The sequence below is a fragment of the Callithrix jacchus genome, chromosome 8 (assembly GCF_049354715.1).
Source record: "Callithrix jacchus isolate 240 chromosome 8, calJac240_pri, whole genome shotgun sequence".
NCBI lineage: Eukaryota > Metazoa > Chordata > Mammalia > Primates > Cebidae > Callithrix > Callithrix jacchus.
Window position 1 is genome coordinate 85,307,770 of NC_133509.1, and position 244,873 is coordinate 85,552,642.

The following is a 244,873-nucleotide window of genomic DNA, read 5'->3' on the forward strand; positions in this document are numbered from 1 at the left end:
ATGGGCCAGGATTGAAAGGAGGGGAATGGTTTGGGGTGATTCAAATGCATTACGTTTATTGTGCACTTTTTAATCTTTTTGAGACAAAGTCTTGCTCTGACGCCCAGACTGTAGTGCAGTGGCACGATCTCAGCTCACGGCATCCTCCAATGCCCAGGTTCAAGCAATTCCCCTGCCTCAGCCTCCTGCGTAGCTGTGACTACAGGCACACGCTACTGAACCTGGCTAACTTTTTTGTATTTTTAGTAGACACTGGGTTTCACCTTGTTGGCCAGGATGGTCCTGATCTCCTGACCTTGTGATCCACCCACCTCAACCTCCCAAAGTGCTGGGATTACAGGTGTGAGCAACCGTGCCTGGCTGTGCACTTTATTTCTGTGTCATAATATATAATGAAATAATGATACAACTCACCATAACGTAGACTCAGGGGAAGCCCTGAGCTTGTTTTCCCACAACTAGACAGTCCCATCTAGGGATGATGAGAGGCAGTGAGAGATCATTACGCATTAGATTCTCTTAAGGAGTGTGCAGCCTAATCCCTTGGATGTGCAGCTCACAATAGGGTTGGTACTCCTATGAAAATCTAACGCCATGGCTGATCTGATAGGAGGCAGAGTTTATGCAGTGACGGGAGACACAGGGAATGGCTGTAAATGCTTCATTTGCTCACTTACTGCTCACCTCCTGCTGTGCGGCCTGGTTCCTAGTGCCTGGGAGGTGGGGGACCTCCTGCTTCATGGAATATTTTCCTTTCCGGTATAGAATCTAGTCTAGGATTAGGTACTACATTACCTGTCATGTCAACTTACGCGCCTTTAATTTGGAACATTGCCACGTTTTTTTTTTTGTTTTGTTTGTTTTTTGACATTGACACTTTTTAAAGAGTCCCTTTTATTGTATTTTAATACTGGATAACCTCTTAGTACCTGGCACAGGGTTATTACTTATTTATTGCTTGATCTTGAGGACAGATGTACCTCCAAACAGGAAAGAAAAATGATTGGTAAATGCTCATCTGAGCTGTAATCACTGTTGAGCTAATTTGCCTTAGCTAGTAAAGCATATCCCATGTAATCATTTTTCAGAATTACATATTATTTTAACATAATGGTGTCCAGCTCTATTTTACATTGCTGCCTACTCATTGCAATATTTCACTATTTTAGTTTTATAGTTCTCTGTTTTGGAATTTTAACTTTTTTTGGCATTAAAAAAAAATTCTGTTGGTCAAAACTAGCCACGTCTCCTGATTTGCAAATGAAGCAACCAAACAAAAAAAGAGAAAGTACTTCTGGGTGATTTTTTTTTTTTGAGACAGTTTCGTTTGTTGTCCAGGCTGGAGTGCAATGGCATGATCTCAGCTCGCTGCAACCTCCACCTCCCAGGTTCAAACAGTTCTCCTGCCTCAGCCTCCTGAGTAGCTGGGATTTCAGGCACATGCTGCTATACCTCGCTAATTTTTGTATTTTTAGTAGAGACGGGGTTTCATCATATTGGTCAGGCTGGTCTCGAACTCCTGACCTCAGGTGATCCACTGGCTTGGCCTCTCAAAGTGCTGGGAATACAGGCGTGAGCCACCACACCTGGCCTGAAATTGAACTTTTTGATCAGGAGATGATATAAGGGACATTTCACATCATTTAGGTGAAAATTCCCGTCTTATGGCCAAAACATAACCACCATTATTGGGGGAAAATGGACACCAAGTATATATTAGAAAATTACTTTTTGCATGCACAGTAAGACTATAAAACACATAGGCTACACAAATCTCAATGAAGTACGGAATTATATTTAATGCTAGGTTACAGACCTTACCCATTTAACACTAATTTTACTTATTTTGGTTCTCATAGCACAGTGTCCATCAACACTTGATTATCTTCTGTATGGATGTAGATTTTTGAATCTTTTTTTCTGTGTAAATCTTGTCACTCTACTGCAAACAGATGGCAGGAATGTTTTACACAGTACTTTTCTTCAGAGTACAGTGTACATAGTTGCCATTGAACCAACCCTGATTAATGTTCTGCCAGAAGTAGGAATTGATACAAGTGTTGCAGCACAGGGAAATCAGCCTCTAGTCCCGAGTCCCCTACTTAGCTGGCAGTGTGGGCTTGAGTAAGTCACAGCTTTACTAAGCTTGTTTTCTCATCCATTAAGTGGGGATAACGGTACTTCCTGCCTCGTAAGGCAGTGTGAGGTTGGTATAAAAGCTTTGAAATTGTAAAACAGGGCTCATGAGAAGGGTCCAGTTTGGGCAACGTTTCCAATTCTACATTTTGGTATTCAGCATATTAACATGCTTTTGGTTTTTTGTGTTTCTAACTGTATGTATCTCATTTGTCATGAGCTGCTCAATTAAAGTCTGAGCCACCCATAAAGATGGCAACATGAAATAAAGCCACCTTTGAAGAACCCAAAATCACAAGCAGGGCCTTGCCTAAGGTTAAGTGATGATTCTGCAGGTAAATTATGCACTGCCCCAGTGTACAAGGACCCCAGACTGGCTGGTGTGAAAGCTATCCTTCTGTAACAGAAATGGAGTTCCGGTGCTCTAAATCCTACACAAATCATTTGAGGAATCTCTCCAAAATGAAGACTCTAATTTAGTAGGTCTGGAATGTGGGCTGAGATTCTGCATTTGCAGAATGTGTTTAGTGAAATATTGTGATGCTATCATTCTAAAGACCAATGATAAATACTCTGAAACTTTATTAAAATGTCAGGGTAGGTATATAGAAAACAAAAGGCTTGTTTGCAAAATTATTTATTTACATTTTAAGCTCACATTAAAATCTTTCTAGGATAGAATGGGTAAGGTGAAATACACAAAGCTGATATAAACACATACTCATTAGTCTTTATCTGAACAGAAATATAGAGATGGCTTTAGATAATCTCAGTTTTTCCTTCACACAACCAATGTTCCCTTAAGTCATGCCATGATAATGTCTCCCCATTAAGAACTTAACTTGTATTGTCCAAAAAAGCTGAAAAGCAAAAAGCTAACTTTGATTTGTTAAACTATTCATATGATGCCACAAAACCAAAACTACTTTACAGTGCTGAGAGGTCCAGATAGGTCCAAACATGATGATTTTTAAATGAATGCTTTGGTTAATTAGGCTTTGACTTGGGTTTTGGCATTATACGTATAATTATATCATTCCAATGAGTCATTACAGGTAATCCATTTAAAACATGACTTGCTTAATACTATCACAAAGCACTTAGCCTTGCCTTGATTGTAAATACCTTTAAGATGCTGACAATAGCAACAATTTCTCGTTTCCTTCACTCAGCAAAAAAGAAAATCATATAAATCACAAAATAAAAAATTCATTTCTCACATGTTAAAAAAAAAAGTCTGCCATAAACCCTTATTCTTGAGAGAAGAAATAGTTTGTCACATCTGCCCTGGGTATTAGTGCATTATTAAAATACTAGACCCGTAAGATCTCTTCCTACGCCTTGAAAGCCTATGATTTTGTGATCTACTTACGTAAAATATGCTGAAGGCTAAATAGGCAATGGATTGAAGTTTCTGGGAAGAATTCACATTTAAAACAGTTTTAAAAATCTTGATTTAATAAGAATTTTAGAAAAATAAATAAAACACTGTGTTCTACTCTCCCCTTCTACTCTTCCCTCCACAAATCTGAGCTATAGTGCAGGCTTCTAAAAAGCAGAAGAGAGAAAAATAGGATGAGAGGTGGATTTTGCTATCCACATTTCTTTTATCTTACTGTAATGTATTATCACAAAGGCAAACTTCATTCCCTTTTCTTGAAACGAAGATCCCATCTTCTAAGACTATCTTAAATAACTGTTCTTAAGAAGCTTAAAAGTCAGTGCTTTTAATAAACAAGCAACTAAATGCCTATAAAATATATAACAGTATTTTGAAGAGTGCTATTGTAAAGTTTGAAACAACATCCAAACATAATTATCAGTTTACATTTAATGTCTTTAAAAGGTCTTTAAAAGCTGTAAGCTCTATCATAAATTGCCAACTAAATTATAAATTGCCACTCAACTTCTCAAAAATTGTTGCATAAATGTACACATTTAAGGTATCTGTATATTTCTCATATTGACCTTTTTCCCAACCTCATAAGTCAGGTAAAATGAGAAATTAAGCACCTATATGTTGGTTAAATTCACTTTCATTTGAGCAGCATTTTGATTTTGAATAGAGACTCTAAGTGTAGTCTAAACTTTTCAGAAAGTCATATTTACATTCATTGTACATTTTATATACACATAAATACAAATTCATAGGAAATAAACAAATTAACCTATACCTCTCATGGTATAAAAGACAAAAATTAAAAATACAACCAATGTGATCACATGCTAAGGCCAGCTGTCTGGGAAATACTGTTCAGTTCCAACAGCAATAACCTTGAGTAACTTGACACATTATCACATAAATACACTACAGGTACTTAGTTAATTTTTATCCGTAGCCTAGGCCAATTCATAGTTTTAAGTGAAAGCTTACGCCATACAAGTAGTTAAACACCTACTAGGAATGTTTGCATTGCAGAAGAAAGATCTAAAGAAGGCATGACAGCAGATGTCTAAGATTTTGAAGTACAATTATAGGGAGGGATAAAAATGACCTCTTTATCTTGGGGAAAGTCAGGGCTTTCTGACAAGAGCTGCACAGACTCAAAGGTCTGCTTCATCAGTGTGAAATCCCAGTCCCACAAAAAACAGTGCCTTGTCAAGGCTCTTGTACTGTGAGGTCTCCTGGGTTGACTGGTGAGACTCAGAAGCCCCAAGAAACCCTGAAGTTCCCTGATGGAAATTACTTGGTTGAGGTTGAATTTCTGACATTATGACTTCTTGGGCACTCTGCTTTCTGTTATGTCCTGCCCGTAAAAGCAGTGCTTGATTTTGCTGTTACACCTTTTGTGAATAGATGGGCTTGGCCCTCCAGGAATATATCAAAGAGAATTTTTCTGATTATTGTCTCATGAAAACAGGCAGGTTGTTGTGATGAGCCTGAATAGTGCCCCTGCACCTAGTGAGTCTTCTACCAACTGCTGGTGGAAGTGGATGGAAGCAGAGACTGTAACTGCAAGAAAAAGGTTACCGAATCTAAAGCGTTTACTCTTCTATATAGTTTCGATCATGAGCATGAGTGGAAAGTCCTATTTGGCACTCCTTCACCTAAGGTGGCATGCCAATGCTTATCAGAGTAAGAAATTCTTAGAATCAGATTTGAGGTATAGAAGGAATAAGGAACATGGAAAATTTTGACCTATATTAAATAAACAAACTCTTCCATAAATCAGGTTTTTTAACCCTAAAATCAAGGCCTTTTTTTCCCCAGAATATTAAATTTACTAAAAATGTAGAAATAAAAATTCTACTATGGCTGTGAATATATAAGACAAATAAATGAGGTCACATGGTTTATACATTTCAAATTCTTAGAGAGGCCCTACAGTAGTTCAGGAAGACAGTTTAAAATAGTGTTCCCTGAGTTCTTGAGGCAACCTCAAGTAAGTTCTTGAACTCCAAGATTTGAGAGATGGAAAACCTACATGGTCTGCTTATCCCTCTTTTCTAAGAGTAGCTATTTACTCCAAGTGGTTTGTTCAGTGCTTTCCCTACAGTTGAAATGCTTTAATTATGTGGCTTTATCCATTTCTTAGAAGACCAGTTCCCAAATGAAACTTCTAAGAGAAAGAAGAAAAGGCTGTTTAAAGCAAGTAAAGCTTTAACATCAGTTAAGAGTGCAATTGAGTAAATCAGTTCTAAGTTTCTAATACAAAAAGAGTGGCAATACTGTCACAGGTGTTAGAAGGTTAGAATTCTACAGATTTGGGCTTGTCTGACTTCAGTGGTTAATAATCGCTTAATAAGCCCTGCCTCCTAAGCAAACAATTATATTTTACCAATCAATTCAGTCTACCAATTCAAAGAACCAAAACTAGTACAATGACTTTCCAGTATTTAAATGTGTAAGAACACCTAAATTTTGTTTTAAAATGAAGTTCATAACAACCTTTCTCAACAGATCTCAAACTTTAAATATCTAGACTTCACACATAATTTGTAACGATTAAAAACCAAAAAACAAAAACTCATTCAAAACTGGGATTGTAAGGTTATTGAATTATGTCCACATTCTTGGTGGCTGTTAGAATTCTAAAATAAATTCAAATCTTGGGAATAATTTAAGTAGTGAAATATGTGAGTGTTTATTTTCAAACTCCCATAAGGGTCTATTTAGAAAAATTATGATAAATGGAAACTCCAGTTCTGTTGCTGGCAGTTTAGGTTAGGCTAAATTTTAACTTTAAGCCAATAAAGGTTACAAAAGTTGAGAATCTACTGAAATGTTCCATCTATTTCAGTAAAGTGCACAAATACGAGTGTACCCTTTGGTTTGGCTATGACCTCAAAGGAGGTGTAGAAGTCAATGGCGCTGGTGTCAGATTCCTAACTATATTACTGAGGCTGGCAATCTTCTCTTCCAGGAGGTAGTTTTTCTTCTCGGCTGTTTTCTGTCGCTGTTCAGTCATTTCCAGAGCTTTCAACAACTGGGCATTTTCAACATACAAATCCTTCACCATCGCGTCTGCCTTAGTGTTCTTGCAGAGCTAGAAACAGAAGCAGAAACATCTTGACTCTATTTCTGTATCTCTTCTTAGTTGAAGTTCTGACATAAGGACAGTTATTTTAAAAGGCAAATCACTTCTTCTAATGATATTCTTTTATTTTACAATATAGATTTATCATCAGACTTGGCATCAGGGATGCCACTGGAGCAAATCCACTTTTTCCAAGCTATTTCTTTGCATGTTTATGTAAGTTACCAATAAAAAGAACAGATTGATATCAGAGAGCTCCAGAAGTTTTCTTCTACCTAAATAGGCATTATTCCTTTATTTATTCTTTAAAAATATGAAATACTTTGATAACTTAAATTCCTGAGGTCAGGTGTGGACTGTTTAACTCTGCTTGTAACCAAAGATGCTTGAACCTCCCCCATTCTTAACTACAACCCACTGATTATTTTAAAATTTAGCTCATATATTATAACAGAGAGAAGATTTGGGCAGTTACTTTTCCTGAACTTTTTTTGCATGGGGCCTTGTCTAGTCTATTTATAGTTACAATAAATAGTCTAGGCCAGGCACAGTGGCTCAGGCCTGTAATCCCAGCACTCTGGGAGGCCAAGGGGGGCAGATCACCTCAGGTCGGCAGAAACTCCATCTCTACTAAAAATACAAAAAATTAGCTGGATGTGGTTGTGTGCGCCTGTAATCCCAGCCACTTGGGAGGCTGAGGCAGGAGATGGCTTGAACCTGGGAGGATGAGATTGCGGTGAGCCGAGATTGCCCCATTGCACTCCAGCCTGGGCAACAAGATCTCCGTTTAAAAAAAAAAAAAAAAGAATATACAGTCTAGGTTGAGGTGGGAAAACTTGTTAGCAGTGCCTTGGGATACTTTCACCGTCATTCTGGTTAATATTTTCCAGTCTCCCTTCCCATGTTACACCTTTTAACTGTTCATTTTATACCCAATTTCAAGTAGAGCATCTAAAACTGTAAAGGTTTATGAGAATAAAAAGCAACTAAAAGAGTGGCTTAACAACTTATTAGCATTTCAAAGGGCAAGGATAAGGATGACAGCACCCAGAACCTAGACAACTGGCAGCTCTCACTAATATTTCAGAGCCTGTTCTCTGTTGAACTTCCTGAATACAACTTTTTTTTCCTTCCTCTCTTCCTCCCTTTTCCTTTCCAAAAATAAAAAACAAAACAAAACCAAAATGACTCTGATGGCTCTTCATCACTGACAGAATAAAACTGAAGCTCCTTGGCTCAGCATTGGAGGCCAGCTGTCCTGTTCCTCCTTCCTCTCTAGTCTCCCCTCCTGCCTCTCCCAGGACAATGTGAACTGTCAATGTGGACGTGATTATACGTCCACGCCCCACATGTTGCCATAACTCCACGATGTTCCCACAGCCTAGAATGCCCTTCTTAACTGGTGAAATCTTACTCAACCCTCAAGATGCAGCTTAAGAGGCCTTCAGGAAACTTTCTTTAAACTTCTGGGTTGGATCAAATATCTCTTCTCTTGTGTTCCCGTCTACTGAAAACAGATGGATCCTATTTATTTCTGAACCTACCATTTGGCCAAGCTGGGCAGGGACTTTGTTCACTGCTATACCCATGTGTGTACAGCAGGACCTGGCCCACGGCAACTGTGTATTGAATGCTTGAATACGTAAAGAACTGAATGCATAAATGCTCACTCAGCAGGACTTTTTCTTCTCTGTGTATTAAGATACAGGCCAACAGAAAGTTCCTGTCTACAAATGAATTCAGACCCTCTCTTGGGAGGATTATTCTTAGGTCTTAAGTATCTAAAGAACTAGGTGGGCAATTTCTGCCCCCCCCCCACCTGTTTGTCTCAGTCTCAGTTTCCAGAGAGGCCACAACACTCTCCCAGAGGGTAGTACTTTCTGCATGTCTCTTCAGGGGATGTGCAACTAACTGCTAAACACCAAGGACACATCTGCCACCAGCGGATGAAAAGGAGCAGACTGATTAGTGCTCCTCTAATTCAAAGTACATCTTTTTGGAGTCTGGCTGTAACAGTAAGATACTTTTTTGAGGTTTTTCAGAAGCTTTTGGGAACAGGAAAGCTAAAGTTCTATTTATCCCCCAGCCCCCTTTCTTTTAAACCTATGTCATTTTTCTTTTTTTCTTTTTCAGGCTTCAGCCCCTCAAACCTATGTCATTTTTTCCAATTTAAATAGGAATATTTCCAGTCTTGGGCAGAAGAAAATCTATTGATTCACATGGACCTAAAAAAACATATCCATTCACATGCTTTAGGTCCATATGAATCAACAGTTTTTTTTTTAATTTTAAAAATCTTAGGTCCATGTGAATATTAGCAAAGAGTTACAATTTTAAATTGTGAACAAACCAGCCTTAAACAGAGCTCTGGAAAAAAAAAGAGTTCATATTTTTGGGGTGGTATGAGGGAGAGCAAATCCTAAGTTCTTGTAGACACTTAGAATAGAATTTGCCTTTATTAGACAATGTAAGTTAACAAGTTAATAGCAATAGAGGGATGTAAAACTGGAGTTAAAGCTGGAATGTGAGGTGGGTGAACAGAGATGACCGGGGAGGCTCACTTGTTCTTTGAGCTGATTCACTTTCTCTTGAAGAAGGCTTTTCACTAGTTTCAGTTTCTGTTCAACTTCTATCATTCGTTCCTCCATGATGGTTACCAGTTGTTCCTGGTTTCCCTGAAGGGAAGAAAAGTGCATTATCATTTGAAAGTCATGTCACACTGAAAAGAAAACACTGGTTTATTTTCCCCACAAGATGCCTAGAGAGGACAGCAAATGTTTTGCCTTTGTAACAGGAAGGATGGATTTCTGATGAAATGGGACTTTTGAGCCCTGCATGGATTGCACATGTAAGAAAAGTAACCCTATCACACAAAGAATCAGATTTTTAAAAAAAGAATCTTACCTGTGTTACCATCGTCCCCCGATATAAACCAAAATTCTTTAAAACCCATAATTTAATACCTGTGTGTACTTCTAGTAAAATGGACATCCAAGGTAAGTTAAAAGATAGATAGTTATCACCTCTCATCTGTGATTTGGGTCTTTGCAGTGTTGTGGGCCTCTCAACAACAAAACAAGCACTGACTGTATTCAGGGTTTCCTAACAGTTCCAATCAGCTTGCAATAGGCATGTCTGTTTTTCCTCTGAAGCAGCTGATAACTGTGAGGGTGTTAGTGTTTCTTTCTTCATAATAAGCAGCCTCTTCCTGCCAATTTTTCTAGTCATCTGTTTCCCACTTGTAAATGTGAAGCACACATCTGGATTGGAGGATGGTTTATTACCAAAGCAGACTGAAAATTAAAAATCTCCTCTTCTCTTCTCACACAATGGTGATAGGTTAAGGAGTAAGTGGGTTTTGGAGAGCAGCAATACCTAGAGAGATCAGAATGCAGCCGCCTCCCACCCGCCATCCCTCTGCAGTCCACCAAAATGCCCCCATGAGGAATTTCAGATTTCAAAAAGGTGTTAACAGGTGATGGTAGTTAAGACATACTTTAAAAGACATGCAGAATGACCAAATGTAAGTCAAAGACAACCATCTGTTTGGATATTAATCACACTTCATCATCAAACCCTAAATCATGTAATAGCTATCCTGAGGACAGAAACTGTAAGCAAAGGTCTAATGCAGGAAGTAAATTATAAGAAATTGGGCCTGGAGAACATCTAGCTTTTGAAAAGGCTGACATTAAAAAAAAATAGCTTTTTAAAGTTCAAACATAAATACTATAAGTCTGATAACTACTTGCCCAACAAAGCAAAACAAAAAATCATAAGAGATAATTCAAAGAACAGAGAGTTGGCAAAAGAGTGGAAAAACAGGAAAAACAAAGGCAGTCGTATGCTTAAAATTTATTTTATTTCATCAAAATTTTCCTGTCAAAAAGTTTTATACATCTTATACAAAACAGTATAAATACCCCTGATTTTCTTCAAATTCCACATATAAAAGTAGTACCCTTTGTTAAAAATAGTTACAACATATGGAATGAGAAAATATATAGACTATATCCTTTCAAGAATCTTAAATCCACACTCTTTAAAGGGTACAAATAAAATGATTTGTAACAAGCTGATGTTTGTGAATTTGATTCACAAGATCTGTCATTTCTACATAAATAAATAAGAGACATAATACTGCAAAGGTTTAACAGTAAAAATAAATAATGTAAAAGAGCACTTGATTCCAACATATCTTAGCTTATGTCTCTGTGTGTGGTGTGTGTGCATGGGTGGGTGTGTGCGTCTGTCTGCCATGGTGAAATGCCATCCATAGCAGCCCAGTTTTCACAGGTGCCCAATCCTTCTGTAGGAATCTGCATGCACTGCTCGCTGCTCCGGTAGCAAGGCCTAGAGAAAGAAGGCAAGTGGTACACTTCACCCTCAGGTCAGGATGAGTTTTTAGGGGGAGTCTAAATTCACACGTTTATAATGCAAACACTTTTTAAAAGCACACACATCAACACTACATAGGCAAGCAAAGCAACACAAACACAGAAGAGATCACATCACTCCACACACACAAACGTGCAGATTCTAATAATATTCTGTATTCTTAAAATTAGTGTCAGCTCAGCAGCAGGAAACAGGAGAGCCTGCAATAGCGTTCTGGTGAGAGTAATAAGCAGTCTACCCTTGTCAGCTGATTGGGGGATTTTTCTTTTTTCCAAAAATCTTAACTTTTTCCTCCAATTCCTTCAGAATTAGATGAAAGGATCCTTTTAAACATTGGTGGGTGGGTCGGAAAGAGTATGTTTTGAAAATAGTGTGTAAGAGAGTAATGAGTAGAATCTTGGCAGGCTCATTCGGTTAGAAGGTCCACTAAAAACTGAGGTCAAAGTTTTGTAGTTCAATTACGTAATGAAGAGTTAAAGCATCTCTCTAACACTCACCATCACAGTTTCAGACCTTTAATATTGGGAAGTTGAAGAGATAGGTATAAAGCTTTAAAAAACAGATTTTAAAGCTCATAAGACAAAAACCTTCTAAAGCTGATTAGAAATATAGGTATGCATGTTGCATGCCTATAGATTAGAAATAAAGGTGTGCGAGTTGATTAGAACTGACAGGTGATAGGAGTACTTCATAATAAAGCATAGATACTAGAAGAAATAGAACTGCTCCTATGTATAGTTCCAGGGCTAACCTGACTTTGCAAAGCCACTCTGAGGGGATTTAAAAGGAGATGGGAAATTCCTTATGAAGTATTAAGTGAGAGGAAAGGTATCTGAAAACACAAGTGCATGCAAACCAGAAAAAATTAATGTAGAATCCCATAAAGAAGAAGTTTCTATTTCTTATTCCTAATTCTGAATTAACGAAATGGGCAAGCCCCAAGAATTAAACTTCTGAGAAAGGATGATGAATGCACTAAAGAGAAATAAACCTAATACAAGATTGGATGTGGTGGTAAGCTGGGATCATGCTGATGGAAACAATGGGAAGATCTTGATCTTCTTAGTTTTTTGAGCTGGATAACTTAAATGAAGTATGTCAACTAGAACGATGTCACTGACTACATTATTTGTTGTGAAAAGTCCTCACTTGCGATTTGCATGGAATGCAGCAGGCTGCAGGGCTCTGGCACAGGAAAGCTTAGTGTACTTTGTTAGTAGCGCATATCCTAGACACATTTAAACTTTGTAATATTTATTTTTGGCAAGGGATGGGAACATTAGGCCAATTGTGCACTATGTTTAAGTGATCCTGATACTTCATCGTCTATTACAAATGGGCAAAGGAGTCTCAGAACACTAAATGACTCAGCTTAGATGCTGAGAGCTCAAAAGCAGCGCTGCACAACCCAAAAAACTGTACTGCAGTTCTATGGATTTGTCATATAGGTAAAATATAACTCTCTGAAAGAAGATACAGGGTCATGATTTTGTTTTGTTTTTTAAATTTCAGAGATGGAGTTTTGCTATGATGCCCAAGCTGGAGCACAGTGGCTATTCACAGGCATGATCGTAGCTCACTGCAGCCTTGAACCTCTGGCTTCAAGTGATCCTCCTGTCTCAGTCTCCCAGTAGCCTACAAGTGTGTGGCTACAGGTGTGTCCCACCAGATTTAGGTTCTTTCTCTCCACCTTTGAACTGATATAACTTTCAAATAATCAGGTAAAATTAACAGGTGATCTGAATTCACTACTAGAGAAGAGAGCTTCATACCTGTGGTGTGTTGGTTTCAGAGATCCTGTTTTCAAGTTCCTCCTGCAGGTGCTGGTTTATCCTTTCTGCCTGCAGCAGCTGGTGTTGAAGCTGCAGAAACTGCTCCCTGGGCACCATCGGACAGACTTGCTGCTGGAGCAGCTGCAAATCCCAAGCATGAGGGGAAGGGCTAGGCATCGCAGTGGACCTCAGGTGCTGCATCTGATGAAGGACAAGGGCAAAGCTCTGGTCAGCTGAGTGCCTTCAATCCCAGAGCTGCCCTTGATGGTGTCCGGTAGTGAGGAATGAAGGCTACAAATTCATTCATAACCTCAGACCCACTGAAACTTAGAAACAGGACAGCACTTGGGCCTGAGGAAGATGGAAATGAGAAGAGCTATTTTGCTTATGCTTAATAAGTAGACTTTCTTAAAAGTTTTAGACTTAAAAAAAAAAGCACTTCCCAACTCTGGAGTTATATTAAGGGCATGATGTACATAATACATCTGAATTCCATCTCATTTTTTTAATACTGGAAAAATTGCCTACCTCCTTTTTAAAACGGGGGTTGGAATAAGGAAATCAGGGGAGAAAGTGGTTATGCTTTAGAGTTTTACCACTTTACTTCAATTCATAAAGATTCTTAAAGATAAATGTTCAATGACTACATTTTTTCCAACCCCAAGTTAGCAAGTTTTTTGAAAAACTTCATCTTGGATCTAAAATTATTTTAACCTACCTTTAGTTTATCGACATGCAGTTACACCCTTAGGTGAAACAGCACAACAAGACAGACAATTTTTCTGGAGCATAAAGCAATAATATCCTAGAACATCTTGGAACTGGAGAACATGGAATGGGAGTATTCAAGCCCATGAGGAAATGTGCATCAACATGCCAGTCCAAGTCAGGGAGAGGAAAGGGAGGAGGATACGCGGCACTCGGGCCAGTGAGGCAGGCCACCTCACGCCTGTAAATTTGCTGAGATGCAACAAACAGGACCAAGGACTAAGCTCAAGAAGCGGCACCTCCAGGCTTGTGAGAAGGTGGAAAAGGACCTCTAAGACTTGGCTATAATGAAATGTTACCATGAAACTGCAGAGCCACTATCCATTTCCTTAGAGCGAAATTTCTAGGTGGGGGTAGGGGCATGGCCCACTTTGAAAATACTTCCAGTTGTAGATTCAGAAAACCACTTTATTTTCATGATAAAAATTATGGAGAATTATCCCATAATTTTATAGCAGTGGGATAATTTTCTTCATACATAATGCTTTAAATACTGAGGAAAAGTCTGATGCAAACAGACATATTATACCATTAAAACAAAATGAATACTGGCTCTTATCTTAAATTCTTAATAACTGTTATGAGCAACAGAAAGGATAACATGAGCAAGGGGTCGAATGAGATGGCTCCATGCTATGAAAGTTCATTGAAAGAGAAAGTTCTACCTTCACACACTATCTCAGGCAGAGAACTGCACCCTTCTCTGCTACTTCCAACCACTGAGTTCTAGGTACAGGTTAGCCACAGACAAAAAGAAAAGAAAATTATAGGAGTTATAAAAAGAGAAAAGTATGAGTTATAAAAGGAAAGAACAGTACTAATTAGGTATATTATATACATGAATAAGAGCATATGAAAGACCGACATGTACATTTTTTCGTGTATAAATTTTAGACACTAAAATGTCCTACAGCTCTAATTCTGCAAGTGCATCTGCACTTACTGTATCCTCTTTGTACCCCTCTCAATATAATGAATTAGAAGAGTCCAGATCCAGGCCAGGTGTGGTGGTTCACATCTGTAATCCCAGCACTTTAGGAGGCCAAGGTGGGCAGATCACTTGAGGTCAGGAGTTCAAGACTAGCCCAGCTAACAGTAAAACCCCGTCTCTACCAAAAAAACAAAAATTATCCAGGCATGGTGGCATGTGGGCCTTTAGTTCTGGCTACCTGGGAGCTGAGCAGGAGAATCACTTGAACCCATGAGGCAGAGGTTGCAGTGAACCAAGATCCGCACCACTGCACTTCACCCTGGGCGATAGAGTGAGATTCTGTCTCAAAAATAAATAAAGATTATTCCAGGTCCAGTATGGAATGGATCTGATGTTAAATCTCTTGCCACTTATGCAGAATACAGTATAAACTATAAACCATTTTACTTGTTCAAGTGTCTGAACTGTTGGCTATCACAGAGGTACACAGCCGACCTAGGAAGTGCTGATATAGCCTATAGCCCTTTTATTGAATGTTTAGAACGAACTGTTTATTGAACTGCTCACAGTGGAAAAAGCCCTTACGTAGGAGTCAAATACTAACCCTAATTTTTCCTTTTCCTAATGGAGTAATTTGTGATCTTTAATTATAGTGGGGGATATGTTACATTAGAACTGTGACTGTTAAACTAGTATATACAGATGAGGAGAGCCTCCTTCCCCCAAGGGATTTGCGTATGTCAAATTAGAATCATGAAGAGAGCTTTGCTTAAATTCCCCGATTCCAGTTCTGATGCAGAAATTTGTCCCCACCCAGCTTACCACCCGCTGCCCCAATCAGGTAAGAATCCCTGCCAGAGTAAGAAGCAATGTACCTATCCCTCAGGTGAGCTAGGGCACAAAAGAAGGTATGAAAACCACTGTGCATCCCCCAAATTAACCTACTCTATAGATATCATAATATAAATAAAAAGCCAGTTTGTAGGGTTGGAGAGGGGGAATTGTTAATGCTTAATGGTTACAGCTTCTGTTCGGAGTGATGAAAAGGTTTTGGAAGTAGTGGTAATAGTTGTAGGGTATTGTGAATTTAATGAATGCCACTGAATTGTATATTTTTAAATGGTTAAAATGGCAAATTATATGTTAGGTATGTATTTATCACAGGTTAAAAATTAATATACAAAAAAACCATTGAATTGTACACCTGAAATATGTGAACTACATACTATGTCAATGATACCTCAATAACACTGTTTTAAAAACTCCAATCTGGAGTAATGTAGGAGGGATTAGGGAACTCCCAATACTTTGGGAGTCTGAGGTGGAAGGATAGCTTGAACCCAAGAATTCAAGGCTGCAGTGAGCTGTGATCATGCCACTGTACTCTAGCTTGAATGACAGAATCTCAAAAAAATAACCAGTTTGTATAAATATAGCATTAATAATTCATTTTTTTTTTTTTTTAAGAGTCTGGCTCTGTCACCCAGGCTGGAGTGCAGTGGCACAATCTTGGCTCACTGCAACCTCCGCCTCTCGGGCTCAAGCGATTCTCCTGCATCACCCTCCTGAGTGGCTGGGATTGCAGGCGCGCACCATCATGCCTGGCTAATTTTTGTATTTTTAGTAGAGACGGTGTTTTGCCATGTTAGTCAGGCTGGTCTCGAACTTGTGACCTCATAATCTGTCCACCTTGGCCTCCCAAAGTGCTGGGATTACAGGTGTGAGTCACTGCATCCAGTCAATAATTCAGTTCAATTTCCTAATGAAAGTTTCATTAGAATAAATAGGTGTAAGATTTCACACTAAAAAATCAATACTTGGTTTTTAAAAGCTACCTTTTCATGTGGCCAGCTTCATAAAAGAAAATACTTAAATATTCCAATTTCTTCTTCTTCTTTTTTTTTTTTTTGAGATGGAGTCTTGCTTTGTTGCCCACGCTGGAGTGCAGTGGTGTGATCTTGGCTCACTGCAACCTTTGCCTCCCAGGTTCAAGCGATTCTCAGACTTTCGAGTAGCTGGGATTACAGGCACCCACCACCATGCCCAGCTATTTTTTTTTTTGTATTTTTACTAGAGACGGGGATTCACCATTTTGGCCAGGCTGGTCTCAAACTCCTGATCTCAGGTGATTGCCTGTCTCAGCCTCCCAAAGGGCTGGGATTACAGGTGTGAGCCACTGCACCCAGCCCCATTTCTTATGATTCTGGCTTAAAAATGTGTGTATACATAGCACTTTTTAAGAACACAAAAAGGCAATTTCTACATGTTCTTCTCTGCCTTACCTAAGTCTTATAGTTCACTAAGTATTAGATTGACTAATTTTATCTACCCAAGGTATATCAATGAAATTCTTATTAAGAAGGATTTTCAGCCTGGCCAATATGATGAAACACCATCTCTACAAAAAATTTAAAATATTAGCTGGGTTTGCTGGCACACACCTGTAATCCCACCTACTTGGGAGGCTGAGGCATGAGAATTGCTTGAACCCAGGAGGTGACGGTTGCAGTGAGCCGAGATCGTGCCACTGCACTCCAGCCTGAGTGACAGGGTGAGACTCTGTCTCAAAAAAATAAAAAATAAAAAGAATTTATACATAAGTTTGTTATATACTATAATTGAACTCATTTATCAGAAAGCAATCTAGAAGACTGGAACCCAACATTCAAGCTGGTAAGTTAGTTTTACATATCCATTTTTTCTTTTTTTTGAGACAGGGTCTTTCTCTGTTACCCAGGCTGGAGTGCAGTGGTGTGATCTCGGCTCACTGCTACCTCTAACTCCTGTGCTCAAGCAATCCTCCTGCCTCAGCCTCTTGAGTAGTTGGGACTACAAGTACACGCCATCATGACGGGCTAATTTTTGTAATTTTTTATTTTTGGAGAGACAGGGTTTTACCATATTGTTCAGGCTGGTCTTGAACTTCTGGACTCAAGCCATTTGCCTCCCTCAGCCTCCCAAAGTGCTGGGATTACTGGTATGAACCACTATGCCATCAGAAATACATTTTCATAGTTATCAGATATATCTCTCACAAGGCAGTGCTGAGTTTTAAATGTAGTAATGAAGAATAGAAGCACTTGAAATTACAACTCCTAATTTTTTCCCAACTGCATAGATTTCCCAACTGAAGAAGGTGCTAGACACCAATCATATCTATAAAATCCTGCAATATAGGAGGGATCAGGGAACTGGTATAAACACAGTGATGGCAAGAGTGCTCAGGGCTCCTTGGCTAGTAACAGGGAGTCTCTGCCACCTGGTTTTGTAGAGGTACAGGTCTTTGCATTTTAGGTCAGTCACCATTATTACTTCCTCGGAAAAGCCGTACGGCTTCCTATGACAGTGTAAGTAAGCAAAGTTGTCTATTAAACTTGGTAAGACAGACCAAAAAATTCAACTTGGCAGTGTACTTACAGTTTCACAACAGGAATTCAATGCCATGTCTAGTCTCTACCAACAAATGGCTCATTCATGGATTAAAATATTCTTCATAGCAAAGGCCATCTGCTGAGAAACTTACCTCCATGAGCTGCTCATCCAGTTTTACTTGTTTCTTTTTAAGGCCTTCTTTCTCCAAATGAATTGTTTCTAATTCTTGCTCAAGGGAATTCATCTGACTGACCTGTTTCCAAAAACAAAATATTCCCTTGAAACAAAAAAACACTTGAGTTGTTCTATTTTATTTTGACAAATCTGTGCTTGTCAGAAATCTCAACTCTTGGAAGAAAGCCAAGTTAATTCCGTGACAGAAAACAAATAATACAATCAGTGTATTGCTTACATTGAAGTAATCTAGTTTTAATCACCTGTCTTCACACAGAATAGATTGCTTAAGGTAGCTGGCTTTTAGACTTGGATGGTACCCACTGTAAGAAATACATTTTATCTTACAACACAGTACACACACCCACACATATGTTCAGTAAGTACATGTCACTGAAATACCCTTACCATGGGCCATGTACTCTGATATTTTGTATTAATAAAAAATGCTGGTTTCCATTAAATTGATTTCATAATCCTCTACTATGAATCTGCAGTAGGAAAAATACTGTCTTAAGGCAAACTTAAAGGCTTAAAATTGAGGGTACATAAAACCTGATTTATATAACTTCTCCATTTTAAAGATTTTGAGTACTCATTTTTCTATCTCTTTACTACAGGAAGAACCTAGTCAACTAGAGGACAAAATACTGTTCACTTAAAAACATACAACATTATCTTAGAGAGCTTCTATCAAAAAGAGCTGAGAACAGCAAGAATTGTGAAACAGAAGTGTAGTCTTCCAGGTCCATTTTAAAATTCAACATTATTTAAAAGCCTACCACAGACTTCCCCTCCCCCCGCCAGCAGCCAGATAAAACCCATCTTCTTTCTGCAAAGTTTACTTGAATGTTCCTGAAATTTCGGATTTAGAGCACAACCAACTTTCTTACTGCAAACGGTCATAACTTTCACAAAAAAAACAAAAACTTTATATTTTCTAATATTTTTCTCAAATTTCTAAGCAAACCATATTTTATGTAAAGAAGTAATAGTGAAAACTGAGTTTCAGTGTAGAAAAAGAAAAGTAACAACTCTGAGAAGGCTGGTCTTGAACTCTAACTTTATGGGAAAAAGTACAGAAAGCAAATTGAGTGGCACTGCAGAGGTGTGACCATGGGGTAGCCAGCCTCCAAGAGGCCCCAAAGAGCCCCACCTCTGGTATTCACACCCTCATACAGTCCCCTCCCACACTGACCTAGGGTTAGTCTGTGTGACAAACAGAATGCAGCAGAAATGTTGGTATGTCAACTGCAGGATTAGATCACACAAGGGACCACAGCTTCAGTCTTGGTCTCTTGGTGTCAGTGTCTGTTTCATCACTCCTTGCGGAAGCCAGATGCTTATACCCTGAGAAAAAGCCCAGGTAGTGAAGAGCTGAGGTCTCAGGCAAGCAGCCAGCAAGGAACAGAAGCCTCTTGCTAACAGTTGTATGAATGAGCTTGGAAAGCAAATCTGCTAGCCCCAGTGAAGCCTTCAGATAATTGCAGGCCTGGCCAACATTTAGACTGCATCCTCAAGAGAGCCCTGAGTTGGACCACCCAGCTAAGCTGCTTCTGACTTTCTGACTTGTAGATAAGACAACAAATGTTTGTTGTTTTGTTATGTAACAATAAAAAATACAGCCCATATTAAAATGTTTCTAATATTAGGGTGATAAATATTTTGCCAACTTATAAAGGTTTATAATATTAATAGAGAAGATTAACTGTCTTTAAGAAAGCTTAAATTGTTCTTCATTCAACCATTATTCAATCAAAAAGAACCATGATGCTGTTTTGACAAGATAACAGGATAAAGAGATATCAGAGCCAAAATATACCACTGTAATCATTTCCTTAGAAGTACACCTGAGAAGAAACACCCTTAGGAACACATTATAATGAAAATATAGATGCATGCCATATACTTTCAAAAATTCACCTTCTTGTTAGTAGGAGATCTTTCTTTCTGAAACTGATCACACTCTCTCTTTAAGCTCAATTTTTCTTGCTCTGTGGGTTTTACAGCACCTGATGGATTTAGATGTTTTTGGTGCTTGGGAAGAAGGTTAGATTCCAGTTGACGGACCTAACAAGAACAAATGTAAGAGGAAGAAATGCGAATACAATCACCCAGCCAGCAAAAATAACAAACAGGGAAAGTTTTAATTCAGCACTTGGGTGCTGTTGTAACTTCCTTTTTAGTCCAGCCTATAAATACTTGAAGCTTACTCTTCTGGATCTCAAAAGACCCTGTAGGTAAGTCTGGTAGGGTCTACAAACCCAACACTGTAGGAACAAGACAGGGAAGAGGGTACTTGTGCATCAGGAGTTAACAGTGTATGTGATGTGGCTGCCAGGAAAACAGGCACGGCAGTCCCAGGCCCCTTTTTTCCTGATATGAATACTACTTTCAGGAGAGAATGAGCTAACAGTTCCATCTGCTCTGTACTGGACTTTTCACATCTAAAGCAGTTCTATGAGGACATGAACCATGTCTGTCAGCAAAAGTAGAGTTTCTGGCATGGAGTAGGTGTTCTGAGTATCTGCAAGTCTTCAGAGTTCCTCCTCAAAAGAGGTGTTAAGCATAGGTTAAACATCATTGGGGGACTATGTAGCAGAGGTAAGGAATTCAAGCACCAGTGTGGTGGCTGGAAAAGACCTTTGAAGATCATTCTAACCTTGAAATGTTGTGTTTTAAAGGAGGCGCCTTTTTCTCTCATAATGAGTTACTCAGACCTGCAAGATCTGAGTCTAGTTTTGCCATTTTTGTACTACTAGTCTTGGTGGCCAGTCAATTTGAATGAAGAATATATGGTTCACATAATTTCCACGAGTCTATATTTTGGATATGAAGATTAAAATCACAAATATATTTTAATATAAAACTATTTTATAAACATCAGGATAAAGTTATATGTGAGCAAATGATAAACCACACATTCTTAAAATAAATCTGCTATAGCAGGATACTCAAATTCCTACCTTAGAACCATTCCAATCACATCCAACATTCATTTTCATATCAAACTCGTCATTTGCAAACATACGCCACGACGTGCAGCTTCTCAAGTTACCTTCTCCCGGGAGTGCATGAGTTCAGCTTTGGTGTTCTGTACCACGGCCTGGAGCCTCTCATTCTCTTGCCAAAGCAGCTGTTGTTCCTCATTCATCAGATGATCCAACTTGTCCCAGGACAGCCTTTTCTGCTGGTTATGGAGCCCTGATGGATGAGTAGCTATTTCTGGGGCCCAGCTCTTAAGAGAGAATTGGAGAGTGTAAGCCTTAAAAACTAGCTGTTGGGTAATTTCTGTTTTGAGACAGGTGTCATAGTTACCCAATGACTCCTAGTAAGTACTTTTCAATTGTCCCCTTCGTCTTCTAAATGAAAGTATGTGTTTGTATATATAAATATGAACAAAATATTCTAGAAGTTTGATTTTTAAAAAAGGTTTGGAGAGTCTCTGCTTAAAATGGTCTTTGACAGAACAGCCATGTCATGTCCAATAGTGAATATGTCTGTAGGGCAAGGCCCAGTTCCATAAAGGACTCAATTGCATAGAGATTGGTGGCTTAAAAGTTGTCTCATTCTTATGAAGTTATTTTTGAGTCCAGAAGATATTCTTTTGATTCACAAAGGACATAAAAAGAAAGCTGAAACGCACTGCCAACTTGAAAGCTTTCACAAGCTAAACTCTGCTTTCATTTTCACATATGCAATCATATCCTTTTTTTAGAATCCAAAGCACATATTGTCCATGTAATTAACATCGGAATTCAGAAATGTGCTTTCAGCTACCAAAGTGATTTTTTGAATCTTGAAAATGATTTTAAAAATGAAAACGATAACACAAATATATAAGCCTCCTGCCTTTTAAAATCAAACATGAAAAAAAAAGGATACAATCTCATTTTGAGAAAAAGTCAACACAGAAGTAATTTTAAAAATGGAAACTTTTTTTTTTGAGACAGAGTCTTGCTCTGTCACCCAGGCTGGAGTGCAGTGGTGTAATCCCAGCTCACAGCAACCTCTACCTCCCGGAGTCAAGCAATTCTCATGCCTCAGCCTTTCGAGTAGCTGGGATTACAGGAACGTGTACCACCACACCTGGCTAATTTTTGTATTTTTGGTAGAGCCAGGGTTTAGCCATGTTGGCCAGGCTTAACTCTTGGCCTCCCAAAGTGCTGGGATCACAGGCGTGAGCCACCACGCCCAGCCAGAAACAACTATCTAATTTTTTTTTTTTTTTTTTTGAGACGGAGTTTTGCTCTTGTTACCCAAGCTGGAGTGCAATGGCGCGATCTCGGCTCACAGCAACCTCCGCCTCCTGGGTTCAGGCAATTCTCCTGCCTCAGCCTCCCGAGTAGCTGGGATTACAGGCACGTGCCACCATGCCCAGCTAATTTTTTGTATTTTTAGTAGAGACGGGGTTTCACCATGTTGACCAGGATGGTCTCGATCTCTTGACCTTGTGATCCACCCGTCTCGGCCTCCCAAAGTGCTGGGATTACAGGCATGAGCCACCACACCCGGCCTAATTTCTTTTTTTTACAAAAAGTTCCACCAAGATGTAAGGGAATTAGTGTCTACTTTTACTGTAGGACAAAATCTTAACATCTACCCCAAGACTGACATCTATCACATTGTTCTTAATTTATCTGCACACAGGCAGCACTGTGACTTATTAAAATGAGACATACTTTCTACCACATCACTATGATGTGTCAGCCAGCTAACACTTTAACCAGCTCTGCCTGGACTTTCTGGTGTCACAGCAACAACCTATTTGTAGCAATGAATTATCTCCTGAAATTGAGTGCTATTGTTTTATGCCTTTTTAGCAGAAGTTAGGCTTTTTTTGCAAGCTTATGTATATGTTCCCAGATGAATTTCTTGCCATGTTTTTCTTCACTTGATTTTTGTAGGGTCACACAAATAGTTTTATCTACTATTTTAGAAAATATTTTAGTTTTGTTACCACAAAACTCAATTCAGCCATGGTCTTCTGACTTGCTCAATACAAAAAGAAAAAAAGACCTGTTTTATATCACTATGGTTCATTTATGTGAAGTTTAGAAATAAGCCTCCCTAACCTACAGTGGCAGAGGGTACTAAAGTGGTTCTCTTGGGGTTACCAACTGGAGGGAACACAAGAGAGCCTGTTGAGTGCTGGAAATGTTCTGTATTTTTATCTAAGTGATGGTTATACAAACACAAACATACATAAATATATATAAAATATGTATAGTTATATATACATGCATATACACATAAAAATAACCAAGTTATAGACTTAAGATTTATGTATTTCACCATAAATAACTTATACCTAAATAAAAAAAATAACAAATCACCTTGCCACCAGCATTCTGAAGCTGCTTGTGCAAAGACATCACTTCTTGTTTTAAAGCCTCCTTTTCCTGCTGAGTCACTCGTAGGTCAGATTTAACCCGGGACATTTGCAGATTTACGTTCTGCAGGGTGTCTTCTAAATTCTGAACCTGTATCGTGAGAACGATCTTTTACCACTACACAAACTCTTGTGGTCTCACCTCTAGCATGTTCAGGAATGAGTAAGGACGAGAGAACTTTCAGGTCCCTTTGTTTCTCTTTACTAAATCCAGCTTTCTTGTTGGTAGCTTAGTGGAAACTCAGGATAGTATGTATATTTACAGGATGTGAAATTATATATAGGACAATGTTGAGCTATGCCTGGAGCAAGGTACTACTGCGAGTCATCTGGTAGATTACTAAATGGTATCTTATAGAACCAATGGGTGCCAACTGGCATCACAAAAGATGATTTCACTAAATTTTGTAGAAATTATGTTTTAGCCTGTGGTGTTGGATTATAAAGGACCCTCTTAGTTAAAAATAAAAATATATATTTGTAGGATCCTATTCTAGGCGAGGCATGGTGGCTCACACCTGGAATCCCAGCACTTTGGGAGTCCAAGGCAGGAGGATTGCTTGGGCCAAGGAGTTTGAAACTAGCCTGGGCAAGATGGCAAGACCCCCATCTCTACAAAAAATAAAAAATTAGCCGAGTGTGGTGGTGTGCGCCTATAGTCCCAGCTACCTAGAAGGCTGAGGTGGGAGAATCCCTTGTGCCCAAGAGTTTGAGGCGGCAGTGAGTGGTGACCCAGCCTGGGCTACATAGGGAGACCTCACCTCTTAAAGAAGAATCCTATTCTATGCTAATATCTCATATAAATTCCAATTTAAAAAATTTAAATTTATAAACGAAATGTTGATATAGATCTTTAAAACAGGGCACAAACCTGCCTTAGAAGTCCTGTTTATAAATTAGAAAGAAGCAGTCATTTTTACGCACTATTCTCAAGCCTTCATAATTAATAAACTTTGAGGGAAATACTAAATTTTTTTGCTATAATATATTTGAAATATTATTTAAATAATTTTGTCACACTATATTTACTTTTTTTCTTGAGATGGAGTCTTGCTCTGTCATCCAGGCTGGAATGTAGCGTGATCTCAGCTCACCACAGCCTCTGCCTTCTGGGTTCAAGCTATTCTCCTGCCTCAGCCTTCTGAGTAGCTGGGACTACAGGCACGTGCTACCACACCCAGCTTTTTAAATTTTTAGTAGAGATGGGGTTTCACCATGTTGGCTGGTATGGTCTCGAACTCCTGACCTCAAGCATCTGCCCACCTTGGCCTCCCAAAGTGCTGGGATTACAGGCGTGAGCCACCATGCCTTGCCGTGCTATAAATATACATCAAATATTGGTCAAATTGAATCATTTGGAACCCTCTTATGCTACTTCCACCTGGAACATTCTTTTTACTGGGATTTCTGTTGAAACATCTAGGTGAATACTAACTATGAAGATGAAACAAGAATTGTTGACATACCTTTTCCTGAGAAGCCACCAGCTGTGACTTTAAGCTCGCACTTTGATGTTCCCATGATTTCTGTTCCTGCTTCATCGTCGCGATTCTCTGCTCTAAAAGACTTGATTTTGCCAACTGTTTCAGAAAGGGAAAAGAGGTAAAAGGGAATTTTTATAATATTATCTAGGCTTAATTTATATGCCTGCACTTACATTGTCAAGAACAAGTACCATCTATTTATGTCGGGGAGCAGGGCAAGGTCAAGAAGGAGATGGTCTTCCTGGCTCCCTGTTATACTTCTAATTTTGAGGAGTTGCTTCTTTTCGGAAATTTCCTATTTTTCTTTCTTACTGCCTCATGTTTTGAGTGTGGAAGATGGTAAGCTGGAAGGCAATTAAAAATCTCAAGAGCATACCATAGGAAGAAAATACAGAATACCTATTGAGGCAGGTTGGGGGGAAAAGGCAGTGTTTTTGGATCTGCTAAAGATAAAATAGAAATTGTCTATGAAATTGATCTTAAATTATTAAACCCATAATTTATAACAAAATAGCAGTATGAAGTTGCACTGTGATATGATGATGAGACAGGCCAGGTGCAGTGGCTCACGACTGTAATCCCAGCACTTTGGGAGGCCGAGATGGGTGGATCACAAGGTCAAGAGCTTGAGATCATCCTGGCCAACATGGAGAAACCCTCTCTCTACTAAAAATACAAAAATTAGCTGGGCATGGTGGTGCACACCTGTTATCCCAGCTACTCAGGAGGCTGAGACAGGAGAATTGCTTGAACCAGGACCTGGGAGGCAGAGGTTGCAGTGAGCCAAGATGGCACCACTGTACTCCAGCCTGGGCTACAGAGTGAGACTCCACCTCACCAAAAAAAAAAAAAAAAAGACAAATTTTATATTATTGAGTTTAATATAATTAGTAAACAACGAATTTACACTTTATCACAGTTTTGGCTGCAGGAAATCTAGGGTCAGGGAATGCCACAGAAATGCTGCTCCAGGAGACTCCTGGAACAACAGACTAACACGGTAGGCCCCTGTGCCACTGTCCACAGAGAAAGGCTCATTACGGTGCGTATTCTGTATGATGATGGCAAAGTTCTATTATTTTTGCTACCTTATCAACACAGCTATTTAATTCCTCACTTAGATCTTCCTTTTCTTTCAGCAGTTTTTCGTTGTAGCTTAGAACATTTGAGATTTTTTGCTGGAAGTCAGAGAGATCAGGACATCTGAGCAGCTAAAGATAAGAGATAAACATATAAGCCCTTCCATCACATCTCCTGGCTGGGTAAGTACAAAGGGGTATTTCTAAATAAGGCATTTTTACAGCTGCTGCTATTTTCCTATCTGTAGATATTTCAGAAGACATAAACTCTAGCAGACTATAATAAACTTCAAATATTCCCTTCTGGCTTCTCTCTGTTCCCCAGTTGGCTGCTGAAATGTCTGCTTAGGTAGACTCAACCAGACAGACATTGTTAAATAATGATACCAGCTCTCCATTTTACCTTCAGGGCAAAATAACATACTGCCATTCTGTCATCAATTTAACACATGTAGCATATTATATTTTCTTCATGATTTTGTTTTACTAGAAAAATATTTTTCAAGACATTTCAGTCAAGATTATAGAATTGGGCTAGTTGGGGTGGCTCACACTTGTAATCACAGCACTTTGGGAGGCTGAGGCAGGCAGATCACTTGACATCAGGAGTTTGAGATCAGCCTGGTTGAACATTGTGAAACCCTGTCTCTATTAAAAATACAAAAATTAGCCAGGTGTGGTGGTGTGCACCTGTAATCCCAGCTACTTGGGAGGCTGAGGCAAGAGAATCACTCAAACCTGGGAGGCTGAGGCTACAGTAAGCCAAGATGACTGTACTCTATCTAGCCTGGTGACAGAAACTCTGTCTCAAAAAAAAAAAAAGTCTGTAATTGGCATGAACTGAACCACATACAAGGTAACACCCAAAGGCAAGTTTAAAGATAAAATTGTGTTTTTCAGCTTGTTCCCTGTGCTCTTCCTTTCAGAAGATGCCTATGCTGGCTGGTCAGTAAAATGTTGTTGATGTGGACACACTGGCTTTTCCTCTCCATTTTATCAAATCAAGAGAAACCAAAGAGTGTTCTTACTCCTTTTCAAATTCAGTGCTGGTACTAGTCTCATTTTGGGCTGGATAACTCTTTGTCGGGTGTTGGGGGGCATTCTGGACATTGTAGGATGTTTCACAGCACCTCTGGCTTTACTCACAACATGCCAGTAGTAACCGCTCCCCAGCTCCCAGTTGTGAAAATAATGTACCCAGAAACCGATAAATATTCTGGGGTGGGAGAGCATTCCTCACCCCCTCACCCTGTTGAGAAACCATCCTTTAAAGAGGCTGTTTCTGACACTGCTTAACTCTTTCCCATAGTTAATAAGTTTGTAACTTTCCTCTGTTTTCACTTGGCTTTTCAGTTCTTTATTATCATTATGATTTCACGACCATCTTTTCTGCTTTGTGAACCTGAAGTTCTTTTACATTTAGCTGTAGGAATAGTAAGACAAACAGACTTTCAGGGCTGAATTTTGTCTTCAACTGGTAACAAATCCAGCATACCTTACAAATCTGAACAAGTCAGAAGAATGTAGGAAAATGTATTTTCAAGTACCTGGGCACTGGTTTGAGAAAGGACTTTTACTTTACCCACTGCCTTGCCTTCCCACCCTCCAGACACCCAGAAAGCTTGATGCCACTTGGGATGTCTGTAGACTGTTTCCTTTCAGTGCAATAAACAACACGTAACAGTGCTCTGTGAACTGTGAATCATGCCGTCATACAGAGTGGCACATGCCTTCTGGGTCCATACTGTATTGTAGCAATGATGAGCTGACACTGCCCTCTTCTTGGGATCAAAAGGGTCCAGGTACCTGATGAAACAACTTTCTACCAAAGGCAGACCAGGCTATTTCTCCATCGCACTATTTATACTGCCTCTGTTTTTTTTTTTTTTTTTTTTAAAGCAATAAAAAGGTGTTGAATGATGTCCTCATCATGTTATTTTTCTCCTAGCTCTGCTCCTTTCCTTCTGTTCTTTAGCTTAGCAAAGCCACAAAGCACACATTTCCAATACTATGAATTTGAAACCAATCATTATCATCCTAAAGGCTTTTAAAAAGTCAAGGAAAAAAGGATTCTCAATTTAATTAGGATAAAGTTGGTAGTAATAGCCTTGGAATACTTCACCACACCACAGAAAGGCCCTGTGAGTCTTAATTTCTATTATGTTTATATGGGACAGACAACTTCTCAAGTCACAGCAGAAAAAATGTATTCTGCATAGCAGTAGTTGACTTGAAAAGGTTCTTAGAAAGCACCTGTTGAGTACCAGTACAGTACTAGGCATTATGAAAGACTTAATAGTCTTGCTATTAAGAAAGCAAGACTCCTAGGGGTCAATCAGATCAACAGTAATACCAGGTGGTACAGACTGAATGTTTCTGCATTCAGGGAAGGACAACTTTGTGCTTACAGGCTGAAGAGACAGATATAAGAAAGACAATTTTATAAGATATGAGTGCCATAATAATCTGAGGCTGAGGCAAGCAAACAAAACGGAACAACTAAATTTTCCTACTATAAATCAGGATTGTTCCAATGGAAAGATTCCTGTAAATAATGAAAATTAAAAGAGGACAATGTTTAGGACACATTTTTTTTATCCAACAATGCATTTCTCCATGAGAGGACATAATTTTTAAGGTGAGACCTCCTTCCTATTTTCATATTTAAAACTCAGCCTTTTTTGTTTCTTTCTTTTTTCGAGACAGAGGGTTCTCTGGCCCAGGCTGGAGTGCCGTGGCGCAGTAGTGTGATCTCGGCTCGTTGAAGGCTTGACTTCCTGAGCTCAGGTGATTCTTCCGCCTCGGCCTCCTGAGTAGGTGGGACTACAGGTGCACGCCATCACGGCCAGCTAATTTTTTTTTTTTTGTAGAGATAGGCTTTTGTTCTGTTGCCCAGGCTGGTCTCAAATTCCTGGCCACAGGTAATCTGTCTACCTTGGCCTTCCAAAGTACTGGGATTAAAGGCATGAGCCACTGTGCCTGGCCTAAAGTTTTAAGTCTTTGTTTGAAACTTTGAAATAGGCTTCTGAAGGCCAAATTTGTAAGTGAGACTGCATGCCATCATGCTCTAGAACTGATGCCTCATACTTGTTACAGAAAAAGGGAGAAGGATCAGCTTCATCAATGTCTCAGAAATCAATGTGAACAGAATTAGAAAAGTTATAAGCAAAACAGTCCCCCTCCTTTTAGACAAACATACGTTACTTTATAACCTGGCTGGGTGAAAGTAGAACAACAATTTCTTAAACTGAAGTGGTTGGGATTCATTTATGATAACAGAGTTTTAGAGTGGGCCAGGTGCAGTGGCTCACACCTGAAATCCCAACATCTTGTGGGGCTGGGGTAGGTGGATTGCTTGAGCCCAGGAGTTTGAGACCATCCTGGCCAACATGGCAAAACCCTACATCTACTAAAAATATGAAAGTTAGCTGGGCATGGTGGCGGGCGCATGTAATCCCAGCTACATGAGAAGCTTAGGCACGAGAACTGCTTGAGCTCGGGAGGCTGACACATGAGAATTGCTTGAGCCTGGGAGGTGGAGGTTACAGTGAGCCAAGATCACGCCACTGGACTCCAGCCTGGGCAACAGAGGGAAGAAGGATACTGTCTCAAAAAAACCCAAAAAAGACTTCAGTGCATACAACATATATAAGTTACCTAACTAGAACGACACATGGATAATTAGCAATAGCCTTTATGAATAGGCTTTTGCACTTCAGGTCCTCAACTTTGCCAAGCATTAAGTCCTCAGCTACCAAGCTAGTTGACAGGACTTGATACAAAGGATAACTGGTGGCTAGAAACACCAGGCCACCAGGAGCCCTCCAGGTACATACTGTTCTGTGAATCCCCGTAAGCTGGACACAGCCTCACCTGTTTCATTTTCTCCAGTTCATCTTTGAGAAGGAGGTTTTCCTGTTCCACAATATGGGTCTGTATTTTGACTTCAGAGAGTTCTGCCTCCAGAGAAGACACTAAAGTGGAGGACTAAGAGAAAAATCAAAAAGTCAAATAATTGACATATACGTTTAGCCTGGGGAAACTTACTAGGTTCACAAAAAGCCATACTAAAGAAGCAATAATATGAACTCAATGACACACTGTTTTTTTTTTTTTTTGAGACGGAGTTTCGCTCTTGTTACCCAAGCTGGGGTGCAATGGCGCGATCTTGGTTCACCGCAACCTCCGCCTCCTGGGTTCAGGCAATTCTCCTGCCTCAGCCTCCTGAGTAGCTGGGATCACAAGCACGCACCACCATGCCCAGCTAATTTTTGTATTTTTAGTAGAGACGGGGTTTCACCATGTTGACCAGGATGGTCTCGATCTCTTGACCTCGTGATCCACCCGCCCCGGCCTCCCAAAGTGCTGGGATTACAGGCTTGAGCCACTGCGCCCGGCCGACACACTGTTTTATGACCATTTTTTATCCTTATATGTAAAAGACTTTCAACTTAAATGGCACGAATATGATTTCTAAGGTAGGTTTTGCATGTTTCTCCTCTGTAAAATTACTGTCTTTTTCATGGGGGAGATACTTTGAGACTATACAAATCCTGTTTCTCCTCAAACTTCTGCTTATTAATTTTATCATTTATCAGTGCATGTTGTCTACAACTGTTATTACTGGGGTGTTTGCCTAATGATGATTTTCTGTTTTCTTCTTTTTTTCTTCATTTATTAATTGGAATTCCACTATAAGAAAGAACTGTTTTTTCCCCCCTGCTTATTTAATGTTTTTGCATCGATATGGACTCATGTTTATTTATTCAGTTATTTTGGGAGGGAGACAAGGTCTCACTCTATTGCCAAGGCAGAAGTGCAGTGGTATAATCTTGGCTCACTGCAGCCTTGACCTCCTGGGCTCAAGCGATTCTCCCATCTCAGCCTCCTGAATAGCTGGAACTATGCCATCATGCCCCACTAATTTTTATTTTTGTATTTTTTTGTAAAGATGGGGTTTCACCATGTTGGCCAGGCTGGTCTTGCACTTGTGGGCTCAAGTGATTCGCCTGCGTTGGCCTCCCAAAGTGCTATGACTACAGGCATGAGCCACTATACCTGGCTGATACTTGTTGTAGTCTATATTTACTTGATAATTAATACTTATTTTATTCTATACTATCATTTATTTTGCGGATCAAATTGTTCCAGCTTTGGCCATTAGGAGCCCCTTCGACTAGGAGCGTGTACCATTTTGACATGCCTTATCTTTTTTCCAACAACACTTTTTTCTTCTGGCCCCATGAGATGTTCCAGGCTTATCCTATATTTTCTCTGCCCCAGCCCTAGAATCAATCATTTTTCCAAGGAACCCTGATTCCTTTTATAGGAGAATGGTGCTTAGTAACCAAGATCTGGGTACTCCATGCATAGAGACATATTTATGTTTCTGTATCTATCTAGCTTTATATGTATATTAGAAACCATGAGTGTATATAAATATCTCAGATCTCAATCTAGCATCAGAGGGTTCATCTTAGCATTTCTCATTGCCCCACTGGCCACTTCTTCTCCAACAGTGAGAAATCTAGTTCTTAGTGCTTACAACATATTTACTTATTTGTTCAATTTTAGTAATACATACAGTAGTTTCAGAATTACTAACCCATACCTCTCATGAGAATCCTGTTTACTGACTAGATTATCATAGCATGTAGGTACAGTTCATCTTGTCTTTAGCCTGTATAGTATCCAGTTAAGATAATAATTTCTGAATTACTGAAGATAATTGTTTTCTTCCCCAGTGTAGTTATATTATCCATTTATAACACAGTCAGGCTCATCTGTTCACGCATGTGTTCCCTTTGGGTTTCTTCCCCCACCACTACCATATTGATTGGTTGGTTTTACTTGTGCATTTATTTTGGGGGTAAGTGAAGAGTATGTGAAACATTACTATGGTTCTAAGAGTCAGAGCGATATGAAAAGATAAACTCAGAGAAGCGTCACTGCCTTCCTTGTCCCTTCTAGCACATTCTCATTTCTCTGTTCCATCCCTTTCCCACCCTCCCTCTTTAGTTTCTGGTTTATCATTCTTGTGTATCTTTTGTACAAATGAGCAGACATGTATTTTTAAATATCCCTTTCTAACATGCACAAAGGCATTCTATACTTTTTTGTACTTTTTCACTTACCAGTCTGTCTTGGAAATCATTTCATATAACTGTGGGTTTCTTTTTCTCCTTTTTCTTTAACAGCTGCACAGTACTACTTCATGGTATGGTCATACCACCACATTTATTCACCTACTCTCCCACATATCAGCATGTAGGTTGTTTCCACAGCTTTGCAAATATAAACAGTGCTGCAGTGAGTAACCCTCTGCGTATGAGTTTTCATATTGTTGGGGTGGTATCTTTTGGGCAGATTCCTAAAAGTGAGATTTCCAGAGCAAACCCTAGGTACATATGTAATTTTGTTAGGTATTGTCAAATACACCTGCAAAAAGGCAGTATCAGTTTGCATTCTCCCAGCAAAGTATGAAAGTGTCTGCTTCCCCACAGCCTTGCCAACAGAGTGTGCTGTCATATTTTAAAATTGTTGCCAGTCTAATAGGTGAGAAATCACGTAAGTGCTGTTTTAATTTGCATTTCTCTAATTGAGTGATTATGAACATTTTTCCATAGGTTTGAGGGTCATTTTAATAATTTTATTATTTAGAGACAGGATCTCACCCAGGCTGGAGTATATTGGTGCAACCTCAAGCTCCTGGGCTCAGAGGATCCTCCTGCCTCAGCTTCCTGAGTAGCTAGGACCACAGGTGTCTGCCACTATGCCCAGCCAATTTTAAAACTCTTTGTAGAGACGGAGTATTGCTGTGTTGTCCAGGCTGGTCTTGAACTACTAGGTTCAAGCTGTTCTCCTGCCTTGGCCTCCCAAAGTGCTGGGATTACAGGTGTGAGCCTCCACGCCTGGTCCATTTTTATCTTTTTTATGTGATTTATTTGTTGGTATGTTTTTCCCATTTTGCTATCAGACTTTTGGTCCCATGTCCCTCCATTTTTAAGAGTTTTTTACTGTTAGGGATTAGGCGTTCTCACTGTGATATGTGTTGTGAATATTTTCTCCTAGTTTGTCAGCTGTCTTCTGACTTTATGATTTTTTTTGCCATGTAAAATTTTTTAAAAATATAATCAATTTTTTATTGCCTCTGATTTTTGAGTTAAATAGCCTTTCTTTAGACCAGAGTTAAAGAAAAATTCACCCATATTTTCTTCAAGTATTTGTATAGTTTTATATTTCGCCTCCTAATCCAATTGAAGTTTATTCTTGTGCATGGAATGAAATATGGGTCTAATTTTATCCATTTCCAAATGTCTACCCAGTTGTTTAGGCACCATTAATTAAAAAGTCCACTTTTACCCCAGTGGTTTGAAAAGGACCTTTGCTGTAGACTACATTCCCATTTGTATTTGGGTCTAACTCTAGTCTTTCTATTCCACTTACCTACTTTTCATGTGCCAGGACCATACTGTCTTAATTACTAAGACTTTCTTAAACATAAAGTTTAATCAAGGATTTCTTCTATTTCTTGGGATTTCCTCAACAAAAGCTGTCGGGTAGCTACAGACCATACCTGCACTTTACAACGCTCCAGTTCTTCTTTCAGATTAAACTGCTCTTGTTCCCATTCCTCCAGTGTGCTGCTTTCTGGCTCCTTTTCCTTCTGGCATTGCATTTCTGTTAGACGTTGATTAAGTTCTTGCAATTTTTCCTGATTTTGAGAGTTCCTTTGGCTAAGTTCTGTATTTTCCAAATCCAAGTGCTTGTTTTTTATTTTTAATTCTGAAATCTAATTAAAATTGAAATAAGTTTTTAAAACTTGTTACCCTACTTGTGCTAAAAAACAAAACAAAAAACAAATTTGGAGACATAATTGTCTTTTCCCTCTCATGCAAAGTTTAAAATATATGTATTGCATAACAGAAATAATACATACTCATTATTATAAATCCAATCAATTTAGAAGGATATGAAGAAGTGAGACCCTCAGTCTACTCCACAGGGGAGCCCAATTGCCCACAGCTGGATATCCCTCCAGATCATTTTCTGTGCATTTACAGAACTCATACACACATACAGATTTTTTTCTTCTCTTTAGCAAAAATTTGGAAATTTTATGTTTAGATGGCTTGCTTTTTCTTCTTATAGTATCTTAAAGACTCTTTCCAGGCCCGGCACGGTGGCTCACACCTGTAATCCCAGCACTCTGGGAGGTCAGGGTAAGCAGATCACCTGAGGTCAGGAGTTTGAGACCAACCTGACCAATATGATGAAACCCCGTCTACTAAAAATACAAAAACTGGCTAGGGGTGGTGGCATGCACTTGTAATCCTAGCTACTCAGGAGGCTGAAACAAAAGAATCACTTGAACCTGGGAGGCAGAGGTTGCAGTAAGTCAATATTGTGCCATTGCACTCCAGCCTGGGCAACAAGAGTGAAACTGTCTTAAAAAAAAAAAAAGACTTGTTCCAAGTCAGTGTGTTCAGCAAACACCACAGCTCTATTTTTTATTGGCTATAGGATATTCCATAATGCATTTATCCATTCCCACATAGATAGACATAAAGGTTTGTTTTTTTTTTAAAAAAAACATTATTTCTTGTAAATAGATCTTTTAGAAAATCTATTTATATATAGTAGCATATTGTATTTAGAATTTTTTAGAAGTAGGATTGCTGGGTTAGAAGGGGTGTGTGTGTGTGCGCGTGCGTGCGCGAGTGCATGTGTGTGCATGTGCGCGCACATTACTGTTTCAACAGATATCTCCAATATGTCTTCCTCACAGTGCTACCACCTTATAATCCTAACAATGTATGGGTACACTCATTTCCTCACATCATTTTAAATGCTAGATGATATCAATCTTTACTTTTTGCAAATTCAATAGGTTAAAAAAAGAAACATTTAATTTGTACTTCTCTAATCACTAATAAGGCTAACCATTTTTTGTATTCTTTTGTTGTGTGACTTGAGCATTCATATAGACTGCCTATATTTCAACTGGGTTTTCCCACTTATTTGTAAGACTCCAAAATACATTTTGGATGTTAACACATTGTCTATTTGAAGTGCTGAAAATACTCTTTCCCAATATGTCCTTGTCTTTTGACTGCTTCAGACAGATTCTTAAACGGCCTTCCTTTTTTATAACTACATGTTGTAAGATTATACAAATTGAGCACTAAATGGCACCAGCTATCTGAGTAAATTGTAATTCTGTGAAATGATATGCTGATTAGCTGGCATTCTGTATATATGAAATTCTGTCCGTAAGTTTCTGCTTTCAATCCTGGTGAGGAAAATGGGCTAACATTAACTGAAACTGCACAAGGGCTAGAGCTAGTATTTCATAGGTATGGTTTTAGAGGTATCACCTCCTTAACTCTGCTGATTATAAAGCTTTATTAAGCACTTAGGGTCTAGAATAATATATAGATTATTTAATATGAAATAGGAAGCTAGTTTAGAGTCAGTATGAGGTAAGTTTCCATTTTCAAATTCAGAATTTATAACCTTCTGTCATTAGCTATATGCTATTCATTAGCGTGTGCTATCAATTTACAAATTTCAAAAAAAGGGAAAATTTTGGAATCAAAAAAATTGAGAAATACTAAGTATTTCCTTACCTGTTTCTTTAAATTGTCAACCATCATCTGAACTGCAGCATTTTCTTGTTTTACAGTTTCTGTTTTTTGCCTAAAGGAATGATGAAAATAAAATTCAATGGCAAGGCTTTAAAAGTTGAAGTAAAAGAATTTCAGTCTTTGCAAAAATGTCTTAGGAAAATGTAAGTATATGTCTTACCACATTTCTTCCTGAGATCCATTTAATTTCTCTAATTTCAGGTTAGAAATGCTATCTTCTTCACTTAAAGTAGTAATTTCATTTCTCAAAATAGAATTTTCCTCTTGAAGCTTTTCAGATTCATATCTGAAGCACAGAGATTTAAAAAAATAGTTACAAGGCAGTCATCTGGCATCTTTGGAAAATAGTTTCTAGCAACTTCCAAAAGGATGAGTAAACCATGCCAATTAAAAAGAAAAGTCTAAATTAGTAGTCGCTTAGTACTTGGAAATCAAGTTATGACATCTTGACACATTTCTTTTGGGAAGAATTTCACTAAAAGATGTTAGAGAGGTGTAGTTAAAAAACCCTTAAGCCTGGAGAAATGAATCGAGACTCAGAGCTCATTCTCGTTGCTGATTTTTCTCAATGGTAAGCATATTGCTTTGAGCAAATGACTTCATTTATCTCAGTCTCAAGTCCTACCAGTTCTGAATACACATAAGCCACATTACAAAGCTATATATATTAGCTTAGTTTTAGGCCCCTGCGTGCCTAGAGAAAGAAAATTCTCTATATAAATCAAAGGTCCAAAATGAAATATGTACACTGTTTACTTTGTGATTCTATTCATCTCATTATATTCTAATTTTTAGGACTAACATGGTCTAAAGAAGAAGACTACATTCAGAATTAAACTATTTTAGAGAAATTTCAGACATGCAGTAATAGTTTACAAGGTTTTGTGTTTGTTTTTTTTTTTTTTTTTGTAAAACCAAATTTGCTAGAAGACTATGCAATTATAGTTTATAATGTCAAGTGGGCAGTGGTTCAAATTACTTCTACTTTTATCTTTGCTCTTCAAGCATATTTATTAGAATCCGGCAGTTCCTCAATTAAATTATATGTTCTAAGATAAATTTCTACTGTTTTGTCTTTTTTTTTTTTTTTTTTTTTGGTGGAGACAGGGTCTCACTCTGTCACCCAGGCTGGAGTGCAATGGCAAGATCACAGCTCACTGTAGCTTCAACCTCTCAAACTCAAGCAACCCTCTCACCTCAGCCTCCCAAGTAGCTGGGACCACAGGTATGCACCACCATGCCCAGATAACATTTAAAAAATTTTTTTGTAGAGGCAGTCTCACTATGTTCCCTAGGCTGATCTGGAAACTCCCGGCCTCAATAAATCCTCTTGCCTTGCTCTCCCAAGGAGTTGAGATTGCAGGCATAAGCCATGGTGCCATGGCCATTGCATTGGTTATGGGTTATCGGCATGTACTTCAAGTGATATGAGTGCAAAACTATAAGACACAGAACATTTTTTCTATGTTAGCATAAGAAGTGAGTTCTTCTCTACTGAGTTACTAATACACGAAAAGGCAATCATTCTCATACAACATGTTTCCTCAAAATGAGGAAAGTAACACTTAGGAAAGAAAAAATCCCTACCCATCAAAATGAAATAAGTGCTAGAAAAAAGTTAAAGAGGTACATTGAGGATGCACGTGGTTAAACAGCAAACACTCGCCATTGTGAACTTTCATATCCCATATGAACATTTATTTACTACAGAGGAAGGGAATGCCTCCTAAACAAGGTTATTTTATTTGTTAATACGGCACAGAAGCAAAAGGACGTCTAAAGAGTACTGCTCTCTTCTTGAAGACTAATAGGTTAGTTTCTCTAGGCACAGCAAGCAGCGGAAGTTAGATTTGGTGAGGTGTGCTGCGGGATTCGTGACGCCTAGAAGGTACATACATTACCTCAGAAGTTCAACTTTCTGCTGCATCTCACTGCACATGATCTGCAAGTCATGCATCATTGCCTTCAGCTCTTCCTCCTTTTCTCCTTGAGAAAGTACATCTTTTCGCTTAACTAAAGTAGTGACTCTCTCCTTCAACTTCCTAGTCAGCTCCTGTAGCTTTGTTTTCTCCAGTTCTAATTCTGCTATTGTGGCCTGATGCTGAAAATGTCTGTCTTGAAAACTTAGGAAAGTAGTATCTTCCTCCAGTAAAACTTGATTCTGTACTCTTGGCCTTTCTTGATGTGTCTGAATTGTTCTGTGTAACCAGTCAATTTCATGTGCTTTTACTTTTTCCAAGAGCTGTTTATTCCCCTGCTCAAGGTACTGGTTTTCTTGTTTACTTTCTTCTATGACATGATGTACCCTCCTAACCCTGGGCACACACTCTTCCAGTGTCTGATTGAGCTCAAGTGTATTTCCATCAGGTTCGACTTCCAGGTTCTCTAAACTGGCTTCCCATAAGCAGCCATCACACTGCTGGACCACACTTTCCTGCAGCTTCTCAATTTTTCCTTGAAGTCTCAAAACCAGAACATTCAGCTTCTCATTTTCTATTCTGACCTCATCATAACTCTTTTCCAGGCTAAGGAATGTTTCAGTCACTTCCTCCATTTTCTTCAGCTCATCCTGCAACCTGAAAACCTCTGCAGTGAGTTCTTTATTATTTTCCAGTGCCTCATCATAGCGTGTTTCCATCACTCTCAGCTCTTCCTGAAGGCAGTCATTTTCTCGGCTCGCATCTTCATACAACAGCTTATACTTGGGAGAAGCCTCAGGGATTCTCTCAAGCATCTTCAGTTTCTTTTTTAGCACAGAAACATCAAAAAGCAGGTCTTGTTTCTTTTCAGAAGCTCGATCACAGTCCGCGCATAACATAATTAGCTGTTCCTGAAGCTGACTAATCTGATTCTTCAGCTCCCAGGATTCGGTCCTGGTCTCTTCACTGTTTTCAAGCTCGGAAAAACCCTCTACTGAAGCTTCAGACTCCTCTAGTTTGACTCCCTGTCTCTGAACAGAGCTTGTCCCTGTACTTCCCAGGTCTGGGACCTCATCATCTCCTAGGTCACTTAGGACACACGGCCTGGTCACACCTTCTACTTGCTTCATTTGGTTTTGCTGTAAAAACGGCTCTGTTTGTTCCACAGTCTTTCCAAAAAACTCAGTAGTTGGCTCACCTAAACAGGAAGACATCACTACCCCTGGCTCCAGCTTTTGCAGCCTCTGCTGCAATCTAGAAATTTCAGTAGCCATTTTCACATTTTCCTTCACTGCTCGTTCATGAGCTCTCTGCAGGCTTAAGAGGACATCTCCATTTTCTTCCAACAGCTGCTCCCCTTGCTGAAGCAGGGACAGGGCTCCATCTCCTTCCACCTCCTCCTCTCCTATCACCTGGCAACAACGCTGAAGTGTGGAGAGAGGAGATGCTGCCTGCTGCATTTCCTTTATTTTACTCTGAAGTCTGGAGATTTCTATGCTCATCTCAGCTCTTTCTCGATCTGCTTTCTCACAGGTTGCTTTGTGAATGTTCTCCATGGCCAGAAGCTTGGACATCATTTCCTGCCTTTCCTGGTCATGTTCCATTTCTAGTCTTTCCAGCCGCTGGCTAGCCAGCTGCTCCGAGGCCCCTGCCTGGCAAAGGACCTCCTCATGTTCCCTCAGCTCTCTTTCATGACTGCTCTTCAGCTCGAGTATCTTGTCAGACAGCAGGCTTTGCTGGGTTTCAGATACATTTCTTAGGTCTTCCAGGTCTTGGAGCAGCTGCTCTCTCTCAATGACCATGCTGTTCAAATGTTCTTTGTAAGTTTTCTCCAGCATCTCCCTCTCCTGGGTCAGGACCAAAGAAGTTGCTTTCTCTCTCTTAAGAGTCTCTTTCAGCCGCTCCTGGGCCTCCGCACACTCCTGGGTGAGCTCGTCCTTCTCAAACTCCCACTGGGATTTCTCCTCACGCTGCTGTTCCTGGAGATCCTTCAGCTCTTGGCGGTAGCGCCCCTCCAGGCTTTGCAGAGTGCTTTCACACCTCTCAGTAACTTTCTGACAATCAGACTGAAACTGGGCTTCTATCTGAGAGGTTCTTCTATTACACTCTGTTTCCATTTTTTCCCTAAATGTAGTCAACATACAGCATTATTGAAACTGCCAACTCCAGAAGCAAACAAAAACCATTTTCCCATGCACTGAGAAAGCTGCTAAGCAGACAACTGAACCTAAAAATGGTCTTAACTTACACCTATATGATTTATTTATACTGGAAAGGGATCTCATTTCTGAAAGTTAAGACTGGCAGCCATAATTCACTTAAAAGACGTACCTCTCTCTGGAGTTAGGGGAAAATCTTAGAAACTAATTTCTCTGGCATATTCTTGGATGTATTTGTTTGGGGATTTTTAAACCAAAGACTTAAATGACCAAATGCACATTAATCTAATCCCTAACTTGGGAAATATATACTATTCCTTCATTTTGATTAAGCATGCATTATAGGATATCAGTCACATAAACTACACATATTAACAAATCCATTCTGCCTTTGCTTCTTATTTAACCAAGTAGCACCAAGTCAATCAGGGTGTGATGAAACGAAACCCTGGGATTTTACATGAGGAAGGTAGGCACAAAGTGCTGTTTCTTAACTCTGGGAGGAATAATCTTGCCTGGAATCCAGTTTATTAACAGCTTTTCTCAGAAAGCAATAGGATTGAGCTAGGAAGGAACCACTTTTGGGATAATCTTATCCTCCTCTTGAGCCTTGCAAGGTATAATAAATCTTAATACAAGGAATACTTTCCTCTTTTACAAACATAACAAAACAAAAACAGTTCCAATCAACCCAAGGTAGGCTCACATCAAAACAGTAGCAAAAGCAGTCAAAAATATTTCAAAGAATCTCATCAATCAATGGGCTACTACTATGCCTTCTAATTTCTCCAAGTCTCTTAAGCAACTAGTACTCTAATGCCCCAAGAAATGCACCCCAGGCAGCTCCATTTCCCCTTACTTTCTTACCTTCCCTCCTGAAGCTCCCTTTGGTGCTTTTCCAAGAGCTCTTTTCTCAACTCCTCTTTCTCAAGAGTGTGCCTCTCCCCCAGGCTTGTTAGCTCCTCCTGGTGAAACCGCTCTAGTTCCTGAGTCAAGCCTCTCACCTTCTCTTCCGTCCAGGCGCTACTCTGAAGGGCTTCCCTCTCCTGCTCAAAGCTGGCCTGAGCCTGCGCCAGTCTAGCCTTGAGCTCCATCTCATGTTCCAGCCTCAGCGTCTCCTGCAGGTGAGCCTTTTCCTCCTCAAGCTTCACTTGCAGCTGTTTTTTCTCCTCCTCATGCCTGCAGGTGGCCTCATGATGTGCCTCCTTAAGCACCTCAGCCTGCCCCTGAAGTTCAGCAATTTCATTTTTAAGGTCACTTATTTGTTTTTTCAAGGTGTGCATTTCATTCTCATGCCTTTGCTTCATGTTTTCCTGCACCTTCTCGCAGCTGACCACAGTTTCATCCAGCTGCTTTTCATAATGGCGCACCTGAAAGCAGAGAGTGATAACACGATCAGATTACTCAGCTCAGGGCCACTGGAAGGGAAGTAATGAAGCAGCAAGTATTTTTTTTTTTTCTACAAGACATTTCTCAGTTTCCCCATCTTGTTTTAAAGTAACCAAATTTAACACTTTAAACAAGATATTTAAGTCAAGCATGGTTTACATATCTCTTTTAACTGATTGAATTTTATTAGTCTCTGAACAACTCTATTAAGAACCGAGCAGCCATTACACACAGATACCCACTGTCTTCCCATGCATCCTTTCCAGCTGTAAACTTGAGTCTTGAAACATATAAACTTTTTGAGATAGGTTCTCACCTAAGCTGGAGTGCAGTGGCATGATTATGGCTCACTGCAACCTCCAACTCCAGGGCTTGAGCAATCCTCCCACCTCCGCTTCCAGAGTAGCTAGAACTACAGGCACACACCACCATGCCCTATTTTTTTTTTTTTTTTTTTGTATTTCTTTGTAGAGATGGGGTCTCGCCATGTTGCCCAGACTGGTCCTGAACTCCTAGGCTCAGTGATCTGCCCGCCTCAGCTTCCCAAAGTGCTGGGATTACAGGCATGAGCCTCTGTGCCCTGCTGGGTCTTAAAATATTTAATTAAATTCAAATATTTATTGAACACCTATCAGGTACTTGAAGGCCTCAGAACACAATGCTGGGTAAGACATGGTTCCTGCTATCCAGGAGAAACCAGTCTAGACATGGATATGACAACTATCAGTACAGTAGGAGGCAGAAAATAAAAGGTATAGAAAAAAGAGCTACAATATAACCCAGGAATTTGAAGTAGGGAAAAAACTCATATTTTTGTTGGAGAAATTCAAGAATGGCTTCATGCAAGAGGCAGCATTAGCTATAAACCCTGAAGGGTAAGTAGACGTTCAAGAGGCAGAAACTAATATCAGCATAGTTTGTAACAGCACAAGCAAAAGAGGACACAGTTTGATGGACAACTGGGAACTGTAGCTGGAGGAGAAGGTCACTCAAAAGAATGGTGTCAGAGAAGACTGGAAACCTAAGCTGAAGCCTCCTGGTGAAGAGTTTAGAGGCCAAGGTTCAGAACTTGTACCAAATTTAGTAGGTAATGCAACATGAAAGGGCTTTAGTTTCATTGAGATGTTTTTTAGAAATAAATTGGAGCTAATATAATGGCTTTCAAGCTTCACATTCCATGATTGCCAGGGCTGAAGATACTACATTTTGGAGAAACTCTCTCCCCAGAAAAAATCAACCTACAAAACTATCCTGAGGATGTGGGTTCCCAGCATAGAATATGCTGTTCTGCTAGAAAAAAGAATTGGAAATGCTCTTCACACATAAGGTTGTCAGAGCCAAAAGAAATTAGAGAAGTGGATCAGTGGGAAGGACTTACTTTATCTTCGAGCTCCAGTTTGAGGCAACATATGTCCCTGTGATGTTGTTCTTTCATCTGTTCAATGACCAGCTCTGCCTCAATGCTCATATTCAGTGGGTTGCATTCTTCAGAACCAAGCCCTGAAATTCAACACATGAGACCCATTGATCCTGTGGCAGGTTCTTTCAGTAACACAATGTGGCATCTGAGGAGGGACATCCAATTTAACTAAGGAATAATTTCCAGGTTGAATTGCCACAGATGTGAACTAACAGGAAATAACAGAAGCTAAGAGAAGTCTTTTCTCTTTTCAGGCATTAGGGCAAACAAGAAGAAATGAAGGTGAACTGATTATTTCATGTACAGGCAGTGGATGAAACCTTAATAGAATCCATCTCTTTGAACAGTAGGTGGTGGTGGGGGTGGAAATTCTTGCTTAAAGGTGACTACCTCCTAAGGAAAGTGCTGCAAATTGAGGTAATAGCATGAGGTAGTTTGGTCAAACCAACCAGACTTCTACCTATCCAGCAAATACTGAATGATGAAGTGGCAGGAAAATGAATGGCCAGCATATTTGTTGCTGTGCTTTGAGGAGCTACCTTCATGGGTCATGCTATCTACAACCCATCACTCCACATTACAGAAGACTGGCTATTTCTTATGAATTTCCTGGGTGTGGGTAGATCCCATTTTAAATTATCAGCTAAATTTAAAAAAAAATAGGGCATAGGTTAGGAACCAGGACAGAGGCAGTTGTGGGCAGAAATTCTCAACTCATGCATGAGCTCATCTCTGCAACTGCCCATGATAATGACAGAGAAACACTGAAAATATAAAGCATAAGTTGGGGGCTGAGCTTATACATAGATGCAAAGATTATGTCTAATCTCTTAAGGCAATGGAACCCAAAATAGCTTTATATGTAGGGCTACACAGGCAGATGGGAGAAAGGGACTTTCCTTGGGTACAGGTCTAGCAGCTGAGATTGGCAGTCTTGCTTTGGGCCTTCTCTTCATATTTGATGGCATATTCCCAACTGAGAAGTAACACCCAGGGTGTGAGCCACACCATGATCGTACAGCTTCTTGTCCCCATGAGGAGCAACCCCAACACTTGGCCATGTATGGAAAAGTCCATAACAGCTGCCGAGATATATCATATTGTGAGATCCTCAGACTAGCATGAGCTAAGAATCGGGAGGTCTTAAGGCCTCTTTGTCTCCTCCCTCCCCAGTCTGTTAATTATTCTACAGTAAGAGGAGGAATAAACAACCTGTGTAAGAACAACACTCCTATCCCAAGTAGCACTGTAGAAAGTTATTTGTAACAGAATAACTGATTATGAGTGCTCTCTGAAAACTAAATTCAACACACCAAGAAAAAAGGCAGACTATCAGAAGACAGGAAAGGCACTCAAAGTTAATGCGGGAAGCTCCCAAACTCTGCCTTCCAAACTTGCCACTCAAAATCTTCCTCAAAGGCATGGGAGGCCAGCCCTTATTTACCTTCTCTGTTCTGCTGAGGCAATACAGACATTCAGCACAGCCAACATAAGAAAACCAGCTATGGATTCTGTAGTTTCTGGCTGGCCTGCTCTCTAAAACCATCTTCATACCAGTTAGGCATGCTCTTTGAAGGGGACAGCAAGAGCTCAGTGTCTGGATTCTAATACTCCCAAGGCCTAGATTCCCAGATTTTCAGCCAGTTTTTTGTTTGTTTTGTTAAACAAAGCAAATACCCTTATAGTTTGATTCTTCCATTCCTTTGTTGATGCATAACAAAATCAGATAAAAATGTTCTCATAAAAACTTCAAGGACAAATGAAACACCAGACCACGAGTTGTTTAAGAGTATGGCCAAAGTATTTTTTTTTTAGGTTGCCAAATGTTGCAATTTTATACTGAACCATGGTTCTAAAAGCAAAGGTAAAAGCTTTATCTAAAACCTGGCTGAATGTGTTTACCCTGGTTGGGCTCAATGCCACCGCTGTTAGCATCAAGTTCTTCTGACAGTGAGTTCTTCAAGGGAAGCCTGAGCACTCTGCCTTGTGCACGATATTCTTCCAGCTCAGACTGGAGTTCATCTACTTGGTCTTGTAATACCTGGGGTTTAAAAACCAACACAGGTCTTAGATGTGACACCAAAGGCACAAGCAACAACGGTAACAACAACAACAAAAAGGATAAATTGGACATCATCAAAACAAAATCTTTTGTGCTTAAAAGGACACCATCAGGAAAGTAAAAATGTTTTGCAAATTATGTATATGATAAGAGACTTGTAACTAGAATATATAAAGGCTATTACAACTCAACAATAAGATAATTTTTAAAATGGGCAAATTATTTGAATATTTCTCTAATGAAAATATACAGATGACTAATAAATGCATGCAAAAGATACTCAATATCAGTACCTATCAGGGAAATACAAATCAAAGCCACAATGAGATAGCATTTCACACCCACTAGGGTGGCAAGAATAAAAAAGACTTACAATAACGACTGTTGGTGAAGAAGTGGAGAAATTGGAACTATCATACTAGTGAGAATATCAAATAGTGCAACCACTTTGGAAGAAGTTTAGCTGTTCCTCAAAAGGTTACACGTAGGGTTACCATATAATGTAGGTGTATGCCCACACAAAAACTTTCACACGAATTTTCATAGCTGCATTATTTATAATAGCCAAAAATCCCCAAATGTCCATTAACTGGTGAATAGAAAAACCAGATGTGGTCTCTCTACACAATGGAATATTATTCAAAAAATGAAGAACCGATACATGCTACAACATGAATGAACTTTAAAAACATTATGCTAAACGAAGGAAGTCAGTCACAAAAGGCTCCACCAGGAGGTGGAGGCTGCAGTGAACCAACATGGAGCCACTGCACTCCAGCCTGGGTGACAGAGCAAAACTCTGTCTCAAAAGAAAGAAAGAAAATAAGTAGATGAACTGGGGGAATTTCTGAAGGTAGAGCTGACAAATTTTACTGATGAATTCATTAAATTTAAAGACATTTAGAAAATACCTTTGTTTGATTGGAACTGTCAGCTAAAAATTATGAAAGCAGTAGAAATGCTTCTTTTCTTAAACATGCACGTGTATTTCCTGAAAAGGAGGGCTGCAAGTAACTGCATATTATGATTGTTTTCCTCATCGCTGCACAATTAAAATTTTTATTGTAACAGTTGGAACTCAGTTATATTTGTTTTATTAAAATGAACACGTGTTTCTGGTTTAAGAAAAAAATTCAAATTCCTAACTTTAGGGGAATTTTTTTTAAGTCAAAGATTCTTGTTATTTGTAAAAATGTTTGTGTTTCTCCTGGCAGAAATTGGGAATGATTTACTAGCTAAGACTTGAGTGGTTTCTGCTTCATTTGCATTTTATAAATAAATGGAGTAAGGAATGTATTCAGAAAAAAAAAAAACAAACCCACAGGACAAACCCAAATCACATCAGATTAGGTCTGCAACAATCAATCAGGAAAGGCTAATTTTTGAATAAGCACATCACCATGCCCACATATTCCTCCATTTGGAGTAAAACCCACATTTTCCTCTCAGCACCAGCAATTTCTGACATAGATGAAGCAGACTTAAATGCAGTTTGCATAATTTCCTACAGTTCAGGATATTGAACAATAATGTTAATAGCTAACATTTATGTAAATGCTTACTCTATCCTTGGCTCTGTTCTAAGCACTTTACATATACTCACGGAATTTTCACTACAACCTTTTGTGGTGGGTGCTTTTATTTTTACCATTTTATGCATGAGGAATTGAAGCGCCCACAGATTAAGCAACTTGCTTAGGGTCACAAAGCTAGGGAACGGCGAAGCTAGGATCTGAACCCAGGGACTCCCGCACTTACTCAGTGTTCTCTGTCTACCTACCCTGCACTGCTGCTCATACTCATTTCTCATCTGTGTCAGTCTCTCCTCTTGCAGGAAGAACTCAGCACTGCTGGGATCGAGGTCACCAAACTAGAAGGAGAAAAGGGCAAAGCCATCATTTTTCCCGAGTGCCCTTCTTTGACCCAGCACAGCAAAGGGCCCAGTTTCTGGTATTCACCCAGTCTCTTGAGTATGATAGGTATGTGACATCTAAGCACAAACACCACCAAATGAATGATGGGGAGAACACACTGAGTGATGTCTTCAATGAAGGCAGGGATCATTTCTCAGTGCCAGGTAATGTTCTCCTTCATAACCAACTTAGTAAATTATATCCCTGCAAAAGTTAGACCTCCCTTAACTACTCCAGTAATTCCCTAATAAAAGTGTTCTGGTGGCATTGTTTCTGTTCTTTTGAGTAAACTACATAAAGTAGGCTGCCTATCAGGAAATTAGATTTGAGCAGATTTACCTTTTCTGCTAACACATTTTCCAAATTTCGCTGAAGTTTGTTCGTTAGATTCTCATATTCTGCCAACTTCTCTGCATTTTCCAGAAGCTCATTTTCCAGACGACTGTTTTCCTGAACAAGCATGGGGAAATTTAATGTGGCACAGATTGAGAAATTAGCAAACTGTGGTACCATGTTATATATAGCATAAATCAGTACTGTAAAGATGTTTATCCATCTTAAAAGTTGTAGACTACAGGAGGCAAAAGTAAATATAAAAGGTTGATATCTATTTTATAACAAAAAAGTTTGCCTTTTTGTTTCTGACCACTTAGGACTGTACTGTCCAAAAGAGGTAGCTGCCAGTAGCCACACTGGGTACTAAGCCCCCGAAGTGTGTCTAGTACAGACTGTAAGAGTAAAATACATACCAGATTTTGAATAGTTCCAAAATGTAAAATAGCTCAGTAATAATTTTTGTATGCTGATGTGTCAAAGTGATAATCTTTTTGAGATACTGGATTAAACAAGATGGTTTGAAATTAGTTTCACCTTTTTCTTTTCACCTTTCAATGTGGCTACTTGCAAACTGAAATCACATGTGTGGCTTGCATTATATATCTATTGGACAGCACTGCCATAGAATATAAAAATATTCTCAATAGACAGTATTGACAAATGAAAGAAAATGATTACAAAATAACTTGTTCAGCTGCCAGCAAAAGAGAACTCAGAAAAAGTATAAAAAGTAGAGTAACTCTAAAATAAATTTATTGGTATGATTTGGTTTTAACTTATAAATTTATTTTGGTTTAAAGATGGCAAAACTGCACATATAAATTGCTCATGATTTGTATATATCTATGTTATAATAAAGTACCACAGAAACTAAAACCCACAAAAGTTTTCTTAATTTAAAAGGATCTGTATATATAGTATTCTCAAGAAAGATTTCCAACCACATTTGCTAAAATACACACACACATGTGTGCGCGTGCACCATTTGACATTTTTCTTTTCCAATGTTAAAGGCTGATTGGAAGAACACCACTTTCAAAGTACATTTTGCCAAAAGAATACAGAGCCAGTATATTTTTAGTATATTCTATTTCACACCCTCATACACCAATGTAAGTAAAAAAAATAATGTACCTGGAGCATTTAAAAAACACTACCTTCTCCTAAAATGCCAATTCTATAACATTAATCTTTCAAAGTACATCTAAATCTAGAGGCTAGAACAACATGGAGTAATCTCCTTGTATCAGGCAGTGTAGTTTACTTGCTGCTCTGGAGATTGACAAATCAGATACTGTGATTATCTTGGGGAGGGAGGTGGATGTGGATACAACTCTGTATGACCAAAGAGGAAATGTGCTAAATCTTGTCAGGAAAAAAGTAAATGTAAAGGGAATGAAAAAGTAATTTGGACTGCAGTGTTGGGGAAAGCAGTGAAGGAGCATAAATGTGCTCTGCCCTCTGGGGCATGGAGAGAGCTGATGTAGGTGCAGTGGGGTCGGGGAGGGCATAGCACTGGGACTTGCTGGCAGGAGCTCAAATTTGAAAGGTATTAGGACCTAATTAAACTCCAGAGCTTCTGTACAGCAAAAGAAACAATCAGAGTAAACTGGCAACCAACAGAATGGGAAAAAATTTTTGCAATCTATCCATCTAACAAAGAGCTAATATCCAGAATCTACAAAGAACTAAAACAGATTTACAAGAAAAAAACAAACCCATCGAAAAGTGGGAAAAGGATATGAACAGACACTTTTCAAAACAAGAGATATGAGAGACCAAGAAACATGAAAAAATGCTCATCATCACTGGTCATTAGAGAAATCCAAATCAAAACGACATTGAGATACCATCTCACGCCAGTTAGAATGGCGATCATTAAAAAATCGGGGGACAACAGATGCTGGAGAGGATGTGGAGAAATAGGAACACTTTTACACTGTTGGTGGGAGTGTAAACTAGTTCAACCATTGTGGAAGACAGTGTGGCGCTTCCGCAAGGACCCAGAAATAGAAATTCCATTTGACCCAGCAATCCCATTACTGGGTATATACCCAAAGGATTATAAATCATTCTATTATAAAGACACATGCACACGTATGTTCACAGCAGCACTGTTTACAATAGCAAAGACTTAGAACCAACCCAAATGCCCATGAAAGATAGACTGGACAAGGAAAATGTGGCAACTATACACCATGGAATACTATGCAGCCATAAAAAATGATGAGTTTGTATCCTTTGTAGGGACATGGATGAATTTGGAAACCATCATTCTCAGCAAACTGACACAAGAACAGAAAATCAAACACCGCATGTTCTGATGGGCAGGTGTTGAACAATGAAAACGCATGGACACAGGGAGGGCAGCATCACACATTGGGGTCTATTGTGGGGAAATAGGGGAGGGACTGTGGAGGGTAAGGAGGTTGGGGAAGGATAACATGGGAGAAATGACAGATGCAGGCGATGGGGGGGATGGAGGCAGCAAACCACATTGCCATGTGTATACCTATGCAGCCATCCTGCATGATCTACACATGTACCCCAGAACCTAAAGTACAATTTAAAAAAAGAAAAAAAAAAAAGGTATGCGGATGAGCTCCCTTTCAGGAGCCTGGAATGCTAACACATTGTTTTTGTTGTTGTTTTCTGCAAAGGGTGGTAACTGAACGAATATAACTGATCTTTAGTTAGCTAACTGGTAGCCATATGGAGGTGGGAGAGATGGAAGAAAAAACTGATAAGGATACACATTAATTAACTGAGACATCATAATTCTGAACCTAATCTGAGGCTGCAGAAATGCAGAGGAAGGAGATAAATCAGAGAGTCATTTCAAGGCATCAACATAACTTACAGACTGATAAGTAACAATGAGGGAAGATGACGAGGAATTTTAGCTTCTGAGACTTACACCTTCTGGTGTTGATATTGATTAGGGAGAAATTCACGAGAAGAAACAGATGGCTAGGGAGTGATAACTAGCTCAGTTTTTGATGTGAAGAGTTTCAAGAACCTTTCACAATAGCGGTAACAGCAAACATTCCCTACACTCTTATTACTTTCCAGACACTGGATGTGCATCATCTCATTTAGTCTCCGCATCAGTTCTATAGGGTGGGTATTATGATGGTGCCCATTTTTTAACATTAGGAAACAGACTGAAGAACCTGATCAAAGCTTTTCAGTAAGTGGTAGTACCCAGATGTGAACCAGGCAGCCTGACTCCAGAGCCCTTGTACCTTATTACCTGGTGTAAGAGTCCAGGAAAGAGAAGGACCACTTCCTTCACTGAGGCACAGGAAAGACGGAAGGATGTTTGAGAGGCAGGGTACATTTGGAGGCTGCAGTGAGAGGACTGTTTGAGGCCAGGGTTTGATACCAGCCTAGGCATCATAACAAGACCTCGTTTCTAGACATTTTTTTTTTAAGACACAGAATCTTGCTCTGTCACCCAGGCTGGAGTGCAGTAACACAATCTCTACTCATTACAACCTCCATCTCCCAGGTCCAAGCAATTCTCCTGCATCAGCCTCCTGAGTAGCTGGGATTACAGGCACTCACCACTACACCCAGCTACTTTTTTGTATTTTTAGTAGAGACAGGGCTTTACCATGTTGGCCAGGCTGATCTTGAACTGCTAACTTCAAGTGATCTACCCTCCTCGGCCTCCCAAAGTGTTGGGATTGCAAAAAAAAAAAAAAAAAAATTTGTTTTTAAATTAGCTGAGCATAACAACATGAGCCTATAGTCCCAGCTACTTGGCAGGCTGAGGCTGCAGGATCACTTGGGCCTAGGAGTTTGAGGCTGCAATAAGCTATGATTGTGCCACTATACTCCAGTCTGGGTGACAGAGTAAGACCCCATCTCAAAAGAAAAGAGAAGAAAAGGCACATTTAGAGGCTGAGAGAAACACACATCCATGTAGCAGGAGGCAAGGCCATCTGCTAAGAATGAGGGGGGCAGGCAGGCAAGGAGAGAGGGCTCTGAGGGTGAGAGCCAGGTTTGGAGGAGTAGCTGGAAGAACCAAGGGGTCAGCCAGGTGCCAAACAGTCCTGAAGACCCAGTGCACCCACAGCGGGAGAGAAGAACAAGATATGCTAATCAATATTGTGAGCAAACCAGGAGACTGGGTAACCCTGCTGAAAACCAGATTCTAGCAGGGCTCTGCCAAGTCTGGGTGAAGACCCAGCTGGGCAAACTTAGAGGATTTTTTGGACTAAACTCTGTGCAAACATGCCCCCTTCCAAAGCTGTAGTTTTCCACATGGTGTTCCCAGCAGGGACTCAGACCACAGAACTAATACGATGATTACCTTTAAAGAGAGGGCAAGGCGGTCCCGGATATAGTTCTCTTCTGTTTTTGCCTTTTCAATTTCCTGTTCAAGTTCTAAACGCTGCTTGCCCGCCTGCTGCAGGATCTGCTCTCTCTCTTTTTGTAGTTCATTTTTTAAGGCTGCTATTCGCTCCTTGTACTCTTCATCCAGTTTCCTGTAAGGAAGAAAAACGACAAGCTGCCCTCATGTCTTTCAGAGGTCCCAGTATTGATCCACCAAACACAGAAACACAGAGATAAAAAGCACCTGAATAAAATATCTAGTGTGTCCTGCTTTCCCTTAGGGCTTGGCCATACCTAAGTCACTCCAGCAGGTGTGGCCAACAGCCTGGCCAGCAGAGTTCCCTATGCTCTGTTCTGCCCCTGCAGCTGCAGGCACCACTGCCCTGGGCCAGGGTGGGGGATGAGGAGGGGCCTCACCTGAGGTTGTATTCATTCCGCCGCTCTATGGCCGCATGGTGATCATCTACCTCTGAGGCCATTAAAGACTTGAGCTTCTCGGCCTTGTCCAGATCAGATCGTAGCTTCTCTTTTTCTCTGACCACTTGATCAACTCGTTCCCTAGGATCAGAAATACACTGAGTTAATGGGAAACTGTTTCTAAGCAACAAGTTGACCCAGAAAAGCTCTCATCTGGCTTGCATCAATACAGAAGCAAAACCAAGACAACCAAAACCCTCCCGAAACAAAAAAGCACTTCACCCTTCCCTTCAAAGGCCTACATGTCCATCTAAGTTCTCCGTAATTTTCCTACAGTTTAAGGAAATAATAAACTGTAGGAAACAAACTGATTCCTGCAGCTGAATGACAGAAGATGAGCAACATTTGCATACAGAATAGAGGGATGTCTATCCAAGGCATCTGAATGACCTGCTGGACAAGTCAGAAAGGGAACGAGGCAGGCGAACCTTCGGCTCAACTCACAACAAATGCCGGATTTCAGCCTTAAAGCTGGCCAGAGCTGCCTGGTGAATGCTGTTCTTAGTGACCAAAAGTTCATTTTCAAGAGCCAGTGTTAATTCTGTCAAGTTGATATTTCCATCAAGGCTGAAATCCAAGGCCTAGAAATCAGAACAAGGCATAAGTTCAAAAACAAATCACCAATTCCACCCTCTGAATACAGAAAACATGAAGATTATACAAACTCCGAGAGTTGACAATGATCTAAAAAGTAGACAATTCCATTTCTTTAGTGATTGCCTAGAAGCAGCCATCAATCTAGAACACAGTTAAGTTTTCTCTAAGAAAAGCATAACATGGTTATTTGCATTAGAACAAAAAAAACCAAACTATCTTGGCCGGGTGCAGTGGCTCATGCCCATAATCCCAGCATTTTGGGAGGCCGAGGTGGGCATATCATTTCAGGTCAGGAGTTTAAGACCAGCCTGGCCAACATGGTAAAACCCCATCTCTACTAAAAATACAAACATTAGCTGGACACGGTGGTGAGCGCCTATTGTCCCAGCTACTCGGGAGGCTAAGGCAAGAGAATTGCTTGATCCTGGGAGGCAGAGGTTGCAGTGAGCTGAGATCATGCATTACACTCCAGCCTGAGTGACAAAGCGAGACTCTGTCTCAAAAACAAAAACAAAACAAACAACCAAAAAAACACCAAATCTAATGGCGCTGGAAATAAACACAATAGTAAGAGTATTTCTCATGTCAATAATTCGGGGGTTAAACACACAGAAAGTACTTAACAGGCTCCTGGTTAAAAGGGCTAAAAAAAGATACCTCTTATCTTTGAGACCTGGTGAACAGAAGAACCATTAAGAAATCAAATCGAATCACAGTTAAAAAAAAACAAACTGAAAATGTTCAACCCTTCTCCAGTTTGTCATTTTTCTCCCGTCTTAGCTGCCACACCTTCAGGATCTCCTGGCTGTTCTCAATGCCCTCTTCCTGCCAGGTGTCGAGTATCCTCTCCACAGATGCATGGCCCATCCCATCATCCAGGCAGGAGAAGACCCGAAAGCCAATGGAACTTGTCATTGCCGATGGGGTTGTGGTACGTCGTCCACTCTCATCGAAAGACTGGAAGAAGGAAGAGACTTGAGTAAGCCTTGATTCCGGGCATTTCAACAAGATATCAGTCAGTCCTGACCACAATGGGTAGAAGGCATGTTTCTCTAATTTACAGTGCTAGGAAAAAAGTCATGCAGCATCTCTGATCTCTGTTCCCTAGTGAGTCAAGCCTACAGAGATTATCAAAACCAACTGTTTTGGTAGACCTATGTCCATAGATGAGCTACGTCCCTAATTAACACCAGATTTCTTCTGACCCAGAGCTGACATTACAAGGCATACTTAGTGGTCTTCCCACTGTAATTTATGGTCATTTCTCAAACCCAGCCTTTCCTTCCTAATGGTTAAGTCTTTCTAATTTTTCTTTTGCTTCCCTCTCTTTCCTTAGTATTTTGCTTCAGACAACAGATTAATTTATTAGACATTACTCAAATGGGTTCTAACTTTTATTCACAAAGAAAGCACTTTTGCTTATTTTTTACCTGCATGGAAAGGTGCCTTTTTAGTTGTCTGTATGGAGTAGATGCTGATGGTGTAAGGGATTTGCCATTTTTAAACAAACCATAGAAAAAATCTTCTACACTCATTGTACCGTCAGGATCAAGATTATGGAATACTTCCTCGAGCATCTAGAAGAGAGTCACCACATATTTTAAATACTTCACTCAAAACAACACAAGGCCCAAAGTTTACTTCTGGCCAATAGGAAATAGCACCATTGTTGGTTCCAGGGCTACACAAATATAATTATGCCCCATTTATTCCCATTTTACTGATTTCCCTTTCCAGTAATGATACACCCTCCTCCTTTGCACAAACTAAAGTACATTTCCAACATCTTCATCATCTTATGAAATTTAGCATAAGACGCTTTGTCTCTTTTACTCACACTCCTACAACAGGCAATCTTTAATATGGTTACACATTATTTTTAAAAATTAAAAAACAGTTACCTAAGTAACATAAAGATACAGCTTCCCAGTGTCATAACAGTAGAAAGTGGTTGGACATCCGTTATACATTTTTTTTTTTTTGAGACAGAGTCTTGTTCTGTTGCCCAGGCTGGAGTACAGTGACATGATCTTAGCTCACTGCAGCCTCTGCCTCCTGGGTTCAAGTGATTCTCCTGCCTCAGCCTCCTGAGTAGCTGGGACTATAGGCACGTACCACCACACCCAGCTCAGTTAGTAGAGATGAGGTTTCACCATGTTGGCCAGGATGGTCTCGATCTCTTGACCTTGTAATCTGCCTGCCTTGGCCTCCCAAAGTGCTGGGATTATAGGTATGAGCCACCATGCCCAGCTCCGTTACACCTTTATACTGTGGTGATCCTAAGTAATATTTTCTTTATGTTGAATTTTTGAAATTGGTATGCTAGCACAGCAGAATTTGGTTTGGGATGGATTACAATGGTATGATTACAATTCAGATTTGGGGTCTGAAATCCATAACCTGGGGTATAAAACATACTTGCAACAATACTGCGTGTGTTGGCCTTTTGTTTTAATGTTTTAGCACAAGAGAAACAAAGACTGCGTGAGAAGGATTTTATGTGTGTGCTACAGAAGAGTTCCAAGAGAGGCAAAGCCAAGGGAGTTCTGACTGGCTATTCTGCACCCTCTGACGGTAATCAAATAGCCCTTATCCTGTAATAGGGAAGGGGAGATTGGGCTACAGCCCCATCTAGAGGCTTGCCTGGGAATGGGTTGTTCCCTAGTTCCACAAAGGAATGGGAAGGTGAATAGAGCAACGTGAGTAACTGAAGCCACAGAACAAAGAGGAAAGGCAAGGCCCTGGGAAAGGCAAAGCCCTCCTACTAGCAGTCAGATTCCTCTTTATTCTGGGGGCTAAAATGTTTCTATAGAAACATGCCTCCAACATACAAAACGGAAATCTCTTGGAGAGCTTGTTAAAATGCAGACTCCAATATAGTTAAGTCCAGTGGTGGGGACTCAGATGCAGCATTTCTAACAAGCTCCCAGTTGAGACTCATGCCACTGAGCAGCAAGGAGACAGAATAAGCAACAAATTGCTCTTCTTGCATTTGAGCCTACAACTGGAGCCCTTCTAACATAGGCCTAAATTCTCTGCAACACATTCTCAAAGTTTTAGAATTCATTTCGTAAATCTGGACTCCTGCTAGGATTTATACAATCTCATTAATGTTGATTTCATTCTTCATGTAATAGCTTGAGGCAATTCTTTAATCTCAAATGCTTTTTTTCCCTTCCCAATTCATATCCAATAGGAAACATCAGTTTCCATTCTTGCTTTCATATTACTTCCCCTGGAGTGAACTCTGAAACAAGAAAACCATTCTGAAGAGTGGAAATATTTGTAAAAAGTAACAATTCCTAAAAGACAATCCTCTGATCAAATCAATGAAAAGATATTTGGGGTTGCCAAGATCCCTAAACTTTTCTGGTCCCGTTCTTACCAACCAAAATAATACTTTCCTAGAGGACAAGGCTTTCAGGACCACCATACCAGAAACTATAGTCAAGTCCAGGTGTGTTGACTGAAGTTAAGGTTAAGAGTTTGGCTCTAACCTTAGCTCCACACTGCTTGACCTTGTGACATCAGCCAAATCAGTGCATAGCTTCCAGACTGCCTAAAGACCTAGTACCTGCAGAGTCCTTCCAGTTATTTTAGATGGTGGAGTGAGCAAGTGATGAATAAAAGAGTGTGGATTCAGAAGATGTGGTAGGGGGCTAGGCAGAAAACAATGCCTGTTAAATGAGCAACTGGGGCACACCCTACACTTCAAGCAGGAGCTGTCTCTGGAACTGTGAGGACATTCTTATTCCCCAGGATACATGGACTAGGTCTTTGGATGGTTGGTTTACTGAAGTGTAAGTTGGAAAATAATCATAAACCCAAACACTCAAAGAGGCCCGAAGGTGATGTCAATGAATGAGGCAAGATGAGTTTAAGACATTAGAAAGTAGCTGGTTGGATGTGGTGACTCATGCCTGTAATCCCTGCACTTTGGGAGGCCAAGGCGGAGGGATCACCTGAGGTCGGGAGTTCAAGACCAGCCGGACCAACATGGAGAAACTCCATCTCTACTAAAAATACAAAATTCGCCAGGCGTGGTGGTGCATGCCTGTAATCCCAGCTACTCGGGAGGCTGAGGCAGGAGAATTGCTTGAACCTAGGAGGAGGAAGTTGTGAGCTGAAATCATGCCATTACACCAGCCTGGGCAACAAGAATGAAACTCCATCTCAAAAAAAAAAGTATTGAGTTCTGGGAAACTGAACACAGGAGCGCACGTCCCCTCTTAAAGGAGTGCACGTCCCCTCTAAAGGAGCACATGTCTCTCTAAAGGCTGCATCTTACTGCCCACAAAATGGAGCCAAATCTTTCAATTTTTAGAAAAATCTCCTGATTTTTCCTTAATGTAGTAAAACGTTCAATTTTAACAACACTGGGCATGACAAATAAAATAGGCTTGGGGCCAGCTTTGGCATCGAGCATGCTAGTTTGCATCTCTGCCCTGTCACTGTTCTTGATTTTGGAAAGGGGTGTGCTAGTTACAGGCGTAAGATAGTGACTCTAGTTCCCCTTCATCAACACAGAGAACAGCCATGATTTCACTCTATCTATCAAATGAGAGGTGACTAAATCTAAAATGGCTTTCAGTTGTAAAATTTTAGGATTCCAAATTAATGAGATCATCTTGAACTTCAGCTCCTCCGTGGTTTAGAGCTTATAATACTAAGTACTATAGTATTTCACTATTTTTCTTTAGCAGGAAAAACACTAAGTAAAAGCTATATTCAATAAGCAATCCTCTACTTGTCCTCAGGCCAGAGGAAAGTAACTGAATGTGCTACTTCTTTTCCTGAGCTCTGGAAACTCCACCACAGAAGAAAATGCAGCTCTCCACAAATGGGTACAGTTTGTTCCAAGAACTGGTTTTAGATAAATAACCCAAGTTTGTGCCATATTTTTTGGCAAAACAACTCAAGTTTCCACATACTGCACTGATTTATATTCAGGAGAATAAATTTAATTTTATGACTCATAGTCACCAATGAAAAATAAATTACCCCTGAGCCATTAAAAAGGTAAACAAAGAGTATATAACGATCAAATATACAAGGAAGAAGGGGAAAACAAAAAAAAAAATTCTGTAAGCTAGGCTACTTGGAAGCTTTTGATGATAAATCAAAAGCTATTATTTGTTTAGAAAAATAATACCACTTATCCCCTGAGCAAGCAGAAAGCATGGTTTAAAATAGCATTATAATCAAAGATTCCCAAAGCTACAAGTGTAGCCCTAATCTAATGCTCTTCAATCCTTATTTTCAGCTCACTGAAAGGAATATCTTAGAGTTATTTATATTCTTATATTTCACGGCTATTCATGCACCCGGTTCTGCCAGTTCCTCTCTTAATTTTTTAGAAAACATGAAGCTCAGAGTTTTACCAAACAAGAGTCTTTCGGGGGCCCCTTCAACACTCTTCTTAGTATTTTCAAAACAACGAATCTACCCTTTTCCATTTACCGATGACCAGAATAATGTAATGGCTGCTGGCTGCTCTCACTCAAGGCGCTCTTCATGCCAATATGTAAAAGTGGTTTAGCTCCTCGTCCGCAAGCAAGATTTTTCTATATATTGCTCAATCTGCTTAAGAACTCAGGGATGATACTCAATATTCTTTCCAAAAACTTAAATTTATCATTCTGGCCTTCAAAACACTCCCCCAACTCAAATCTACTGAAATCTGTGCATAATTCTTCCTCCACGTTTCCCATATTTTATTCTGTGAATGGCACTTCTACAAATACATCTGACAACATACTACACAGAGCTAGTGCCTGACAGTTGCACATGGGATAATATGCGTAGCACAGCGAGCTTTCAAAAGCTCGTGTCAGCTTTTGTCAGTTTTTTCTTTTTTTTTTTTTTTTTTTGAGACAGACTCTCACTCTGTCGCCCAGGCTGGAGTACAGTGGTGTGATCTCGGCTCACTGCAACCTCCACCTCCCAGGTTCAAGCGATTTTCCTGCCTCAGCCTCCCGAGTAGCTGGGACTACAGGCACGCACCACCATGCCCAGCTAATTTTTGTATTTTTAGTAGAGACAGGGTTTCACCACGTTGGCCAGGATGGTCTCGATCTCTTAACCTCATGATCTGCCCGCCTCGGCCTCCCAAAGTGCTGAGATACAGGCGTGAGCCACTGCACCCGGCCAAGTTTTTCTTTTCAACAGCACAACAAGAGCTCCTCAATGACAGAATCTTCATGAATGACTTCTTAGAAAAATAAGAAAATGGAGTCTAATAAGCTGCAGAGAGCCACGCTATAGCTGTTCCTAGCCTGTGGCCAGCTACGCTTTTACCATCATTATTATTCCAGAGTAAATTATACTATGAGGTTTACCTCTCCATCCACATTCTGTAAACCGTACTGCTCACAGATAGAGACCAGCTTCTTCCGGTTCAGGTGACCATCACGGGTGATCCCCAAATCTTCACACACTTCTTGCAGTTTCTCTTCTATCCAGTCTTGGGGAGGTGAAGATCCGCTCTGTGAAGCATTCAAGTCATCTGGGTTCCAAAACCTTAACTGGCCTGAGACAGAAGCATATGTGGCACAGTTTCCAAAGGAATTGCAAAAAGAGAGGGTACCTATTCTCAAAGAAAACTGTGCTTTTTGAAAATAAATATTATAAGAAAAAGACAATACACGTCAATTCCATTTTGATTTGGTCCTGAAGCTTACATGAAACAGAATCATTCGGCTTAAGGCAGCAAGTAGAGCAAATGGGCACTTTTTTGGTCCCTGACAAGTCATACCTGTGTAATAAGTTCCTGTGCAATACCGTGAAGTTCTAGGCTTGTTTTATGTCAACTGAGCACATCACAAGCTTAGGCTGTAGTGATCATAAGAGAAGGCTGGTTGAGGGCCATTATCAAGAACTCCATATGCCCTATCTCAACTACAGTTACCAGAACGTGTTACCTCCACTTTCCTTCCAGTCTAAGTGCTACAGCATCTTTTGCTGAGAAGAAAATAATTTCATGATAAAATTCTCAAGACTAGACTATTCCCAAATCTTTACACATGAATATTCTGACATACAGAAACCAACAGTCCAAGTGAAAAAAAAAAAATCAATGGTTTATGCTATAAGTTCCCAGTTATCTATACATTAAGGTAAATTCCATTTGAAAACTTAAGGATTAAACTACTTATTTAAAAATCGAAAGTGCTTATTTATTCTCCATTAAAAGTCCTCACTTCTTAATTTTGCACTTACACATTAGAGATTCTGTAGTCATTACTTAAACATGAGCTAATTACTGGCACAATTTTGTGTGCCTGGAAAAACCTCAGAGGATTGAAAGGCACATTTAGTGCTACTCACACTCTTTACTAACAGGAATTAAGCCCATTACTGCTGAGTTGCTCCATACTGGTGACCTAGAGAACAGGTTATAATTATACCTTAAGTACAAGTTAATCCACAGAGGGCTGTGAAGTGGGCTGAGGTTTGTTAGCTGAACCACAGTGCCATCTGGTGGCCAGAGGATCAATGTGTTCTGATGCTGCTGTTTTTTTTTTTTTTTTTTTTTTCTTTTTGAGATGGAGTCTTGCTCTGTAACCCAGGATAGAGTGCAATGGCACAATCTTGGCTCACTGCAACCTCCACCTGCCAGGTTCAAGCAATTCTCTGCCTCAGCCTTCCGTATAGCTGGGATTACAGGCGCCCACCACCACACCGGCTAATTTTTGTATTTTTAGTAGAGACGGGTGTCACCATCTTGGCCAGGCTGGTCTTGAACTCCTGACCTTGTGATCCACCCTCCTTGGCCTCCCAAAGTGGTGGAATTACTGGCGTGAGCTACCGGGCCTGGCCCTGATGCTTCTTAAATACATGTGAAACTTGTCAAGGGATGCATTTTTAAAATTTATTATTTATTCTTATTTTTTGAGACACAGTCTCTGTTATCTAAGCAGGAGTGCAGTGGCACAATCATGGCTCACTGCAGCCTCCAACTCTCAGGCTTAATGAATTCTCCCACCTCAGTCTCCTGAGTAGCTGGGACCACAGGCACATGCTACCACACCTGGCTATTTTTAGTAGAGATGGGGTTTCGCCATGTTGCCCAGGCTGGTCTTGAACTCCTGGGCTCATGTGATCCTCTGTCTTGGCCTCCCAAAGTGCTGGGATTACAGGTGTGAGCCACTGTGTCTTGCCAAGGGATGCATTTTAATAAGTCACTATTTAGGACTGTTAGCAAACTAATGTCAAAGTCTATTTAAAAGAAAAATTAGCCCAGAAGTGAAATTATACATCTTAGTTGCCATCTCTTGCATAATATTAAATGCTAAGATTTTAAAACTAAGACCTATCAATTGGGAATAAATTTTTTGTTGCTGTTCTTTTTTTTTTTTGAGACGGAGTTTCGCTGTTGTTACCCAGGCTGGAGTGCAATGACACGATCTTGGCTCACCGCAACCTCCGCCTTCTGGGTTCAAGCAATTCTCCTGCCTCAGCCTCCCGAGTAGCTGGGACTACAGGTGTGCACCACCATGCCCAGCTAATTTTTGTATTTTTAGTAGAGACAGGGTTTCACCTTGTTGACCAGGATGGTCTCGATCTCTTGACTTCGTGATCCACCCGCCTCGGCCTCCTGAAGTGCTGGGAGTATAGGCATGAGCCACCATGCCCGGCCTGCTGTTGTTCTTAACGTTAATTCCCAGCTGGCCTCCAGCATAGAAGATCAGAAAGACAGGGTGTTGAGAGTACCTGGCAGCCCTTCCCTTCCAGGCACCTCCTGACACACTCAGCTCTTACCTTCCGCTTCATACTCCTCACTCCGTTGTGTCTTCCAGTGCTAGAGAAGGCAAGAGAAGATTAGTGTGCTTTAGAACATATTCAGAAAGAACGGTCCTAGCTTTTCCTAGAGGAGATCTCTCTCTAGCTCTGAAATCATCATCTAAGTGAGTCACATAATTTCAGGACTCTATTGTATCTATCTAGATGAGTTCTCTTCAGTTAACCAGCCAATCAGGACGAGACTCCTCACCATACAGCCTTCTGCAGCATTTCACCAAGGATTTGTCCTCATTTGCTAGGTCACTTATTCAACAGCAAAACCTATCACAACCAATTAAACCCAGCCAAAGCAAGTATCCAGTATCCATCAACCAACAAATATTTGTACACATGCATTTATGCATTTATTCTTCAATAAATGTGTACTAAGTGCTTCTTTTTGTGCTAGGTACTGTGCTAGGTCTTGGTAATACAACCATGAACAGGACAAACATATTTCCTGCCTCAAGAAGTTTATATGCTAATGAAGACATGCAGACAAGAAAACGGGAAGTACAACATGGTAGTATTTTAAGTGCTATGACAAGAAAGTTCAGGATGCCATGTGGCTTCCCAAATGGGATACTTGAGACTTGGTAGATCGGGAAGAAGCAATGTCTAAACTGAGACCTGAAGGATAAACTGAAGACAGCCAAATGAAAGAAGCTGTTATTTGCTGAAGCAAGGAAGCAAGAATGAGCTTGGTGTAGCTGTGGCATAGTGAGGAGACAGATGCAATTTAAAGTAAGTAGGCTAGAGAAAGTGTGAGTTACGTAAAGTGTACATTACCAGTAAATTACATGAAAGGCAGTTCAATTTACCTGAATTGGACTATTTTTGCCCTTCTCATGCTTCATTATTCCTGCCTCTTCTCCAAAGTCACAGCGTACAGTTACACTTACAAACGTGTGTACTGCACAAAAGTGCCCTGCTAAAGGCACAAGTCAGGACCAAAATCCAGCCCTCCCTCCATTGGCCAGGCAGGTACAGGTCGTCTTTTGAGCAGCTGCAACAAGCAGGTCCACCATGGCTGTGGCTTCCAGCAAATGGCTTTAGCCTCTCCAGCAAGCTGCCTAAAACTAATCACTGTTATCGGGAGTTACTACGACCATTCAAGAAAACCCTGCTAGAAAAGGTGAATCCCCCCCTTTTAAAACTGGGCTGCTGTCATGGTAATGATCCAGCTTTATAAATGAAGGTGACTTTGATAACAAATAACCAGCACATTTTCTGGGTAGCTGAACTGTACAAGGCTAGCTGATTTCTTAGAATCCAAAAATAAATTAGACAGGAAAGTCAGCCTAATTAATACCTGTCTCTAGAACTTGGATTCCTCATGGCAGATGGTGTGTCAGGTAAAATGTTTAGATGAAATGTTGTTTTTCAGTAGTTGGTTCAAGTTAATATGAGTTGAAGTTCTTCTTTAAGGCAACCTACACTCATCTACTTTATTCTCCACACCCACTAGTGGTAGTTCTCTCCCCTTAAATGAAGGCCAACTACTGATCACGGTTTCACAGGTCCATATTTTACTTAGAAAGATATTTAAGATAGTACCAATTCAGAGAGTTCATCTAATTTGGCCATACCAAGCTGACAATGCTGAGATGGGTTACTGTTAACAAAAAGAAGACACCAAAAGGCCGTAACTCAAAATGTTTAAGTTCACTACAATTCATTCAGATTACAATGGAAAGTCACTAATAAACATGGTATCAATGAAAACTGAATTAGGACACAGTGTGATTTTTGCTTGTGATAACAATTTCATCAGCTCACTCAGCCTACATTTTACATAAAGATGTCTCTCCAATCTAGTGGACGTATGAGGCATGGTGGGACAGGGAATGAGTGGTAAAGTCAACAGTCCTTCATAAATTGTCTTACATTCTCATTTGGGGTCAGAATTGAACTGTTTTCACAAATTTTAAATCAACAAAATCATCCTGCCTGTCTGCCCCTCCACATTTATTTCCCTATTCAACAGAGCATACAACTGAAATGCTCATATAGCTTTGACATCCAAAATTATGAAAATTCACTATTTAGCATACCAGTTGGAAATACCCCAGAACTAAATCCACTAGTTCCAACTATGACAAAAAAACAACAACAGAGTTTTATGGTCTCAGAGCCATTGGTCAAAACCTACCAACTCACAAGCAGGAGATGATTTCTAACAGCAGAAACAAATGGGAGAAATGGTAGAATATTTTATCACTGACCCCAAACCATAAAGATAGACCCAGTTGGAATATACAGCTGTAAAAATGCAACACACACACCTTCAAAAAATCCTTCTCATTACTAAACCATTGGCTCATTTACTTCTCAGTTCATTTGAAAATAGTGAGCACAAAATTCAGAGAAGCAAGATGCTCCAATATACTGTTTCCAACATCTTATGAGTCCCTGGGACTGGGTGCCTATGTCTGATTCACTCTCTGGGACAGTCCTTTCCTGCTCCGTTCTTCACTGGATTCTTATATCCCTAACAAATAAGGGATTGAATATGGAGTCCACCAATGCATAGACTCAGGAGCCAGCGTGCCTGGTACTGAGTCCTGGCTACCTACCACGTTGGCCTTAGGCAAGTTTCTTGACGACTTCTGCCTCAGGTTCTCTGACTATCAAATGGGGACAAAGTAGTACATAATCATCGAGTTATAGTAAAGTGCTTAGAATTGTGCCTGGCAAATAATAAGTACTATACAATTTTGTTATTTTTATTAGACATATGTTTATATGATTCATGTAGAATTTTCTTTTAATTCGCATGTTTAAACTTAAAGCATTCAATTGGGTAGGCCTGGGTAGGTATCTGTTATTCATACACATTTGTAAGAAAAATGCCAAGTCTCCCCAGCAGAGAAGCAAGGAACACAGACAATTCACATAAGAAGCAACATAAGTTTTTCTTTTTTTTTTGAGATGGAGTCTCACTCTGTACCCAGGCTGGAGTGCAGTGGCGCGGTTTTGGTTCACTGCAACCTCTGCCTCCTGGGTTCAAGTGATTCTACTGCCTCAGCCTCCCAAGTAGCTGACAGGTGCATGCCATCACACCCAGCTGAGGCAATATAATTTTTTTTTAAAGACATGGGGAAAGTTTCATCTCAACAGCAATCAGAGAAATATTAAAACCAAGAAGTCATTTTGTTTAAAAAAAAAAAAAAGTCATTTTGTTACTATTAAATCAGCAAAGTATTTAAGATATGACTCCTACTACCTTTAAGGTTATGACTTAAAGTAGGCCTGTTTATATGTTATGGGTAGCACTGTAAATGATCATTATTCTTTTAGTAGTGTAAATGGCTTTATGTATCAAAAGCAATAAAATGTTCATACTTTTTGATTCAATAATTTCACTTGGTATTCAAAGACAATAAAATCAAGGAGAAAGAAACGCTCTATGTGTAAATACGTACATCATAGCACTTTTTGTAACAAGAAAGTACTGAAAACAATTCAAATATTCAACAATAGAGCATAAAGTATAATGATACATTATAGTGTAGTCATTAAAAGTATAATTAAAAAACCATTTAGGAACATGGAAAAACATCTTACGAAATGTTAAATCAAAGATCATTACAAAAATGCTATCTATATACTATGATTACCATCAGCAGAAATAGTTATACAATTAGACAGAGACCGGAAGGAGAGAGAGCTGATAAAAACAGATGCATCTTGGTTGAAAGACCAGGGGAAACAATTTCCTTCTATTTCCTTTACTGTCATAAATGTTGTTTATGTGACAGAAATAGGTGCAACTTTCACTATTTATTTGCCACTAAATTCTCACTAAATTTATTTCCTGTGACTTATGGGTAGGAGAAAGGGAAGTTCCCTCCTTTTGGTAAAGATTGCTCTGTAGCATCGTCTCCCCCTATTATGGTAGACGAGAAGGTTTGGTAGGAAGCCCAGGGGCTGCTCAGGCAGGTGGATATTGGATGCCAAAGCTTCCTGAATTTAGCAGACTGTGGCAAGATCAGAGACACTCAACTGAGACCTGCCATATGAACTGAGACCATCCCAAAGAGGCATTCCTGGGACAGTCCAACCCAACACTGCCATATACAGCACGGCCTTCGAAAGCCCAGGCAGCATCCTCATCTTTAACAATTTCATACAAAATCGTAAGGCAAGTGGGGGTGGGGGCTGGGGAAAAGGAGAGTTTAAACATAGTTTTTGTTTGTTTTTAAGACAGAGTCTCACTCTGTTCTGCATCCTTGACCTCTCAGGCTCAGGTGATCCTCCAGCCCTCCCTACCAACCCACCTACAGGTGCCTGCTACCACACCTAGCTACTTTTTGTATTTTATTTATTTTTTTTGGTAGAGATGGGGTTTTGCCACGTTGCCCAGGCTGGTCTTGAATTCCGGACTCAAGTGATCCACCCACCTCAGCCTCCCAAAGTGCTGGTATTATAAGTGTGAGCCACTACACCCAGCCAGTTTAAACATGCTTTGAAGTCTTCTGGGAATAGTGGTATCCGAAGCATTCCTCCCAAGATCCTTTTTAAGAAACACAGATCCAGCCAGGACCACCCTGCTAAAAGGAGAAGTGGGCTTATGCTATTGGCTACATCTTCATTCCAAGACCACCTCAGTTGGAGATGGGGCTTACCACACTGATGTGAGGTATTCTGTGCTTTTTCCTACCTAGCCTCCATCAAGGGTCTGTTCCCTCAGTAAGAGGGAGAAAAGCACAGGGTGGCTGAGCATTTATTAAATTGCTATTTCAGTGGGGTGGGTGGGGGAAAATTCAATTCATTCACAGCTCATTTATTTTCATTCTCACTGCCTGGAGCCAGTAGTTCCAATTAAAAAGCAGGGAGAGAACGAGAGGAAGGCAAGTTAGAAGGTTGGGGGGATTAAATCATTCAGTTGCTGGTGGTAGTCCATGGAGGCATCATTCTGGAAGAGGGTCCTTTAATTGCTGATGGCTTAGCCAACACAGTGGAAGCCTGGCAGGAGGCCTGTAGACACAGATCTGCCATGAGCACTAGGAGGAATATTATCACAAAATCTTTGGAAAAGTAGTGGGGAAAGGGAGAGACAATTGCTGAGATGTGTTCACAAGACTGAATTCATGAGAAAAGGTTTTTATTTCTTCCCTTGAAATGTATGTAGCCTCTCATTAGAGAAAGAATGGATATTAACACACACAAAAAAGTATTCTGTGGGATTTCAGTTTCTCCCTAATCTGGAGGCACAGTTGTAGACAGGTAAGTACAAGGGTTTGGCAGAGACGCTGTCTGGGTTGTTTGGCTCTCCCAGTTTCTGTGACCTCTCAGTATGTTACGAAGTAGAGAGGACACTCCAGTGTACCCAAAACGGAAACCTTAGCTGTTCTTATTTCAGTCTGAACAATGATGTGGTTAGGGGTTTGAACGGCAGAGCCATACTCGAGTTCAATTTCAGCTCTACCTCTTACTTGTGGTGTGACCTTGGGCAAGTTACTTAACCTCTGTGTGCCTCAGTTTCCTTATGAGTACATGAATGACAACACCTAGCTCTGATGGCATGCTTCATATATGGAAAGCACTTATGACAGTGCCGGTAAGTGCTAAGCATTTGTTAAGTAAATAAATATGACAATTAATATTCTTACTACTTGGATGTATAAGACTAGGACAAGGGGAGAAGAAAGAAACAGCAGACAGACCAGCGCCAGCTTTAAAGAACAAGCCCAGAAGAGACTCTCTTTAAAAGATACGTTAACTGGCTTGATTTAATCATTTCGCAATGCATCCATATATCAAAACATCATGTTGCACACTGTAAACATACATGACTTTTATAATTATACCTTAATAAGGCTAAGGAAATCCCCAGGAACCACAGCTTTGAGCATGATGATTGTGATGAAGCAATGAACTTCCAATTCAACTTAAGATCAGGGCTTCCCCTGGGTCCCTCCCTACAGACAGTGTCCTCTGCAGACAGTGCCCGGTAGGCAGCTACAGAACGGCAGGGGCTACCTTGTCCTTATTACCATGCCAGCGTACTGGCAACAGCCCCATTGAGAGTAGGCAGAGGGAAGAAGGTCAGATGAGGTTGTCCAGCCCCAAAATGACTGCTCAGAATATAGTCCTCACTCCCTTCAGGCAGACAAAGAGAGTTCCCTCCAAATCCACTCTGTGGGCCATGCATCTCAATGTTATACTGGCCATTGTAGCCAGCTCTTGGGTTGTCCTTCAGCTGGACAAGGGTGTGCCGCACACATGAGCTGCACAGGCGGCACTGATTTCTGGAATGCTTTCTTTGGAGGGACACCTGCTTTGTTGGACTGCAGAGCAGATGGCCCCAGCCTCCTGGATCTCCAGCTTCCAGCCCTGAGGCCAGGCCAGCATCTGCAGCCTGCGGTCCTGGTATGGCCCTGCCCACAATAGCCCATCCGCCACCCCCACCAGCCATCTGCTCCAGTGCAGACCTTTGCACCCTGCAGAATGTATGGCTAATTAAAATCATTATGGGGACAGACTCGGGCCATTCTTTCCCAGCAGAGGTTGCTGAGCTGATCTCAGCAGCCTCAGAGCCTGAAGTAGAATTTTTTTTTTTTTTTTTTTGGAAAGGAGAAAGCCCTGTAAACTCCAAGAGGGGAGGAAGGAAATGCACTAGAATAACATAGCTCCCCAAACAAACTGAGCTGTAGTATGCATTTAGAAGAGCAGCACACTCAGCTAAGCACATGAAGTCTCTGAAAAAAATGGAAATCAGTTTAAGGAGAGTGCTCATGAAAGAAACTTTAAGACTTAAAAAAAAAAATACAGCATCCATGGCATATTTCACTAATACTCCTCAGTATTTATAAAGCCTGTGCTCTGAGCTGGGTAGTGGAAGCTGAGTGCACCCGGCAGGACTGGCTATTGTTTCTACAGGGACACACTTCCTGGGACTATGGTTCATTTTCCACTATGCCACCTTTGAAGGCAAAGGCAATGGAGAGCCTGACAGCCCAGCTCCCAACCTCTCCATTCTGAACTCTGAAACAAGCTCCTGAGTCCAGGGTTGTCACGACCAGAATGCAAATCAGTGCCTTTATCGTTAAAGGCAATTTAAGTGCTACAAGTGCATGCAAATAATAGGAATTAATACGATTTTTAAATGCACACACATTTAGATGAGTCCTACTACACTGAAGGCTAAAAGGCCTTTGGTATTGCTGGTGGGAGAAAATGCTGAATCTAAGAGTTTGGGCCGCAAGCCTCCTCTCCTACCAAGGTTGGGGACTAGTTTTGGTCCACTAGATTTTAAAGTCCTTAAAGGAAAGAGATTTTTAAAAATACCTCTCCTGTTTCTCAGAGTTGCTCAGTAAATCCCGAATACTACTTTTCTGTTGGAAGGTATTTAAAGATATGCAGGACAGAAAATGTTACTGTCATAATGAAAATTAATTCTTGATTTCTTGTCTTAGTTTCTAGTTAGAAAACAAATATCAGAAATTGTTGATATGGAAGGAGGTGGGAGTGGGGTCTGGTCTCCACCAGAATTCCCGCTGGGATCAAGTCAGGAAGGCTTACCAGGACACCAAAGCCTAAAAGTATGTGTCAGAAAAAGAGACATTTTATAAGCTTTGAAGGGGCTTCTATCCTTTTCAAGTGATCTATAATTGCATCTTGAATGAATGTTTCATCTCTGGGAATAGCCAGATGATCTGATAAGACTTAAGGCATATAAAGGAAAAGACTGGAATGCCATTAAAAAAAAAAAAAAGTCTATCCTGAAGACATCATAGCCTTTGGTGGAATAAATGGCATCAGCAATAAAACTTCTTGCTTTGTGAAAGACTGTAACAGAAAATTCAACAAGGGAGTAATAGGAAAGTAGGTGCATTTCAGCTACAAAAGATCTTAGCAGAACTTTTCTCGGTTATTAAGTTTATTCCAGAATTAAATATTGACTCTGTACGATGTAAATGAATAATTCATAAACTGCAAAGTTATGCATACATGAAAATGAACATAAGGGAAAAGATAAGTCAGTTTCACACTTCTTGAAGAAGTCTGATCTTATGTAGGGTAGTAAAATCAGTTTGTCTTTTTTAAAGCTTTTTAGCAACTACCTTCCCATCCTCATGCCCTCAGAGTCCCAACACAAAGACTGGATTTGCTTGTAGTACAGTCATCAGCTTTAACTTTTCTCTCAGGTCCTCACTTAAACCACACTGTGCGAGCCAATGGTTTTGGCTTACACTACTATTGTCTACAGCTGGAGAAATAATTGTTTAAACACCCCTTGCTGTTGATAAGAATCTTGCCAGCCCCGATTTATTCCCTGTGGAGGAAAACAGTTAACAAGGTATACCCTGTTTCCAACCAGGGCAGAAAGCAAAGTGGCCCTGCCCCAGTTGTATTAGTTGCACAGCCTTTTCTATCGGGCCTGAGTAATTGAGAACAGAAGTGAGAATCAGTTTACTTTTGTTTTCCCTTCCACCTACCCTCAGAAGAAACATAAGCATAAAATTCAAGGTCAGTTCAGTAGCTATTAATATACAAGGGAAAATATGTCCTCTTCTGAATCTCACTTGTTTCTTAAGGAAGTAAAGCAGAAACGGTGACAACCAAACCGTTTCATTAATCACATCTTCGGTTGGAATCAAGAAGATGTTCTTTGTTAGTCTGGATTAATTCAGAATAGAAATGGCCAACTGAATTGACTTGAGTGACAATGATCCCATAAAAAAGAAAAGAAATCACCACTTTCTTTTCAATATCCCCCAAGACGAGAGGTCAGACTCCCAAGGGATCCATTTGCCAGGTAAACATGTGAAATTGGAAGTCGTGTTAGACCTGTCACTTGTGAATTAGCACATTTTGCTTCAGGATTTCCAAATGAAATTCTGAAGTGCATCTTTTAGTGCTAAAATTTAGCTAGGTTACAGTAGCCTTTCCCTACAGGGTAGTTTTATTGCCTTGTAAACTAAACTTGGTAGGAGAGACATGCTTAATAGTTAGGTTATATATTTGCTGTTCAGCAGGAAAGAATCAAAGTGCCTGATAAAAGCATGGGGTGGGGGAAGGGATGAAAACTACTAAGATGTTCACAATTTATGCTGGGGCTTTAACATATATGAACTAAAACAAAAGTAAAACATGATCAAAAGCAACTCGTAATAAGATTTATTTTCATACCTTCTACTCAGGGGAGGAGGCCAAGGTGGCGGAACATTTGCTACCCCCTAGTAACAACACGGGCTCTCCCACCATGCCATCACACCACAGTATGAACTCTGAATAGGAACCAGAGGAGCCCCAAGTCGCTTAAGTAAGGAAGCCTGAAGCTCCACAGTGGACTTACATTAAATATAAATTTAGTTGCTTCAAAGCAATCTCTAGAGTAGCTTCCCTCTCACATGCCTGTATTTCTAGGTGTTTTCTTGAATGGGAAATGAAGGGTGGAGTTGTAAGTAGACTGCAGTGAATGATTTTCAGCAGTCACTGAGGATGACCCATAATTTGGGTTTTGCTTATGGGCAAATAGGAAAAGGCCTTCCAAATAAGAATGATGAGAAAACACTGTGAACCACTAACCGAAGAGCCTAGGAATGAATTCTGGCTGACCTGTGGAAACCTTCCCTACTGTGAAATCACCTCAGAGGCAAAAGAGGAGAAATTATTATTTTTTTAAAGGTTTCTTTAATTCAGATGAAGATGCTTACATAGAGAAGTTATTATTTTATCTTTTTAGATGACTGTCTGCTCACTAACCCCTATAGGATGAGTTCCTAAAAAGAAGCCAGCCCCCTTGGGGACAGTTTTTATAGGAGTTATGAAAATATTCCATTCCATTGCCCACCCCTCCACAATCCTCAGAAAAATAAAATTATTCTCTGATGTAACCTGGAGCTGAAATTAGTCTTCTGCTGAGTAGCAACAGTCAGATTTTCCCTCTCTTTAACTTTGGAGGATGAGTTTGGGCTCTTTTATTGTCTTCATCACAAAAAGCAAAAGTCATTTCAGGAAATCAGGCATGTCTGAGAGCAGGGGAAACTGCAGTCCAAAGGTGAGCTGAGAGTCCCTGCTTCCCCTAAGCCCCAATGCAGAAGTCAAACAAAAACTGCAATCAAAACAAAGGCGGCCTGGATCCAGCTCCCCATGCTACTACTCCTCAGGAAATAGTTATGTCAGAGGAGACTCCGGCCCAGTCCCTCCTTCCACATTGCCTGGTGACCCCAAGATTAAGTATGAACCCAAGGAATAAATTTCCAACATCCCCAAAGAGAGGAGACAGAAGAGCTTCTGGCAACCAAAAGGGAGAGAAAAGCAGCCAGCAGTATAATAAAGAACGGTCAGATTCAGAATTCATTATAAGAAGAAGAAATCAATTCTACACATTGTTGAGAATTTTTTTCCTCCCTATACTCCACAGCTGGAGGCCACTCTAGAACAGGGACTTGGGTCTCCTAAGAGACCTGCACAGCTTCTGTAGAAAGGAAGAGGGTTTCTAGAGCAAGCTTATGCTGCCCATTGCATGAACTTCTGTAGGCCAACAGATTGGCCCTCAACTGCTGAGGCTAATATGGAAACTGGCCAGAAACAGGAATGCTGTCTTGACACAATAGTAACAAGACCGATGCATTGACAAGGCTGAGCCACAAGATTCCTGCATACACAGGAGTGAAGGCAGTGGGTATGACCCATAACCACAGCTGCTGTGGAACGCAGGGATTTGCCCTTTTAACTGCCAACAGGAACATCAAAAATGTCTCATGTGAAGTTGCCATTATTGTTATTATTATTTTGAGACAGGGTCTCACTCTGTCACCCAGGCCAGAGTGCACTGGCTCGATCTCGGCTCACTGCAACCTTTGTTTCCTAGGTTCTAGCAATTCTCCTGCCTCAGCCTCCCCAGTAACTGGGACCAAAGAGCACACACCACCATGCTCAGCTAATTTTTTTTTTGAGATGGAGTCTCGTTCTGTCACCAGGCTGGAGTGCAGTGGCATGATCTCAGTTCAATGCAACCTCTACCTGCTGGGTTCAAGCAATTCTCCTGTCTCAGCCTCCCTAGTAGCTGGGATTACAGGTGCACACCACCATGCCCAGCATATTTATATATTTTTAGTAGAAACAGGGTTTCACCATGTTGCCCAAGATGGTCTCGATCTCTTGACTTCGTGATCTGCCTGCCTAGGCCTTCCAAAGTGCTGGGATTACAGGCCTGAGCCACTGTGCCTGGCCCTAATTTTTTTTAAGTTTTGTAGAGACAAGGTGTCATTATGTTGCCCAGGCTGGTCTCAAACTCCTGGGCTCAAGTGATCCTCCTGCCTTGGCCTCCCAAAGTGCTGGGGTTATAGGCATGAGCCACCATGCCTGGCACTAAAACTTATTTTTTTAAAGAGATGAAGTGATTCGAAAACTGACAGGCTCAATTCAGCTTACAAAACATTTTATTTTTAGACAAGAAAGCAGTTGGATGAGCTTTGATTTGAAAGCCTCTATTTGCAGTTCTATTGATGGAGGGTGGTGAACACTGCAGCTTCTGTGTAGAGCATCAGAGGTCATATCTAAGAGGTTTCTGGAGGAGTTAAGAAAAGTTGTAAGTACATCAAGGGTGAAATGATTCTCCCAAAATATCCTTTTACTGGGACATAAGCCACAAGATTTTGCCCAGGCTCAAGCCTCAACTCTTATCTTTATTTATACATGAAACAAGTCTCACTTTATAAATAGTGAATCTCCCTGGGCACCATTAGATAACATATAACAAGGATATAAGAAATAAGTTCCCAGCAACAAAGTCAGCTCTGCCCAACAGCTTTCTGGGTATTTCTAGGTGGGGACTAGAAACTCATGTCAAAAAAGAAGTAACCATTTGCTTTCTTAGTACCAAATAATAATACCTTGGTGACTGAAATAGTTGGGGAAATGAGATATTAAACTTACAAGTGTATTCCAAATAACAAAAATTTACCCCCTAAAGTACCAAAACATTTGAACCATTTTTTTCATAATGAAGTGTCTCAAGTACATGCTATACCACTTGGGGTTATAGAACAGACTTTAAGATACCCTTCCTGACAATAAGAAAACTATTATGAACACTGTACTAACAGTGAAATATGGAAATAACCTGCATCCCTGAGATTATATATGTAAAATTTTTGTGTGTATGGAGTATATGTGTTTTACTGGGGAAAGACCCGTATCTAAATACACAAAGGGACCCAAGAAAGGGGAAGGACCTCTGAAACTGCTCTCAGCTTTTTCTGGTTTTGGCTTTTTCCATTTTCAGCTGTCACTTTTCTTCCACGCTACTCATATATCACTTTTGTGGGTTTTTTTTTTCTCTCTTCTCTCTCCTAGTTGCTTTTCTCCCTCTCTTCTCAATAACATTTCTGCCACTGCTGCTTCACTTGTAGTGAGGACAAGTGTCATTTAGTTTTTAAAAAAACTGAGGCACACTTCTGATCAGCAGACTGGTCATGTGTCCTTGTAAATTTCCATACTTACCGCCAACACTTGGGCTTAACACTTGGAATCTTTTTAGTTACTTTTGGGTTCTGGGGTATTCTGGAAAGTTGAGGACACTGACGTCTGATTGCTGGGGCCATTATTGGGAGCAAGCTTCCTGAAGATTTCAGTAAGCTGAACATGGAGGTTAGACTGCCATGAACACACAGGTACACACGCACATACACACACACTTTCAAAAGTTGAGGCACTTTGTCTCTTTTCCAGCTTATATTAGTATCTGAAATATCTGCAGCCCCAGACTGAGCTAGGATTTGCAAGAAATATTTACAGCTTGCTCAGCACGGCATTTTCAATCATGTTCTATAAATGGGATGCTGGCAAATGAGCCATAAAGAAAGAATAAAGAAAACGTTACTGAACCTCCCTTATTGGTAGATTTTGGCAATCTGCAAAATGAAAAGATGGGAGATAAGGGAGGCTGGCAACTCTGCATGCTGGAGAATGAGACAGGCTCAGGTGAAGGGAAACCAGCAGGAAGAACCATGGCAACTGCCGGGCACTGGAAAGCGCCCCTGGCTCAGGATCTTGAGGCAAAAACCAAGTGTTAGAGCTGCTTTACCACACTACGAAAGATAAGAGGCAGTCTCTCAAAATGCCTGAACACGTGGCTTTCATTTCCTGCCATAGATGCTGTCTTATAGTTTGGGGCAGGGGAGAGGAAGGAGCTGGTTAGCTTTTAAAATAACTAAAAATAGTCATGCTATAGAGGAGAGAGATATTCCTAAAGAAGAACTAGAAGTGGGAGACCTCAGATGATGTGGAAATACCTGAATTCTAAATGCACACATGACGCATGCACAGAACTGTCAACTCTCCAAAAGCTGAAACAGAGGTTTAAAAGAAAAAAAAGATAGAAACATTAACTGTATACGTCCAAAAGGCAAGTGATAAGATTAGCAAGGAGTTAATAACTGAGAAAAGCCCACATTGTGCCATCAACCCCCTCAGCTTTCCTGTCTCTGTGCTGCACTGACATGGGGCTCCACACCTGTGATCCAGATGAATGTGCCCAACTCCTTACCTCACTGCACTCACTGGCTGGGATGTGTGAAGGCTGCGCTTCTTCATCCAGTGGCTCAATCACCGTCACTTCGGCAAACTCCTCCACAGACTCTTGGAACTCAGGCAAGGACCTCCGTCCGTAACGCTTCCCACCTCTAACATATTTGGGCTGAGCTTCTAGTGAGCAGTCTGAGTGAAGAGACAAGAGTTGAGGCCACATGACATGAGAATCTCAGTTCTGAGCTGCCACTCACAGCCATCCAACCCAGCCTCTTATACCAGCCTCAAAATAAACCACCGTTTGCCAGTTGTGGTGGCTGTGGGTGTATGTGAGCCATCAGGTCAGACGGAGAGCACAGCTTCTAATTCTGAATGATTTATGCCACCCTGAATATATATCTGCACATGATGGGAGCAATCCAATGATGGCAGCAAGGGATTTGACTTAATATACAGGATTAAAGTCAGGAAAAGGAAGGGGTCACATTTGTTCTTCTGTTTATTAAGCTGGGTTTTCCAGCAGGGTGGGGAGACATCATATTAACCAAGAGACACCTTGGAGGAAGTCTTAGAAAATGGTAACACAACAGATACCAAATCAGCACTGCAAACTTAGTATCCACACCAATTAGTCTGAAATACCCTCCCTCACCTCAATGATTCCTTTGCTAACCATTCCACTCTCTGATCTATCAGACAAGCAGGATGACAGAACAAAGCACTGACATAACAGATTCTAAGTGATTAATGACAGCTAGTTATTTCTATGAAACTTGAAATCAAGATCTCATTGTAAAATTAAAAGCAGTAAAATAAAATAGCAAATGTGAAACCACAGTAAAAAAAAAAGTGTATTATCTCTTTGTAAGCATCAGTGCTATATACAAAATAAAAAGGAATGTGCACGAGGAGAGAGTCATCTCTTGACCTTAAAGGACTTCAGCATTCTGACATTACATGTCTCAGGTTCAACATTCACCACCTTCCCCATCACCATCACCACCACTGTGGCCATCACCACTGCCATCACCACCACCACCACCACCACCACCTCCACTACCTCCACCTCCACCTCCACCGCCACAATCACAGGCTAAGCTTTTTCTACAATTGGTAGCTTTAAAGCGATAAAATAAATACTTCACTCTTTCAAATGTTATCTCAGATATAGATTTTCTAGCACCTGGTACAGCATTAGAATAAAATGTTTCATGAAAGCACAAAAGATGGCAATGCTTTGATTTCTGTTGCCTTATTGTCCACACAAAGACATACACTCTCGAGAACAAATATGTATTCTGTTGCAAGGTATGTCTGAACTCAGACATGTAGACATTTAAATGAGATTATGTAAACATATAATAAAAATGACAATGGTTGATTAGATAAGAACTAAAAGAACGACTGTTCCTTTATCACCATTGAAACCATGTTGGGGTTTAGCCATTACAAGCAGTTTCCCAGGGAGGACGGACGACCCTCTGTGACTAACCACCTCCCCACTGTGTTCCTTCCTCTGGGACAAGCTCAGATTTTGCTATATTCACAAATGTGGCCAGACACATGCTGAAAATACTCAGCAAAGCTCAGAGTGAAGTATTTATGCTAGCTATATAATTTCTAGTGATATTTATATCCAGCTTTTAAAAAGTCCTAGCCAAGTCATTTTATTAGGTCGAGTGATTCTCTTACAGGAAGTGTTTAAGCATACAAAATTTATACTGAAAACTGCATGCATATTTGAAGGTACCTTTTATCAGAAGACAATGTGTCAGCTTGTGAGCATTCAGGAGCGTCCCAGACACCCGAGCTACTTGTTGGCAGCTGACACCCACAGATGCTAGTCAGATAAGAGGCAATGCAGAACCATCCTTAATTTATTACATATTATTAAATTTTGGTGGCAGACAACAAGATACACCATTAGTGACTATTGGTGTTTGGAAAAGATTAAAAGGAACACTTAGAAACTTGGATAATGGACCACAGTATTTTCCCAGTGTAAGAACAAAGTCACCTCCTGGAGATGGAAGGGCAAAGGAGCTCTTATTGCATACTGTACTTTTTCAGAGGTAAAGAAACAGTAGGAGAAAGCAACCATCTTTTAAAAATCTATTGTGCTCTAATCCCAAACCTACCAGTGGATGAACTGCTTCCCTAGTTGTTTACTACTAACTACCCCACATAGTGTAGACTCAGTGGAGATTCAAAACAGCTCTTTTTCTAAGCAGTAAAAGGTAATAGATTGTGAGCCAGCAGGGACCTTGTGGAGTCATGGTTTATTTAGCTATATATTTTTTCATTGCCAGGCATTAACGCTTTTATTTCATTACCTATTTTACTATAATAACCAATTTGAGCAAACTTTAATATCCTTCATAGAATGTACAAACATGATAAAGTCAATTTCTAGAGACATCTATTAAATTGTGTAATCTTTTTGGAATAAAGACACAAGCACATGCAAAGAAAAATGGGTTAAAGTTTTCTCATCACTTTATTTTCCAAACAATGCATATGACCAATAATGACGTAAACTAATCACACCTTTTAAAACTAGTCACCTCTTAGAATGACACACTCACACATCCCTCTCCCATTTAGAGCATCCGCCTCACTGCACTTACCATGATGCAACAGGAACAGAGACAGCAAAGGTAAGGACGACCAGAGAGAAAATTTAGAGTCAACAGCCCTTGCTGGGTTAAGCACTGAAAACTCTCATTCTCCTTCTCAATCTCAGCCAGAGATTTAGAACTGAACAGCAGCAGTCCACAGAACCATGGGAATTTTAAGACACTCTTCCCCACTCAAGTTAAAGAATGCCTTGAACCTTTCTGACCATGCCTAATGGAAGAGATCCAAATCTGCAACCCTGGGGCTAAGTTTATTTGCTTCACGAGCACATCCAGATGGAACCTTTATTTTTTTCAGGATGTCATTTTGGAATCATCTTATCGATGTCAGAAAACATGGGTGGTTTTGGTCTATTAAGAAATGAAAGTATTGACATTGCAGAGCTTCCTTTAACACAGGTGAGAGTAACTGTTCCAATCACCAGCTCCAAGAAGGGACATGAACTGCCTGGCCAATATGGCAAAACCCTGACTCTACTAAAAACACAAAAATTAGCTGGGCATGGAGGCTCACGCTGTGGTCCCAGCTAGTTGAGAGGCTGAGGCAGGAAAACCAGTTGAACCTGGGAGGTGGAGGTTGCACTGAGCCAAGACTGCACCACTGAACTCCAACCTGGGCGACAGGGTGAGACTGTCTCAAAAACAGAAACAAAACAAAACAAAAAGAAATGCTATCAAAACAAAGTAAAAAGGACTGCCATGCTTTCAAGTGTTTGATTTCCTTGAAAGTGTATTTATGATTCTCCCTGGATTATCAAGCTTCTGAGACATTTTCCCTTCTTTCCCATTTTCCATTTCTCCTATTTGGCATTACTATGAAAATTAAAATGGGCTTCAAAGGAAAACAGACAAGCCCAGCCTGCCCAGAGGTGGATCAGACCCCATCCCTGGTGAGCTTATTATGAGACACACCAGTCAGAGGAAGGTGGCTTTGAGGCAGTCCAACATGACCTAGTGTAACTGTCTAGGTTTTATTCCATAAACCAAATGCTTGGTTATGAGCAGGAGACAATAGAGAAACCTTGCTTCAATCCTCTGCTGGAGTAATGTGGAAGTGAGTGACAGTCTCTACAGAGCACATGGGAAAAAAACATCTGATCCAGGAGTTAAAAACATGAAGATAATACTCTACTTTTTGGCCTAGAAATTGCAGTCTGGATGCTCACACACTACATTTGTTACTCTACATTGCATCTGTCCCAAGAAGAGAAACTACAGAGCTGTAATAATGTTCCCCTTCCAAAGCAGGATAAACCACCATGCACAAGTATGATGTCTGACCAGAAGTCATGCACTCAAAATAAAAAGAAAATTAAAATATGTTGTCAGGGAAAATGACCACTCTGAGTAAATAAGCTAGTTGCAGGCAAGGGAAATAACCAACATCTGCCTCATTCCTCTCCGGATTCCTTTCCCAGCTGCAGTGTAGAGGGAAGAAACCCAGTCTCCAACTCCAGATTTCAAGCAATACAGAGTACACTTTTTGCTCTCCCCTAAAACTGACCACTGCATCAGATCACTGCATCTGCAACAGATGTGATACAGGTCACCGCTTAAAATGCTCAGCTCTCCTAAAACCACCGCATGAATGGCCAAAGGCAAAGCAATGTCAGCTTCCCTTAGGAAGCCCAAACAATATATAGTCAATTAGGCAAAAGCCTAAACAATATATAGTCATGCTTTCTTTGCAAAAACACAAACTCAAGGACCTGGAATGAAGTGGCAGCCATAATTGCTTTACGGAAGTAAAAGGAGATTTTTCAAAGATGCTCCCCAGTGTTAGGCACATTCATTTAACACCCAAGTGTATTTACCAAACACCTGCCATGGGCAAAATGTTATGCTGGCCCTATTGAGGGATATGATGAATATTTTAGCACTTTTTAAATCAAAATTCCCTGTTTACGAAAATGACCTGAGGCCATTTCCAAGGATGAAGGAGAAAGCCCTGCCCTTAGGATGCTGGTATTCTCATTTCGGAATTCCTGGCATAGGACTCTGCTTTCTAGGACTTTGCTTTCTACGTCCCTTCCTGACCCATTTAGTGAGCCTGGGAAATCATTCCCAGAGACACCACCCCCATCCAAAGCACCTCAGCACAGGAGTAATGCCAGCAAGAGAACCTTCATGTTACATGGCTGCTGAGCTCACAGGGGTGCTAAAATCCATGCGAACTTTTCACAAGGAAAGGTAAAAAAATGAAACATGCACAAACCTCAAGGCAAGCACCCTCAAGAAGCTTTCTTGGGAAAGGGCAGTCATGCAGCAAATGAGCCCCACCCAGCCCCATTCTACATCCCACCTCCTCCTCGCCTATGCTGAATGCACCATCACACAGGGATGACACAGTGAAAACGCACACCCACACCTGACTCTAAATAAGAGAAGGGAAGAGAATCAAAGGGAAGACTAAGACCAAGAAAAACACAGAGACCAATGGAGACTGACACAGAGACAGATGGGGAGAGAGAACGAGACAGAGACTGAGACCAAGAAAGGGAAGGAAGTGGGTGGGGAAACAGGAGACAATAGGGACCTAGAAGCCTAGGGTGGGTGGGGAAAGGGAGCAAGAGAAGTAGATGTGGAAGGACTACCAGGTAGAGAAAGAGTGGAGTTCAAGACTGAGAGGAGGAGGAGGAGGAGGGAGAGGTGAGCTGGGGTAGAGGAAAGAAGGGAGTGGGGAGGAGAACGCTGCAAGGATGGGAAGTGAGAAGGGGAGGCCAAGAAAGAATAAACAACATTAGAAAGCCGTCAGCCTTTCTGACGTGATCTGCCATTCCTTTTGTTTCCCAGTGCACTCCCTGCCTCCAGGGCCATCACTGGTAAGCAGCCTCATCACACTTCTGTGTGCACTAAACTCTTTCAAAGGCAGCTGCTTGGGAGGGCATCAGCACCCCCCTCCCCACCTACTCCTCTCTCGTGGAACCTCCACACAAGATGCAGATGTTTAATTAGGTCTTTCAGTTCTTCCCTGTACACAGTGACAGAGTCTTAGGTGCAGTCTCCACCCCCGTTCTTACCCACCTAAATGATGCTTCTGGCTGGAACACAGGGGCTTCTGAACACACAGGGTAGTGGGGTAACTTTGATTAGCCTTGCCCAGGAGGAAGGCTTCGAGGGGAAAGTGACCCCCCCGCCCCCCGCCGACTGCCCCCAGAAGGTGTCGAAGCTGCTGGATGAGTTGGCATGGCAAGCCCCAGGGCTGACTGGTCTGACTGGATGGTCTAAGTCCTAATGCAATTGAAGATCAGTCAATAGGAAAAAAATCTTTGAGTTGATAATGATTACATAATTGTTTCCCCAACATTTTCACAGGAGGATCAACCAGCAGATCCCTGTTAGGATGCCTGCATCTACAGCCATTTTTGGGAAGAAGGATGAGATTCACTTTTTACCTAACTGAACCCTCCCCATTGTTTAAGGGGAACTCAAAACCCATTTCTTTCAAGTAATTCCTTGGCACCACTGTCATGGAACCCTTTCTCCTCTAAATTTAGTGTGATGCACACTGTCTATAGCTCCAAATTTAATCATAACTATGGTCACATTTTTCTAAAAGCATTTTACATGGCAGGATTTCCTACCCAGATAGACAGTAACACTTTCTGTGGGAAAGAGCTGTGCTTTGAAATCAAACAGTCCTGGACACCCAGTCCATATCAAGGTTGGGAGCACTGAATCTCATGAAGACTTAGTTTCCTCCCATCTGGAGGAAGGGAAAATAATAGGAGCTTCATAGAGTAAGGTCAACATCAGTCTAGCAGCTCCTGCCCAGGGAGCTCCAGCCACACTCTGGTCCATCTACTGGGACTCCTGTGAAGCCAGTGGTGGCCCAAAGCCATTGGGCCAGGGAGAGGTGTCCAGCATCAAGCAACCATGGGAGCAAAGTTAGCAAGAGTCTCTTAGCCCTCAATCCTGAAGAGTCCCTCAGCCTCAGTTTTTGGTACGGGTTAGATTAGTGGCAAATATGTAATGACGTTATCCAGTTAGTTACCTCAGAAACTGGAGCTGCTCTGATCTTGTTCTTGCCCCAATTTTCTCATTAGTCTCCTTTCCCTGCGTCAGCAAGCTGATGTGAGAGGGTCACACTGATACTCTAGGACTCCCTGTGGAAAACTGTCATCTTCATGTCCCCTGTTTGGAAACCTTCTTATACATCCACTGAAGTTGAAATAAAATATAGATGTGGCCAGGAACAGTGGCTCATGCCTATAATCCCAGCACTTTGGGAGGCTGAGGCAGGTGGATCACCAGAGGTCAGGAGTTTGAGACCAGCCTGGCTAACATGGTGAAACCCTGTTTCTACTAAAAATACAAAATATTAGATGGACATAGTGGTGTGCACCTGTAATCTCAGCTACTTGGGAGGCTGAGGCAGGAGAATCAATTGAACTCGGGAGGCAGAGGCTGAAGTGAGTGAGATTGCAGCATTCACTTCAGCTTGGGCAACAATAGCAAACTCTATCTCAAAAAATAAAATAAAATAAATAAAATGGACCCAACTCCCAAGTAATCTGTTTCATTATCAAAATTCCCACCAACCTATTTATTTAATTTTAAATGATATGGATATTTCTTGCACATATACATATTTTTAAGTTGCCTTTTACCCTTAGTAAATTTACCATATAAATAAGTATTCTTTTATAGAACAGTTTAATAGCTGCTTAGTCATTGGTTACATAGATATAGCATGATTTGCTTACAAATACACTGTCCAATTTCCTCATTTGCTTTATACAAGCTGAGTATCCATTATCTGAAAGGCCTGAGATCAGAAAGAAGTGTTGCAGGTTTCAGACTTTCTAAAATTTTAGAAAATCTGGAGTATGCCAGTTGAACATCCCAAATATCAAAATCCGAAATGTCCAGTGAGCATTTCTTTTGAGTATCATGTTGGTGCTTACAAAGTTTTGGATTAGGCCGGGCGCATTGGCTCACGCCTGTAATCCCAGCACTTTGGGAGGCCAAGGTGGGTGGATCACGAGGTCATGAGATCAAGATCATTCTGTCCAACATGGTGAACCCCATCTCTACCAAAAATACAAAAAAAAATTAGCTGGGTGTGGTGGTGCGTGCCTGTAGTCCCAGCTACTTGGGAGGCTGAGGCAGGAGAATTGCTTGAAAGTGGAAAAAGGAAGCTGCAGTGAGCCAGGATCATGCCACTGCACTCCAGCCTGGTGACAGAGTGAGACTCTGTCTCAAAAAAAAAAGTTTTGGATTTTGGAGCATTTCATATTTTTGGATTAGGGATGCCCAACATATATATTTTTTCACTATTTTTTAAATGACTAACCTTATACACACATTTTTATGCACATCTATAATCACTTACATAGCGTAAAATCTGAGAGTGGCACCAATTAGCCAAAAGCATTATTATAGTTTTTGATGACTGTTATGTAACCCTAGAAAGGATTTTACACAACATCAGTGGGCATGGGTATTTCCAATTTCAGGATTATAAACACAATCCTAATACCCTCTTTTGTTGTTGTTTTTGCTGGCACTGCTGGTGGTAGTGGTTTGCTTTGCTTTTGAGACTGTCTCAAAAACAAACGGAACGCTCAAAAATGCTCTATCACCCAGGGTGGAGTGCAATGATGCAATCTCAGCTCACTGCAACCTCTGCCTCCCCGGTCCAAGTGATTCTTCTGCCTCAGCCTCTTGGGTAGCTAGAATTATAGGCATCTGCCACAATGCCCAGGTAATTTTTATATTTTGTGTTTTTAGTACAGACAGGGTTTCACCATGTTGGTCAGGCTGGTCTCAAACTCCTAACCGTAGGTGATCCACGGTCTCAGCTTCTCAAAGTGCTGGGATTATAGGCATGGACTACTGTGCCCAGCCTGTTTTGTTTTTAACTCTTGGAGAAAACTTCTGGTACTTACTGTTAGCATTTCATTGACACCAACAGAACAGAGACTAAGCTCTTACTTATCTTAACCAAGAGAGGACAACAGAACAAGCCTCTTGGGCCATCTGTGTGTAATATCTTCTAAAACAGGGACTTCGGCCAGACTTCAGTGCCTACCTAACCCAAGGCCTCTGAACATAGTTATAAACATAAATCTTCAATCACTGAAATCAATATCTAGCCCAGTGACAGGCCATAAAACCTGACTCAAGGCACAATTGCTGAGTAAATGACACAATATCTATTAACTGTATTACTTCTTCAAAATATAAAGAAAATAATTACAATTATGGCAGCCTTTGAAATTAGGGAGGTCTGTTACAATAAAACATCTCTACCAAAACAATGCCTGGTCCTATTTTTCTAATGAGTTGGCTTTTTCAAACCTGAATTTTCCCCACGAAAAAACAAAGAAGAGACATTTCCAATGAATCACATCAAGGAAGAAAGGGCTTCCTGCATTATGCTAACATTTACTAAAGAACAGAAATCTAATGCAAGTTGCATCAAATGAGGACAGAATCTCTGGAGAGAGGATCCAGCTGGCACGTTGAGGCCATGTAGCTTGGAGCCTGTACCAGCATTTCCATTACAAAAATCCTGTAATCCAAAGCCACAGCAATTCAATAAATAGCTAATAATTAAGTTGTTGTCCCTCTTCTATTCCAGAAAAATAATTTAAAAATTAAATTGTATACATAGATACAAAAGAATTATGCCACTGGCAATGCTAATGAGTTTAGAATTTATAAAAGACTCCCTACCTCCCAATCCATTTTTCTGCCTTTATCTGAATTTCAGTATCTTTCATTGTGTTGTTGTTATTATAGAAATTGCTTTTTAGGGGAAAAACTCCAAGAGTCTTACAATTATAAATATCTGAGTTTAAAAGATGCTGAAAATAGTCCATATCTTCTGAATCTAAAAATAAAGAAACTGTACCTCAGAGGAGTTATAAATGGCAGAGCCCAAGACTATGGAAATAATAATTTAATTTCATCTTCTCTCAAATCCCCTCAGAGCTTTGTTTTTATAGAATTTATATATAACTGCCTTTTATTAGGAGACTTCGAAAACATGAAATATACTACGCATTTGTCCTTAGGAAGAACTTTATAGTTTCAATGAATGTTAAGTAAAATCTTACAGAAACACGAAGGTAGCATTTTTCACAGATACGGATAATGTCATTTAGATAATGGGAGGCAATACAATCAAATCGTGGAGCTGGAAAGGATTTTATGTATTTTCCAGCACAACCACTTTTACATAAAGGTAACCAAAGACCGCTAAGGTCGTGATATGTAAGATCACTCGATTAGAGGGACAGAGCCAGCGTTTCCTAACTCCTCACTCAAGGGTGGTTCTATTACATCAAGCTGACTTTTCTATATTACGGTCTGGTACAGTATCTGGTATTTTAATTTGTAAATAAAATATCAGTTCATTACCCTCTTGGTTTCTAAGGTTGTGCACTATGGCTCCCTTATTATTTTCAGTCTCCTATAGCATAAAGGTAACCTTTTCTCTCAAGGACTACCACATCCACTGATTTCAAAAAGGCAAGACAGAAATAACCCAGACCTGGCCCCTTCTGGTATAAGATGAACTAACATGAGCAGCCAAACAATGGAGAGGACACAGGCATCCCTGTCCCTCACGATCAGGTGAAATATGCTTTTGTTCATTTCTCCTTGCTGCCTCTGGCCACTCGTCAGACCCTTTTAGCCAGGCTGCACTGACTGAGGACTGGCTCATCCATTTGAAAGCTAAAATCCTAAACCTAAAGCCTCCTTGAATCACATCCCTTGGTGATACAGTGCCAGCACCCTCCTCTGCCACTAGCTGTAAGACTTCAATTAAGCTACGTCCGTCTTTGGGTCTCTATTTGCTCATGGATGAAATGGCAGGGTTCTCTCCAGCCGTAAAATGCTATGCTCTATGATTTAAGGGATAATTACTCCCATAAAGGGAGAGGGAGAGATAAATGAAGGTGGCCTCTTGACGTACTGCATTTGAATCCTGACCCTACTTCCTGTCTCTGCCCAGCCAAATCAGTTTGCCTGCAGGGGGGTTGAGTTACTTTTATTTTTGAGATGGGAATCTCACTCTGTTGCCCAGGATGGAGTGTAGAGGTGCAATCTTGGCTCACTGCAACCTCTGCCTCCTGGGTTCAAATGATTCTCCTGCCTCAGCCTTCTGAGTAGCTGGTACTATAGGTGTCCGCCACCACACCTGGGTAATTTTTTGTATTTTTAGTAGAGATGGGGTTTCGTCATGTTGGCCAGGCTGGTCTTGAACTCCTGGCCTCAAGTGATCTGCCCACCTCGGCCTCCCAAAGTGGTGTTATTAGAGGCGTGAGCTGAGTCACATTCTAGAGTGGGTGACTCAGCTGAGAATCACATTCTAGAGTGTGTGGAAGAATGTTTGAGTGGAAAGAATTGCATAATCCCCACGAACAACTGGAGGGGCCTAGGAGAGACTGGCAAAAGACAGAAAAAGCAGAGATGCTCAGGAACAAAGCAGGGGCTGTGGGAGGAAAGGCTGACTCATGTCTCAAAGCACAGGCTCAATCCTAGATTTCACCGTGCCAGGACAAATGTTAGGGAAGTCATAAATGCTACAAGAAATGCCATCAATAAGTACATTCCTGCTGCATTACACTGATGGGGGGCAGTTTTGTGACAAAGGCTTACTGCCTACCCAAAGGATGGAGCACACAGCAAAACCATAAAAATCCCTTCCATGCGTTGCCCCGAAAGACTTGTCCAAATTATAATCTTTGCCTGCATAGCAGTGAGGCAGACACGTAACTATGAAACCACCATCTGGAGCTAGAGATGTATAAACTTCACTTCCTGGCTGTGGCTAAGCACAACCAGCCATTGTCTAGTTCAGGGGTGTTCAATCTTTGGCTTCCCTGGGCCACACTGGAAGAAGAATTGTCTTGGGTCACACATAAAATACACTAACACTAATGATAGCCAATGAGCTAGAACAAAAAAAGGTCCATGCATAAATGTCATAATGTTTTAAGAAAGTTTACAAATTTGTGTTGGGCCACATTCAAAACTGTCCTGGGCTGCATGAGGCCCATGGGCCTTGACCTTGCTCAATCTACTGCTTGGATCCCAACAACATAAGACTCTGAGCAGGGACCCCTCACATCTGTAGTCACTACAAATCTGCATATTTATTATAATTTTCTGGCAGGTGACAGTGACAGTACAGGTTTTGAAGAAATGGCAGCAGTAGGATCATGCAGATTAGTGCCAGGATGGCCTGTTCCAAATCTACATAAAAGCACATTATCAGCACACAAAACCCTGAATGTATGCTTATGTTACCTATGCTCACATTAACTAATATCCACCATGGCAGTGATGTCGCCATAGCTCTATTTGAGGTCCCCAGATCTTGCAAAATTGTTATCAAGATGACAGACAACCTTTAAAACGTGAAAACACCAATAAAATGAGACCGCATAAAAAGTCCATGTTCTAACAGTGGTCACCTGTGGAAACTCTAATGTTTGTCTGGAAAATTCCAAGAATGCAATGACCTCCCTCTCAGGCTCACGGGAGGCTTCCAAAAACCTCTATCCAGTGTCAGAGTTAATAACCACATTGCTAGGGGTGTCACCATGAGTGAAAAAGGGGGAGACTCAATTCAGAATCTAAAACACTGCTAAAGGCAGTGTCCATACACACAACACAAATCTAGAGCACTTCAGAGGGCAGGATGAAGAACTAGATCACCCAGCAAGGGTGGGAAATGAGCTCCCATCTGTGCCTCACCTAAATAGGTCACACTGAATGACTCCTTGTAGTGGCAAAATGTTAATGATTTATTCTCAGTTTCAAAACTGGACTATATTTTTGATGTGCTCATTTTTAAAGTAGAGTTTACTGAGGTATAATTTACATAGAGTAAATTTAATCCTTTTAGTGCACTAGTCTCTGGGTTGGAAAAACTCACACAATCCCATAACTAACTAGCACCATCAAGATACAAAGGTTTCATCATCCCCGAAATTCCTTCATGACCCTTTGTAGTCAACTCCTACCCCTAGCCCAACCACCACTGATTTGATAAAACCAGACTGTGTTTAGACTCCACTCTACACATCTACCCTATTTCACTGATTGAAGACACCCCCCAACACACATCAGAAATGAACACTCTGAAATGAGAATGTATTTCACAATTAATGTCATTTTATATTATAATTGGCAACCATTTTTGTTTTTAGAGATACATGAAATAACAATGTGTCTTACAACCTATGGTGCTTTAAAAGAATCAATGAAGTACAATATTAGTTCTTTTATTTCGAAACATTCATTGAATACTTACAACATGCTAAGCATTCTTTTAGGCACTGCAAATACAAAAATGAACAGCATGGTCCTCAAGGAATGATCACTTGAGAGGAGGAGATATAATTATAATGCAGTGTGATCATGTCCACAGCAGAGCATTATCTGCTCATTACGACTACGTAAAATTATCTCTACATTGGCCACTTTTCTGCCTTTGGGAAAAAACTTCCCCAAATCATGTCCTTCCATATACAAGGAAATAAGAATGAATGCAGTTACCATTCAGCTTCATTCTACTGATCCCATGAATGAGTTATTGCCACACCATCTGACATACTGCCTAGAAACAATGCAATTATTTTCTCCATAACACCATGCTGCTGTAGTAGAGAAGTCTCATTTTAGTGTTCAACAGCTGCAAAGGTTTTGTGATAATATTGAAGAGAAGTCACTGAAAATAACTATTCAATCTGAGAAAGGCAGATGTCCCCAGTCTTTCATATACATGCTTCGAGGTCCCCAGACTCTTCTCTGGACAACTTTTAAAGGAGAATGCAGAGAAGAAAAGTTAGTGCCCTTACCTGGTTCTTGAAAGTGTTCTTCATTTGATAGAGTCCTGGACAAAATGAGTATTAATGCTTCTTTAAATTGGTCAAAATGTACCTAGAAAAAAATAAAAAATAGATCTGAAGTAATTTTCACAGCTCTAAGAATGCAAACCTATCTACAAAGTACCAGAACTGTTTTCTTTCCATCCTGACAGCCTTGAAGTGAGTCATAATCCAATTTGTTGCTTTTTTTCTTCATTTCTCTAAAGACAGAAGGGAAAACAGGCTGATCATTTTGATCCCCAGTGTCATAAACATTCATATCAATACTCACCCCCTAAGAAAAAAGCTATATAGCAAATTCATCTTTATAAACTCAGAAAAAAGATACATTTTAAACTCTTAGTTCCTTTTATTTTTCTGAACAAGACCAGAAGAGGAAGATATTAGGCTACACATTGGAAGAGCCTTGCCAAGCAAATGAGCCAACGGAACAGTGCCCCACAGAAGCTTTCGTACCTTGAGATATTCTAGAAGGGAGTGATCTGTCTTTTGAGGATGACTTGAATATAGTCTTGCTTGGGGGCAGGTATATAATATTTATTTCCCAAGGCCCCTATGATTCCATAAATAAGCAAAAATCAATAGCAAATTTACAAAGGATAAAAGAATCTTAAGAAGTATTTCTCGGAATTCTTAAAAAATAGAGTTATCTTGACTGAAGTTGGAAAGTACCTGAATTTTATTTACGTAAACAGTCAGAACTAGGATATTACTTTGTGGAAAAGGTAAAAGCATTTTCTTTATGGCCTTGGATATTCTCTAACTTAAATGTATGTCATGGGGTTTCTTCTCATCACAATTCTAGTTTGATAATGTGGCACCTATTGACATAGAATCCCCATGTAAACACAAAATTGGTAAATTTGTAATTTGGACTGCTATGGAATAAGTCTCTTTGGATGTCATTACAAAACACTGCCTAGAGGTTTAATATAGGTGACAGATAAACTTCCAAATCAAATTTACAAAAGTAGCATATTTGATTCGTTATTGAAACAGTGAATAAGAAAATCATATCATGTCTTATCTGTGAAAATCAAAACAAAATCGAGGAATCCATTGAGATTTATATGTCATAAAACTGTATCTCCTTGCAATATACCACACTCTCCCAAAGTATATGTGATTTCTCTACCGTGTTAGTTTTGATTGATTGGAATTACTTACTGAAATCATTAGATTATATTTCATATATTTAAGGTGTACAACTTGATGATTTGATATATGTATGCAATGTTAAATAATTACCACATTCAAGCTAATTAAAATATATATCACCTCACAGAGCTACCTTTTTACAGACTTTAAAAATCTACATAATCTAAGGAGCCAGAGCAGAAGTCTGTCAAGGAAAACCAGGCATCTGTGAAAGATCCAGGGCGGTACAATCCATGAAAGAGTAAAAGACTGTAGAAAGGTGGGCTATGTTAATTAGGTTTCACAGTCAAACATCCTGGGGGAGGGAGGACGGAGGACGGCCAGATCCCACTACTATCCCAGAGACAGGCTCCAGTTGACATGGTCAAGGCCATCTTCCCAACAGCCAGTTCACATTCACTCCCAATACCACACACTCAAGAACTCTGCCACTCAGAGCCACTAGACAGGCATCTATGAATTTCCACAGAATCATTCATTCTTCTCAGGGCAGCCAGAGCAGGGTTAGGAGGACACACACATGCTCTACAGACAGGTGAGTTCAGGCTCTAACCTGAGCTCTTCCTCTACTTCCTGATGTGAACTGGCGACATTACAAAGCCTCTGCAAGCTCCAGTTTATTCATCAGGAAAACTGGGGATATCTAATAACAGATATTTATTATTCATTCAATAAATATTTATTGAGCAGTTGCTCTTTGCCAGGCACTATATGTGGCCCTGATGACACAGTAGTGAATGAGAGTGACAAGCCTCTGTGCCATGATGCTCACAGTCTCAGGAAATGTCACAGAGAGTTCAGGCAGCTGCTAAGAGCACTGCATGTTTTTTATAGTATTTATTAATACCACCTCCCTGTGTTATAAAATGAGAATTAGGTAAAGTATCAAGAATGTCCTGGGACTCTCAGATACCCAGCAAGTGGTAGTCAGTACTACCAAGGAATGGTGAAAGGGGTGACTGATTGTTCCCATCACTTTTATAAAGAATCAGGGCCATGGCTGGGCATGGTGGCTCATGCCTGTGATCCCAACACTTTGAGAGGTCGGGGCAGGTGAATTACCTGAGGCCAGGAGTTTGAGACCAGCCTGGCCAACATAGTGAAACCCCACCTCTACTAAAAATACAAAAATAAGCTGAGCATCCTGGCACGCACCTGTAATCTCAACTACTTGGGAGGCTAAGGCAGGACAATTGCTTGAACTCAGGAGCTGTATGTAGGTTGCAGTGAGCCAAGATCGAGCCACTGCACTCCAGCCTGGGCGACAAGAGAGAAACTCCATCACAAAAGAAAAAAAAAGAATCAGGGTCATATTTTCAAGCAAAGCTAATGGTCATGAAAGTGACCAAGGCAGCCAAGTGTGAATGGTAGGGTTGGCAGCAGGGAGGTCCAAGGGCTTGCCTTCTCCCCCAGGATCTGTGGAATTGCCCAGTATCAGAGAAACTGATCCAGTTTGCTGTATTTAGTGACCTGTAACTCTAGGTTTCTTCTCTCTCCTAAGGATATTAATGGAGGGGACTGAATGAAACCTAAGTCTCTCATCGCAAGAGTTACAAGTTGCATGTAAAGAAGGTTCTCTTTCAAAAGTAAGGTATTTGTCTGGAGAATTCTGGATCCTTTACAGTTGACTCCATGGGTGTCCCCTGGGTCTTCTGAAGGTGTAAGTTTTGATGGAGACCATTGGAAATAACCTTCTTGAATTTGGTCCTGACATAGTTCTATTCATAGTTCAAAGGTCACTCAGTAGTCCATCTACCTCAATTTTACTTTCTCTGACAAAAGACAAATACATCTATAATCTGGAATTAATTCTAATAAACTTCCAAGGATTTACATGAGGCCTAAGTATCCTTTGAATATGGTATGACAAACACACAAGCTTTTGGGACAGTGTAAGCTTCATTTATATGGAGTTTGTTTATTTCATAGCCTCACCTATCTGGAGTACAGCAGACAACCAGGAAAGAAACACACCGGGTCAAAAACTTAGGGAGGTGTCATAAAGCCCAGGCACTCTTCCCATAGAAAATGCCACAGGACCAACTCAGGATTTCCACATTCCTACTCTACCTGATTATTACAATCCTCACGATCCTGCTTCCCAACTCTCTACAGATTGGAAGCAGCAAGTAAAAGACAGTGGCACTCAAAGGTAAAAGCACAAGGAGTAATTACTGACATATTTGCCAGGTGTGGTGATGTGTGCCTGTCATCCCAGATACTTGGGAGGCTGAAATAGGAGAACTGCTTGATGACAGGAGTTTGAGACCAGCCTGACAACACAGCAAGACTCCATCTCGAAAATAAAAAAATAAAAGCAATTATTGACCTACTGAGATTGAGGAAAGATATTAACCATCCTCTTTCAAATAAAAATAAAGTATAATGCTTTTTATATTTTACAAAGATATTTTAAAAAATCTATTAAAAACTACATAAACTATAAAAAAGACAACAGGTGCATTCAAAAACTGAATAGACTGTGGTTGCTTAGTGTTGGGGCAAGGATTGATTCAGTGAATCCTGAGGGAATTACTCTTTTTCTTTGTTGTTTTTTGTTGAGATGGAATCTCGCTCTTGTCACCCAGGCTGGAGTGCAATGGTGCAATCTCAGCTCACTGCAACCTCCACCTCCTGGGTTCAAGCAATTCTGCCTCATCCTCCTGAATAGCTGGGATTACAGGTGCCCGCCACCACACCTGGCTAATTTTTTTATTTTTAGTAGAGACAGGGTTTTACCATGTTATGCAGGCTGGTCTCAAACTCCTGACCTCAGGTGATCCATGTGCCTGGTCTCCCAAAGTGTAAGGATTACAGGTATGAGCCACCATGCCCAGCTCTGAGGGTATTACTCTTAAGAACAGAAGAAAAACTGATGGGTCAGGAGATTTTAAATAATCGAGAACACTCTAATTGTGTTTAATACACTCTTGTACAGATAAAACTAAAATTCTGAATCCTCGAGGGTATTATTGTAGGTTCATTCTTTCCTAGACATTTTGTCATTTGAATCTCACAATATTCATGTGAGTCATGGCAGAGAACCTACCTCAAAATTGAAAGGAGAGAGGCAAAGAAGGCACGCACCAGGCCTTCTGACCAGACTCATCAGAGCCCAGCAAGCCTGCCTGGCTCTGGCGCTCTTCCCTCTTGGTCTGACCTCTCAGTGAAATCCCTTGCTGCTGCTACAAGCCAAATTCTCAACTTCACATGAAGCCACCAGCTGTAAAGCATGCATCAGGTATAAGGCAGGATCAGGAGATACATAACCTCTGCCCTCAAGGAGTTTATCAGCTACACCATAGCTTCCAGAAAGTGGAAGGGTGGAATGAGGTAAAAGAGAGGAAGGTTTATTAGTAACCACAAAATAGAAGCTGGTATGTGCCTGAGAGAGACAAAAGCTGGTAGGGGCCTCTGATAAACAAGCATGTCCTACTTGGCCAATAGGTAGGAAAAGAGGGACAGTTTTGCAACGCTTGAATTCTCTAAGATATTCACAGACAGAGATGAAAGGTTTCCAAAATGTACTTGTGATGCAGTAAATCAGCCTCATTTTGGATGAAAAGGGGCTCTATAAAAGATTACACATGACTATTAACTCAGAGGCTCTTCACAGCCCAATAATAGCCACTTGGTTGAATTCCTCTTTTCCCAACAAAAAGTCCAAAAATTCACATACCACTCAGCAGCTGGTCCAAACCATTAGAGCTGCTTTAAGTCTTACATTGATCTTTATTTTCCTTCTTGCAAGTGTAGACACTGGGCCCTTGGATTTAAATAGCAGCAAATGCCTCATCTTAAAGAGATAGTTCTCTTGTGGAGGAGGAGACTGCTATTTTCCAACAATGCTCATGAATAGTGATGTGGTGGAAAAGCCCCTTAGGGCACAACCCAAAACCAAAATGCTGATGAGCGCCTCCACTGGTGGGCTATGTTCAGTGACTGGAATGTTTAAGTACCATTTTTCTCCTTTCCCAGGGAGCTTTACTATCGCATTTTGTTAAAAATTAGAAATCTCCACAAATATACAATACAATTAAGTCCCACAAGGTAACAAGGTTCTGAGTTGTGCATACACTGCTTGGTACCTCCTCATCTGAATAACAATTGCTGCCATTCATTTTACAAGCATTCCTGTACCTTGTATGCCTCAAAGGGCAGTTTGCAGCAATGGGATAATTACATGACTGACGAAAAAAACACATGACATTTAAACTAGATTAAGTGGAAGACCAGTCAAGTCTGATATTTTTGTCATGTGTCACCACCTCTTAGGAGAAATTTATCTCATCACTCCTCCTCTCCACGTTTCATATAAATGCTTTTTTAGAAACACAATTTGCTTTTTTTAAAAAAAGAACTTAAGTACCACACAAGAAACAAATTCAAACCACACACACACACACAAGCCCGGTAACAGGAAGTAGAATAAGGAAGCTAATGTTGCATAAACTCATCTCGTGCAACTGTGGAGATCAAACGCAGTTTCCACATGTGTACAGGCACTAGTTGAAATAGACCCAAGGTGGGAGAACTCAAGCGAGTGCTGAACAAGGTGAGTTTATGAAACAAGACAAAGGTCTATGTAACTAATACAAACTTAGTAGGTTGGTATTTACTAATGTAAAGAGAAATTAATGAAAGAACATTCAAAACATTGTGTTAATTGAAATGGCTGTAGAAATATGGACTTATCAAAAGGTCAATGCACAGGAAAATGCTTATGGCATTATGCAGAGAAATGACACAGACTAAAAAAGAGGCAGTTTTGTAATGAAAGATACACTTATATTTTATTTTAAATAAGGTATTCAGGTTATTGTAACTTAACATTCATTTACTGCAGACAATGCAGAGGGAGGCAAAGTCTATTTTAAAAGGTAGGTTTATAAAACCTAAAGCAACTATATGAAGCTGTACTCCAGACTGATCCAGGGAATCCTTTTTACAGATGGAAATGAACTCAAACTACCACCACACAAGAGAACTTCTAGCAAATTTACTTTCCACTCTAACCATGTTTCTTGGTAAATCATTCCTAGGAAGACACTATTTATCCAAAAAGTCATTCTATGTACGTAGAGGGTAGAGGAAAGGAGCATACAGCCAGACACAGCAAGTTAGCTGTGTCCTTGGCTCTGTGATAAGCCTTTGATAAACACAAATCTCAGTCCGCCTTCATCACAGTCTTGTAAGGAAAGTATTCTCCCCATTACACTGATGAAAACACTGAGACTCAGAGTATTTAAGATAATATGTTCATATGGTTAAAAAGTGGCAAGAACTGAATAGCCGAGACAATCTTAAGCAAAAAGAACAAAGCTGGAGGCATCATGCTACCCACTTCAAACTGTACTACAAAGTTATAGTAACTAAAACAGCATGGTCCTGGTAGCAAAACAGACACATAGACCAACGGAACAGAATAGAAAACTCAGAAATAAGACTGCACACCTGCAACCATCTGATCTTCAACAAACCTGACAAAAACAAGCAGTGGGGAAACGAGTCCCTATTTAATAAATGGTGCTGGGAGAACTGGCTAGTTATATGCAGAAAATTGAAACTGAATCCCTTCCTTACATGTTATAAAAAAATTAAAGATTTAAATGTAAAACCCCAAACTATAAAAACCCTAGAAGAAAATCTATGCAATATCATTCAGGACATAGGCATGGGCAAAAAATTTCATGATAAAAATGCCAAAAGCAATTGCAACTAAAGCAAAAATTGACAAGTGAGATCTAATTAAACTAAAGAGCTTCTACACAGTAAAAGAAACTATTGTCAGAGTGAACAATCTACAGAATGGGAGAAAATTTTTGCAATCTATCAATCTGACAAAGGTCTAATATCCCAAGTTTACAAGAAACTTAAATACATTTACAAGAAAATAAACAATCCCATAAAAAGTGAGCAAAGGACATGAACAGGCATTTCTTAAAAGAAGACATTCATGCAGTCAACAAACATGAAAAAAAGCTCAATATCACTGATCATCAGAGAAAAGCAAATCAAAATCACAATGAGATGCCATGCCAGTCAGAATGGCAATTAATAAATAGTCCAGAAACAACAGATGCTGATGAGGTTGTGGAGAAAAAGGAACACTCTAATGCTGCTGGTGGGAGTGTAAATTAGTTCAATAATTGTGGAAGACAGTGTGGTGATTCCTCAAAGATCTAGAGGCAGAAATACCATTTGATCCAGCAATCCCTTTACTGGGTATATAACCATAGGAAAATAAATCATTCTATTATAAAGATATATGCATACATATATTCACTGCAGCATTATTCATAATAGCAAAGACATGGAATCAACCCAAATGCCCAACAATGATAGAATGGATAAAGAAAATGTGGTACATGTATACCATGGAATACTATGCAGCCATAAAAAGGAATGGAATCAGCCAGGTGCAGTGGCTCATACCTGTAATTCCAGCACTTTGGGAGGCTAAGGTGGGCAGATCACAAGGTCAGGAGTTTGAGACCAGCCTGGCCAACACTGTGAAACCCTGTCTCTACTAAAGATACAAAAAATTAGCAGGGCGTGGTGGTGCATGCCTCTAATCCCAGCTTCTCAGGAGGCTGAGGCAGGAGAATTGCTTGAACCCGGGAGGCAGAGGCTGCAGTGAGTTAGCTGAGATGGTGCCACTGCACTCCAGCCTGGGTGACAAGGAGACTCTGTCTCAGAAAAGAAAAAAAAGGAATGAAATCATGGCCTTTGCAGGACATGGAGGAGCTGGAAGCCGTTATCCTCAGGAAACTAAAGCAGAACAGAAAACCAAACACCGCATGTTTGCAAAGTGGAAGGTGAACAGTGAAAACACATGGACTCATTGGCAGGGAGGCAGGGGATGGGCGGGAAACAGCATACACTGGACCTGTGAGGTTGGGGGAGGGAGAGCATCAGGAAGAATATCTCATGGATGCTGGGCTTAACACCTAGGTGATGGGTTGATCTGTGCAGTAAACCACCATGACACACATTCACCTAAGTAACAAACCTGCACATCCTGCATATGTACCCCAGAGCTTAAAATAAAAGTTGAAGGGGGAAAAAAGTGACAAGAAGTAGGACTTGAATCCAGGACTGATTTCAAAGCCTGGGCTCTAACTGTATCCTATCTCGATGTAGTGGTGGTAGTGCTTGTGGGACAGGGTGCGGGAATGGAGATTCACTTATACATATTTGGAGTTAGAGGAAACTGTGGAGATATACATTCAAATGCAGGGGCTGGGAAATCCAGGATACCATCCTGGCACTGACTCAGATGAGTCATCTCACCTTGCAAAAGCCAAGATTTCTCTGTCAGACAGATGAACTCTGAAGCCTAAAATCTGAGAAAGACACTGAAGAACTTTAAGTCTCCTCTGTCCAGACAGGAAGCTACTCATAAAAGTATCCATGAAATAATGATGAAATCTAATGGGTATCCCTAACCATAGAAATAAGGCATTATGGGCCGGGTGTAGTGGCTCACACCTGTAATCACAGCACTTTGGGAGGTTAAGGCAGGCAGATCACGAGGTCAGGAGTTCAAGACCATCCTGGCCAACATGGTGAAACCCCGTCTCTACTAAAAAAAAACAAAAATTAGCTGGGCGTGGTGGCTCATGCCTGTAATCCCAGCTACTTGGGAAGCTGAGGTAGGAGAATTGCTTGAACTGGAACCCGGGAGGCATAGGTTGCAGTGAGCTGAGATCACACCACTGCACTCCATCCTGGGCTACAGAGCGAGACAAGAAAGAAAAGAAAGGAAAGAAAGAAGGAAGGAAGGAAGGAAGGAGAGAAAGCAAGCAGGCAATATGAAATCAGGTAGGTAGAAGAGAATGGCCATTTAGTGATTGTTCCTCCCTGCTGTTCTGAGTCCAGGCCTTCCCTACGGCTCTCCCCTCTTGATCCCTGTCACACTAAATACCGCTGAGAGACTCAACGATTCACTGCACACAAAACACACTTAATTTTGCAATGAGTTTGATGAGAAAACATTAATACAGAGTAAAGGCAACTTTAGCAGTCTCCTAATAAGGTCTTCTTTTCTAGAAATGGGAAACCACAGACCCTGAGGAGTTCAAACTTGATGACTAGATCCAAGTCTCCATATGCAAAAAACCTCCTTTCTCTCCCACACCACAGACTACAGTCCTCCACGGGTTTAAGTCTCCCTAGGCTCCCTTCCACAAGTCAGAGACAACCAGTCTGACTTTTCCATGAGTTTATTATGACAACCCCATCAGCAGCACCACTATTACAAACTAATGGCAGTTAACATTGAATGTAATTTTTCATACAGAGAACAAGTCCAAATCAGCACTATAGGAAAGTACTTCTCCATTTTCGCCTTACACTTCAAATGATTAAAATGTGTAGAAGAGAAAGAAATCATAAAAAGCTTTTGAGTTGGAAACAAACCCACCACATCAAATAAAGAAGGTTAGAGAAGAACCTCAAACCCTTTCAGAAATATCAGAAATTGAGCTAAATTACATAAATATTTGTATAGCTATCAAATTTTAATACTAAAAATTTCAACACACCTTTGATTACCAAAGTCCATGTACCTATGGGACTTTAGAAACCAATGCGGATTTCTGCTGCCTGGTGGCTTATTTTCATTTCAAAGCATGCCAGTGACACAGGGTATTTCAGCATCCAAATTCATATTAAAGAATATAGCAATGAAACTCTTCAGAACTTCAGGGGGCTGTTTTGTCTCAAAGTTAGTATAATGCATAAGGAAAGAATTTTTTTTTTTTTTGAGACAGAGTCTTGCTCTGTTGCCCAGGCTGGAGTGCAGTGGCGTGATCTTGGCTCACTGCAACCTCCACCTCCCAGGTTCAAGCGATTCTCCTGTCTCAGCCTTCTGAGTAGCTGGGATTACAGGTGCCCACCACAATTTTTTGTATTTTTAGTAGAGATGGGATTTCACTGTGTTGCCCAGGCTGGTCACTACCTCCTGAGCTCAGGTAATCCACCCACCTCAGCCTCCCACAAGTGCTTGAATTATAGGAGTAAGCCACTGTGCCTGGCCAAGAACGCATTTTTAAAACTGGATATAACTAAATGTTTCAACAAAACCAAGGCAAATTATCTTCATGTCCTGATTCCTAATAAAAGAGATAGAGAGGTATGCAGAAACACTTCATTTAAACATCCACATTTAGTATAATTGCTTGGATATAACTTGGTACATGGTTCCCTTAGATTTTGTAGTATTGCTCCCCGTGCTACTCATTTGCCATGTATATTACCCGACTAGATTGTAAGTTTTTCAGTGTCTTGAGGAGCCCCTTGTAATGAGTCCTCACCTAGCTGACAGGTGCTTAACTGGTGAAAAAGATACGACAGAAATCTTTTCACAACCTAGTGATAAACACATATCAACAATATCCCTTTTCTTCAAATGAGGGATCCACAAGCCTTGGGCACTTCAAACACCTGCCCAGTAACCACCTTGCTCAAGTGAATATGGTTTCCAGCTATAAAGCAAGACACATGAATGGAAACATAATTTGGGGGGAAATGACCTATTTGTAAAACGCATAGAAATGGCAAGTTGATTTAAGTTACTGTTATTAACAACTGCTAAAAGAAACACTAGCTCTTAAAAAACCAAGTTATTGAAGATGGGTTGTAAAATTTAAAAACAAATACACTACATTCGTATTCCTGGTTGAGAGAGACAATGTGTTTCATCTTTTCTTTTTCAATAAAAAAAGGATTAATTCAGCCCAAGTTCAAAAGAGGTAACGTGGAAGTTGTATTTGATTTAAAAATTATATTAAGATTTAAAAGACAAAATTAAAGCCAGAAGCATCCAGGAAGTTGATGGAAACTAATGCATCCAAAAGCCAATTTAATGGAAAAGTGTAGTTTATAGTAAATTTAAATATAAATAACTTGGACCCCGATACAGTTTGGCCGTGTCACCACCCAAATGTCTTGAATTGTAGCTCCCATAATTCCCACGTGTTATGGGAGGGACTCGGTGGGAGATAATTGAATGGGGCTGGTGGGGGGCTTCCCGCATACTGTTCTTGTGGTAGTGAGTACGTCTCACGAGATCTGATGGTTTTATAAGAGGTTTCCCGTTTGGCTTGGCTCTCACTCTCTCCTGCCTGCCACCAAGTAAGGGGTGTAGCTCATCTTCTCATTCTCTCTCACCTTCCATTGTGATTTTGGGGCCTCTCCGGCCACATGGAACTGGGAGTCCCTTAAACCTCTTTTTCTTTATAAATTACCCAGTCTTGGGTATGTCTTTATCAGCAGTATGAAAACGGACCAATACAGAAGAACCTATACCATAAGATGGCAGGAATGCCTGGCACACAGGATACACAATGCATATCTGCTGAATTAATGAATAGGTGAATACATTCAGATTTGTTATGCTACCCCCTTTTTTTTTTTTAATTATTAAGCCAAGCTGCTAACCCTTACAAATGTTTCTATAAATATCTTCTAAAGAGACAAAAGATGACTGGCAGTAGAAACCCCTTATAATTTTACAACTATAATCTCTACTGTATGCATCATGAAAATGGTAACACTTGGATGACTCCAGTGAATCCTATGAAATTTTTTCCTTGTAATTTAAAATTACAGACCACATAGAGTATCTTAACAACATATGGCTAAGTTTGTGAGATCATCTGAGGAGAATAAGTCAGTTTCATTAAAAAATGCAAATTTAACAATAGTGCATTAATTCATGCCAAACCCCACTCTCAAGACCATCACCAGGGACCTCCCATATGAAATCAATATGCATCCATCTATTTAACTTTTATCACTGGCTCACAAAGCAAATATCATGCTATAGACCACTTAAGTATTCATCATGCAGGCAAATAGCAAGTGTCAAAAGCATGAGGGTAGTGTCAAGTCGTTAACAAATCAATCTATAACTGTTCCCTGTTTGAGTCTACCAAATGAGGGCAAGTGCAACACCTGGAGAGCAAACTGTGGACCTGCTGCCAAGGCACAATCGGTTTATGGCACAGCAGACTCTAAGAACACCGCTCAACGAAACCTTAGTTCTATCATGCCTTTTCAGGCTTTAATGAGCATTAAAACAGATCAGCCCTTTGATACTATCCCTTAGACACCAAAAGTCTTGAGATCCCCAAGGACCACACAGGGAGATGCCAGGTTTTTTGCTCCCCACAGTGCCTAAGACAGAGGCAGAACTGGAAAATACGTGACTGCATGACATGCTAAGAGGCAAATGGTTCAATCTTCGAAGCTTCATTTTAAGATTATTAAAGCAAGATTTTCAGCATTTTATGAGGACCACCTGTATTTATAGACAGCTAATCCTGTCCCCACAAGAGGCCAAGAATGGCTCCGGTTTTTGCAAAGAATTCACATTTTTTTTCAAGCGTGAGCCCCATTTACATCACACTCATGTGCCAAGTACCTGAGAATATCATCTTTTGCACATTAATTTCAGGATGATTGCTACTCCTGTCTGTATCAGGTTATAGAAAGCCAATACATGGTAATGTATCTGAAATAACTTATCTATCTTGTCAGCTAAAAGACAGTGAAAATGCAATGAAGAAAAGGAAGTTCAGTCACTGGAGTAAAGTTAAGCCTCATGACTGGTTCCTCAATTTATATGTGATTAAAAACCAGAATGAAGCAATAGAGTGCAAAAAGTGTTGTCCATCTTTTTCTCCCATCATTGCAAAAACCAACAGCAAGAAACTTGACTCAGCCATATAAATGAAGCTATTGATTATAAATAGCTATCAATTATAAATAAGGCAAATAATAAAAGCTATTAGTTATGAGAATTGAAGGCAATCTCAGGTAATGGCAGATCAAATATTCACCACTGGAAAGAAGAAAATAAGACCCTCTCTCACTCTATCTGTGGTAATAACATGACTATTTGCTGTCAAACACAGAAAATAACATTGGTGTGCACACTCACATCCCTGCTGCAAGCAAATCGTGCTGGGTTTTAAATGAACCTGCACTGTATTTACTTACCCTTCTGTCTTATTTCCTGAGTAGAAGGTTTAATTAATACTTCACCCAGAAATAATCCACACAAGAAATAGCTTCACTGGGGGTAAAAGTCATAACAGTAGTTTTCTTATTGCATATTCTTTCTCTTCAATGGAAATCTCACCCTCCTCCTTTCTGGCCCAGTGATAAATGTAGAGTCAATAAAATAAACCACAAAGAACAAGACAAAAGCTGGAAAACATCCTTTCATTACCTCTTTTTCGTTATCTAAGATGCTTACCGTGCCCTGTAATTCAAGAGCACAAATTAAAGCAGGCCCTCGTCACCTGAGCAAACTGGACTGTAATGTCATACCCATCACATTCTTCTTTTTATCATAACAGCTAGGATGCTAGAAACAAGTTGCAACATGTGTGGTCTGCCCTGCCCCCAGCACCCCAGCAGGAACCGCACCCCACTTCCCACAGCCCTGTTCTTCCCCAGACCTTACCCTGCCCAAGAGGTTGTCCTGAAGTAATGTCTGCTGCAACACTGGGGCCACCTCCTCCAAGCTCAACATGTGGCAAAGGTCGGTGAGCTCCTCCTGCCCCAGGGACCCTGTGCCCGTCGTGTCAAAACTGTCAAACAGCTCCTTGAGTCGGGCCTCATGCTGGTCCTGCTCCACCTCATCCATCCCATAGCCCACAGCGCTCACCTGTGTAGGACAGAGACAAGGACAGGTTGTGGCAGCCTCTCCAGTCCTACTGTGGTCGCCCTTGGCAGATTCCCCTTCTCTGCACCCCACCAGTGAATGCTCTGGAACACCCAGTTTCCGGTGCACCCCACAGCGAGACTTCCCAGTCTCTGCAGGACAAGCCCTGGCCGGTGATGCTCCCGCATGCACTCACACCAGGAGCACATACATAAGCTCAGGTCATGCTGGGAGCAACATTACCAGAATGAGGGGGTCACATAGGGTAGAAGACACCCTACTCTCTTGCCTGGTCCTGAGGGAGACAGCCAGATTGCGAAACTCAAGGCTGAAGGTAGTTCTCTATCAGGTCTTCTAGCCCAGGATTTTAAGAAGGTGAAAAGCCACATTGACAGCAATACTATTCAAGTGAACTAATTGTTAGCACCAACAGACGACACGGTCTGAGCTTCCACGCTGGTAGGCGAGCTTTAGACAACCTGTTCAGATGTTGCCATCGGTCCACGTGGCCAAGTGCATTCGTTCTACTTCATTCAGCTTAAATGACCCCCTGTCAGAGCTAGAGGGGAGGGCTGCAGCAAGAGGCACTAGATGAACAGGACATCTGCTACAAAACTACCTCCCTGTTTACATAAAACCAAATGCCTTTTACAGGAGCTCCTCAAAAAGCAGCTCAATTAACTTCACTGGTGCAATTACATAAGGTGTGACAGAAAGAATATTCCCTGAGGCTTGCTTTAGTCCCAGCGAGTTTTAGGTAATGCTTAGTTGCCTAGAGAAAAGGGAGGATGCTATTTCAACCTTTCAGACAGTAAGTTTTAAAGGAGCCATAGACTGATTTCTGAGTCATACAGCATCTCAGGGAACCTCCACTCAATAGAGCATCTCACCTCTTTATGCCTGGTTAACCTGTCTTCCGTCTCTCTCACCTACCTGTACTCCAGGCTTTCCATTTTACCACCTTTCCTAGGATCAGTAAAAACTTGGAGACATCAACAACTTAGTCATTTTTGTTAAAAATATACATCACAAAATTCCAGGTGGCTTGTATTTTACAAATGAAATCTGTTTTTTTTCCCTGCATGATAATGTATTTTTAATGTTCTGGATTTTCTGATGAAAGCCTGAAATCTGCACATCATCTGAAGGTGCCCTCACCATGATGCAATGGATGCCAAACACCACATATATCCCTGGGGCGGTGACCTCATCCATCTGCAACAAGGCTCTCAGAATCAGTCCCTTGACTATGAAAAAAAGCAACACCTTTCACTAACCAAGCATCTTTAATGCAAGCCAAATCAGAGAAAACTCTCTGAGAGGTGATCATCCGTACGGCAGATCATTACAACATGAAAAATGTAAGCTAAGATGTTGAACACAGCCAGAACTGAAAATAAAAGAGCTTTCATTCTTTCTTTTTGAGACAGAGTCTTGCACTGTCACCCAGGTTGTAGTGCAGTGGCGCAATCTCCACCTCCTGGGTTCAAGCAATTCTCCTGCCTCATCTTCCCGAGTAGCTGGGACTACAGGCATGCACCACCCATGCCCAGCTAATTTTTTCTGTATTTTTAGTAGAGACAGGGTTTCACCATGTTGGCCAGGATGGTCTTCATCTCCTGACCTCGTGATCCGCCCGCCTTGGCCTCCCAAAGTGCTGGGATTACAGGCATGAGCCACCTCACCCGGCCAATAAAAGACCTTTCGAAAACAAATCAGTGTTGCTCTAGGTTGCCTTTGCTTTCTTTCCATAGACAGCTGTTCCAAAGATGACAAGCTAGAACAGATACATGATCCTGCCAGGGGTTTCAGCAGAACTGAGTGGACACAGAGGATAAATGTGCACAGCTCTGCTGGACAGCTCAGTTTTTACCGGGGCCACTCATTAAAGCGACATGTTGGTCCAGGTTCCTGGTTTTGGACAGGTCTCTTTTCCTAATTATCAGTTTTTCTGTTAACTAAGGTGCTGCAAGCTCTGGCTGTCTTCCCAGGATTGGTCTGTTGGGTTAACTAATCACTATGTAAATGTTTTCAAAATAAGTTGAGAGTGCTATATAAACATCAAAGCCTCAGAAAAGAAACACCAAGTTGTTATGCAAAGCCACAGGAGTTAAGAATGTAGACGAGGCCAAGACTTGGCTAACGAGATTCACTTAGAGTCCACCAGTTAATTGTCAACTAAGATCTGCTGGGAATCCCCAAGATGCTCCTGGATTTTCAGTGTTGCAGTAGCTCTCAAGACTCACTCTTGAGTTTTACCGTCCCCTGGGCTGTAATCCGACCAACTTCACAAAAGCAAGACTCTTCTTTTGCTTGATTTTGCATGTATATATATATATACACAACTTTTTTTTCTTTTTTTTGAAATGGAGTTTCGCTCATTACCCAGGCTGGAGTGCAATGGAGCAATCTCAGCTCACCGCAACCTCCGCCTCCTGGGTTCAGGCAATTCTCCTGCCTCAGCCTCCTGAGTAGCTGGGATTACAGGCATGCGCCACCATGCCCAGCTAATTTTTTGTATTTTTAGTAGAGATGGGGTTTCACCATGTTGACCAGGATGGTCTCGATCTCTTGACCTCATGATCACTTTAGCCTCCCAAAGTGCTGGGATTACAGGCGTGAGCCACTGCGCCCGGCCTAATTTTGCATATATGTTTAAAAATTCAAAAGCGAAAGAATTTTAACACTTCCCTTTTTAAACATTCTTTTTAAGAGGCAGGAATTTGTCCATCTTAAACCAATGAAAGAGAGAAATACAACACCGATGTACTGAGAAGCCCTGATCTCACACACAGTGTCAAATTTGATACCCTATCAGGCTCCACTCTTCAGGAGGTCATTGGATTTTCACTAATCAAACCTCTCATTTTATGGCAGCTTTCTTTTCTTTATCTCTTTATTTCATCTCCTTCCTTCTCAAAACGCTGTGCTTGACTGAAGAGGAGAAAAGTACCACCCCTGGGGAACAAATGCTCACACTGAAACATCCAGGAGATGTTACACATAGTGACAAGTTGTCAGTGCTCATCTGGCACAGAAGGCATTTTTACTGGTTGATATTATTTCCCAAATGTTTATCAGTCATTTCATGCACAAGAATTTCTTTTTCTCCCCACTTGGCAGAAATTTCTTCAATGGTAAGATCCACACTCCTATTTCTTTTATATCTTCCCCCAAATGCAGAGTATAGTCAGTCTGTTCTTCACACCAGGGATTCAGTAAATATCATGCATTCCTTGAGAGGAAACATACCCTAAATGAAGTCTCCAGAAATGGGCATATGAAAATTTTGGAATGCCTATTTCTTCTACATACACACTTCCACTTCCCCCATCCCACCCTTTTTCAAAGGCATTTTCAGCCTTAGACAGAAGCAAGAAGTAGAAAGCCAACACCAACTGCCAATCTGTACTGTGTAGAGCTGTCTGAAGTTTAATTCAATAGGCTAGTAATTAGGTAAATGGTTCACAAACTTTGGCTGCATTGTCTTGCTTTGGGATGAAACTTTGGAGGAGAATCTATACTAAAACCTTTCTCAAGTCTCCTTGATCACAGCATGAGAATAACAATATCCATCCAGAAGGCTGTTCTGAGGGTTAAATGTGGCAAGCAAGCGAGAGTGGCTAATCCCAGAGAAAGCTGATACAAGAGAGAATTTAAAATAACCAAGAGAACATTTGCAGCTACAAAGGAGTGGTAAACCGGAGAGGAGTTAACAAGTGACTCATCTACAGATCTACCTCAAAAGAAGCAAAGTAGGAGATGTGAAATGCTACAAAACAGACAGTGAGAATGGGCAGGGAGTGTACTATGTATATAAGCATCATTATATTACTACATGAGAAAGGCAACAGGTCATGTTCAGAGCTTCCTCTATCTTTAAAAGCAGGCTATTGATAAATTTAATGTCAAATAAAAGCAGAAAGCTGAAATGTAATTGGGAATTACTTCCGAACATTTACTGAGTCTGGCCTAAACTAAGTACCTTATGTATATTATCTCATTTAATCCTCCCAATTCTTAGAAGTAGATGTTCTCATTTTCCCATGCAAGATGTAGAAACTGGGGCTTGGTAAAATTAAGCCACTGTCCAAAAATACAGTATGAATATCCTTGGACAAAATGGAGGTGGAGCCAAGATCTGAACTCTAGTGCGACACTCAATATATTATCCCTCAATCCTACACATGCACAGAGAACACATGAATGAGACCTCTGAAATGATGCCACTGGCAAACCATTCATGTCTACCTTTATGTGTGAGCCAGTTGAACAGTACTAAGCAGCAGAAATCACCACAGAACACTCCATGCCCACAAACTTTTCCAAATTGGAATTGAGAGGCAGAGTTCCTTCCTCCCCACCTTCCTTGATCCATTAATTGAATAACTGTAGCCTACAAGGCACTAGGGATATACAAATAGAATACACATTCCCTTTATTTTCTAAAGCAGCTTTGAGATTTAGGGCAAGAAAGAAATAAATTCTTACATAAAAATGATCATGAAGCATCCCATATCTTCAATAATGGGCATTGTCCAGGAATTGATAATTCTTAAATTATTTCCCCTGAATAAATACTTAAGTGTGTATAGTCTGTGCAATCCAATGCTTTTCAGAGTCAAACCCTAACTGGTACCCACCAGAGGCAGGAATCTTACTCAGAGATTAACAAAGTGGTGTTCTGAGTGAGAAAATTATCCTTCGAATTGCAGAGAAGAGTTCCAGGGTTATGAAGCCTGCCATAACAAACCTGGGTCTCTCCTCACCAGCTACCTTTCCAATCAATTTGTTAGAAGGGTTTATGATTCTTTTGGAATAAAAGAACAAGTATGGGTTATATTTTGGAGTTCTAACTGGGGATGGTGAAATAAGAAGCAGATGCACAGAACCATTAATCAAAACATTTACCACTCAATAACCACCCATAATGAGAATTATTCTGAGCATTTTCCTTCCAAATAACTCAAAACAAGCCTGCCAACATACTGCCGACTCTGATAGTGGTGTTCATTACCCCAGCTGATGAAATAACAGTGCCAAATAGGACTGCAAGTGAAATAGGTGGAGGTGTGGCTAGAATCATGAGTAGATATGTGAATTTATGAACTTTTCAGTGTTCAACTAAGGTACAGAAAGGAGCTCGTAAGAATGACACCCTAGCCAAAGGGGATGTCTGTTCTGGGCTAGAGGGAGTGAAAAGGGGACAAAGTCTGGCAAGTGAAAACCAAATAATAAATATGCACGATGCCAGAGCCCCTAAGCCCAGGCCTTTTATTTCCCCTCCAGATGGTCCAGCAGCTGAAGAGCTCTGTGGAATGCCTGCATGCCCCTCTCTGCTCAGCTGCTTTCCTTGAGAGGGCATCATAATAGATGCTTTTGGACCTGTGTGCAGACATAGCTGTTGGGGGTCCACAGACCAGGCAGTGACCACCAGCGACTCATTTACTTACTGTACAGCTGACATGATGAACACCAACAAACCCGACTTGGGCAAAGCTCTTCATTTATGCCTTTAGCTTTCACCCTTTGGCAAGTCGGAGCTTAAGAATGCCAATGATCAAATTAAATAGTTTCTTTTTCTTCTCTCTTTTCTGCAAATAATTCAATCTGCTGTAAAGATTTCCAGGTTCACCATATTGGACTAATTTCGGTATAAAAGGAAAGAGTCACAAGAATAAATTCAAGTTTAGTAAAAGCTGAATAGAAAAAGCAGTTGCAGCCATTTATGAGTTTATATAGGAGAACACTTCTGCCAAAAACTAGTGCTGCTTAGCAGCACACTGATCACTGTCAGAATGCCTCCTCTCTGCTCAGTGTCTCACTTATAACTGGATACCAAAAGCACACCAACATCACTGTGAATGAAATCATGGTATAAAACACAAAAGCTTAAATCCACAGGAAAAAAGTCCCATTAAATAAATTTGAAAAAATAACAACCTTTGCCAACTACACTATAGTATTTAACTAAGGGAATCCTATTAGCGTTTATTCAAAAATGTTTTATTATTTACTATCCTGATGGATGTAATAAACACATGCTCTTGTTCAATCTAATAACTGGTAGATTACCCAATCAAGTAGTTAACTCAGGTTAGTTGCAGGAAAAAAAACCATTAGCCTGGCACAATGTGCATTCAATAACCTGTAATCAACTACTAAGTAGATTACAGAAAGAGAAAACAGGGCTTCATGTTTGTTACTTTTAAAAAAATGGGGTGGGGGAGAAAGCTTGTAACAACTTCCACTTCTTGAGCCATATTGACTCAAGTTAATTTAGGATGCCTGAGGCTATGAGTAGGTACCCTGGGGTATAAGTGAAGATGACCTTCTCTTCTCACACCTATGAAGAATATTTTCCCAACTTTGTTTTTAAAGTGAGCATTAGGATACAGACAGATGATTTGTAACTTTTTCATCCAAAAGCTTGAATGGCTAATTGCTGACTTAAACGGCAGTAAGGAAGTGTCCTAATTTCAAACAAGGATGCTCACTTTCAGAATCTCATAATCTTTTCGAAATTCTATTTTATTCATAAATAGGATAAAAATATCTTTTTGCAAGCTTCACTACGTCTCTCCATAAGCCCTGGCCTAACAGATGCCAGTTCAATAGCCAGAATTCAAACTAGATAATTTATTGGTTTACAAATGAATTGGCTTCTATAAAAATAAACCTTCTAAACAGGCTTTATTTTATGCTTTTTAAATCCTTTTAAAATGCTCTAGCTAAACTTGCCAACCGTTCATCAATGTAAGACTGATAAAATGTATTTTCATTACCAACACAAAATGGAAGCATCAAGATTGGTAAAATGTTAGTTTAGAAAGTCATTTGCAGTGACATTTAAAACAATTTATTTGAACACTTGACTCATGATAAGAATACTGCCTATTAAATTAAGATTGGCTGCTCAGAATTCATTGGAGCCCTATTCTCTCCCTCTGTGACAGTTAATGTCTTTTGGTATTAAGGGTCATTACACATCTAAAATGAAAAAGAAATATGAAGAAAGAACCCCATGCCATTCTGAGCAAGGGCCTATTAAAATGACTGTTCCTTGGCATTTTAATGCAAAGACTGTGAGTATGATGGCTTCCTCTCAGTTGTCCCCCGTGAAGCCTTTCACTATGTTGGCAATGACTTTGCTGATGTCTGACGCTGTGGAACATTCATCCTACCTTTTACTCACTCTGCAGAATGCCTCCCTCTAAAGAATCACCAGAGAACAGGGAAAATAAACAAATCTGCAAACAAATTCCCGGGCAGTTCACATCACCTCCCAAAGGACACTGACAACAGCCGAAGAGACCACCACGCACAAACTCGTTTTTCAGCCAGCCTGTAATGATTCTTATACACACTCCGGAAATCCTCACAGCTCCTCCACCTTCAGACCAAGAGCTACCAATATTCCAGGTTAGCCACCTATAGAATATCCTCACCACAACAGAAGACTCAAAGTAAAATTAAATTGACAGGAAAAAGCAATTTTCCTTGTTAGATCATCAAGCCTCCGGTGTTTAAGGGGACCCAATTGAGAAACGTTCGTGGTTTCACGAGCTTCCCTCCTGCGTCAGGATGGACTTTATCAGGATTCTCATCCTACAAAGCTCCCATGTCAATCACAGAAGACAACTGCGCAATCTATTTGGAGTAATAAATTCAGGAGTTGAGAGTACGGCAAACCCCTCTTTTACGAGGTCCTCAACACTAGGAGAGGATCTGCCCTAGTTAGGGGCAGAAAGCAGATCTCATAATATCCAAGTTGTCTGGAAACATAATATGTGGTAGACAGTCTCCAGCTCCCATTCGGTTGATGCCTTCGCCCCGGGTAGACAGGGCTGGGGTTAGCGAAAATACCTCTTTCGACTCTACCTCTTTTAACTTCGCAGCAAGAGCTGTAAGCAGTGACTGTTCCCATCACCTAGTGTCCTTCTGTCAGGGGCCGCTTCGGTAGCTGCAGAAGCGTAGCTGCTGGAAGCTTCCTTCCCCGACACTCCACATCTCCATGCCACACCTTTTAGGCAATAACCAAATGTCATTCTGTTCTTTCCCCTTTCCTGGGCATAACACTGGGAAAACTGACTACGCGCATTGACCCCACACACCTTCCAAAATCTCCACTTTCCGGGCTCCAGGCAGCTCTCCGCTACTCAGACAGCCCAGACCACCTTGGGTTTCCCCCACGCAGCTTCCTCTTCAGCGTCTCAATCACAAGGCTGTGCGGGCGGCACATGCCAACGGAACCACCACCCTTTCTGCTCCCTCTGGGACTCAAGTTCGGTGTCGGACTGCGCACAGTAGCGGCTTTCAGCTGCAGGCAGGCGCCGGGGGCACTGAGAGTGCCCTAACCCGGCGGTGCTGCCGGGTAGGGAAGCGGGGGCGCGGCCGCAGAACGGGGGCGCCTCCCAAGTCCCTGGCCACCTGCGATGCGTCCCCAACCCGCCTGCCCATCGCCACCACCAGACACCTCAGACACCCCATTGTGTGGGCAGACAGCGCTCCCCGGCCCCGCCGCCCTCGCCTACCTTCTGTCGGCCTCTCCGGAGCGCCCGCACAGCCGGCCGCCCGCCTCCAGCGCTCTGCAAAGCGAAGGAAAACGCTTTGTTAGGGCTGGAGAAGCCGGACAATACTTCGCAGCCGACGCCGCGGTTCCGGGAGGGCGTCCTTCAAAAGGACGCGAATGGGGACCCGCGCGAGCGTCATTTCCATATGTAAGAGGCCAGCTCTTACAAAAGCGCAGCTCTCGGGGGCCTCCGGCAGCAGCGCGCATCCTCCCCGCCCCCGCCGGCCCGCCCCCCGCCAGCGCCGCCAGAGCCTCCGGACGGGCCCCTCCTCCCGCCTCCGAAGCCGCCCCCTCCCCGCCTCGTCCTCCGCCCGGCCGCCGCTTCCTCTCGGCCCACAGGGATTGCGCCCGCCCCGGCTCTGGCTCCGGCCCCGGCCCCGAAATGGGAAGTCCCCGCGTGATCCGGTGCCCAGTTCGCCCCGGGCGCGCAGGGCCTCGTCGACGGCGCGGGGGCAGCGCGAGGCCTCCGCACACCCCCAGGCTGTGGGTCCGGGTCCCGGGGTTGCGCCACTTACCGCGTCCCGGGGCTCAGGCGCCCGGCGCCGCCGCAGGAACCATGGCCGCTAGCGCACTCTGGGCTTGGCGGCAGCGGCGGGACGGCCGCGCCCAGTGCGCTCAGCTCTCGGGTCGGCCGCGGCCACCCGGAGCTCTGGTCGCCGGGGAGGAAGGACCGGGCCCGCGCGGGGAGGAGGAGTCAGGGCGACGCCGGCCCGGGCGCGGCTCCTCCTCTGCTGCCCGCGCGGCTCCGGCTGCGGAGGGAGGAGCGGGCGGCGCAGCCTGGGCCCTCGCTGACGCGCCCTCCCCCTCCGAGCGCCCGCCTCCGAGATCTGAAGTTTGAAGCGCCGGGGCTCCGAGTGCGGGTGGAGGAGGCTGGCGCCCCAAGGTCGCCGCCGAGCTGGGGCTGGCGCTGCCACCCTCGCCCCTGCCTGTCCGTCACCCTCTCCTTCCCAACACGCCTGCACTCACCAGCATCGCGGACACTCGGGCCGCAACGTCTCCGCGCAGAGGAAGGGCCCCCGCCTTCAGCTAGCGGGACTTTGAGGGGGAAATCCCGGTGCCTCTTTTGCTCCCGGGCGGCCCTGACTTCCCAGCCCTCGGGTGTCCATTGGCCGTCGTTGGAAAGGGTGTTCAGGAGGCGGAAGGGCTCTAGAAGTGACTCCAGACCCTGTAGTGCAAGCCGGGTCTACACTGGCTTCCGCACCTGCCCACCACGTCCTCGGTGGCTCCCGCCCCTGTGCAGCCTTCTCCGGGTGAAGCCAACCCTCGACCACAAGCCACAGAGGGAGGAAAGTCCTTGGAGTTGGTGATTCTCAGGCCAACAGTTGCTCGACATTTACCACCTCCTACCCCTACCCCAGGGTCTCTGGTTCTTACTCTCCATCCCTGCACTACTGGCTAAAAGAAAGGGACATCAGTGATATCCCCAAGGCTCTAAGGGGCCTCCCTAGATTTGCAGTCGAATGGGATCCCAAGTCCAGGCCATGGTTCTCTTTGAGCTGTAGGGTTAAATGTGTTGCCCTTGAAGGATCCGCCTGATGGATTACAACCCACAGGTCTGGTTATTTTAGCAAGAAACTGCTCCCTTACTACCGAGAGAAAAAGCGAACAAGCAATAGACAAGAGGAAACCAGCATTCCTTGACAGTCCAGTGTGCTAGAAACTCGACAGAAATAATCTTACCTAATTCTCACATCACCCTTAGGAGACAGACATTATTTTGCAGATGAGGAAAATGGGTCTTCCAAAAGTCAAAGAGCTTCCTCAGGATCACACAGCAAGAACTCCACAGAACTGAGATTCAAAATTAGATTACATATGTGGCAAAATTGCATATGACTGAATATACACTCATGCAAATGAAAGCATTTGAAACTCTCATCAAATTTGAATACATTTGGACTACATTGATGTCCATTTCCTGATTGTAATATTGTTCCACAGTTATGCAAAATGTTACCATTGAGAAAAATTGAGTGAAGCATCTAGGGGATCTATTATTTCTTAAAACTTCATGCAAATTTACAGTTATCTCAAAAATTATTTAAAAAACTAAACAGATCTGTCTTATTCAAAAACCGAGGCTCTCTTCCTTCAACGCAGTATATCAGTGTGCCTGCAGAATAAAAGATTCATGCTCCTCTCTCCTTTTTAAACACTCTTGAATAAGCACACACACACACACACTGTACGCATCATTATTCAGTCAGTCCAGTAATAATTATACAACACACACACACACACACACTTCATTAAGAGGATAGCTAACCTGTTACCAAAATACTTACATAGGGGTCATCTTGTAAGAAAGACAAGAATGCTGCTCACTGGGCAGTAAAACAGCCAACAGTCTTGGAAGGTAAGAATGAAGAAGCGTCTTTCTTGTTTCATCTAATCTCTGCCATGGAAGCCTCATCCTACTGGTTACCTCTCCAAGCATTGCTTTTTAACCTGCAAGAATCCTTAAGGATGAGATTGCTCATTAGTTTAAGGCAGTGATTCTTGTGGGTCAGGGGATATTGATCTTCCTCCTCACTCCCTGTGGAGGAAGATCAGAATTACTGGGGGTTGTGTAATTTTAAAAACACAAGATGCGCGTTCTTGACAGGAGTAAATGGGGTGGAGTTAGCACTGGGGCTGGGAACTGGGATCACCTCCAGCCTTGCTATAAAGGAGGGAAAGCGTGGAGCATGGTTACTGCATGGTGTGGGTTGGCAAAAGCAAGCCTACCAAGAAAGATCATTTCTTTAACAGAATGTGCCTGCAATTTAGTTTGTGCTGAGAAAATGGTTAGACTAAGTCCACTCTGGAGTCACGGGGAAAAAAGCAGAGACTTCTTTAGAACCATTTCTTGATCGTTTTTCTATTAAACAAAAAAATAACAGCAGAAGTAGCAGCCAGGCTGCAATTCTACATTATAAGCAATATAAGAGAAAAAAACTGTCAATGTTTATTCAGAGTTATTACTCTTTACAAACAAAATTTCACTCTTACCTGTTGCAGTTGATCTGTCTCTGGTTTTAACTCTCACTTTAAAAAGAGCCTTGTTCAAGGACCCAGGATCCTTGAAGTATTTGTACATGAAGTGTTTGAATGGTTTTCTGCCATATTTTACAATACTGAACTGGCTATCTCAGATGGTTAAAGCTCTAAAAAGTTAACTAAAGAATAATGCAGGGGAGCAGGGCGTGGTGGCTCACACCTGTAATCCCAGCACTTTGGGAGGCCAAAGCAGGAAATGGAGACCATCTGGACCAACATAGTGAAACCCCATCTCTACTAATCACACACAAAAAATTAGCTGGACATGCTGGCACACGCCTGTAGTCCCAGCTACTTGGGAGGCTGAGGCAGGAGAATTTCTTGAACCCAGGAGGTGGGGATTGCAGTTAGCTGAGATCGCACCACTGCACTACAGCCTGGGCAACAGTGCGAGACTCCATCTCAAAAAAATAAAAAACAATAAGAATTTTCCAGGGAAGAGAAATGTATTCTGTTTTTTCCTCCCTCCCTCCCTCCCTCCCTCCCTCCCTCCCTCCCTCCCTCCCTCCCTTCCTTCCTTCCTTCCTTCCTTCCAACAGAGTCTCACTTTGTTGTCCAGGCTGGAGTTCAGTGGTTCAATCTTGGCTCACTGCAACCTCCACCTTCTGGGTTCAAGTGATTCTCTTGACTTATCCTCCCAAGTAGCTGGGATTACAGGTGTGCATCACTACACCTGGCTAATTTTTGAATTTTTAGTAGAAACAAGGTTTCACCATATTGGTCAGGCTAGTCTTGAAATCCCGATCTCAAGTGATACTGCCTTGGCCTCTCAAAGTGCTGGGATTACAGGTAAGCCACCACGCCTGGCCTACTCTTTGTTTCTTCTTGAAGTAATTTTGAAATTATCAGTTTAAAGTCAGGGCAACAAATGAGAGAGAGAGTGAGAGAGAGGCTTTGTAAATTTCAGAGAGAAAGAGAGAGAGAGAGAGAGAGAGAGAGAGAGAGAGAGAGAGAGAGAGTGAGAGAGTCAGGCTTTGTAAACTTCCTGGGACTTGAAAAGTTATTATTTTTTTTCTTAGTCAAAAAAAAAAAAAAAAAAAAAAGGCTCTAACCACACATGATCTACCCTCTCCCAAGTCACAGTTGGGTATAAACTATTTTTCATTTGCAGAAGAGTCATAGTCAAATAGCCTGTCACTATGTAGCAATTCCTGGCTCCTTCTAAACTTCTTTAATTGATATCTTTCTTATTTATGTGACCATTTGAACTCAGCAGGAGAGTTTTCAGGCAAGTTGCAGAGCTGTGTCAAGGACAGCCAAATTGTTAAAGTAGATGATCAGTTATAGTCTGGTCCAGGAACTTACTGGCTGAAAGAAAGGGACATCAGTGATCTCCCCAAGGCTCTAAGGAAGATGAATGAGGAAAAAGAAAAAGGGAGAAATCGGGTTCCAGATATGCAAGTCAAGGTCTAAGAGTTCCAGCAGCAAAATATTGGAGGTTAAGAATCCAGGAAGAAAAAAGAAACGTATAGAAAAGAGAAGGGAAGGTGACAGAAGGCAAACTGATTTACACTTTTGCCCCTGAGGGACACCTATCAGAAATTTGGATTCTCTCTTCATTTTCCTTATGAAGAAAATGAAAGAAGAGGAAACCAGGATTCCACACAATTTATTTTTTCTAAGTAAGCATTGAGTGACTACCTTATGCCTAATACTGTTCTGAAAGTCATAAGATGTTCAGAATAAACAGGTTGGGTATGCTCGTACTTGTAATCCCAATACTTCTGGAGGCTGAGGTGGGTGGATGGCTTCAGCCCACGAGTTCAAGACCACCCTGGGCAACACAGTGAGACCCCCTACTCTACTCCCTTTTTGTTATTAGCCAGGCTGGGTAGCACATGCCTCTGGTCCCAACTTCTCAGGAGGCTGACATAGGAGGATTAATTGAGCCCAGGAGGTCAAGGCTGCAGTGAATGACGATTATGCCACTGTACTTTAGCCTGGTGACAGAGTGAGACCCTGTTTCAAACAAAACAAAATGAAGCAAAAATCAACCCCGGTTCTTGCCCTTGAGGAATGTATAATGTTACCTTGGGAAGGCAAAGATATGCACTCATGAGAAAATAAGGGAATGATGTTAGGTGGCGAATCTAATGACATTCTCCAGTTGGGGGACATACCATGCTATAGCATGGCAGAGAAGAGAGCAATGATTTCCCTAAAACTTGGCTTCTATTCGATCATTCTGACCATTGCTTTTCACATCAGGTCCTAGATCTTTTTCCTGACATCGAAGGTCCTTCCTGATCAATACAAATATATGTATCCTCAGTGTCTGCAGGGAACCTACCCTCCCTCGGCTCTGCTCATGTGAACCTTCAGATCTTCCCTCTGCTGCTCTTTCTGCCCAGATCATCAGTCCTCATGTGTATTGGATGCTTTGTCTATGTCCATTGTTCATTATTTAGCCCAGCAACTGAAGCACAGTAGGAAGTAGTTATTGCACATTTGTCTTTTGGATCCTGGGCTGAGCACTTAGGTACTTTCCATATACGTGGCATTCATGTGGAGAAGAGATGTTGCATATGTCTACATGGGATGGGGGGATTGGGGATTGAGCTTTACTTTTGAAACTATTCCTTTTCATGTGGCTGCATGTTGGCAATGTTCTACTGTTTTCAAGACTGTAAGTGCCAAAAGACTGCCACTGTTGCTTCATTTGAAGGAGGAGGGAAATGAAATTTTAGTTTAAGAAACATTGGCGTTCCCTTCCACATGCACTTTTTTTTTTTTTTTTTGAGATGGAGTGTCACTCTGTTGCCCAGGCTGGAGGACAGTGGTGCCATAATCTCAGCTCCTCCACTGCAACCTCTGCCTCTAATGTTCAAGCAATTCTCCCACCTCAGCCTACCGAGTAGTGGGATGACAAGCATGTGCCACCATGTCCAGCTAATTTTTGTATTTTTATTAGAGATATAGGGTTTCACCATGTTGGCTAGACTGGCCTGAAACTCCTAACCTCAGGTGATCTGCCTGCCTCAGCCTCCCAAAGTGCTGGGATTACAGGATTGAACCACTGTGCCTGGCCCCCTCCCTCATACACTCTTAAACACTTAACCAATATGACAGGAAATCTTTACTTTTTGGTAAAAGAGATTTGAATGTATGGTTAAACATAAAATTTCTGAAGGAAATAGCCCAATTTTAATTTTCTTTTCTTTTTTTTTTTTTGAGATGGAGTCTCATTCTGTTGCCCAAGCTGGAGTGCAGTGGTGTGATCTCAGTTCACTGCAACCTCCGCCTGCCAGGTCCAATTGATTCTCCTGCCTCAGCCTCTGGAGCAGCTGGGACTACAGGTTCTGGTCAGCACACCCAGGTACTTTTTGTATTTTTAGTAGAGACAGGTTTTTACCATTTTGGCCAGGCTGGTCTCGACCTCCTGACCTCAGGCGATCTGCCCACCTTGGCCTCCCAAAGTGCTGGGATTACAGGCATGAGCTACTGTGCTGGGCCCCAGTATATACTATTTTAATACTTAGAAATGACAACCCGCTAGTCCATTTGTTAAAGTGCACCCCACCTGTTTTTGACTTAGTTGTATTGGCATCTGCAGAGTACCCAGCAGAGAGAGGGTTGTAGGCCAAAAAGATAGTAGCTGCTGGGCCTTGCCTGTCCTCCAGGGATGCATGGGAGGGGTGATTTTCCATCTTTCATCCTACATCCCACCCACATCAGTCCTGCCAGCATCTCAAGGACCCATGCTGTCTGCCATGATTAATCTCAAAGGCCTTAAAATAACAGAGTGACCTTTCATTCCCCGCTCTACACACTTTGTAGTGCCTTGTATACTGAATCAAGCCAAAGCCAAAATCCAAGAAAAGTGACCATTTCAAAAACAGAAAATGAGCCCACTAGGAAGAGAGCATTGCTTACCATCATGAGAACATTTGGAAGTAAACAGAATAATGAGGGCATCTTTGCACCTGGACCGATGAGAAAGCAATCAGATAGGGAATTACAAAAAGCAACATAAATGTCTTTGATTTGCATTTTGTTGTCAATTGTGAGAAAATGGGTATAATTCTCTAAAAACACAGTTTGGACCTTTTTGTACTAAAATACTGAGGTCAAAGTAATGATAAATCTTATGGCAGTGGGCTCTGTGAGTCATATTTCACCACATTAAGTATCTTAGAGGCTGAAGTGCTGGGGCTCTGCTGATACCCAAAAGCCATACTCAGACTTCAATAAAAATGTATTTTGTCACTTGATTTTTGATGTCTCCTTCTCACACATCATGCAGCCTATCTCTGGGTCCCTCAATGTGCAAACAAATAAGGTAGAAGGAAACAAGGTCAGCAGAGAGAAAAGTAGTTTATTTATGTGTTTTGTGTATGTGTATTATGTTTATGTGTATCTGGTCACAGGTCAAGATCAAGAACGAGCTAAACTTTGTGTGTGTGTGTGTGTGTGTGTGTGCAAGATAGGTAGGCAAGTGTGCTGGAAAGCTTCTGTTTGTCCCCTCAGATCCTCTCCTTTCCCTTCTCCACCTGCTGTATGCCCTAAAATGCTAACCTAGATGTACTACATTAACAGGCTCCCTCAAGTCCTAGTTCCCATTATGTTCAGCTGATGGGGAAGTGCTGACAAAAGATTGGAGGGAAGATGGAGCATGAGGTTAGGGTGTTTATTCACCCTGCTTACTCCCTGTAGGGTCTCTGCAGGCTGGGTGAACCTGTAAAGTCACAGCTTCTGTCTCACAGCCTCTCCACATACACACATTTCTGTCACCGGCTTGCAAAGCCGCACTCTCCATTTGCCAGTGAGGCTTAGAGTTGGCAATGGCATCTTCTGATCCTAGCTTCCAGGTGGGCACTTATCCTTGTTTCTCTGAACCCAGTCCACGCCTTTGTAAGTAGTCCCTTTATTACTAACCTTTCTTCAAATATCTACCTTGAGTTTATCCACTATTTCCTTGTGAGACTTTGATTGATAAAGTAGGTATGCATATGTTCCTTGCTGTAGAAAGAATTTCTGTTTTCTTTATTAGCAAGATACTCCTTGAACTTTTCCATTGCCCAGAATCATCATAGGTCGGTTTCCCAGAAGCAGGTCCTAGGATGAGGATTTGCACGTGAGTTATATGAAAGATGTTACAGGAGAGACCTGCAAGGAGTATGTGGGTAGGCAAGAACAACACAGGAAAAGAAGGAGGGAAAAAGCCAAGTGCAGGTGTTATTCAGGCAGAGTCCCAGTCTCAGCCTATCACTGACTGGAGCTCTGGAGCATATATTACACCTGAGAGTTTTCCCAGACTTGAGTCAGGGGAGCTGGACTTTCAATCTCCTGTACCAGTAAGTCCTTGGCTGTGGGCACCTCGGGGCCACAGTAAGTGCCCAGGCACTTCCAGTTCTCTGTGCAAACAGGTGAAACTCCAGTAGTTCAAGGGCAGCCCTCTGAAGACAGTTGCAAAAGCTAATGATTAGAAAGCAAACACACTGAAGCTGGGGTGTGAGCACACAGAACCAGCAAAATATATTCAAGGGCATCTGGGCAGAGCACCATCAGTTTATGCTTCACAAATATCTCCTGGAATTTGAAAGTATTTAGGGAGGGGAGACACACTGAGTATCAGCTGACTATTCGATAATTACCAATTAACAATGGAATTATTGGTAGACAGGAAAGAGTTGTCTCTGATGCTAAGAGAAAACACCCTTTGAAATCAAATGGTATTTGCTTCCAATGGACTCAGTTAATATGCTTTTAGTAAAGATCAAATCAGGGTCCATAGGCTTCTTAAAAGGCAAAGACATCTTGTTTGGAATCTTAGCTACCAGATGCAAGTATGTTCCATGGAATGTGTGCGTGTGGTTGGTGGTGGTTACAGGGAGGGGGGAATCAACACTTGCCATTTTCCTCAGAAGCTTCTAACACTTGGAAATTTGTCATAGAAGCTTTTCTCATCTGCAGTTCAAACACTTTTCAGCAGGAATTTAGCTGAAGTTAAAATCACCATCTGGCGTCTCATATTGAACCAGGTTCTTTGTGTGCCAAGAGCTTCTTCTTTTGGCAATGACATTGACTGTGATCTTTCAAAAATGTTTCTTGGGTTGGCATTCTTGACTGAACAGAACAAGCAGCCTGTCTTGGAATTTAGGAAGAGATGTGCTGAGCAAGTTTTTGCCCCAGGAATAAAAGTGCGAGGTGAAAAGTTGAAGATTTGAGGTTTTGAAACTCCAGAATTCACATTTTATTGTTGTTGACCTAAAACCAGCTAAGGAAAAAAAAATTTCTGCAGAATGATTCGTAGAAGCAAAATGTTGCAGGAGGAATATTCCATTTGAATCAATAAATGCTATTTAATCACTTTCCAGGCACAAAGTGATATCCTACCTGCTGTGGGGACACCAGGATGGCTAAGATGCAGTCTTTGCTCCTAAGTGCTTTAGCATCCACTGGCTGGAGGCAGGGGATGACTGTGCCTGATTAGGTGGATACAAGGCAAACTATACTAAGAAGCATAGCTGACATTGTCAGCCTCCTCCCAGGTACTATGGGATTTCTTTTACCATTTCTTTGTGTTCCTCCATCTGCTCTGATGTGCTTTCATTGCCATTGGCCTGCCCCTGGACTCTTTTGGTGGCTGCCCTTGGGCTGCTGTGTACAAATGCATGCAGAGAGCAGGAAGTGCTTGGGAACTGACTCCCTAGCCAGTGGTTGCTCAGTGTGGGAGAAAGCAAGCCCAGCTCCCTCGTCTTAGAGAAGGATATCAATTAATGGCCAGAGTTTCCCTATGGAGTAGAGCTGGGCTATTCGCCTCGGGACTTTCACCAAATTTCTCACCCTTGCTTGGTCTCTTTCTCTTCCCTGTCTTACTTCCCTCATTCACTTGCCAGACTCTTTGGGGAGCATTTCCTTAACAAAACCCTTCCCTACAAATCCTCCGCTCATGAACTGCTTCTGGGAACCCAATAAAGGTCATAATAAGAATCTGAACAAAATGCTATGGGAGCACAGAAAAGAGGGATTAATTCTGCCTGGAGAACAAGGAAGTTTCCATAAAAGGACAGAGCATTTGAGCAAGGCATTGAAAGGTAATTTGGAATTTGCCAGACAGATAGAATTAAGAAATGTCATGATAAATCTGGGGAAAACACACCTATGAAGGAATAATCAAGGTGATGATGGGGAGTGACAGGAGACGAAGTTGCTAGAGTTGGTTGGAATAAACTGAAGAAGGGTTTCCAATACCATTAAAGACTTTGACTTTTAAAGACTAAAAAAATTGGTAATAGTGAGCCATTGTAGGTTTTTGAGCAAGGGAGAAATATAATAAATCTCTTTTGGGAAAACAATGGAACAAAAATATAAAAGATGGTTGAAGAATAAGAGACAAATAGTGGAAGCCAGTTTGAGGGTCATTGCAATGTTCTAAGAGAGGATGATGAAGGCTTGACTTGGAGTCCTTGACATGAGGATGAAAAGAAAATGACCGATCTAGAGACTGAACAATTGGACTTGGTGGCTAACTGGATATATATGGCAATAACGTGAGAGGTCAGAAGTGGCTGAGGTGTTGGGCTGGATCACAGTGGATAATGGTGCCATCGACCAAGAAAGAGAAGCCAGGAGGAGAAAATCAGGGTGAAGAAAAGTCAATGAGTTCATTTCTGGAAAAAGAAAAAAATCCCAATAACTTAAATACATTTGAATGGAATCCAAGTAATCTCAGAATGAAGAACAAAACAAAAAAGTCAGAATATTTGTATACTCATGAAGTTCTTGTTCAATTTTAGAACAAAAGCCTGGGTATGGTGGCTTATGCCTAAATCCCAGCACTGTGGGAGGCTGAGGCCGGAGGATTGCTTTAGCCAGGAGTTTGAAACCAGCCTGAGCAACATAGCAAGACCCCATCTCTACAGAAAAAAATAATAGTAATAACAATTAGCCTGGTGTGGTACACACCTGTGGTCCCAGCTACTTGGGAGGCTGAGGTGGGAGAATTTTGTGAGTCCAGGGGGCTGAGCGTGCAGTGAGAAGAATTGTGCCACGGCACACCAGCCTGGGTGACGGAGTGAGACACTGTCTCTTAAAAAAAAAAAAAAAAGAAAAGAAAAAAAAAGAAAACCTAGAACAAAAAGATACTTTTAAAAATTAGCTTTCTAGACAGGAATCAAAATGACAAAATTAACAACCGAAACTTGGACATCCATTACGAATAGGAACACCTAAATTCTGAATGCAGTGCTTCAGTTTCATCATGATTGCACTCTGCTTATCGAAACTAGAGTGAGGATTCTGTATGGTCTAAAGATTGAATCTGAAATGTTAAGTCAGTATGGCTGTTTGAAACAATTTCTGAAAGCAGAGTTCTATGACAATAGTGCTGAAAGCAAGAAGAAAAAAATAGTGCTTTTGGTGTTCACAGACTATTATCTGTGTAACATAACCAGTTTTTTGTAGAGGAGCTTTGGAGTAATAGTCCCATCAACAGACAGTGGTCATTTCCTAGCCTTTAATTATTGCTGTTCGTTTGCTTATGGCTATGGCCCTGCATTGATTTTTTTTTTTTTTTTCGAGACATAGTTGTTTTTTGTTTGTTTGTTTTTGAGACAGTCTGTTACCCAGGCTGGAGTACAGTGGCACAATCTTGGCTCACTGCAACCTCTGCCTCCCAGATTCAAGTGATTTTCCTACCTCAACCTCCTGAGTAGCTGGGATTACAGGCATGCACCACCATGCCTGGCTAATTTTTGTATTTTTAGTAGAGACAGGGTTTAACCATGTTGGCCAGGCTGATCTCGAACTCCTGAACTCAGGGGATCTGGTTCCTTGACTTTCCAAAGTGCTGAGATTACAGGCATGAGCCAGCACACCCAGCCTGCATTAATTTTTACAAAAAAAATCAATATGCCCATGTGGGAATTGGCATCCCTGCATTGCCTTGACATTTTAAGCAGCATACTATTAGAAGAAAAAGCACAAGTCCAAACTGTTAAAAAATGTTTTAGTTTGAGGAAAAGTCTACTTTATACAAGACACATTGTTTCAAAAGTCAAATGAATAAGGGCAGCAGAGAGGACTTGTTACTCTGTAACAATGTTGCATTTAAATTCTCTTTGAGAACCTTTATACTTAGAGCCTCTACCACTTCCTCCTATCCTAGGCAAGAGGTTGATTTAGGAAGTAAAGTTATACATGTAAATAATGGAGGAAGAGAAGGGAGGAAAAATAGAAAGCAAGAGAAAGAGGTCATTCGTTGTGTTTATTTGTTTGATCTCTTCCTTCCTGCTGCCCTTCTTTCTTTCATCCTTCCCTTCATCTCTCCTTTCCTCTCCCATTTCCAGGAATTACTGAATACGTACTGTGTGCTAGGGCTACCACACTAAGCAAGTGAAACTTATACGATCTCTACCCTCATGGAATATGTCTATCATACTTGATTTTATATTCTATGTGTAAATAAAATATATCACTTTTTCTTCGCCCTTGTTCTCTCTTTCTCCTTCCTACTGTATATTAAAGCATATTGGGTTCACCCATTTGTTGGGCATATGTGCTAATCATAACCCGATTAGGCTGCCTTCATTTGAAACCCAACTCTCCCATTTGATTCTTGTGTACGTTTGCTGAAGGACTTAACTTGCTGACTTTCCATCTCTTCATTTATAAAACACACATAATAACACATGGCTCATAGGATGTTGTGAATACTAAAGAGTCAAGTTATTTAGAACTTCGAATGGATTCTCTGACACAGTGAGTTAGTTGATTTTAGCCACTGCTGTTTTATATTACGCCCAGGAATCAAAAGATGAGACAGATTATATTTTCAAGGAGCTTACAGTCTTGCAGGTGGAGACAGACAGGTACAGATAAAGGCAATAAAATGTGGTAAGTGTGGTGGGTGAAATGATGAAGAATGGAGACTGTAGTGTGTGGGGGTCACAGAGAAGGGAGTGGTGAATTCTTTTGGTCAACTCTTTTGAGACGGATGTAATATCAACCCAAAGTAGTTTCTTATTTCCCTGATGCTTCAGTAAATGATCCTTCCCTATTAAGTGCCTGTTTTGACTGCTTTATTTGCCCATAGTTGTTCCACTGTAAATTAATTACATAAGCACAAATGAAGGCTTTTCATTAACGAACATTGTGGTCCCTCTTTATTTACACTCTGAAAAAAAGGACCTTCGCATAATTGGTGAAATAAGGTTACATTTACCTGATTCTTATGTTTAGTGCCATATTTCTTACAGAAAACAGAGTTGCTCATACAAAGGGAGTATAGGCCTTTTCTTACCCCAGAAGGTAGCCAGGGTAGTCTTATTCCTTTTGCCAATGACTAGCTAAGTCATGGACATATGATTTCATTGAGGCTAATGGGACCCAAGAGAAGGTAAGCTGGGGGTCTGAGAAGGATTTTCTCAAAAATGCAAGAGTAGTTTTGTGAAGAGTCATATGATGAACTGCGATGAATTTTGGGATGAGGCCCTGAAATGCATGCTGGGCACAGTGCCTGAATCAGACTGGAAATATGAATTTATTTTATTTTTACTTTTTATTTATTTATTTATTTACTTTAGAGACAGGGTCTTACTCTGTTGCCCAGGCTGGAGTGCAGTGGTACTATCACAACTCACTGCAGCCTTGAACTCTGGGGCTCCAGCCATCCTCCCACCTCGGCCTCCCAAAGTGCTGGGATTATGGGCATGAGCCTCCACTCACGGCCTAATTTTTAAATTAAAAACAAAACAATATGAGGCTAATGGAGGAAACATTACTATTCTTCTCTGGATGTTTCTGGTCTACCCATGATGTCTGGCACTGCTGCAGCCGTCTTGTAACCATGAAGGGAGATATGGGCAGCATCTTATAGATGGTAAAGTAGGAGGATGGAAGTAAAGTGCATTCCTGAAGGCATCTTTGAGATGCCACATTTACCACCTTGGGCCTTGATCCACCTCCAGACTCTCTTTTTTGTGTGAGAAAATAACCCCTCAATTATTTAAGCCACTTTTAGATGGGTTTTCTGCTTTCAGTCAGATCTTTCCTACAGTAGCCTATATTATTGTCTTCAAATATTTGGGGCACTTGCCTGCAGGAAGATTGCACATACTCTCCCTTTTAAGCCCAGTCCTGGCCAAGTGACTTGTTCTGACCAATAAAACATGAGCACTGTGATGGGATATTTCCAGGCAAAAGCTTCAAGAGTCAACATGTGGTTTGGCATGCACGCTTCCTTTCCCCAGCCCCTATGATCAAGGAAGCATGCTGAGGTGGATCCTCCATCAGCCTTGTTTCTCAATGACTATGCTAAGCAGAACCTTCTTGTTCCTCCCACAATGAACATGTGGAATGGACAGGAAATAAACTTGATCATTGTTGCTGCTGAAATGTGTTGCTCTTGTTATCACAGATAAATGCAGTCCATATTGACTAGTAGATATCCTAAAAGCTGTAGTACCAAAAACAGTTAAATAAAGACAAGAGCTTGAGGTGCAGGACCTTAACCCTGAGTTGCCAGGGAGCAGTATATGTCAACATCTAAACAGATATTGGAAAGAACAGACTCATCTCTATCCACCCCATACACTTCCTGGTTAGTGAAATGAGCCTTGGAACAGTAAGTAATTTAATCCAAATAATGCTTTGAAAATGTCTTCATGCTTCAATGCATTATTCAGAGTAAATTAATCACAGCTTATTAAATGTCCCTTTAGTATCTCTGACAATCACCTCATCACTTTGCCCCACCAACTTTTTTTTTTGTAATGAGTTTGCTATGCATTACCTTAACAACCAACTCAACAGACATCTACCCAGGGGCTTTTGGTAATGGCTTAGTAATCACATAGCTGAAATTCTCTTGCACAAATATAAAATGAGGATGATGTGTCAGTGGTTGGGTCAGGAGAATAATGATGACGAGATATGATGGCTAATACTTATATAGCACTTGTTCTATAGCAGGTTTTATTCTAAACACCTTGCAAGTAGTCATTCACTTAATCCTTACATATAATGAGGATGGCATTATGATGATCAGATTTAAAACATATTTTAGAGATACAATCAATAGGACTTGCTGGTAGATCATTTCATCTTCTCTAAATATTATCTCTCTTGAGCTACATTTCCAAAGCTTTTCTGAAACAATTTTAGAGCCAAGCCATAGGATAATGCTACTAATAGTTCTGTTCTCTGAGAGTGGCAAAGAGTTAACTAAATGAATCCCGTAAACGTCTTTGTAATCAGCTGGGCCCACGTAACCATTAACTGAATGTTACTGGGCTGCTGGAGGCTTATGGAGTGCACCCTCCGAGGTGCAGAAGTCCTGGGCATGCAAAGAGTCATGCACAAGTATGAAATAAATTTCTCTAGGAGTCTGTAGTTCTCTCTTTTATGGATGAGGAAACAGAGGCACAGAGATATTAAATACTTTGCCCCAGGTAACACAACTAAAATGTAGTGACACTTGGATTCCATTCCAGGCAATTTGGCTCCAGAGTTGTGTTCTAACTCTGATGATTAACTAGGAGGGGGAAAGGGTTGTTCTTGGGGCAGCAGTTCTTGGAGAAGCTGTTCTCCATGGAGCCAGAAGTTCCAGTCCCCTTGAGCTCCACCCATCTTAAATCCTAGCTGAGTGTTGTCTCACAATTTGCAGAACACTTCTATGAACTGTTTTCGTCAGCCATAGGCTGATGCTACTAATAGTTCTGTTCTTGAGAGTGGCAAAGAGTTGAGTAAATGAATCATGCAAAAGTTGAGCTGGGCCCTGATAACCATCAACTGACTGTTACTGGGGCTGCTGGAGGCTTATGGAGTAGACTCTCCAAGGTGCAGAAGTCTTGGGCATGCAGAGTTATGCACAAGTATGAAATGAATTTCTCTAGGCATCTGTAGGAGGCTATGAATTGTAAAGCCTGGGAACAGTTAGCTAAGAATTACTTCTGGGCTCTGCAAACACAGCAGTGACTGGGATGCATTTGGTACCCTGGAATAAATGGCAGGGTAAGCCATTAGGACCAAATGTTATTTAAGAAGGGTAGGCTGGGCATGGTGACTCATGCCTGTAATCCCAGCACTTTGGGAGGCTGAGGCGGGTGGATCACAAGGTGAAGAGATAGAGACCATCCTGGCCAACATAGTGAAACCCCGTCTCTACTGAAAATACATAAATTAGTTGGACATGGAGGCACGTGCCTGTAGTCCCAGCTACTTGGGAGGCTGAGGCAGGAGAATAGCTTGAACCCAGGAGGTGGACGTTGCAGCAAGCCAAAATCGCACCACTGTACTCCAGCCTGGCAACAGAGTGAGACTCTGTCTCAAAAAAGAAAAGAAAAAGAAAGAAAAGTGGGGGGTATTTTTCTGAGGCATAAGATGGGTATGTGGTGTACATATGAGTAGCGAGGTGAGGGCAAGAAGCTTGTACCTAAAATTGTTTCAGAAAAGCTTTGGAAATGTAGCTTAAGAGAGATAATATTTAGGGAAAATGAAATGATCTACCAGCAAGTCCTAGAGGTTAGATCTCTTAAACATATTTTAAATCTGAACACATCTCACCATCCCCACAGTGGGCACTGTCAGCGCCTTACTTAGGGTCACCATAGTGTCTCCCCTAGACTCCTTCATTAATTTCCTAACTGGTCTTCCTGCTCCATTCTTGTCCCTTCCACTAGAGCAAAAAGCCAAACTGCTTTTTCTTTACTTACACTCAACACAGAACACTCTGGTCACAAAAATATTTGATTCTTTTCCCCACCAACAACCAATTCTTCAACACCAGCTAGGTGTCCTACAATTCAATTCAACTCTGCCATTAACTGGAGTTAGCACAGACCCCCACATTAATGGCACAAAGCCACAAGACTGCCCCCTACTTCAGACACCAATTGCAAGTCATCGGTTGCCAGCTTCCCCACAACTTCTGCCCAACTTGGCTGCAAACCAGAGGCTCCCATGATTCCCTTCTTGGGTTCAATAATTTGCAAGAGCAGCTGACAGAACCCAGGAAAACAGCTTACTTACTATTGCCTATTTATTACAAAGGACATTTTAAAGGATAAAATGAGCAGCCAAGTGGAGACTTAGATAGGCAAAGTTTAGAAACATCCTGAGTGCAGGAGCTTCTGTCCCTGTGGAGCTGAGGTGAGTTGCTTTCTCAGCAAGTGGATGGGTTCACCTACCTGGAAACTTGCCCAACCTCCTAGTTCGGGGATTTTTATGGAGACTTCATCACGAAGGCATGATGGATGATTAACTCCATCTCCATTCCTTCTCCCTTTCCTAGAATCTGAAGGGTAGGGCTGAAAGTTGCAAGCATCTAATCATGGTTTAGTCTATCTAGTGACCAGCCTCCATGCAGGGACCCACCAAGAGTCCCTTCACTAGAACAAAAGACTGTCCTGTCACCCAGGAAATTCCAAGGGATTAGGAACTCTGTTTCAGGAAATTACAAGGGTTTTAGAAGCTCTATGCCAGGAACTGCAAGCAGAAACTGTGTGTGTGTGTGTGTGTGTGTGTGTGTGTGTGTGTGTGTGTACATATATTATTTATTCTTTTTTGTAGCACTGAGGTATTGCTCCGTGGCTCAGGCTGGACTTCTGGGCTCAAGTGATCCTATCTCTCAGCCTCATGAATAGCTGGCACTACAGGCATGTGCCACCATGCCTGGATCAAATATAAATTTTTATTACATACACTGCCTCTTCCATTTGCCTCATGGTAGACAGAGTGATCTTTCAAAAATACAGTCAGTTCCTGCAGCTTCTTCTCCTTAGAATAAACCCCCAATTCTTTGCTACATAATCTGGCTGCCTAACTCCTGGATCTTATCTCTCACTAGCCCCACTCCTGCCTTTTCCCTGCACTGTAGTCCCAAGCTCCTTCCTGCCTCGGGGTCTTTGCATTCGCTGGTCCTTTGCCTGGAATACTCCCCCGTGCATCCCCCACTACCACCCTTGGCTCTTTGCAAGGCTAGCTCCTTCCCCTCCTCTGATCTTGATCCAGATATCACCTTTCCAGTTTCCTGACCACCTTGTCCCTTTTCTCCCCCCAACTCTCTCTCAGCCACCATCCATCCCATTACCAGATTTTGTTTTCTTCATAGCACTCATCACTATCCAAATTGTCTTATTTGTTCATTTGCTTGTTTATGAGTTTGGTTCCATTTTCCCTATTAGACTAAATAGCTTTTGTTTGCCTGATTCATGGCTGTACCCACCACCACTGAACCTAGATCAGTTTTCAAATGCATACGGGCTCCATACATCAAGAAATAAGTAATTTGGTGGGGTGCTAGGGGAGGGATAGCATTAGGAGAAATACCTAATGCAGATGACAGGGTGATGGATGCAGCAAACCACCATGGATGTGAATACCTACGTTACTTTAAAAAAAAGTAACATTTTTTTTTAAAGGAAGTAAGTAATTTAGGCTGGTGGTGGTTCATGCCTGTAATTCCAGCACTTTGGGAGGCTGAGGTGGGTGGATCACCTGAGGTCAGTAGTTCGAGACCAACCTGGCCAACATGGTGAAATGCTGCTTCTACTAAAAAATATATAAAAATTAACCAGATGTGGTGGCACGCGCTTGTAATCCCAGCTACTTGGGAGGCTACAGCACGAGAATCACTTGAACCCAGGAGGTGGAGGTTGCAATAAGCTGTGATTGCACCACTGCACTCCAGCCTGGGTGACAGAGCAAGACTCTGGCAAAATAACAAAAAGACTGGGCTCAGTGGCTGACATCTGTAATCCCAGCACTTTGGGAGGCTGAGATGGGTGGATCGCGAGGTCAGGAGATCAAGACCCTCCTTCCTGGGTAACATGGTGAAACCCTGTCTCTACTAAAAATACAAAAAATTAGCTGTGTGTGGTGGCATGTGCCTGTAGTCCCAGCTACTCGGGAGGCTGAGGCAGGGGAATTGCTTGAACCCGCAAGGCAGAGGTTGCTGTGAGCCATGACTGCACTCCAGCCTGGGCAACAGAGTGAGACTCTGTCTCAAAAAAAAAAAAAAGTAATTTACATTTAATTTCCATCAGTAATATATTTCAACAGGTTACTTATATGTCCCAGTGGAAAAGCGATAAAGGAGAAAAAATAATTTTATTTAGATTTAATTGAATATTGATGCATTATTTGGATGGTGCCAACAGAATCATGATATTTGAACATAATTTTGTGAGATTAATCTACCCTTGGAAAACCTGAAATTACATATGGTTCATAATAAATTAGTTTTTCATAGAAAATTTAAAACCCAGGAGCCACTATTGATCGGTTCCTATGTTAAAATATTATGGAAATATAAAATTTAAATATTATGAAAGTGTAAAATGTAAGCTACAATATATCTATAATAAAGAACTCATAGTGAGGGTAGAGAATACAATGTCAAAATCTAGCAATATATGTGTATAGAATTATATATATATATACACACACATATTTAGTATATATGCCATGTTATATATACATACATGGTATATATTGTATATAGTGTATATATACCATGGTATATATACATTCTTAATATATATCATGTATTATAAATATATAATATATATATTTATATATACCATGTATATATATATACCAAGTTTATATATTTATAATACATGATATACATGTATATATGTATATATATACACCAAGTTTATATATATTATACATATATAATTGTATACATACATACTTACAGATTTTTTGAAACATTTAAAGGTATGAAGTGTTTATTTGGAGTCCAACAACATATTAACATTATATGTGAACATTAGCTGCTTTTGCTGATTTGTCTTATTTCTGTATTTAATTCAGCACTTTTATATTTAGAATTCTTAATAGAGGGTTCTCTGGGATATACTCATTTTCTAGTTCACATATGACTAAATATGGTCATATTTGCTGATTGCATAAAGAAGTAAATATTAATTCTGACTGGTTTTGAAATAAGAACCCTTGGGGCACCTTTTCTTTTTCCTTCCATTTTCAGATACCTCTGTTGGAGGCTTTAACACTTGGTGGAAGTGTTTTTAAAGGAGCTTCTGAAGATTTGGAAAGGATTTTATTTTTAATATCCCAGATTGCATCCTCTACATTGGGTTGGTCTTGTTACATGTGCTCCATCTGTCTTGGAGAGATGGAATACTCAGTAAAGGAAAAATGGAAAGGGCAAAATTGTTTCCCTTGTTTTATAAAATGTCTGAAAATGATTTTATATGTAAGCTCTAGTGCACGTATTCCTGTTCCTTCACTTCTAATGTCCACAAGACTACCCAGGTGCCTGTCAATCTGCCAAACGAGGTGCATTGGCTCCAGGTGCTTGTGCCTTTCAAAGCAGGGAAAGGGTATATTGCTTAGTTGTTTCCCGATTGGAAATTCACAGGATGGACAGCCTTTTACTCAGCCACTACTCTGAAAGATTTCAGCAAGGCTTCTTATCACTTCAAGTGAATTTAATGAAGTGTACATATTGCTTCTTTTATTATGAATTTCCTCAAAGGAGAATATAATCAATTTACTTGCAGGCTATAGTTGAGCTGGGATTTATGATATCTTTTTTCAATGTTTCAAGCTAAGTACTGGATTTTTAAAAATATGAAGGAAAAGAATATCTCCCTATCCCAGCTATACTTCACAGTGAAAAAAATTGAAATTTTTCCTCACTAGACATTGCATGTAATTTCAACCTCCTATTATCTTCTTTTGTTTTTTTATAAGTGACTGGAGAACAAAAACTACTAATGTTTTTTGTTCCTCTGAAAATCAGCTGGTTACATCTAATTGGAGCATTTCATGGATCAGGTGTCTGGGAAATCTAAGAGTTTTTTCCACCCTAACATTGTTTACCATTATATTTATGTATTTATTGAGTGTCTTGTAGCCATGAAATGTGAACTTCTGGATACTAAAGATCATCTATGATGTATGTAGCACTGAATAAGATATGAATTCTTTGGTATTATCTCAAAAGGGACTTTAATCTGGAGCTATAAAAGTGACACTTCTTTGGTGTCTGTTGAATTGAAAATGATTCTTTGAACAGAATCGATCTTCAACAAGCCTAACTCATAGCCCCCGACTTTATGAACCTACCACATTGAGGTGATGTTACTATCCTGGTTTGTTAATTTTAGAGGACTGTTATCTTCGAATGTTTTTTTTTTTTTTTTTTTTTTTTTTTTTTTTTTTGAGACCGAGTTTCACTCTGTTGCCCAGGCTGGAGTGCAGTGGCACAATCTCAGCTCACTACAACCTCCACCTCCCAGGTTCAAGCGATTCTCCTGCCTCAGCCTCCCAAGTAGCTGGGATTACAGGTACCCACCACCACGCCTAGCTAATTTTTGTATTTTTTAGTAGAGACAGGGTTTCATTATGTTGGCCAGGCTGGTCTTGAACTCCTGACCTCAAATGATCCACCCGCCTTGGCCTCCCAAAGTACTGGGATTACAGGCGTGAGCATCATGCCTGGCCTAGAATTATTATAAATAGAGTATTTTCCATCAAAAGTAGATTGTTGGAGGAGGTCGATATTTAAAGATGGCATTACAGTTTGTAGGTTTTACAAATCATGGCTCATAATATGCACATTAGTGCCTATTCCACATAATATCAAATTTTCTCATGTCCTGTGACTCATCTTAGAGCTCTACTCACTTGTCATCAATATCACCTATCCTGTTACAAGACCTGGTCATCACCTATAATTGCTTCTCCTCTGAAATCCTGAACCTTGAAATTCCACTCTGTCCTCAACCCCATTACCCTTTCCCTCCCCTAGAGTTTCATCCTACCAAACTTCAGTCTGGTTTTTTTTTTTTTTTTTTTTGAGACAGAGCCTCTCTCTGTCACCCAGGCTGGAGTACAGTGGTGTAATCTTGGCTCACTGCAACCTCCACCTACTTGGTTAAAGCGATTCTCATGCCTCAGCCTCCCAAATAGCTAGGATTACAGGTGCATGCCACCATGCTCAGCTAATTTTTGTGTTTTTAGTAGAGACTGGGTTTTTTCCATATTGGTCAGGCTAGTCTCGAACTCCTGACCTTGGCCTCCCAAAGTGCTGGGATTAGAGGTGTGAGCCACTGTACCTGGCCAAGCTTCAGTCTTAACAAAGCATCTGACCTTCAACATTCCCATTGAATGACCTCCAGAGCTCTTGACTTGAAGGACACTTCTTTGATTTGCTGGCACAGCCCATCAACAAATCCTCAATCTTGGATCCACCTACCCACCTGTTTTCTTTGGCTCTTTATATAACTGGAAAAAAAAAATTAAATAATCATTCAGTCAGGTGCTAATATAGATTTTTAATTTCAAACCTCAACTGGACAGTCAAGATCAGAAAGGTTTCGATCATTCTTAGTTGGCTTTCTGTACAATTTGCCTGATCTGAAATATGTGGGACTATGAATCACTAACACTTAGGACAGAGTTAACTAGCTTCCTGAAAAGTATTTTCTTGGCTGGGCGCCATGGCTCATGCCTGTAATCCCAGCACTTTGGGAGGCCGAGGCTGGTGGATCACAAGGTCAGGAGATCCATATCATCCTGGCCAACATGGTGAAACCCTAAAAATGCAAAAATTAGCTGGGTGTGGCGGTGGGCACCTGTGATCCCAGCAATTCAGGAGGCTGAGACAGGAGAATTGCTTGAACCCAGAGGCAGACATTGAGCCGAGATTACGCCACTGCACTCCAGCCTGGTGACAGAGAGAGACTCCATCTCAAAAAAAAAAAAAGTATTTTCTCCCTGGATTTCATGTGAACCAGACTGTTCACATTTTTTTGGTGTGTGTTTTCCTCCTCTTACAGTTTTCAGGAAGTAAATAGTTTCCTTTCCGGGAGAAGTTAAGAGTTTAACAGAATTACATCTGGGTGCGGTGGCTCGCACCTCTAATCCCAGGACTTTGTGAGGCTGAGGCGGGCAGATGGATTGAGCCCAGGAGTTTGAGACCAGTGAAATCCTGTCTCTACAGAAAATTGAAATAGCCAGACATGATGGCCTGCTTTGGTAGTCCTAGCTCTCTGGGAGGCTGAGGTGGGAGGATCACCAGAGCCTGGGAAGGTAGAGGCTGCAGTAAGCCCTGATGGTACCACTGGATTTCAGCCTGGGTGACAGAATGAGACCCTGTCTCAAAAAAGATGAAGAAAAAGGAGGAGGAGGAAGAGGGTAGCAGAGGAGGAAGGTAGAGGGGAAGAGGAGAGGGAGAAGACAGAGGAGGAGGGAGGAGGAGAGAATCACAAAAGATTTACTGCATACCTAAGATATGCCAAGCACAGCTGTAGTGATTGTGCTGGTGATTCAGCAGTGAACAAAACACACAGTGCTGTCCTCATAGTCTATATTTTAGTAACGAGAGACAGATAATAGGCAAATCGGTAAAATATGTGCTATGTTAGAAGGTGATAGGTAAGTCTGTGGAGTCCTGGAATGGTGGTGGGGGCTGTGGGGCTGCTGTGGAAAGTGTATGAGGTGCTAGCTTGAGCCAGGCTGCCTGGGTTCAAATACCAGGTCCAATACTTACTACATGTGTGACTCTGGGCAGGTTATCTAGCCTTCCCTATCTATGAAATGATGTTATCATAACACCAACATCTTACGGTTGCTATAAGGATGAAATAACTGAATACCATACAATGCATTTCCCTAGGTAGGTGCCATATAACTGCCAGCTACCTTATTTTAAGCAGCGGTTTCACCATGGCCAGCACATCCATAACTGGTGTCCTAGAGGCAGAGGTGGATTCACTGTGAAGGTGGCACCCCTCGCGTGCCAGGCTCCTTCCAGGTCTCTGAGAGGGGCCCTCACACTGTGCTCATGCGGTGCTTTGGTCAAGTTTGCAAAAGTAAGATATTTTAACCACAACTGATTAAGATGCCATCTGTTTCCTTTTGTTAGTGGCCTTGAGGTAGCCATGGGCATTTGGGGATCCAGCTAAGAGGAAGCTGAGTTGGGGACGCACTTAGTTTGGATTTAGCGGGAAATGTCTGTGTGGCTTGTTCACTTCCTTGTTGATTTTGGTTAGTGCTGGTCATACTGGTGTTGAAGCAGCCCCCAGGACTCCAGTGTCCACTGTGCTGCAGGGCAGGATATGGTGATGGTAATGTGTCCCACAGAGCTTGGCAGCAGAGGCATGTGGGTAGAGAAGAAAACCAGGCTCGAAATGTGCAGAGCAAGAAGTTAGTCTTTGGAAAAATTCCTCTAATTATCTGGCATATAAAATTGTAAGTGGGCCAGGCATGGTGGCTCAATTCTGTAATCCCAGTGCTTTGGGAGGCCAAGGCAGGTGAATTGCTTGAGGCCAGGAATTCAAGACCAGCCTGAGCAACATAACCAGACTCTGTCTCTACAAAAACATTAAAAAACTAGCCAAGCATGCACCTACAGCTTCAGCTATTCATTCAGGAGGCTGATGTGGGAGGACTGCTTGAGCCTGAGAATTTGAGGATGCAGTGGGCCATTGTTGTGCCACGGCACTACAAGCTAGGTGACATATTGAGATGTTATAGCCAAAGTAAATAAATAAATAAAAACAAAAATAAAATAAAATTGTAATAGGAGAATTTGGTTATCAGGGCACAGTCAAAACGGAAGTCTTTCCCTCTTAGGAACATATTAGAGAATGCAGCATTTATGATTATAAATGCATGGTTTTGGGAAGCTGGGCATAGTGGCTCATGCCTGTAACCCCAGCATTTTGGGAGGCCGAGGTGGGCAGATCACAAAGTCAAGAGATCGAGGCCATCCTGGACAATATGGTGAAACCCCATCTCTAGCAAGAACTCAAAAATTAGCTGGGCATGGTGGCAGGCGCCTATAGTCCCAGCTACCTGGGAGGCTGAGGCAGGAGAATCACTTAAACTTGGGAGGTGGAAGTTGCAGTCGAAATCGTGCCACTGCTCTCCAGTCTGGGCGACAGAGTGAGACTCCGTTTCATAAACAAATAAATGCATGGTTATGGGCTAAATGTCCTGTTCCTCCACTCCCACTTCACACACTGAAGCCCTAATCCCCAGTGTGATGGTATTTGGAGACAAGGCCTTTGGGAGGTGACTCTATTTAGATGAGTCCATGAGAGTTGGGTCCTCATATGAAATGAAATCAAAGAACCTGCTCTCTTTCCCCGCCATGTAAAGATATAAGCAATAAGGTAATTGTCTACAAGCCAGGAAGAGAGCCCTCACCAGAACGCTACCCTGATCTTGAACTTTCCGCCTTTAGAACTGTGAGAAATAAACATCTGTTGTTTAAGCCACCCAGTGTATGGTATTTTGCTATAGCAGCCTGAGTTGAGGCACACATACAGTTTTTTTCTTTCTTAATGGGAATCACGTGAGACAGAATTATAGCATTTCTATAAACAGCAAGAAGGTCTGTGTGTGAAGCTGCAAACTGGGACTACAGGCATGAGCTACTGTGTGTGGCTAAATTTTTAAGTGTTTTCTTTTTTTTTGTAGAGACAGCATCTTGCTGTGTTGCCCAGGTTAGTCTTGAGCTCTTGGGCTCAAGATCCCGCCTTGGCCTCCCAAAGTGCTGGGATTACAGGTATGAGCTGCCACACCAGCCTAACATCATTTTAAAGTAGTGATGAACATAAATGATATTTGAAAATATCTGCATCAACTGAAATGTGAGGTGAAAATATGGTGTGAAAAATCTGTGATTTCTATTGACGTCAAAGTCATACATATTGCTGACATTACTATAGTTACTTTCTTAACGTTAGCAATTGAAGATGATGATAAACTTTAGTAGGAGGAAAGTGGAAATAAAGATGCAATGCTTTTCCTACATAAGTGTACAGACACCCGAGCTCTGGCCAGGTGAAGAACACCTGTTTTCTTTTGTTTTTTTTCGAGACAAAGTCTCACTCTGTTACCCTGGCTAGAGTGCAGTACAATGGCGCGATCTTGGCTCACTGCAACCTCTGCCTCCTGGGTTCAAGCGATTATCCTGCCTCAGCCTCCTGAGTAGCGGGGATTACAAGTGCATGCCTGGCTAATTTTTGTATTTTTAGTAGAGACGGGGTTCACCATGTTGGTCAGACTGGTCTCGAACTCCAGACCTCATGACCCGCCCACCTCAGCCTCTGAAAGTGTTGGGATTACAGGCGTTAGCTACTGTGCATGGCCCAAACACCTGTTTTAAAGTGTTTGCTGGCACTCACCTCTTTTCCATCCTCCTGCCTCTGACCTAATTAGAGTCCCATCTCCACATGGACTCCCCACAGCCGCCTGAACTAAGTCCTCCCCTTTCTTCTAAGCCTGCTGTTACTCCAGTGTTTCCTGCTTATCTGAGAGGAGCTGCCCCCACCCACTCACCTACGCCAGAAGCTGAGCATCAGGCCACCCTCTCCACATCCCCTTTGGACAGAGCCCCAACTCCTCAATGGAGCTCAGATTTGCCACCCTCTCCACCTACCTGCAGTGCCTGCTTTCTTCGTTAGATGACTACAACAGCCTCCACACTGCTATCCTCGCCCAGCCTCAGCAATCGTTCTTGCAAAGGCACAGACCTATCCTATCTAGAACCCAGATTGGATCAGGGTGCACAGCTGTTTTCATCCTCCTGGCTGTCTTCAGGATAAAATTCAGCCTCCTCAGCATAGTGTGGCTTTCTGTTCACCTTTCCAACCCAGCTCCTGCAAGTCCGTGTTCCAGCCACCTCTCCTTTTTTGAGTTGTCCAAACTGCAGGATGATTGAGGGGTTAAAAGCGGGGCTCAAGAGCCAGCATGCCTCAGTTCAAATCCCGGCTCCACCAGTCACTGACCAGATGGCCTTGGTAACATTCCTCTGCTCCTCTATGCCTCAGGGACCTCAGATTCGGAATGGAAATGATGAGGGCACTGGGCACACAGGGCTGTGGGGATTCAGTGATATACCACATGAGAACCGCACAGAGCAAGGCTGTGATGTATAGAAAAACTGAGCACAGGGGCCTTGCTACGATTTCTCGTTTCACTGGGGAAATAGCCTTTCTCCTGGTCTCTGCTCACCTAATCATTCCTTTAAGATGCAGACAACTCCCCATCCTTAGAACCTTCTCTGTCCTGGGCTGGGCTGGCTGCTCTGGGCTTCATTGCCCACTGCCCAATTCACCACAAGCTTGTCACTTACCTGTGTCCTGCATCTAATGGGCAGTCCTCCAGGCAAAGAATGTGGCACCCTCATTCATAACACAGGAGCCACCTAGAGCCAGAAATTTACTTCTCACAGTTTTGGGGACTGGGAAGTCTAAGATCAAGATGTTGGCAGATGTGGCGTCTGGTGAGGGCCTGGTTTTTTTTTTTTTTTTTTTTTTTTTGAGCACTGGCTGTAGCGCAGTGGCAGGATCTCGGTTCACTGCAACCTCCACCTCCCTGGTTCAAGCCATTCTCCTGCCTCAGCCTCCTGAGTAGCTGGAATTACAGGTGCCCGCCGCCACACCCAGCTAATTTTTGCATTTTTAGTAGAGACGAGGTTTCACCATGTTGGCCAGGCTGGTCTCAAACTCCTGGCCTCGTGATTGGCCCATCTCTGCCTTCCAAAGTGCTGGGATTACAGGCATGAGCCACTGCACCCGGCCTGAGGGCCCACTTTCTCATAGATGGAGACTTCTCTCTGTGTCCTCACGTGGTGGAAGGGGCAAGCAAACTTCCTCCTGCCTCTTTTATAAGAGCATTAACCCTATTCATAGGCTTTCAGCATATGAATTTTGGGGAGACACAAACACTCAGACCATAGCAGAGGCTGAATGGAAAGAGAGAATACAAATCAAAGTACAAAAGGCTGATGAAAATAAAGAACAGCCAGTTTTCTTCCCCTCTCTGGACAATTTGCTTTTCAGAGTATTGTAAATACGTGCACTTATCTTTCTGTTTCTCTGAGTGGTCCTGTCTGTACTGAGTCCTTTCCTAGCCAATTCCTGGGCCTGATAGCATCAGGTTTCTGAAAAAGGAACAAAAGTGATGGGGGAGCTTTGCTGGGCAGAGGAAGGAAGCTCTCAGCTTGCTCCTAAAAAGAGGCCTACAGGGAGACCGTGGCCATTTCAAACTCTTAACTAAAGGTGTTACAGCTGTGGGAGCAAGAATTTAAACATATATATATGTAAATTATGTCTCACTATATATAGAGAGACAGCATCTCACTCTATCACCCAGGCTGGAGTGCAGTGGTGTGATCTCAGCTCACTGCAATCTCTGCTTCCCAAGTAGCTGGGATTACAGGCATGTACCACCACACCCGGCTAATTTTTATATTTTTAGTAGAGACAGGGTTTTTCACTATATTGAACAGGCTGGTCTTAAACTCCTGACCTCAGTTTAAGGGAGTGTGTGGCGGGCAGATCACGAGGTCAGGAGTTCAAGACCAGACTGGCCAAAATGGTGAAATCCCGTTTCTACTAAAAATACAAAAATTAGCTGGGCATGGTGGTGTGCGCCTGTAGTCCCTGCTACTGGAGAAGCTGAGGCAAAGTTGCTTGAACCAGGACTTGGGAGGTGGAGGTTGTAGTGAGCCGAGATCGCGCCACTGCACTCCAGCCTGGGCTACAGAGAGACTGTCTCTAAATAAATAAACAAATATAATTCCTGGGCTGGAAGTCCATGTTGGGATGGGGGAGCAGGCTGCCCCCGGGCTGAGCAGGAAGTGCCCAGGAGCCTGCCTGGGAGCGGCACCCCTCCCCAACCCTTCTCTTCCAAGCCACCCTCACTCTTGCAACTTGTCAAGGCACATCAAAGCCAAGGGAAACACAGCACCTGTAGGCTAGGGCTTTGGAAAGCAGAGGCAACAGCTGTGTGAGGGGAAAGCTCTGGGCAGGGGGGCAGCCCTGGCTGAGTCTAAAAATAAAACCCGGCCTGACAGCCTGACAAAGGGCCTCTTGTCAGGCGCAGCAAGAGGGGCTGTCCTGGCCGCCCTTGTGAGGTTGTTCTGGGGCCACGTGGGGAGTCCCTTTCTGCCTCTGGCGTGTCATTCTCCAACAGCCTCTTCAGGTGGACCCGCCTATCCTCAGTAAACAAGCCGCCTCAGTTGCGTGTTTAAAGATGATCAGCTGTGGTACCTTTGTGTGCAGACTCCACTGTCAGCAGTGAAAGTGAAACTGGGTCCAGCCCATCTTGCTCTACAGAGATGGGCGGTCTGCCTGCGCCATACTAGAACAGCAGCTCCAGATAGGCAAGGATGAAACACATCCATCTTTGGGAAGGAAGGAGGAGTGCCGCTGTGTTTCACCATTTTATAAAAAGGAGCCCTTGGAACCGATTTGCTCTCACGATGTTGTCAGCTGCAGGCCAAAGTGGGCTCCCACAAAGGCAGTCCTTTTACCCTCTGCGCCGCCACAGAGCTCGTTTTTCTGTGCCTGCGGGGTGGGAATATCCCGCCTGTGCTCCTGGGGCTTCAACTCAGGCTGGTCAGGAGGAAGTTTCTCAGCTCATATTCCTCAATGGATTGAAAATGAAAATTGTCAACAAAAAAGCAGGCCCGGCGTGGTGACTCACGCCTGTAATTCCAGCACTTTGGGAGGCCGAGGCGGTCAGATCACAAGGTCAGGATATCGAGACCATCCTGGCCAACATCGTGAGACCACCCCTCCGTCTCTACTAAAAATACAAAAAATTAGCTAGGCGTGGTCGTGTGTTCCTGTAGTCCCAGCTAGTAGGTAGGCTGAGGCAGGAGAATCGCTTGAACCCGGAAGGCGGAGGTTGCGAGATGGCGCCACAGCACTCCAGCCTGGGCGACAGAGCGAGACTGTCTCAAAAAAAAAAAAAAAAAAAAAAAATCAGGGAAATTAGAAAATTAAGCACTAATAGGGAGTAGAAATCATCTGCTAGAAGGATTTTCTCTAGTAATGAATTTTAAAGCTTTTTAAAATGTGTATCTTTTTTGGTGTAAATGATTTTAAAGCAGAACTAGCCGGCACCTCAATCTCTAGATTCAAACTTTCGGGTTCCAAGGTGTCACCGTTGTTTGTGCTCCTCATCAGCTCACTGCTGCCCCCGCGTGTCTGATCTAAAAATCACAACACAGTGCTTGTTTTCAATTTTATTTTTTGCAAATAAAGTCCCACCACCACCCCTCTCTCCGCCCCCAACCTATTAGCTCCCATGCCACCCCCTCTCCGCCCCCAACCTATTAGCTCCCATGCTACCCCTCTCTCTGCCCCCAGCCTATTAGCTCCCATGACAAAAAATGGTATAGAATAAAAGCAATGTTTTAGCTTGTTAGAGACAGCTGCATAACCCAGGTGAGTTTTCAACAAGTCTTTCATTCCAGAAGATATCATTAGATCATCATTAGATTACTTAATTTTTTTTCACAGTTCATTGAGCCTTTGCTGAAGGGATAAATTGAATTCTTAGAGGGAGCGGTTATGATTATATTAGTGATGTAAGTCTTACTAATAATATCCTCTTCTTGAGAAACCACGAGTTACTTATTGACCTGCATTAGATTTTATTTGATAACTTTCAATAAAAACCCTATATTTAGGATGATTGAAAGTTTGCTTTCAGTCACAAAGAGTCTGTGATGTGAGAGAATTTCTGACACATGGCTCAAACATTCACCAAAGGGCAGCGTCTGTGTTCACCTGGCACCTTTGTCTGTAGTGAGCAGTCTGAGTCCCTGTTTTGTTGTAAAACTAGGCTGCCTCTGTGATTTCTACTGAGCACCAATTCTTCCTATTTCTTGCTCATCTATGTAGTTTATCTGAGTCACTTTTTGCTTTATAAAAACTGGGACTACACAGAATATGTGTGCTCTAGATGGAATTTGAAAAGTGCCTTCCATCCTGAAAAGATCAAAGGGTCTGCTTCTTTATGCAGAAAGGATGCAGTCTCCTCTTCAACATTGCCTGTATGAAAGAAATGGCCACTTGTTCCCAATACTCACACCAGAATCTTCCTATACTTTAGTGACACTTCCTGAAGTCATCCACTAAAGCCTGAGTGCTATTTATGGATCTTAATGATCTTTCGCTGTTCAGTCCAGAAATACCTCTGGAAGACAAGGATGAGGCTTTACCTCTTTCCAAAGCAATCAAACGAGTCTGGTTAAAGTTAGTGCCCACATTGGACCCATGGGGGCAGATTCTCTTAGATTCAACCCCAAGTCTACTTCCAAAGGGAAAGCTGTGAAGGGCATGGTCTGAATGGGCAGCCAAAATTAACGTGAAGAGCATGTGGTAGAATGTTCATTATGACTTGGGATTCTTTCAGTCACCTGTGTGAGGTTCCTGTGAACTAGGTTAAGACCAGCTTTAACACTCTGGAACATGAGGCAGAGATTATGGAACACAAAATGGGATACAAGGCCAGTATTTCTTGGCTATTGAAATGGCTCTGACCAAGTGTTTCCTGTTTCTAGTAACATTCCAGGTTCAGCATATCTATAGACATTTAGCCCTATCAGTGTCTGGAAAGGCAGCTGACAACTTTGGCAGCAGGGTCTTCAGAATTTCGACACAGGAGGAGCTCTAAGGTGACTGATGGGATAACAGGGCTGGAGAGAATGCCTTGAGGTGACATTTGCATTTAAGCATACTGCTTTCTTTCTGTTGTTTGTTTTTGAGATGGAGTCTCGCTCTGTTGCCAGGCTGTAGGGCAGTGGCATGATCTTGGCTCGCTGCAATCTCTGCCTCCTGGGTTCAATTCTCCTGCCTCAGCCTCCCGAGTAGCTGGGATTACAGGCACACACCACTACATCCAGCTGATTTTTGTATTTTTAGTAGAAACAGGGTTTCATCATGTTGGCCAGGATGGTCTTGATCTCTTGACCTCATGATCCAACCGCCTCGGCCTCCCAAAATGCTGGGATTACAGGTGTGAGCCACCATGCCCAGTGCCAAGCCACTCTTTTCAATTGTATATCTATCATGTGTGGCTCTGAGGGTCACTGTTGGAGCTGCCCATTGGAACTGTCATTGAAGAGAATTCAGTTGGTCATGGCTTCAGTTTTTCAAATGATAGGCTCATTCTAAGTATAGAAACATGGTGTGAAGAGTTTATTCAGCCTAGGTTGAAGTCTGTTCAACAGACCAGCGGATCTATGGTTGTATGACGGTGAGGAGCTGCCTGCAATGCCTGCAAGTCCTCAGGCTTGTCAGTTCAACCTGGAGGGGTCCACTTCTCTAAGTGCTCTCAGGAGGGAAGAAGCAGAAGTCCTGCAGCCCATGCCTGCCTTTACCTTGCGTCGTTATCTTTGCCTCTGACCATTCTCCTGACCACCGTCCAGTTGGAGCCATGCTACTAAATTGCTGCATGTGTGTCAGTAGGAGTGGAGGTGAGTGAGGAGCTAGTGGGAGTTATGGAAGCTATAGACTACATAGAGCACATCTTCTTGGATTCTTGATTTTACTCAAAGCTTGGTAACATGCACCCTTTTATTAAAGAAAATGACAATATATCATAGAGTGTGAATTTGTTGGGATTAAATTCGGCTGTAAGTAACAGAAAAATCCAAAGTCACAGTGGCTTAAGAAAATGGACATTTCTCTTTTTTTCATACTGACAAGTTTGAGAGGGCTGGTATGGCCATCCACAGGGGCCAAGACACAGCTCCTCTGTCTCATTGTTTTGACTTGAGTAGCTTCCATGCTCTGAGATATCTCCTGGCACAAGACAGCTGCCAGAGAAGGAGTCTTTAAATGTGTGTTCCAGAGAGAAGGAAGGAGGAAAGGATGCATCTTTAGAAAGACTTCTGAGAAGTCATATATATCACTTCCTTTCTGTCACATGACTACAACTATTTGCAAGAGAGAGTTGGAGAAGCCTCTGCCTCTTTATTGGAGGCAGGTGTTTGCCACCTGAAATTTGGATGTAAAAGAAGGGAAATAAACGTTGGGGTCATTTAAACAAAGTGTCGGGCGAGGCTGAGGCAGCTGATCCATGGCTGTACTTGGAGTAGAAAGTGACATAATCTAGCATGACCTGGCTTCTGCCTGTTTCTCCAGTCTTGTCTCCTTATCTCCCCTTGCCCAATGCTTCTGTCATACCAGCTTTCTTGCTGGATCTTGGTTACTTCCAGCTTGTACCCTACCAAGGAGTCCTTAAACTTGCTATTACTTCTGGCTGGAACCCCACTTTTAAGTCTTGTCATTAAGATCTCAGATAAAGGCTGGGTGTGGTGGCTCACCCCTGCAATCCCAGCACCTTGGGAAGCCGAGAGGGGTAGATCACGAAGTCAAGAGATCGAGACTATCCTGGTCAACATGGTGAAATCCTGTCTCTACTAAAAATACAAAAATTAGTTGGGCACGGTGGTGTGTGCCTATGTCCCAGCTACTCAGGAGGCTGAGGCAGGATAATTGCTTGAACCTGGGAGGCAGAGGTTGCAGTGAGCCGAAATTGTGCCACTGCACTCCAGCCTGGTGACAGAGTGAGACTCCATTTCAAACAAACAAACAAAAAACCTCAGTTAAAGTAGTTTCTCTATTATCTGATTTGGTTTTGATAGCACGAATCTGAATTTATATTATTTATTTATTTGCATGATTGCCTTTTGTCTTCCCCCTCTAAAATGTCAGTATAATGAGAGCAGGAAAATTGTTTGTCTTGGTCAACTTTGAAGCCCCAACACTTAGAAGAGTACTTAGCACATGTGCTCAATATATATTTGTAGAATAAAGGGGCAATAATAAACAGTCTCCCTAATGATACTATTGGTTCCTGAGGTTGGAGGCATGACCTCTCTTTTCCCTTTCCTCTACAGGGCTTTATCCGATGGAGTATGTACAGCTGGCATTTGATGAATGCTTGTCGAGTAGGATTGCACAAGAGAAGGATTGCCTGTCTAATCTCTAGATGGGACACAGGCGGGGTGGGGTGGAATCGCACCTTTACACATGACATGATGACTGTGCTAAGCATAGAACTGGCCTCTGGATGAGGGAGGTGAGAACAGGGCAGCAGACCCCAGATCAGGCCGGCTCAGTGCACCTTCCAGCCCTTTCACTTGCTCTGGGTTCTTTCCCATCTTCCTGCAGTTCACAGTTGTATAGGTGTAAACTGAAGAATTCCAGATAGGCCTATGGAGAGTATGTGATGAGGAGATTGAAGTTCTGTAGACTAGCTATGGTACAGATTCAAGTTTGTCAATTATTTACAAAATATGTATTGAGCACCTGCTGTGTGCCAGACATTATGCTAGGTGCTGGAGATACACACAGCCTGTATGTGCGAAATTTCGTTCCAAACTTAACAAGTAACAGCAGACACAAAAAGGATTCCTGATTTAGATAGTGCAAGACTATAGAATTGCATATGAAACACTGTAGCCCTTCTGCAGAAAAATTGTTTAAGTGGTCACCTCACAAAGCTACCCAACACTCACCTCCGGATTAATGAGCTGGTATTTGGTAAGTAATTTGTGATTGCTGGGTTGGGAGGACTCCTTTGGGAGTTCCTATCTTCTTTGTCACTTAGCAGGCAGAAGAAAGAAAAGCTCTAACCATCCCTACTCTCACACATCCCTTTGTCTTTTGCTCTGCAAGGGAGGGTGTGAGTCTCCTGCTGCTATCAATTTTTAATTGCTTTTGGTAGGTGGTGAAGTAGAACAGGGTAACTGCATGGACTCCTAGGTACATTTGTGTATCTATTAGTGTTGATTAGTAATTAAACTTCTATGTTGGTCTATAAGCCATAATGTTGATGATCGTCTTTGCAAATGAATGTATGCAAATATGCCCAGGAGCCTGACAAAGAGAGTATCAAATATATTCATTAATAAATAATACCAATACTGTGCATTTGTAGGCTGAAATTGTTTTCAACTTCAAAGAAGAGCTTTCATATCTATGATCTCATCTCACATGACATATGATTATTTTAAACTCCTCTCTAGGGACAGGTTGTTCCTCGCATGCTAAGCCAGGCCATGTGAAGATAATGAAGTCCCCCCTCGGGCTACCGGATACCATTCCTACCATCAGGCCAGCCTGCCCAAGTCTCCTGGGGTCTTTGCCTGCTTGTTTAAAAACTAAGGGCCAAGATGAAAAAGTACACTAATTTCAAGCTGTGCTGGGAGCGCACGTACTCGGGCATGGGCAGGGGAACCGAGGAAATGAAGCTGCTTTCAGGACCATCTTCAGAGATTCTCTGAACAATGAGAAGCAGATTAATTCGAACTTATGGCCAGGATTCAGAGAGCTCAGAATTACCGAGCGGTCCTCTTTCAGGATAGAAAGCCAGTTCCTGTTTACTTTTTCTACAGCTATGACCTTTTTCCTGTCTTCCCAATTTCTTCATGTGTGTTTTCATTAACAGGAAGATATTTTTTACATGTTCTTGGTTATTTTTATAATAGCTTTTCCTGTTGAACTTCAATGGGCTAAAAATTCAGTGTCATTATTTATCCTAAGGCTGAAGAACTGTAAGACCTTGGAAATGGCCTTACTCAGAATTTATTAGAGGGGCATTAAAAAAGAAAATAAACCCCTGATTGGGAGGCTCTCTCTGCCTCTGTCTCTGTGATGGTAAAAGCAGTCGCAGTGTCTCCACACCACAAACATTCAGGCTTGTGTCCACTGTAAAGATTGCTTCAGAATTTTCTACCTCGATATCTGTATATCCAGATATGATATGACTGGACATTGTGGGTGGTGGTAAATTTTTCCATCCTGATTACTCATGAAGCAGAAATAATTAGTGCCTACCTAAACAGTGAGTAACTATTTGAATTCTACTAATTTCAAGGGTAAGTGGAAGAACTAGTAACCCAGTTTATAACTACCAGTTGCCCCTTGGGGTACTGTGAGAGGTTTAGTTTCTTGCCAGGTACTGGTGCTATTTGATAGTCTCACCTTGCCTGCTCTTTTGTATAAATGTAGCCCATGCTGTGCCTTGCATGCAGTGGGCATGCAATAAATACTGAATGAATGCAGCTTATCATCCATCATTTGGTCTGTTTGGGTCTCAGTTTCCTCTATGTAAAATGAGATTATTAGCAAATGAGTGCTTATGTATCTTCCAGCTTTAACATTTGATGGGGCTCTCTGGATAGCCATTTTAAATTACATCCTCTCTCCAAGGCTGTTTCTAAGCAACACAAGAGTAATTCCCTGGAATCCTTGCTTGACCTCTTCAGCCCACACAGGTGTTTCTCACTGGGCCTTGTTATTATCTGGTGGTTCCCTCAGGTTGTTATTTAGCTTTTCATATATGTAGGTCCTGCCCTTGCAATTAGAGTGTAGGCTTCCAAAGCCAGATACTATATAAAATACATAAATAAAGACATGTCACCTGAAGGCTTAATCTTAATGTTTTCTAGAGGGAATACTGGGCTTCAGGGAAATAGAAGAATCAAGAGAAATATCAAGTTTGTGTTAGGGAAACTTGGTGTATGATGACTCTGTTCTTCAAGATAGGGAATTCTGCAAGGGGAACAGGTTTGGAGGAGGAAACAGAACAGATGACTTTAGTGAAGTGCCACATTCTATATGTTTTTCTGGGAGACTCTCAAAGATTATTAAACAAGAAAAGATTTTGAGATATGAAATCTTGGCCAAATGAACATATTACAGTGTTTAGCCCAGAGCTTCCCAAATAATTAAAGATAGTGTCGATCTAAAGAAAGAAACTCAGGCAAAATTAATATAGGTAAAAAAGTTTATTTGGGCCAGCATTGAGGAGTGCAGCCTGGGAAACACAAGGAAGTGCAAAGAACAAATAAGGAGAGGGGGCAGTTACAAAAGTTGTTTGCTGGGAATTTTCATTGGTTCACAGAAGTAACACTGATTGGCCATATACTTTGTTGGACTCTAGGGTATGAGTTGTATCTCCAGCATGTGACATTGTTAGATTAAGCTATGGCTACTTGGTGTCACTCAGTGTAGAGCCCACATAACAAGAGGAGGTTACTTATGTCAAGGGAGGAGTGAGAGGTGACTACTGTCACATTTCAATGCCTCACTGGGGCTGATAATTTAAAGGAGCTCACGCTTCTCAGATAAAAAAGTTTCCTTTCTTTCCCAATAGTTTTATTTTTATCATTTTTATCTTTTTTTTTTTTAATTGAGACAGAGTCTTGCTGTGTTGCCCAGGCTGGAGTGCAGTGGTGCAATCCCAGCTCACTGCAACCTCCACTTCCTGGGCTCAAGTAATTCTCCCACCTTAGCCTCCCAAGTAGCTGGGATTACAGGCATGTGGCACAGTGCCTGGCTAATTTTTTTTTAATTTTTAGTAGAGACAGAATTTTGCCACGTTAGCCAGGCTGGTCTCCAACTCGTGACCTCAAGTGACCTGCCTGCCTCGGCTTTCTGAAGTGCTGGGATTACAGGCCTGAGCCACCGAGCCTGGTCTCTTTCCTAATAGGTTCTGGAAATCCTGGTGTATACAATGTAAGAAGAGAAGCAGAGCTAGGATGGAACCTTGAGAACAGCTAACTTTTAAGGAATGGCTGGAGGAATTTGGAAAGGAACACCAGAGAGGTAGGAGGAAGTTGTAACTGCTGGGGTTTAATCCCAGCTCAGTTCTTCCACAGACATTGGGAAAACTAAGTCTCATATCTTACTGTGGAACAGCAAGGACTCTATGGGCCATATCTGGGAATGTGGAGAGCTCTTTGGAAGAAACAGTGTACTCAATGTATTCAAGCACTTCCAGTTTCAACTGAAAGGGGCCCAAGACATTTTTATTTTTTCTTCTCAAAGAAACCACCCGTTTAGCTAAAAGGAAATCCATATTAACACTCTCAATTCCAAGCACATGAGAATAATCCAACAGCTACTCCTGAAATGATAATGAATCATCTTACATTAGATCTAATGTAGAAGACAAAACAAAACTTTAACAACATACAAAAAGAGATATTCTGAGTTGTGTTAGTTACATCATTCTTCCCCTATCATCTGGGACTAGATTTAAACTTCCCTTTAATGGTTTATTTCAATCTCAACAATATTAGATTAAGAAAAAAATTCTGGCTGGGCACATGCCTGTAATCCCAGCACTTTGGGAGGCCAAGGTAGGCAGATCACGAGATCAAGAGCTCAAGACCATCCTGGCCAGCATGGTGAAACCATGTCTCTACCAAAAATACAAAAATTAACTGGATGTGGTGGTGCGGACCTGTAGTCCCAGCTACTTGGGAGGCTGAGGCAAGAGAATCACTTGAACCTGGGAGGCGGAGTTGTAGGAAGCTGATATCCTGCCACTGCACTCCAGCCTGGCGACAGAGCAAAATTCTGTCTCAAAAAAAAAAAAAATTCTACTGTGTATGGAAAGCTGAGAAAGGGTGAAAAACGTCCATGGTGCTTATGCTGGTGGGATTGTATAATGGTATAGTCACTCTGGAAAACAATTTGGCAGTTCCTCAAAAAATTAAACATAGAGTTACCTATACGACTGAGCAATTTCACTCCTAGCTATACAAGCAAGAGAAAGGAAAACATGTCCACACAAAAACTTGTATGCAAATATTTATAGCAGCATTATTTGCAATAGATAAAAGATAGAAACAACCCAAATGTTCATCAACTGATGAGTGGATAAACATAATGTGGTATATCCATACAAAGGAATATTATTCAGCCACAAAAATGAATGAGGTATTCATTGAGATAGCGTATGAATGAACCTTGAAAACACTATATTGAGTTAAAGAAGCCAGACATAAAATGCAACATATTGCTTGATTCATTTATATGAAATGTCCAGAATAGGCACATGCATAGAGCCAGAAAGTAGATTAGTGATTGCTTAGGGCAGGTGAAGGGCAGAATGGTGAGTGCTAATGGATATAGGATTTTCTTTGGGGGGTGACAAAAACATTCTAAAATTATGGTAAATAGTAGTGATAGATGCACCATTCTTTGGATATACAAAAATTACTGAGTTGTATAAGTTGTATACTTTAAAAGGGTGAATTTATAGTGTGTGAATTATATGTCTTAATAAAGCTTTATTAAAAATAAAAGAAAACATAAGGGGGATTAATTCTTTCTTTTCATGATATCTAGTTCTTCAACACCTAACTGCCTTATTACCAGCAGTTTATGTTCACAGCTGTGCAGCAGCTGAGAGGTGGTCAGTCTTATTCCCCATTCCCTGTTTTTCCAGAATAATTTTAGATGATTAGATGAACCTATCTCCCATAAAAATGCATTTTTCTGCTAGTGCAAATAACATTCAACTGTTGTTGGTTTCTAATATATTGGTGCCATCAGCTTTAACATTTGTATAACATGACATAGGGCATATTCATTTATACAGTTTATCAGTACATTTTTTAGGTCACTTTTCTAAAAGTCAGGTTTATTGAGGTACAAATCATATTCAGTCAAATTCATCTGTGAGTTACATGAGTTTTGGTGGATATTTACAGTAACCACCACCACACTTGAGATGTAGACTATTTCTATCACTCTAAGATGTCTCTTCACACCCTTTGTAGTCAACTTCCCCTCCCCACCTCCAGCCCTTGCCATCCCCAGAGATCTAATCTCTGCCCTTAGGGCACTTTTCATTTGCTGTTCTGTGTTCTCATAGTTTATCCTAAGATGAATCTCTACCAGCAGGGATCCTGGTTTGTATCCCTACAGTGCCCAATGTGATACCTGGCACCTAAAAGGTGCTCAGTAAATGGATGCTGAATAAATGAATAAATATTTTGTTTTTCAGATTCTATCAAATCATATTGGATACTTCGTTTTCTGATTTCCAGGATGTACCCTTTGAAAGGGGCTATTTATATTGGGAAAGGCCTTTTTGTAGAGTCTTACACAACCTTTCAAAAAATGGGTCACAGTGGTTTCCAACTTCAGAGATTTTACTGAGCATTTCAAATGTATCCTCAGACTTGGGGCTTACAACTTTGTCTGACTAGCAAGTAGATGGAAATATCCTCCTCGACTTGAGCAAGTAGATGGAAATAGACTCTAGGACCATATGGAGCTGTTCTCTCCTCCTGCCTCTGCCCCCGTCTTTGATCCTTCCATCTCCTCATGGCATGGCCCCAGAGTCACATCCAGAGCTTCTCTGAACAGGTTCTGTGAGATTCCAGACCAAGTTTATGAAGAACTCTAGGGGCAGAATCAACATCTGCTTGAAGCTTTCTCATCACGCAGGGTGTGAAAATCCACCTGCAGCTGGCTCATCAGTCAGGCTTGGATCCCATTGTTCCTTCTTGAGCTAATTCCTCTTCTATCTTGATATATATGAATCAGAAACTAAACATTCCAGCCAGGTGTGGTGACACGCACCTGTAATCCCAGCACTTTGGGAGGCTAAACGGGAGAATTGTTTGAGACCAGGAGTTTGATAGCATCCTGGGCAATGTCGTGAGATCCCATCTCTACACACACACATACACACACACAAACACAAACACACACACACACACACACGCCAGGCATGGTGATACATGCTTTTCATCCCACCTACTTGGGAGGCTGGGGTGGAAGGATCGCTTGAGCCCAGGATTTCGAGTGAATTCAAGTACAGTGAGCTATGATTGCACCACTGCACTCCAGCTTCAGTGACAGGGTAAGACCTTGACTCCAAAAAAAGAAAGAAAGAAAGAAAGGAAGGAGGGAAGGAAGGAAGGAAGGAAGGAAGGAAGGAAGGAAGGAAGGAAGGAAGGAAACGAATATTCCAGAGCAAGTATAATAGGTAGTGAACAAAATTCCCCTTTGCCCTGACAGTTCCATGAAATGGGCTAGTCCTCAAAGAAAACTGCCCTTTCTTGAAAAGTGTGGGTACTTTCCCCCAGACAGTCCTACTATATTTAAGCAGATGGTTCCCCACGCACTTTCTGGCGGTGACAGCCCCCTGCTGTGCCCTCTGAACACAGATACTACCAAGAACCCATTTCACCTTTAAGATGTTGCATCTTGCCTCTAAGATGAAGCCTCGATGCTGACATCCTAAGGCATCTAAATAAAACCTCAATCCCACCAGACACGGGACTTAAGCCTGTACTTTGGGAGGCAGAGGCAGGCGGATCACCTGAGGTCGGGAGTTAGAAACCAGCCTGACCAACATGGAGAAACCGCGCCTCTACTAAAAATAAAAAATTACCTGGTCATGACGGTGCATGTCTGAAATCCCAGCTATTCGGGAGGCTGAGGCAGGAAAATAGTTTGAATCCGGGAGGCGGAGGGTGAGGTGAGCCGGAATCGCGCCATTGTACTCCAGCCTGGGTAACAAGAGTAAAACTCCGCCTCAAAAACAAAACAAAACAAAAACCTCATTCCCTTTTTTCCTCCTTTGTCCGCACACATGCACGCCGTGGCTTCCCTAGAGCAGCTCTGGTAGACCCATAGTTCCTGCTCCTAGGAGACAGCTACACAATGTAAACCTGAACGGAGATGCAAACCTCTACCAAGGTCAAAGGTTTCACGGTGTGAGCTCCTTGGTACAATGATGAGGTTCTGTTACACGCTAAGTAAACAAAATACCAAAGAAGTCTTAATTTTTTGCTGCATGGAGTAATTATTAGTTAATCAAAGGGAGACAAAGACATTCTTTCTATAGTAAGGGTGGCAAGGTGGTGGGTGTTGGGGGCGTGTTGAGGGTGGGTGGGGAAGTGGAGATAGGCAAGCTTCAGAAAAAGAGAAAAAATGGGGTCTAAGAACAGGAAAGCTTATATTCCTCATGAAAATCAAAAGCTGTGGCTGTCAAACTTGTGTCAGTAGTACCATTGTGAACACATATTTTACTGCGTTGTGCGCGCCTCACGCCCGCGCGCACACAGGTTAGTATAATGGAAATTAACTCAAAATAAAATGTTGCGTAGCTAGCGATATAAGCGCAGGACGTATGTGTGTGTGTGTGGCCGCGAACAGCCGGATCCGGGCGGAGTGCACCCTCAGGCCGCATCGCCCCGGCCGCACCAGTCTGCCTGACCGCGCGGAGGAGGAGGGCGGGCGCGGCGCCAACGGGGCGGGAAGGTCGCTGGCGAGGGCTCCGGGCTGCAGCTCCCGCGGCGGTGGCGGTGGTGGCGGCGGCTCGGGATGGAAGCGCAGGACTGTCAGGCGGCCGCGATGCCCGAGCCGCCCAGGCCCCCTGCCCGCGACTGCTTGGCCGGCTGGTGGGACATGGTCGAGCGCAACCTGCGGTGAGTTCGCGCCAGGTCCACCAGTGGCAGGGTCCCGACGGCTCGGGCTGCGAGGGGATGGGGCAGCGGGCGAAGGTGCGGCGGAGGCGGTAACCAGCTTTGCCGACCCGAGCCGGAGGACCTACACGGTGACTCCCGGGGGACTTTGGCGGCCCGCTGCGAACTCTAGGACTCTGGTTGCCTTTGGTATCCTCAGCCTCAATCCCAACCTGGACCAGCGAGACTCTTGGATTTGGTATTTTTCAGGAAGTTATAATTTTGGGGGCGTCCGAAATACAGATGTCAGGGAGATGGTTGGATTTCTATACCAATCTCTATTATCTGACCATTTTGCTCACTTACAGGATGGATCTGAATGACACTAGTAATAGTGACAATAGTAATATATGTTGTAATCTTCGATGGCATCCTCTCAGGACAAGGGCCTATCTGTGTAGGTGGAAAAGGATCAGAAAATCCCTGCCTAGCACCCTGAGTGTGAACTCCCTGGCATGCATTTAAAGAACACACCTCCACTATGCTAAAGATGTGTATCGTATGTTGAAACCATAACTTGGCATTACCTGTGCCAAGTTCTTACATTGTTTAAATCTGAAATGTCTGTATATCAGCGGGTGTTTCTGGTTTTTGTTTGTTTTCTTCCTCCCATGGATGCTCGTTGTAAACAGTAACCTTAAATTACCTGAATCCACCAGCAACATGTTGGCGGTCTTGTTTGCCCTGAAACCAGGTATTGGTTGGAGATCCTGGACACAGGGCAAATGGGCATTTCATTTAGTTTTGTTGGTGTGGAAAGATATTGGCATTTTTGTTTCCCTCATTCTATTCCTTTTGTTTAATTTGTGCTGATTATAAAATATCCAAAAATTGGGGCCGGGTGCAGGGGCCCATGCCTGAAAAAACCCAGCACTTCGGGAGGCAAAGGCAGACGGATCACGAAGTCAGGAGACGGAGACTGTCCTGGCTAACACGGTGAAACCCCGTCTCCACTAAAAATACAAAATGTTAGCCAAGCATGGTGGCACGCGCCTGTAGTCCCAGCTAGTCGGGAGGCTAAGGCAGGAGAATCACTTGAACCAGGGAGACAGAGGTTTCAGTGAGCCAAGATGGTGCCACTGCACTCAAACTTGGGTGATGGAGAAAGACTCCGTTTAAAAAAAAAATTCAAAAATCACATCTAGACACAGGAGACCTCACTTTGGAGTGCCTAGAGTGATGTGACAAACAGCAATCTTCCTTCCTTCCTCCCTCCCTCCCTCCCTCCCTTCCTTCCTTCCTTCCTTCCCTCCCTTTTCTTTCTTTCTTTCTTTTTCTTTCCTTCTTTCATTCCTTCTTTCTTTCTTTCCTTTTCTTTCTTTCACAGGATCTCACTCTGTTGCCCAGCCTGGAGTGCAGTGGCACAATCTTGGTTCATTTCCAGGGCTCAAGCGATCCTCCCACCTCAGTCCCAATAGCTGGGACTACAGGCACCTGCCAACACGCTGGGCTAATTTTTAAATTTTGTGTAGATATGGGTTTTCACTACATTGCCCAGGCTGGTCTCAAACTCCTGGAGCTCACAGATTCCACCTGCCTTGGCACCCCAAAGTGTTAGGATTACAGGTGTGAGCCACTGCACCTGGACTGTTTTCTCTTCTACTTTTTTTTAATTCTTGGTAGCTCTGTAGGGGCTCATTCATTGCCTTCCAGCTCTGTGTTGGATATGAACACCCGGCAGAATGTCCTGATGGCACGTGTCAAGCTGCACATCAACAGGACTTCTCTCCCAGATATGGTGATTCTGGGAACATTGCCCTCTAATGCCTCTCACTTTCATGATCTCCATGGAATTGATGGCTGATTATTTAACATTTATTTGACAGTAAAGGGAGTTTATTAGGAAGAGAATCGAAGTTTCACTTCACTTGTAGAGAACAACCCACTTTGTTGATAATGGAGTGGGAGATGGGGAGTTGGGGACCATCTATTACTTGCATTGCTAATTAGTGAAAAAAGTCTCCAGAGACACTTCCTGAAAGAATAAAATACCAGTGCATGTCTTAATCTGAGCAGAAGAATATTGGTCTAATGTAAGATGTGCTGAGGCTGAGGCCCCGACTCACTTCCACCATCCCAAGTCCTCTTTGATTCTTGGAGCGGGGCTCATTCAGATGAGCAAATCTTCATGAAGGGCTTGCCATGCCCCTGGCCCTGATCATAATCAGCTCTGGAACTGGTGGGATGTGTTGTGAGACACAAGAAGAACATTTTGTCATATGATTTTTTTTCCAGTGGCTATTTTTTTTAATGCCTTAGTGATCTAGTTATTTATTTTACAAGTTTTAAAAATCAAATCCAGTTGCTGCTTAAGGTGTATGGGCCCAGGTGTAAGTCTCCACCTTACAACTGGTTTTCTTTAAATTAGAAAACTGAAAAGCATACTCCAGAAAGAAGTTGGGGGAAACCAAAGCTTTATTTTCCTCCTCATTTCCCTCTATTTCATCCCAAGTCATTATGATCCTAGATAGTGCTCGGAAAGTGTCCATGAGTGGGCTGGTAGATGTATTCATTCTTCCCACAGTGTTGGTTCTTTATTATCTCTTGGGCACTATTCACATCTTGGCCATACAGCAGTAAATAAAACAGACAAAAGTCCTTGCTCTGTGGAGCTCACATGGATTCATTTGGAATAGTAAGTAAAAAAAGAAGGCCCTTCTTCTTTTCCCCAAAGCTACCAATAAATGTTGCTTCCTTCTCCCTTTCAAAAGGAATGCACTTTTTTTCCATTTTCAAACTATTCATCAATACATATGTACTGAGCTCAGCCCTGGGCTAGACAGAATGAAGTGTAAAGGAAGTGTTCTATGCCATGTTGTTCTTGTCCTCTGTGGCCTGATGGAGTTGGGAAGACAGGGCTTATAATGTGAAAGCCATCAGCGAACAATTCAAGGCCAGCAGAGGCCCCGTTATTATTTGTGGGAGACGAGACAAGAGAGGAAAAGTCATCATGGAACAATCTCTCCAGAGAGACTTTGACAAAAAAGAGATACTTCTGTGGGTGTGAAAGGTTGGGAGGGTGTCTCCTGGTGCTTGGTGACCAATACGTGTCAGTTGAATGAATTGGCACATAGGTTGAAGGAACATGCCTTAAAATTTGGAATAGTAAATGCAGTTAGATTTGGGCTTCCCGAAGTTGGTTTGCAGAAACCTCTGAGCCTGAGTGATTCACTGTAGCAGCTCAGATTCCACCAGCTTTCACCAGTAAGAATCATCCAGTTAGGTTCTGAGGCCCCCGTGGGACGCTGTGTGTTTACAGCTGCAGCTGATCAAAGGGCAAATGAAAGAGCGCCAAAGCACCAAGGTGGCCGTTTGATGTGGCTGTCCGTTAGCTTAGATTGGGCTGAAACGGCATCCTCCACTCAAATAAGGTCTATTAGCCACTGGTGACTTTTGATCCCCTACTGATCTAGGAGAAGTCAAATTGACAACCACCTAGTTAAAAGAAGCTGCTTTGCATTATTGATGCTCTGAGGATCTGGTCACTGTGTTCTCTGCCCGCAGTGCATCTCAGGGAAGTGCCTCGAGCTATTTGAGAGAAGGGTTCTGTATGAATTATTCCTTAAAAACAGACACACATTTCCCTCTACTGCCTCTGCTTCCCAAGCAGACCTTCAAAACATAACTTAGCGGGAGACTACCCTGCCTACCTTCAAAAGACAGCTTAGCGGGAGACTAACAGGCAGGGTGGCAGTGAGTGCCAGGAGCTTAGGGGGAAGCCAGCAGAAGCCAGAGGCTGGAATGAAGCATACATAGTTCAGCCTTGTGTTCAGTTATGTCCATTTGGCCTTGATCTGTGACTCAAAGTGGCTTCTCTGGGTTTTGATTTTTTATCTCTAAAATCAGAACAACAATGTTCTCTCCTTCCTGCTGCCTTCGTGGCGGGGGTGGTGGGGTGCTATTTTAAAGTATTACGAAACATTTTTGTTTCTTTCTTGCTGATTTTATGAGTAGGCAATTGCCCGTGTATGATGTATTTGAAGAGCTAGCCATTAGTCTTAGCCCACATCTTTTCCACTTCTTGCAGAACTGCTGGAAATTCATCAGAAATTCATTATTTTCTCCCTTCATGCCTCTTCCGAACACATATAAGTGCTCTGATTTTTAAAGTTATACTTTAGGTGTAATTTTTTTTATTTTTTAGAGATCTTTCTTTGATGACTTTGTTATCAGAGGGCTCCTGAGAACACAGGAGCAGCAGGGAGGAAAGGAGAAAGGACGTGACCCCGAGAGGGCTGAGATGCGGAAGGGAATCTAAAAGCAAGACTGTCTATGAGCAGAATTTTGCCAGAGGCCAGCCTGGTTCCTGGGGTTCATTTCTGCTCACCTGGATGTCACCAGGACTATGGGATCAGACAGAGCAGGTTATGTGTGGCTCTGCCATTCTTTGGCTTGTGATCTTGGAAAGAGTAGTTAACTTTCCAGTCTCATTTGCAAAGCAAAGGTAATGATTACCTTCCAAAAATGCCTTCAGTCTAGCAGAGGAATCAGGGCAGGGGGAAACAATTTGTCAAAAATGCTTTCAGTCTCTCAATCTTATTATTTGGCTACATTAAACAGTCTTAACAATGACCTCTCAAACATGGAAAGGGACTTATTTAATGGATAATGTGAGCAAAAACTGGAATGCAGTACTGTAGGGCCCCACAGGGTCATGGGGTGTTCCTTATGTGGTGCTGAGGTGCAGGATCTGAGAATTAAAGAGATAGGACACTGAAAAACTGGTGAAGAGCAGCTGGACTCGGGTGGCCATGCAACCTATGAGTGGAGATCAGCGAGAGTCCCAAATGCCCGGAAGCATCTGTATTTATTAGATACAAGCAGGGAGCAGGGTCGTGAGGTCATTATCTATAGGCTTAGTAATAGGGCATACATAATCATGTGAGTCACAAGCAAAGGGGCCACCCCATTATGTCACCTGGGCAGAGAGGTGGGCTGTGTGCAGCAGGGGGCCGTGCTGTGAGCAGTAGAGGATCGTGTACAGAAAAGGGGTCCACCCCCATTAGATCACCGAGGCAAGGAGGCGGGCTGTGTGCAACAGGTGTCATGCGCAACACTTCTTATCTGGGGGCTGGAGACTTCAAAGGATTTCTAATAGAAGGATACTGTAAGCCAGTGCAGTGGGAGCTGACAGACTTGTGCTCTTCTCTTAAGGTATTTATGGGAGGATGATTAGAGCTAGCACAGAAGCGAGAAAAGACTGACAGGGTGTACAGCTGCGGTGACTGGTCACACCAGAGGGGTTCTTCTCCCTCGGTTATTTCCAGGATCTCAGAACTGAGGCTTACTTTCCACAGGAAAGATACTACAACTCCTTTGTCAGGAGGAGAGGCCCTTGCTCCAAGCTTGCCATACAGCGTATGCCCTTTCAGGCAGGGTCACCATCGCCTGGATCTTTGGTTCTTGTCCTGGTCTGGCTGTTTTCCTATGTACTGCTTCTGTTCTGTGACTGCTCTAGGCATTCCTCCTACTACAGGCTACTATGAGTGATTCTATAAATCAGCACTAAATGTGTCAGTACAGCTCCGACTACAATACCTATATGATTAGATAGAAAGATTATATAGAACTAAGTATGCTAGATATAAGTATTAAGTATGATTATATAAGCTAGATATATGTAAGTAGTAAGTTATAGTTCAGGTATTAATTCTATAAACTAATATATGATTATATATAAAGGATTGTATAACGGAAATAGTTGTGTAATAACACTATAAGATATTCTTCAGGCACTAATTGTGCCTGGGGTCTGGACACTTCTTCCTCAGTGCCCATGGGAGGTGTTACCCACACTGGAAGCAGGAGATGATGACCTTGACCTCCTGCATTCCTATCTCTCTAAGACCCTCACAAGAGAGGCAACTTGAGACAGAGGTGTCCTTAGTGACCCCTTATGGACAAACTGTCACTTGTGTGCTGACAGCTCCTGATTGGGTGGTTTGTGTCACAGGGAACAGTAGCATACGCAAGATGTGTGTGTGCCCATCCCACTCCCTGAGCAGGCTGCAGCCCTGTGCCTCATGGGTCCCTCTCTTCAGGGATCTCATCTCAGAAGTGGGGTCTTCTCACACTGGCTCATTTCTTCCAGAATAGAGAGGATCTAAGGATTATTCTCTCCCTGACTGAGACTAATGATAATGAAGCTAACACACAGAGTGCAGAATTGTGATATATGTTAAAAACTGCGGTGACTGTTAAACTGTCTGAATCCTGTTTACTGGTGACTTTGGGGTCCATCCCCAGCCTTCTATGGGGCTATAGTAAGGGACCAAACCTGGCTGTGGTGCAAACATTGTCCCTTCTCCTGTCCCTGTCATGCCCTGACTTTTTCAGCTACTGGTTGGGGCCCTGCCTTATTACTCTCCTTACCTGGTTTCCCCTTAGTGCCAGTCTTGACCTGCCCTGTAGATAATTCCATGTCATTGTGTAAAAGATTTTGCTTAAATGCCAAGTGACCTGGAATTCCCAGTGTTAGTCTCTGAAATTTGGGGGCAGGTCACCTGAGATCAGGAGTTCGAGACCAACTTGGCCAATATGGTAAAACCCTGTCTCTACTAAAAATACGAAAATTAGCTGGGCCTGATGGTGGGCGCATGTAGTCCCAGCTACTTGGGAGGCTGAGGCAGGAGAATTGCTTGAACCCGGGAGGCAGAGATTGCAATGAGCTGAGATTGCACCATAGCATTCCAGCCTGGTCAACAACAGCAAAACTCCTTTTCAAAAAAAAAAAAAAAAAAAAAAGAAAGAAGAAGAAGAGAAAGAAAAATACAAACCAAGACAAAAGAATTAATTTTGAAAACCTCGTGTGTTTCCTAATGTCTTGCAGATCTTTTCCACACTCCTGTTCAACGCTTGGAAGAAAAATTGCTGCTCTGTATGACAGCTTTACTAGTAAATCCTTAAAAGAACATGTTTTCCCTCCTCTGATAGACATGCTAATTTATTTCAATTTTTGTAAGTATGGACCTTCCATAAATTTGCCTACATGATTTTTCCTAAATAAAGACCTCACTGCCCTTAAAGTTGGGATGTAATGAACAGCATGTCAGCTGTAAAATTGTGGCTAGACTGAAATGGTCTAAAACTTATTTAATGTTGACTTTGAAGTCTAGCAGGAATCCTTGCAAACTGCTAGGAGTGAAGAGAGATGCATGGGCTTGTGGGTGGGGTTTCAATTCCAGAGCTGACTGCAAATTAATTGGTTGTTAATATGGATACCTAACTGCTTACTGTATTCTCTGCCTTTCTTCTTATCTGCATCCCTTAAAGATGAGAGAGAGGGCGGGGAGAGAGAGAGAGAGAATGAGAGAGAGAGAGATTGAAACAGGGAGAGAGAATGGTACTGATGTAAGAAATCTTTTTTTCCTGTTTTTTTTTTCCTCTACTGAATTATGTGTTAGTCAGTGTAACACAGTCCTTCTAGTTCTTACCTGCTTGCCACCTGGTTTGTGTGAAATCTGGATGTTTCTTGCCTTTTGGCTGATGATTAGTTTCACTGAAGTAGCAGAATACTTTTCTTTTAGGCTTTTTTACCTTCTTAGGGGAATGGTCTCCTCTGCTTTTAGCTGCAGACAAGGATAAGGATTGAGTAACTCTGTTTCTCTAATATGAGGTACCACACTGATGCTACTTTAAAATCCAGCTTTTAGATTTTGGTTTTCTGCCCCTCTTCAGCAGGCTAGTCCTAGTTGATAAAATAAAATACTCTGCTAGGAGTTTAGTGTAGTAGCTTGCAACTTAGAAGCCTATTAACCTATGTAGGCTAATTCTTTTCTTTGATTGTAATTAAAAGGCATGGGGTTTGATTTTTGGAGTTGATAATGATTTATACTTTCCAGTCAAAGCCCCGTTTCTTGTGGATTTAAAGAAACCAGAGTTAAAGATTCCTCACACGGTGAACTTCTACCTGACAGTTGAACCTGGGGTGATGCTAGGGATCTGGTGAGTGCATGGATGGGACACTGGGTTGCTTGATGGGGCAGGTTTTCCTGTTAGAAGGGTACAGAGGAGCAGTGCTTTGTTACCTGCCCATGGAGAGGTGGGTGCTCCTGGAAGTATCTGAAGGCTGTTTCATACAGCTTCCTCTTCTGTTGATTTGCTTGATTTTGCTTTCTAAGAATTTTGATTTGGAATACAGACTTTTAGATGTTGCCCTTAGCTTCTGATCTCACCTGCCCCTTCTGCCGTATTCCACACCACCCTTGCCTTCATGCCTTCAACTCCAGACACCTGCCCTCCCAGGACATGCTCTGTCCTCAGGCTTCCTTCTATTTCTCAGCTCTCTGCTTTCTTTCTTCTAACTGCCTACTCATCTACCGAATTTCACTTGAGTTGGTAGTTTTGAAGAACGCCTTTCCTTACTGCCCATTTTAGCTATGTGCTGTCGTGGTCACCTGGGCTTGTTCCTTTTGACAACTATTACCACTGTCATGAAATAAATGTTTCTGTGGGCTTGGCATGGTGGCTCACGCCTGGAATTCCAACACTTTGGGAGGCCCGGGCAGGCAGATCACGAGGTCAGGAGTTTGAGACCAGCCTGACCAACGTGGTGAAATCCCATCTCTACTAAAAATATAAAAATTAGCTGGGCATGGTGTTGGGTGCCTGTGGTCCTAGCTACTCAGGAGGCTGAGGCAGGATAATAACTTGAACCTGGGAGGGGGAGGTTGCAGTGAGCCAAGATCATTCCATTGCACCTCAGTCTGGGCAATAGAGTGAGATTCTGTCTCAAAAAAAGAAAAAAAAAGGTGGGGGGACTGCCTCTGTGCATGGGGACATGCGGTAGGACAGTAGTAGTTCTCATTATAAGACACTTTGTGGTGTTAGATTTTTATTTTTACCATGTGCATATAAAAAATTAAAAAAAATTAAAATATATGTGTATGTATATTATATGATATACATATATATAATATATATATATATATATATATATATATAAAATAAGGAGAGTTTCAGCCTTTGCAAGGATGGAGAATTCCTCTCTCTACATCTGTTTAAACCTCCCTTGCTCTTCAGGCATACAGTCCCCAGCTGCCGGGCGGAAGATGCCAAGGGGAAGGACCGTGGCTGGTATGAAGCAGCCCTTCGCGATGGGAACCCAATTATCGTTTACCTTCATGGCAGTGCAGAACACAGGTCAGTGGCTCTGCTTACATTTTTTTTTTTTTTCTTTTAAGAGATTGAGAGCATTTCAGCCCCACGGGGGAATGAAGAAGGACAGAGCTCTGTTTTTAACTCTGTAGGCATGCCTTCACATATTTCTTTTCCTTTGTTGAAATCTGAGGGTGTTCTGGCAATAAGCTTCACTTAAAAAGATTATTCTATATGTAGAATAATGTGGATCCCTAACTGAGAAGGAGAAAATAATAACTCTTCCAAAACTTGGATGTTGATTTCAAAGAAAGGGATGATTCCTTTGCTCCCTAAGAGTGTCTGGAATGATGGGTTGAACCCATGAATGACAGGAAAGGGAATAGGTATGCATTATGGGGAAGGAAGAGCCATTTCTACATCAGTGACTTTTCAGAACACTGCAGCGAAGAGTCCCTTGTTCAGCTTTAATGTTACTAACCGAAAATATGACTCCTTACAGAGGTTACATGGAATTCTGACCACAGGTACTGGGGACCTTCTGACTAATTCTAATCTAGAATATTTAGGCCTCAGCCCATTCTCTGTAGTCCCAAACTCCCTTTGTAACAAAGAACATCTCCCATGAGCCTGGCTCTCCTTTGATGTGCTGTCAGAGCCTTTCTGGGCCTGTATAATTATACTGGGTGATGATCATCAGCTGTGACTGTGCCCCTTCAGCTTGGGGCAGGGGCAATGTGCCTGGGAAACCCACAGATCTCCTCCATGCTGAGGAGCACCTGCCTGTGACTCCCTTCCTCCCTGTGACTCCCTTCCTCCCTGTGACTCCCTTCCTCCCTGTCTTTTTCTGGCAGCTGATGGCTTTCTCAAGACTTGCCTTTGCTCAAGGCGCTTTCTTGATTTGTCCATTTTAGAGCCACATTTATTGCAATTTCCTGTGAAACCCAGCATTTTCAACACAGTTTAACTTTGTATTGATTGTGTAAACTTGGGCATGATGTTACAATATACTTATTTAAAGGACCATGTGGACCACACAGGGTGCCTGTCTTTCTGTGTAAATCTGCAAGTGGCTCAATGATCTCAGATTTCCTGGCTCTGGGGTTAGATACAGCTTACTTTTGCTCTCTGTCCAGAAGGGTCAGCTTTCTATCAGCTGTCCTGAGCTGCAAGTAGTGAGTACCAGATAGTACTCTCCACAAATGGGAGATTACAGGGAACCGGGAGGCATAAAAAACAGTGGCTCTAGACTTGAGATCCATGGAAGCCTCAGAGGTCCCATGAACTCCTCTCCACAATTGTACATAAAATTTGAAGTATGGATACATTTTTTTTTTCTTTGGAAATGGGTCCATAGCCTTAACTAGATTGTTCAGTTGACTATATGTCAAAAGGCTCCATGACCTATAAGTTTAAGAAACTTGGCTCTAAGACAAAATGCAAATAAATGGCTTTTAAGGGTTCTCTGAGTTTTGATGAGTAGTTTCCAGAGCTTGAGGGGTGAGGGAGGAAAGAATAGGCAGAGCACAGAGGATTTTTAGGAAGGTGGAAATCTTCTGGATGATACCACAATGTCATTCTACATCTATCAAAACCCATAGAATATGCAACACCAAGAGTAAACACTAATGTAAACTAGGCAATTTGGATGGTAATAATGTATCCATGTAGGTTAATGATTGTAATAAATGTACCATTGTGGTGCTTGGAATGTTGATAGAGGGAAGGTCCTGTGTGAGGACAGGGGTTATGTGGGAACTCTGTATTTTGTGCTCAGTTTTGCTGTGAACCTAAAACTCTTTTAAAAAATAAATTTGATTAATTTCTAAAAAAAAACAGGAAACATTGAAGAAGACCATCATGCTTCTTCCTGAAAATACAGGTCCAATCTCATTCCAACAAATATTACAGCAGACGTCTCAGTCACAATAAAGACTACAACTACTAACTTCTTAATCACAAACTTAAAATAACAACTACAATAAAATTAAATTTAAAAATTCTGGAAAGGACCTTGTATTTCATCATAATAAAATCGAATTTGTGGCTGCATTAGCATTGTGACATAATAAAAAAATTCTCTGTCTTGTGAATTATCTCTGATGCTCTTGTATTAGTGTGGTTAATAGGAAGTAGATTATTTTGGGAAAGAAATGGTTTGGCGCCTCTGGGGCTGTGAGCCTTTCTCCTTCACTTTGTCTTGCACTTAATGACAGAGTGGACAGGATTTAGGCAAGTCTTAGTTTAGAACAGCTTGATGACATTGTCCCTTGTTCTGAAAGTCACTTTCTGGAGGCTATTTTCCTTTAGCTTCTAAGAGTATTATTAGAAATAAGTTTCACTGTGTAGAAACAAAAAAAGGTGGATTATCAGCAGTTCATCAAATGCTTATATTGAGAAGCGATACAAAGATCTGGGCATCCAGCTCTCACTGAGAGGAACACCGGCCCAGTGGGGAGCCATCGATCACTCACCCTGACACATCTGAGCAGGCTCTGACACCAAAAAGCATTTCCTTCTTCTAGTTATTTATTCCTCCAACCCAAAAGAGAAAGGCATGAGATCAGATACTAGCAGCACCAGAGTGATTTTTATTGAATCTGTCATCATCATTCCTAATTCTTGTTTTTTTTTTTAAACCTTCACAGGGCAGCTTCTCACAGACTCAGGCTGGTAAAGGTATGTCTGAAGACACTGCAAAGCACCCGTTTCATAAGTCCTCGTCCATCCTGTTCAAGTCATAATATTTTCCCCAGGACCTCAGCATGGTTGTCTTTTGAGAGGTCTACAGGGTACTGGTCAGGGTGGGTTGTGGTGTCTGGGGCTCAAAGTCCCCAGTGGACTTCTGCTGCTGCACTGACCTTAGAGAATCAAAAGCGAAGTGAAGGTCGGGCGTGGTGGCTCACACCTGTAATCCCACCCAGCACTTTGGGAGGCCAAGGCGGGCGGATCACGAGGTCAAGAGATAGAGACCGTCCTGGCCATGGTGAAACCCTGTCTCTACTAAAAATACAAAAATTAGCTGGGCTTGGTGGCACGCGCCTGGGTCCCAGCTACTCGGGAGGCCGAGGCGGAAGAATCGCTTGAACTCAGGCGGAGGTTGCAGTGAGCCGAGATTGCGCCACTGCACTCCAGCCTGGCGACAGAGTCCGTGTCAAAAAAAAAAAAAAGCGAAGTGAGTTTCTCTGTCCCCAGATACCTTCATGAACTTACCAACTGCATTGCCAAATGGAGGTAAAGATGTTTTTATTTGCTTTCTCTGAGGACTGGGGAATGGGTTGAGAGGGCTTTTCTTTTTTTTTAAGACTTGGTCCCCAGGCTGGAGTGCAGTGGCACAATCTTTGCTCACTCCAACCTCCAAGGCTCAAGTGATTCTCCTGCCTCAGCCTCCCGAGTAGCTGGGATTACAGGAGCCCACCACTTTGCCCAACTAATTTTGTATTTTTTAGTAGAGACAGGGTTTCACCATGTTGGCCAGGCTGATCTCAAACTTGTGACCTCAGGTGATCCACCCGCCTCAGCCTCTCAAAGTGCTGGGATTACAGCAAGAGCCACCTCACCTGGCTGACATTTTTATTTGCTTTCTCTGAGGGCTGGGGTATGGGTTGAGAGAGTATTATTATTATTATTATTATTATTATTATTATTTGAGACAGAGTCTTGCCCTGTTGCCCAGCTGGAATACAATGGCGCGATCTCGGCTCACTGCAACCTCCGCCTCCCGGGTTCAAGCGATTCTCCTGCCTCAGCCTCCCAAGTAGCTGGGACTACAGGCATCTGCCACCACACCAGGGTAATTTTTTTGTATCTTTAATACACATGGGTTTTCACCATGTTGGCCAGGCTGGTCTCGAATGCCTGACCTCGTGATCCACCCACCTTGGCCTCCCAAATTGCTGGGATTACAGGCATGAGTCACTGCGCCTGGCTGAGAGAATATTATTAAGGTACAAAATGATCACTTCTTTTGAAAGAAGCAACCTTTTTCGTTTCTAGTGGTTATAGGTTAAAGACACAGACTATCTGCTTGTAAAAGTCTGGGTGCAGGGGCTCATGCCTGTAATGCGAATGCTTTGGGAGACTGAGACCAGGGTCTCAATGTAATGAGACCCTGTCTTTACAAAAAAATTAAAAAATTAGCTGGATATGGTGGTACATGCCCGCAGTTCCAGCTACTCAGGAGGCTGAGGCAAGAGGATTGTTTGAGTCTGGAAGTTTGAGGCTTCAATGAGCTGGGATTGTGCCACCACACTGCAGCCTGAAGGACAGAGTGAGAAGACCCTGACTTAAAAAAAAGTCTTTGAAACCCTGGCTTCAGCCCCATGTAAGGCTTTGTGGAGTAGCATGTGCCCACACTTGCTCTCGTCACTCCCTGCTGCATGACTCTGGTTTACTGGGACAGCCCCTGTATTTCTAGGTGTGCAGAAGATGGCAGGGTTTCCACTTAGCCCTATCTGCCTCAGAAATGGTTGAGCAAGCTGCTTCTTTATCCTCTTCCACCCTCTGCTTAGGTAATCTCTGCTGCAGGTTGCTGGCTGTTGACCATGAGGACTTGGTCTCTCCCCCACCTGCTGGCTCCCACCTCATAGTTCTTTTCTGATCAAACAATATGACTGCCCCAGAATCCTTGCAGTACCAGTATCTCCAGTGCTTTCTTCATCCTCCCTCCCTTGTGCAGACAGGAAGCTCCTCTACTGTCCCCTCCCCTCATCCCTTCATCACTGCCTTCTCAGAGCCAATGCCTGTGGAGTGGTGGCTGGGCGAGTGGGGTTGGGGAGTGGGGTAGCTGTGAGTAGTGTTGCCTGGGAGGGCCGTGTTTATTCATTTTTAGGTTTGCTTTTCCCTCTACACCCTGCCCTTTGCATTCCCCATGTGAAACAGTGAAGCTGATGTCCATGAGAATGTGCGTGCTTTTCCCCTCCCACTCAGAGCTGTCTCAATGTTCCCAGAAAGAAGAGCTGTAGGTGTGAAGTGCAGCCAGGTGATCCTTGTGGTAGTTAGGATGGGTGGGGAAGGAGAGCATCTGGTATGGCAGGGCTTTGCCCCCAGGCAGACTGTGGGCGTCAAGTGTCAAGTGCTGCTGTCATCATTGCCCAACAGGACCAAACTTCTTAGCCCTTCATTTCCTCCTCTGAATAGGTGATTTCTTTTAAAAAATAAATTTTCATTATTAAATTTTCATTCATTCATATATTCATCACTGCAACAGACTAGTACAGCTATTTTCATTGATTTGCATTCCCACCTAGTTTTAATTTCTCCTTATAAAAAGCTTTTGTTACTATGATTGTATCTCTATGTAATTTTATGTTGTGCTCTTTTACTTAACACTATTTTACAGACATTCTTCCATATTCTCAGTCGTCATAATTAACCAGTTTAAAGCTGTATCATTCTCCATTGTATTTATAAGCAATTGTCTACTTAACTGTTCCACTGCTGTAGGATATAAGATTTTTTTTCTCCCTGCCTTTGTTTTAAATAGTATTGTTTCAGAAAACTATAAGCATCTTGATTTTTTTTCTTTCACATCTTTTTTTCCTAGAGAGGAATTCTTAGGAGTAGGATTTGTTGCTGTTATTCTTTTTTTTTTTTTTTTTTTTTGAGACAGAGTCTTGCTCTGTCGCCAGGTAGCAGGCTGGAGTGAAGTGACACTATCTCGGCTCACTGCAACCTCCGCCTCCCGGATTCGAGCAATTCTCCTGCCTCAGCCTCCCAAGTAGCTGGGACTACAGGCGTGCACCACCACGCCCAGCTAATTTTTGTATTTTTTAGTAGAGACTATCCTGTTGACCAGGATAGTCTCAATCTCTTGACTTCGTGATCTGCCCGCCTTGGCCTCCCAAAGTGCTGGGATTACAGGTGTGAGCCACCATGCCCGGCCATTGCTATTGTTCTTGGGTTGTATTGCTAGGCGGTCCTTCAACACATGCTGCAACTCACATGGATATTCCCATTTTCCTGGATGCTTAGCCGCCATGTGTCTTGGCTAACTTATTTGGGGGGAATGTAACAGATTTTTTTTTTTCCCCTGGGGCATGTTGTCCAGGCAATGTAACAGATATTTAAAAGTTATATTTAGTTCTTCATCATTAGTCCAATTTGTATTTACAAGTTCCTAATGAGGTTTTGCCACCCATGTCTAAAATGCAGTGGGAGAAGCACAGTATTTGGACAGAGGCAGACCCAGGAGTGAATCTTGGTTCTAGTTGTAGCTAGTTGGGCAATCTTAAATAAGTTACTTAAACTCTGCAAGGCTCAGTTTATCTGTAAAACGGGGATAATATCTACTGTACAGTACAGTTTTGAGAATTAAATAAAGTTTGACAAGTGTCTGTACAGTAAAATTCTGTCCTTTTTAATCTCTCTTTTCTTTATCATTGTATTTTTTTCTGAGACAGAGTCTCTGTCACCCAGACTGGACTGCAGTGGTGTGATCTTGGTTGCTTACTGCAATCTTGGCCTCCTAGGTTCAAGTGATTCTCCTGCCTCAGCCTCCTGAGTAGCTAGGATTACAGGCACATGTAACTCTACATGAAATACAACAATCATTGTATTTCATTTCATGTAAAATTATGTTTTCATAGTCTTTCTTTACCTACTAGAAGCTTGGCAGGGGTCTCATATATTAGAGTGATCTCCCTATTATTGATTGAAATTAACTCTTTATTCATATTTAATATAAATAGCTTCCCCTTTTTGATTGCCTCTACAACTTGCTTAGAGTTCTTATTCTCAAGAAAATTTTTAAAGAAGACATTCATAGACCTAAAAGTGACTATTATTGTTTCTCACTTTTCAGAATAATATTTACATATGTAAATGTTAAATAACTTGGCCAAGGTCACATAGCAGGCAAGTGCCAGAGCCAGCGTGACACCCCGGCTATGTGACCCTGCTCAGCCTCCTGCTTTCCATCTCTCCCACTGAGCCTTGACTTTGCAAGTCGGAAGTCAAACACTAGATTTCAAAAATACATCTTTCCCCAGCTATTAAACGAGTGTGTATGCTTTGAACATACAGATACCTAGAGCACCCTAACTTTAGAGAGTTTCTGACAGTGCAACAAACTTTCTTTTTTAACTTCATTTAATATAAAATAGTAGCTATTTTTCTAGGTTCTACAGTTAAAAATAAATACTAATGAACAAGTTAAAATTACCTTTGAAGTAGACCTCCTTGTGATGTGATATGAATGGCTATAGGGATGAGAAGTCTTTTCTGTTTACATCTTCTAATTAAAGTGATAACAGCTCCTTTGTTACCTAGGTGCTGAGTGATGGTGGCTTTCATGTCTTGTCTGTTGACTACAGAGGTATGTGTTAAGGATGGCGTACAGAGATTTTTCAACAAGCAGAGGGCCTCTGATGACCCCTCATTTTGAAGGCAGTGACACTGTTTGCCTTTTCTTGCTACCAGGATTCGGGGACTCTACGGGTAAGCCCACAGAGGAGGGTCTGACTGTGGATGCTATTTGTGTCTATGAGTGGACCAAGACAAGAAGTGGCATCACTCCTGTGTGTCTCTGGGGCCACTCCCTGGGTACAGGGTAAGTGAGTTCTGCAGATGTGTCTGTAGGCAGGTCCTTGAGGCTTTAGTGTCCTATCAAAGGCAGCAGCCAGTAGTGGAAGGAGCACTGACCCAGGAGACAGGGACCCTTTGCTGATCGCTTTCACACTCCAGAAGACCTTGTCATCTTAGTATGCTGTCTGTAAAACAACAGAGGGTCCCTTCAGCTTTATGGTTATCTTTTACACTGAAGTCCAAGTCTTTCTGAGGGTTTTAAAGAAAAGGATCCTTGGCCCAGTGGGGTGGCTCACACTTGTAATTCTAGCCCTTTCGGAGGCTGAGGTGGGTAGATCACTTGAGGCCAGGGGTTCAAGACCAGCCTGGCCAACATGGCAAAACCCCATCTCTACTAAAAATACCAAAAATTAGCTGGGCTTGGTGGCACATGCCTGTCATCCCAGCTACTCAGGAAGCTAAGGCAGGAGAATCACTTGAGCCCGGGGAGGCAGAGGTTGCATTGAGCCGAGATTGTGCCAGTGCACTCCAGCCTGGGTGACCTAGAGAGACTCTGTCTCAAACAACAACAACAACAACAACAAAAACAAAAACAACAAAAAAAGAAAGAACGAAAGAAAGAAAGAGAGAAAAAGATCTTTAATTTAGGGCCTGTGGAACCCTCTGAAATAGTGTGCAAATGTCCTGTCTTTATGCATTTTTCTAACCAGAGAGCCCAGAGCTTTTATCAGATGCTCATACCAGAAGTTGTGTTTTATACTGTTAAGTTATTGCTTCACGTATGTACTAATTTTCATTGCTTTACAGAGTTGCAACGAATGCTGCAAAAGTGTTAGAAGAAAAAGGTAATATATTATGCTTAGGTGGTATAATTTCCCATCTCTTGGCTTGAGATGGGAAAGTGAAAACTGTCAAGAGACTATGAACATAGCTGACACCTAAAGCATCCCCACTTTAGATGGTTTCTGGCAGTGCAAACAGGCTTTCTTTTTTATCTCTGTTTAATATAAAATAATAGCTGGTTTTAGGTTCTGCAGTTAAAAATAAATACCTTTGAAAGAATCTTCTTTGTGATATAATATTCATTTAAATTACAGGACAAAAATGCTGCATTATTAAATGATATGCAGAATTGGCTCTTTGCAGCCCTTCTTAGTCATATTTATGTCAGTGTTTCTCAAAGTGATCTGAGAACTGTTTGTATCAGAATCTTCGATCCTAGCTGATTTGAAGAGTTAGAACTTCTGTGAACAGGGTAATTTTTCAAAAATCAAAATTAGAGTTTACTCCATGTATAGAGATGCTATATAAATGTAAATATTCATTACCCTAATGCCATACAATTAAAAAATTCCAGTCAATTATCTGCTTGTGTGTGTGCGTGTGTTTTGCTTATCATTGTATTTCGAGTTATTTTTGATTATGGGCTACACATAGTTTATGAAAAATCATAGAAATTATTTGAAACTTGAAGTGATATTATCTTCTTCCAGCTATAATTTACTCTTCTCCTGAAAGTCAGTTACGGTAGGGACAGATTACCTTAGTTCAATTAGAGATTGAGCTGATCTGAAGCTGGCCTTCAGTTGTTATGATGGCTGGTGTATTCCCAGTTCCTATTACTCCTAGGTGTAGTTCTCTGAGGGCACAACCAAAAGCCTGAGAAATGTACTAGGGTCCTTTTTCTTGTGAGATCCTGAACTCTAATTTTGGTCGTTTGGATTTTGTGAGATGCTGAAAGTTTTGTCTCATTTCTGATCCTCTCAGCCACCACTATTGCTTTCAACTGCGTTGAGGGAAAAGGCAGCTCAAACTCTCTGGACTTCTTTCTTTTGTTATTGCTTCTGTAATTTCTCACTGACCAGTAGCCCTCATATCCATTCAAACATATGTGTATACATATACGGTGACCCACCACACCTTTTCCAATTGTTCTCAGAGGGAGCGTTGAGCTAAACAACCTAGTCAATCTCTGACACATTCTTAGCAATGTGCTGCAGAACACTGTCTTCCTGTAGTACTCCGCTTTCTTAAGTTATTCAAGCTGAGAAGAGCTGGTTGTGTTCTTAGAAGAAGGTAGTGGTTTTCTTTTTTTTTTTTTTTTTGAGACAGAGTTTCGCTCTTGTTACCCAGTCTGGAGTGCAATGTAGAGATCTTGGCTCTCTGCAACCTCCACCTCCTGGGTTCAGGCAATTCTCCTGCCTCAGCCTCCTGAGTAGCTGGGATTACAGGCACATGCCACCATACCCAGCTAATTTTTTGTATTTTTAGTAGAGATGGGGTTTCACCATGTTGACCAGGATGGTCTTGATCTCTCGACCTCATGATCCACCCACCTCGGCCTCCCAAAATGCTGGGATTACAGGCTTGAGCCACCGCGCCAGGCCTGAAGGTAGTGGTTTTCAGCTATTATCATGTACACAGAAATCTCTTGGGGAGGGAGGGGAAGGTAGAAGCATGTTAAAATAAACATTCTCAGCCCCCACCCTGGGGAATCTGACTCATAAACATGAAGTGGGGTTCAGTAACTTGCATTATTAATAACCTTCACAACTAATTTTGATGCAGGTAGTTCAAGTACAAGATCTTGAAGACCCCTTATCTAGGAAAGATGGTATTTGAAGAGGGGGATTACTGATTTCTTTCTTTCCTTCTTTAATTTTCAAGGATGCCCAGTTGATGCTATTGTCTTGGAAGCTCCATTTACCAACATGTGGGTTGCAAGTATCAATTATCCCTTGTTAAAGGTGAGACTCTGATTCATCTTCACAAGGTATCAAAGTAGGCTATTTTGATACAGTGTAGGCTATTTCTACACATGTAAGTTTATTAACTGTTTTCCTTTTCTTAAGTAGTTTTATGTTTTGCAGTTATTCTAATCTGAGACAGTTTATTAACCAGTTACCATAAAAGGGAACCTATGGCTTTTGGATTTGATATTTTGTTTATTTTCTTCTAATAATACCTCTTTTATAATTTTGTGGTAGAGTTGCCTTAAGTTTATTATTTATTTTAATTTTAAAGTGAAAACAAACATTTTATACATCATTTTTGAGCCCTATGAATGTCAGCCATACTTCTTTTGTATCTTTATCATAAGAAAGTTTCTAGAGAATTTAAGGAAGCTGCCAAATACTTTTACACAGTATCCCAGATAAAGAAGACAAATTTTCTAAGAAAACTAAGTACAAAGAATCTTATCTTACATAGTATCCCAGATAAAGAAGACAAATTTTCTAAGAAAACTAAGTACAAAGAATTGTGTCACAAGATGCAGTTTAAAAATATCTATTGCGTAGACTATCCTAACTTTATAATCTTATTCTGTGCCTAATGCTCAATTATTTATAGTTGTACATTCGTGTAAATGTTAGCAAATGAGAGGTGGGGAGAAGGAGAGATATATATATAGAGAGAGTGAGCACCTTAGAGGGATACATGACCTCAATTTTAAAATTATTCTGAATTGTTGTTTCATACTGTAAGATATCCTGGAGTATGTTACTCTGTCAATTTTAGGAATCTTTTGTACCATAAACCATTATAGATAGAATTCCATCATAGATGGAATTTCTGGAACTTCTATTTTCAGGAAAAAGTAGCTCATCACTTCCTAGGACAGCCAGTTCACATAACCACATTCTCCTGAAAATGGCTTTACTATCTAAGCTTCAACTAAATATAGAAATCCTCTCTACAATGTAAAATACTGAATGCTGGTAGTTTAAGATATGATAAATAAGACATTTTCAATTGGTTCTAGAAATTGAATATTTATTTTAATATAATATAACCATTAATTGCATATCTATCATATTACTCTAAGTCATTACTAATAAATTCATTCAATTGTAGGTATGTAACGTAAGTCAGATGCAATCTTTTTATTTAGTTTGTTTTTTAAAAAATGTGTTAATGTTGAAATTTAGCAAAATAAGAAAAATACATGATTTAATGAGCAATTATAAACTGAACACCCCGGTAACTATCACCTATGTCAAGAAATTAGCATCACCCACACTCCAGAAGTCTGTATGTTACTTCCCAATCCAGTAAGCCTTATTTTAGACATACACCTTGGCCCTTAGATGTAATTCTTAGATTAATTTTATGATAATCATATCTATGCATTTCTTTATAGTGTTACCATCTGTATATGCATCTCTAAGCAATATTGTTTTGTCTGTGAACTTTATATAAAAGCAAAATTATATGGGATATTTTTTCACCCAACGTTATATTTCTGGGATTTTATTCATCATGTGTAGAGTATAGCTGTAGGTTAGTTATTTTCATTGCTATATACTATTCCATTTTATGTACATACCACAATTTATTGATCTATTTTGCGTTATTACATTTGTATTACTTTCAGTTTAGGGAAATTAATAATATTGTTGTTATGAATGTTCTTGAACCCGTATTCTGTAAACATGTACAAGAATTTCACTGGGGTATACCTTTGGAGTGGAATTGTGGAGTAATAAGATATCCATATGGCCAGCTTTAATAATTACAATGCAATTTTTCCTAAATGACTTTACTACTTTACTCTCTCACCAATTGTGTATGAGAGCTCCAGTTGCTTAAAATCCTTGCCCTTATATTGATATATCAATATGGTTTTAATTTGCATTTCCCTGATAACCAGTGAGGTTGGGTAACTTTTAACATGTTTATTAGCCATTTGGATATCATCTCTTGTGAGATACTTCTTGTTCATGTCTTTTGCCCATTTTTTAGGTGGATTGTATTACTTTTTTTTTTTTTTTTGAGAGAGTCTTGCTCTGTCACCAGGCTGGAGTGCAGTGGTGCAATCTTGACTTACTGCAACCTCCATCTCCCAGGTTCAAGCAATTATCCTGCCTCAACTTCCTGAGTAGCTGGGACTACAGGTGCACACCACCATGCCCAGCTAATTTTTGTATCTTTAGTAGAGACAGGGTTTCACCATGTTGACCAGGATGGTTTCAGTCTCTTGACTTTGAGATTTACCCGCCTCAGCCTCCCAAAGCACTGGAATTACAGGCATGAGCCATCACGCCCAGCCTATATGACTTTTTATGCTGGATGTGAGTCATTAGACAATTATTTGTATTGCACATATATTCTATGATTTTGTTTTGACTTTTCACTTTTTTTTTTGAGATGGAGTCTTACTCTGTCGCCAGTATGGAGCGTAGTGTCATGATCTCGGCTCACTGCATCCTCCACCACTTGGGTTCAAGCGATTCCCCTGCCTCAGCCTCCTGAGTAGCTGGGACTATAGGTGCGCATCACCACACCCAGCTAATTTTTTGTATTTTAGTAGAGACGGGGTTTCACCATGATGGCCAGGATGGTCTCAATCTCCTGACCTCGTGATCCACCCACCACGGTGTTCAAGACCAGTCTTAGGCAACATGGTGAAACTAGAAAAAAATTAAAAAAGTTAGCCAGGTGTAGTGGTAACACCTATAGTCCCAGCTACTATGGAGGCTGAGGTGGGAGGATCGCTTGAGCCCAGGAGTTCGAGGGCTGCAGTGAGTCAGGATCAAGCCACTGCACTCACTCCAGTGTAGGCAACAGAGTGAGACCCCGTCTCAAAATAAACAAACAAATAATATCTGAAATTCAGTCATGCTAAGATGAAAATGATAGACCATAACAAAGTGTACACCAGGAATATTTGCGTAATCAACTCATTTTGTCTTTAGCAAATATTTATCAAAGAACCTTTCTAGTTTCTGAGGATACCACAGGGAATAATAAGAAGAAGAAAGTTGCAGTCTATTTGTCTGTGAAGTTGATGGAGAAACATATAGAGGATAAAAACATAATAAAAAAAATCCAGTAGTGAGAAGTGCTGTGAAAGCACTAAAATAATGTGATGGAGAATGACCGGGGAGGTGGGGGCAAGGTTTGATAGCTGGTTATGGAAAACAGCTCTGAAGAAATAGCATCTGAGCTGAGACGTGCCTGAGATAAAACCAGATGATGGGAAAATCTAGAGATCTCAGGCTGGGATAAAAGCAAAGACAAGGGCCTTGGGCTGGGATCAGGCCTGACATGTTCCAGGGGCAGAAGGCAGCAGAGCCAGGAGGTGGACAGGAAGGGGCTCAGTGATAGGAGATGAGGCTGGGGAGGGAGGCAGGCAGCCGCCAGATTGCACACGGCCTTGGAGGCCCAGGTGACATGTTTGGGTTTAATCCAGTTGCCTTTGGAGAGTGTTGAACCAGAGTGTTATGACCTGATTTGCACATGAAAGCAATCATTCAGGCTTTCCTGTGGGAACTGGATTATGGAAGTGTGAGGGGGAAGCAGGGAGCCACTTGGGATTGCGGCTTGGTATAAGCAAGAGATGAAAGGTGGCATAGGCTGTGATAGTGTGGATGGGGAGAAATGAATGGATTTGGGATACATTTTGGAGGAAGGGTTCAAAGTTTGTGAGAAAGGTGCAATATTGCTCAGGGTTTCCGTCCTTGACTCCTTATTTTCAGTTGGAATGGATATTTCTAGAGCCTATACACTAACTTAAATGTTGACTATGTGAGTCAAAACATTGTAAAAGTGGATTTAGCTAGCATTCTATTTCTTAGGATTTGCTATTAAGCAACAAATTTAGTATGTCTCGAATGAGTGTTGTTGTATCTGGAGTCCTGAGGTCATTGTTAAAATCTAAAATGTCTTTTAAGGCATTGGCATATTAAATCATATTAAAAAATGTATAATGTTCAAAATCTCTAAGATCAATTTTCTATGTTTTGCAAATTTTCATCAGAATTTTTGACTAATCAGTATATTCTGTCTGCCAACTAAACCAGTTATGTTCACAGTAGAAGCAATTTTTAGGTTTTGCATATCACTGCTTCTATATGGAGAAGTAAGAGTTAGTGGTACCATTTGTATTTTTTTTAAAGGAAGTAAAAGCAAAATGTTAACAGTGATGATCTATGATGGCAGGATTATGAGTGCCTTGTTTCTTCCACATTCCTTCCTTTTTTACCAAATTCCCGACATGCATTACTTTCTAAATCCTAAAAGTTCTTTGTTAAGTTTATCATATTTAGAGAGTCACTACTCTCTGTTACCCTGGTTTGTAATGAAAGACTATGTAACAAATGACACAGCTATGGGGCAAATATTAATTCTTTTTTTTAAAATAGATTTACCGGAATATTCCAGGATTTTTACGTACACTTATGGATGCCCTGAGAAAAGACAAAATAGTCTTTCCTAATGATGAAAAGTAAGTAAATGATGAAAAGATGTGCATTATTACCATATCTAAAGGATTTTAGGGGAAACTATCGTGACTTACTTGATGGTAACATTAGACCTTGGAGTGTCATTCTTATTCTTAGAATATGGTTCTGTGGTTCTTAGATGGGCACTAAGATTCAGGTAAAGTATTTATGAATTTTTAGTATTTGCTGTTTTCTTCATATCTAATGCAATGACTTCATCAACTCAGTACTCTCTCTCTGAATTCATAAAGGAAGTTGTATATTTATGGCCTATCAAGACGTTTTAAAGGGCGGGGAACGACAGCGTGTACCTATAATCCAGCATTTTGGGAGGCTGAGGTGAGAGGATAGCTTGAGCTCAGAAGTTTGGAACCAGCTTGGGCAACACAGGGAGACACCATCCCTACCAAAAAATTTAAAAGTTAGCTAGGCATGGGGGAACTTGCCTGTCATCCCAACTACAGGTAGGGCTGAAGTGGGAGGATCACTTGAGCCTCGGAGGTTGGGGTTGCAGTCAGTTGTGATTGTGCCATTGCAGTCCAGCCTGTGCGACAGAGTGACGTCCTGTTAAAAAAAAAAAGACCTTTTAAAGGTTCTCTAGGGTCTAGCTACCATCCAACTTACTAACGTGACAGCAAATCCAATGACTAGAATTTATCTAGTTACCCTGTCACAGTTAGAGAATTTAAGAATGTTTCCAAATATGCAGTTGTTGTGAATACTTTTTTCTATATCAACACACTTGAGAAAATCTAACATTCTCAGAGGTGTCAGTGAGTCACTGATACCCACTGATGGATGGGTATCAGAATTTTGGGGGGGGACAGGGAAACATTGTTTGAGAAAGTAATTGGAGTGGGAGACATGACATTCTTCATGTCATAGCCCTTTTGAATTAACAAACTAGAGGACTGACCAGGAAGCTAATCACACCTGTTCACTGAGTGTCCGTCTTCTACATTTAAGGGGAAAAGTAAACAAATTTCTATAAAGAGGTCTCCGATTCTGTCGTAGTTTTTGTTTTACTGAGGTTTTGAGTTTTGTTTTCTTTTCTAGTCTAAATAAAATATTTCAGATGTTACAAAATAAAGTGGAATAAAGAAGAATATAAGGTTCTTCTAACATTGTACAAAATCAGTGTTTTGGTGTTTTTTTCTTTTAGTATTTCCAAAAAATCACACAAAGTAAATTAAACAGTCAATTAAATTGCACGAGTAAATGGGAGGGAGGGAAACTTACATGGAGAAAAAAAGCTACTAAGTGAACTTTTTAAATGTATGGCATTGTTATGCCTTGGAAGGAAGGAAAGAAATTTCTTGTAATTTAGACAGACCTCATGTTTTGCTAAAGCTTTAATGTGGAAGAGGAGAAATCACAATGTAAAATTCTTTAACTGAATGCTTTTCTTCTACTTGTCCCTAGTGTTAAATTCCTTTCTTCTCCCCTTCTCATCTTACATGGAGAGGATGACAGGACAGTGCCTTTGGAGTATGGAAAAAAGGTAAACGAAGAGCTCAATGCTGACTGAAACATACTTTACTTATTTCACCATTTTATTTTTCATTCAGCCAAACTTTGATTAGAGCCTAAAGGAGGGTCTCTGATGTTACAGGAGATTCACTACACCCCTAAATAGGCTTTACAGGTTTATATAATGAGCATCAGTGTCTTGGCTACTTAGCTCAAAGGAGTGTTTGTGGCAGAGCCTGGCTCCTCATCTGGGTTGTGTGGCGCTGCAAGTGTGGGGTATCCCAGGCTGCTGTGGGAACCTCTGTGTCTAAAATAGAAGATGCAGACATTTTCCTTTCAAATAAACTTCTACTAGAGTGGGTCCATAGCAGTTCCTTGTCATTTTGCAGCGAGGTTCAAGCAGGGAAGGATGAGGTTTTATCAGTATTCTATATTAGCTGAACAGCATTTAGATCGTTAGCTGTAGAGACAGCCAGTTGTGGACATGGAGAGTTCTCATGTCTTTGACTTAATGGAACGAACTCCCCATGTTAGCTTTTAGGGAAATTGGACTAGAAAATTCACAGCTTTGAATGGCCAGCCCTCGAGTCTCTGTCTTTCTGTTTCTTGCAGCTCTATGAAATTGCACATAAAGCATACAGGAACAAAGAGAGGGTCAAGATGGTTATCTTTCCTCCAGGCTTCCAACACAACCTGCTTTGTAAAAGCCCTACACTATTAATAGCCGTAAGGTAAGAGTTGCTTTGCTAAATGTATCTTGCCCTTCAAGGCAATTAGGGCTGCTCTGGCTTCCTTAGCAACACGAAAATGTGTAATATTTTGCTTACTCAGGTAGGGAAAGTGTGTGAGCTGATCCAGGTCCTTTTTCTACAGAGATTTCCTGAGCAAGCAGTGGTCATGAAGTCTTGGAGGAGTGGAAATCTTCAATGAAGACCTCGTCTAAACACCACCTGTGATGTACATTTTTTAATATAAAATTGTACTGGGCTAGTCAGATGAGCCGAAGCCATTGACTTCTCTGCAAATCACTTGCCATTTTAACAACAGAAAACATACATGTTAGGCAGTATGGAATGTTCTTGTTTAGCTTATAATCTACTTTGTAAAACATTTTTCACAATTTGGTAAAATTTACATCCTATCTAAAAATATGTAGTTATCAAACATCCTAGGGATATTTGTGAATAAGGTAGTTGCTATGGTCCGAATATCTGGGCCTGCCCACCAAATTATGTTGAAACCTAACCAACCGCCAATGTGATGGTTATAGGAGGTGGGGCCGAGCTCTCATGAATGAGATTAGTGCCCTAATAAATTATGACCAAAAGAGCTCTTCACCCCTCCTACCATTTGAAGATATAGTGAGAAGGCTTCATCTATGAAGCACAAAGAAGCCTTCATCAGACACTGAATCCAGCCAGTGCCTTGCTCTTGGACTTCCCAGCCCCCACAACTGTGAGAAATAAATTTCTGTTGTTTATCAGCTACCCAGTTTATGCCATTTTGTTTTAGTGGCCCACCGGGACTAAGACTGGTCCTTGGTTTGGACTCAGATGGCAGTGTAAGAAAGTTGCTCCCAGGTAGTTAACTTTTTTTGTATTTTAGTTCATTAAAATGGCATTTAAAAGTTCTAAGCAGTTTTCTAATTTTATGATTTGTTTTGAGGGTAAATCCTACCAGTAGCAATAGCATCACTAGATTTGCTATAAAATAAGTTTTGGAACTCATGTAGCCCTTGGAAATTGATACTTTATTTTTAAGGTCTATTATATATACTTTCCGTTCCCATTCCCAGAGATACTCAACTATTATAGATTTTTAGCTAACAAAACAAAACCATTGAATGTTATAAAAATGTTCAAGTTCAGTAAGAAGCTATGCTTCCGAGAGACATTTTAGAATTCAATTTCCATTGACTTTGTTAGATTCATTGGATAGAGAAATCTTCAGATCCGAAGGTTCCACGTTCCAGATGTCCCGGGCATATTCTTTAATTGTTCGGTCACTGGAGAATTTCCCAGAGGCAGCTATGTTTTTGAGAACCATTGTGTTCCAGGCCTTTGGATTCTGTAAACAACATATGCACATACAGCCAGGGTCCCAGTGCCCAGTGAGCTTTATAACAAACATCAGCCAAGCACATCCAAACACATTTCAGGAGGGAAAATGACAGAAATGAATTATAGTGAATTATAAATATTCTTGTTTGTTGAGAGGTAGAATAGAATGCACATTTCTCATAGAATGTATTTCTCTTAGGAATGAAAAAGAGTATTTTTCACTCTAAGAGAAACCCTGGATGTACATTGTCTAGTTGGTAATTCCTGCTATGGTTAGAATGTCTTGACATGTAAGCCATATTTCCCATGCTTTCTTATGAATGAAGATACTTCCCCTTAAACTATAGGGAAGGAATTCATTGTCTGCTAAATGCCAAGTCAAACGACTTACCCTGTGGCTTACAGAGTTTGAAAAACACTACTCTAAAATTTAGCTATAATGCAGGCAAACAATTCAATGAGGGGCTTTATTAAGTTTCTTAGCTTTTCTTGTTCTTTCTGAAGGTATGCACCCTGCTGGGTTTACACTGACTCCCAAACACTCCACTGGGGCTTCAAAACAGAGTCAATTAAGGCTTTATCCTTAATAAAAATAAATCAATCTCCTAACTTTTATATAAAAGAATGTGATAGGAAGCAATTTGTTTTATAACCTCTTAATTTTGTCAAGAACTCGAAACGTATATTGGAATGAACAGAACGTATTCAAAAGTGTTACCAATGCATCATAAATGCTTACAAGAAAGACTGAAGATACCATCATTCCTTAAGGTACAGGAAAACAGTGTCTGAGATTTGTTTATTCAGACTTTGGAAACTTCCTGTAATAAGAGGAGAATAGGCCGGGCACAGTGGCTCACTCCTGTAATCCCAGCACCTTGGGAGGTCACTACGGGCAGATCACGAGGTCAGGAGATCAAGAACATTCTGGCTAATATGGTGAAACCCTATTAAAAATACACCTCTACTAAAAATACAAAAAATGAGCCGGATGTGGTGGCATGCATCTGTAGTCCCAGCTACTCAGGAGGCTGAGGGAGAAGAATTGCTTGAGCCCAGGAGGCAGAGGTTGCAGTGAGCTGAGATGGCACCACTGCACTCCAGCCTGGGTGAAAGAGTGAGACTCTGTCTCAAAAAAAAAAAGAGGATAAAAGCTTTTTCTCTTCATTTTCTTTAACTATTTAAATGGATAATGAACAAACTTCCCAGCCATATGGGTCATGTTTACTAAGTCTCAACAATACAATTATTGTTAAGAGTAAAAAGCTGCAATTTGCACTAATGAACAAGAAAGACTGAAGCAAATGCTGGGATTCTGGATGAGCATCCTTTGGATTTGGGCCATAATTTCAACAGATGAGACATTCACATTTGTCCTTGCCCTTGTTCATAGTTTTCTTTCCTGTGCTGTTTTATTGATATATCTTGAGGTGGCCATGTTCTTCCCTGTGTCTTTGTGTTTTTGGGACCAGTATATATATGGCTTTTCTCTCTAATGTACAGGAAGCAGGTAGTGAGCGCCTGAGCTTAGCTTTAGCACTGCCCTGCTTGTTTGTAGCCATTAACTTGCACTTATTCTGTTCTATATGCCATTGGGGGACTGGCTATTATTCTATTAAGATAAGGGCTGTAAAGCAGCACAGGCCTTGAATGGACCTTTTTAAAATCCCAATGGGACATTTAGGGTGACTGTAGGAACTACCCTGTTATCTGCCTTGGGAAAGAAATAGAAAGAAATGTTAGTGAAACCCACCCTGGAGTCTTGGCGGAGAGCTAGCCTCCTCCTGTATCCATTCCTCTGGGGTATCTGAAAGTCACTGAAAGTCTCTCCTATCAGAGATGATCAAGCTTTTTACATATTTACAAAATATAACTAGAGAGGTGTTTGATAAAGCATATAAATTTGCATGTGGAGGCTTATTCACATGGCTCTCCCTACCCCTTTTTTCCCCTCAGTATAGTATTTTCTTCCTAATTCTTCTCCTTTCTTTTTTAAAAAATTCAAATATGGACCCCTTACTCTTTCTACACATTTATATTCTACTGATATAGCCCCCTCCATGAGAAGTCCAGGAGAGGTATTATTTTGCAATTTTCAAAGAATAGGGATCAGTCCTTATCTTAACAAACCATGGTTTAGCCTTAGAGTCATCATGTCAGGTTTTTCAAATACTGTTGGTTACCCTACCCTCTAGTGGGAAAGGATCTCTCAGTGCAGGGCTAGCATCTGTACTATTGATGAAGCTACCATGGTGATTCTAATGTGTACCTCTGGTTAAGAACTTCAGTGTTTAAACAGGCTCCTTGTGGGAGGAGAGGGAGGGAGAGACCTCAACTTTGCTCATGGTGTGTTCTCAGTGCCAGCACAGTGCCTGGCATAAAAAGGATGCCCAATACCCCTCTGAGGCTTTATTTCCTTAGCTTCTAGGGCATGCCTATTACAGAGTGGATGCTCAATAAATATTGAATTACTTGTGACTTTTAAAAAATGTGGATATTAAAAAATTTACAAATGGCCAGGTATGGTGGCTCACGCCTGTAACCCCAGCACTTTGGGAAGCAGAGGCGGGATGATCACCTGAAGTCAGGAGTTTGAGACCAGCCGGGGTAACATGGTGAAACCCCATCTCTACTAAAAATACAAAAATTAGCTGGGTGTGGTGGCACGTGCCTGTGATTCCAGCTACTTGGGAGGCTGAGACAGGAGAATTACTTGAACCCAGGGGGTGGAGGTTGCAATGAGCCGAGATGGCACCACTGCACTCCAGCCTGGTGACACAGCAAGATCTGCCTCAAAAAAAAAAAAAAAAAAAAAAATTACAACTGCTGCTGAAATGTCAAATCTCAGACTTGGCCTGAACTTGGGAAAAGTCAAGGTTTTTTTTTTTTTTCTTGATTGCTTAATGGGGATCTGCTATTTAGATTTAATTTTTAAAACCCACACATTTTAATTAATCATAGCAAACTGGCTTTCTTTATCAATCTTGGCCATTTACTCACCATGTACAGCTGGCTGACTTTATCCTGACACTTGACATAGGCTTCATAGTCTGCGAAGACTTTAAACCTTTTATTTTGTGATTGGAAGGGAAAAAAAAACAGTCAAAAGCTTCATTAACAGATACATGCTAAGATTCCATGTAAAATAATCTTTTGCTTAATATTAGGCATGGCTAGTTTACTTAACTCATGTTTCTGGGTTTGTAAGAATTTTAACCAGCCCTCAACCTTCTTATGGTTCTTCTCACATGGAGAATGTCATCACTTGGATACATTTGGAAGTTGGGAATATCAGTGGAAGGAGAAAAAGAGAACCAGATTTGTGTGTATTATTCTTAAAGCTTACTGGCATCGTTGGTGGAGAATATCTAACTTTTTTCCCAACCCTAGATTACCTGAGCAGATCACACATCCACGCTAATCTATATGAGTGGGTTGAAGTTGGTTTAAGATTTTCTTGATGGTTTTAGAGTTGGTTGGTTTAAGATTTTCTTGTCCCCCTTTCATGATCCAAATAGCACCACCTTCTTGTGGGAACGTACCTGTCATGATAAAATAGCATGTTGATGATGTCTTTGAAGAGGTCAGGCTGCTTAGGAGAAAAAAAGCCATTGTCAATTTGATCGATGACCAGCTTCAGCTCTGGAAGTGCCTCATAGTATTCTTTTGCCTTGTACCTGTGGCATAGGGGTAGGTGGGTGATAAGAAAAAACTCTGTTATTGTGTGTGATTAACTGCGTTCACTGTGAAAAAATGCATTCAGAAATACTAGCATTCATAGAAGTCATTACAGATTTCACCATGTGTATATATAACTTTTAACTAGATCTAGAAGTTTTTCTCCCTGTAAATTTGATTCCTTACAATCAAAGACACTAAGAACAATAGATAATGAAAACTGCAAGGCTGTTTGAACTGACCGCACCATGGACTATGCCAGTCAAGCCATGGTGACCCCTGTGACCCACATGTACACCTCCAGATGGCCTCCCAGAGCCAGAAAGTCTAAGGTAACAGAAAAACCGCAAAAGGAGAATAGCTAGTTCCTGCAGTGCCTAATTAACTGACCTTGCGACATTCTAACATTGTTCCTGCCTCAACTGTTAAGTCAACTTGTGACATTGGACCCTGTGACCACCCCCATCTTGGCTTGCAAAAAACCGCCCTAAACTGTAACTTTCCATTACCTACCCCAACCTACAAAACCAGCTCCTATCCCACCACCTTATGCTGACTCTCTTTTCAGACTCAGCCCACTCGAAGCCGAGTGAATAAACAGCCTTGTTGCTCACACAAAGCCTTTTTAGGTGGTCTCTTCATTCAGAGCATGCTTAACAAAAACTCTAGTCAAAGAGCAAGAGTCGAATGTGGTAGAACACAGCAAGGTCCATTTCAAAGCAGACTTTATAGCTCTAAATGAACATTGTATTAAGCGTTATCAGTTGCTTTTTGGATCCACAGATTCTCAAAAGTTGTTGCTACTGAGTGAAAGTGACTTCCAGGGGTCAGGAAGCATATTCAACATCCTCCAAACATTGCTTCTTTGGGCAGTATTCTTTATTTTGTGCTTGAACCTCAGCTTAATAAATCCATCCAGATATTATGTGAAAATAAATGTTCCCAAATGCTTCTATACACCCATGTCTATTTTCTATCACATTTTAGTCCATCTTTTTGAGATCTTAAAGGAGCACTAGATCATGGTTTAAATTACAGGCAACCCTTCCAACTAGAAACTGGTTCATCTTTTGATCAAAGTAAAAATCATACATATAGAGGAAAGAATAGCTCTTTGAGGCCAGCTCTGCAACGGGTGATAACAAAGAGCAACTCCTCTATGTGAATGTACTTTTACTTGCTGGATTTAATAATATTAATCTGTGGCCGGGAGGCTCTCCTGCCTCATCATGGGAGATGTTCTGCTGTCACCTCTTATGTGATTCCACCCTCAGTGGGGTATCTGTGTGGGCAGGAAGCCCTCTGAGGTCACATACTTTCTGGAGGGGGTGACCTGCCCAGCAAAGAGAAGCTATCCTCTCACCCTTTCTTGTCCAAAGCAGCCACATCATCTACCCTCATGCCAAAGATGAACAGGTTCTCTTCCCCGGCTTCCTCTGCCATTTCCACGTTGGCCCCATCCATGGTCCCGATGGTTAGGGCCCCATTTAGCATGAACTTCATATTGCCTGTCCCCGAGGCTTCAGTGCCTGCAGTGGAAATCTGCTCTGACAGATCTGTGGCTGGAATGACTGCAAGACAGGCAAGTTAAAATTAGTAATTTTGTCTCTGTAGATCTCCTTGTATTGAATCAGAACATTTATTTAGTTGGGCTGTTTTAATCATTAAAGTAACATATGCACATCAAGATAAACATTCAAATGTTCTAGAAGGCAGATCACACTCTTTCCCCTTCACTCAGGCAACCACTTTGTCCATTTAATATGTTTATATTTCTCTTTCTCGAGCTCTAAACTTTGAAGAGTATCTATTGACTGCTACAAACATTGATACTACATTTTTCTTCTTCCTTTTATTCCCTCCAATGTTTGTTACAGTTATATTTTTACTTCTTCTACTTTATAAAATATATTGAAATTTTTCTTTTTCTTTTCTTTTTGGCACAGTGTTTCACTCTATCACCCAGGCTGGAGTGCAGTGGCGTGATTACAGCCCACTGCAGCCTTGACCTCCTAGGCTCAAGCAATCTTCCTTCCCCAGCCTCCTGAGTAGCTGCAACTACAGGCAAGCACCACCATGTCTAGCATTTTTTTTTCCCCAACCTCTACCTCCCTGGTTCAAGTGATTCTCCTGCCTCAGCCTCCCAAGTAGCTGGGACTACAGGCACATACCACCACATCGGGCTAATTTTTTGTATTTTTAGTAGAGACAAGGTTTCACCGCGTTAGCCTGTATGGTCTCGATCTCTGCCTGCCTCAGCCTCCCAAAGTGCTGGGATCACAGGCATGAGCTACCATGCCCAGCCATGTCCAGCTAATTTAAAAATTTTTTGTAGGCATGTGGTCTCCCTATGTGGCCCATGCTGAACTTCCTTTCTTGATCCATAACATTCAGAGTGTCTCTCCAGGACTCCTCTTTCGCAACCTGCAGATTGGATTGTCTGCATTCCTTCCACTTTTCACTTCCTTCCTTCCACTTTCACTGCACGGAAATAAGCCACACACAATTGAGGTGTGCCTGGGGCGAGACATCAAGCCTCTGACTGTTCAGGCTGATTTGCACACAAATTAGAGCTGCCTGAAGCACTTCCTTTGACTACAAAGATCAGGACCACTTCTCTGCTTTACTCTGAGAGCTTGTTTGTGGTTTAAAGGTATCTTCTTTTGCATCCCTAGGAACCTGGCTCTTTTCTCTTTATGCAGACAGTTGTTAAACAGTCACATCAGAGGACCTAAAAACACCACAAATTTAAAAAGCTCCCTTTCTATCTTTTCAGTTTGGGAAGTGGGTGAATACACAGTTGGGCATTTGCATGTGGATGGTGCTCTGTGAGCTTGTGACCCAAATAACCAAAGAACCCAGTGGAAGAGAAAGAGACACTGGATTCTTGCCCATCTGGCTGTCCCCATGTGGGAGCATCATGCTTGATGCTGGAGTGCCCATGTGAGGCCCATCTAAGCCTCGTGCTTTGGCAGCCTGACATCTGCCCTCATTTATTATTGCTACATGAGCAAATGACAGCCCTTCCTCTCACAGGGTGACCAAAGGAATATCTGAGGACTGGGGAATTGGTGTTGTCTTGCAAAACTGGGGCTGGGAACTGAAGACCTTTACTCTCTTTTGTAGAGCTAGTTCCAAATGATGCCAAACCTCAAGGCTGCTTCTCCCAACACCTAGCTCTCACTGACTTGGAAGAAAATGTGCTTGTAAATATATTCCTGTTACTGACTCCAGGACATCAATTTAATTGTGACTTGGGTCACTTTAAAAATGCTTACCTTAGGCCCTTATTCTGCACAAGAATGACACCTTCTGTCTTAAGTTACTAGCTCCTGGAGGTTGGCTGTACCATCTTTCATACCATGTAATCGCTAGAGTTTGCCCTGGCCCCTGCATGTTTTGCAATGAGGATAGTACCTTTTTCAGCAAGAGATACTCTGTAGTTCTCCAAGAAGATGACTTTTAACTTGCTTCCAACCATGGGGTCATTGTTCACCACATCTGCCACTGAAGTGATCAGCTTTATGATCATTTTGGCCATGTGATATCCTGGGGCAGCCTTGGGGAAGAAGTTCAAATGCATTGACAGAAGGCAGCCATGATGAAGTAGAAGAACAGCAAGAGATTAGAGACCCCAAGTCTCCATTGAATAGAATCAACTTACTTTACCACCAATGATAACTGTCCTTGGCACAAATAACTTCTTAGGGTCTTTCTTAATGCCTGAAAAAGATGGAGAAGCGGATGGAATGAAAGACAGCTGAAGGTCAGGGCGGTGAGACCCACGCTGAAGCTGCTGCTTCCACCTGGAAGCGGGCTTGTTGGCTACAGGGCTGACTCACGGTTGTACATTGTGATCACGTGCAGACAGTTCAAGAGCTGTCGCTTGTACTCGTGTATTCTCTTCACGTGGACGTCAAACATGGAGGATGGATTGATCTTCATTTTGTACTCCTTCTCCAGGAACTGAGAAAACTTCAGCTTATTCTCCTGTTGAGACAGTGCATGGTGCCAGAGCTCTTTTGGCTCAGAAGCATTGGGTGGTCGGTTTTTTAATTTTTATTTTTTTGAGACCAAGTCTCACTCTTTCGCCTAGGCTGGAGTGCAGTGGCACGATCTTGGATCATTGCAATCACCACCTCTCACACGTTCAAGTGATTCTCCTGTCGGGGATCACAGGCATACATCACTACTGCCCGGCTAATTTTTGTAATTTTAGTAGAGACGGAGTTTCACCATGTTTGCCAGGGTGGTCTTGAACCCCTGACCTCAGGTGATTCACCCTCGTCGGCCTCCCAAAGTGCTAGAATTACAGGTGTGAGCCACTGTGCCCGGCTCAGTGGTCTGTTTTTAAAAACTACAGGATAAACCCTCAAAGTGAGTGACCGGGAGAAGACCCACACCTGGAAGGCTCACCTGCTTCACATTGGAGAGTTCCCGGAGGAAGACATCATCACCCAGGAAGCTGTGGAGCTTTGTCAGCTGGCTCAGGTCTTTCACATAGTCTTCCCCAATTTTCTTTCAATTCAAAGGAAAAGGTGACTTCAATTTAGGAATGGTAATCAAGCCCAAACAGGAAGTTCCTGTCAGTATTTCTCTCCATCACTTATCCCAGTGCAGTTCACATATCACACAGAACACAGGATAGTTTGACTCAAAGAAGAGGCTAAAAATTTTATGTGGGAAGATCACTTTTGCTAGTATCTTAAATGTAGGTTCAGTGGTATTTTAAAAATTATTTTAATTAATTAATTTATTTATTTTTGAGACAGAGTCTCGCTCTGCTGCCCAGGCTGGAGTGGAGTGGCAGGATCTCGGCTCACTGCAACCTCTGCCTCCCAGCTTCAAGCGATTCTCCTGCCTCAGCCTCCTGAGTAGCTGAGACTACAGGCAAGTGCCACCATGCCAGGTTAATTTTTATATTTTTAGCAGGGATGAGATTTTACCATATTAATCAGGCTGGTCTTGAACTCCTGACCTCATGATCTGCCTCTCTTGGCTTCCCAAAGTGCTGGAATTACAGGTGTGAGCCACTCCCCCGGCCTATTTTGTTTTTATTTAATTTTTTAGGATCTCACCCTGTCACTCAGGCTGGAATAGTGTCGTGATCATAGCTCACTGCAGCCTTGACCTCGTGGGCTCAAGCAATCCACTTGCCTTGGCCTCCCAGTAGCCAGTATTACAGGTGCATGCCACCGTACCTGGCTACTTTTTAAAATTTTATTTTTGCAGAGACAAGGGGTGCAGGGTTCATTATGTTGCCCAGGCTGGTTTCCAACTCCTGGCCTCAAGTGAGTCTCCTGCCTAGGCCTCCCAAAGCACTGGAATTATATGCATGAGCCATTGCACTCAGCCAGCTTCACTGGTATTGAAGTGTTAAAAACAGGAAATCTACTTATCAGAGTCCCAGGAACCAAGGTTATATTAGTTTTTTTATATGAGCTTTGTTATCCTCTTTTATTAGAGAAAACTCTCTTCTATGTGGGTGTTCTATGAATACTGTTAGCTGCAACCAGCTACATAATTTGCGGGACATTTTGTTTTAAAATTAAGAATTTCAAGATGACAGCTGGGTATGATGGCTCATGCCTGTATTCCCAGCAGTTTGGGAGGCCAAGGTAGGAGGGGGTGGATCACCTGGGGTTGGAAATTCGAGACCAGCCTGACCTATATGGTGAAACCCCATCTCTACTAAAAATACAAAAATTAGCTGGGCATGGTGACATGTGCCTATAATCCCAGCTACTTGGGAGGCCGAGGCAGGAAAATCGCTTGAACCCGGGAGGTGGAGTTTGCAGTGAGCAGAGATTGCACCACTGCACTCCAGCCTGCGTGACACAGTGAAACTGTTTCAATAATAATAATAATAATAATAATTTTAAGATGACTACAGCAGAGATTTAAACTCAGCATAGAGCCCTGTGTGACTGCACAAGCCATATGCTGGAGAAGCCAGCCTGCTGCAGACGGGATTTACCAGTTATAAGTCTACCCATATGCCTCTTGCATTCTAGTCAGGCCTCCTTTCCTCTCAGCACTTCCCAGTTACCTCTGCTATGAGCTCTGCAAGTCCTGGGTTGCAGAGTAAAAGCCAGCGCCTTGGAGTGATCCCGTTGGTTTTATTCTGAAACTTGTCAGGTTCTAGCTCACTGAAGTCCTTGAATCTGGAGATAGAGGAGACACATCACTGAATCTGGCTGAAACAGCAGGGTCCTGCATACTGGATAAAGTTCAGAGTTATATGCAAGAAGCCAAGTGCAGGCTTAGAAAGGTTAAATAAAGGTAGAGGGACAGGCTGACAGCAGCTACGGCTGTCATTTAAATAGAAATTCATTTGCCTTTCAAAAGAATTACTAGAAAAATTCCAAATCTAATTACCTCCGTCTGACTTCTTCACACTGACATATATACCACACTTTGAGTAGAATAGTTTTCTGGTATTTGTTTGTTTTGGCTCCTATGTCTAGAATTAGGATGGTTCAGAGAGGAAAGCATTTTTTTCTTTCCTTTTTTTTTTTTTTTAAGGGGAGTTTTTTGTATAGAAGAAAATACTTTTAAACATTTTAACAAGACCTTTCCTCATCCCTAAGTGCAATTTTAAATGCCCTGCATTTAGTAGCACCATTCCATTAATGGATCAGACCCACTGCCAGAGTCATGGAGGCTCACACTTCAGTCTTCACGATGTTTGAGTGGATTTTAGCCACGCCATTCACAGCATGGGAGCCCACAATGCAGAGATGGGCCATGTTGATCCTTTTGCTTCCTTCCTCTTCTATCAGAGACATCCTTCTCAGACGGTCAACGTCTTTAGGAAATAAGGCCACAATTCTCTAGCCAAAGGAAGAGAAAGACCTTGCTGGTCACTCAGGTTTAAAGCACCATTGGGATAAAGTTGTTCATGTCTTAAGCAAAATTTTTGGTGTACTCAATATAATAAACTTCACTTCCATGGAGAGGGGCTGAGTTAGCTCTAGGGAGGTGCCATCCCTCCATTTCAGCACTTTCAAAAAGCTGCCTTTGCTGGAACCCCACTCAAACTTGAGTACTTTTGATGTATCAATGATCAAAAGATGTTTGGTAAGAGGGAACACTGTAGCCATATGTAACACCTTAAGACTTTGCTCTCATGAAGGGAAAAAAATCTCTCAAAATGACTTACATCTAAATGCTTCTGATTTATCTCATAAATGATTTCCAAATGTCGAGGGAGCAGCTTCTCCACCAGGTCCACGGGCCAGCGCTCCAGGGCTTCCGGAAGCACCGTGTGGTTGGTGTAAGCGAAGGTCTTCTGGGTGAGCTCCCACGCCTGGGGGAAGGGGAAGTGTCAGCTGCTTCCCCTGCAGGTGTAGGGACCCCACTGCACAGACCACACCCTTCTTCAACCCTGCCCTTCCTGCAACAGGACAATTCTGAGTGTGCCTAGTCAGACACACTCGATTCCACTAAGTTCTTGAATAGTCCAGATAATGAAAACATGTTCTGGGTGTGAGGGGAAGCCATTTGTAAAACTGTCTGGTGAAATTAAGACAGCATTTTGATCGATCTATCTACTATCCTTACATGCCTTTTATTCATCAAATATACAAAGACTGAGAAATAAAAACATAAGTAGTGCTGTCAGCAAGTACAAAGTATATAAAATGCTGACTTCTACAGCTATGGGGACACTCAATTAGCTGTCTTCTGAGGTTAGAGAATTTAATTTTGAATCTTTTTCAACACAAAAATGGTAAACACCATATAAGCTTTACTACAGCTACTGATTTGTGTCCCATTACGAATGTATTCATTTACTTATAGCCTTACTTCCCTGTAAAACTCTAAGGATGGAGAAAGGTCAGCATTAGGGAATAACTGTTGGAAGTTAGCAACAATAACTTAGTTTGAAAAACTAAAAAGGGAGTTTTTGGCAAAGTCTTTAAACTGCAGGCATTCTGATTAATTAAAGGAAAAAGAAGCCAAACTATCCAGACCTTGGACCAGGGCAATTTTTCAATATCCACAAAAATCCTCATCAGCTCAGGGATGGCAAGTGCAGGGTGAGTGTCATTCAGCTGGATGGCCACCTGGGTGGGGAAAGACATCAGCGTGAAGGTGAAGGATGGCTCAGGGTCTGGCCTCCTTGTCCTAACACATCTGGAGAAAGCACCTGATGATATGCCCACCTTCTATGAAATGCTTGATGCACACTATTCCTGCTCTACCTTTTTAGCATTGAGAGAGAGGAATTAATCTGATAGGAAATCTCAGTCAGCCCCTCAGTGGACCCCACCTACATCCACAGAGTGAATACTTGCCTGATCTGGGAAGGCATCAAACACAGTTCCTGCACCACTAGTGGAGCCAAACTTGGAGGCTTTGAATCGGCGGATGATATCTTGCAAGGTTGCAGCCACCACGAAGTATTCCTGCTTCAGTCTGAGCTCCTTCCCTTCAAAAAACTTCAAGCCAGAGAGATGGGATGAAAGTGTTTCATATTGCAGGTGTGGCCAGAATGTGACTGGTGTCTCCTAGCCTGGGAACTTTAAGGCTAAGGCCTACTGGACATCTGCTGAGGGATGGCGGTTTGAATGCCAAACTGTGAACCTTTGCTCGTTTCTGAGATTCCATTAAAAAGGCAGTAAAAGGATTCTCCAAGAGCATACAGATAAAGGAGAAAGAGGTCGGAGGAAAGACAACAGCAACAACCTTTTAGAGGCTGAAAACCAGATGCATGAGTGGTGAGTGAGTCAGAAGACCCAAGACAGCCAAATACTGACCTGGTAGTAGAGAAGAGCCAACAGCAACTCGGTGTGTACATTGGAGCCCCTCAAGGCTCAGGAATTGGTAGTACCAAGTGTTTTCAAAAATAGGGAAGAAGATGAGAGAAAGGTTAATTGACAACCCAAGGACGCTTGGCCTCAGACCTTATCCCCAGTTCCTACAGTTGAGCACAACCAGCACCATGTCCATGACTGCCCTCCTCCCTGCAGTCACATGCCTGGCAGGCAACATGTTGGGAAGCTATGGCAGCCGTGGACCATGTGGAGAACCACAACTGGCTGAGAATGCCCTACATGACTGTGAGACAGGATTGCAGCCAGGCCATGTTGTGTAGGGTGGAGGCCTTAGAGGCCATGATGGCGGCCAGCTTCCAACTTCCTCCCACATAAATTTGCTGTCGGTCAGCTTGACTGTGTAAATGTCACCAAGGAATGGTCCTAACCCTGAGCCATCACACTTCGATTTTATAGCTCGTGGAGCTGCCCTATCTTTATCTGGTGGTAGAATTAAAAACTGTAACTTCTATTAAAAATGTGAGCCTTGACTAATATCCAGAATCTATAAGGAACTCATCAAATCAGCAAGAAAAAAACCGAAATAATCCCAACAAAAAGTGGCAAAGGACATGAATAGACAATTCTTCTCAAAAGAAGATATACAAACAGCCAACAAACATGAAAAAGTGCTCAATATTACTAATTATCAGGGAGATGTAAATTAAAATCACAATGAGATACCACCTTACTCCTGCAAGAATGGCCATAATTAAAAAGTCAAAAAACAATAGGTGTTGGCGTGGATGTGGTAAAAAGGGAACACTTTTACACTGCTGGTGGGAGTGTAAATTAGTACAGCCACTGTGGAAAACAGTGATTCCTTAAAGAACTAAAAGTAGATCTACCATTTGATCCAACAATCTCACTACTGGGTATCTAGCCAAAGGAAAAGAAGTTATTATATGAAAAAGACATATGCACTGCTATACACATGTGTGTGTGCAAAGATATGGAACCAATCTAGGTGCCCATCAACCAACGAGTGAATAAAAAAAATGTGAGCTATATACACCATGGAATACTACTCAGCCATAGAAAAGAACAAAATAATGTCTTTTGCAGCAATTTGGATGGAGCTGGAAGCTATTTTTCTAAGTGAAGTAACTCAGGAATAGAAAACTGAATATCATATGTTCTCACTTGTAAGTGGGAGCTAAGCTATAAGGATGCAAAGTCATAAGAATGATATAATGGACTTTGAGGACTTGAGGGATAAAAGACGACTTACTGGGTGTACACTGCTTAGCTGACAGGTGTGTAAAATCTCAGAAATCACCATGAAAAAACTTAGCCATGTAACCAAAAACTATCTGTGCTCCTAAAACTATTAACATTAAAATTTTTTAAATGATGAGAACCCTGACCCCCAAATGTGAGCCTTGGACCAGAATATTATTAAAAGTAACAAACATGAGCATAGGGGTCTGCATATAGAATATCTGGGGCTCTAAACTCCCTAATTATTAAAAGTATTATCACGGACCTATGCCAGTGATCCTATTTCACTGACCTGTGTCAGGGTTTCCTGTTTTATAGCCTGATAGGAATATATTGGTTATTTCCTGGATCACAGATAATATCAAACATATACATATGCATATGTATGATAAAAAATATGTTATATTTAAAATTATATATTTATATAACATATTATTTATTTATTTACATTTACATTTTTGAGACAGGGTCTGGCTCTGTCACCCAAGCTGGGGTGCAGTGATGTGATCTTGGCTCACTGCAACCTCTGCCTCTCAGTCTCCAGCAATCCTCTCACCTCAGCTTCCTGAGTAGCTGGGACTACAGGCATGTACCACCATACCTGGCTAAGTTTTGCATCTTTTGTAGAGACAGGGTTTCATCACATTGCCCAGGCTGGTCCTGAACTTCTGAGCTCAAGGGATCTGCCCATCTTGGCCTCCCAAAGTTCTGGGATTACAGGCATGAGCCACCTCACCAGGCCATAAAACATATTTTTAATGAAAGCTGCAATAAGCTAAAAATTATGATTTGGGGGTCTTTGCTTAAGTATGAGATACTTGATGGAGGCTTTATTGCAACATTAGTTTGTGTACCTTCATCAAGAATAATTGCCTAAACTGAAATGGAAATATGAGTCTTTTTCAGTTAAACACACTCCTATAATTAGCATTTTCCTCTGGGATTTAACTACTGAGAGTGGATATTTAAATGAACTAAAAAGTAATTATCAGAAAAAAAGACTAAGTTAATGGAATATCTAATGTGAACATATTGAGATGAAATGTATATAACTGGGTAGAGTATGGGCTAAATTAGGGAAAATTACTCAGAAAACCAAGCAAGCAAAGCAATGAACAATTAATTCCAGGATAAGTTAAACATTTTAAGAAAAAGAAAAGTAATCATTATATGAGGACACACATATGCACAGATCAGCTGTCTGTAGCATTTATATAGTCACAATAATGTAAATGCTGATTAAGGAGCTGATGGAAATTATGATGTAAGTATGTTGAGAGAATTGGGGATGGGAAGTATGTGTTCATGTGGTGAGGATGGGAGTATATGTGAGGATGTGAGCTAGATACTCATCTTCAATGGTGGGGTGTCAACAAACAATTGTAAACATGAAAAAAAATCAAGAAATAGCAGTAACTGCATGTTATTCAGAAATATGGAGGTAAGGCAGGTGCGGTGGCTCATGCCTATAATCCCAGCACTCTGGGAGGCTGAGGTGGCTGGATCACAAGGTCAGGAGTTTGAGACCAGCCTGACCAACATGGTGAAACCCTGACTCTACTAAAAATACAAAAAATTAGCCAGGTGTGGTGGCACGCGCCTGTAATCCCAGCTACTCAGGAGGCTGAGGCGGGAGAATCACTTGAACCTGGGAGGCAAAAGTTGTAGTGAGCAGAGATTCCATCATCGCATTCTAGCCTGGGTGAAAGAACAAGAATTCATGTCAAAAAAACAAAACAAAAACAAAAAGAAATATGGAGGTAAGTATACAGAAAATCAATTATGTGTATGTACAACTTTGATAATTGAAAGTCTGGATTAAAAATGAAAAGCCATTAATAGAAAACCATCTGGATTCATAGTACAGGTTGAGCATCTCTAATTTGGAAATCCAAAATCTGAAACTTTTTGAGTACTCACGTGAACTGCCAAGTGAAAAATTTTACCTCTGACCTCATGTGACAGGTCATAATCAACATACAGTCAAAACTTTGTTTCATGCACAGAACTACTAAAAATATTGTATAAAATTGCTTCAGTCTGTGTGTATAATGTGTATATGTAACATAAATGGAATTTGTCTTTAAACTTGGGTCCTATCCTCAAGATACCTCATTATCCTATATACAAATATTCCAAAATCTGAAAACATCTGAATTCTGAAACACTACTGGTCCCAAGCATTTTGGATAAGGTATACTCAACCTGTATCAAAGGGAATTTATAGGTGGTAGAATGAGGAATGAGATTTTATTTTATTCTTGGTACGTTTTATGTTACTTAAATATTTTTTCTAATGACATATATCATTATAAAAATTATAATGAAGTCATTATTCTCAAAAATAATAAATAGCACTATTGAATTCATCTCTAATAAACTGTAACATTTATTGAGCCAGGAAAGTTTTAAGAAATAAAATGATTAATTAAACACAATCCTTGACCTCAAGAAGTTCAAGTTAGTAGGGAGAGGAGGAGTGTAAAGAAGGCTATAAATACAATGTGATGATTTACAAAAAATAATTAAGTTAACCTAAATATACAGTATTTTGAGAACCTGCGTGATCAGGTAATTCTTCATCTAAGCCCTGAAAGATGAGTAGGATTGTGTCAGAATTGACACAGAGGGCCAGAATATTCCCTGCAAGCAAAGGATGCTGTGCAAGGCAAGGAGGTGGGAAGGAACAGGGTCAATAGTCCTGCACAGCCGGGGGCTATTGTTGGGCAAAATCATGGAAGATGCATCAGGGGACTGGTGACCACACCATTGAAGAACTTAGGTAACATAACTAAGATTCTGTCCTTCGCTTCTAGGCAATCCAAAGTCTTTCAAGAGTTTCAAGCAGGGAACAAATATCTTAAAGCTGCAAAGCAAAGAAAGGTGCAGGCTTTTTGGAAGAGAGACCAATGTTTGAATGAGGGCTATGGCTAAGTTGAGGAGAAGAATGAATTTGTTATTGTAATTACAGTACAAAAAGGGTTTATCAGTTCACTCTAACAAACAAACAAACAAGCAAGCAAAAACATGATCCTGAGAGCCACCTTTCAGCCTACAAACCTAGCCAACTTTTTACCCATGCTAATTTAGTATGTATTGTCAGTTACTGCAGATGATTATTTCCTAGTAAAATTAGCTTTGGTCCTTATGGAAGACAGGAGGATTAATTTCAAGCCCTTGGAGCCTCAGTCTGGGTTGGTAGTATGGTCCCAGACTTGGGAGAATTCTTACTTTGACCCTGACGTAGAATAACTTTTTGCTTTTGGGTTAAGATTTCTCTGAAATGTACTGAAGTCACAATGCTTTCCTCAAAAGAATAATAGCATATATCATTAGGTTCCTAAAAATGCTGCAGTGAAACTGCCTTCTGAGAAATTATGATTTTAACACCAAGTGGACATCTGGTATTAAGGACTATTTATGTCCTAGTGCTCCTAAAATCCTTGTTTTTTGCCATCTTTATAAAGCAGAGTGCTAATTTTATTGCTTCTGAGATGACTTAAAGAAAATCATTACAGCTTCGAGAAAATGATTTTATGCACAGAGAAGTTTAGAGTTACTTATATTTAAAACAACCAAGAAGCAATAGCAGTTTTCTGAGATCTGTTGCAAGTGTGTTTTGTTTTTGTTACTGTTTTGTTTGGTTGTGAGATGGAGTGCTGTTCTGTCATCCAGGCTGGAGTGCAGTGGTATAATCTCGGCTCACTGCAACCTGTCTCCCAGGCTCAAGCAATTGTTCTGCCTCAGCCTCCCGAGTTTCTGGGATTACAGGTGCCCACCACCACATCTGGCTAATATTTTGTATTTTTAGTAGAGACAAAGCTTCGCCATGTTGGCCAGGCTGGTCTTGAACTCCTGACCTGCAATGATCTGCCCACCTCAGCCTCCCAAAGTTCTAGGATTACAGTCGTGAGCCATTGCACCCAGTCCAAAGTGCATGTGTGTGCGTGTGTGTGTGTTTAACTAAGCTATATTTACAATAAAATTAGAATAATCAATGATAAGAAAAAGTTTAAAGACATAAGTAAGTGGCAGAAGAAACAGATGTTTGTTTATGGGTCTTTTCCAAGGTCTCTGACTCCACCTAGCATTAGGGTAGAGAACCAGAAAGTGCCTAGTCAGTGAGCGAAGGGGCGAGGCAGGAAATCTGCAGTGATTCTGACTTTGCAGATGAAATTTCTATCTGGAAAAGAAGTAGTGCTTCACCAGTGATTTACTTCATCTCTTATATCCAGGTTTTGTTTTAAAATACATCTCCAGAAACTCCCAATTAGTGATGGGGTCACGAATCAAGGGCAAAATACCAATTCTGATTTCATGAATTATACAGATTTGTTTTCCTCACTTGGTTAGGAGGGGAAATCTAGACAATTCAGGAAGAAATGTGGAGCTTGTTCTGCGCATGGAAAAGCATTATATTAAATGTGTTTTATGGGTTACTGAACAGGCTCTTGTGGAATAAGCTGCTGCTGTTGCCACTGAGAAAGCAATCCTGATCACTCACATTGTCATTGGGATAGAGGACCCGGGAGATGTTCTCAGCCAGGTTTCGGTCCAGCACAGCCTGAATGTAGTCTCCAACATTAACTAGGGGAAAGTCAGAGAAACAATACATAGTGAAACCAGCCATTGTTTTTGGAAACCTCTTGATCTCACTGGCTGTTTGCTGTGTGTCATGTGGGATTCCTAAAATTCCTAAAAATCCCAAAGGATTTCAACATATCTTCATGCTGGACTTCACATGAGAGTCCGAGAGGGTCAAACTGAAGATTGTTTAAAAAATGCCCTGCTTCCTCCATACAATGCCTGCTTAGTCACTGACGTTCAGATCAGAAACTCAAAGGCTTTTTTGTTTGTTTCAAGCTCAACTTGGTTCTAACTACCAATCAAAAAGAGTAAGCACATGGATAAAGAAACCAACGCCTGTGCTATACTCACAGTCTCTGAGGTTAAAGTCATTGGGTGCCCGAGCAGACCAGAGGCGCATGGTGTTCACGGTGTTATTCATGTATCCAGGCACTGGGGTGTCATATGGCAGAGCCAGGACCACCTGTGGGATTAAACAGAAGCAGCTGCTCATTGTTTCCCAAGTGTGATGACATAGGTTGAACAAGGGATTATGAGACTGCAATGAAATTCTATTCCTGGCTCCATCACCAACTCAAATTGTGCGAGGCCTAAACCGAGAAGAGGGTCCCAGGCTGCAGAGGGTATTAGAGGAACATATAATTAGAAGGACGGTTTCCTTCCCGACCTGGTACAATCTGGTAACTGGAACAGTCCACACTGATGATGTAAAGAAATCCTTTACCGTATTTCTTTTTCTGTTTTTTTGGTTTTTTTTTTTTGTTTGTTTTTAATGGCGTCTTGCTCTGTTGCCAGGTTGGAGTGTAATGGCATGATCTCGGTTCACTGCACCCTCCACCTCCCGGGTTCCAGCGATTCTCCTGCTTCAGCCTCCCAAGTAATTGGGACTACAGGTGCCTGCCACCACGCCCAGATAACTTTTGGATTTTTTAGTAGAGACAGGGTTTCACCATGTTGGCCAGGATGATCTTGGTCTCTTGACCTCATGATCCACCCTCCTCAGCCTCCCAAAGTGCTGAGATTACAGCCGTGAGCCACCGCAACCGGCCCCTTTATGGTATTTCTATGTTGACTCTCCCAAATGCCCTTTCCCTGATATAAATGCAGTGGAATGGAAGGATGTGCTATTAGTACTTAAAAAGTTTATCTTTCATGTTTCAGATCAAGCCATTGCTCTAATAATAATAAAATATGATATACGAACAAAATGACAATATAAATCTGTACCCACCAAAAAATAGCACTTAGAATACGTTTTGCATAGGTTTTTCAGTGATCTGATTTCAAATATGAAAATCAATGGAATAGGAAACTTATGAAGATATAACGTCACATGTAATATTTAAAATGTTGTGCTAGATTTCTAAAAGTTGCATAAGGAGTTATTTTAGTGATTCCTATAGTGATCTGCCAAATCAGCTGATAATTAGCTGAGTTGAGTCTAAGTGGTAAGCTTTGGAAAATCTAGCTTGATCTTTGTGACAGTCACTGAAATGGAGAACAGGAAGATGAACAATGTTTCACAGTATATCGAAAATTTATTGTGAGAAATGATTCATGTTTATTCCCTGCTGCATCAGAGTCAAGCTCAAAGGAAGGAGAATGACAGAATAATTGAACTGGAGGATGCTGGATCTTATTTAGTGCAACCCACTCATTTTGGACATGAGGGAGCTGAAGCTAAGAGACAAGTGACTTGCCCAAGGTCACGGACATGGCAGGACTGAAACCTAAACACGTATCTCTTTAATTCGGTCTGCTGAATTATGAATGAATGAATGAATGAATGAAGCATTATCGTCCATATCAATCACATATATTCAGTCATGCTTTCATGATCACTATGACCTCGAAGTAATAAATCACCCTAATTTATATCTTTCATTAAGAGACAAAAGTGATCAGCCAGGGAAAGTCATTTACAGGCTGGGATTGAGTCCGGGTTCAAACAAGACTTTGAGCCTTCTGACCCTTGAAGCATAATCAAGGTAATCCAGAAAGTGCACACCTTAGATCTTTCAGAGAACTTCTAAGAGAACTTGCTCCCTCAGAGCTCACACCAAGGCTGTGCCCTCTGGGATGCTCCATGTTGTTGGGACACTAGGGTCAAGACTTCTTGAATGGGTAATCTTTAGTCTCAGGCTCCATCAGCCTGGCCACTTGCTCAGAGTGGCACCATGGTCTCCTTTCACAGGTGGCACAGCTGTGTCACAGTTTGAAGACTTTCTACCTTGTTCTGCTCCCTCTCCCCTTGATCTTTTATAGGCATCCCCCAATATGTCACTTGCACTTCTCATTCTCTCTGGTGTCTGCTTCCTAGAGGATCTAGACTGACACATGACTGTGTCATTTCACTTTATTGGAAGCCATCCCATGCACACACAGAACACATCTGGCCTCATGCTCTGACCTCACTGGGTATCAGCTTGGGGTTAATTCATGTGATGACTTCAGTCTATGAAGCTAAGTTGCATGGCTTGGGCCAGCTAACTTATGTTACTGCTGCCCCATAACCTTGCCTCTGTGGGCCCAGAAATACACACTCTCTCTAATTGAATTTCTGGATACATTATTAAAATATCTAGAGGTGCTTTGTAAATACAAGTTAGCTCAGTAGTGGGACCCACAGTGTAAATAAAATGCTTCCAGGATTGATTGTGTAAACCACATATTTTAATTTTAATTTTATTTTTTTGAGATGGAGTCTCACCTGTCACCCAGACTGGAGTGCAGTGGCACAATCTTGGCTCACTTCAACCTCCATCTCCTGGGTTCAAGCAATTCTCCTGCCTCAGCCTCCCAAGGAGCTGGGACTACAGGCAATGGGCCACCATGCCTAGCTAATTTTTTTTTTTTTTTTTTGTATTTTTAGTAGAGATGGGGTTCACTATGTTGGTCAGGCTGGTCTCGAACTCTTGAACTCCAGACTTCAAATGATCTGCCTGCCTTGGCTTCCCAAAGTGCTGGGATTACAGGTGTGAGCCACCACGCCTGGCCAGCAAACTGCATATTATTAGACAGATCAAAAGCCGCTGATTAAGTTTAGGTACCAAAGTCTAATAGAAAATACTTTCTACTTTAATATCAAACACATGTGATATTTTTGGGGGGTGTATTAATGACTGACTTGTGTACAGCTTTCCTGATGATATTTGTAAACTTAGATTGTGGTCTACTGTTTAACCAAAATGAAAACAAACAAACACCAAAACCAAAATAAGAACTTATCTTTAAGTCACAGTATTAGTTTACTCTTCATATACCATTATGCTTTAATTGCTTATTTCAACTTCTAATCTGCTATTTCATGTGCTAAATAAATGTACGTTCAGATAGGAAACAGTTTTTAAAATGTCGTTATTTTTCTGAACTGTGAATAGCTCTACATGGATTAGCAAAATAAACCATCAGTTTTTTTGTTGTTGTTTTTTAAAGCAGCTATAACACAGCTCTTGGCACTTCTGAAGTAAAATGAAACATTTATTTTGGAAGAATAATATCAAACCAACCAAGTATAACACTATAATACTAAATTTTTCTCCCAATTTTCACATATAAGAATATCATTTACTTGATTTCATCGTTTTCTTTAAGTTTCAAAAGAATGGCCAGTGCTGCATATTGTTTGGCCCTTAGTTAGTAGAGATTATTTATCAGTGGGCATGAAGACAGCAGAGCTCAAACCAGCACTGATAGTGCCTTCTTTCAGTGACAGGGCAAAACTCAAATTTAGTGGCAGGATAAATACATGCCCATGAAATAAGTACACTTGAATAGACACCAGCATCATTTCTCTAGGAGGGATATGGCACAAAATAACAGTTTGCAGTATTTTGCATTATTTTGCTGACTTCATAATAAATAAGGACTTTGGTAATCTTTTGAATAAATTCTTCAGTATTAAATATTAATCCCTTTGAAGTTGCAAATAAATGTAAATATTTGGTGCTGAGGTGAGAAATGACTTTTCTTTGTTGAGACAATTTCACTCTTGTTACCTAGGCTGTAGTGCAATGGCGTGATCTCAACTCACTGCAACCTCTGCCTCCCAGGTTCAAGCAATTCTACTGCATCAGCCCCGCCCCCCAAACCCCATGAGTAGCCGGGATTACAGGTGCCCACCATCATGCCTGGTTAATTTTTCTATTTTTAGTAGAGATTAGGGTTTCACCATGTTGGCCAGGCTGGTCTTGAACTCCTGATCTTAGGTAATCCATCTGCCTCGGCCTTCCTAAGTGCTGGGATTACAGGCATGAGCCACTGCGCCCAGCCAGAAATGACATTTAAAATTATTCAATTTTGTATCAACAACTTAACATAAAAACGAAGAGGTAAGTTTGCTGATTACTATAGAACTGACAACTTTCTGGCCAGGCGCAGTGGCGGAGAGTGCAGTGAACTGAGTTCATGCCATTGCATTCCAGTCCAGGAGAGAGTGGGAGACTCCATCTCAAAAACAAAACAAAACAAAGCAAAGCAAAACAAAACAAAAAAAAAACTAAGAATTTTCTGATAAAGCTGTTTGCAAAATGACCCTTGTAAGTCACCTGACCTTCAGGGGGTCACTTCTCTCTTGCCTCAGCTACCTTGTCTCCAGAACAAGTGGGTTGCAGTAAGAGAAGTAACAGATTTATTTACAAAAATGTATTCTATTATTTAATACATGATATGCTCTATACTCAATATCACACTGTATGCTACATATTCAATGTATTGTCTACTGTGCTAAATACCATACAAAATGCTGGCTATATGAGCACTCTGAATACCTGAGTGTCGATCCACTTGGTCCCGGTCTTGGTGTGTTCTACTTTTCCATAGAAGTGCACAGGCAGCATGAATTCTGGGCGGGACTTTTCCCACGGGTTTCCATGTCTGAGCCAATCATCCGCTTCTTCTACCTGCAAAAGGATACAGTATTACTTAGAATTTATTTGTCAGGAGATGGGAACCTAGCCCTTCAATTGCATTAAATTTAAAACATCTTTAAATGAAACAACTTACGAATACTGACTACTGTTTTGTAATTGTTACAGCCTAAATCAACAATTATAATACTCACTAATACAGCTCTAAATATTTTATATGGTATTACTGCATTTAATCCTCACATTATGGCAATGATATAGGAGGGAACTATGATTCCCCTTTTAAAGATGAGGAATTGTAATTGCTCAAGGTCAAACAGTAACTGGTAGAGATAAGGTCTGCCCTTAGGTCTTTGTGTTCCAGAGACCGTATCTTAACATCTATGAGTACAATTGTCCAGCTTCAGCTGAAGACAAAGGCCTTCCAGAGATGTTTATCATTGGATACCTGGGTCTGTTGGTTTCTACACAATGGGTTCCGTCAAGATTCTCATGGCTAGAATACACAGAATCAGTTAGAAAATGCTACTTACAGAACATTCTTCTAATCAAGCTTACTGGTATAGTGCAGAACACTATAGGTACAGAACATTATTGCATTATGTAGTCTTTGCTTTTCTTAATCCTCATGTAATTTTGATTTGATAATGAACTATAGATTATAGTTTATTTTAAAAATAACATACACTAAGAGGTAATGAACTTATTTTATTGACAATTTCAGTATTTTCCTAGGAATTTATGTCAATTTATAACAAAATATTTCTCATATAAAATGTTAAACTATGGCTTCTATTTAGGGTATCTTAGACATCAAATACATTTTTCATTTGCAACAAACAAACATACCAAAATCAGAACACCACCACCACCACCACACACATTGGAGGGGGATGTATTTTTAAAGTACATTATTGAAATCTTTAAAATATTACACATACAGTTGGGCATTGCTTAATGACAGAGACGCATTCTGAAAAATGTGTTGTTAGGCAATTTTGTCATTGTGCCAACATCATAGAGTACACTTACACAAACCCAGATGGTGTTGCCTACGATACACCTGAGCTACATGGTATGGCCTCCTGCTCCTAGGCTACAAACCTGCACAGCACATTACTAGACTGGATACTGTAGGCAATGGTAACACGATGATAGGTGTTTGTGTATCTAAACATATCCAAACATAGAAATGGTACAGTGAAAATACAGTGTGAAACGTAAGAAATGGTACACCTGTAGGGGGCACCTCTATTACAAGCTTAAGGAACCACCATTGCACATGTGCTCTCTTGTGGACTGATTTGTCATTATGTGGTACATGATGATACGTTAAAAAATGGAATTGTGTTCTGGCCAGAAGGGGGTAAATAAAGCAGCTTTGTCAATGAGATCATCTCCAACATGGTTATTTTACCTGTTTGATTCCTCATGTTCACCTCTTAGGAAACTCAGCTTTAGTCTCAGATGATATTGCTTAAGAATTATGACACAATGCTGGACATCTCAGGATCACCTAAATATGAGTGTAAGGCCTGTCTCGGGAACAGTGTGAGAGACAGAAATAAACACAGCCACTGTCTTTTGAGAATTTAGACTAAACATTGTCAACAGCCAGACAAATGAATACACGTTCACTTATTCAAACATTGATAGTGACTTTTTATCAAGAAAGCCAGTAAGCTTCCCACTAATATTAACTACCAGTGTAATGATAAATGGAAACGGGACTCATAGCAACAACATCTTTAATTAGGAGAGCTAGGAGTTAGAGAGCTGCTGGAGGAGGTATCAGATGTACAATGAAGCCTAGGGGAGGCTGGAGAGAGACTTGAGCTCGTCAGAAAATCACACCTTCTTAAAATGCAGATTCTCAGTAGGTCTGCGGAGGGGCCTGAAATTCTGCATTTCTAACAAGCTCCCAGGAGCTCCTGATTCTGATGGTCCCTAAACTCCACAAAGAGCAGCCAGGAGCTACGAGGCAACGCAAGGTCAATAACTGTAATTCTGTAATTCAGAATTAAAAACTAAACTTCCACTATCCTAGTCATAAGAGAACAAAGATAAACTTTTTTTGAGGCAGGAAGATTGCTTGATCCCAGGAGTTTGAGACCAGCCTGGGCAACATAGTAAGAACCTATCTCTTAAAAAATTTTTTAAATTAGCCAAGTGTGGTGGTATGCACCTGTCATCCTAGCTACTCAGGAAGCTGAGGTGGGAAGATTGCGTGAGCCCAGATGGTCAAAGCTACAGTGAGCTGTGATCACATCACTGCACTTCGGCCTGGGCGACAGAGCGAGACCCTGTCTCAAAATAAACAAATGCATAAAATAAAATAAAGAAATAGTTGAAGTTTGCCAGTTGATAAGAAGCTTGTTAAGAGTCCATAACTTGACCGGGCACGGTGGCTCACACCTGTAATCCCAGCACTTTGGGAGGCCAAGGCAGGTGGATCACTCGAAGTCAGGAGATCGAGACCAGCCTGGCCAACATGGTGAAACCCTGTTTCTACTAAAAATACAAAAATTAGTCGGGCGTGGTAGCAGGCACCTGTAATCTCAGCTACTTGGAAGGCTGAAGCAGGAGAATCACTTGAACCCGGAGGCAGAGGTTGCAGTGAGCCAAGATTGTGCCATTGCACTACAGCCTGGGCAATAGAGCAAGTCTCCATCTCAAAAATAAAATTAAAATCCATTAACTTGTGTTCATAACTAGAAACTCTATAATAAAATGATGACATCAACAAAAAATCAAAACATCTTGACTTACAAAATACTTTATGCTGCACTTAGGCAAGGGTCAATTTTGGGTTTTAAAATACTGGGCAATGTGAACACTGCTTCCTGTAACAGGAAAGAACCACAGGCCATGTTTGCCTCATTTCAGCACACAGGGCTGTTGTAAAACCATCTGAAGGCATTATATGAAACAGGAGGACGATGAGGCAGAAACACTTTTCCACTGAAAACTCATATCCATGAAAGAGCTGATGACACTTTTTTTTCTTTTGCTGAGAGAAATGCAGCAGGATCATATACTGTCCTGCCCCCAAGAAGCCTGAAATGCTCAGATAAGAGAGGTCCGGCTCTAAACTTCCTGCTGTGGCTCACTCCCTGTCTCCTGTGGAAGTCAGAGGTTACCATTGCTTTTTTAAATTTTTATTTATTTTGAGACACAGTTTTGCTCTGTCAGCCAGGCTGGAGTGCAGTGGTGCAATCTTGGCTCACTGCAACCTCCACCACCCAGGTTCAAGTGATTCTCCTGCCTCAGCCTCCCAAGTAGCTGGGATTACAGGTGTCATCATCACACACAGCTAATTTTTGTATTTTTAGTAGAGATGGAGTTTCACCATATTGGCCAGGCTGATCTTGAACTCCTGACCTCAAGTGATCAGCCTGCCTTGGCCCCCCAAAGTGCTGGGCTTACATGTGTGAGCCACCACACTAGACCACATTTGCTCTTTTGAAGGAACATACTTATATAACAAGACTAGTCAGCTGACTAGTTTTAATGCCATCAAATGTTGTTTAATTTTTTTTCCTGCCAAATAATGATTGGTTTTAGTTTCATGGGGCTAACAACTTGTAGGAGACTTTATTTGCTTGGTATTCTTTATTGTGAGTCTCTCAGATTCAGTAAAGAACCAGTGAATAATTCTACAGATTTTACAAGGCTTGTTTTTAAGGTAGATTGAGAAACAAGTGTTTCAAAACAACGAGTTGATCTGAGTAGATCTGAGAAGGAGCGAACTATCCGTTCCTGCCTCCACTAAATCCCCAGAAGCTACAAGGTGGTGATTAATCTTCTCTCTACCTTGCTTTCTTCCAATGAATTGACAAATTGGTCTGTAAATTTGGGTTTCCACGTAGAGCAATTCCTTAATGCACATGCTGAATCATATGAAGAGGTGGGGGTGGGGGGGTCAAGATGGGAGAAGAACTTTCATCTACATCCAGTGAGCAGTCAGAGCTGTTTCATTCCAGAGGCTGCACAGGGCTGAATGAAGCAAGTGCAGATCTGTGGTGTGAAAGAGCCAACCTGGGTACAGGCGGCAGCTGGACAAGGCATTTTTTTAGAGGAATGACTCAGTGGAATCTGTCCCAGCCAGCAGGGATGGAGAAGTCAGTCAGCCCAGCGGGCTCTGTCGATTGAATTCTAAGAAATGCTCTTCTCTTCACTAAAGGAATACAGAGTCCACAAAGAACCGTGAACAAACAATAGGAGAGTCCACGAACTTTGCTTTCTGATATTATAAATAACTGATAAATGTTTCTGTGGCACACTGAGAATTCTGTGATGATAATTAGAAGCTTGCTGGGTGACGTGATCTGTGCATGACCGGCTATCACAAACTTGGTGTGGGTTCTAAGAAGTGACAGAGGGTTGCAGAAGCCACTTGGATCCAGCTCTGAAATAAATACTGTGAGAGCCTTTCTACCCCAGGGCTTTGGTGTGATTGTGAAATGTTTTGTGAGATTGTTGCAACTGTCTTTCTCCCCTATTCCTCCTAGGGGCCAGCTATTTTCACAGAGGACTATTACCATACTCCCCTTTAGAGTATATGGTAAATCTAGAATTTCAGCAACACAATTATTTTTCTCAGGGGGTTCACAATGAACGCTCCAGGACAGCAAATCTTCCTTAAAGAGACTCAAAAATTAAAAGCCCATTGACCTTTAAAAATCTTCCCAGCATGTGGAATTTTTATCCGCCTTCTCCAAATCTGCCTTTGTAAGAACAGTGTTATATGGGAGTATGGCATCACTATACTATGAAGAGGACTGCTGCTTTCTTGACAGATGCTTTTTGCTTTTTATGGAAATAATTTATTGTTTACAGTATGATATATTTTATGTTTGACAGTTAAAATCCCATCCCAGTAAACAATGGAGGTCATAAGTAAAATTATATATCCTTTTGATTCAATTTCAAGTCGTAATGAAAAAAGTGATGATGGTTAATAAGGTTAGCTTTGAAATTTTTTCTTTTTTCTTTTTTTGAGACAAGGTCTCAGTCACTCACCCAGACTAGAGTGCAGTGGCGCTATCTCAGCTCACTGCAACCTCCGCCTCCCGCCTCCCAGGCTCAAGTGATTCTCCTGTCTCAGACCTCCCAGGAGCCGGGATTACAGGCTCATGCCACTACCTACTGGCTAATTTCTGTATTTTTAGAAGAGACAGGGGTTTCACCATATTGCCCAGGCTGGTCTTGAACTCCTGACCTCAAATAATCCACCTATCTTGGCCTCCCAAAGTGCTGGGATTACAGGCATAAGCCGCTGCACCTGGCCAGCTCTGCAATATTTTGAATGAGGAAAATCTGTTTGGTCTTTCTTATTTTTCTTTTTAAGGAGCACTAGAAATACATACTTTCTTGGTCTGATAGGAGAGAAAGAGATAAGTTTCCTGGAATAAAGACCATTTAAAAAGAGTAAAGGTAGGTGTGATAACAGTGGGCCTTCATAAAATTTAAGGGGAAAATATACCTGAGACAAAAAAAAATTGCACCTGAGTTTCTTTTAAATCTTTCATCTGACAGTAGTTAAGAGATAAGAAATGAACTCCTTAGAGATTCTGTAGTATAGTGAGTAGCACACAGTATCCTTTTCAAAGGCTAAAATTAGATATTATGTGTTGTTTGGTTAGGTCGTGTCAAAGTGTTGGGGGCATTGGAAATGCCTGCTAAGCTAGGCTCTCCGCATGGAACTCTAGGTTGGTTCCTTGATTGGGGAGAGGAACCAATTATTTCATTTTTATAACTTTTCATGATCAAACAATACATATTACTTATGGAATATAAAACATGTAGAAGAGTAAATAGGAGATCGGAGATTAACTGGCACATTAATATGCAGTATACATATTTCTTGCAGAAAATGAGATACGTAGAAAAGTACACAGAAGGCAGTAAAAGCTGCCCGTCTTCCAGAGACAACTTCTGTTGAAGCTTTGACGTATTTTTTTCTGGCACTTTTTCTTTTTCTTTCTGGCCTCCTCTGGATAGCTGAGGTTATACCACCCATTTAACTCTATATCCTCTATTTATAGCTAACATAAATGATTTCCTATTTTGTTAAAATTAATCAAAAATATAATATTAATGGTTTCACTAATATTTTATTATAGAATACCACAATTTATTAAAGTGTCCTCCTTTCCTTAGGCAAAATTAGCATTTTATTGTGTGCTTACTGATACTAGCATTTTATTGTATGCCAGATATTTTACATGTTTGTACAATAATTTTGTGAAGTTTGTATCTCCATTTAGCCATTGAGAAAACTGAGGTTCAGGAAAGTTTGGTAACCTAATTGAGGCAACATACCTCATAAAAGTAATCAGGTCTCCTAAGTTGACATTAGGTCTTAAATTAGAAATTAGGACCCAGGCTTCTCTTCTACCAGATGTTGCCTTTCAGCTTTTATTTATTTGGGGGTAGCTAAGGATAAACAGCACTAGTTCTTAGCAAAATCTGGAAGTTTGTCGTTTACTATACCCAGTATTCTCCTAAGCCGTTTTCCTGGTGAGATTCTCTCATCAAACCACATTTTTTAGTTCCTCCCTTCCTTGGCTCACAAAGAATCCAAATACTGAGGGAGGGGAAAGAGGCCAGTGGTAACACTAAACTCATTCTTATCAGGTCATCTTCCTTCCTTCCTTTCCTCCTTTGTTTTTTTGAGACAGAGTCTTGCTCTATTGCCCAGGCTGGAGTGCAGTGGCACGACCTCAGCTTACTGCAACCTCCACAGCTTTCCAGGTTCAAGTGATTCTCCTCACTCAGCTTCCTGAGTAGCTGGGATTACAGGCGCCTGCCACCATGCCTGGCTAATTTTTTTTTGTATTTTTAGTAGAGACAAGGTTTCACCATATTGGTCAGGCTGGTCTCAAACTCCTGACCTTGTGATCTGCCTGCCTCAGCCTCCCAAAGTGCTGGGATTACAGGCACTAGCCACTGTGCCTGGTCGGGTCATCTTCCTTTCTCCTGGCATCAGCTTAGGTCTCTGCATCAAGTCCCTGAGTGTTCTCCTGTTGGATTCATCTCATAAGTGTGGGAAAGGATCAGAGAGCCCACGGTTTTTGGAAACTGAGGATATATATTTCTGTCAATTGTGTATGTATGAGACAAAAATAGGGAGAGAGAAAGCCTAAATCACACTTAGTACCAGCAAAAACTGTCCACACTAGGGTGATTGTAGACTTAAACAGTTATCAGAGAGAAAAGAAATAAGTACCTAACAATCTGGCTTGGTTATATAAAGTGAAAATAGTGTCACTTGAATAGATTTAGATAAATTTTTGTAGGGCAGTGTAATTGCACTTATTAAATACATGCCAGATTTATTTGCTCTAACAGTTAACAACACTGTCTGATTTCATCTTATAAAAACATCAAGACACTTGGCTTGCATCTTGTAACGCTGGCATATTAAAGAGGGCAATACTTGTGAGTATAAAACAGAATACTGAATGTGGTCCTGGAAATCTGGGGATACAAACATGTATTTGCCAGCAGTGTGATCTGAGGTAACTTTCCTTCCTAAGAGACTCGGTGTTTTCACCTACAAAATGACAGTGTGCTTCTAGCATCAATGGTTCTTATAGATCATGAGTCAAAGATGTACTCCTCCATTATGACTGCTGCAGAGAATGGAACATCACACATTGTAGGTGGTCCACATTCAGGCAGTCTGGAATGAATATTTTCAGAGCTCCCTGTGAGTCAGGCACTGTACTTGCTGCAATGGATCTGGTGATGAGTGATACTGGAAGGCTCTCTGTTCTTGGGAGCTTACATTCCGAAGGGGGAAGATGGATAGATATAACTCACTGATACCAACCAGATACCATATAAATTAGTATAGCTCTATGTTAAAAGTCCATATAGTATATAAATCATCCAGAGCACCATGAAAGAGAAGTACCTTAATGACAAAATTTAAAAAGATGGCTCACACACCTGCCATCCATCTCGGATTTTCTGATTGAAGATTCCATATTCATACCGGATGCCATATCCATAGGCTGCTAGTCCCAGGGTTGCCATGGAATCCAAGAAGCAGGCTACATTGAGCAGAGCAAAAGACAGGCAAAACAGGCAAAAGATAGAGTCATTAAGCCAACTCGAAATTTCCAATCGTTCCCTAAAACACACAGCAGCCACAAAACATTGCTATACGAAGAACCAAATTTGTATTCTAAAGCACAGATACTACTGCACAATGGATACTGATTTTTTAAATAACTTATTTCTAATTATAAAATTAATACTATAGAAAAGTTAGAAAATACAAAAATGTGTACAGAAGAAAATGTCATCTATCACCTCACCATCTAGAAATAACCACTGTGTACATTTTTTTGAGAACAGATAAGGAAGCCAATCTGCACGAGAGATGTCGATTATTATCCCCACATTATCTCTTCTTCTTCTTCTTCTTCTTTTTTTCTTTTTTTTGATACAGAGTCTTGCTCTGTCGCCAGGCTGAAGTGCAGTGGCATGATCTTGGCTCACTGCAACCTCCGCCTCCCAGGTTCAAGCGATTCTCCTGCCTCAGCCTCCCAAGTAGCTGGGTGTGTGCCACCATGCCCAGCTAATTTTTGTATATTTAGGAGAGATGGGGTTTCACTGTGTTAGCCAGGATGGTCTCAATCTCTGGATCTCATGATCCGCCGGCCTCAGCCTCGAAAAGTGCTGGGTTACAGGCATAATCCCTCCAAAAGTGCTGGAATTACAGTGCCCAACCTCCACAGTATCTTTTCTAAGGGAAACTGTCTCCATCTTCCCCACAGACTCACTCCACTGGAAAAGACAGTCCCAGGAGAGTATACTTATATGTGTTTTGTTTCCTTCCAGCACCTACCTGACTGACAAGATATTCTGTGGCCAGCTCTGTTTCTTCCGGGCTAATGGAATGCCACAGTTGTTCAGATATTAGGTGATCATATGATTCAGGGAGGCTGAACCAGGAAGTGAATTTTGCTTGATTGGTCTGATCTGCTAAGCCAGTCATAGCAATTGTATTTCCTTCTCTAGTGATTGGTTTGGGCATGCACATACGATGACATTCAATCAGATGAGAAGTGCTAGAAAGTCTGTTGGATGTAGCAGACTTCTGGGAAAGATTTTCCTTGCTACCAGTATCTTTTTTCCATGAGGGGAAAAGACAAAAGGACCAGAGACCTGGAGTCCTGCTGTAATCCTGCTGCTGAATAAACCAGTCTTAGAAAGAACTCTAGAGTTCTTGTTCTGTGGTAACACATGTCCCTGGCTGAACCATTTTTGCTAGGTTTTTCTGTTACTTGAGGGCAGGGCCTCTGATCCAGAATAGCAAACCAACAGGCTGGGTAAGGATCCGCCTTGTGGCTGGGTGCAAACTAAGGGGTTACACTAATCAGATTGTCCCTCCCGGGAATTTAAGCTGAGAAATGCAGAGAATGTGCACAGGAGGAATTAAAACTGACAAGAATATTGAAAGCTGTAGCTCAAAACAGAAAGGGGCTGAATTAGATTGGCAGTACAGCCTTTAAAACAGAGATCCACAAACACAAATGGCCTAGGCTTTTGAGTTTTCCCAACATCGCCAATCCCTGTGCTCACAGGGCCTGGTTCACTCCCATTCCTGTTCTCTCTAAGCTGTGGCTCTTCGGCTTTTCCTGAGTCCTGATCAGATTATCCTTAGAGGGGGTCCCAACTTAGGTGAGATCATCTAATGAGAATTCTCAGCTTCATCAGCCACTTCACTCTGACTTCATTAGTCAAATCAAGGAGTCATGAATGTTGGGCACAGAGTTAATCCCGTCAACAAGGATTGAGGTCTGGGGCTTCACCTAAAAGGCAGGCAGGCTGGTTCCCACTGTTAGATGTGCATTCCATCAGCGCTGCTGGCCTTCCTGCAGCCCAGCAGAAAGCCTACTAAATTGTTTGATAATTAACTTCACAGGAAGGTGGCAAGTATCCCACAGGCAGTGTTTTATTTTGTTTTGTTCATTAATGGCAATGTTAAAGCACACTGTGATTAATGTACTAGGGATGAAAAAAATGAAACAGATGCAAATGGCTTTCTAGTAACTCGAGTGTATGCAAAGCCAGAAGATTTTTGAACAATTTCTAAAAGAGAGGAGATAATTGTTTTATAATCTGATACATGTGTGGCAGTACACTTTTATTATTAAATTTAAATTTAACAGATAAAAAAATTAAACTGTTACAGACAAAAAAAATTATTATGCTAGCATCCCCATTGATCACAACTCCAATTCTGTACTCCTCCCTACAGGGGGTCATAGGGAACAGTTTAGTATTTAGAATTCCAGACCCTTTTTTCTACATATTCACATTATATACATATGTACATACACACATATATATACACACACATTAATAGAGCTGGTATTGTATTTTTCGTGCTTTCCTATATATTTGCTGAAAAATCATTCCCTGAAAAAAAGCAAAGAACTCAAATTGTATCCACACACAAAAAGGATATTAATTAACAAAACCATACCAATCATATTAGTGTATCATTGCTCACTAGTCAATCAAAAATCAAGCAGTCAAGTGTACAAGGCAAGACAATGTTTGACCAACTTCAGTCATGCCTCTGACCTGGAGTCTACCACTGAAAAAATAAAATAAAACAACACAACACAACAGCAACTTAACTAGGTCATGCCACACAAGGATGTGAATTGAGAAGCATTGAACAATTAACAGTGAGGAAAAGGGGCTACTTTGGAAACCCTTGAGTACATAGGAAGGATCTGGTTAACTGGGGTTTAAGCAGTGTCTCTTTTGTTCAAGTTCTCTTCTCTACTGTTTGTCTAGAATTGACCAAACTGAAGTGCAAACTCAAGAACAAATACATCTACAACCGGATCATATCTTGCAGTTTTTCTAGGAAGACTGCCTGGTTCTTCCATGCATGGTCATGCATGGCATCTGAGATGTCTTCAATCGGCCAGGCAATATAACACACTCACAATGTCACTTACCAGCAAGCCTCCCAAGACCACCATTGCCAAGTCCAGCATCTTCTTCAATTTCTTCTAACTCTTCTATGTCCAATCCAAGCTGGTAATGAAGGGAAAACAATATTGGAAGCAGATACAAATAGAGGCCATTCAGAGTGGAAGCCATTCCCTACAGCTCTGGGTAAAGATAATTCATTTACCAGGTACCTTTACCCAGAGCTGTACCTTTTTCTCTTAATCTAGCATCAGCTCCCTTGCAGCTTGTTCCAGCAACAGATACTGACTGCAGAGGCAAAGTGTATGAGATGGTACAGCTGCAGCATGGAGAAGAGAGTGGGCTCTAAAAGTCCATTATTGACTCTGTTACTTCCTATATGACCCTGGGCAAGCTACTAACTCTATCCCACAATTTTCCTATTTAAAAAACGTGGAGGCTAACAGTACCTACCTCATTGATGATTGCCATGAATTAAATGAGATTATATAAACAAAGCATTTAGAGCTATTCTTGGGCAGATATCCCTCAATAAACGTTAGCTATTGTCATTAAAAATTTTTTATATGTGTGTGTAACTGTAGGATTCAAATCTCAGAAACAGTCCAGTATCAAGCTGATATTAATTGGACTGAGGGATTTTGAAAATGACCAAAAGGTCTGAGGTCAGATGTTCTAGAACGGACTAAAGTTCATCTTTTCATGACCACAGCATATTTACTCAGTAGGGTCAAAAGTTGTTAAGCCAAAACCAGTTAGTAAGTCACTGTCCCAGAGACCTGGGGGCTGACAGCAGGCAGGGAAATTGCAGTCCTGCAATCCAGCTGGATGGGGTAAAATCCTTTGCTTTTCCGTGGGGTGGATAAGAGGCTGTGAGAAACCAAGCAGCATCTGTGAACTTGGGCATGAATGGGACTGATTGACAGCCAGCTCCCCGCCCCAGAATGTTGGGGATCACACAGCAGAGTCCACCAGCACCACTGTACACTCATGACAGAGCTCTACAGCCCTGGAGATCACACTGGATTGCTCATTTTACCATGAGAGAATTATTGGTCAGACAAATGGCTTGTTCCATGTTGACTAGATGCTAATCTAGCCAAGGCATGGCTAAAGGTGGCCTGTTGTGAAACAACTGGCTTCTTATTTGAAAGTTAGGCAACCCATGAAACTGGGTATTTTTTTAAATGGAAAAATAATTTGCACATTTGAAAACATATGTGGAAGATGTACTAATACTTGAAGGTGTGCCCCAGTTTCCGTGGAACCGGGATCCCTACCTTTATACCAAAAGTTGCTTTCTCACACACGTCTTGAAAACTATATCTTCAACCATGGTTATGCTTCTATTCAGTGTTAAAGGGGCTTTCAAATTTTCTCTCTGCAGACTAGGGTCCTTATGTAAGCCAACTGCTGGTGCTTACACTCAGAATTTTTAAATTCTAAAAATGTAAGCCTAAAGTATGATATAAATTTTGAGCAAGTAGACATAACATCCCTCCCTTGGAGTAGCCTATAGCCAGGTGGGATCATGCCATCCTGCCTGGCTATAGGCTACTCCAAGGGAGAGATGTTATTTTCAGCTGCTGTTAGGGAAAGGAGAGGGAAGGGACATGGTGAGGACCTGCAGGAGTTCTTTCACCGGAAATGCTTCCCCTAACCTACATGAAGGACACATGAGGGGACAATCCCATGGTAAAGAAAAGGGACAGTCTGAACAGTCTCTCATTTAAAATTTGTCTGCAAATACACATTTCTTCTTTCAACCACATCAAAAAAGTTAAGGACTACTTGTTTTGGGTATGAAGGTGCTTGAAGCTCAGGAAAGTAAAGCTAAATATATTCATGAAAACAACTTAGTAGATTAGGGTTAAGACTTCAAGCTCCTCCTTTAAAGAAGTGTATCTTACATCTCATTAAGTAACAGAGAAAGTATGACAACAGAATATTTAAAGCTGATTGTTTTCACAAATTGCCTTGATACATAAATAACAGTCAAAGTTTGATCATTTCTTAAAAGTGAGATAGAAGCCCAAAGAAAAGCTTGTGATTCTGACAGCAGAAGACTCAAGTACTTTTAGAAGACTTGTTCAGACATTAATTTCTGAAATGTAATTTGTGGGGAATGCTGTCAAAGACTTTGATTGCAAAAGAAAATTCTCATGAGTCATAACGAGTTCACTAACTTCTTTTTCTGGTTGTTTCTCTTAAACAAGAGATTACCAGTGACGTATATTTCTAAAAGTTTGCAATAGCCACAACTATAGAGGTGATTTTTCACTCTCATTTTACTTTTTTGTGTGTGTGCAACGTCCCCAAGTTTCCTGAAGGGCATGTGAAATTTAAAGAGACAAGATGAGAGAAATCTAGGAACAATGTACCTGGTAAATGGCCTCATCACAAGCATTTTGCAGACCGAGGTTGATCATGGTGTTCTGTAATGTTCGACCCATGTAAAATTCCAAAGAGAGGTAATAAACCCTCTGAAATAAAGAAGAGAGAGATAATGTTTCCTCTAAGAGGTCAACCTTACCTAACATAAAAATACAAAGTCATGTGTTAGGAAACAAATAAGCAGGACTATGTTACCACAGCTTCAAATGAGACTCCCATCTGAGGTGTTTGAACCAGAGCAACTCCGTCTTGAATAGGAGCTGGGTAAAATAAAGGCTGAGACCTACTGGGCTGCATTCTTAGGAGGTTTGGTATTCTAAGTCACAGGAAGGAATAGGAGGTTGGCACAAGATACAGGCACAAAAGCTTGCTGATAAAAGGCTTTCCTTGCCTCCTTTTTAATAATGCCAAATTAGTACGGATGTAAGATATTTTAAAATATTACAAAATATTTCTTAAATACTTCTCTCTTGGCAAAGAAGCCAGCCAAAACCCACTAAAACCAAGATGGCAATGAAAGTGACCTCTGATTATCCTCACTACTCATTATACACTAATTAAAATGCATTAGCATGCTAGAAAACACTCCTACAGCGCCATGACAGTTTACAAATGCCAAGGCAATGTCAAGAAGTTATCCCATGCAGGTCTAAAAGGGGGAGAAACCCTTAGTTCCAGGAACTGCCCACCCCTTTCCCAAAAAACTCATGAATAATCCACCCCTTGTTTAGCAAATAATCAATAAATAATCATAAAAATAGCCATCCAGCAGCCCTCAGGGTTATCCTACCTATGGAATAGCCATTCTTGATTCCTTTACTTTCTTCATCAACTTGCTTTCACTTTATGGATTTGTCTCAATTCTTGTGTGAGATTCAAGAACCCTCTCTTGGGGTCTCGGATGGAGACCCCTTTCCGATAATACTCCTATAGAGATGTATGAAGGACTAAATACAAGTGTTACTGACAACGGGCTTAGGGAAAGCACTATTTTTGGCAAAGTAGTTCAGTATGTTTTACCTCCAGGGAGAAAAAAAGGAACTCATCTAACTAACTAGATTCAGTGTTTTGTATTTTTTTCCTCCTTTTCATGAACCTCATGAATAAACCATAGGTTTTGGACAGACAGAAGTCAGACTGCCATAGCTCACCATTCATTAATAAAGTATTTATATAGGGCACCTCTGTGGGTGCTGGTAAGGTGGGTTGGCTAGGACTATCTCAAGTCATTCAAGAAATACAAAGATTAACTCACACATACCCCAGGGGTTAGAAAATATTCCTGCTTGACTGATTACTGTAAGAAAATTTGCAATTTATTTTATTATTTATTTATTTTTTGAGACAGAGCCTCCCTCTGTTGCCCAGCATGGAGTGCAGTGGCATGATCTTGGCTCACTGCAACCTCTGCCTCCCAGGCTCAAGCAATTCTCCCAGCCTCAGCCTCCTGAGTAGCTGGGACTATAGGTGCTCACCACTATGCCCAGCTAATTTTTTGTATTTTTAGTAGAGACGGGGTTTCTCCATGTTGACCAGGCTGGTCTTGAATTCCTGACCTCAGGTGATCTGCCCGCCTCAGCCTCCCAAAGTGCTGGGATTACAGGAGTGAGCCAAGTGCCTGGCTTACAATAAATTTTGGAATAAAATTTTTCTATAATGTCTATTTCCTGGAAAGTTCCTTCTGAACAAGAAAACTACCTAAGGTTTAACGGTGTTTGTTCTTATTGAAATTGGACATTTCTCTATTGACTTAGACATTATTTGCCTTTGACATGGTAAAAGTCAGGTAAATATCATCACAGTTGAAGGTGAGAGGTACAAAGGTCAGACTTGCCAAAAACCTTTTTTATATACAAGCACAGTTTACTAATTAAAAAAATAAAATAGAACCAGCGAGTAACTTCATCATCCCCTATTACAATATCTTGCTCTTCATATCAGTTATCCTCTGCTTTTCTAATAGACACAAAACAAAACAGCAAAAATCTGTAAATGCACCAATATAGTTACCTCAAGTTTTAGGTATTGCCCATTTCCATAAGATAAGAAGTTAAAAAAGAAAACAAATAGTATTTGGCCAATGAGAAAAAAAATAGTGAGTAGAATTCAGTACAATAAAGGCCTATTATCCTATTTAATATATTAGTTACACATAAATATTTAAAACAAAATAGTATTTGAAAATGTCAACTTAGAAGTTTCATTCTTTCCCATTCTCCTTTTATGAACAATTGAATTCTAAATTTCATAAGAAATAGTCAACATCCATGTCCTAACGGGCTACCTAATACTGCTTTCCAGAACACGTCATCTTTGTTTTCATCCAAGTTGTTTGAATGTCTATAATGCTGTTACTAGAACGCTCAGCAGCTATTAGATGCCTTCATATAATTAATTAAAAGTACCTTTTCCGGGGCAGACACAGGCAATGGCTGGTGCTCTAGTGCATGATGACTGCTGTCACAGGAAATAGTATCTTAAGCCACAAATACCCATTTGCATAATACTAGCCAGTTCAAAAAATTCTTCCCTGTGTGCATTTTCATTATCTCTGTAACAATGATGTTTTGCCTTTTTCTTTTAAGTAATCTATAGGAAGTTTGTTTATATAGCATATATTCAACACTTGCAATTGTGAGGGCATACCCCCAGGAATAATGACTACATCTGTATTAAATTTGCCTCCCTTTTAATGATTCCACATTAGCACAGACTCAAGTCTTCTTAAAAGCATTTCAAAATCTTTCTTAAGAAATATGTGGTTGCTCAAAATAAAGTAAACGAGAAAATATTTCCTGGCGTGACAGACTTTATAAGGACAGCAATTTAAGGTGATTCCCTATTTTCTCATAAATAATTTTTTGGAGGTAATCTCTCCTTATATTTGGGAATATATAAGACCTCAAAAAATAGATCTTTGCCATCCTCTTAATGATCTCTAAACATTTGTTACATGTGCCTAATAGTAAAATATATGAGCATCTCCAATATACCTTATAAATTACATGCATGTATTATGATTACTAGTATTTTATGCGTGTTATGCAAAAAGTGGATATTTTCAAAGGGCTTGTAAAATAAAATAAAGAAGATATAACAAATATTTTTTAAATGTGTGTTTTATTTTTATCCCAGCATTAGTCAGAGGGCCTGGGTGCTTCTGGGAAGACCTCTCTGGAACACCTGTCAATCAACCTGAGACGTGAAGGACAGGGGAGAGTTGAGCATAGAAATGTGGTAGGACAGACACTGCAAGGAAGCAAGGGCCCAGGTGGGGATTGGTTTGTTGAGAGAGCAAGGTGGGTACAGAAGGTAATAGAAAATAACAAGGGAAGAACAGGCCCCACCTGGACTGAGAAGGGCTTTTACATGATTGCTTAAGGACTATGGCAGGCAAGAGGGCCAATGATAACTGAGTAGGGGGCAAGATGTGTTGTTTTAGGAAGTGTAAGCAGACTGCAATGCACAGAATAAGATGGGATTGTATACTCAAATGCCTCCAGGAGCTGTGCAGAGAAAATAAATGTGTAATTGAGATCACAAAGAAGAGTACTGGGCTGAGAAATGGAGTGTGCAAGTCCTGCCCACAGGTGCTAAAAACCTAAATTCCTGAAAAATATCTTGGCCAACAAAATATGTCTGCTATCCTTATTCAGCCTTAGGCCACCAGTTTTAGCACTTCTGGATAGCAAAATAATCACCAGGAGTCTGCTGCAACAAATGGGTAGCTAGAGCCTTACTAAGGCAGGAAGTGAGAATAGAGGAGAGCATGTCATTCAGGGTAACCTATAGAAATCAACAGAAATTGGCAACCAGTTGAATGACAAAAAGTTACACTAAAGTTTGTGTCTCAATTGTCAAAATGGCAATTGCATTAAAATGAAAAACACAGAGGCCAGGCACGGCGGCTCACACCTGTAATTCCAGCATTTTGGGAGGCCAAGGCGGGTGAATCATGAGTCAGGAGTTCGAGACCAGCCTGGCCAACATGATGACACCCCATCTCTACTAAAAGTAGAAAAATTAGGAGGGCATGGTGGTGTGCGCCTGTAATCCCAGCTACCCAGGAGTCTGAGGCAGGAGAATTGCTTGAACCTGGGAGGTGGAAGTTATAGTGAGCCAGATCACGCCACTGCACTCCAGCCTGGCAATAGAGCAAGAGTCTATCTGAAAACACACACACATGTACATACACACACACACACACACACACACACACACACCAAAAATGCAGAAGATGGGGCAGGATTGGGAGAAATAATGGTTTGAGTTTTTAACATGCTGAGTTTGAGGAAATGCGAAGGTATCTAGGTATGTTCACTAAACACTTAGAAATGTAGGCATGGAGTTTGAAAAGGAATTCAGACAAGGGATCCATATTTGGGATTCACCTGCACAGTTATTAGAGAGGAAGGGAGGTGGGCAAGGAGCTTGGACACACCTGCCAGCTATACTTTACAAGGGCAGGAACCATCCAGTTTAGACAGACAACTGTGATGGAGGAGATGTTTGATGAACACGTGTGGAATGAAGCATGCTCATTGTTGTATCTCCCTTGTATTGCTATCAGAATACCTGGTTTATACACTGTCACAATTCCTGGCTTGTACTTGCACTCATGTAGAGAAGGAGAGCCCAGTGAAGAAACCAGCCAGAGAACCAGGAAAACCATAAAGTACAGGATAAGCCACTGAAGGAAAAACATATGAGACTCTGGTGCTCTATGACACTAAATGCTATAAAGTGTGTCTTTCTAATACATGCTGTGTGCCACCCTTCCGCTTAAAGTTGTCAACAATAATTTTTAATGAGATGTGCAGTATGGTGTACTTAGTAGCATTCCCTTTGTGTAAATAAATTTTTAAAACGATACTGGCCAGATGTAGTGGCTCACACCTGTAATTCCAGCACTTTGGGAGGCCAAGGTGGGAGGATCACTTGAGGCCTGGAGTTTGAGAGTAGCCTGGCCAACATGGCGAAACCTCCTCTCCACTAAAACTACAAAATCAGCCAGGTGTAGTGGTGGGGGCCTGTAATACCAGCTACTCAGGAGGCTGAAGCAGGAGAGTTGCTTGAACCCTGAAGGCAAAGGATGCAGTGAGCCAAGATCAGGCCATTGCACTCCAGCCTGGGCAAGTGAGCGAGACTATCACGAGCAAAGCAACAAGCACAGTAAATACACGTATACACAGAGTTTTCTAAGGGCACATTTAAATTGTTAGGATACGTTTAGTAGATGCTACCTTGGCAGAGGCCTAAGTCTTTGGGGTGAAGAAGAGTTCCTTTTCATTGGAAAGCTGTTACAGCTGCAATTTCTTACTATGAGAATTTACATGTATTTTCCTTCTTAAAAATTCCTTCAGGGTTTCTTGGGCACTGGGATTATAGGCCATTTTTTTTCTTCACACTTTTACATATTTAAAAAGTTCTAATAAATGTTTATACATCTTTCCCATCGCCCCCGGGAAGTATCCCGATCTGTTATCCTATTATGTCTCCACCTGGCTTCTCCAGTTCCTCTCCCAACACAGACTCACACCCACCCTCCCTCCAGCCTGTACACAGTCCTTCCCAACCTCCTCTCGCCCTCTTCGCAAACTGTCAGGCAGAGATACTGTCCCTCTGTGGGAGCTGTCTGCTCCCGCCCCTATGCCGTGGATGGAGGTGGTCGTGGACCAGCCTTCCTCAGCAGCTCTGGGGCAGGCCTCGGGGGTGGAGGGACTAAGGGTGGTGGGAGTGTGTGTCTTCGGGGGAGCAGGAGTGCAAGGTGTTGCCTGGCCCTCGGCCTTCATTGCGCAGGACTCACGGAAGTCCAGGACCTCCGCACCCGTCTCAGGAGAACGGGCGGGCGGAGCTCCAAGCTGGGGGCAGGACCCTGCCCCGCCTCTGCACCGCACTTAGGAGGCCACTCAGAGAGGCCTGAGACTTACGACCTTTTCCCAGTTCTGTATTTGTCTCCCCTGCCTAAACACCAAGCTCCAACAAGGCGGGATTTTTGTCCCTTTTGCTTAGGGCTGAGTGTCCAGGGCAGAGAACGGTGTCCGGCACACAGGATGAGGCGCCCGTCACCTCTTGATTAAACGCTGAGGGTCAAAGCTCCACAAAAGTTTGTGAAGCGGACAGGCAAGCGGGGCCCAGGCTTCTGCCCACCTGGTGGTTTCCAGGGGCGGACGGCACCGTGGTTTGGGTGGGGCGCTGGCGGGTGGCACCTCGCAGACGGGAGTGCGGCATCGGTGGGGCCGAATCTGTCCCCAGGCTCCCGCCCACAGCCTAGACACTTGTCCTCTGGACTTCAGGGCAAGGACTGGGTGCAAGGCACAACTCTGAGGGGTTCCCCAGCTCGCCCCCGCCCGGCCCGGCCGCCCGACCCCGGGTACCTTGGGGCACTTGTCGTAGTAGTGCTGCTGCGTGCGGATCCAGCGCCCCACCAGGTGGTCGCGCACCGTGTGTGCCAGCGCGAAGAAGTAGTCGCGGGGGGTGGCCACGTTCCGGTCCTTGACCAGCGTGAAGTGCAGGTGCCGGTTGAAGCCCTTCTTCAGCTCGGCCACGTTCTCCACGCCAACGATGCCGCGGATGCTGATCTGCCGCCGCTTCTCCTGGTCTGTCAGGGGCTTCGCCATGGCGGGGGCGGCGGGCTGCGCAGAGAGCGGGAAGTGCGGCCGGAGGCGAGGGGCTGCGGGTCAGGGGTGGAGTCCGCTCAGCCGCGCCAGCCGCTTTCAAGGCGCACGAAAGTTTGGGGCCCGCCCCCTCGGCGCGGTGCCGCCCCCTCCGTGCTCCCCGCGCGTCCCTGCTCCTGCCCCAGACCCGAGGGCCGGGGAGGTGCCCGGCCCCTCCTGGGGCTCCTCCGCCGCGGTGGGGTCGGGGGTGGGAGCCGAGGTCCGAGAGCCGGGGAGACCCCTGCCAGCCCAGGATCCGGGCTCGGAAGCTCCCTTCCGGGTCTCCAAAATCTGCGGAGGCAGCATTTGTCCCGCCTCTCCCCTCTAGAGTCTGGAGACACAGGAGGACGTCTGTGTAGGGAAGCACGTCGTTGGCAGACTGCGGTTTTGCAGATGTATTTATTATACCATTATGACTGTTAGGATTTCTCACCAGGAGTGGCTTCCGCCGTAAGCGCCGGGATTTGGAAGGACAGCACGTTTGACTTCGGTTGTCCCAACCTCCCTTGCTTTGGCACCGCCCCAGCTTGGATCCTCAGGGCGGCTCCGTTGTTTTCATTCATTATTATTATTATTATTATTATTATGTTTTAGGACTCCAGGGTTCAGGTTTCTTGACTCCTGGACCCAAATGCGCCCTGCCCATAACACCCTGTCGCTCATCCTTAGAGGAAGGATAGTAAGAATCAGAGTAGGTGAGGTCAAGCTCTGGGCTGATTATACGGCAGGGGCTTTTACCCTAGGCTTCTTCTTTTAACCGAAGTGGAGGGCGTGGGGGGAGCGGGGAGAAAAGACAAGGGTATGTGTGTGGAAAATGAAGGGATTACTCATTGCACCAGTTGCCTTGTTTACAAAAAACAACCCAGTCTGTGTTACTGTGCGGTACAGGCTGATCTTTGCACTTCCAGATTGGGTGGTATTTGTTTGAATATGAGTGTGTATGTGTGTTTAAACCTTGGCAAAGGCAAACACTTGGCATTTTAGGATGTCAAAGGTTTTTTCTTCTTAAGTAGTGTTAATATATTATTTTAGAAACAATCCATTGCCAGAATTAAGTTTTCTAGACAAATCTTAGTATACTGATATTAATACATTTTGCTTTTTATAATAAACCAAAGTTGATTATTTTGAATTCATACACGGTGGAAGACGTAATGGATTAATTGATTAGGACCAAATGTGACCCTCACCATAAAAGTGAAAGTTCAAATCTCATAGGTCCGACAAAATTTCCTTACTCATTGTCCTCCCAGATTCTGAAGTTTGGACATGAGCCTTTGGGGCAGAGACTGCATTTGGCCTTATGCAACCCCTGCAATACCGATGACCTGCAAAGGAAAGTATTTATAGGAGAGATGAGCATGAGGATTGGATCTGGATGGGGCCTGAAATACCCTGAATTAAGAGTGGAAAGTGGGGTCCATTGAAATGATTGATCTTAAAAATAAGTTACAAAATTAGCCGGGCATGGTGGCAGGCGCCTGCAATCACAGCTACTCAGGAGGCTGAGGCGGGAGAATCACTTGAATCCGGAGGTTGCAGTGAGCTGAGATCACACCATTGCACTCCAGCCTAGACAAGAGTGAAACTCGGTCTCTAAATAAATAAATAAGCCTGTATGGTAAAATTTGAAGTAAAGCAGAAAGATAAGGTCCTTTGATAATTTTTGATAATTACATGATTTTAAAAAGTGTTTATCAGCTTTGAATGCCCCCAAGATGGTCACAGCATTAAGCCAGTTATGAGTAATTCACACATAGGTGTGAAATTACTCAGCTTTAACAGCTGGATGAAAAACAGGGTAGAGCCTGGGATGAGGGAATGCCAGGTCTGAGTAGATCTTCCTCCCAAAAAGTTCTCTGAGCAACAGAAGACATAATAATTTCTGGGCACTTGAGTGGGGAGTGAATAATTAGGTGACACACATGAAGAGATGAAAGACACCAAAAGCGAGCTCACTTGGTTTCTGAGTTTTGCTTATGACAGTTTCAAATAGATGGCTCCCAGCTCGGCTGACTACTTCCCTGTACTACATTCTTGTCGGAAACTCAGGGTAATGATGAAGTAATGAACACACTATTTTCTTGATTCACTATCCAGTCAGTGAGCTTTCACCCCTGAGTTGAACATTTCTCTAAGCAGAAAAATCATGAATTATAGAATGTTCAAAATATAGACTATGAAGAAGAACCATCCATCTCCATGTTAAAAAGAACATGATGGAACTAGGTGATTCAGGGTGCCCCATAGACCCACTCTTAAATGGCAATAAATTACATTGCCAGACAATTATTCTCCTTTCACTTTTTAAAAAGTCTTTCTGGAAAGTCTTTTGTGTTACTTTTTAGCATTTTTTAATTTGTATTTTTGACAGAATGTAGGTCCAGACTCTAAACATTCTTGAAGTTTTAGCATCTCTCTAGAATTGAATACCATTATCTTCCATTTATAGTAAATGATACTTTTTCAGTTGACATTCTGATATAAACTTTGTTTCATCTGCTTGTTCTGTACTAGTCTGGGACACTGAGGCCTTGAGAGGTCAAGTTACTTGACTAAGAAAATTAATATTTTTAAAAACCTTTCCTTTAGCCTCTCTCAACCAGAAAGAACCAGAAACTATGGGTCCCTGAAAAAGTATCAGATTTCAGCGGCTTACATGTTTATAGCAGCCTTACCCACAATGGCCTATATTATTCCTGTTTCTTATCCACTGCCTCCCCATGGCTGCTGCAATGAAATGGCATTTGTAGATAGCTGAACAAACTGTCCAGACCTTGTAGGACAAGTGTAAGTTTCCCACTGTTGGGAAAAAAAAAAAAAAAAAAAAAAAACATGAGAAAGTATGTTAATTCGGGTCTTAAGAGAAGCAGAGGCTAAGGCAGGATTAAACATGTAAGAGTTTTTATTGGGGTAAATGCTTGTGGGAGAGAAAAATAGGGAGTGCTAGCCAGAGGGAGCATCAGACTATGATGCAAGTGTGACCTAGAGTGAAGAAGAGAGAGAGGGAAGGGTAGAAGCCTCCAGATAGCCCTGTAGTCACAGGAAGATCCAGTAGTGCCTGGGCAGTTCTGGAGCCCATCCGCTGTCAGGAGTCTGGGTACTCTCCCAGTCATTGGTGGGAGCATCCCCCAGGAGGCATGGCCTCTGCAGGGCTGGGTCTATGGAGCGCCCTAAGTCACCTGGTTCCATCATGTTCTTTTTAACATGGAGATGGATGGTTCCTCCCCATAGTCTATATTTTGAACATTCTATAATTCATAATTTTTCTGCTTAGAGAAATGTTCAACTCAGGGGTGCAGGCTCACTGACTGGATAGTGAATCAAGAAAATAGTGTGTTCATTAGTTCATCATTACCCTGAGTTTCTGACAAGAATGTAGTACAGTGAAGAGGCATGGCCTCTGCAGGGCTCCCTGGAGCCCTGGGTTATGCTTCCTGCAGCTTGGAGGTCTGTGAGGTTCTTTCTAGTGACCACTACAGAAAGATACAAGATAAACAAATACAGGTTAACATCCACTATGTTTCAAAGCAGGGCCTATTGCGGTGGCATATCACTTTCAGATTCATCAAAATGGCAGCTAGCGTTTTCCAAGGGCTCTGGCAAGGCTTGTAATGTGCATTACCTCATTTAATCTCACCAGCTCTGTGAGACAAGTTCTGTTTTTCTTTCCATTTCACAGATAAGGAAATCGAGGCTTAGAGAAGGTGTGTAGCTTCCTCAAGATCACTTCACCAGTAAGTGATGGAAGGTTTTCAAATCCCTTACCATTGTTTCTCCTCCCCTGAAAGAGGATTTATGATCTGTTAAGTAAACCTGAATTCTGACTACATCTCAACTAACCTATTACCCTACTCACTTGGTTTGTTTTGTACTGTTTTTTTTTGTTTGTTTGTTTTGTTTTTTAAGAGACAGAGTCTTGCTCTTGACGCCCAGGCTGGAGTGCAATGGCACCATCTCGGCTCACTGCAACCCCTGTGTCCCAGGTTCAAGCGATTCTCCTGCCTCAGCCTCCTGAGTACCTGGGATTACAGGCACCTGCCACCATGCTCGCTAATGTTTTGTATTTTTAGTAGAGATGGGGTTTCACTATATTGATTAGGCTAGTCTCAAACTCCTGACCTCAGGTGATCCACCCACCTCGGCCTCCCAGAGTGCTGGGGTTACAGGTGTGAGCCACTGCACCCTGCCTGTTTTGTACTGTTGATTTGTTTTTGACCTTATTCTAAACAGTTCTGCGATCCAAAGGAATGCCAGAGGTCTGCAGTGGCCCCACAGATAGGTCAGTTACACTCTGGAGATGGGTGGTGTAAAAAATGGCCTGAGCTTTACGCTCAGTGAGAGAATTTGATTACACTGCACTCAGCATATTTAATGTACAGATCTGTTAGCCAAGGTTGTTATCCAGGCTCCACTGTTTAAAATATTTAGAAAGGCAATTGAGAACCTGAATTTATTTTACTTTTGAATTCCCTTAGTGTCTGCAGACATTGTAGCTGACTGCATTGCCGTCTCTATAATTGGCTGTGACAGTGACCATTTACTCCTTACCTGAGTATATTTGGCTTGTCTTGAAACAAGCGGATGTTCTGGCACTTTCAGTTCCTGTCATATTTGATTTGCTCATTCATACAGTAGTTTGAATTCTTAAGTGTAGTCCAGTGGGAGTTCCTGAAAAGCTGGAAATACTTCCAGCCTATCTTCTTCCTGACCCTCCCATCACTTTATATGCCTGTTGTGGAATATGCTGAGATTGGAGAATCACTTAGTGCCTTGATTTCAACTTCTGCAAAGTAAGGACAAAGCTCTCTGTCCTTCTCACTCCATAAGATGGCTAAGCTAAAAAAAAAAAAAAAAAAAAGAGTGGAGAGGTACCAGGAAGTGTTAAAAGCATTATTAAGATGTAAACTTCTGGGTTGGGATTATATTTTGACATATTAAACAGTGTTTTGGTTTTCTCCTGATAGTTTACTTTCCCTGCCTCCTTCTGGGAGCTGCTCTAGCACTTGAAGTGATTACAATCATTGAGGAAGATGTGAACTTTCCTGGTTTTGAATTCCCAGTTAACACTTAAGGGACACACTAAGAGTGACGGCCAAGGGTCTGGGGAGAGTGGGGCAGTAATGAGAAAATGACCTGGAGGTGTGGGGAGGAGAGATGTCACTGGTCTTGGAGCCAGGAGCTTGGAGCTGGCTTCCTCGATCAGGTAGCAGAAACCCCAGCCAGGCTGAGTATCTGAGAAATACCCAGGATGTTGCTCTGCTTCCTGAGAAGAGCCCAACAAGGAAGTGACTGCCTGGAGGGTCTCAGTAGTCAGGGCTTAGACAAGATTCACAAAGGCTCCTCATCCCCAGGGAGGCCACAGGGCAGGCACTGGCTGAAGCCCCAGCACTGAAGACTGATTCAGAGAATACACAAGGGAGAGGTATTAAGGCTAGAGGCTTCCCTCCACTGACTCCTGACACCAGGGCCTTAGCACAGGGAATCCCTGTTGAGGTGTCCTGAGTTGAATACACTGGTTGACTGAATTTGAGATCAACTTTCTTCCCTGGATGAATGAGAGTTCACATTACAAGTGAAACTGATACAGGCCAGGGTGCAGTGGCTCACACCTGTAATTGCAGCACTTTGGAAGGCAGAGGCCATGGATTGCTTGAGGCCAGGAGTTTGAGACCACCCTGGGCAACATGGTAAAACCCCATCTTTATTAAAAATACAAAAATTAGCCAGGTGTGGTGGTGCACACCTGTAGTCCTAGCTATTTGGGAAGCTGAGGCATGAGAATCGCTTGAACCTGGGAGGCAGAGGTTCCAGTGAGCCGTGATGGCACCACTGCAGTCATTCCAGCATGTGACAGAGGAAGATTCTGCCTAAAAAAACAAAACAAAACAAAAGTTAAACTAATACAAAAAAATATAAAGCTGCATTTCTTGCAACGTCTGAGTTTATGCACTGTTTGTATTTGCCTTGCCCACTAGAGTCATTACTAATGCAATAAGATGTTCCAGAAAAAGCTTTCACCTTTTTTGTTGGTTCGTTTGTTTTAAGGAGTTTTGCTCCTGTTGCCCAGGCTGGAGGGTAATGGCATGATCTCAGTTCTCTGCAACCTCTGCCTCTCGGGTTCAAGAGCTGGGATTACAGGTACATGCCATCACGTCCGGCTAATTTTTGTATTTTTAGTGGAGATGGGATTTCACCACGTTGGCCAGGCTGGTCTTGAACTCCTGACCTCAGGTGATCCACCCACCTTGGCCTCCCAAAGTGCTGGGATTACAGGCGTGAGTCAACACGACCGGCCAATAGTTTCACCTTTGGATGGGAACAAATGAGGAGAGTAATTCTGGACAATTTTGCAAAGAGATATGAACAAATCCTGACCAAGGAAAGGAAATGAAAAGTGTGCTAAGCACAGGGTTTCAGCAGACAATCACGATGCAATGTGCACGAGGCCTCCTTGTCTCCTTATATCAGGGCCTTTGTCATGCAAACCCTCCATTGAGCCCCCATTTTGACTTGCCCTTTAAACGTGATTGATTAATTGCAGGCATTAACTATATAAAACATATAGGCTCTATGCAAATATTACTGGTTTTTAAAATTTTTTCCCTTGTGGGGGTAAACCTAAGGAATCACAAACCCCAGGTTCTCAAATGCCAAATACTTTAACTTCCCTGAGCTATTTATCTGTCGGCTAAAGCTCTGAATAGTAAAATGCTTAGACAGTGAGGGGTAATACGTATAAGCTTAAAACATATAGAAATACAGAAAGAAAATAGCTTCCCTTTCACTTAATATTTCTCAGGATGGAGCCTGGGAGTCTGATGATATACTGGAGGCTAATCTCATATATAAATGAAGGCTTTTCTTTTTGCATTTCTTGTTGTATTAAGTAGATTATAGTTCATTGAGCATAGTTTTGCATAACATAACCTACCTCTGTTTCTCAATATTTCTAATTTATTGATTTATTAGGAAAATATTTGTTAAAGCACCTACTATGAGTCCAGCATTGTGCTGGACACTTACAGTGAACCAAATTGACTGTAGAATAACAAAACACATTGTCTCCCCAAGATCCTGTCTTCTGAGAACCACCCCAATCTCTTTATCTTCCTGCTTCTGGTCTTATCTTTAAGTTCATATATTTACTGTGGGAATGGCTGTTTTACACCCCGACCCAGTTTTTACAACCATGACTATAGCACCTGTTTAGGGCCATGAAGGAAGAACTGGATAGCAGCCAACTTGGAATATCTACAATGTAATCGTTGAATGGGCACTCACTGTATACACGGTACTGGGCTCACTGCTAATGGTACAAAAAATTCAGGTCATGCCATCCGCCTTACCCAGAACCTTTAAACTAGCACTATATTCACATGAAAGTACAAGGCAGACTATGCTAAAGAAAAAATGAGTAGCCGGATCTCTGCTGCTATTGAGGTCACAGGAAGAAAAGAACATCTTGTATTTGTCTAGAAGCCAAATTATAACAATCATTTCTCTATCGTCCTGGAAGTTCAATTACCTTCTCCAGCTTATTGAATGATAGCGTCTCAGTCATTGAGTCATAATATGTTTCCAGCTTAAGATGAAAATGTAGTTTCTCCCCACTCAGAATTTTCATTTTATGTTTTTTAGGGAGTCGGTTTGTGAACTGCAGAAACAGGCTGATGCCAGCAGGTGGAGGAATTCACCATTTGAACTCCACATCACAGGCTACTGAATGGTTCAACAGGATGTGACTGCAATTTAAATCACTGCTTCATTTCTCTTTCTTTGTTCCAGATATTTATGCACCAAACCCTGTGAGAAAATGACCCATAATCTGAAGAAGATAAATAAAAATGGATTATTTTTATCACTCTAGACAAAGCATAAAGAGATGGCATTTTCTCCATTTTAAAATCTTAGATATAAATATATTGAAATCTAAAGAAGAAATTATTCTGATAAATTGGAGAAATTTAAAAATTATAAAAAGTATGGAGCTTCAACATTCTTATGACAGACTTAAAGAACACTCAAAGTTTGATGTGCTAGTGGCTTGGGCCTCCAGTGAACCACGTGAGCTTACAGGATTAGGATCGCGAAGTAGAGGGAGCTGTGCTGGGGTCCAGTGCAGTGTTTCAGGCCTGTCTGGGCACATCTGTGAACTGGTGAGACATGCCTGGGTGAACTCAATGTGCCCAGGGGAGGTGGAGCCATCTGGGAAAGATGTCAAGTCATGCCCTTTGCTGAAATTTAGATGCATGCAGGCATGTCTAGCAAGCTGTGAGGGCTGAGGAGCTTCCTGGATGAGAGCTCACCTAAGGGCAGAAGGAGTCTGCTGATTCACCTCACCCAGGAAGAAGCCTTAGTTGTCAGAGGGGAGCAGTAAGTCTGACTGCGGCATGGTAGCTGTATCTGGATTCTGTTCCCTGGTCCAGCTAGCTAGAAACATGTGTACCCTGGGGACGTAGAGGGCTGTCAGCAAACCCTGAAAGAATTTTCTCACTAAGCTTTATAAAAAATACTCAGACTCAGAAACAGCATCATACCTTCCACAGGAAGAAGTGAGTCATTTTCTTGTATCCACTTCTGCACAACTTAGAGGAGGATCTGAGTGAACTGTGATGATCAGCGGGGCAGGGTGTAGCCAGCAGGCCTGGGAGCAGCACATGGAGACACCTCCTGGAGACTCTCAGAAATACAGGACATGATATGCCAGGGTTGGAGGTTTGGTCAAACAAATGTAAGTGAGAACTGGTGGCATTTGTGCTGGAGTTAATGGAATACCCTCTGATTCAAAGGTTCAGGGGAACTGGAGAAGTATGCATTTCTCTTTCACACATATGCACCACACACACACACACACATCCCTCACATCTCATGTGTGTGTGTTGTGTTTACATATATATAAACATATATATGTTGTGTTTATATGTATGTTATATATATGTGTGTGTATATATATATATATACACACACATATATATGTCAGGTTCTCAGCATTATCAAACATTTACTAAAAGAACTTTAATAAATGATGTCTTTTTATGTATAAGCTCTTTGTAAACCCTCTTTTTTTTAGTTAAGAAAATGTTCTTCCTATCAGTACAGATGGTTAAAAGCTGATTGCAGCACTCATAGTTTGTAGCGTTTACTACTAGAAACCAGGAAAAAAATCGGTGAATCTTCTAATTTTTAATTTTTAGTTAGTAAGTTGGCAAATTTGTTGTAAGCATTGACCACTGTGTTTCATGAGCTTAAGCTATGAAGAGTGAATGAAAAGGAGCAACACTAAGTCTGAGTCCTAAGAAGCAAATGTTTTGTGATGTGGGCCTCACTCAGAATGTCTGCGGCTAAAAATATCCCTGGAGGGTCAAAGTTATGCAGTGGATCTTGGCTCAACCCTGCAGACTGGGCATCTAATCTATAGGAGCATCATTTAGCAGATTTTTTGGAAACTAACATTTGTTTTCATTTTCCAATAGTAAAAATAGCATGTGTTTATTCTAGAAAATTTGGAAAGCATACACAAATAGAAATAAAATTACACATAATAACATCACCCTTTCTTAACATTCTGGAGTTGTTTTTTTTTAAGTTTTTAAAGTATCCATTTTTTTTTTAACATAGCTCATTTGTTCAACACATATGTTTCTGAGAACGTCTTATGTATAGACGGCAAAACAGAACAGAACCAGAAATCCTGCAATCCTTTATAGGGTCTCCCAGACCATAACTTATACAACAGAATACAGAACAACTCTAAGGTCAGCGGTGGTAATGGATAAGCTGCAAAGAGGGATCTCTGGGTGACTGTAATGAAAAACAGCTAACATAGCAGCCCCGAGACAGCAGACCTTAGAAAGGCTTACTTGCAAGGTTGACCCACAACCAGCTTGGCTTTCAGGAGTCTTCCTACCATTCTGTAATTGATAAGGATGGTTTACCATGCTTAGACTGTTGGTACAAACAACACGGTTTATGCTGAATACCACTGTCCTTCTGGAGGTCTGAAATTTTATATGTGCTGGGCAGAGGATTTCTATGACCAGTCCCCAGTAAAAACCATAGGCTCTGAATCTAATGAGCTTCTGTAGTAGAGAGCACTTTGCATAGGTTGCCACATGTTGCTGGAGGAGTTAAGTGCATCATGTGCCACTTTACTGGGTGAGGAACCTGGAAGCTTTTGTCTGGTTTCCGACTTTGCCCCATGTGCTGATTTTGCTTTTGCTGGTTTTGCTTTGTATCCTCTGCAAGAAACTGTAACTGTGAAAACATTTACTTCTGAGTCCTGTGAGTCCTTCTAGCAAATCACCGAACATGAGGGTGGTCTTGGGGGACCGTTGAAGTGGTGACCCACTAGGAAATTAAGTTGCCAGTTGAGTCATTACTGCTACTTTCACAGTGGCCCTTAGGATAAAGCTGGGAATACAACTCTTTGAATAGAAAAAATATTAAAAGAAATGTGTTGCTTGGGTGTTAGTTTATTCACAATCAACTCTGCCCATATTGGCTGACTCTCCAATCCCCAAATCACTTAGTCTCAATCATAAAAGCTCTTTTCACTTAAGACTTGTTATATGAAAATTTTTGGTGCCACAAAAGAAGTACCTCTCAAATATAAATTCTCTCAGCAAGGCAATTTACTTCTATAGAAGGGTGTGCCTCACAGATGAAGCAATGGCGAGCACACACCTGGACAAGGGAGGGGAAGGGGTTCTTATTCTTGACACAAGTAGCCCCTACTGTTGTGTTGTTTCCCTATTGGCTAGGGTTAGGGTCAATTCTGATTGGTTATTTTAAAGAGAGCAGGGGTGTGAGCCAGAGTGTCGGGGTGGGTAGTTTGCAGGAAGGACAGTTACAGGACAGGTTAGAGCAGGTGACCGGGGTGACTCAGGTCAAAGCAGGTGACCAGGGCAGGTGACTGGAGCAGGAGACCAGAGTAGGTGACCAGAATGAGTCAGGATGGAGCAAGGGACCGGGAAACAGATGTGAACTACTGATTAGAACTGGTGGAAAAGGTTGTTTACTGAAACTATAAGGAAATTAAACTTTAAAATGGAGAATTAAAGAATAAGAGAGTTGAACATACTGACACACTGATTCTTTGAAGAGGAACTTGGAGTTCACTGTATCTAACAGACTGACACTGGTTTACATAAATTAAGGAAGCCTCTTCAAAGACTTGGCAGGGAGGGTGGTAATGGAAGAGAATAATGTCACAGAGCTGGAAATGCCTTAAAATCAGGTATCAGACATCATTGCACTCAAAGCCTGTTAGACAAACACTGTCAGAGGGAATTCCTTATTGGCTGTTTCTTTCCTTGGATCTTTTTCTGTTTCCATGTTTCTGGTGACCATAGTTTTGGAGCAGAATGGCTTTTACCATGTCCTCTTGTCTTGAGAACTCCAACTGCGATTTCTGAGCTTGCTAGGAGCAAAAAGGAGTCCCTTAAAATGAAACCAACCAGGCCAGGCGCAGTGGCCTGTGCTTTGGGAAGCAGAAGTGGGTGGCTCGCTTGAGCCCAGGAGTTCAAAACTAGCCTGGCCAACATGGTGAAACCCCCGTGCCTACTAAAAATACAAGAAAGTCAGCTGGGCGTGGTGGTAGGCACCTATAATCCCAGCTACTCTGAAGGGGAAGGCACCAGCATCACTTGAACCCAGGAGGCAGTGGTTGCAATAAACTGAGATCATGCCACTGCACTGCACTGCAGCCTGGGTGACAGAGCAAGACTGCATCTCAAAAAAAAAAAAAAGCGAGAGAGAAAAAGAAAACAACTAGTTCCCATTCCCAGATGTTATCTGCACAAAGATGAATTACTGCACAGAACAACTTTGTTCCATATTCTCTCAGTCATCTCTGCTGGGCTGGGCTGGGTTTTTCCTTTTGCATAATCAGCGTTTCCATGAAAGCATTTTAATTACAAAAGCTGGTGAGGGCGGGTGGGTAGAAGAAAATAAGCTGCAGTTTTTTTTTTTTTTAAACGCTTTTCTAGTGTCCTCAATGCAGCAATGGCTGGAGCTTAAAAATTATTATCCTTCTAGCCATCTTACTCCCAGCTCCCTCTTTTTCATTCTGCTGCACAGAGAAGCACAATGTTTATCCTCAAGAATGTGAGCACACGGTCCTGAACATGACTGGCTTCTGAAGATTTTGCATTTCACCCCTCAGAGGCAGCGACACCTCCGTGATACGGTGTATCTACTGCCTCTAGCCATGGCATCACTGAGAGAGACCGTCTTCCCTGGATATGACAAGAGAAGGCGGGTGCCCTCTTGGCTGCAGCAGATACTCTCTCATAGCTGCCTGGGTATTATTTTGTGCAGGCCTACATTTCTGAGCTGGCTGCTGATACTGGGGTGACCCAAACTTCCTTCTTTCTCCTTCCCAGGTGACCATGCTTCTCTGTCTCAGAGTGTACAGCCTGTTTATTTCAACAAGTTCCCTTTGCTTCTTGGCCACAGTTGTGTTTCACAGTCCAGCCTCCTGTATGCTAACATTGATCTAAATGCTTTTTAGGCACTAGTAGGACATAAGTGACTTTATTTTAAATGCTAATCTGCTGACTAACGCCAAGTCTGGGAATGCCTCCAAAATGTCTAGGTGATGTATTACTGTTTATGTAGGAACACTTATTCATTGTAAGTTTCCCCCCAAACAACCCATGTTGCAGAAATCATAGGCTGTGATGCTGACAGCCACCTACACATTCCTTCTGTAATACTGGGGTTCAGGGGTTCAGGGTGCCCTCAGTTCCCCTGAGAGGACGTTTTTCCAGGTTCTTGGTCTCCTGCCCTCTCAAGAATGAGAGAGGGGACCATGGTGCAGTGCGCAGTAAATGCTGGACTCAAAAGTGTTTGTAGAAAGTCATTTATTTAGAGAAAGAGAGAAAAACAGGAGAAGGAGAGAGAAAGAAACAGCTAACTCTCACGCTGAGTGAGAGAATCCAGACAGATGGAATCCAGGAGAGGAAAGCAGCTTCTGCACTGAGTGGAAGGGAATAGATAGAGAGATAGGGTTTAGGAGGGGAAGACAGGCTTCTACAAGAGAGTGTGGAAGGGGACCCCAGAGGGGAAACCCAGGAGAGAAAAAGACGGCTTCCAGGAAGGGAGTGTTCTTAGAAGGGGACACACACATGGAGTCCGAAGGGATGTTGAAGAAGGGGACTTTTAACCTGGGAGGAACCACCAACTTCTCCAAGACTCCAGGCCAATGAAAGGAGTTCCTTAGAACTTCCACTGGATGACTGACTCTTAGTTTCTTCCCGTGCCCTCGAAATTTAAACATAAACTGTTAAATCGCCCAGATGGAGAGAGATGGGAGGGGGCATGGCGCTAGGAGTTCTTACCCTTCAAACTACGCCCCCTTGTGGACCAGGGAAGAGAACACCTTCCCTCATTTGAGAACACATACTTTTTCTTCAAGATACACATCCTGGGTCTGGGCAGTTACAGTGCAGAGATTTACCTGTCTTGTAGCCAGTTGCCTAAGACCAAGCTTCTATTTGTAAGTTCCCCCAATAAATCACTTTACTTTATTTTTATTTTTTGAGACAGCATCTCACTCCATCACCCAGGCTGGAGAGCAGTGGGGTGATCTCTGCTCACTGCCAACTCCACCTCCTGGGTTCAAGTGATTCTCCTGCTTCAGCCTCCTGAGTAACTGGGACTACAGGCATGTGCCATCATGCCTGGCTAATTTTTTTTATCTTAATAGAGATGGGGTTTCGCCATATTGGCCAGGCTGGTCTCGAACTCCTGACCTCAAGTAATCTGCCCACCTTGGCCTCCCAAAGTGCTGGGATCACAGGTTTAAGCCACCATGTCTGGCCCCCAATAAATCGCTTTATATCACAGACTGAATTTGTCTGCTTCATTCTCGGTGTCTTGGCTCCTTCGGCATTTGGGGGCCACTTTGCATATATGACCCTTTCATGTATGCACTGCCAAATGGTTGACAGGATTTCTAATGCTGTTGAAACTTTTATATTTTAAAAAGCTTTTATGGGTTTCTTAGTGGGAAGTTGGAAGAAATTGTATTAGAGATTATTACCTTGATCAGCAATGACCTGGACATTGAAGACTGGGAAATTTAATTGGTGAGGAAACAGAAAAGAGATTGCGTTGAGGATGGCTCTGGAGGCATGGGGTAAGTTGTAGTACTAGAAGCTTTCCACACTTCGGATACTGTATTCCTGGTGAGAATTGTTGGGCACAGAAAACAAAGTGAGGGGGCGCCAAAGAGGCTCCTGGCTTACTTGGGAGCTTTGCCTGAAGTTGGCCTTGTTCACTGTCCTCCAGGACACTTGGTGGGGACTAAGGCCCTACCAACTAAGACCTACTGAGGAGAGTCTCTTTTATACCATCCTGATGATCCTCCTGGAGGGCCAGGGCCGGCTTGCAGGGAGACCAGTTCTTTATCAAAATTTCTCCAGCTCCTGGACATAAACCATTTAAATCTATTCCAGAAAATGGGGAGAAAGACTGATTTCCCTCTCCTCCAAAGCCACTCTCTGATCCTAGTCGATAACGTCTTCTTTAAGCCATACGTGCCAGTGTAGTGAGCAGAAGGAGCTGAGAAGCCTTGCTCAGTATTAAGTATGAAAGGTGTGGGCGGTTGTGGTTGGTTTGATCATGTGCCGTGGAATAGCTTACAAGGAGCAATAGGTGCATGGAGTCATATTGAAGAAGACATGGTCTCCGCCTTCAGCTAACTCATATTCTCATAAAGTACCGCTAAACAAAATTTAAAACTTGAAAATAATTCAAATCTATATTTGAGGAACCGCAAAACACGCATAAAACTGGAATTTTAATTTGTTACTCCAAATCCCAAGTGGAACAACTTTGCATATGAGAACAGAAGGGAGTTGAGCAGCTCTCTGGGGAAGGTGCGGATTTGTGCTTCTCTGCTACGTGGAAAGTATGGTTAAGCGTGAAGGCTCCAGGGCTGGGCTCTGAAGATAAAACCATAAGCCTCCACCACGATTATGTAGTAATGGCTTCCTGCAATATTGTTTCTCATAACAAATATATAAATGAGTTGGAAACAATCAAAATATCCCAGCACTTTGGGAGGCCGAGGCAGGGAGATCACCTGCGGTCAGGCGTTTGAGACCAGCCTGGCCAGCATGGTGAAACCCTGTCTCTAGTAAAAATAAAAAGATTAGGTTGGCATGGTGGCAGGTGACTGTGGTCCCAGCTACTTGGTAGGCTGAGGCAGGAGACTTGCTTGAACCCGGGAGGCAGAGGTTGCAGTGAGCTGAGATTTCACCACTATACTCCAGCCTGGGCAACAGAGCAAGATCCATCTCAAAAAAAAAAAAGAAAGAAAAGAAAAAAAAGAGTGAAGGCCCCAACATGTGAAGGTTCAAATCCCAGCTCTGTCAGTTACCAGCTGTGTGGCCTTGGGCAAATACAGAAACTTGATCTACTATAGTTTCCTAATTTTTAAAATGGGGGGTAAGGGTAATCCAACAACATGAGGTTGTTGTAGAGATTAAATGAGTTAATAAATAAGAAATGCTTCAAGTAGCGCCCGACAGACTGAGCCCTTCAGTAACAGTAGCAGTTACTATTATTACCTGCCCTAAGAAGTATTGCTGAGAACTATATTCAAGGAATATAAATCTTTTTAAGTTACGCAAAACCAAAATCCATTGTAAACCATTTCCCCCCTCCACATCCTCACTCCCATATAATAGCAATATATGTTTAATTACATACTGACCATTCTCCATTGCAAGGATACACTTAACAGCTCAAAATAGACAAAACATATTTTCTAACTGAATCCTTACAACCACCTTGGGATGTAGATATTATTCTCTTCAATGTATGATAAACTAAAACTATTGTTTAAGGTTAATTAACTTGTCCAAGGTCATGTCTAGCAAGTGGTTAACCTGGGCTGGGAAATGGGTTTTTATGACCCCAGAGTCCAAGAGACAGATTTTCAGGTGAATAAGATTCAAATTAAAAAAAACTTTTAAGCCAGCTATGTGGATCCTTATGTCAGAAAAAAATTCCCAGCTCAGTGTCTGGTAGCTTAGAGGTGCAATTTCCTGTGTTCCTCGCTTGGGAAAGATGCATCAAGTAAAATTGGCTGTGGTCCCGGTTTCTACTGAGTTGTGGAAGCTATGTTGTTTTTTGAGCTAGATCAGTTGTGCGTGTTTGACATTCTGAGACACAAAGTCAATATAGAAGAGAACCTCCCCTCTCACTGTTTATTCTCTGCTAGGATTGTAAATGTCTCCCAGCTTTCTGCCATTTCCAAAACATTTGCTTTTGTTTAAAAAAAAAAATCCCAGAAATAAAGGCCCAGACTAAGCAGCATTCATTCATTCAAAACACTCCATAGATATAACCTGTCACTTTGCTTGGCTTAAAACCCACCAGTGGCTTCCTGTTACACTTGGAATAAGCCCAAATACTGTATCATGCTTATTGTGCTGCCAATCATCCATCCCTACTTTTCTGGAAATAGCACTCAAATTGGATTCAGTGGCTGGAATTCTAGGTGATGATATTCTGCCCTCCCTTAGCTAAGAGGCAGACCCAGGACCCAAGCAAAATCGGACACTGTCTTTCTGGAATAAAATCTTGAGCAGTGAGACAAAAAAATGAGGAAGAGCTGGAGCTTTTGTGCTCCCTTGGTGGTCACTGAGAAGACCAGATATTCATCCGTTCCTACTACCTTGATCCCCAGAGCTGCCCTGGTTCCCATCTTTCTGAGCTACCCCATGTCTTTCTCACATATTCCTTCTATTCCTTTAGGTCAGCCACAGTCAGGTTGGGTTTTTTTGTAGCCAAAGATTCCTACCTGGTGGACCTGTCCGGCAGGGTCTCTGCGCAGTGGTCCCTCAGTGTCTGTGGACCTCCCTGAGATCCTGAAATTCACAGATACTCAAGTCCCTAATAGAAAATGGTGTAGCATTTGCATACAACCTCAGCAGGCTGGACTCTCCACTCTCCTTCCTCTCACTGCACCTCACCCTCACTGACTTTTACTTACTGGGCTTGTTCCTGCCTCAAGGCCTTTACTCCCGTCCTTTGTCCTGACTTCTTTTGCCGAAATATCACCCTTTCAGAGAGTTAATTGCTGCCCCTATCATATCTTGCTATTTTGTAGCCTGTTGGATTTCCTGTGTTGTATTTACTAATACATAAAATGACTTTGATCTTTGCTTATTTATTATTTGTATTTCCCTATTAGAATATCAGCTTTAAGAACGTAGGGACTGGGCTGGGCATGGTGGCTCACGCCTGTAATCCCAGCACTTTGGGAGGCCAAGGCAGAAGGATCACCTGAGGTCAGGAGTTCAAGACCAGCTTGGCCAACATGGTGAAATCCTGTCTCTACTAAAAATACAAAAATTAGCCAGGCATGGTGGCACATGCCTGTAGTCCCAGCTACTCGGGAGGCTGAGGCAAGAGAATCTCTTGAACTTGGGAGGCAGAGGTTGCAGTGAGCCGAGATCACACCACTGTACTCCAGCCTGGGTGACAAGAGCGAAACTCCATATCAAAAAAAAAAAAGAAGAAAAAGAAAAAAGTAGCTCTTTTGGAGAAAACCAGCGCCAAGTTCAACATTTAATGTATACCACTTTGAAAATCTCTACTTACGGTAGCATGCATTTATCTGCCAAAATACATACTACTTTCCTCTTCAGAGTAACAAATACAATTGGGGCCCCGAATGCCTCTGTGTCAAGCAGGGCCGCTGGCAGTTATATGTAATGTAATGATTACCCTTGCACAGGATCTGGACCTTGTTAGCATCTTTGCAAGGCTGCAGAATGATTTAAAGAATGCAGTGGGATTATGTATGTTTTTTCTTTTTTCATTCCCCTTTTGGCTATTTTGTTTGTATTGTACTGTTAACTGAATTATAAATAACAGGAAGTAAAGAGCTTCTGGGAAGTAGCTGGAAGCTTTTGACAGATTTAGACATCTGAATGACAGTTCTTGACATATCAGTTGGTCCCAAAAACTTTTCCTGATTTCAAAAATTTGTGATTTGTTCTAAGCATGTTGGCAATTTTATTAATTATATTATCCAGTGTATGACTATTATTTCGATTGTATCTATTATCCAGTGAATGATTATCAATTTTATGCATGCACAATATATTGTTTTCATTTCTGTTTGGCCTTATAATGGAATATTTTAAAAGACTTTTTAAGTGATAATTAAGATGTGTATTTAAGTTTATCAGCTATCAAAGGAAATAACAGAAGTAACAGAATGATGAAATTGTTAGCTGGTGTGATGCCTCTGTGACAGAGCTGAATTTCTACCCTGCCCTAACACTGCTTTAAGAAACAGGATGCCTGCAATAAAAAGTTCCCTTTGTAACCAGAATAGTTGAGACTGGCTAGAACCAAAATAGCTGAGCAAATGACTTCACAAAGAACCCAGGCTTCATTTTAATCTCATATCAATGCTAAATGACACTCTGGCCGCCACCATGACAGTGGACAATTGCTAGGACAATGACCAGAGAAGCCATAAAAGGATAAAAAAGAAGGAAGGCAGCACTCCAGTTCTGGGAGTTCACTGACCATTTCCAGAAAAGACCTGAATCTTCCTCTTTTCATTTTTAATGTCCATCCCTTTCATTAGAGAAACCCTTTATTTTCACCCCTCAGCCCTCACTAGTCAAGAAGTCGATTTGTGAGCCATGCTTCCTTCCACATCTCAATTCCACAGCCCTGGAACAAAGCCTGCTCTACTTGACAATGTTAGCTTTCTGTATTGGCTTCAGAACACTGAACACAGAAAGATTTCATGTTTTGAGGCATCAAATTTGTTGGTTATAAGATGATGCCCCCATCTTACTGTTTTTCCAAATGTGTATTCCTTACATCTGGGCTTTCAGCCCTAGACACATGTTAGAATCACCTTACAGAATTTCAGATTCTCAGGCTGCATCCCAGACCAATTAAATTAGTAACCTGGCATCAACATTCTTAAAGTTCCTTAGATAATTTCAGTGTGCAGTGGAGGCTGACAACCACCACTCTATCAATGGCTGATGAGTTTCTTTTGACATGTGTTGTAAGATGTGTCTTGATTTCAGAGATGCTAAGGTGTAAAAAACAAAACAAAATGAAAAAACAACCTGCTAGGCATGGTGGTTCATGCCTTTAATTCCAGCATTTTGGGAGCCTGAGGCAGGAAGATCGCTTGAGATCAAGAGTTCAACACCAGCCTGGGCAACATAGCAAGATTCCATCCCTTGCTATGGAATGGAAGAAACATTTAAAATTAGCCAGTAGTGGTGGTGTGTGCCTGTAGTCCCAGCTACTCAAGATGCTGAGGCAGGAGGATCCCTTGAGCCCAGAAGTTTGAGGCTGCAGTGAACTATGATCATGCCATTGCACTCCAGCCTGAGTGACAATGCGATACCCTGTCTCTCAAAAGAAAAAGACAAAACATAACCCTCGCATCTGAGATACAAGAAAATTGTAATTGCTATTATTAGTCTAGCCCTAGGAGGATTCAGACCATGAAAAAACATCATATTGGGTCAGATCAATTTTGTGGGACAACTGATGTTCCTTAGTTGTTCTCCTTTTACAGTCTCTTTCAAAGTGTTTACTAGGAATGTACCCCAGTTATTATAAAGCTTCCTTTGGTTACTGCCAGGGACCTGGCAAGAGCTTAGGAATAAAGCTTGATGCCTAAAGAAAAAAAAAAAAAAAGGAAAAAAAGGGAAACAAAACAAAACGAAAACCGTGGCATGTGATGCACGTGAATCTCCTGGTCACCGGGTGTGCCCTCCTATCCTGTACTCTTTTGGGCCCCTGATCTCATATCCCAGCTCCCCTTAGACTCCATGTTTCATCAGATTCCTTGGGATTCTCTCTTTCCTCATCCCTAAGGCAAGGAGAGCAGGTGCTCAGATTCTCTTACTATCAAAGCAAAGTGTTCCCTTAGCGAAGATGATACACAGCTCGCTTGGCGTCAGCACAGGTTAATTCTTGGTCTGACTTGAAATCCTGAAGAAGTGGAATTTCACAGTGGCATGGAGGTTAGGCTGGACCTCAGAAATTTTTAAGACTGATTTCTTTCCTATAAAGAAATTTGTGGTTTTCTGCTGGTATATCAGGCTTAGATCATCATTACACCTAGATAAAGTTTGCTTATTCTGCAAAGCATATTATTTCTGCCAAGATGCCAACGATAAAATCAACCTCTTGAGAAGTTACAACTAACCTTCATCTACTCATCATTTCAAGCCTGCCCAATCAGTAAGTCTGGAGACTTATTTCTTCACATCTGACAGGGACAGTGCCCACCAGGCAATTAGGAAATATATTGAGATCACATGTGAAAATCAGCATTACAGCAGGAACAATTAGGGTCCTCATTTACTGCAGATGACTTGATCATTATAAACTAAACTACTAGGTTGAAAACAGCTCAGAAATAGAGTGTAGAGTAGTTTATATTTAATACCTCCATCTTTCCTTAAAAATTGCTCATTAAATGGCAGCCTAACAATAAATCAATAAAGGCAATAAATCTTTGGTACTAGAAGTGGGTTTAGACAGGATAAAGATGGGTCCATTAAATTTGGGAAGAAAACAGATGGCTATGATGTATGAACAAGGATAATACAGGAGGGTTTAAAATATAAAATATAAGTTGGAGAGGAGCTTTAGAAAATTGAGGAGCCTATTCCATCTGGACAGGTTTGGAGAAATAGGAGCAGGCTATTATGGGTAATTTGAGGTGGGTAATTTGAGGGAGGCTGGAAGGAGAGAACTCATTAGACTCAGGGTTCAGTCCAACATGGCCCCACAGTGACTGCATTAGAGCACAGCTTTGGCAAAGGGTGGCACCCTCCTGATGGGCCCGAGACAGCACTCCTGCACTGTCCATGCACTTTGCTTCCTGCTGAGTGATACTTGACTGTTGTCATGGAATTTTTTTTTTGCATTGAAATATAATTTACATGCCATGTAATTTACCTTCTTAAAGTATACATTTCAGTGGTTTTTAGTATATTCACAAGAGTATGCAACCACCACCACTATCTAATTCTGTACTAGAAATTTGATAAAATGTTGATCTTTTTTCTTTTTTTTCCCAGAGAAGTGCCCCACACATCTATTTCTGTAGTTTTTCTTAGCACAGCCCTGGTAGGGTGGAGAAGTAACAAACTGAAAGGTCCAGACTGAAGTTTCTGTACATCTATTTAGGAGCTTTTGCTATTCACTCATATTCAGTACTCCAGATTCTGTGTTTATCCAAAAAGTTCTTCAGATAAACACAACATTTAGATAGCCTCAGCTGTATGTGATGTGTTATGTCAGATGCAATCTTCCCTAAACATCAGCCTTAGTGGAAAGGGATAGTGCATATTTTGAGGAATACATACAGGTATCTTTAGTGTGTTCATAGAAATCATAAGGTAGCTTGACCAGAGAACTTGTTTGTCTGATTATAGTTCCCTTGATTCATAATCAGAAATCTGGATTCAATAAGCAAGCCCTCCTTTCTTCTCAGTGAGTTGAATATATAGGCAAAAGATTAATGCACACAGTAGAGGGAGAAATAAAGGGACCGCATTTCTAGAAAATAAAATGATTTCTTACAAATCACTTAATCACTCCTATAAGGAAATATGGGGAATCAGAAGTTCCATTAACCTTAATACCGTGAGAAGAGTAAAACATAGGTAATGTGTTCCATTAGGTAGTAACAGAGGAGCAGAAAACCAGGAGAAGGGAGATGGAACCAACAGAGGAAGAAGAAAAAAGTATCACGGTAGAGCAAATGATGGCACCAGTGGCCCAAAAGGAACAACCGTTGCAAAGACTCCAGCTGCAGGGGGCAAGGTGAGGCTGGGGCTGTGT

At 41.6% G+C, this 244,873-nt stretch overlaps 3 protein-coding genes and 1 non-coding gene across 48 annotated transcripts; 2 read left to right on the top strand and 2 right to left on the bottom strand.

Moving 5' to 3' along the window:
- Window positions 1-2,757: 2,757 nt before the first annotated feature.
- On the bottom strand, window positions 2,758-111,074 carry NIN (ninein). 40 transcript variants are annotated; one of them, XM_035260474.3, is made up of 32 exons: window positions 110,918-111,074; window positions 110,365-110,418; window positions 101,630-101,833; window positions 87,967-88,048; window positions 76,261-76,350; window positions 74,530-74,699; window positions 61,005-61,044; window positions 58,583-58,773; window positions 53,675-53,821; window positions 53,034-53,201; window positions 52,092-52,228; window positions 51,588-51,728; window positions 51,148-51,322; window positions 46,833-46,943; window positions 46,361-46,450; window positions 44,421-44,559; window positions 42,477-42,598; window positions 40,577-41,079; window positions 37,533-39,674; window positions 35,792-35,917; window positions 35,614-35,683; window positions 33,561-33,776; window positions 29,858-29,971; window positions 25,994-26,116; window positions 24,888-25,001; window positions 23,366-23,512; window positions 21,088-21,267; window positions 19,953-20,099; window positions 18,007-18,108; window positions 12,785-12,985; window positions 9,176-9,289; window positions 2,758-6,623 (listed from the first exon to the last, which is right to left on the bottom strand). In XM_035260474.3, the coding sequence occupies exons 3-32, from the start codon at window positions 101,810-101,812 to the stop codon at window positions 6,414-6,416; spliced, it is 6,495 nt and encodes a 2,164-aa protein (XP_035116365.2). In that variant the 5' UTR covers window positions 101,813-101,833; window positions 110,365-110,418; window positions 110,918-111,074; the 3' UTR covers window positions 2,758-6,413. The 40 variants fall into 40 exon arrangements, 32 of the variants coding, with proteins under 32 accessions (XP_035116365.2, XP_035116373.2, XP_078191020.1 ...); XR_013521207.1 differs by lacking the exons at window positions 25,994-26,116; window positions 76,261-76,350 and adding an exon at window positions 14,218-14,278; XR_013521202.1 differs by lacking the exons at window positions 110,365-110,418; window positions 110,918-111,074 and adding an exon at window positions 14,218-14,278 and having other exon boundaries at window positions 101,630-101,820.
- A 12,782-nt stretch (window positions 111,075-123,856) lies between these two features.
- Window positions 123,857-123,927, top strand: LOC118145399 (small nucleolar RNA U83B). Its single transcript, XR_004730516.1, has one exon. It is a non-coding gene; the product is annotated as a small nucleolar RNA U83B (small nucleolar RNA).
- Window positions 123,928-152,282: 28,355 nt separating this feature from the next.
- On the top strand, window positions 152,283-179,251 carry ABHD12B (abhydrolase domain containing 12B). Of its 6 annotated transcripts, none has more exons than XM_078334900.1 (14): window positions 152,283-152,412; window positions 159,278-159,405; window positions 160,290-160,392; window positions 161,470-161,589; window positions 164,193-164,223; window positions 165,197-165,337; window positions 168,814-168,859; window positions 168,964-169,093; window positions 169,876-169,913; window positions 171,736-171,815; window positions 176,214-176,296; window positions 177,717-177,795; window positions 178,377-178,495; window positions 178,638-179,251. In XM_078334900.1, exons 1-14 carry the CDS (start codon window positions 152,309-152,311, stop codon window positions 178,663-178,665), a joined length of 1,230 nt encoding a protein of 409 aa, XP_078191026.1. In that variant the 5' UTR covers window positions 152,283-152,308; the 3' UTR covers window positions 178,666-179,251. The 6 variants fall into 6 exon arrangements, with proteins under 6 accessions (XP_078191026.1, XP_054095907.2, XP_002753941.1 ...); XM_054239932.2 differs by having other exon boundaries at window positions 165,221-165,337; XM_002753895.6 differs by lacking the exon at window positions 165,197-165,337.
- Window positions 179,252-179,495: 244 nt separating this feature from the next.
- On the bottom strand, window positions 179,496-223,044 carry PYGL (glycogen phosphorylase L). Its single transcript, XM_002753892.6, has 20 exons — window positions 222,734-223,044; window positions 216,344-216,445; window positions 213,989-214,067; window positions 210,954-211,057; window positions 202,899-203,030; window positions 198,481-198,592; window positions 198,047-198,129; window positions 191,803-191,946; window positions 191,479-191,571; window positions 190,665-190,811; window positions 190,172-190,335; window positions 189,552-189,666; window positions 187,919-188,020; window positions 187,345-187,492; window positions 187,167-187,225; window positions 186,920-187,061; window positions 184,866-185,073; window positions 183,367-183,501; window positions 182,825-182,891; window positions 179,496-179,831 (listed from the first exon to the last, which is right to left on the bottom strand). The coding sequence occupies exons 1-20, from the start codon at window positions 222,974-222,976 to the stop codon at window positions 179,667-179,669; spliced, it is 2,544 nt and encodes an 847-aa protein (XP_002753938.1). The 5' UTR covers window positions 222,977-223,044; the 3' UTR covers window positions 179,496-179,666.
- Window positions 223,045-244,873: the final 21,829 nt, after the last annotated feature.

Excerpts from the sequence above, each read along its gene's own strand:
- NIN (XM_035260474.3), bottom strand. The coding sequence starts at position 101,812 with ATGGATGAGGTGGAGCAGGACCAGCATGAGGCCCGACTCAAGGAGCTG. Across the intron at positions 25,002-25,993 it reads TAAATAGCTGTGTTGATAAG|TTGGCAAAATCAAGTCTTTT; the intron begins GTAGCAAAAATA and ends TTTCTGAAACAG. Across the intron at positions 9,290-12,784 it reads CTGAAACCAACACACCACAG|GGAAACCAGGAACAACTGGT; the intron begins GTATGAAGCTCT and ends TCTTCCCTTCAG.
- ABHD12B (XM_078334900.1), top strand. The coding sequence starts at position 152,309 with ATGGAAGCGCAGGACTGTCAGGCGGCCGCGATGCCCGAGCCGCCCAGG. Across the intron at positions 159,406-160,289 it reads GCTAATTTATTTCAATTTTT|TCAAAGCCCCGTTTCTTGTG; the intron begins GTAAGTATGGAC and ends TATACTTTCCAG. Across the intron at positions 164,224-165,196 it reads ACAGACTCAGGCTGGTAAAG|ACAGAGTCTTGCCCTGTTGC; the intron begins GTATGTCTGAAG and ends TTATTATTTGAG.
- PYGL (XM_002753892.6), bottom strand. The coding sequence starts at position 222,976 with ATGGCGAAGCCCCTGACAGACCAGGAGAAGCGGCGGCAGATCAGCATC. Across the intron at positions 216,446-222,733 it reads ACTACGACAAGTGCCCCAAG|AGGGTTTATTACCTCTCTTT; the intron begins GTACCCGGGGTC and ends TCTTTATTTCAG. Across the intron at positions 179,832-182,824 it reads AAGTCAGCCAGCTGTACATG|AATCCAAAGGCCTGGAACAC; the intron begins GTGAGTAAATGG and ends TGTTGTTTACAG.